The sequence below is a fragment of the Mugil cephalus genome, chromosome 13 (assembly GCF_022458985.1).
Source record: "Mugil cephalus isolate CIBA_MC_2020 chromosome 13, CIBA_Mcephalus_1.1, whole genome shotgun sequence".
NCBI classification, from domain to species: Eukaryota; Metazoa; Chordata; class Actinopteri; order Mugiliformes; family Mugilidae; genus Mugil; species Mugil cephalus.
The window spans coordinates 4,718,188-4,961,980 of NC_061782.1; the positions used below are offsets into that span (position 1 = coordinate 4,718,188).

General features: G+C 43.3%; 4 protein-coding genes across 4 annotated transcripts; 1 reads left to right on the forward strand and 3 right to left on the reverse strand.

Moving 5' to 3' along the window:
- Positions 1–83,420: 83,420 nt before the first annotated feature.
- On the reverse strand, positions 83,421–87,046 carry zfp36l2 (zinc finger protein 36, C3H type-like 2). The gene is made up of 2 exons (XM_047603331.1): positions 86,651–87,046; positions 83,421–86,462 (listed from the first exon to the last, which is right to left on the reverse strand). The coding sequence occupies exons 1-2, from the start codon at positions 86,738–86,740 to the stop codon at positions 85,221–85,223; spliced, it is 1,332 nt and encodes a 443-aa protein (XP_047459287.1). The 5' UTR covers positions 86,741–87,046; the 3' UTR covers positions 83,421–85,220.
- Positions 87,047–89,519: 2,473 nt separating this feature from the next.
- thada (THADA armadillo repeat containing) lies at positions 89,520–201,217 on the reverse strand. The gene is made up of 38 exons (XM_047603736.1): positions 201,160–201,217; positions 200,631–200,712; positions 200,436–200,545; positions 200,217–200,347; positions 199,600–199,748; positions 199,477–199,509; positions 199,338–199,386; positions 198,436–198,629; positions 198,053–198,147; positions 197,467–197,690; positions 196,022–196,749; positions 195,761–195,915; positions 194,992–195,147; positions 194,239–194,346; positions 194,036–194,159; positions 193,567–193,712; positions 192,319–192,547; positions 192,075–192,210; positions 190,892–191,028; positions 190,601–190,735; positions 190,073–190,263; positions 177,422–177,531; positions 171,232–171,364; positions 166,151–166,273; positions 165,907–166,029; positions 165,672–165,763; positions 158,237–158,326; positions 152,318–152,449; positions 142,717–142,885; positions 130,939–131,042; positions 128,082–128,164; positions 117,687–118,066; positions 112,161–112,285; positions 109,074–109,146; positions 108,544–108,694; positions 108,328–108,450; positions 91,956–92,158; positions 89,520–90,018 (listed from the first exon to the last, which is right to left on the reverse strand). The coding sequence occupies exons 2-38, from the start codon at positions 200,701–200,703 to the stop codon at positions 89,695–89,697; spliced, it is 5,841 nt and encodes a 1,946-aa protein (XP_047459692.1). The 5' UTR covers positions 200,704–200,712; positions 201,160–201,217; the 3' UTR covers positions 89,520–89,694.
- A 509-nt stretch (positions 201,218–201,726) lies between these two features.
- plekhh2 (pleckstrin homology domain containing, family H (with MyTH4 domain) member 2) lies at positions 201,727–240,975 on the forward strand. The gene is made up of 30 exons (XM_047603291.1): positions 201,727–201,862; positions 204,372–204,507; positions 211,843–211,905; positions 211,999–212,148; positions 213,348–213,431; positions 213,548–213,629; positions 214,230–214,415; positions 215,807–216,654; positions 219,193–219,268; positions 219,344–219,438; positions 219,528–219,687; positions 220,433–220,569; positions 221,691–221,804; positions 221,890–221,976; positions 222,059–222,217; positions 223,329–223,409; positions 223,502–223,681; positions 223,818–223,926; positions 224,302–224,414; positions 225,247–225,426; positions 225,823–225,920; positions 228,809–228,986; positions 229,839–229,994; positions 230,096–230,193; positions 231,121–231,262; positions 232,404–232,540; positions 232,743–232,872; positions 233,174–233,260; positions 236,284–236,433; positions 236,796–240,975. Exons 1-30 carry the CDS (start codon positions 201,846–201,848, stop codon positions 236,979–236,981), a joined length of 4,419 nt encoding a protein of 1,472 aa, XP_047459247.1. The 5' UTR covers positions 201,727–201,845; the 3' UTR covers positions 236,982–240,975.
- On the reverse strand, positions 240,702–243,477 carry epcam (epithelial cell adhesion molecule). The gene is made up of 9 exons (XM_047603292.1): positions 243,110–243,477; positions 242,481–242,579; positions 242,131–242,389; positions 241,967–242,032; positions 241,800–241,866; positions 241,617–241,715; positions 241,314–241,511; positions 241,177–241,218; positions 240,702–241,078 (listed from the first exon to the last, which is right to left on the reverse strand). Exons 1-9 carry the CDS (start codon positions 243,171–243,173, stop codon positions 241,055–241,057), a joined length of 918 nt encoding a protein of 305 aa, XP_047459248.1. The 5' UTR covers positions 243,174–243,477; the 3' UTR covers positions 240,702–241,054.
- Positions 243,478–243,793: the final 316 nt, after the last annotated feature.

Consider the following 243,793-nt stretch of genomic DNA (forward strand, 5'->3'; position numbering starts at 1 on the left):
AGTGCTACTATTAAGGCACCACATTAGGTGTGAATCCTGTCTGTCAGACAGATTCCAGTTTGTCCATGTAAACAATGTCTCTTCTATTTATACAAAAGAATGTTATGGAGTTCCTCAGGTTCTGTGCTAGGACCAATACTATTATACATGCTTCCCTTAGACAATAATATTAGGAAACACGGCATTAACTTCCATTGCTACGCAGACGACACCCAACTTTATTTATCCATGCAACTCAGCTGTTTAAACTCCAAAGACATTAAGACAGTTCTGTGCTACTACTGTATCACCTGTTAACTGCTATGTCTCCCTCTGTGTTTTCGATCTGTGGAGCTCCATTATCTGGCGTCATTAATAAACAATGCTCCAACCTGCCTACCTCTTATATTGTCAAACTGTCATGTGTAACATCCTCAGCTGTATCTCGTGTCTGTATCATCATCATCATTTGCTTTAGTCAGATGTGTGTGAATATGTGACAGCTGCATCTTTATCTCGTTCTCCTGCTGTTCCCTTCTCTCTATGTTCTGTCTCTACCCAGACAACCTTAGGCAGATGGGTCCCTCCATACGAGTTTGGTTCTGCTCCAGGTTCATACAATTTATAATGTTATTGAAGCCATATAATTAAAATTGAATAGCACTGAATAATTATAAGGTCGGCGTATTGATCCGTGGTTGCGTATGTACTCACAAACAAACCATTTGAAACGGTGTCATTGCGGTGTTTCCACCAGCCTGAACTAACCACCCTGAGGTGTAAAAGCTCCTGGTTTCGGAAACAACAACCTAGGTGTGAAAACCTTCTTAGTCAGTGCGAGTACATGCACAGCTTAATCAAGCTATGAAATCGCTCGAAATTCGACTTTCTGAATGCGGTTCTTGTCCCAGTTTACATGCAGAGAAAATCAAATAACTGATGGGAACATGCCCTCCTCCTCCTCCTCCTCCTCCACACTAGGTGTGATATTTGTCTTTTCAGCAGGTTAATACGGCTCCTTTCTGGTTGACTTATTATATCATATAATTAACAACTGGATTCGTTCATGTGACAGACCGGCATTTCAAACAACAACCAGATAGATAGTTCAGCAACAGAAGCGAGGTTAACAGTTTTAGCGGTTGCTTAGAGATTTTGTTTTGTCCTTTTATTCTTTGGATAAATTGATAAAAGCTATATTTTAATTTAGTCTTATTCAGAATAAAACTTCTTTTGCACCTACTACAGAACTAAATAGATTACACTTGAATCATTTTGTCATTTAACACTTTATGTTTTCATGAATAATGTGCTGTCATCATATTTTTTGCGTTTTGTGAAAAAAAAATTGTGTTGTCTAACCACGAACCAATCTCATAAAGTTGATGTCATCTAAGTGCCGAATAGCTCTGTTTACCTTCTTCTTCTTCTGCGACAACTTTCTTGGATGTTTTTGTTCTGGGGTCTTTCACCACCGCACCAGTTGTGGAGCATGTGCACACGCGTTGTCTAGTTTAACTCCGATTAAGGCGAATACGTGCCAGAGAAAATCGATTTCCAAAGACATTTTTGAATGTCTTAATCAGATAAGGAGAACTCCGTCGGAGTAACGTGTTTGCATGCATGTAAGATGTCCAGTCAAGTCAGATCAAGGCAATAATTTTGTTTTTGTCACATGCATGTAAACGTACTGACTGATGCAGCCACGTAGAAGCAGGATTCAGAACAAGCAGGTCTTGGGATCATGCAACACACACACATATATTTTGCCAACGCTGACGTCTTCAAGCCTTAAACTTTCCACGCAATTCCGCTCCCATAAATGCAACATCTGTTAAAGAGAAGAGGCCTTTTGTAAGTTTTTGATGCCACTTTGTTTGTCTGGTCTAAGTTCATACATCATACATGTCGTATTCGGTAATTTATGTGTTTGTCTTCACTTAGGTGAAATACGGAAAAAGACTGTTTGTAGCGTCTGTCTGGTTGGTGTTTGTGTGTGCTCGTGCATCTATGTGTCAGTATTTATTTGTGAATACGGGCCCGTGCTTGTTTTCCTATCTGTCTAGATGTCTGCGCGTATCTGTGGTTTTCCATGTCAATACCACACTTTTATTTGTCTCATGCGGCCGGGGATCCGGAGGGTTCTGGGCACATGGGGGGATAAGGGGGTGGTTGGTGGTGGGAATCCACTGGAGCTGTTTGGTGGATGACGGTCAGAGGTTTTTCGGCAGCCCACCTCCCCTCCTTTTTCCCAGCCTTCAGCCACCCTGTCATTAGGGTGACAGTCAGGTCCTGTTTAGCCCCAATTGGCCGTGCTAATAACAGTTTTAATAACCCGGGCCCATGTAATATTTCACTGCTGTTTGGAGTGCCGTGTCACGCTAAGGGCCCAGCGATGGAAAAACAGCTTCACCGCCACAAGGATGGAATAACTGGGTGAACACTGTCCATGGATGCTTGTGTATGTGTGAGTGTGTGTGCACATGTGGTGTATCAGTGTTTTTGCATGTGGCGGACTGACCGTAGCGTAAATACTACTCTGCTTAGATTTGTTTGTCCCTGTGAGTCCTTTTTATACGTGTACATGTGCCCGTAAGTACCTCTGCACAAACGCAGTCCTGTTTCAACTCCGCTCAGTCCTCAGTGTCGATTTGTGCGCGTGTTTGTGTGCACACCTGTTTCTGTGTCTGTGTTTGTGCAATAGATTAACTCGGTGACTGCATGTTAATGTTTTACTATGTGTAATATATTGTATAAGGCTTCCCCTGTTTCGACAGCGCGGCAGGGAGCAGCCAGAGCAGCTGTTGGGTCACTCCGCACAAGAATGTGAACGCTGCAACGCTCGAAAGCATTCAACGATGTCATGAGGTTGCATCAGAGAAAGGTCCACCTTAACACAGCTTCCTGTACATGCGAGTATTTGAGCTAAATCAATTGCACAGATGGTAAATGAAGGATTTGTACAGTTTTGTGCACCAACATAGTTAAAGCACAGTTCTGAATGACATAAAAGAGTTAATCTCTAAGTAACAAATCTAGTTAGTCAAGATCGAGTCAAGATCTTCCTTCCGGTCCTGGTAGGGTTTTTTGCCACATTGCAGTTGTGTCCCAATTACAAATCCTGATACAGCTCAACAACAGAACACTGTCCATGAATAAAAAAGAAAATTTCATATATAAAACCACTGTAATTGAAAAATAAATGTGAAAGCACTTAACTGTGGAATGTGCTAGGGTAATCAAAAATTCAATTTTCCAATCGGATCTTCATTTGAAAGATATTTGAAACTCACCAGCCACTTTATTAGGTACCTCGCTAGTAAAACGTAGTAGTAGACCTACTTTTGCCTTCAGAACTGCCTTAATTCTTAGCGTCATACTTTCAACAAGGTGTTGTAAACATTCCTCAGCAATTTTAGTCCTTATTGACATGATAGCATCACGCAGTTGCTGCAGATTTGTCGGCTGCACATCTAGAATCTCCCGTTCCACCACATCCCAAATGTGAAATATTGGATTGAGATCTGGTGACTGTGGAGGTCACTGGAGTACAGTGAACTCACATAGTGCTCGAGAGCTGTCTCAACAGAGCATTGTTTCACACAGAGCACCACACTAGCCTTGACCTGTCAATCTAAGCCTCCTGTATTCACAGTAGGCCCCGCCCATATCGCTGCTGAGCCAATCATGATGCCACATATTTCACGCTCACTATGTCAGGTTCTCCAGGTGAAATCCCTGAAGCAGACTGCAATATTAGCAGAAGAGAAGCAAGCCTAACATCTTATTTAGAATAGGATTTGTTTCTTTACTCTATGTCCAGTATGGATCGTGTGCTGTGTATTAAGTTAGGCCTTTAATCGGTCTTATAAGAGCTATTATGAGATACTGATGAACTGCTTTGTGATTTCACAGTTTGCAGCCGGCTTCCCTTCATGTGACAGCTTAGACCCAACTACAGATGCACACACACACTCTCCTCTCGTTTCTTCAGCAACTCTGACCCTCGGTTTTCGAGACAGACGGCGTGAGCAGGGTGAAGCCTCGGCCGACACTGACTGCGAAAGATAAAGGCTCAGAAGGAAACTGGGTCTGGGAATTTTATTGGGCAGCCCACATCACAGAGAGGAACCTTGAGCAGAGCAGGGCTTAGCCCACCGGGGAGGGATGGAGACAGAGGGCCACCGGGGAGGGCTCTTTCATGCCCTGCCAGCCGGAGGATTTCTTCCAACTGGACCCACTGACAAGACGCTACGTCAAAAGAGAATAAGACAAACCAGTCTCCCAGGGTAATCTGACAACAAACTATATCTATTTTTATCGTACTGGCCCATCAGGACTTTGCTGTCAATTTTGCAAGAGGAAAGAATCTATTAGAAAAACACTAGTTTGAATTGTGTAATCCATCAATATAAAATCCTCCTGATTTGCTCTTAAAATGTGAGGATTTGTCAGTAACAGATTAAAAAAAAAAAAGAACTGAAGCAGCCTGATTCACACCTGGTTTTAACATGTGAATACTATCATGTGCAGGGCCGATGGTTTTCTCCAGAATGTGGTCAGACTGTCGGCCAGTTCATCTCCAAATCGGAACCCAGCACATTCTGCATTCGCTTCCATATGATTCCATACAGATTCATTAAAAACATTGGTTTAAAATTAAATCTCTGGACATATGGCATAGGGCTAGTTAGGCCAGTGTCTCATCCCTGTCTGATATTAGACTTGTCAAGTAGTGGGTTGTTGAGGTGTTGGGGTGAGGGCACCAGATGCAGGACTAATGATGAGGCAGAAAGTTCAAACAAAAGAAGTATTTAAATAACAAAAGTCGCTGCAAGGCAGGAAAAATCCCAAATCAAGTAATCATGACGTGGCATAGAAAAGGAACATGGCAAAGAAAAAACAAGAACGAGGAAACATGGAACATGACATGGAACATTAACAACGCGACAAGGAACAAAGGGAAGGCAAGGCCATATAAATACATGAGGGCTGAGGGATGACAAGACACAGGTGAGACACATGAGGACAATCAATGCAGGAGAAACCAATTAACAATCACAAGACATGGAGGCACAAAACAGGAAACCCAGAAACTTAACAAAAGAAAACAGGAAACACAAGACATGACCCAGACACACATGACCAACCACAAGGAGACAGGACGGACAGGGAACTAGATAACTTGACAAAATAAAACAAGGAACTTCGAAACATGATCACAAAATAAAAGACAGATGTAGAACCTTGATAAGACTTAGTGATCTACAAGGGAAACTGCTTGGTCACAGTAGCTCAGTTGCACACAATAAATAAATAAATAAATAAATAACACTCTTGGAAATGAGATAAATAACAAAAGACAAGATTTGCACATGTAAATATCTACAAGAAATAGAAATAGACATACACTACATACATAGGAAGGATAAATAATAAGGTGCAATAATATGGATGGAAAAGTACCGACATAAATAAGATGAAGTTATCTGTAATACTTGCATTGCAGAGTTGCATTATGGGTCATGTATGCAGCCAACCATCAGATCAATAATGTGTAACTGCTGGAATGTTATTTCATTATGGCTGTAACTCAGCCTATACACATCCAGGTTACTAACATAGTTCTCTAAGAGACAGCAGATATTTTTAAATTATGAGTCTTTATTCTTTTACCCTTATGGCATCAAAAATGCAAAACTATGCATTTAAGTATTTAAAAGCTTAGTGGTCTGCAGAGGGCTTCTCGAGGTGGTGGCCTTGGGTCATGAATCAGCTGCTTCTCCTTTAACTCTTCTGAAGCGAACGTGAGTAATTTATTGAGGCTTGCATGACAGAACCCAACACTCACAGTTAAAACGTTGCACGGACGCCTCTTTAAGTTGGGCTGTCTGTTGGGGAAGCTGTGTCAGAAACCAAAGCTGAATCAATTAGCCCCAGAGTGTGATTTATGGGCGAGCTGAGTGACTGGGCCTGCCTTTCCTCTGTGGAAACGCACACCTGCCTGCACACAGAATAGGGGATAGATGCCTGGAGCTTGGGCCCAGCGGATTTAACACGGCATCACACTTTAACATCAATCAGTGGCTGTCACACACACACACAGACACACACATGCATGCACACAGGCAAAAAACGTACATGAATGAGTCCATGCACCCTCAATCTCTAAATAAATGACAGTTTGCTGATACTGTGCACATTATGCCACACAATGCCAGTGTCATCTTCAGTGCGTCCACTGCTGCCGTACGAGTTTTTGGATCCACCCCCCTGGTATGCGCAGGGTTTTCCACCCTCCATGTGCTGTAGATTAGTGTCTTTGTTCTCTGCAGTGCTGCCATAACACTCACTCATTAATCACACTCTTTACAGTAGTCCCCTCTACCACCGTCACCCCTTCCCTCCGTGGCTGTGAGAACTCCTGTCTGCCGGCGGTTTAGGAGCAGCATCAAGAGGCAGAAAGTGGGTCAACAGAAACCATGCTGGAACCACCTGGAAGCAACAGGAATGTGGGAATGGGTGGGAACAACTGTACATCAGCCTTAGTGGGCTGTCATGATTTTACAGGAGAGCACAAACTACTAGAGGATGGACAGGATTGTTAATGAACTGATCTATACTGGTAGCATGGTTATTCGTCCTGAAACTAAACAGTGGAGACCAGGAGACAGAGCTAAAGTTAGCGCTGTCTCTGACGTAAACTCTCCAAACTCTGCAGAGAGTGTAGCTGCGTTTCAATCACAGTTTTTGAAATATCGATTCTGGCTCTGTACGTATTTCTATTTAAAGGTGTTTTGCGAATGAGCTGTAATTCTGGTAAAGTCTCGTCTCACTTTGAGGAAGATGGAGTTCAAATGAACTGGTCACATGACCCCCTGCGTCATCTTTCCATTACCATTTTTTTTATTGCGATATTTAGGTTTTTGTGCATTTCTAGGCGGAATGGAAACGCAGCATCTGTCTGCTCACACAATAAAAACAAGAGTGGTCACTCAGTACATTTACATGCACGTGAAAAAAATTAATTGTTGCCTTAATCCGAGTTTAACTGGACAACTTAAGTGCATGTAAACACGTTACCCTGAGTTATCTGATTAAGACACCCAGATGATGTGACTGGAAATCGATTTTCTCCAGGATGTATACGCCTTAATCAGACTTTAACTGTACCATTCGTGTGCTCATTCTCCACTACTGCTGCATTGGCATATGACCCCGGAACAAAAACATCCAAGAAAGCCGGTCATAGAAGAAGAAGAAGGTAAACAGAGCTGGTAGAAGAACCACCTGAGGGATAGCACCATCTTATCTGCACCAGAAATAGTGCACAAATTACGTAAGAGATTAAAAAGCTGAACTTTTATCCATTGATTATTATATTAGGTAATATAACCGGAAATGGAGCCGTATTAACCCTCTGAAAAGACACGTATCGCCACCTAGTGTGGAGGAGGAGAACATGTTCCTGACAGTTATTTAATCTTCTCCTACTGACTGGTAGGAACATGATAATACAAGTCCACGTGAGCTCCCTGCTCTAGGAAACTGTTGTGGCCTGAACTGATCTGAGGTGGAAAGCTTCAGACTAACCAGTGGCACTGGGTACAGGATCACTAAAAATGAAACACATCGAGGAAAGGTTAACTGAGGAGGTTCAGGGATACAGACATTTGTAAGAGTCGTCTACAGCGAAATTTCTACGAACGTTTCAGTCTCCATCGTTGAAAGCGAAGCAGGAAGTAGTCGTACAAAGTATAAGTGGCTCACACCAGAGTAGCTACTGTACGTGCATAGGTTATGTCGTCTATGTCCCGTGGTACCTTAAACGAGCCTTTAAGCTTGACACAAGCAGCTCCTTTGTTTGAGGGGTCTGATGTGATTTACAAAACCGCTGTACTTGAATGTACATGTCCAGTCACATAAAATGGCTCTTGCCAAGGAACTGAGGGACCAAGTTCCACGACCTTCTTCCTGAGTGACTGCGGTAAAAGCAGTTGGAAATCTAATTACCAGAATACCAATACCATGAGTCCGATGAGTCCACCATCCCATGTCCTGTGGTCTAACGGAGGAACACATGTTCAAAATCTACTTTAAAGTGTTTTTTTTTGGGACGTTATTATTAGACAACTTTATGTGCACGGTCATCAATAAATAGGTGATTGATATCAACCCCTAAAAAAAAAAAAAACTTCATATTTCCAAATATTCATATAGGGAAATAAACTGTAGGGCAATTCTCAAATCTCAAGTGCTGGTTAGTTTCTCAGTGATTTAATGGGGGTTAATAGGAGCCCAAAAAAGTTTTGCTCCAAGTGCCAAAGAGGTGCAATTAGCCCCCGTGCACATTTTAAACCTTCAGTGCTGCCCTCGCTTCAAATTGTTTGTAATAATAATAATGACGCACAATGAAGAAATAACTGTAAGTGATGTGGAGTCAGAGCTTCGACGTTCTGTGCTGCACTTACACATCAGACCTTTTAGAGGCGACTCGGAGCCGCTTCAGTGTTTATGTCACTGTCCAAACGTCTCTGGGTTAAATCCATCATGAGCTCTCGGTCTTTAAATCAGAGCAGCATGCAACAGTGGGTTGAATTTCTCTTTTGCAGAGGCGGTGGAGTCTGAGGCCCCTGCCCTCCGCCTTTGTTTCCAGCTTTCAGCCGTGCCCACACTAAAACACACACACACACACGCACAAACACACACATACGGTAAAGCCCCCTTCCCAAAAATATCCCTCGCACGCTACCCTCTTGCCTTTCGTTCCACCCCCCGCCTCTTTGTCCCCTTCACCCTGCCCTCCACCACCAGCACCCTTTCCCGAGCCAATGGTGAATTAGCATTTTTCCACAGCTTTACTTTTGTCTTAGTTAACCCTCCCCACCACCACCACCACCACAATGCCCCCACCTCGCTGCCACCCCTCTCTATCTGCTGGTATGTGGCCCATCATTAATGTGCAGATCAGCCTGGAATGACCCCCAAAAAGCCCAGCCACTGCTGGGAAATGGGGGGGCAAGGGGGAGTGGGCTTTCAATTCTCATTAAGAGCCAATAGGTGCCCCGAACTGCTCACACCCCAACTCCCCTCCCCATCCCATTTTTAGCTCACTCGGTTGCACTAATCGCATGCGCTCATTAGCATGGCGCCCATGTTTGGGTCCTGCTGTGCATTATTGGGTCAGGCAGGGGAACGGACGCCTCTCTTTTTGTCAGAGCTGGCTTTTAGAGATGCAAAATATGACACCCATTCACCGCCTTCAAGTACTTACTCCTAAGTCTTCAACCTCCTCTACACTAGAGGTCCCACCCCCTCCTCCGAAGCCCTCGAAGCCATGGTTAAATGAAGTTCATCCCTGATCCAGTGACCCGTGCCAAGTCTGAGCGAGCGCTGTGCCAGTCTACGAACCCCTGCCCCACCCGCTGCCACCACCACCCCCTCCTCCCCCCGGTCCCTGCCTCTTAATCAGACGCATTGATGAGACTTGAGGCCGTCCGAGCGCGGGCACTCTGCACAAGTCACGAGGTTCTCAGCTGAGTCAGCCTCAGCCCTCAGTCTGCCACCCAGACTGCGGCGAATTCGGCCTAACACCTCATACGCTTTTCAAAGGGTTTTCGCCGAACCCCGAAGGATGAGGCATGGGAAAAACCTGCACACACACACACACACACACACACACACACACACACACACACACACACACAGACACACACACCCATACGCACTCACAATGTAAGGGAGGACGCGTACGCAGATGTTCCTAATTTCCAAAGCCAGTCAATAATTATGAAACCTTATGATGTAACCAAAATATTATTTCACAATTAATTTCAACGACACCCTGGATTACTCTGTAAATCCCCATCATCATATTGTGTTAAGTGTAGTGTGACAGCTCAGGCCTGTAAATTGCATTTAAGCCCTGTGGTGTTTTTCAGCGCTGGGTAATGGCAGCCTGGCCCTGAAGTGTGCAGACACAATGACTTCAAATTAATAGCAAACGCCGGATTCAATTTAACGTTCTATCCTCAGCTTTATTTGATGCACGATTCATTTTTTTATTTATTTTTTTTTTAATTTGATGTTTTCCATTCATGTTTGACGTTAAGGCTTTTGGCTTTCTGAAAGCTAAGACATTACACTTAACAGCCAATATGGCGTCAATACAGTGATTCTACTTTTTGGATTCATTTTTGAAACCACCAAGTCGTCGCCGTCAGTGAGAAAGAACCCCGGGCCAGTAGGTGGCGATAGAGCATAGTATGGGAGAGCCGTAAGTTAGATAGCCAACTAGGGAATGGACGGTCTGACACCCTCTGAGGTAGCAAACATGGTTCCCATGATTTGAGTCGGCCAGACTCGCCCTAATATATGGCTCTGGTATGGTGCTAATGGCCCATGAGGCTGGTGGTGAAAAAGACAATGAAAAGAAAACTTTTGTTCCATCTTTGAATGGTAATTTTTATTTATGAAGACATGAGACATTTGCACTTGAAAAAAAGCATGTGGTGATTTTTTAGTTTTCTAGTTGTTGAAGATCTTTATACGTGCATTTGAGCATGAAATACTGAGATACTAACATTTTTGTCACATATCTGATTAAAAAGTTTGCAAATTTTGAAATTGGATCATATAAATAGTAAATCATGCTTAAACTATAATCTCAGGGGTTAATATGCAAATGTGCCAACGCCTCTTCCAGCACATCATACTTCAATACACTTCTGCTTGTCATGCACAAAAGGACCCCCCCACCACCACCACCACACACAGAAAACTGTGACAAACCGGTTCATTCATATCTGGCCTCTTAACCATGCATCTTTTCTCTTCAGGTGTCAGGGGGACCCTTTGTCCGTACCCCCAAACAACTCTCCCCCAAAAAAACCACCCACTCTCACCCGGCCTCAGGCCCCAGCTCTGACACGCCTGACCTTGGTGTCACCCCCCCCCCATCTCCCCACCTCCAACCCCCATCACTACACCACACACCGCAGACCCCTTCGCCAAAGTCATGTTTCTCAGACCGCTGCATTATAGGAAACACGGCGAGCACAGTTTGTGGGAGGAGGGGTGGGTAAAGTTAAGGGAGGGGTGATGTAAAACAGAACCATTGTGAGGGTGGCAGGGGGAAAGAAGAAGAAGAAGAAGAAGAAAAAAAAAACCCTGATTAATGCAACGGGGTGTTTGTTTGAGAGATGAAAGAGGGAGAAACGGGGAGAGGAGGGCGGGGAGAGCAGAAGAAGTGGGGCATGAGAAGGTTCTCGACTCATTGGAGAGTCTGTTCAGTGTCCAGCCAGAGAGATCTGGGGGAGAAATATTTCACAGCTGACAAGTGTGTGTGTGTGTGTGTGTGTGTGGGATAGAAGTGAGGTGAGGAGGGGTGGGGGTGGTGGGGGTGGGGGTGGTAGGGGCCTGCAAACGAGAGGCAGGAACTGATGAAGTGTAAGCAGGAGTGGGTGGGTGTGGGGGGGAGACTGGGTGGAAATATGTTATGTAATCTCCTCTCCGGGGGCAAAAAAAAGAAGAGAAGGAGAGAGGTGGGGGGGTCAGGCCAAGGGAGGAGAGGAGAAGTAGAACCGAGTGTCATGAGTGAGGAAAAGAAAAAGACTTTGCACCCCCCCACCCCCCCACCCACCGCCACCCTCCCTCCATCCACCTCTCGCTGTGTCTGAGGTATGCATGAGTGTGTACGATTTTAAGAGGCCTCGCTCCTCTGCCCTCCCTCCTTCATATATCAACACAGTTTCCGTCTCTCATGCTCCCTCCATGCTGCTCGTGTAAACACCCTAACACATACTGTCCCTGTGTATAAATACATCTCTGCCCCCCCCCTCACTGTCCACCCACCGTATAAACACATTTGTCTCTTTGCTCCCGCTTTCTTTTAGTCCTGCACAAGTGATTCGTCACGTTCTTGTTATTTATTTTTTATTTTTTGTAAATTGCTAATTATTCAAAAAAAAAAAAATCACACACAAGAAAACGTCTGCAGCCAGTCGCAGTAGCATGAAATGTAGCAAAACAACAGATAATTTGAGTTTCAATTCCGTTTTACTGCACCTATCTATATATTTTTGTCTATTTAACACTTTTATCTGCTGTGTGCACTTTCCTTTAAACTTTATGCTGCTGCAACTCTGCAAATTTCCGCGCAGTTTAATAAACAAAGGTTTATCTTAGTAAAACAACGGATGCTTTCAGTTTCAATTCAGTTCTAGTGAACATATCTATATATTATTTTTTATCTATCAATCCTGCATATTTCTTATCCCTTCATGCTAAGAATTAGTTTCAAATAACTAAATCAACCAACCCCAGGTCTTTTATTTGCTCTGCATTTTTAATTTCTCCAATGTATTTGGGATCAGTAGGACCTAAGAAGTATAAAAACTAAGAATCGTCTTTCAACAGGAAGTAGCAGTTTTTTGGGGGGGTGGGGGGGGATCAATGTCCTCATATGTGGACGCTGGGATTATTTAATTATTTATGTTATAATAAAGTCACCAACATGTGACAAAATATAAAAACTGTTTATTTTAATGCCTGAACATGGCTGAGCAAAACCAGAACTGCGAACAATGAACGTCCTCAAACGAGTACTTACTAATACACGAAGTTGTAGCTTGTTGCTGTTGATGAAGTTTGTGACATTTGCGGGTCATATCAAACTAGAAACGTTGATAAGCAGAAATACGTTTTAACTGTAGAGTCAGTAATCATTAATTACCGAATCAAGCTGCAGGTGTTAAATACTGAGTAATGAGTAAGTCACACACAAGAAAACGTCTGTAGTCGCAGTATCATGAAACAGTAAAACAAAGGATGATTTTAGTTTCAGTTTTAGTGCATCTATCTATATATTAACCATCTATAACATCCTATATCCATACGTACAACTTCTGTTGTATTTCATTTTTATATATTTTTTATGTGCTGTGAGCACTTTCCTTTAAACTATGTAGAACTAGTTTCTGTTCAACCTGTTGCAGTTTATTGGCACATGAATCTCCGCTTAGTCAAATTAAAAGCATCACTTCTTCTTTCTTTTCAAATTACAGCATTTTGTGCGTTAACGTCTTAATGGACAATATGTAGAGCAGTACAGTTCTTCCTCTATTTATATTTTGGGTATATTTTTTCTTGTATATTGCTCAATCAGACTTGTGTGTGTGGTATTCTGACTCTAAAACTCATCTCTGACTCCGACACAACCGCATTCGGCAAAAACGCGGAAAAGCCTTAGAACGTTGTCGCCACACACTCCTGGTTGTTCCCTGGAGCCCACACTCACATGTGCTCCACGTTTGGCCTTCGGCTTCACGCGTCCTCGCCAAACCGTTTCATTCACATCCGTGCTCTGGAAATCCCTTCTTCGCAGCGTTCGGTTTACTCTGCTTGAGCACTCGTGTGTGCCGTTACGCAACTGTCATTATGCGAATCTGTAAAAGTTGCTATGAATAAATGAATCAAACTCCCAGGGTTTAACTGTGGTCTGACTGTTGGCTACAGTTAGACCACATTGTCCAAATCAAAATGTAGTTTTATGTTGAGTAACTGTTTTTGGGTGGCGCCGCATTATTGAGGGATGTGTAATGAAATGTGTCATCCCCCGGGGTTGATCGAACCGTGCACTGTAATAATGAAACCAGCATGATGTCATTTTGGTTTTATTAAATAAAATCTTATTATACACGTAGTGTTTGATTCCTCTATTCTTGTGAAATGTTTTGGTATTTTTTTTTTTGTTTTCGTGCACTCTCATTTTGTCAGAGTGTGTGCGTTTTAGTGAGTTCTCGTTTCGCGTGTCAAACTCACGCTGCTAAAAACGGTCGAGGAACGAAATCTACGAAACCTCTGCAGGTCTCCTGTGGCGTGACGCACCGAGACGACAGGGGCAGATCCTTCAAACACTTCAGGGATGAAACTTCATACATACTGAAAGAGGCCACTGTCGTGTGCCACCAACAGTTACAAAACGGCCGCTGTGGAGGGGTGTACCTGGTCTCACGTTAAGATGTACTGGGTTCGCACGAATACCAGGACCTGAGGACGCCCTGCAGAGGATTTATCAACAGGGACATGGACACTGCATTTATACAGTCACACATATTGTTAGTGTTACTCTTCAGTGTATTTAGCCTTAGCACGGTTGTCCTTCCTTGAACCGTACCCAACAAAAACCAAACTGAAACAAGGGTATTACCAGACTACACCATGACCTGGCGATCAGGCATAACATTATGACCACCTTCCTAATATTGTGTAGCCCTCCCTTGTCTTTCCGGGGAGGGTGCTACAATAGACACCTGCTCAGTTTTGGATCTAGTGAATGTGGAGGCCAGGTCAACACCTTGTGTTGTTTTTAGTTGTTCCTAAAGTGTTTTTGTGTGTGTGCCTGTGTCTAGATGCATCCTGCTGGGCATTGCTATTGGGGTAACAGGGTGGGGGAACCTGGTCTGGTCCAAAACTGATGGAGAGATGAAGTAGGGACCCCCTACCTACTATATGTGTTCTATATTAGGCTCGGCCTAGTGCTATTCATAAATACACATTATTAGCATTAGCATTAGCATTTTGCACTCAATACAAACGTGCAACTGCCAATAAACATGCACATACTTTTACTTTTAAACGTAGCTAAACAGTGAATCACCGGAACATTTTGGCCTCAGTAGTTGCCTGGTGGGAGCTAGCTGCACCGTTAGCTTCTCTTCTGCTAATATTGCAGCGTGCGTATGGGATTTCACCTGGGAAATGAATACACTCTCAGACAATCGCGGGGAACCTGACAGAGTCGTGACTGACTCAGCAGCGATAGGGGGCGGGGCCAACTGTGTACAGGAGGCTTCGTTTGACAGGTCGAGTGTGGCGCTCTGCGTCAAACGGTGTCGAGACAGCTCCCGCATCGATGAATGAGTGAAGTAACACCTTTCTGCCTCCATTTATCCCTTTACTAAGATATGTTGGATTCACGTTAATGTGCATTTAAACAAATTTAAACCCAAAGACTTTGCGACCCCATAGTGGTTGCGGATCCCCCGTTGAAGACCTATGTTTCAGGTGGGTGCTACATGTCTAAGTAACATCCATACGAATGAATGCCAGCTCCAAAAGTTTTACCGGCAGAACACCGAACTGTCACAAAGTGGACAATGTCATTCACTTCTCGTGTCAGTTTCCATGTTGCGGCTGATTGGTGTGCTACCACTTCCCCTCAGGTCACTTTCAGTTGTCACTTATTATCACACCCTGGTAGCACACTTCAAAACCCAGTCATCTAACCATCCCAGTTTGCTCATAACTCTACATCGACCAGTTTTTGCTCCTTCCAACAGACTTTCAGACTGACTGTTCACTTTCTTTCTAATATATTCCACCTCTTGCTAGATAACGCTGTAACTGGTAACTTTCGTTTTTTGTTTTTTTTTCTTTTGAACTGTCATAAGTCAAAGAATATTTTTGCTGCTCTGCTTCGTCCTTCCTTGTCACATCTGACATCGGTTACCGGGCAAGAAAGACGAAATGTACAGAACAAGCAGTCGACACCCTTACAAAAACAATCAGCGTTTCCAGTCCCTAGGGGAAGGTTGATGGGACAGAAGGAAATAGAAATAGAACACGATTTCCTTTTTTTTCCTTCCCTCTCCTGCAGAGGACGACTCTTCAAAAATAACCTGCAGGAGCTGAAGCGACTCCGTGCTCGAGGCTCAGCTTGGCTTCATTAAAAGTGCCAGCAGAGATGAGAAGGAGGGGGGGTTGATGTAGGGGAGTAACCGGTCCATCAGTGTGTTTGTGCTGTAACAAGGAGAGGGGTGGGAGGTGGTGGTGGGGGGTGAGCGGGGAGGAGGGGCCGAGTTGTGTGTGTGTGTGTGTGTGTGTGTGTGTTTTTGGAAGGGGAGTTCGGAGGCTGGACTTTATCTGACTCAGAGCCGTGCTCCGCGGCCCATGATTAATGGTCCCTGATGGAAGTGGGGCCGGACAATAGGAGCCTTTCAGTGTGGGGCTGTGGGGGCCCTGTCCCATACCCATCCTGGCCCATCCTGCAGGCACTTTGTTGCCCCGCTGTAACTTCTGCCAGCTGGGCCGAAGCTTCAACATAGCATGGGCCGGAGACACTACGGCCCAGGATATTGCTTGTGTGTGTGTGTGTGTGTTTGTTTTTATTCAGTAGTGGGGGCCAAACCCTTGCAGAATACTAATGTTGTGGGGCTATATTGTTGTTATTTGGCCGTTTTTTTTTTTTTTTGGTCTCCCCTGACTGCTTGTGGGTTAACCTGTTACAACTTACAATAAGGTTGGGGAACACGCTGAATGGAAAGTCCATTCAAAGATAGAAACATGTGTTAATATGTGTCCTATAGAGGTGTTTGTGTGTGCACCAAATTGTATTAAACAACTAAAAACACAAAGAAACACATAAAAAAGGCAAAGAATGAGAAAGACAACATGGACATGATTGTATTGCAGTGTCTTTTTTTTGACCTCACAACATTTTTGATGAATACACAGTCTATAAATAAGAAGAAGCAAGGAGGAAATTAATAGATTACATTTGTGATATAATGTTCATGAGATTCAAATGTGAAGGGTCAATGTGAAGCCAAATGATACCAGTCACATCTGTTTTCTCGGAGTTGTAAAGGAAGCTTCCCAACTTTTTAGAAAACAGGTTGATGCCAACACCAGGGGGCAGTGTTCCTACAAGTAAAAAAGGGGTAACCACCACCACCAACGTGAGTTTCACTCAGCAGAAAGGACCAGGCAGAGAGGCATGTGCCCCCTTCTACCCGTCCGTAGTAACCTGTCTAATGGTTAGTTACATACAGTTATATAACCACACTCCCATTCATAATTTCAGATTGTGTCATTCTCTGTCTTCATTGCAGAAACAAATTTAAAAAACAGCTAAACACAACAATGCTGATTATATCTTTCAACCTAAGTTTCCAGGGTGGGTAATCACAGTTCACGGCATGCATTAAAACACACGTGTCCGTCTGAGGGTGTGTGTTTGCATACAAGTCCACATACAAGAATGCCCACTTATGCCATTTTATACCAGCAGTTTAAGACCAATGAAAGACATAATTTTGTGTGTCATGCCATGTCATCTCCACTCATTCCTGGTCTGGTTCTCTTACAGTGTAATTTCAGGTCCTGTCAGATCAAATTTCTGTTGTGTGACACTGTTATCATATCACGTTACAGTATAGTTACAGGCTTTATGTAATACCACGTTATATTATGTCACACAGTAGCACATTCTGTGATATGCTATGCATTTCATTTCCTGCCTTCCTATATTCTATTGCATCATATCATTTCATGTTGATATGTTACATGATGATATATGTTATATTGCCCCCAAACTGATGGAAGTAGGGACCCCCCTTCCAACTCTATGTGTGTATGTGTTCTATATTAAACTTGGCCTAGTGCTATTTATTAATACACATTATCATTATCATTCAGCATTCAGTATTAAGTTATTCAAATAATGCACAGGTTCGAATATTAAAAAAATATATAAAATGTGTAATCAACCAATATTTTGCAACCCCCCCCTGCAGTACCTCGTGGACCCCCTAGGGGTCACGGGCCCCCTGTTGAAGACTTATGTTATATTGTGTATACTATGTCATGTCCTGTTATGCTACCATGTTATTTCACACGTTTTATATCATGTAATGTTACATAATGTAACAAGACATTTCAAAGAGTCTGTAACTCACTAATTTGAACTACTACTGTAACACAATAGCACATGTTTTGTTATGTTGTGCTGTGAATTTCGTGCATATTCTGTTGTATCATATCGTATCCTCCTGGTATGTCATGTGATAATGTGGTAGTTTAAGTCATTGTAGCGGTATATTGCGAGAAAAAAAAAGGTCTGTGACTCACTATGTTACATAATAGCACATGTTATGTTAATGCATGTTATGCTATGCTACGCTACTTTTACAGGCCTTGCCTATAAAAGAGATATTTTAAACTCAAGCACTCTGCCTGGTAAAATAAAATAAAATAAAGGCAAAGAAAAATAAAACTGGGTGCAGAGGATATGGGAACTACCTAGACTAGCAGAGAGAGCAGGGTGAGACCCGGAGCCTAATCTGCGCTGTGGAAACTTTAATCCCATTACTGGGTGAGGGAGCGGGAGCCCCAGGACGCTGCCCACAGCCCAGCGACAAAGCTCACTGTCGCCCTTTGAAGTGGGAATGGGTTTCCTACAGGCGTGACAGCAGCAGCAGCATTTGTCACAGAACAGCAGTTACCTTGAGTGTCGAGACACAATAAATTCCTTAAAACCACTACTGAATGCAATCTCCTGTTTTCGTCATGATCAAATTAAATATAACCTGTTTAAAACTTTTTTTTTTTTTTTTTTCATTGAACGTGAGTTGAATACTTTGTTGTTTTTATAGGAAATAATAGTCATAACATATCCGGGACCCAGCCCATTGTATTGTTTCAGTTTCCACTTTTATTCTCTATGCGGCCTCTCTGCTCTTTGAATTTCCTGTACCTCGGTGCTGCTGTCTTCGAATGTGGTGTCACTTTCGGCTTTTGATGTAACTTTGAATCCTGTGTCATCCTATTGTCTAATCTTGTTTGCATTACGCTGGTGGGGCCAATTAACTAAAATTCACTAACATTTTGTCCGACACAATGTTTTCAAGGTTGAAAACTTGTTAGCGCTTGGTTTAGGGGAACGTTGATATGCTTATGGCTAGGGCCAGGTGGTAAGGAAAGGAATTCATAATGTTTATGAAGGTGAAGCCTGCATGACAACGAGGTTGTCTCTTCATCAGGCGAGATCATACACTTTGTTTACATATGCATTTAGGACCTTTTTTTGGACTTCCCCCACATAGTCTTACATAATCTCCAAAGCCCAAGTTTCTCAATCAGCATGAAGCGTTTCAGAAGTGTTTCCTGACAATGGTGAAGAGAGGAACATGTTCACTTACATCTAGGTCACATTCTAGGCTGTGAATGCCTATAAGTTTCACATTTCAAGTGGGTCTAGTAGTCCTCATACAGATAAACTGAGCAGACAGTCTTGGTAAATCTCAGCTTGTCTTCCTTGTCCACATCCATGCGTCATTTCCAAGGCTTGTGCACACTCACTTGCAGCATGTGCTTGGTTTTAATTGTTCGCCCTGTCTGCTCACATTAGCGGCCTACTTGTTTCACAGGCATGATGTTTGTCCTGGGCCCCGACAAGGGGGACGAGTTCGGCCCAAGACGGGGGTAAGAATGCAGCCAGGGACGACAAGGGAGGGTGAGCCTAGGTGGTGAAAGTGTACAAGTGTGTATGGGGGTTGCCTTGCCATGGTGCCTGGCCCCTAATGGGATCAGAGGGGAGTAGCGGCATGAGGGGGACAAGGTCAAGGCTAGGTGCTGCCAACACTGCTTAACCGTGAGTGGACCAGATTCTAGTGGGACAGGTGGTCTCTCACGCCATCGCTCCTACTTTCTCTCTCCATCCACCTCCTCTATCTGTAACTCATTGGTACTGAAATGGCTGCTGCTGATTCATGTGTGACTGTTGAATGTATTTCTGCCTCTGATCTAATACCCACATATTTGAATCAAATATGCAAACTCCTACTTAACAACAACTGTATAAGTTGGGGCTGCTGCTAATGGCTGTAATGTGTTGGTGCTGAGTGAAAAAGTAAGTAGAACTGTTTTTTTTTTAAACAAAAAGTTTTTTCATCTCTTATTTTTAGGGGTGCTCATCTATGAGTACAAGAATTTTCCAGCTTACAGCTGCACACACTGTGTTAGTGGGGGAGGGGCACTGTATGGGCTGCACAGGTCACAGCTTCTCGAGCTGCTTGTGGAAGCGCCTGTCTGTAAATCTGTAAATATAATATATATGTATATACGAATGTGAGTAAAGCTTTATGCAGACGATGCTCATGTTTATGCATGTTGCTTCAAAATTAGAGACCAGTTGTCTTTTATCACAACAAAACTTATGTTTTTGTCTCCACACCCAACCAGCCATTAGAAACCCTGGCTTTTAACTGAGGAATCAAAGGATCAGGAGAAATTGGGAGATGGTGCCAAACGACAATGATATCTTTTCATCTCAAACAAATGATCCCACTTATTATTAAATTATTGGTTTGCCCTTTGAAATGTGCTGAAATGCTAAATTTCAACCCTACAGGGTTGGTGTACGGCATTAGAACATAAATGCCAATTAAGACACTTTACACAATATCACATTAGACAATAGGCCAATTCTTCCTGGTACTTAATGAAGCAGTTATGCTAAGCATTCATACAGAGGTGGACCTAGCAGACCACATTTTACCCTGATTTGACTTAAGGATATTCCCTTGATCTGTGCTGATTGGCTGTATGAAAACCACATGCTTATATATGGTTCCTCACCCTATAAAGGGTTAAGCCAATAATTTGTAGCATGATTTCAATTCAAATTCCGCTGCACAAAAGGTCCAAAAGCATTCCTATGTCACCTCAGTATTTGTTAATCCTACAAGCATGTTTCTTTAAAAACAAAAAAAAAAAAAGGTCACATGCATGAAGTTTACTTAGCTGCTCATGAAGCATGTTTAAGATGGAAAGGATAGCACCACACTCATATTCATGGTCATATCTGGCTAAGTACATTTAGACGTTACTATCTGATATCCACCAAGTCACAGAAAAGGTCATCTCATTTTGTGCAAAGAGCTAAAAGAGATGCCAATCGGCAATGAGGACTTGCCACGCCATGTTCGGTTGACACATAAATCTTATCTGATATGCACAGTAGTAAATTCAACTTCTACAAAAAAAAAAAAAGAGAGACCTGTGTGTATTAGTGCTGACAGACACTTTTATGTTGCTGGTACAATGAATGAGGAAGAGTACATGGGAGGAGATGGCTGTCAATCACCAGAGCACTGAATGGTCTTTTTTTTTAATTATAGGGTATATTCTCCCACGTCAGATAGCAGAGTGAAGCACAGAGGAGGATTCCTGACACGCATTTCTCTCTTTGTGTTTATTTCCTTAAAGTTTGTGCTTGTCAGTGCACGCATGCAACTTGTGTCAGTGCCTGCATAATGCTTGTGGCTCTGGGGTGTGTAAGCACACGCCACTCCAAACACCACCATCGTTGGCTTTTTTTTTTCTTCTTCTTCTTCTTTTTTTTGTGCACATCTCAGTCTATGTTCAGAGGGTAAAGTTTAGCACAGGGCTCAAACGGCAGCAATTCAAAGAGCGAGTGACAGAGTGTGTTTGTATGCTGAAGAGGAAGCCACCGTGGTGAGATAAACAGCTCCTATCTGTGGCTGTGAGCATGCTGCAGGGCTGGTTGAAACCACAGTGTACGTAAGAGAGCAGGCAGGTACACAGGCCGAGTGTGCTGATGTGTGAGAGATGAGAGGCTTTGATTAGCTCGGCATATATCTTATGCGCACAGTCACATGCTAACACACATACCTTTCAACGATGTACAAGAAAGCACTCTGTCATCCTTTTTTTTTTATGAAGCAATAATGAATCAAGTAACTAAATAAATGCTATTTAAAAGAGGAGCCACTTACAGTACAACTAGAAACCCACAGAGATAATCAACAACAGTTCACGAAATTCAACCTTTTGGTGCCATTTACAGATCTCAGCTTGTCAGACAAGTTTAGAACACATGTACATTTAGTGTCACATTGCAACTTCGTACCACATGCTTTTGTTTCTGTTTTTCATTTGCTGACTTTGGAGTATATCTGTACAGCATGTACAGTACAGTATTCTAATAATACATGTGTTTGTTTGTGTGAAATGTGCTTCATAAACAGCATTTCAAATATGCAGATTATTTTTTGGGGGGGCTGCTACATGTCAGTGGCCAGGGTGTTCTTGTTTATCCCGGGTACGTTACAGCTTTGTGCAACACAGCATCTCACGTCTCATCTGGACACTCGATGAATGAGTTATCCCAGCTGGGCTCAGCCTGCCTTGGTACGGAGTGTCCTCGTTTCAAAATAATGTCTTAGTTAAGCAGCAGAGGCTTTGGTCAGTGTCCAAGAAGAGCATCAGGAGGGGTTTTCGAGGGCATACAGCACTGTGGAGGCACATACTGTCGTACAGTATGTACAGAAGGCCTGTTTCCATTCTCTGATGAGTCACAACTGTTTTGGATTCACAAGGGAGACCTGCACGATATTAAAAAGGTGGTCATAATGTTATGCATGATCGATGCGAGCATCCATGAGCTGCGACACATGTCTGTTATATTGACGCATATGTCAGGTGCGCATCACCCATTCACAGCCACAGCCGCAGCACCTTCATATTCATATAATCAAACACACCGACGCAGGAAAATGATACAGAAAGGCGGAAAGAAACCACACCTCAGTCTCACAGCATGCACAGAAACAAACAGTTTGCCAGTACAGGTACAGGAAACTTGCCTGCATTTGTAATGCTGTATGCAAAAAGTGCGGTTTTGTGTGCGGTGCAATATCAGAACAATCTCTGCTCGTGCAAGTCCACGTGTTTGTGTGTATGTTTCTGTCTCCGCTGTTCTTTTCCACGTCTTCCGTGAAACAAACACAACGTGAGCAGCACGGTGGCCTTCTGCAGCGGTACGGTGGTGTGAAGGCTTTGTTGAGGACGTGTGCTCACTGCCCCGCCACAACACAGACACACCGGTGTTCCTGTGCACTGGGGGCGTGTGTGTGTGTGTGTGTGTGAAGTTGTTAAGCTATCTTTCTGAGTACCACAGAACAAGGCTGACAGAGCGAGGACGTTTTTCAGAACGTGAGGACATTTCGGTCGTATTTCACTTCTTCAGACTCAGACAGATACGATCAGGCCTCGTGAAGGTTAGACTGGGTGGTCAGTAGATGTGTGATGTCAATGAGTGTCTACACGAAGAACGTGCGTGCATCCATGCAGCATCACAGAGGTTTCCAGTCATTCTGCTCAGCAACCAGACTTGCCAACAGATGAAAGAACTTAGTGTTCTGATGTTATCGTAACCCATCTTCATCTCTTTCAATTCCTCTGTGACTTTCTCTCTCTCTCCTCTACAAAATAATATATCAATGTTCCTAAAAGGGAAAAAAAAAAAAAGCACATGCAGATAATTGTACACTTTATGCATGAGTCACCATGGAAGGGGTGTGACTAACTTTCAATAAGAAATTATTAAAAGCACAAATGTGATTTTTTTTTTGTATATGTTTTTAATGATTCCCATTATATTCACATCAGCATTTCATGTTTCCTATTTACTGTAAGACTATTTTTTTGTTAATTATCGTTATAGGGCGCAGACAGGCGTTCTTTTTCACTCTCTGTTTCTTTTCTTGTCACTCTTATCCATCTCTCTGTGCACCCAGCTAGAGCTTTGCTGCAGAGCCACAGATGCTGCAAAACCCAAACCACCTTGTGCGAAGGTTTCCTCCGGTGATGCAAACACCACAGGTGAGATGGTTTGTGAGGGTTAGAGTTTGTGGGGCGAAAGTGACTGGAGAGCACATGATGTGCAGCCTTTTTTTATTTTTTTTTTTCTCTCTGTCTTTAAATGACTCTTGATTTCATATTTCACATAAACGCCCCATATGGTGCAATGTGGTGAATGGAGGTGCTGCTCAACTTGTGAGAAAACCACTATTTTGAATATCTCCCACACGGTGCAAACATCCTGCTCCCTCACTTACCGTAATTCATTATTTGGAACAGCCGCTTGACTCATTAATGGGAAATCATCAGGCTTTCATCTGAAAAATATGAAAAACGGGAGACGTCTAATAACTTCGAGCCTGTGCTGTGATCTCGACTAATAGTTTCCAGAGGAGTTCTCCTGAACTTGTGAACAGTAAACAACAGCTTTTTTTTTTTTTTTTTTTCTTCAAACCGCTGTGGACCCAGTGGTACAGTTGTTCCATGCTGCTGACATCTAAACACATAGTTTCCAAAACTTTACACGGTTTACTGAGAGGAACGTCTTTGCGCCTTATTATTATATTCCACGCAGCTTCTCACATCTATTACAAGGAACCAATTAGAGGAACAGTCTGACATTTCTTCAGTTTCTTCTGTTTCCAATCAGCCGGTTTCACTTCAGGCGTGTTTTAAAGCAGCTGAAACATCCATATGTGATTAACAATATTAACTATGACTGAATTCTATGTAGATTATGCCCTTTCAGTGGCCACATTATTATCTGATAAAAAAGTGGCTCAATTTCACTGAGGCCCAGCTCAGACTTGGATGTGTCATCAGTGATCTGATCACAAGTATTCCAGCTTTAAGTAAGCGTTTTCACACCTATCAGTTAAACGCATCTCTACATGAGCTTTGATCTGACTCTTGAGATTTCACTTTTGCTGTTTATGCAAACAAACATCAACAGAAATCAGGGTGCAGAAGAGTAGAAGTCAGCTAGCTACATGTATAGAGAGACGCACAAATCTCAGATTTTAAACATACCCCCACAATGTTAAATCACTGCTACACTGTTTGCTGTGAAAAAAAAAGTGCAAGTCATTGAGGAAATGTGGCAACTTGACTCTGCAATTTAAATACTCGTAATGATTCTGTCCTAAAAAACCATATTGGCATGTGGTTAGTTAGCCACGTGTTCACTTTTGTTAACTCTTGTTCGGGTTTACTTGTTATTCAGTTAGTCAACAGTTACACGACCAAACATTTTTAACCCTTTAAGACCTAAACATCCACTTCCAGATATATATATATCATCAAAATTCACTGGAAAGTTGCACTTTCTAGGAAAAAATAACTGCCATTACAGTAACGATGACGCACCACTGATGTTAGCAGGAATTTGTTGCTGAAAACAAATTTAGTTGCCCCCTTGACACAAAGTCCTTCCAGACAAAAGCACAACTTCCCAGTGAATTTTGACAATGCCGCAAACCATTGTGAATTATGGTAATTCAAAAACCACATGCTTTAATGAGTCGCCAACGCCACATTAGGTTCTAAAGGGTTAAAGACCCCCCCCACACACACACACACACCAATGAGCAGACATCATTAAAGTGAGGTTTATAACGCTGTGGGGCACAGATGGTGTAACCCAGTATGAGTCACGTACAGTTGTGCGCTCGTCAGTGTGTAAAAAAGCCACCCAAACACTAGTTGGCGCTGTGTCTTTGTTTTTTTTTTGCCAGTTGGGTTAAATTTAGGCAAATTTAAATCAGCTACTTGCAGCCAAACTATAAGAAAACAATATGTACAGTCTCTCTAGATCAGGAGTGTGAAACATATGGCCTGGGGGCCAAAACCGGCCAAACCAAAGTGTCCAATCTGGCCCGCGGAATGAATTCACAATGATTACATATCGGACTGCAAATTTTCAATGAAAGCAACTGCTGTTCCTAATGTGGCCACAAGAGGCACTTGATAAATTTTGAATACATAACACAAAACTAAGAACTAAACTGTAGATAATGTGTCAAAACTCATTTTTCTTAAGAAAGGATTGTTAATTAAATATAAACACCATCATGATGTGCTTCTTTGCACTAAAACAAAGATTTGGAGATGCCAGTATTTAAAGGTTATTATGATGTTATGTTGAGATCAAATTGGGCTGAATGGGATCCCTGAACTAAAATGAGTTTGAATGAAAAATAAAAAAAAATCTCATGTTACAGCGCTAGTACAGACTCTACTTAGTTTACTTAAGGTTTAAGTCAGGTGATCGTGACTCTGATAACCTCATCCATTGCTGCACACATTCCTTCATAAAGCTATCATTCCCCCACACTGTCTTTTCTCTCTCCTCCTTATTCGCGTCTCCTAGAAAAAGACCCACCGCTGCACCCACTTCGCAGGCACATTGAATTTTTCACCCTCGCTACCTTTCCAGAACCACAATGGACCCCCGCTCCGAAATAAGAGAAAAGAGTGAAGGGGGGGGGGGGGGGAGTGACACAACAAAAGAGGTTAGCGGGGGGTCCTGAGATGGAGGAGGAGGAGGAGGAGGAGGAGGAGGAGGAGGAGGGCTCTCCCTCCTTCAACGAGGCAGTTTCTCCTCAGTCTGCCTTTGATGTTGCGGCTGCAGACCGAGATTCTGTCAAGTGCACTGGTCGGGAAGAGTTTGTGTGTCAACATGTGTCTGTGTGTGTGTGTGTGTGCGGGGGGTTGGGTTTGGGAGGGGGCGTGAAAAAGCAAACTTGACGGCCTTCGGAAGTGCGGATAAATGGGGGCACAGCTGGACTGATGGGAACGATGAGATCCTCCTCCTCCTCCTCCTCCTCCTCCTCTCCACCATAAATACACAAACAGACATTCAGGTGCACACATACACACACACACGCACACACACGCACACAAAGTTTCCTCTTCACCATCTCTTCACCCACACATACACTGCACTGCAGAAATGCACACATACAAGTGCCACCTCCAGATTCCCCTCTGTGTGTGTGTGTGTGTGTGTATATGTGTGTGTATTTGTGTGACAAAAACAGAGACACACACACACGGCTCCCATGGAGTTGTAGTCAGTCACAAGTGCGCTTGTAAAAAGCCCCTCTGTTCAAACTCCACCCCTCATTCTCCTCTAATGGTCAGGTGCCTCTGTTCGTACCCACAGGAATCAATCAGCAGTCTGCTAGTTGTCTAGCCGCTTCAATGGTGTGTGTGCGTGTGTGTGTGTGAGTGCATGTGCAAGTGTGCGCGTCTGTTTTTCACCCTTTGACTACATACAGCGACTGGTGAGTTACTGCAAAGCCGATAACTCTTGGAAAAGAAAGCGGTGTCTGATCCAGCGCAGCTAGAAATGAGTCACGAGTGGGTTAAAACCGTGTGTCTCTCGTCTCACTGTTGTTCGCAGATTGAATGAGAGGTGTCTGAGAGGAGGCCTGAGTCATCAGCCAAATCGTTAATTTCTCGATTTTCCCTTTCTTGGTAGAGCCGGGCGAAATCGGTGAAAAAGACAAAACAAAAAACAAAAAAAAAAAAGATTTTCATCGTTATTCACGGAAAGCAGAAACTTGACGACGAACGCAGACGAGGTGATTACAGAGAAACACACTCTCACATGTGGGTCCATGTGCATGGGTATGAAACCGGTCCCTATCAGTTCGCAGAATCACAGAGAGGTCGCTCCAACACAGATATCTGACGGTTTTGAGCTTACTTGCTCAAAGTGGTTATTAATTATTAAATATGAGAAGGTTCCACTTCAGGCTTTCACTTCCCTCGGCCTTGACAGGAAGTGGAAGGAGGAGACGTGTCAACAGACGTGTGGGTCCCACTCTCTGGGTTCCCCACTGAAACAGGTTGTGGCAGGTTTGACATATGATTTGTCCTGTTGTTGATGAGTCTCTCTCAGTGAGGTACTTCATTAAGTAGATATTCCCTGTCATTAATGAGTCAGTAAGTAACTGCTTCCTGTATTAGAAGAGGGCTGAAAGTATATAACACATGTGGAACATAACATTTAGTGAGGATTATAGGTGATTAATAGTTAAAGTGCTTTATTTGTCATTATACAAGTTCCTGCGTAATATAATTGTATGGTCGGATGGTGGGATGGTCCTGCAACCAAGCGTGCCAGTTTGACCCGGTGCACGCTTGGCGCTCAGTTTTTGGCATGGGATGGCGTGCGTTCGATTTCACTGTTTTGGGTCAATAAAGATGCAAAAGATGGAGGAAATGTTAACTGAGGAGGCTCAGAGACTCGTCTTCGCCGAAACTGGTCAGATATCTGACAGTTTTGTACTCACTTGTACTTAAAATTTATTTTGTCACTGTGACTGCTGGTCCTTAACGCTTTAACTTCCCTCTGAATTAACAGGAACTGTGAGGAGGAGCGAGGTTCCTGAGACATGACAACTCCCTGAGTCCCTCTCTGGGTTTCCGGTATTCGGAAATCAACGCACTGCAGAGGTGGAGGAAAGGTCAACTGAGGAGGTGCAGGGATACAAACATTTGTATGACTCATCTTTGACGAAATTTGTGTTAAATGTCGGTGAATGTCTCGCCACTGTTGAAAAAGATGCAGGAAGTAGAAGCAAAAATTAACCAGACACAGTTAGCCACAGACTAGTTACTGCGTCTATGTCCATCTGGGCTCTAAGAAAAAAGTGTCTTTAACCTCCTGAGACCCGACGTCCTCATATGGGGACATTATCTTTTAAGTTTGCATCATTTTGACCTGTTGTCCTCATAAGGAGACACTTTTTTCTGCTATGTACTGGTAGCGAAGGGTCAAAACACTCGTTTACTTATTCTTATTAACTTTTCTAGTTTGATATCACATGAAAAACTAACGAATTCAGAAGTACTAGTTTGAGGAAGTTGGGATTTCATCGTTTCCAATTCTGCTTTTGCATTAAAATAAACACACATTGGTGAGTGAAATTGTAATATACAGTGAATTATTCCCCGTGTCCACATATTTTGTTTTTCAAAAAGTACCTCCTGATCAAAATAATGCTTATTTTTTATACTTCTTAGGTTCTATTAATCCCAAATACCTAAAGATTTTAATCTTATCATAAAGAAATTAAGATGCATTCCAAACAAATGCTTTGGTCTCGGGGGGTTAATGATCACTTTGCAAGGAACTGGTAGAAAATATCACCAGTATAATCCTGTTATAGTGAGATGAAATTTAACCATGTATTACAGTATTTATGATACTATAGTACCTTGATATTGAAATAATAAAGTTCTTTTTTTCTCAGTGGGAAGCACCAAAGATTTGGGCTGGAATTTCTTTTCTCACATATTTTAAATTTTCTGATTCGTTCTCTGATCAAAATTAATTATAAAAGCTTGTATTTTGATAATAAAGACACACATGATCACAAGATTCTCACATCAGAATATCGATACTTTTGATACTTCGGTCGTCCATCAATCCATCAATTAAATAAAATAAAATTTTACTTATTTTTTTTTAATGTTTGAAACAGCCTTTTCATATAGTTTTATAATTGTGGTTTTTCTGTTGTTGTATTATCTTGGCTATATAGTAAATGAGGCCACTACCTCAATATACTTCAGATTTTAAAATAAATAAATAAATTACTCTGATGTCTTGTATTCTTTCTGAAGCTATGACTTGAAATACGCTACTTTTTTTAAGTTTACCAGACACGTTAGGTTATATTTACACAAAGTATCAGATCAGTATCGCCGATACCAGCCTGAATTTTACTCAGTGGTATCGAACATCACTAGTCTAATAAAACGGAAGGCAGGAAAAATCTTGTAAATGTGCGGTAAAAGTGCAGCTTTTAACATTTAATTTATCAAACCTGGGATGCACATTTTAATGCACAACTTAAGGTCTAAACTCGGGTGTTAAAAATGACAAAGTCTGCGGTCGGATGGATGTTTTTCGGGGGCCTGCGTCCTCGCTGGCACATGAGCACTACCAGGTGCTCGTCGCTCAGGGCCAGACAGCACACTTAAGCCGTGCCACCTTTCACTCACTTTAATAGGTGGCGGTGTGAAAGCCTCATGGCACCGAGCAGCGGGCCTTTGGAGGGCAGCAGGCCCGGGGCCGAACAGAACCTCTTATAAAAACCGAGAGAAAAGATAGAGAGAGCGAGAGGGTTATAAAAAAAAATGAAAGCCCGGTGCCGTAAAACACAGCTCCAACAAGAACACAGAGGGAAGCCAAGTGAATCACCAAAACAAGCTTCCACACATGCACACACACACACACACTCGCTCAGCCATCAGCCTGCCAGCCACCCCCCACCCCCCCTCCCCATCCGACATTTACATTAGAAGAGGAGGGACACAGTGGGCCTGTGAGGAATAGAGGGATGGGGAGGAGAGGTCAGACACGCTATTGGGAGGCTGTAAACACTGTAAGACAGTATCACCATGGAAGCCCGTGTGCTGCTCTGAGGCATCTAACCCCACCTCCCACCCCGAGCCTTTCCAAAGCCAAGTGCCCCCCGATCGCCGGGCCCCCCGAAACCAGCCCCTCGCCTCGCCTCGCCTCGCCTCGCCTCGCCTCGCCTCGCCTGCCAGCCTGCCTGTCCAGCACAGCAGATGTGCACAGAGGAGAGGCCTTGGATGACTGAATCCCCTGGGCTTTAGGGAGGGCGCGGGAGGAGGAAAGATGATGAGCGTGGCCTTGACAGAGGGCTTGTGTGACCAGGTCTCCTGTGTCTGTGGACGGCTTATATTTACTGTAAGTGTAAGTGTCGCGGGGTGAGTTCATACACGTACTGGCGTTGACGCCTGCTCCCGCGTCTCCAGGATACATAACAACCCTGTATTTTGGTTAATACCCCATTACATTTGCTCGCAGCTTAATAATAATCCACTGAAACTGCTATGTGCCACTTCCCCCTCCTCCAACAGTTACTTAATCCACACGTACAATCAATATGATGTTATGGTAACAGCAGATCTATGGGGATTTTCTCATAGATAGAAAGGTGATGAAAAGATACAGTGCTTTAAACCTCTTTTATTTATTTATTTTTTATTAAGTCTTTGTTCACCCTCTATGCTCTCATCAGTGTCATTTTCACACCCACGGCAGGAAACTGTTTTTGCGACCGATTATATCCAACGCCAGCGCTGACGATGGGCATCGATAAGATTTTATTGATACCGATGCTGCTTATCGGTGCGGTTCTTTATCGTTTCTCTCAGCAATTCCCCCTGTGTATTTTTGGTTTGGGAAAAGTAGGCGCTGGTGGTTTTGCAACAAGTGACTAAACAAGTCAGAAGAACTGGTGTAACAAACAGGAAACTGGTCACTGGATCCGGCTCTGGCTCTGCTGGGACATGTTGGTGGCACTTTCGGTATTTAATGCCGTGCGTCGCCTGCAAATGCTTCATCGAGTTGGTGGTGTTGTTCCCCTTGCTTGAAATTACAGCGCTGCATGAGCTGAATCTTACGCCACCACCTGGACTGGTAAAGATTCACCACGAAAAGTAACGATAAACGGAAATTGATGAGCAGGAAGACTAATGATATCGATGGACTGAACCAGTTGGAATTGGTTCTTTTTAAAGGACCGGTTCTCGATGCTCATCTCCAGCCAGCACCGTACGTGGAAGTGGAAGATACAAAAGTTTCCCTCATCTGTTGGTGAGGTGAAGACGAGGCCTGTAGTGAAAGATTAGATTTGCATCTTGATAAAATGGTAAGTACATGGTCAACTTTCTGTGGATTATTGTCTTTGTGTAAATAAATAATAGGTGTTATAGAGACTGGTCAGTTTGTCAGCTCGTCACATGACAATAACAACATGGCCGCTGCTTAGAAGAAGACATGTGAGGAGTTCAGTGGGTCATTAGAGCAAACTAGCAGCGTCACTAAAGATGAAGCCTATACTACCTTGACATGTCAGCCATGAAAAACAACTACTGCAATGCATCTGAAAAGACAGACTAAAGCTAACACCAGCAGAGATACAAATCCTCTGGACATCAGCCATTAACACCAAACATTATGTGGTAACAGAGAGAAGGAGGCTGCACATCAACTATTTGATAAAGTTACTAGACCTTTAGCTTCAGAGAAAATACGTGCTACACTCAAAGTGCTATTAAACGCCACTGATGGTGCTGACTTGCAGCCTGTTTTTATACAGGCTATACATATCTGCAGCTCACTGTATGAAGCAAATGAGCTCTATGTACTGAACATATGTATTCAAGAATATAGATTTATTACTTTCCACTGGGTTTGTATGAGTGGTGTCACATATCACATAAACACATATTCTTAATATTATCTTGAAAATCAGCTCTGGACGAGCAACATCATCCAAGCTTCCACCTGTTGAATGCGAACAGGTTTTCTACATGTGTGCGTCGGCCAGTCTGCGCGTTGTGTGACCATGCGGCCACACAGTGCTGCCACCGAGGAGGCACGCTCTGCTTCTCCCTGAAGGAAGGATGTGGGGACGGAGGAGGAAAACAGGTGGATTTAAATGGGGCTCCGTCTTGAATGAGGCTCCTTTGAGCCCGTGGTCCCATTATACGGCCGCTATTATGTGGCCGAGCTGCTGCGTGGAAGTTCCTTTAGACTGACAGGAAGATGGCAACCAGATTCTTGAAGAGCTTTATTGTCCACGCAGCATTTTTCTCCTGAAATCACAGGCTTCCAGTGTGAGAGAATTTCCCCACACCACCATGATTCATATCTGCACGTATCTAATAAGGACATGGCTTGTTTTTCCTTTTTTGTTTTTTTTGGGTAGATGCCCTGTTAAACAGATTACCATTCAGCAGCTCTGTATAAAGCCCCTTTATTGGGACCTAACTGTTCGTTAGTCCTCTCACCTCCTGTATTTGCCACTTCACTCCCGGAGACAGAGTGGGAAACAGCTGAAAGATACACATCAGGAGGGAGCAGGAGAGAAGTAAAAAGACCTTCGGGGATTTTTTTTTTGTACACAAAACACAGAGAGCGAGGTAGGTAGGGAGATTGAAAGCTTGGAGAGAGCACGGAGAAAGAAGTGGTACAGAAGTGGAGTGGGCAGCGGCTGCCAGGCGCTGAGGAATTCACGGTCGATTTGTCCTTGTTCGCTGCCGGTTCGCAATAAAAAAAAAAGGAGCTGAAGGGGAGAAGGGGTCAGGCCTGGCTGTGGGGCAAGCAACAGATTGCAGATGCCTCTGTTGGAGAGGGCTCCTTGTGAAAAACTAGGTCCCCCTCTCTCCGAGTCCCGAGCCACCCTTTAGAGAAAAGAGCCCTTCTCTACTGTAAAGGAGCGCCCGGGACATTGTGGGGCTTGTCAATGGCTCTCGGCTGGGGCACCGGGAGAATACAAGGAGGCCCAGTGTTCAGCGCTGCAGCTCCTTCTATAGAGGCCAGAGCCCGTAATGGGGGCCCGGGGGCTCTACGGGGAGTTTAGAGGGCCCAGTTTCAATGGAGACCAAGTCTTTTTAACTGGTACATTGTGCGACTCTCCCCGTCTCTCTATGTCCTGGGAGACGAGAAAGAGGGGAAATTCCTATGCAGATCAAACGGAATGTCTTCATTTCAAATGAACTTAGCATGGATGAAAATTTTGAGGGATTGTGTGTGTGTGTGTGTGGGTGGGTGCTATTGTTACCCCTCTCCACGCTAAGAGGGGGTAAGGCACACATAAATGCATTCACGTATGTGTGTGTCAAGCGTTGTTACTGCAGCTGGTCAGCAACCAGTCCATCTCAGGTGATATTAGAGGCAATCACAGCCTGTTAAAGCACCTGTCACTCAACGCAGCAGACCAGTGCACCCGGGGCAACTTCCAGCTGTTCTCCAGTGTGTTTGTACAACTGTGTGTGCTGATTCTGTGTGACTGCGTTAGGTAAGGCCGGTCATGGGTTTTTAACGACCATGTCCGCCCCCCACCCCCGTGAAATCACTATTGAAAAGCATATTTAACTTTTCTAAAACAAAAAAAAGTATAATCACCACTGGCACGGAGACAGAGGCACAAACACAGAGGAGCTGGCAGTAGACGACTTGGTTACCCGCGACTTAGAAAAGACAAACTTTACACAGTCACTATGACCACTGCAGGAACGCTGCAGAAAAATCTAGCTGATAAACAAACTGCAGCCCAATGGAGCAGCCGTAGGATTTCCCCTAACCTCACCAGCGGTCTGACTGCTCAGTTAGGCCTTTTAATATCGCTCCCTCCGTCCCATATGTCTGTCACCCATGAAATGCTCAAGGATAATTTTGGTGTATTCAAATGTGCGCCCTGTTTACATAGCTGTGGTCATCCCTCCCATCCCTTTAATGGTTAGAACGCCATGTTCACCAGAGTCGAACAATGGATGAGGTCTGGTAGCATGGCAGCGTCACAACAAAGCAGAGCGATGAGCAGAGAAGCACGAATCGGCCGAAACATCGTGTACCAGAAACTCTGGTTTATAAAAAAATACGTTAGGCGAGTAGGCGTCAGGTTGGAAGGAGATGTTGAGGTAAGGACCCAGATGCAGGACAGGTTTCAAACAAAAAGGCAGATAAATCCAAAATACAACACTCAAAAGAATCATGCAAAAATCGTAGCGACAAGGAAACAACGAGTTAAGATCAAGAGGTAACAGGACAAATGGAAATGCAGGCCTATATATACACACAGGAGGACTCAGGGCTGACGAGACACAGGTGAGACTGATCAGGACAATCACAGCAGGAGAAACAAATTAACAATCAACAGACAAAGAGGCACAAGACAGGAAATCCACAAAAAAAAACAAAAAAAAAAACAGGAAACACAACACACGACACATACAGACATAACAAACCACAAGGATATAGGAAACTTGTCAAAATAAAACAGGAAACACTAAACATGACTCACAAAATAAAAGACAGACAAACCGTGACAGCAGGTTTCTCTCTTTCTGGACATACACAAGAAACATCTTAGGACGATTTTCAGAGAGATGCTGTACGTCAGTGTGACTTCCCTCTCATGTAGCACACCACAAACCGATCAGCCACAACATTATGACCACTGACCACATGGTGACGATACAAGGTTCTGCCGGGAAGCTTTTGGTCCTCGCATTTGTGTGGAACCGGAACCAGCAACTATCACTCCTGTTTCTTTTTCGGCTAAGCTAAGCTAACTGGCTACTGATTGTGACTTCATATTGAACGGACAGCTTAGCCAAAACATTATGACCACTGACAGGAACAATAAATAACATTTAACCATCTTCTGGCAATTTCAGTGTTCTGCTGGGAAACTTTTGGACCTGGCATTCATTCATTCATGAGGATGTTACTTAGACATGTAGCCCCCACCTAGACCAGACCAGACCAGACCAGACCAGACAACCCCCCCACCCCATAGCAATGACACACACAAAAACCCCATAACTAAAAGGAAGCATGTAAAACAGCACATGGGTGTTGACGTGACTTCTAAATGAACTAGATACCAAACTGATCAAGTATTTGTGGGATGGGCCACAGTGGCCCCTCCCCTCAAAGGCCCCCCCACTGAAAACATCCTGTTTACAGACACCGCAGGACGCCCTCAGAAGCCCCATGTCTATTCTCTGATGAGCCACAGCCGTTTTGAAGGCACTATACCTACACGATATTAGAAAAGGTGGTCATAATGTTATGACTGATTGGTTTGTATGCTTCTCCTCATGATTCATAGAGCTACAGGGATCCAAACATATAGTATAGTTTAGTAGTATAGTATAGTACAGTAGTATAGTTTTTTGCATATATTAATATTACAGATTAATTCCATTTCTTTTGTCTTCTTTTTAGTCACTGTATTCTTAAAAGCATTTACGTTGGAGGATAAAATGTTAGAATCGGAATAAAAATACTCAATGAGAAGGTGTGTCCAAACTTTTGATGTGGTAGTGTACTATACTCAAGTAGCCGATGGTGACTTAGCACTAAACTCGTGTCCTTTTGGAGGAACTCTTAAAACCATATTCACACACGTACTAAATATCCAACGGCGGTTGTCACCTATGAACTCCGTGAACCGAACAGGAACCAGCTCTTCCGGGGCTGAATTCCCTCATCTGACCAGCTGTGCGTGCTCACTATCTGTCCCCGCAGCAGAGATACAGCGGGGACGAGAGAACGCGAACACCTCTGACTGCTCTGTTCCTCCAATTGTTTGGCAGGAAGTTCATTCCGACTTGTGATAAAAAGAAAACGAGAAGGAAAATACAGAAGAAAGAATCAGAGACACAGAGAGAGAAAGGGGGGGGTGTAAGTAGTGCAGAGGTGAAGGTCATGGAACAGCAGAGAGCCTAGTAACAGCAAGAAGAATAACAACAGCGTGGTGAGTCAGGCCTGTGGTTTAGCGGCTGCACTCATCTGTTTCAGTGTGTGCAAGGAGGTTTGAGACCCCACGATGACGCACAATCTCATGACACTATCAGCGGGATATGTTACACACATACATTACCACGTGACCCCGTGTCTCCTCTAAACGCGATCCCCGGCAGACGCTACAGAGGAAAATATGCCGTATTATCAAAAGAGTTTGAGGCTTGGTACCAGGGTTTACGGTGCAGTCAGAAGTCGGTGTCACGTCCACATCTACCTGCCACAACAAAACGAGAAAATAAAATGAGTAGGGGGGAAAGAATGAGAGCTGTGTTGTGGTCATGCATTAGTTTTATCTACTGCGTTGATCTTTAAAAGTGTGGGACTTTTTAGAAAATATGAATGACGCTGAAACATTTCGTGTGAAACTTTTGACCTTGACTCAGATATAATTTTCGTCTCAGCATACGGAGGGCATTATTTAGAAAACTTCTGATTCAGAGAACGTTATTTGTTCCAGGGAGGGGCAATTTAAGGCACAAGTGAGCAGCATGAGATGAAAGTATGAGACAAACAAAACAGAATAACACAAAATATATTCAAAACAACAACAACAACACAAACTATGACATAAATGTTATAACTATCCAAACAGGCCATGGATAATGTAATGATGACTGTAAGAGTAAAGTGAACAAATAAAAATACAAATATAAAATAGAAATATAACAATAAGGTGCTTGGGAAGAAATTAAACTGTTGAGTGTCTGTGTGCTGCTTGTTGACAGAAGACATGTACATGCTCTAGATCTTTGAGTGCTTTAAATAAGAAATAGAGATGGGATTTATGGCTGGATGAAAGTAGACAGATTGTGAACATCACATCTCTAGTCTATAGAAACTATAATTAATTTTCCCACCCACACCGTCAGCGATAGCTTGCTCTCTTAAATAAATACTATTTATTGGTGCAGTTCCACTCCTGACCAGAGAATACCATTGTGATACATTGAGGGTAGGGTGGCGCTGTTGAGCTTGTGGCAGCTCAAAGCCTGTGAGGTGAAGAAGACCAGCAACGAGTGAGAGCAGATGGAGCGTGTTAGAGGCAGACAGACAAACGAAAATTCAAAAAATATTATCTTTTTACCAAGGTAGACTCCACCACAAGTCTGTATGATTAATTGGGGCATATTTTGTCCCATGTCCGAGGCCTAGTAATGATTCATGTTTGTCTTCAGTAACTTTTTGAACGTAAATGTGAAGCACAGTCATTCATTTTTCAGAATGAATTTGTGTTTGTTTTGCACATTCATGTTGTATACACCCATATTTACACCTATACGTAATTTCCATTCAAGAATGAATAAAGTACTGACTCACTCGCTTACTCACTCTGTCTATCTATCACTTAACTTAATGTGGTGCAAAATTAACATTTTGGCCCACGGCCCTCCACCTGGATTCAACTTTGACCCTTCACTGGGACGAATTCGGGCGCCCCTGCAATAAAAGGACGTTTCAGAAGACTTAAAACCTGTGCAGCTCATCTGTCAAACGTTTCTTGAATGGAGAGAAGACTAATAGAACAGCCCTTTGTAGGCTACTAAGCACCACTCATTGTGAAAGACGGCTCTGACAAATAGCTGCTATTATGCAGTTCCCAGAGCCTCGAGCATTTGATAGCTAGCATACTATTAGTAGAGCTGTACTCAGACATATGAGTCATTTCTTTACCTGGAGATTAAATAAGATAAAAACAGATGTCAGGACACTTCTGGCCTTTCGAGTGGCGTTAGAGTTAGAGAATCATCTCGATGCTGGGAGACTGAAGGAACATGGCTGGTAATTTATGGTCTTGTATAAACTTAGCATTGGGATGAGGTCACAAAAAATAACTGTCTTTACAAGGAGCGGTGGAGGTTTATAATAAAAAGAATAAAAATCTGTCAACTGTTTCACAGATGTTTATTTCATAACAGTGGTCCCTGTGCATGAATCATTTGGGGGATTTTTGTGTCACTCTTCGGAAAACTAGAAACAACCGACTCTCGATACATCCATGCAACCAACACGGAGGTTCATGTTGCACAATCCCTGCTTTTACTGCTGTAACATGACTTTCAGGTCGGCTGGTAACTATCCCCAGATGGATTCCCAGCGCAGTTAGCGACATGGAAACTGGATTCTTTGTTTATTTTTAAAAGTCAGACTTGAAAGAAAAACTTTGGTAATGATTGCGATCAAAATCACATTTCACAGAAAGGAGACCATTTGGTTAACCAAGGCAATTTGGAAACTGGAACCAGCACCTATCAGCCCCTCAGAGCTCACTCGCCTGGGAAAAGTGACTCCTGTCTCCTTCCTCTGCTAAGTTAGGCTAAGCTAACTGGCTGCTGATTATGACTTCATATCGAATGGACAGTTCAGGCGTCACGTTATGACCACTGACAGGAGAAGTAAATAACACTAAACATCTTGTCACAAATCAATGTTCTGCTGGAAAACGTCTGAACTTGCCATTCATGTGGATGTTACCTACTCCCACCCTATAGCAATAACACTCTTTAAGAGACCTACACAATATTAGGCAATATTAAGTAACTCTCGGCATTAAAATGAAGTCAAACGTATGCATGAAGGGAGCTTTTCACTATTACATAATACTAACCAAAGTGTCCTTCCGGTCTATGCAAAACCAGAAGCCTGGTTCGTCTCTGTGTGTCAAATACATGCAACACAGAAGCCATTCACAAGTCACTTGTGCATTTATCTGCAATGAGTCATGTCAGCAAAAGATGACGCAGAACAATAGAAAGTTTATCTGGTTTTACTTGGGACAGGTTTCGCAGAAACACTTGACTTGGCCGCAGTCATCTGTTTTCGCCGGTGGCAGCCATTTATTATCTCTGCGACACCCTGATCTTCAAACATGACAGGAGCAGATTCTTTTTTGCCCGGCTGAGTGTGTGTACAATATATATACGTGCGCATGTGCTGGTATTTCAGATGATCTGAGGGAGGGCGAAAGACTGACAGCTACATGCAGGGAAGTGTCTCAGTATGTGGGTCGGGTCTGTCTGCGTCTTTACCCTTTTGTGTTACCGACTTGTTTGAACAGCCAGCAGGTTCTCAGCAGCACGGTTACATAAGACCTGAATGGAGGCCAAGCAAAGAAAACAGAAAGGGAGGCAGATTTCTTTGCACTTGTCATACTTAATTCATCTAAGCTCTGCAATTAGACAGGAATTTCTCCACATTACAGTTTTTGTAGTGCATTGTCAAACAGGCGTGTGCGTGCATCCGTGTGTGTTCAGTGAGGTAATGAGCAGGTGTTTGACTAAAAGCTTTGACTAAACAAAGTTGGGCAGCTGGAGATTCCCCCATGCTGCTCCAAGACCAACATTGGACTTGTACCGCAGGTTAATCGGATGCCACATCCCAGTAAGTGGAAGGAAAATAACCAGTGAGACTCGGTGTAATTGACTCACCTCCCGCGGCAGCTAAAGCTGACCGAAAACTCACGATAGATAACAGCTTGTGCTAATAGAGTAAATACAACGCCGCTATGTTTAGAAACGGATTCATGAATGGAGGCTTTGAGCGAGGCATTCGCGTTCAAGTATATCCGATTCCCAAAGACCCAAAGCAGTTCTGGACAGTTCTGCAGCACATGCTTTTTCACAGCAGCAGCAGTGTGACAGTAGAACGTCCGCGCTACAAGGCGCTCCAAAGTCTCAATTAATTAACATGTCATTTGTTATTTGAGTTGCTGTAGTCATGGAATCGTCTCATATCTACACTCGGCAGTAAACGACTGGTTAGTAATCATTAATACTGTTGTAAAATGACGTTGGGAATCTACAGAATGACCTTCGAGACTTTGAGTGAAAGCAGCGCTTTGAGCTAAATGCCAACACTGGACTTTCTCTAAAAGACAGACGTCATTACAGAGTTCACCACCTTAGTAAAGACATGATCCATTTGCGAAAAAAAAAGGTATTGTATTGTATAGAATATATATATAGCATGGCTAAAATGACACTATGATGATTTTCATATTTGCCACACATTTAATCTAACTACCTCTATTCTATTCATCATTATATGGAAGGCTGTATGTAAATACTGTTTTTGTTTTGCATATAATTTACACCAGGTTCCCTACCAAAACTCTTTTAAACGACGATTCAGTGAAACGTGAACTCTGAAAACGACAGCTTTAGTGTCTTTGCATTTTATTTCAGGAGTGGCGAGGAGCATGTGTGCGCACTCTTCAACTCGTCGAGCCACGTTTCCCCCTCGAGACCGATTCATCTTTTCAGGTCAAGGTAAGACTGATACGAGAGATTTACTGTGAGAGGGGGAAAATCCGCTCATTTTTCTCACAACACATCAAAGCGGGAGAGTGGAACGTGTGCACAGAAAAAACTGAAAAAAACAAAAAACTAAACACATTTCCTGTGCAAATATATGAATGACCTCTCTCGTATTTTGAGGCAAAGCGATTGCACACTGATGTGCAACTATGTGACCCCCCCCAGACTCAAACACAGACACACATTCACACCTGGGAATGACATCATTGTGTACAGAGACCTGATAAAGCCATTAGTCAACAAAGGCAATGACCTGTTGCATAAGTAAACTAGCAGAGGTCAAGTGATTGACAGAGACGACCATGCATGGACAGAAACACACACACACACACACGCGCGCACACACACAGAGTGAGCTGCACGTAGTTAATGATTACAGGTGCGATGTGATAGGCTTTGCTAAAACACCTGTTATATCAAGGATGGGCTGAGTCCCGCCTGCTACTCACAAGCCGTCATTGTTTTCAGTGGCACCACATGACCACAACCAAAGCGCGTACGTGTCTGAGTGTGTTCTTGTTCAGCCATCTTTCTGAGGACCTTCTGTGGGTTACGACTTTTAGGTTTCAGGGTAAAGGTTATAATAGGGCTATGGTCAGGGTTAAGCACTTAGCAGAGGTGGTTAGGGGGCTAAGGGAACACGTTACGTCATCCACCAACGTCCTCACAGAGACAGTCACACAAACACTGACAAACAGTCCACAGAGAGAGGAAATGCTGGTCGGACATAATATGTCTTGGTTGTGAGTCAATGAAAGCGATTTTTGTGTTTCAAAAGAAACATAATCAGGACACTGGAAGCATTTTGTATTATTTTTTAAAAAGAAATAAGTTTTTCATCCAGGAAACAAGACAGAACGTCCAACACCCTCTGAGTAGGAGGTCAATGAGACAAAGATTACATATTTCTTACAACAGGATCTGTCTATGCATCCAGTTTTTACAATAAATCACAATAAAACAATAAACTGAATATTTGTGAACACTCCTCTTCATCATTTTAACGCTACAGTATTGTATGGCTCAAGTCACTTCTCAGTAAAGCTCTTAGCGTTAGCATCTTTTATTTAGCTACATTTATCATAACTTAAATGAGCTTAAACTAACTGAAACTGAGGCTAATCCGCTTTTCCAAATCCACACTAGTTCGTATTGGTCACTGGGGCGTGGCCCTGGGCGGCAGCGACGTCAGTACACACCCTCTGTGAAATGAAATGTTAAAGTTCGGATTAAGGAAGAAAACAAAAAAAAAGTTGCAATAAGTGCTGCATAGTGAGGCAACATGATCTACAGAACAAAAAGTACAGGCAAGGAACAAACATTAAGTCTGAAGTCTAGGTTGGACCAATTAGAGAAAAGCAACCAATCAGAGGAGGGAGCGCAGACACAGACAGGAAGTACAAGTACCTGAAATGTGCCCTTTCAAAATAAAAGGAGAAGCAAATTAAAAACTGAACAGTAATAACAGAAGTCCAATACTCAATAATGAAGGAACAGAAAAAAGGTCACACCATGACACAGCACTTCAAACATAGTGCTGAATAACTCACTCTGCTTAATTTGTTCCCCTTCTCACCAGTTTCCACACATGAACAACAGACTGTGGAAATGAGAAGAACGTAATAACCTGAGTGTTCTCTCAGACTGCTGAGCCGTATCAGTACTGCCTGCATCTGCTCGCATTTCATCTCAAAGGCCTCCGCTTAGCCCCAGACCTGGAGTCTACAAGACACGACACGGAGCTTTTGAGAGGAACTATGGAAATACATAAAGACGGGGTGTGTGTCGCAAGGTGCATGTGTCAGCTTGTGGTTGGTTGTTTTTAATTTGTATCATTGAGTTTAATTACACACGGTGTTTGTGCCTGTCTGTCACGGGGGGGTAGGTGTCACGGCCATCAATCAGCGAGGAGCAGCGGTGTGCATCCACACGTCAGGACAGTCTCATTTGAAAAAACAGGCGTTGAGCGGCGCAGGCAAACGCATGTGCGCTGTCAGACGCTTTGACGTCAGATGGGTGGATGTTAAAGGAAGGTCTGAACAGGCCCTAAGTAGACAAGATTTTAACGTATCATTAGTTCCTGTCATTTCTGAAAGTTGCTGTGGAGAAATCAAAGTTACCTGCTAACCAAGAAAAAGAGCAAACTGTGCAGAAAAGGAACGTATCTGGAGGACACCCACCGATCAGGCATAACATTATGACCACCTTATTAATATTGTGTAGGCCTCCCTTGTGCCTCCAAAACAGTTGAATGGACATGGACCTTCTTTTTTTTCTTTTTGGTTGTTTCTAAAATGTTTTTGTGTGTCTGTGTCGGGCTGCATCCTGCTGCCATCGAGGAGTGTCATTGCTATAGGGGGGGGGGGGGGGGGGGGGTGCCAGGTCTGGTCTAGGTGGGTGCTAAGTAACATCCACATGAATGAATGAATGCCAGGTCATACCAAAAGTTTCCCAGCAGAACTCTGAATTGTCACAAGATGCGTTAAACGTCATTTACTTCTCCTGTAAGTGGTCATAATGTTGTGGCTGATCTGTCCATTGGATATGAAGTCATAAACTGTAGCCAGCTAGCTTAGCTTAGCTTAGCTTAGCTTAGCTGAAAAAGAAACAGGGGTGATTGTACCCTGGCGAGTTGCTAGTTTTCCAGCAGAACGTTGAATCGTCAAAATTTGGTTTAAATTTCATCTACGTCTCCTGTCGGCGGTCATAATGTTGTGGCTGCAAAGTGAGTATGTAAATCTCATCACTGCGCACCTGTAAAAAGTGTCAAATCACAGTGACACTGCAGCACAAACATTAACAACCCATCTCCCCCCCACGTGTGCCTCGTAAAGCCACGGAGACGACGCGGCCCGATATCAAAGACCTTAACGTGGCCGTTTGAATTTCCTCGGCACCCGACCCCGGGTCTCTCCGAACAATCCGCAGCACGCCCTTCCTCAGCAGACGTGTGGACAGTGATATATTTGCTTCCCGAGCCGGTGTGATGAGTGTGTGAAATGCAGGTCAGGTGAGTCATCCTCTCTCTCTGACAGCGCTGTCTGTTTTTTCACACTTGAATGGAAAAATACACTTGTGTGTGTGTGTGTGTGTGTGTCTTCACTAGTACACACAGGCTGATTCATACACTTTTATTGCTGCAGGGGACAAAGCTGTGGTGAAAGGCCCAAGGACATGCAGGAGGGTGCATGCACTCTCACACACACACACACACACACACACACACACACGCACACACACCCAACTATTTTTTCTCTCTGTTTTCTCCCTATCGCTCTGACAGTATCGTAAGTATCTATCTATGCAGACATAATAACGCACAGACACAAAAGCTCTTTCTCTCTGCACGCGCGCACACACACGCGCGCACACACACACACACACACACAAGCACAAAGGCGAACGCACATGCACACCAGCCGAATTGCAGGTGCTATAAAAAGACAGCGGTGTTTAACCCGACCTTGAAACTGAACAGACGACTAAAAACGTCGTCACACACACACACACACACACACAGCGGGCCTATATTACACGCTGCTGCGCGGTTTATGTTTAGAAACGGCCGCTCCGTCTGGCTACAGCGTCCTATGTGCATGCGGTGGCGACGTAAATACAGTGCACGCTCGTTTCCTGAATCCTCATCCTCCTGTTTCTTTTTCTTTTTTTTCCCATGATGCATTTAGGAAGTTATTTTTTCATAATGGTAAAAATGGAAGTTTCCTCGAGGATTTGTGAACAGTAGTCGCTTGCTGTTGTTTATAGCAGATCCGTCTAAAACGGACGGCATTGTGTAATCCGTAAAAACCGCAGCTCCCTCTGTCTCTCTCGCGCAAACACACAAACGCCGCGCCAGCTTGTGCGAGATGCCAGAGTGTGCGTCTGGTTCCTCCGCCGTGAGGCCATTTGCTATTTCCAGGGAGCGGAGCTGCGCTTTTACTCGGCTTTCTCCTTTTGCTGTTGTTTAGTTAGCTGCTGCGTGTCTGTTGCTCCGTCTCTGCGTCTAACATGCACAGACGCTCACAAACACACAAACACACACGCTCGGAGAGTCGCGCACGGCCACAGCTGATGCAGGGGAGCTTCTGCTCAGCGTCAGTGAAGTGTGTCGTCCTCCCCTGTTTCTCTCGTTTACGTCTCCTCTGGTCCAAAGTGTTGTGTGCACATTCTGTTCTTCTCATCTTCCTCCCTCCTCCTCCTCCTCCCCACTCCACTCACCCGCTCAGTGTTGTCATGACCCTTGACCCACCGTTGACCCTCGCTCTGGTGGCGTTCCAGTCATGGCTGCTCCCTAGATGCAAACATACACTCACCGGCCGGCCACTTTATTAGGTACACCTCGCTAGTAAAAGGCTGCAAACTCCAACTTCCTCCCACCGTCCAAAGACTTCCTCATTAGGTTCACCGGTGATTCGAAATTGGCCGTAGGATGTGCGTGTGAACAGCTGGGAGACGGCTCCAGAGGGCGTGCAGATACAGAAAATGAAAGAAGGAATTTTTTTATTTACTTTGTAACAAACTAAGTCTGATATTTTGCCAAGTTGCCGGCTGGGTAACGTCCCCGTCTCTGGGCCCGATGTTGACAGTGAATTGGCTCCTCGGTTCAGTGACCACTATAATTAGCAGGTTTATCACTGCTGATGCATCTCGAACAAGTTGTGAGAGCCATAATCGCACCCAGCGACTCGACAATAAAGGGATAACAATGCAAATAATTCTCAGTAACAATGTGCAGTAAACCCGTGTAATAATCTGATATCTCGTGCAATAAATCCCAGTGACGAGCAATAACAGGGACTTTTACAGTGTGTGGATGGATTGTTATGTTGTTGTTTTAATTTTTTACATTTCCTTTATCTTTCTTTTTTTTTCCATATACTTCTACGGCACCTAGTTCAAATGTTAATTTTTTAAAAATTCAATCATGTGCAACAGTAGAGTGGCTGTGCAACATAAACATACATACATGGGATTTCACCTGGGGACTGAATAGGAAAATATATATAAAAGAAAGTCTAATCAACCAAAGATTTTGCAATCCCCCTGCAGTACCTGCACGGCCCCCTAGGGGTCACGGACCCCCTGTTGAAGACCTATGCCCTAATATGTTGCGTTTACTGCCACAGCATTGGGAGAAACTAACAAATATTCAAATATTAGGAGAAATTGCTGGGTGGATTTTGAAAATGTTTTACTTCAAACCCATCGATTCTCCACTGGCACTTTGACAAATTCATGTGCAATTGACGTAACGGCTTCTGTGTTATTCATGCATTCATTCATTATGTCATGTGTCTCTAAACGACATTAAAAGCCGGCCTTCACACTCTTCAGTGGTCTGCTGAGCTGTGTGTATACACGGATATAATTGTCTCATTCCTTTGCATGTGTTGTTTTTACAGCCGACAGTTTCTTCAGGGTTGTCACGCACCCAAAAAAACAGACCCCGCAAAGACGGTCTCTGCTTCCAGATTATACAAATCAAAAAATCTGACGTCTGCCACAGAAACGGCTCTGTGATCACATATGCGCCTGCACGTGATTGCACGTTTAATCCTGTTATTTAGCGTCTGATTTGTGCTCCTCTCTGCAGCTCTTCACGGAAGACGACTTCTCTGTGTGTGTGCACAAGTGTGTGTGTGTGTGTGTGTGTGTGTGTGTGCCAGACTCCAGCGAACTGTAAATCATTCGCAGGTATGACAGGTCAATCTTCAGTCCAGATGGCCTCCCAGACTCCCGGGCTGCATTCCAAACTGAAACACTCTCCGTCGCCTCCCTCCGTGCATACATGTACACAAAGCCAGCATGCCCTGCAGGAATCCCACAGTGACTTAGTAATGAAGTCCAAAACCAGAGGAAAATAATGCTGTGCACGAGGGCAAAGATTTAAATACAGGACACAGGCTTGGTGACACCATTGACCTATGGTAGAGGGGGAGTTATCTATAAAGACATAAAACCGTGCAGGCAGGAGTTTATTAGCCACCCACATGGATTTTACCACATATAATAACTGATTTAGCATCTACTAAAGCGGCGATGCTCTTTCTAATCTGCCGCGATAGCCTAACCAGGATGGCACAGCTTCGAGTCCATGTGTTTATTATGACCGGCAGTCCTTGGCCACGATGCCTCGCTCAGCTATAATTAGCATACTCCTTATCGTCCAGTCAGGGATCTCCAAGGGCAGGAGGCGAAGAGATAGCAATATGAAGGAAAGCTAAACAGCAGACCCAGAAATTAAAAAACAAATTATAGATAGTAAGGAGGGGGGGGGGGGACTTTAGCAAAGCAACTGCCTCACTTCGTCTCGCCAAGGGAAGACGCACTGGAGGTTGATGAATGAAAAAGGAATGGATGGAAATATGGTAATGTGATGAAAAGAGTGGACTTCAGATCTAAATCAGAGACAAATGTCAGAGTTGGCCCGCCCGTCTCTTGTCGTGATCGAGGTCCTCGGCATCTGCTCAGCCTCATTTCTCTTTCACTCTCTTGGTTTTTCCGTCCTGACGCTCCAACGGTGGCTCCAGGACGGTCGTGTTGTTGACGGTGTCCTATGACACCCTACTTTCAGGAAAGGAACACGCCGAAATTCTCACAGAAAAAAACAGATGCATGTAAACGTCTGCATCCAGGAGGAACTACGGCTACATTTGGCTTTGTAGTAGATCACCTCAAAAACGATCAATGCAGCAAAAAGACAACGACTTGTGTGCAAAATGTGCAGATTAAGACAGTTGTTGTGTGCTCACTGTGATTCCTGTCTGCTCGTACTTCACTGTTCTCCCTCATTAAAGGATATGACAGATATGGAAAGACTGCTAGCTCTCTCACTGCACACACACACACACACACACACACACACACACAGGTCAGTCAGGCTAACAGCGAGATCAGATGTCCACCTCTTCCATCTAAATGTCACTTCACATCTGTTTTTTTCCATGAAAAAAAAAAAGAAAAAGCCTCCTCTCCTCACAAAGGGCTGCACATCTATTATTAAGGTTTAAGTTCCCTGTCACCGCCACTACCGCCGCGCTGCCCTCCCGGTAAACGTGGATCTAGCAACCTTCAGCAAAAACTAGTCGTGCCAACTTTTGCACTCCTTAACCTCCTTTGTAGCTAAAACGTCCAAGATCCCTCCCTCTGGCAAACATTTGGAACTACAATAGCGGCGCTGATGTGATTTATATCAGGTTAAAGTGACCTATTCTTCTTGAAGTCAACCTGTCATCTTCAAGGCTTTGCAGTGATTTGTCACAGCGATTTAACTGTGTTGCAACTAAAAGGCGTACAAAGCTGCAAAGCAGTGCTAGCAGTGCTGCAGTTCAGACCTGTTGCGTTTCACCAGGAAGTTAACTGGTGAACGAGACGCTCAGTCTCTCTTGCAGCTCATTTGTAGATAGATCATGATGAACATGCTCTAATGTCTCGTTTGTTGAGCTTTTCATGTAAAATGTTGCCTTGTCGCTTTGCTTCCTGCTAACTGTCTTTTACACTGATTCTTGGTTTAACCAGGACTCTCAAGTTTTGAACTTAGCTTCAAGTGAAAGGACAAATTCATTTAAACTGAATAATTTATGACTTTCACAAAATTGGGAAAAAAATGTGAATATGTAGAAAAATACCCTGGGAGGAACAAAAAAATCGACTTTGCAATAAACATTACACACACACAAACGATCATAGTGTGACAAAGAAATACAAGGAGAGTCACTCTGGAGTATCCATTAATCTGTCACCAATTCAGGAAAGGAGAAATTGTACATAACCTATTATTGCACATAGTCCCATTCCACATTACTAGAATACATGTACTCAAATGTACACAAACTTCTTGCACTTAGCCCAGTTGCACATTTCAAGTTGAGTAACCAGACCTCAGGCTATTACCACGTTACTGGCTGGTTCCATTGTTACAGGTCTTGGTTGATCTGAGCCACACCCTCAGATGACTGGACTGGGGCATTCTTTCATAGATGGAGGTAGATTATTCCATATATTGTGACCTTTAAATGACACGATATTTTGTCCAAAACAGGTTCTTCAAAATGAGAGAAATCATCGACTATTTCGACCACTCACAGCTAGTTACTGCGAAGATGACAGACTTTTGGAGCTTCTCTACTCTTTAGAAAGCACACGGCCTTGTAAAGACTTAATGCAATTTGGTTTTATTTCAAATCATTGTTTGTTTACATGCACAGCTTAATCGAGCTATGCCCAAAATTCAACTTTCTGAATGCGGCCCTTGTCTCAAATTACATGCAACGAAGAAAATCGAATTAATGACGGGAACATGTCCTCCTCCTCCACACTAGGTGGCGATATGTGTCTTTTCGGCAGGTTAATATGCCCCCCTTCCTGTTTGATGTCATATAATAAACAAGAGTTGTTCATAACAACAACCAGATGGATAATAGTTCAGCTTTTTAATCTCATACGTAATGTGCACACTATCCCTCAGGTGGTTCTTCTACCGGCTCTGTTTACCTTCTTCTTCTGCGACCGGATTTCCCAACAAAATTCTGCCCAAATATGTGACGTGGGATGCAGTGGTGGTTAGCACTGATGCCTCACAGCTAGAAGGTTCTGGGTTCCAATCCAGCGGCCAACCGGGACCTCTCTGCTTCGAGTTTGCATGTTCTATCTGTGTCTGCATGAGTTCTCTTCGGCGGCTCTGGCTTTAGCGTGAATGTGAGTGTGACCCAGTGACAGCTGGGACAGGCTCCAGCCCCCCCAGTGATTCAAGAAAACGAACAAACGAACGTGATATCTGCTCAGACCAAAAGAGTAAAACTGTAAAATTAAGACCTGGAAACCAAAAACCAACGAGCTGAAACACTCAGTGAACTAGATGCACATTCTTAATTAACTGTAACCTGAGCTTTAGATTCAATGACGTTCAACAACAAATGTGGCTTTAGCTTCACTGCTAAAGACATGAAAACACATACTGGGCTAAACCAACAGACCAGGCCATGACAGGACGAGGGGGGGGAGAAGAGGTGGGAGGAGGGAAGAAGCAAGCAAGAGCATTTGTGTCCTGACCTGCCCCGATCACCCCCCCTCCCTCACGCCCCCCCCTCCCGTCCCAGCAGGCCTGTGGAACAACACCATCCTGTCAGCACCCTTCAGTCACCCTCAACACAGCCGAGGCTCATTCACATACCACACCGAGTCACACAAATTTATTTATCTGAACCGTACCTTTATGTTTTCCTCAAAATAACTGCAGTGTTACAGTTACATGCTGAAGCGGACGGTGACCTTACTGTAATGGAAATGACTAATTCACCTTTTCAGAGCCAGATTCTTCCATTACTGTCCTTCCTGCCCCCCCCCCCCCCCCCCCCAACCCCCCGCTCTCTTTCCTCATACATCTCTCCAGCATCTGCATATTCACCACCGTGAGCTCTGCCTGCAGCCGGCTCCCACCGTGGCACCAGACCGCAGATGGCGTTGAATACTGGATGGGGCGGCGGTGGCGTTGGTGCGTCAGGGGCTAAACCGACTGGACGGGGGTTAGATCGGGCTGAGTTTGCCATCCATGACCCCGTTCGAGAGGACCTGTTTATGTTTCTGGCACCTTATCGCGGAGCCGCTCAGAAGTTAACTCCGCAGCGGCGGCCGTGGTCCTTGAAGGCCCTTTTTTAAGTATCTCTTCAAAAAGACCTTGTGATGTTTATGAAAGTCCTTCTGTGGACACGCTTCACACTAATGTTTTAGATTTGAGCTGACGCTGTCGAGCGGGTTAGATATTAACCGAAGGTGCTGCGTGAACTTCCGTGCACCCGAGCCTGGCAAACGGCGACGAGCATGTGACTTGATATTAACATGCTGAGCCAGGACCTGCATTACTGTATAATCTGTTTTTTAGGTTAAAAATATAAACCGGTCTCTCGTTTCCTTTCATATCGGCCCTGGACTCTGGACTGTAACTGACCCGCCTTTGTCAACTAAACTAAGCTGTGCGGCCGCTAATCACATTACGAAGGTTCAGAAACAACCGGCGGCTCATGGCAGCTCAGACTGGGAGTATAACTGTTACGTAACCCAGAGTGACAGTCATTGTTAAAGAAGAATATAGTGATTGATGGCCCGTTCGAAAACCGCCTACGGATATTTGTCTTCCACCGGTTCATGAGCAGCCACCTCTCTTATCAGCTGGCCTACATGCTGAAGTCAGAGGCTGATGCAAGGTGTGTCTGGTGTCATGCCACACTGACAGCGGCGAGGCTTAAAGCTGCAGATGCATTTGACCGTTTTATCGGTCAGAGGTGCACGAATTAAAGCGGCTTACGTAACATCGGCAGGCGTAAAATGCAGCTGGGTCCGTCCTGAAACAAGATTTTTTCGCTAACTCCTTCGACGTGCCTCGGTGCACATTCACAAACAATTAAGACGAAACTTTCCCAGCGCACTCGTTTAAAGCACTACGCGGAGCATGAAAGCCTGTTTGTCCGCGGGGACGGCTCATAAAGTGAGTCAGGCTCGACTGGGAGGCCTGAGACGAGGAAGCAATCACATCAGGGAGGATAGAGTTTCCGTAAACAAGTCTCCGATCATGTATGCAGCAGAAGATTTTAAAAAAACAAGATGTAATATTAGACAGACAGACAGGCAGGCAGTCAGGCAGGCAGGTAGGCGTGTGGAAAGACAGCTGTACGCCACATTAAATAGCATTAGCTCAAGTACTGTCTCATAAGCTTTTACGCCCTCAGGTTAGTGATGTTCCTCGTGCCGTATTGTGGGTTTACGACTGGTCTGACCACAAACAGATACCACTTTTTATTCCACTCCCACACAAGCCTCCGCAGCCACAGCACAATGGAACAAGAGAAATATTAGAGAAGACTCGTTTGAAATCTGCGCACAAGCCAACAACTGTCTGTAATTAAAGTACACTTTGTAAAAGAGCAAAACAGCTGCCGGTTGTTTTACTCCTGAGGCCATTTTGCGTTACGATCTGATGACACTACATGTTGTCATCTTTCATGCCCAGTCTGATTCGCATGAGTGTTGAGTTTAAAGATCTTCACTCCACTTCACTCCTACATTAACAAAAGTTTATCTTAACTGAACTTGGATTTACACATACATACAAATTTGCAGACTTTAGCTGCTATTCCTAATGTTTCCGCTGTTTTAGTGCGAGTAGTGAACACTACACAACATCCAGAGCTAAACTCTTTCTCTTAAATCTTCTTGAGATTCCTTAAATGTAAACATTTTCATAATGTTTTTCTTTGCACTAAAACAAATGGGGAAATGTGGAGTTGGCGTTATTTACAGGTCATTTGCTCGGGCTGCATGTGGCCTCTGAACTACAGTGTGTTTGACGCTCGTGCTCTCAGCCTTAAAGGCCTAAAGGTTACACACTATTCAAGAAAGGAGAAGTTTGTTCATGCTCCTCAGGCTACGAGGCTACAAAATGACGTCATACTGTTCACGCAGCTCGTTCTCGACACATCAACCGGACAGAGCTTTTTTTTCTCATGTGACATCATGCTACTACTCTGTGATTGGTCAGAAATGATAATGCTAATACTCTCTCCTGGGTAGAGACCGGCATACTGTGTGTGGGTGCATGCCGGATAAATCCGATGGACAAGGTCGTCAAAAATTAGTAACCGACATCTAGAAATAATACGAAAAGTGCCTCTTGTCGTCCATGTCCTACATCTCCCACAATGCTTAGTGTGTGTGACGTATGCAGCAATGGTACGGCCAGGGGTGCAGCCGGGAATTTTGGGCCTCGGGAAAAATAAATAAATAAATAACTTTTGGCCCCACGCCCTCATTGTAAAGGCTGAAGCTGATCCTTGTACCTCTCATTCATTTGAATTTCAATACAGACCGTAAAATGAATAAAATGAATAAAATGGACATATCAAGACTTATGGTATGGTGCTATATGGTAACTTGCCCTTACGTGATAAAACTAAGTCCAATAAGTTTATGTATAAGAAATACAAGAAAAACACATAAAAGGTGAAAGTTTTAGGTATTTTATACCATTAAAAACTTAACTTTTGAAATTTAAAATACAACATTGTTTATACATATAAAAATATAGACATTAGGCCACTGCCTGTGGTACCGAGTGAAGCAGTTAAGCTCAGTATTCCTGTGGACGTGGACCGTGGAGACACTGCAGATCGCATCTGACCTGGTAATGTTGACAACTTGGACCCTGGTCTCTTTGGCCCAGTGGTCTTCAACAGCTGGAAACTCAGCAATTCTCATATAAATGAGGATGAACATGTCTGTCCTTCTGTGTGGTGCACAAGTGAGTTAGCTGCATGATGTACTTAATTACTTCAGGGCCAGAGTACCTCATGAAGTACAGTAAAGGGATTTCAATCCAGTCAATTGAATATTAGAAATAGATATCGAAGTTTTGACTTGAAAACTGACTGAAAATTGAAATAATTAACTGTTTTTACATTTTATTGTCAATATTTGATTAGATATTTAAAGTTTCCTGCCAAAAAACATCACTTGTTTTTACTACTATATTTTGTTAATACATTACGAATATTTTTTTTATAACGTACACTGGGTACAGCCCGAGGAGGAAGTATAAAAGACCTGGTCACAACAGACTTTCTTCTTAGCCCTAGTATGTGACGTATGTAAGAAGCTTTGCATGTTCAGTCGTAAAAACCTGTGGGGAGTTTACCAAAACCTGCAGTTCCTCCAGTGTCCACTTGAGGAGGTGGAGGAATATTTCGTCCAGTGCATTTATGAAAACATAAAGTGACATAAAAAGCAAACAACATTTGCCTAAAAACAAATACAGCATTTAAGCACACATAGTTGCACACATCAGTATTAATTCAAATTACATCCAAACAAAAACCCATAATCTTTACTACCTTTCCAAGTTTATCTCCTCAGGCAACAAAAAGATGGAAGGATTACCAGTAGATGTGTTGGGAGAACGATTATCACCGTTCAGTGGTGCATGCAGGCATGATTGAGAAAAAGAAGGAGTCTGAGTCAGAGAACCGGTTGAGGAGGGTGACGGATAAGGCACAAACGGCCTGTGTCACTTTTCAGTTTCACTCTAATTTCAATACCGTTTCAAATAAATCCATCAAGAGTCTTCTGAGAAGAGAGATAAAAGTGTGATTCTCCACAGAGCTGCGAAAGGCATGACAAAGCTAATTCCCCAGTGGGCTAATATGAGTCAGTGCTTTGGGGGTTAAACCAAACTTTCAGTCCCTGTGCGGTTTCTAATGCAAATGTAACGCATGTACGCGCAACGTGGCTGCAAAGCTCCTTAATATGTGAAAACACGGGTCTGTGGATCAGTGTGAAAGTAGGTCAGTTTTAAAAGGGGACATGGAGGACCTAGATAAGTAAAGTACAGGGGGTTAAGGAGACAGTCATAAAAAGCAAACACATCAATTCAACTGATGCCAAGACGTCTTAAAAACAAACATGTGTGCTGTGTATTAAACTCATGAGCTGAGGCCGGTCGACGCGGTGAAGTAGCACATTTGCAAATAAGCAACGCTGCTGCTAAGACTCTCAACAGGTGGTTTTAGACTTCTGTGTTAAGTTGATGCAGAATGTTAATATTAATTTTACTTATTTAAAGGCAGGGTATGGAATTTATTTTTGTCCAAATTCGCTAACAGCCTGTTAGCATATTGTTTCATGTTAAAAATTTAAATTCATTACCCATGAGGCCAAGCTAGAAAAATGGAAAAAGTGTATTTTTGATTAATTTAGGATACAGTAATAAAATAAGAATAAAAAAAAAACGTATTATGTGGCAGTAGCCTACAGCTGGAGGAGGATTCAGAGAGACACAGACACTGAGAAAAGCTTGAGAATCATTTCAGAGCTTTTAAACTTGGAAATAACCCCCGATGTGAGATTTTATGTGCCTTGTTGCTCAGGAGAAAAAAAGAAAAAAAAAGAGAGATTTTGGGAGAAGACCTGAAAAATGATCAGCATTTTTCAGATTCCTCCAACTACAGCAGCAGCTCTTCTGCAAACGCATTATTAGTTTAACTTGGTTTGTTTACACTGTTGCCAACTCTGCTGTACGCAGAAATGTTTTCCCTGCAAAAGGAGGTGGATATAACTCCCGATGATGTCATGCGCTCTGACATACAATCAGTTCTGTGTATTTTTAAAAACATTTGTGATCATTTTTTTTTATTTTTTTTTCCAGCGGGCTAAGAATCATGCAAGTGTACTCAGCCCGTCTAATGCATCATATGACACTACTAGCAGACACACAAATCAAGTGACCTGTGTGATTGAATAATTCTTTTCACAATGCACATACACACACACACACACACACACACAAAGTTCGTTTTCTTTCATTTCCTGTGTGATTCCAGGGGGGCAAGGTCACAGAGTGCAGTAAAACGGTCCATGTTTGATCCCCGGTCACACACACATGAGCCGTACGTCAGTGTGTGACTCTATTAGACTCTATCCATCACACAGGTCATATTAAGCAAATCTCTGGGGGGGTCGAAAAGGTCGTCACGGTGACCCGAGGGTGACGTGTACTGTAACAAGTGAAATGTGAGCATAGCTGGTAGTGTAGTATAAATTACAGTTTCTTAATCAGGTTACAGTAGTAGTTTTTATTCAGATCCATGGAGAAATCTGAGGCGCACATGATAATTCAGCTCAACTGAATACGGATGCAAATAACACTAGAGTTAAATCTTACTTTTAGATTAGTCATTTAGACTAGTTTATGTGGGAAACTTCCTCCTTCCTCATTCCTCCTGCATTTGTCATGGTATTTTATGTGTGTTTACAGTAAGTATGAAGGTTGAATATGATGATTAGTGATCTTTAAAGGTTATAACAACAACAACAATAATAATAATAATAATAATAATAATAATAATAATAAATTAAGTGACGAAGTGTTTCTTCCAGTTCCTCTGACGAGTGCGCATTTTCGCGCAGTTGTGGAAGGCGTTTCTATTTCACCTAGCAACGACCAATACAATTTTCTGATTGGCCGGATCGGCCGCTGATATTTTCTGATTGGTCGCTAATTGAAGCAGCGCACCCTACTTTCGCCTTCATCCGTTCACAGCTTCCTAATCTGTTTTAAAGCCTGTGAGCGGAGAGTTTTATCATTTTTCGGCGTGAGAAATGTCACGTGTGGCGTGAGAGCGTGTGAACTTATTGAAATGCGTGCGTGAGACGTGAGAGCCCTGTCTATGGCAGAGCCAGGCTAGCTGTATGCTATGCTAAGCTAAGTGACCATTGGATCAAGCCTTAGTCAAATTATTCTGCAGCAGCTTGTTAAAGGAACAGACCTCTAAATTGAAACAATCTTAAAGAAACTATGGAAGAGATATAGTGAATTGTGAATATTGTTTTAGCCATCAGCAGTAATGACTTAAGGAGCTTATTTATTCATCAAATTGTAGAAAAACATTCAAGACATCGTTCCGACAGCTGTCAAAAATATAAATACATCAATGCTTTTTCCAATAATTAACACCTACATATTAAAACTTGTTCATTTTATCCTTATTAACAGGATTTGTGCTTCAGTCGTTAAAGATTGCTGTCATTAAACCTTTAATGGGTTGTGTCACCATTCAAACAGATGGTACTTTGGTGGTTTAGAAGCTAAGTAGACCTTAGCACTGCAGCTGACGTTTACCTCGTCAGAAACGTATGTGAATGTGGACTTGATATTTTCATGTGAAGATCTCAACAAGTTTTAAACTGATCGTTTTGGATCAATAAAGATGGAAGACGTGGAGGAAAGGTTAACTGGGGAGGTTCAGAGACACAAACATTTGTACGACTCGTGTTTTGGCTGAATTTTGGTAAAAGTTTTATTCAGTAGAAACAAAAATGAACCCGACTGGTAAAAAAAAAAACACTTTAAAAGAGGCGTTACTGGTGAAAAGACCTCAAAAATCCCACCCCAAGTCCAAATTATCAGCATTTTTCAGATGCGTCCAAATACAGCAGCTCTTCTGCAAAGCATTATTAGTTTGTTTACACTGTTAGTACTAACGTTTGGGTGTTGCTGTTACAGAATGAGCCCGACTGACGAGCGCACAAGGAAAAATGGATCACACCGACGTGGGCTATGTGCGTAGCTTATGCACATATGCCCTGCAGTACTTTAAATAAGCCTTAAGGCAGGTAGGTCCTTTCATATGAGCTGGGTTCTGCTCAAGGTCGATTCCAGTTAAAAGGAAGTTTTTCTTTCCCACCGTCGCCGCCACGTTGCTGTGGGGGGTTTGTATTGTTGCTGACGCTATATTTGAACTGAACTGAACCACCATGAAGTGTTTCATGGCAGGATACGGTAGTCCGAGGTACCCGCTTCCAAAGACGGGATTGATAGTAACGTTCATATGACGGGGTGGGCTGCAGGCAACGTGTAGTACACAACATAACATACGGCATACAGAGGAAGTCACAAGGATATCCCGAGAAGGAACGGATGACCTTGTTGTTCTCGTTGTCTGTTTGCATGGACCAGTGTGGGAGCAAAGCATTAAAAATAAATAAATAAATAAAACCCACAGGTATCGGATTAGTAGCATTACATTTTATCAGGGAGGTCTGATTCAATTCATCCACATAAATCGAGTGAATCGCTTCCCAAGAGCCTCAGTCCCAAGCTTTCCTGGAGTTTGAGCAGTAATTGCCAAAAAGACGTCAAGGGTGATTCAATAAATGTAAATGAACTCAATTACCACACGGTGGACTTTCCCCCTTTTCTTTTTTTTTTTTCTACATACAGTTTCCTCCTGCTTCTTTTCTTCATGTGTTTCTCTATCCCCTGATCCCTCCTTTATCGGTTAGCACACAGCATGTGGAGTTAGACGAGAGTGTAGTTAATGTCAGACTGGACGGGTGCGGCTTGAAAAGTCAAGACAGAAAGAAGTGGTGTGTTGTTTCTCATTGAACCAGTGTGTGTGTTTGTGTGTGTGTGGGGAGATCATGTGGCTGTGTTTTTATAGTGCAGTGATCCGGTCATATGATGGTCAACACCTCGATACCACACATTACCTTGCTAAGTACATATAAACTAGTTTAAACACAAGCTGTACATTTACATAGTGAACCACAAACAGCAGCTGCACTGGGAGGATTTTCTGTCTAAGGACGTGTCGCACGCAGAACGATTACAAATGCGCTTCACTTGTTTTGCAATCGGCGAATTCTCCGCATCCCTCGACGGGACGAGAGCAAAAAAAACGCCGATGCTCCTCGGAACAATGTGTCCTCGGCTTTGTGTCCTCGTAGGAGTTTTCGCAGCGCTTGACAAGAGCTACTCCGCTTCGGGTGACTCAACCCTACTGGTTTCCAAACTAAACAAACACTACACTTTGCAAATACGGCCTGACCCACTTCCACGCTGCAATGTCAGGCCCGTGTCAAAGTCCTGTGTCATCCGCCTCCACGGCCAGGGACACGCACACAGACGTCTGTCGAGTTTCAGGAAAATCTATACGGTTTAAAAGATGAGTTTTTGTTGTGTAACTGTGTGCGCGTGCGTGTGTGTGTGTGTGCACACTGAGGTAAACTAATTACCATGTGCTGCGATCAGCTGTGGCCCCTGAGGCCTGCAGGGAGAATTTCTCTGTGGTCAACCAACCCCGGTTGTCCTGTCCTGGACCTCCCTCATTCTCTGTCTGTCTCTGTCTGTCTAACACACACACACAGACGCAGTGAACTCGCTCACCCCACTCATGCCACTCACTCAGGCACGTCGTGTGGAGGCCCAGCAACGCGGCGACTGTGGGAGACGAACATACAGTAAATATACACGCAGGCTGTCATTACGCGCTGCACAAGCACAGAAACCGTACCCCCACCGTACAGTGGGCATAAGGGTGGGAATAAAAGTGACCTACATACTGTACAGTAGCTGTCAGTAGCGGCTAAGCTAACAAACTGGCTAACTGAGTTTAATTCATCCTCTTCGGGAGATCTTTATAAATTGAATCATAAGCCCAGAATTTGAAGCAGCAGAATCGAATTAGGAGAAGCTGCGGTGATCTGCAAGTGCTCGCATGCTCAGACTGCACATTAATCTGAGTGATATTGACAAAATTAGGAGCATTTTGTCAAAAAGCGATGCTAACTAACATGCATGTGTTTCTATCTATAATTTATTTTCAGGTCGTCCATATATTTTAGGTCGTATTCTCAACGTTTGCACACATTTTTTTGTTTAGGTGCTGCACCGTCGGCCTTTGAGGAAGGTGATTTCAACACTTTTATTGTGTTGCACAAGTCAGAATTGACAATAAAGCTGACTTGACTTCCTTTCTTTCTTCTTTTTGGCCCAGTTTCAGTATCTCTTCATCGGCTCGTCAATTTTAAATCTTCCTCCTTTCAAAAGAAGTCCCTTTAAAGGCCTACAGTTTCATCTTATCTCAGAATCAAAGAACCGCATCGCCCAGATAAAGTTCACGCTCAGGTTAGAGTTTCAGAAAGTAGAATAACAGGTAGAGCTTTCAGCTTCCGGGTACCCCGGAAAAAAAAAAATGTTTTGTGAACAATTTCCACTAAAGTAATTGGGTTTTATGTGATTCTGAAAGTTTAACCTGAGAGGTTCTACTGCCAAACGGTTTCCATTATATTCCCTATGTTTGTCTCCCTCCTTAAATACTTTGTGTTTCATATTCAGCAATGTTTGGATTGATGTTGAACATGTGTATTTAGACGACGCCTCTGCTCAGAGAGCTGAGACCGGAGAAAGACTTGTCTCATTTCGCGGACATTCCTTTCTCGGAAAAAACAAGCGCATTTGCAGCGTGATGTAAGATGCATGGATCTGTTCTGTGTGTCTGTCCTGTTGACACTCGCTCTCGTAGATCATGTGTCTCGTCCTTTGCTATCCGAGGGGAAAAGCAAACATATCTCCATGCTAATTAAGAGGACTCCGCCATGTCAGCTTACGCGCAGTTCAACTTCAGGCATGCACACGCGAAAGGCCAGGCGTTTGCACAAACACCTTTACTTCCAGTCAGTGGGGTTGTCGGAGCTCCGTCAGGACAAGAGGTTAGCAGCTGTCACGGTTAAAAACAGCCGTCTGCAGCAGCATAGCTGAATTATGAGGGAATTGAGGCAACCAATCACGGACACGCAAACGCCCCGGGCCTCTTCCCTACTTGCTGGGAGTTACTGTATCTCTTCAGTGACCCTAGACTTAATTGAAGTAACTCAAGCTTGCTTAGCTCTCACCCCCCCAGACACATCTTTTTTTGTGATATTATTGCCACATACTTCAGTTAAGGCAGAAATGCATTGCATAAAGAAAGTTTGTATTCGTAACCTGCAGCAAAATGTCTTCCCAAACCCATTATTTACTAAGCTAATACAGCTAGAAGCTAACACATAGGTTTGTAGTGGGTGGATGTTGCATGTGCTGTTTTACTCTTTAGCATAATTCAGATTAATCTGTGCTCCAGATATTAGATGTGACATGAATTCTTGGAAAACAGCTGCCATGCTAGTTAGCTAGCAGCTAGCTAAGTAAAATCAGCTTTTCCCGCTCGATGTAAACGTGAAAACGGACACGAAAACTTTGAAGGACTGTTCCTTTCCAGTTTCCTGACTGTCTGGGCCATACTCCCAGTTTTTTTTTTTTTTTTTTTTTTTCAGGAAGTTAAAGTTTACTTAATTAGTTAATGAATACCGATGTATTACACTGCCAAGCGTAGAGTACAACCAATGTATGGGAAGAATGCAGCTGATACGAAGCTGCTGCTACACAGCTATCAGTTCGTTTTTGATGGAAAAATGAGAAGCATGCAAGCGAGCGTCCACAGCGGTCCAAGTCTGTCCAAGACAGACAAGATTGCGGTGCCTGGACTACGTGAGGTTATGGAGGCGACGTGCCCCCATGACCTTTGCGCAGTGGGAGAAAGGAGTGATAATACATGTAAATGTGCTATCTGCTACGAGTGCATTTCAGTCAAGGTGCAAATTATCTAATATTCTCACTGATACCTGAGACACTGACAGGAAAGTGAGTGATTTCTCTGGGATATAAAATGCTCTTTCTCTTTCTGTTTCCCTCCTTTCCCTGGAATGATGGCGAGGGAGGCTGAGGCAAGCCCTCCACAGCCAGAGGAAAACCACACAAGTCAAACACACGTTCTCTCCGTCTCACACACAAACACTCCACCGGACCAACGAAAACAGTCGCTCGAAAAGCTGCGCGCCCTCAAAAATCAACCCTAGCACGGGCGCGGTGTTCAAAAATAATAGGTAGCCGGCTGGTAAACAGCGCGGGCCGTCCAGCCTTAACCCGTACAGCTCCTGAGGTGTATGAGAGTCGTGATTTATAGTCAAAGCTGAGGTAAAAACAGGCTTCCTGTGTGCTGAGACTGTAGAGCTCCTCTGCGGTTCTTTGGTTAAGTGTTTGGTTCTATATGAAGCTACGATAACCCTCAATCTGTTTTTAAGAAAAGCAAAACAAATAAATGTATTTAACCTGCTGCCCTTTCCAAAAAAAAAAAAAAAAAATTACGAAAGGCCTTCCTGCCTTCCAAACACCAACTATAGCTCAGACTACAGGAAAAGACACAGGCGGGGGAAAAGCCATGTGTTACCCTGACGGTCGATGCACAGATAAACACTGAATGGATGTGGTGTTGTTTTCACAGGACACGCGAACACAGGGAGATGTGACTGTGCCGTAAGAGGCTTGGCCCATGTGAAGCCAGCATGTGATGCATGATTATTTCCCACGGTACGTCCACGCAAACAGACGGACTGTTGCTTAATGGGACTGAATCACAAGTCTGAGGAGCCCAGTCAACCCAGACAACAGATCGAAGCTAATTATAAGCAACTGGTCTGGAGGAAAAACCACGATGACAACGGGCATTTCAGCTCCAGATACGTCCGTCTACGGTAAAACAGATCAGAGTGAAAATGTTCTGTTGAGCAGTGTTTACCGAAAGCAGATTACAACCACAGGACAAGTTTATTTTCCAGAAATTAAGCCTTTTTAAAGTCTTCACTGAGAAATGAAATCAAAATACATCAACACAAAACATACAGAATAATTATATAAAGGAAACAAGGATATGAAATGAACAAAAGTAGGAGTTTAAGAGTCTTAACCTCCTGAGACCCAAAGTATTTCTTCAGAATGCATCTTAATTTCTTTAAGATAAGATTAAGATCTCTAAGTATTTGGGGTTAGTAGGACCTAAAAAATCATTGATCATCATTGAACTGAAAACGTATGTGGACACAGGGATTATTTCACTGTATATTACGATTTGAGTCACCAGTTGACGATTGGAAACGATAAAATCCCAACGTCCTCAAACGAGCACTTGGGAATTTTCATGTGATTTCAAACTAGAAAAACTAATAAGAATAAAAACCAAGTGCTTTGGTCAAGTGCACTTGAGGACAACAGGCCTAAATGGAGCAGAACAAGCTGCAACAAACCCAAAACGTAACGTCCCCATATGAGGACGCAGTGTCTCAGAAGGTCAATACGATCTTATAAACTTACTTACTTATCTGGCGTTCGTATATCTCAGCTGGAAACAGCCAATGAACATTTAAACACGCCTCAAAGACTACAAATAGCAGCTAACGAGCAGATAACGTCCCGAGCTTAAAAAAAAGGACGTTCTGACTGCAGAGGAAACTTCAAATCACTCAAGAGTTGCAGGAAACAATCTTGGGTGACAGACATTCACATACAGCCCGACAGGTCGCCTTGAGGTGGCTAGGTGGGTTGTTGGACGTCCAACTGGTCTTAAAATGCACAGAGTGCAGGCCACTCAAAACTCACATGCAAAACTGTTGTGCAATAACAATCTGATGGAGCCTTATTACAGAACAGATAATGTTATCACAGTGTTCATGCTGTCCATCTTCCTTGTTGTCTCTTGTTGCGTTGCAACACGATCCAGCGAATGAGACATTTAGAAGCCGATTAGAAGATGTGGACTTCAACCCTGCTGATCTCTGGAGGCGGCTCATGAGGGGGATCAGGAGGTGGTGGTGGTGGGACGGGAGGTTAACCCTGGGGTCATAATGATGAGTGTACATACACTCACACAAACAAACACTGACAGTCACACACACACAGACAGACGGGCTAGAGACAGTAGGTTCACGTTTGACGCGACTGACAGATGTTGCTCCCCGGCTCCAGCTGTTCTGAACCACGCTCCTCAGGTACGTTAATGACACGCACACATGCACACACGTTTGCACACTCACTGCCCCAGTTGTGACTCACCAGATTTATGTGCTTTGCTGCAGCACACACAAACAAGCTAGTATTTCAGCTAACATGTGTGTGTGTGTGTGTGTGTGTGTGTGTGTGCGGGATGTGTTTACCATTTGGAGGAATGTACAGTATTTGGTAATGTGAAAAGCTTCCCTCAGCGGTTAAAGAGCGCTACAGACGCTCTGTTTTATTGGATGAGCCAGAGATTTCCCTCCCGGGAGGAGGGGGGAGGAGGAGGAGGAGGAGGAGGGGGAGGGAGGGGGGCATCGAGGGAGGAATTTCAACATGCCGTCCCTCTGTTGGGGATCTGTGTGTGAAGTAAATATGAGCAGGTTCTCGTCCGTGTCAATTCACGAGATGGAACGCGCCGATTCTATGATTCAGTCCCAGTAATTACACAGGATCACACGCTGTAAACACGGCCGCGTCTGAGCTTTATAATTTCAGCTCCACTGTTTACAGGTCGCATAAATACACCGGGTACATCCATCCATCAATCACACGTCATGCAACGGCTTCTCCTCTCGAGGGGAAGGCGTGGACTCGATCCCAGCTGGTACCGGGCGACGGGAAGGGTACATTCTGCACAGAGTTACCAGGAAAACAACATTTCTCGGGAGTAAGTCTGTAGTTGAATAATACCCATAAGCCCGGTGCATCTTAAATGGTTCATATGCACAATTTTAAAAAGTTGCCTTTTGCTCATGAGGCTCTTTAACAGTACTGCAGGAAGTAGCCTGGGCCAGTGTGAGCAATTTATACTTTAGACGCTACAACCAAGTGGACCAACCAAAGCTCATCAGTGCTTCCACAGTTACCTGGAAAAAGTAATCAGATTACTGATTACTCTGTGGAGTAACTTACGCATTACTTGATTTTAAAAGTAACTCAGTTAGATTAAGAGTTTCTTTATAAGTTACATTCATTTTTATTGGAAATGCATTTTTAACAAATCCAAAATGCATTTTAAAATATTGCATTTTTAGCAGAAACATACAAGATATTGCCCAACCAACTCCCCACCAAAGTCCAGGGGGACCTCCTGCATTAGGTGCAACTCTCTGCTTCACTTCACCAATGTGATTTCTGTGGAATCTGAGAACCTTTATATTGTATATATATTTATACTGTCTTTAGCCGACACAAACTCAAAATAGTGGCTGTATCCTGAAAACGTGACACACTTCACATACGTGACGCAGGAGGAAAGCAAACTATATGTCTTTACTCAAGGAAATGGGAAAAATAGTAACATGTGGTCCGTGCACCAGGGATTTAACCCTCTGGTTCATGGAGAACCTGCTCTACCTGTGGGAGCCTCACACACATATCACCTAGAAAGAGTTCACACGCACAGAAGCACTGATAAAATACTCCCTCCTTAATAATTGTGCATGCAGTGTACATTTCATCATGAATACAGTTTGTGTTTGCAGAGTAAAGGCCTCTGGCTTTACAGAGTCAATAGGGACAGAACAGTGTGTGTGTGTGTGTGTTTAAATGTGTTTAAATGTGTGCTTTGTGCGTGGCCTGTGGTCTTAATTGAAGCTAATGGAGAGCAGCAGCCCGGTGTCTCTTATCATGTTACACGTGTGCTTGTGAACACACACGGTTAACTTTGAGGGAGAATCTGGGTCAGTGTCGCAACCACAGGCCCATAAATCAGGGCAGGAGTAAGATCCTAGAGGCGAGGAGGAGCAGAGGAGGAGCAGAGGACCCCCAGTCATCCAGCCTGTTTCATTTCCTTACGTGTTTTTATTCCCGTTCTCCTGATGCAAGCTGTTGTTTTCATAGACACACTTCGCTTAGTCACGACTCACACCAGCTAAGACCCTGTTACACCCACCAGAAGATTAGAAACGATATAAATAAACTTGGCTTGCCCTCATCAGGGTAGAGCTTTCACGAAGCTGTCACTGACTCTGTCATCTTTAGAGCAAAGCTGCTGATACGTAGTTTTCATCCTATGATCCCGTCATAAGTACGTGAGCATTTTTGTCTCAAATGGAAACATAACGACTCTCATCAGGGGCCTAAAATCTTATAAATTACTCAACATGGTTTCAAATACATAAAATTACTCACTAAATCACTAAATGTCAAAAAGTCTAATTTCATGCTATTTGCTGGGAACAGGAAACATGACAAAATAATTAAACTTCTCAGTCATGATGAAGAATTTATTAATAAATAAATGAACTCTCTTGCTAGAACAGGTCACAAAATCTAATTCTAAGAAAAATAAGAGATTTTGTCCACAATTCATGTTTCCTAATGTTATATTATACTTTCATTTTGCAGCACAAGTACTTTCCCATCTTATTTGCACAAAACAGTGCGAAAAAGCCTGTTTGTTAGATTAGCAACATTTTCTGTAGTCATTGTTCCAAGTGCTCCTCTGTTTTTTTAAATTGCAATCGTTGACACATTGTGACATTATTCAAGTCTGGTTTTCAAGTGAAACATAAGATGTTGATTCACCTCTTGGTTTTAAATGTTACTTTTCTTATAATTCTCAGTTCCATAATCATCAAACTTATCTTTGCAAATACTGTGTCGCACTCGTGAATCGTTGCAAGTCTCCACGCTTTGCAACAAAAAGGACGAGCTAATTCTCTTCAATGGGATAACGTGAACGAAAACATTGTGACTGACCTTAAATAATCCTTTAATAAAATCGAACCACAAACTATCAAAATACAGGCAACAATTTAAACGTCCCACCACCAGTGATAATAACACACCGGACCCCTGCTCCATGAATTTAAGATGCACACTGGCAGATTTAGTGCACTCTGGCTCCTGTCTGACTCATCTTATTTCAACCTAGAAGCAAAAGGCCTGTGGTAAAGAAAAAAAATAAAAATCTGTAATTCTCAACCTCAATGCTGGAAACTACTCCTGTAAACGTGAATCCCTCGGCCAAGATGTTTGACAAGGAATTAATACTGAACCTAAAGAGAGGCTGAAACCCTCCGGCCCGTAATGAATGACTTCACAGATTTCACTAGGAACGAAGAAAAAAAAGAAAAAGACACTGTTTATCTAACGGGCTTCTAATAAACTGCAGCGGAGGAAAAGGACTTAAATTGAAAAGTCAACAGCGATGGGAAGCTGCAAAATTGTAGCGCGGCGTAAACACACACTGTGACAGATTTGAGAGATCTCAGCACTCATGGACGCCTCCGTCTGGAGCCGACTGTTCGCTTTAACTCCAGGGAAGAGTCAGTTTCCAGCCATAAATTATAAACTGCAAACATGCAGAGCAGGTCTGTCAAACTCGAGGACTGAGGACATGGCATTTATAGCAGTAATTAATAATGTTTTTTTTTTATATTGACTACGTATTAAATCGGGAAAACATTTGTTTTTGCTCAGAGCCAAAATCGGAAAAGTCAAATAGTTCCCGCGGTGATAGACGTAGAGTCAGTATCTGGATGAGTTTCTGAGACAAACTTTTGAGATAAAACACAGGACAAATATTTTAGGCAAATCAACCTGTTTCCATTAACTAATTACAACATAAACTAATTCAACAGTACGAAAATTAAACAGTTCTCCTTTTACCACACAGAATTGTTTTAGGAAAAAAGTCATTAGTGCAAAATAACAAATAAGAAAAAAAAAAGAAGCAATGTAACAAAAGTATAAACATAACAATGAAACAAAAGCAACAGCGCAATAATAAATATAGAATTTGCTCAGAGGGAAATGTTGGCTCATTCATTTTCCACCAAAGAAGTGAGTGTGTACCCCGCGTTATTGTCTTCTCCTCCAAGTACCGACGCATTCCAGTGATGACGTCAGTTCCAGATGTGTGATGCTGCTGTGATGTTAGGATGTGAGTGTCAAACTAACCATATCCCACCTTTTGCTACAGGTGGGGATGAAGAAGCTCATGACGAGCTCAGAGAGAAGCTGCACTGGTATGAGCTCTGTAATTTAGAAGAGAAAACTGTGACAAAAGTATCTATCGCGTCATGCTAGTATCGATCTGATATCGATACTAGTCTTATATCGATACTATTGATACTCGGTATGCCCTAGTGGGTGCTACATGTCAAAGTAACATCCACACGAACGAACGTCAGGTCCAAAAGTTTCCCTACAGAACTGTCACAAGGTGATGTTAAGATGTTATTTACTTCTAGCATCAGTGGTCATAATGTTGTGGCTGATGGGTGTAGACTTTCTGCCTGGCACATGCAGCAATGGCCTCAGGGTTATAGCAAGCTGCCTTTTTCCAGTCTTCTCTCTTCCTTGAAAAGTCAGATCAGCTGACTTCAGAAGACGTGTTTCAACCCATGCAGCTGTTTTTTTCTTTTACTGAGCTGGTGACTAGTGACAACGGTTAACATGAGTGGAGAGAATCCGACAGAGTTCATACTGTAATGTCACAATCACATCACTTATCATTGTTTCATCTGGCCTCTGCTCAGTCAACACGGTTTAAGGAATTTCCAAAACAGTCTCTTTTGGAAACACGTGTTTCTCGAGGTCGAGCCCCAGGTGAATAACTAATGCACGAATGATAAAGGTGGACTGTGATTTAGTTTAAACGCTCCAGGCCCTAACGACTCCCCGCCTGTCATTATGCTCATTATTGCCATCAGTTAGTGTTACAAAAGGATAAATATGTCTCAGCACATTTGAACCTGCTGACCCGGTGCTGCTGGTGTCTGGTTCAGATTCATTAATACGCAGGATAAGGAGGCTAGCAGTCAGCTACCAAACTAGCAACCAGCAAGAAGACACCAGCTAACTAGCCTAGCCAACAGCAGGTAAGAAGTGATGGGACATGCAACTACACTTCAACAAACACCTCTCCTCTCTGCCAAAATCAGACGTAAAACACTAACAGACACCAGCTAACTAGCCTAGCCAACAGCAGGTAAGAAGTGATGGGAGATGCAACTACACTTTAACCAAGACATCTCCCCTCTGCCAAGATTGGAAGTAAAACGCAAGAAGACACCAGCTAACTAGCCTAGCCAACAGCAGCAAGTAAGAAGTGATGGGAGATGCAACTACACTTTAACAAAGACATCTCCCCTTTGCCAAAGATTGGAAGTTAAGCACTAACAGACACCAGCTAACTAGCCTAGCCAACAGCAGCAAGTAAGAAGTGATGGGAGATGCAACTACACTTTAACCAAGACATCTCCTCTCTGCCAAGATTGGAAGTTAAGCACTAACAGACACCAGCTAACTAGCCTAGCCAACAGCAGCAAGTAAGAAGTGATGGGCAATGCAACTACACTTTAACCAAGACATCTCCCCTCTGGCAAGAGTGGAAGTTAAGCACTAACAGACACCAGCTAACTAGCCTAGCCAACAGCAGTGTGCAGTATGCGGCACATCATTGGGGTTTTCAAGTGGGCATCTCCCTTCACCGATGTTTCGTTAAGTTAGGCCAAGGACACCTTAAGAAGACTCAACAGTGAGTCCAGCGTCCTGGAGACTTAGTCTTCAACTTGTTACATTTTGTGAACTCTACTGAGAAACCAGCCAAGCCTGTGTGTGGTTACATCGTGGAAGATGAAGCAGATTACAACGTCATGTGACCAGAAAGGACCAAAAGTACTAACATAAGCTAACATCTGAGATTGTCACCACAGAGATTAATTAATCAAAGGAACATTAGCTTCTTTATGAAATGAAATCCATCTTTATTTACAGTAAACAGAAGTGTGTATGTGTGTGTGATGCAAATGAGTAAAAGGAGGTGTGCGTTTTTTCGCTCCTCGATGGTGTTTGTGTAAGCAAGTACACACATATACAGGCTTTGCTCAGTTTGTGTGTATGTGTTGCTTCAAAGCACCCTCCTCCCCCCTCCACTCCTCTCTCTCTGGTGCATGAATGAATGTCCTGACAGAGCTAGATAAAGGTGGTCTGTGCTTCAGCTCTGCTCCACTGAAACTTAAACTTAAAGGAGGCATTGATGGGAGAACCGGGCCGGTCGGCTGCTGCAGCTCCAGGACCTGCATCCTCCTTCAGCACGTTCAGGATGGATGGAGAGGGTGGAGGATGCAGGTCAGTAGATGAGTAGATGAGTAGATGGGGAGAGGATCAGAGCCCATGGCTACATGATAGCGTCCTCTATGTGGAAGTTGCCTTTAATGTACAGCATGGTGAACGTTTCACAGCAGATAGGTCAGACTGATACAGGCAGGAGGCATGTCATACACACCTAAATTTAAATTTACAACAGGACAATGGGCTCAGACATCAGGCCGGAATTATGTTAAGGGTCAAGACGAGTAAGGAGTCCTGCAAGAGATGGTCTGAAACATGGACTGTACATAAATATGGACAATGTGTCGCTACTTGCTTGCACTAGCAAAAGTGATCTTCTGGTCATCTTGTGAGTTTAGAGCACATCCTAAAATAACAAAAATTATCCAAGAAGTTGACACTTGAACATGCATCGACTTTATATTAACTACCTAAAGAGACAGAAACTATTAGTTGTGGTGTATTTTAGTTTGGTCCAAGTCCCATCCATTAACATGGAGGAGGTGGAGCTTATGACCTTTACTGTTTCACCATCCATCTTTAATCAATCTGAACCCTCAGTGTGTTTACATGCACAGCTTAATAGAGCTATGCTTGAAATTTGACTTTCTGAATGTGGTCCTTGTCCCAGTTTACATGCAAGGGATAAAATCTAATCACTGACGGGAACATGTCCTCCTCCTCCTCCACACTAGGTGGCGATATGTGTCTTCTTAGCGGGTTAATACGCCACCTTTCTGGTTGACCTACTACGTCATATAATAAACAAGAGTCATTCATGCAGCAGACCGGCATTTAAACAACAACCAGATAGATAATAGTTCAGCTTTTTAATCTTGTACGTAATGTGTGCACTACTTCTGGTGCAGATAAGATGGCGCTATCCCTCAGGTGGTTCTTCTACCGGCTCGTTTTACCTTCTTCTTCTTCTTCTTCTTCTATGACTGTCGCAGTGGTTGTGGAGAATGAGCACACGTGTTGTCCAGTCAAAGTCCAATTAAGGCGTATACATCTTGGAGAAAATTGATTTCCAGTCTCATTATCTGGGTGTCTTCATTGAATAAAGAGAACTCCAATTTTCTTTTTTCACATGCATGTAAACATACTGACTGAGATCAAGGCCATGAAACCAGGTCTCTCTGGAGAGTCCATATCATATCACTTCCATGGTGCACACACTCCAACACCTTTATGGTATAAGTGAATTAATTACAAGCTAATGTCAGTAGAACTCTAGATATTCAGTCAGTGTAGAAAGTCGATATAACCTCAGTCGGTAAATACGACTCTGCTTTGACCTCAAAGAATGTGGTTACACCACATTTCTGAAAATTTTGTTGTTGCACCTTGTTTAACAAGACTCTTAGTTTCTTATCAGAACATAAGTCTGGTGACACACCACTGGGATTTCCTCATGGCTCATGTTTCCACTGAGACGGAGAAAATGTAACGCCTCCAGAGCACAGGATTGGACACAACTAAAACAAGCTATTTTGCAGTAAACACATTCAACTCCAAGGCGACATGGACGACCATGTCGCTGGTACTGATTAACTGGCTCCAGAAAGCAAGTGTTCAAGGTGGTGGGTTGTGTTTCTAGAATATGAAAGGCAGCACATAAAAGATAAGCTGCAGCCTCAGGCTTCAAACTGATTCCAGTGCAAACTCATGAGCGATTTCACAATTTGCTACATCTGTGACACGAACGTGACTGGACCAAACACAAATACAATAACGTTCAAACATTTTCCAGCGTCATTTTTCACTGAGGAACAAAAGTGACACATCTCTTTGGCATTGTGTGTCAGCACAGGGACAGAGTTTGAATGATTGACCCAGACGAGGTCCTGGCCACTTCTGGTCTATTGTCTGACAGCAAATTGAACAAAGATGGTTTTTTTCGCAATAGTTCAACTGTGACTTTAGCTTCAAAAGCAAAACCACTGTTAAATATTTGTGTTGTTCAGGAGGAACTCATACAACTGATCCGTGTGAGCAAGGTAAATTTTTCTCCAACCACACAGATACCGAGACATGCAACGGATTTGCAACTTTGGAAACAAACTGCAGTAGAAGATAAATATGCACATAGGAAGCATCAAAGAACGAACACAATATAAATTTCCTATGCAAAGGACAGCTTGAAAGATGACTTCCTGAACACCATACAATCAGAGCAGTTCCAGCAACTGCTTGAGGAAATAATCCCCTTTTTTGGTCCATGCTGCAAGAGTTGAGGATTAGTCATTTCTGTCAGGAAGTAGGAGCCAAACTCTGGACATGAAGGAGAGAGAGGAGTTGGCAACGAAAGGACTAAAAACGTCTAAGCTAGGACCAGAAACAGATAAGGACCAAAACAAAGACATGAACTCGGGAAGCACACGTGCAGGACGAACAGAAGTGACATCAGACGACCTGACTACGGGAATGGCAAGGTTTTATATATCCACTGATAGAGGCTGATGGAATAACGAGAGACAGGTGAGACCAATGAGAGGACGAGCAAGCAGAAAAAAACACACAAGACAAATTAGCGGAATCACAGACAGGATGTAAAACTTGATTCCAACAAGATCACAGATCAAGTTGCATAACTAAAACCATGTAAACAAGACAAATACCTGCCTTAGTACAGGAGAAGCTAAAAACTGTCACGGTTTTGAGTTTTGAATGTTTTGTTGACTGGTTCAAGGATCTAGAGATGCACTGATACCAATACCAGCATCAGGCATCCATCCGATCAGTGCTGAGAGTAACGTATTACAAAAGTAACACAATTACTGTAATGCATTAGTTTATACTGTAAAGTGGTAATGTAAGGCATTACAAAAAAAATTAATTGTAATATTTACAAATGTCTGTAATATGCAATGTATACAACGGATTTTAAAGCCGTTGTGTGTTTTTATACAGATGGGGAGAAGATGAGTCGAGATGGACATACGTTCATTAATTTCAGTTCGTCAGAGAAAAGGATACGAAGAACATTATAGTTAAGTTCACTTTGTGTGCAAAACCAAAAGATCTCTGAAGTAATTTAAGGAAACATGTAGCAGCTTTGTGGTGCAACTTTATTTAGGTGTGCGGTTACAATATACAGTAGTAGCTTCTAGCAATATTGATTTCAATATGAATACATCTACGTTTACAGTATCTCTATCACAATGTATATTGAGCCATGAGCGAGAACTGTTGCTAGCGTTAGCCTAGCTTAGTCATTATGTCACCTTCTACTGGATGTGGAAATGAGCTACAATGAATGAAATAAGATCTATTAAGAACACACAGTCCATTTTTCCACTTATTTTGGTGAAAATAACTTATGTAATGTAGAATAATTATAATTCAAAGCCCAAAACTGCGTCCGATGCCGTCTGATTCATAATTGTCTCCAATGCAAAAACACCTGATACCACATTACGACACCTATTGTCGTGCTTCGAGATAACACCAAAGACATGACGCTGGCTATTAATTAGGACCTTTTAGCAAAGAAAAGCGTAGCTGAAGCTGAAAGGTAAAACCGTTGTTAAACAGACCACTACCGCTTGGAAGACATTCAGGTGCAGCTCAACCATCCAGTAAAAAGACACCAACAGGACGTATAACATACTACAGTCTCTCATAGAGCGGACGAGCGATGACCAGTGGCCACTTCTGGAAAAGATTCTGGATACGAATTAACTCCTGAGACGTCCGACCAAAGACGGAAGTCTCAGAAGCGCCATGTTTAACAAAACCATGTGATTTAATACTGAGATGTGGTGTCAGTTTACAGCTTTAGTCAGAGAATAAACAATACATTAAATAAAACAAAGAAAATAATGCACATTTGCATTTTCACAAGTGTAACGGCTTTATTTAAATATCAGTGCATATTATAAAATATATATGTCTCTATTTCTTGTACATTTGTTGATATTATTGAGGGGAAAAAAATGTGAACCACAGCTCTTAATGTTAGAAATGGAGCAAAAATGGAGAAGCATTTGACTGACAGGCCCGTACTAAGCCTGTATGGATGTTGATGTATGTAGTTTATCGCTCTGAAGCGACGCTGCTATACGGGCTGTCAGCCGACTACTGCGTCACTTCCGCATTTATATTGAAAGTGTGAATGCAAACTGAAAAAAAATTTAGACAGGTAGTTCTGTGGGGAGCTCCCCAGTGGGTAGTTACCCTCAGGGAGTCCCCAAAACAACTTTTGCGCTCAAGAGCTCCGTATGACTCGGCGCTGAACCGACCAGGGGTTTCAGTCGAACACCGAAGCTCTCGCATTCACCCGCAGAGCATCACCACCCATTCACAGCGGCAAACAGCGACGTTAGAGCCGAAATCACGTGGCGCGAGTCTGACTCGACTCGACCGAGTCCGTCTTTCAACACAATGCGAGTGTGATGAAACTTAACCCCGAGGAACGGTCTGAGAAAAGAAACAGGGGCGATTTAATGAGCTCAGTGGAAAAAACTGGATCACATTAGAAAGAGAAACAGAAACATCATTAGCGGAGCACACAAGGACTCATTTCCTCTGGCTGGCCGGCAGATTGTATCAACATGCGGCTTTTGTTTGAAAGCCACCGATATGAAATATGGACATGAGTAAGAGCACGGCAACTGGACCGAGACGCACTAAGCAACATGCCTCCCACACACAATCACATAGAGGCATATGCATGCTCTTACCAGCGCAGCATCCGAGACCGGGCGACCTCTGACCCCGTTTAGTTTTCTGCCAGATGCAGGTCAGACCCCAGTCTGGTTTTCCTAATTTCTCAATGTATTCATATTTTTTTATAGATACCAAATGATGTATAATATCAACCGGCCAGTGATTATAGACTGAAATCGTTTCCTGAAGGTCCCTTCCACAGTCCTGGTGCTTTTACTTACATGCTAATGGAAGGATGGTGCTAACATTGTTATGTATAACGTAATGTGGAAATTAAAAAGTTATTCCCCAAAGTTATTCAGTGCTGCATAAATGTTTTCATCAAACTTTTCACTCAAACCCAACTGATTCTATTACAGCAGGGCTTAATTCTGCTTAATATTAATTTCTTCCATTATAAAAAGCAGTAAATTATATATTTTGATGAGTTGCTACTGGTAATAAGAATTATAAGAATATTCTGTAGTTTTTTATTTAAATGTACGAGTTTTGGTGTAGGTCAAAGAGGAAAATAAAATACAACCGATCTGTAGGTTTTTGGATATAACGCGTTGAATTGTTGGAAACTTTGTCCTCTTTGGAAAACTTCAACGGATCAAGGACGAACCGTGTAGCTACATGAATTATTTTCTGTATCGCAATAAATCTCAACAAAAGTTAAATAGATGATAAGAAGCTGCCTCAGTCATCCTTTTTGAAGAATTAAAGAACGCAGGTTCTAGCAGCGCAACGACGTAAACAATACGTCATGGCTTTTCAAAATAAAAGCAACACAGTTGTATTGCATGCGCAGTATAAATACTTGTTCATTTGTGTTTATGACAGACGGGCCAGCCAGGGAAACCTAAAAGGCTGTAAAACGCCCAGGTCTGCACTAGAACATAGGTCTTCAACATTTTTTTATATATTTATTTTTAAATTTAAAGAGACTCTATTCAGTCCTCATGTGTTTATGTTGCACAGCCACCCTACTGTTGCACATGTCTGAAATAAAAAAATAATAATGAATTTTTGAACCTGTGCAATGTTTGAATAGCTTAACATTGAAAGCAAAATAATACTAATCATGTATACTTATAAACAGCACTAGGCCAGGTTTAATATAGAACACATATAGTAGTTTGGAGGTCTGGTTTGGCCTGAAAAACGTCGAAGACCTCTGCACTAGAAGTTCTGTAGGGATCACCTCAATCTGTAGGGTTCACAAACATCTGCACAACAGTCCATTGAGGGGATGATGAGATGTTCCACAGAAAAACTAGGACAATCAGTCAAATGTGAGAGATCCATCATCGGAGCTATTGATATTCGCACCAGATGTCGAGGCACCGAGATATTCCGCTCTGAGGCCAGATGCGGTGCACTGACACACTGACGATTCTCAAGTACTATTTATTTAATTTAATAAAATAACAAAACGCTCTCTCGTTAAATAGAAATCATGCAAAACATAAACCAGAGAGATCTGGCGCTAATTAGCGAAGGAAATGGAAAAATGAGAGTTATGCAATTACAATAACACGCTGTGAAGTCCAGCGTGCGTCACACAAATATTCATAGGATTATAATTTGGCGAGTGCGCATCAAAGCGCGCTTTAATAAGCAACAGGAGCAGAATTAGTTCGAGAAAACGCGACTGGATCAGTTGGAGAGAAGGGTTTTCTTTGGCCGACGCATACAGGGAAGTATTCAGTGTAACGGCTGCAGGACGCTTCCCTCCCTCGGCCTCTGCTCTAAGTACGGCCATAAGGCGCGATGACTGCGCGGTGCAGGATGTTTTTACGACATGTCATATAGTGCGGTATGGATATGGCGGTCGTAAAAACTGATAGCAGGGCTCCTGTCTTTCTGCATGACAATCTGAGCCTGGCCCCGGTCCTGGGTAATCACAGAGCGGCCGGCCCCGTCCACAATGCCAGCTACACCCGTCCCACACAGCCACTCATTCAGCATATTATGCCATTTGTACAGTGTAAACATTTAGAATGATTTTATGTAATTACTTCATGCAGCGTGGACAGACACACACAAACCTGTTGACCGCAGGGATTCTCCTCCGCGCTCGTACGGGTTTTAAGTAATAAGGTAGTAATGAAAGAAGTCAGGGACATGCCCGCGGCCAAAATCCTTTCCAAATAAACCCCCCCATTAAATATTTTCATGTCAATCTCCCCACTTATTTTACTCCGCTCCCTCCCACTCTGTTGCTGGCTCTCGCTAACCACAGCGCCGACTATGAAGCTTCATTCATCCCGGGCGAGATCTCATGTGTGGCTCTTTCTGTCTTCAGCGCCATCGGTCAGAAAGCATAACGCACAAAATGTCAACACGCTCCTGGCGTGCACTTCTTCACATGGCCCCGGGCTAACCGCCTCACAGATACTTCCTTATCGCCGTCCCCGCTCAGCTGCTGGCCACTTGTCCCGGGCCAACGCCTGGTCTAAGTAAAGCCCCGCGCTGAGCTACATAGGACATGTTACATTCTACAGTTGCGTCACCCGGGCGCTTGAAGCGGCGCGGCCCTCTGCAGCAACACAGCAACTGTCGCATTCAGGTTCTTCTCTGGTGCACATGCACACGACATATTTCAAAGTCCCGCAGACAAATCACTTTTACAAATAGACGTTTGCTTTTGAGGGGCCGAGCGTACATATTCGATTTCAAGGGAGAAAATAACACGTTGTTTCTTTTGCAGACGAGGCTCGAACCTTAGCCTACTTGGGTTTATATGTGCAGAGCTGCAAAGGTTAGCTAACGACAGCACGGATGGTGATGATGCATTTTTTTTTTCTGCGTGTACAGTATACTTAGCAGATAAGAGAAACACATTTAAGCTGTAATCTGTGAAAGCCTGGCACTAAACAAGTGACTAAAGAGCAAGAGCAAGCCAACCATAGCTAACATGCTAACGTTAGGTAGATACCATTGACTGTATATATACTATGGACATCGTCGTGTCACCCATTGGACTCTGAACCTCGAAAATGAAGCTCAAACTGGGCGGCGCCTGCTTTCGCCATGTTGGATGAGCTTTACTCCGCCCACACTCTGATATTCTCCGCTACCTGTTAGTTCAAAGCAGGAACGCCTTTAATTTTGCAGAATTTTAAACCTTCACATGTTTTGTTGTCACGAATAGTGAAATAAAATATTGAGACCAAACCCGTTTTTGTACCAGGCTGTAAACATGTTCAATAATGCTGTAAAGTTTGTGGAGATTTGCCTCAAGTGGCCACTCGATGAAGGACCCGATCAGGCCTGGAGGTTTCCACCTGGTAGATACCCATGACTGTATATAAAGGGGTTAAAAGGACTGTGAATAATGGAAATGCATGAGCATTTAAAATCACGATCAGTAAATATGGGACTAACAGAACGTGTTAACATGTTACTAGCTGGGTTTAAATGGAGCCAAATATTCTGATTACATCGGTTTAGAAGCACAAAACGAACGAAAATACTCCATATTAACACCTCAGTTGGAATAATCAGACCCAATCCGAATGACATTTCATATGGTTTCACAGGGATAGAATATTCCTTCTCCCAGACTCATCTAAAGTCATGTGAATCGGGACCAAGTCGTTCTGTCTGAGCTGCTCTGTCTGTACGTAAACGCTCAGTGACGTTTCCTCATCTGGTCTGCAGCTCCGCTTGATTTAGGTTTTAATAACCACTCTGAAAGAACTAGATATTATCGCACACTTAGACGGCAGAAAAAATAGAAATACTGAACTCTTTAAAAAGGTCCATCAAAAATGAACTGAAACCAGTTTTGACTGAAGCGTGGAACAATTTCGGAACCGCTGGAAAACCTTGAAGACCAGCTACTATGAGGCTAAACAACACAAAAAGTGCAAAAATGGATATGACCCCACAAACTTTCAGAATCAAGCTGCTTAAATAATAAACAACAACAACAACAACAACAACAGTAACTACTGCCTCCATCTTTGATCAGTCACATGATGTTCTCATCGATCTGCACGTGTCACATGTCTGTAAAATTAACGTTCAGATTAAAAGCAGAGGTTCATGTAAAGATCAACTCACATGTAAACAGATGACCTGAATCCTTCAATCACAAAACCATGTAAACCTGAGACTTTCTGGTTTGTTGGGAACCTGCAGCTCATATATTTATTAGGTTTTGCCTTCTGAACCTGCCCTTGAATCTCTCACTTGTCATCGTTTGTAACGAAGAAGCTTCTCAGGATGAACTTTTGTTTCCTGTTTCACTTTCAACAACCGAAATTTTAGCCCAAACTTCGTTAGGGTTTATTTCATCAGCTACGAAGCGTAAGCTGCGAATAACCTTTGCTGACCCGATTAGATTCTATTGTACTTACTTCCTGGTTTCAGTAGCCTATTCGAGGGCAGCTATCGTTGCGATCTCTGAAACCATAAAGCCAAAACGCAGAATTAGAACCAGGCCAGGTTAGCATATCGAACCAACCACGGCCACAGCGAAACTTCCACCCACAAGCTCCGTGTGGGCTCCGTGACCCAGGAACCATCTTTATACAAGCTGCGATCTTAACAGTATTTACACCATCTGAGGTATTTATATTTGGTGAGGAGTACAGAAAACGTATTTTATGAGAATGCTGCGCCCACAAAGACATGATGTCAGCACATATAGGGAAGGTAAACAAGCACTTCTCCCATCTCGCTGTCTCCGTCCGAGCTCCGAGGAGCACGTCTCCTCGCCGGGCCGCAATGTTGATTCACGGACTTGACCGAGAGCCAGGGGATGGTGTTAGTAAACTGTGGAAAGACAGAGGGAAGTGCCTCGTCCGACACACGCACAAACACAACCGAGGGGAGTATCTCTTCTCCCTGCGTTGCTCATGCGCTTGCACACTCTCGCCATGGAGCCACAAGCATTAGCAGTAAACACTCGGGCCTCTCACAGGACGCTCTGCAAATATTTACAGCTCAGCGTGTGTCGGTGGGAGAGGAACATGGTGGAGCAAGGGGGCAGCGACGGCTGAACGTGACCGGCCCACGGCCACCTCCCGCCTCCATCCTCTCTCACACCCCCTCCTCCTCCTCCTCCTCCTCCTCCTCCACCACCCGCCCCAGCCCATCATCTGCGACCATTACCGGACTTCAGATCGACTGTGCAAACACCATCACCTCATTCAGCATCTGTGCAGTGTGGCTGAGCTCACCTTGTGGCAGCGGGGCAGGTCACCTCAGCCGGAGTTTGCTTCCTGAAAATAAAGCAGAGATTATGTTTTTAATGCCTCACTATTAGAGAAACACGTTGGAGATGTGAGTTGGTTTAATTCTGAATTTACAAGCCATGATACTGTACCAGCAACAGTTGAGTTTCACTCCATTTCCCAAGGTTCCCTGATCCTTTTGCATCGTTTGCTTTTTTCCAACAGGAAACTGCAAACGCAACTTTCTTAACACATCATATGGTGCGTTTCCATTCAACGTAGAAATGCGCAAAAACCTAAATAACGCAATAAATTGCTACTGCAAACATTTTCAGACGTATCAACATAAAAGTTTACCGCAAAAGTGCAATGGAAACACTTTGTTTAGGCATTTGCCCGTCACCGGAGAGGACACAGGAAGTCATGTGACTAGTTAATTTAAAGCATTGACTGTTTATACTACGGACAAACCCTTCGTTGGATTCCGAACCTCGAAAATTAAACCGGAAGTGTGGGCGGAGCCTGCGGTCGCCATATCTGAAATATGGACATGGGGGTCGTGTCGGATGTTGAGACCCGCCCACCGTCTGTCACTCAAAGCGGGAACGCCCTTAATTATGCAGAATTTTAAACTTTAGTAAAAAATAAATTAATGAGTTAGAAAAAAATTCACCGCCGTACAGTTGTCATGAATATTTAAATAAACTATTGAGGCCATTTTTTTTGTAGAAGCCTGTAAACATGTAAAGTTGGGCTTTTTAACATGGACTTTTTCTCCTATTCGGAGCCTCAAGTGGCCACTAGATGAACTGCATCGCTCAGACCTGGAAGTTGCCACTTGATTTTAAGTCCATCGTCCTCAAAGTGAAGTCTCACGTGACGAGAATTTAAGAGAATTGTGGGATATCGTGAGGCAAGACTTCGCAAAACACCTTTCAATGGAAATATCGGAAATATCGCTTTTATTTTATGAAAACCGTAATGGAAACGGAGCTATGGTGATCGTATTTGCTAAACAGTCGCCTGTTTAGATGTCTAGGGAAAAACAAATCCAGATATTAGTTGTGATTCAGGGCAAATGTCACATGTAAAAATAGCTGCCGCATTATGTTCTGTGTAGGATCCGGGCTTACGGGCACGCCCGCAGGAATGAGACCATGTGTCGCGCTGATGCAGAGCTGTCATTTCTGGCTGCTTCTCTGGCTCCGCAGTTTTCAAATAGTTTGCTTTGGATCAATACTGCAGTGAGAGGTTAGCATGGGTTAACACCACCAGTGGCCTCAACTCACGGGGTTCCTCTTTACTCATTCAGAAGAAGGGGTGCAGCATCAGGACGGGGGAAAGTCATCAATTATTTGGGCCCCAGTGAGAAATAAATGAGAAAGAGGGCCCCAATATGCCTACCCCTTTTTTTTTTTGCATATTTTAAACCTGTGAACACCCCTACAGTGCATCACCAATGCCCCTGTAGGAACCTCCTTCTATCTGCCCCATGACAGATCGCCCTGGTTTGAACTGGGAGGGACGGCACTCATAAATCTTCTCCGGGGGGTGCACGGGGTCAAGATGCAACCAGATAAACAACATAGTTTCTGAGCGAACACACACTTGTGCTGGTAAGGTTTGAGGCTCGGGTGCGGTTTCAGACGAGTTTCGCACACACGAAGTAAAAAAGGGACTTTCTGGGGAGGTTCCACTCAGAGCCCCGCCGCGACGGATCTTTACGGGGCTCCCCATGCTACGAGGAGAACTTCACTGATTGCACCCAAGTCACAATTATCAGTTACGGTTCATTAGAGAAAGGAAGCTCTCGCTAATTTCAGAACTGAATCAACAGATTTCGAAGCCTGAGGAGATTAAGTGGAAGGTGAAAGCTTATCGGAGGCTAATTTGGGCCCTGTGACACAAAAGATGACTAACAGCCCCCTGCTTTTGTGCCTTTTTTATTTCTGGCAAACCTCCACACATCTGGCTCCCGAATAAGCTACAAGAAGGCCCTAAGATGTTACGCGCCATTACCACTTGACCCCCGGGTCTGGGCTGAGCATGCCAAAACAATACCAGGACGAGCGGCGGGCTTCCCAGCGCTACGGTGGAACACAAATAGCAACTTCTAGAAGCCGGGCGGCCGCCACTACAGAGGAGCAAGGGGGGGAAACCGAAAGAGGAGGAAAAACAGCAGGACGAAGGAGAGAAGAGGTGGAAATGGGTGGTGGCCCAGGAAGCGGGACTCTTCCTGCCCTAATCACAAGTCGGAGAGTGTTTCCTTTCATTGTAGCAGCTCCGAGACCCCATTAGCCAGCGCGACCTCCGAGCGCACACACACGAAACGCCCCAACGTACACATCCTTTAAAGAAAAACCTAATCTTTTACAGACACAACATATATGAATACGTTCAAATCAAACGTTATTTGCCGGCTCGCTGACGGACGCGCACTGAAGCCACAAGCGCTCGCGTTCCCACACACAGCAGTGAGTCACAGGTACGCTGATCCTACTTGGCAGGGCCCCGGCGCATTGTGCAGGCCTTTGGCTCTGCTCTGATAAACACTTCATTATGAAATCCTGAGGAAACAGTAAATATTTGCTAAGGCCCTTATCGGCCTGCCTTATCTTGGCGTGAACTCCAGGCACCACATGACTCTCGGGGGCCCTTTATTTTCTTAATACCTTTGCTACCGCTGATAACTTCGCTTCAGAATAGGCCTCCACCGGGCAGAAAGCCGTTCCTCGTTCAAAGACTCCTCCTGGAAATCGAGGCACCACGACGACGCGTTCGGCCTCGGCCTTGAAAAATGTAGGCCGGGGCGGCTGCAGACGCGATCGAAAAGAGACGCGTCACTCGGGGGCCAGTGGGACAGGCTGTGTTATGCCTCTTCAGAGCCCCGGAGAGTTGCAAAATCCTACCCCTGTCCTGGTTTTACCCTGCGACAGAAACACATCCATCCACAGCCGCATGACCTCAGCGGTTATCACCGGCAATGGATCCGTCTTTTTATTAGTCTAGTCGACCGTCGGCTTCAGACGTGACTGAGGAAACTTGATTTGTCATGTTGGCAAACAGATGAAACCTCCAGGTGTGGTCGTGTAGAACATTTACACGGAGGGTTTTCATTTTCTGCCGCAACTCGAGGAAAAGTAATAAAACCCCTTTTATTGTCTGGTAGAAAATATAGATTAGCAGTTTAAAATAAAAACTATAGCAGCGACACACAAATAAAACTTATATGATACGGTATAGATTGATCAGGCATAACATTATGACCACCTTCCTAATATTGTGTAGGTCTCCTTTGTGAATCCAAAACAGTTGTGTTATCAACAGAGAATGGACATGGGCCTTCTGAAGGCGTCCTGTGGTGTCTGGTGACACAATATTGTTAGTGGGGGGGGTCTTTGGGTCCTATGGGCTCAAGGGAGGGAGGGGCCTCTGTGGATCATCCCACAGATACTTGATCAGTTTGGGATCTGGTGAATTTGGAGGCCAGGTCAACACCTTGTGCTGTTCCTCATGTTTTTTTGAGTTGTGAGTCTGTTTCAGGCTGCATAGAGTGTCACTGCTATGTGGTGGGGATTGTCTGATCTGGTTTGGTCGAGGTGGGTGTTAAACGTCTGAGGAACATCCACATGCATGAATGAATACCAGGTCTGGTGGTGCGTGTTATTTACTTCTCCTGTCAGTGGGTTTTAATGTTGAGGCTGATCAGTGTAAACATGAAATGCAATTGTGTAACAGCGGTGACCTGTGAACTAGAAATTAGTTCCTGTTTGAGGGAACTAGTTTTTCCCCCTCCGCAAAAATGTAAATTTTTATCAACAAATAAAGCAGTACGAGTTAAATGATTCCCCTTCTTTCTTATCCAACTTAAGATTTAACTTCGCAAAAGCTTCAGTTGAGTACTTTTGATATTTCGAGTTAATATTGTGGGATGATACTCGTTGTCTCCTGGCTGCTCTCTCTCTGGGGACGGGCAGCGCCACTGTACACTACATTATAAAAGTATCTTAATGCCGGACTTATGAGCAGATTAAAATCCTATCCCGGTGGCAGGGATCCAGCACGGAGAGCCACAGACATGTTCGGCTGACGTTCCTGTGGTCTCTGCACTCCTAAACATTTTCCATGTCGAGATTCCAGAGCCTCATTCCTGTCGTAGCGCAGGCGTGCTGCTCGTCTAACCCGCGTTTCAGCAGCAGAACACGGGCGCGTTATGTAACATCGCCGGGTTTATTCGGGGCTACGGGGTTTCTGCGCTGCTTTCTTGTGGCTATAACGAGGTTCGTGCATCAGATTTTCCTGCCGCCGAGTACCCCCGGAGTTAATTATAACTTTGATTTACAAAAGCTGCTTTCACGGCACCAAACACAGATGTAAAAATACTACGACATGGGGCATAAAATAAACAGCTCAGACGGAAGATTAGGATTCTAGGTCATGACTTCTTTTCTGGAAACTTCAGTGTTTTTACTTTTTTTTTTTCTCCCATGAGGACAAGGCCCCCTGACGGCCCCCGGCCAAGTAGTGTCAAGGGGCAGCTGAGGCTCTGCCCCACCACCACCACCACCACCACCACCACCTCCTCCCCCCACCTCCCTCCAGGATTTTTCCACTCGCAGGAGGAGCAAAAACTATTTGCTGTGACATTTAAGGTGTTTACGCGAAACAACACCTTCCCCGATGCGGTTACATCACAAGAGTCGGGACGTTTTGTTTTGCTTGTTTTTTTTTTTCAAAAAAAGATTTTTATTGGGAGAACTACAAAAAAAAATGTACAGTACAAAGTTAACAGTCTCACACTCTATTTGTAGTGAACTGACTCCCCTCAAAAAAAAAAAAATATTACAACTCTCGTTGTCTTTTTGTCCGTTTTTTTTTTGTTACATTCAAAAAGCTTTTTACTTCTGATAAAGTAGTCAAAAGTACATAGTGCGCATCCCCCTGTACCTACTATGTACAAACCAAAAAAAAAAAAAAAAAAAGGTGTTCATCCACTTCCCTCTCCAGCAAACTCTCAAGACTAGATATCAATATCAAAACAAGAGCAAAAAAAAACAAAAAAACAAGAGGAATGGGGATTTAGAGAAAGGTTACGGTTGTTGTTTTTTGTTGTTGTTGTTGTCAGAGTGTCTGAGTGGTAACAACCTTTCCAAAATAATAATAATAATAATAATAATAATAAAAAAAAATCAGAATCAAACACTACATTCAGTTCAACCTGTATATAAAATGTAGGAAAAATACTTTATTTGGTTAATTTTAAGGCATGTCAAGATGGTGAACCCCACAGGCACTACACAATAATAATACTGGGGCACAAGGGATTGCTACATTCTTTAGCACGTGGCTGGAATCACAGTGTGACCTCGTGCAAACAGAGAGGAAAAAAAAAAAAAAAAAAAAGAAATACTTTTTGGTTAATTTATTGACTTGGATTCTTTGTCGCTGAAAGTCTGATCTAGATCGACAAAAAAAAAAAAAAAAAAATAGTTTGGACGGTCTGTACAACCACATCGTTTATACATTCTACAGAAACATCTGAATCGGGATCCTAGAAATAAAAAAAAAAAAAAAAAAAAAAGGAAAGCCTTCTACAGCACTGACACAACCTCAGGAGGAAACAGCAAAATACGCAAACCTTTTTTTTTTTAATAAACGTAAACAAGGAAACAAAATTAATGAAATAAATATCACATACGTTCTCTTAAATTAAGATTTTTTTTGTTTTTACTCATTTACAATAAAAATAACCGAGTGAAGTTACAAAAAAAAAAAAAAAAAAATAGGAGAAAAAAACATATATATATTACTGTGAAAAGAACATACACTCCACTTTATGCAGATTAATAATGGCGATCATAATTTAAACATAAAAGAATATAGATCTATTGCTTCATCATACTTGATAAATACAGTATGGACACAAATTACCAATGTAGCCTATACTTTTTGTTTTCACAAGATAATAAATAAGTTAAATAGTCCATAGACAGGTATGCACCGCTATGTAAATCACTCAAAAAAAAAAAAAGAAAAAAAAAAAACAGCTAAAAAAATATATATCAACCATCAGCAGTGATTTCCCCCGCGAACAAAAAACCCAAACTCAAGAGTGCTTTTCAAACCAAGCAACAATCTAGACGAGCTGAACGAACCACTGGGTGGCGCTGGGAGAAGGAGAAGAAGAAGAAGAAAGAGAAGGAGGAGAAGAAGAAGAAGAAAGGTCTGGAATGGAAGTAGAAAGTTTCAGAGAAGGAAAAAAAAAAAACACTTTGATAAAGAAGAAGAAAAAATAATAACTGTTACTTTGAGTCAAGGCATATTCTTGGCAGGATGGGAGGAAATCTGAAACCGCTTACAGTCTCTTCTTCTTGTCAAGTCATGTTACGCACACACGCAGACACACACACGCAGACACACAAACACACGTCTAATCCCAGGAAAAGTGTGGCTTGCCTGATAGAGCAAAAAAAAAAAAAAAAAACAACAAAAAAAACAAAAAAAAAAAAGAAAAGAGGGGGCTGCCGTGAGCCCTTGGGCAAGGCACTGTTGGAATGCCTTCTGTTTGCTAGCTAAGGTTTTTTTTTTAATACAACTATATTACATACACAAAATAATAATAATAATAAAAAATAAAAATACACTGATGCCAGGTCAAGGACACTTTCAACTGAATGAAGCTTTTATTGATCCCTGCGGGTGGACCTTCTTCTCTTTGCCCCCCACCAGGGAGGTCAGGGAGGGGTCAGGAGCACCCGTGAAGCTGGTAGGGTTTCAATGTCTTGCTCAAAGGCACTTCAGCAGGGTGGATGCTGCTGGAATCAGGGCACCATGGGGAAGGAAGGAGGGAGGGAGGAGGGGGAGAAGGGGGGGCACATCACTCAGTCTTACCGCTCCCTCCACCACCACCAACACCGCCACCACCACCAGTACTTCCACCACCTGACCAGTCCATAATCCATATGAAAAATAAAAACACCATTTTTTTTTTTTTTTTGTTGTTGTTTTTTTGTTTTTTAAACTTTTTAGTCATCTGAAATCGACAGCCTGCTGAAGATTGGCAACCGTCTTCCTGCGTCCAGACTCGGGGACTCGGAGCCGCTGAGGCTCCCGGAAGAGCTGAGGGACCCGCTCGCGTAGCTCTCCCGGTCAGAGAGCGAGTCTGGCGGGCTGGGAGGAGGCTCGAACACCGGCGACTCGTTGAGGCGGCGCAGCGCCTGCAAGTGGCTCATGTTGTAGGTCGGAGGGGAGGACGGGCACACGTTGCCCTGCATGTTCCCGTAGTAAGCGCCGCTGGAGTGGCTGCCGGCGTAGCCGCTGGGGGTGTGCACGGCCAGGGGGGCCAGCAGGGCTTTTAAGTCCTGTCCGGGGAAGGAGAAGGCGCTGTTGATGCAGGACATGGAGTTGGGGGACAGGACCTCTTCGTAGAAGCTGGAGGCGGAGGTGCAGGAGGAGGAGGAGGCCGTGGTGGGAGGCGGCGGGGTCCGGGACGTGGGGCTGTCGAGCAGGGGCGACTCGAGTCCGTGGTGCGTGGAGAAGCCGGAGAAGCTGAGGCTGTGGTGGAGCTTTGGTCTGTCCCGCTGGGTGTAGCCGAGCTGCTGCTGCTGCTGCTGCGGCGGCAGGACGTCCCTATGCCCGTAGCCGGACCTGGGCTCCCCCGCCGCCTGCACGTTGGCGTTGGCGTGCGGCGCGGGCCGCCGCTCGTCGGCGTTGTGGATAAAGTGACACCGCGGACCGTAGGGGCAGAAACCGATCGTGTGGAAGGTGCGACACGGCTCCGTTTTGTACTTCGGGTGCCGGGACAAGCTCCTCAGCTCGTGGTAGCCGTGAGCGAACTGACATTTCTCCCCGTACTTGCACGACCCGTTCTCCTCGAAGGGCCGGCACAGCTCGGTCTTGTAGCGGGTGGAGTTGATCTGAGAGCCGGGCTTCTGCTGCTGCTGCTGCTGTTGCGGCTGCTGCTGCTGCTGCAACACGGCCCGGTCCCCGTTCTCGCTGTAAGCGCGGTCGCGGAACTTGTTCTCCTTGTTCATGAGAGCCGTGGTGGTGGCGGCGGTGGTGCTCGGCGTGTTCTCCTTCAGGCTGCTGTAGGTGCCCATCGAGTACTTGTTGCCGTTGTTCAGCGCCTCGACGTTGCTGGTGGAGTTTCTGCGGAAGAATCCCGGCGCAAAGGAGCCACCGGAGCCCGGAGCCGTGACCGGAGCCCCCACCGCCTTCTTGTCCAGCATGCTGTTGATGTGTAGGGCGTTCATGTTCACGCTTTTATCCTGGGAAAAAAAAAAAATAAATAAAACATAATAAAAGACGAGAGTCAGCAATGCATTTTTTAGACAACTTTTCTGCAACTTGTTGCACGCTAGCACGCTAACCCGGAGCTGGGGGAAGCTGCTTTACGCTCGCGGTGCAAAAAAAGAAACACAAGGAAAACGCCCGAGTAAACTCGTCAAATATTTACCTTATAATACATCTCCATTTCGTAGAAAGAAGACAAGACGGTCGCTGACATCTCTTTTCCCCAAATTTGCTGCCGCACTCCCTCTTTCATGGAGGACCGAGCAGGATCCCTGAATGCGACGAGCGGTAGTTTGTGCCACGACTGGTTTTGGTTGTGGAGGAGGAAGAAAAATAAGTTGCCTTCAAAAGTTTACGTGCAAGTTTTCTTTCCTTTCTTTCTTTTTCTTTTTTGTATTTTTTTGTTTTTGTTGCTTGCTGTGTAGGTCCGTGCGATAAAGAAGGAAAAGCCGTGAAGGAAGGGAGGGGGATAGGCTTGTATTGTTGAGTTGCGGATAGTTTTATTTCCTCCCCTTTGAGAAGCGCTGAGCCAGAGTGCTTCACTGTGAGCTCGACTTTGTTGCTCGGCTTATTAAAAGGCGGCGCGGCGTCCAGGGAGGGGCGACACGAACTCGCTGCAAAGTTTTTTTTTTTTTTTTTTTTTTTGCGAGGAGCCTCCTTCCTCCTCCCTCCCTCCCTCCCTCCCCCCGCCTCTCCCGAAAAAAAAAAACTTTTTCTGGTTGGCCGCCTATTCTTTAACACCACGCCTTGAAATTCAACCCCTCCACCCACAGCCCCTACCCTCCACTAAACCTTTTTTTTTTTTTTTTTTTTTTAATCACTCAACCAATCTTGTGGAAGTTGGTTTTGCTTTTTTTTTTTTTTTTTGGTTGACTCTCACTGAGAAAGAACCTCATCAAGGGAAACCTAACTCAATCCACATATTCTCACCTGGGTCTTTGCAAACATGGCCGCGGGTCGCGAACCAACAACCTTCTCCCATCTCCCCCCTCCCTCGCTCTCTGGACCGCCGCACTTAGAAACCGACACATGCATTTGTAATGGAAGGAAACTCTCCCCCCTCCTCTCCTCCTCCCCTCCTCCTCCCCTCTTCTCCGTGTGGATGGGGTGAGACCACAAGTATGAGCAGAGAGGAGTCCAGGCAGAGTGCAGCACAATTTTTAGAATCCACTGGTTGCATAATGAACTTCGGCAGAAAGACCTACCCCAGGCCAGGATTCAACACTGGAAACAGGGGCACTTTTTTTTTTTTTTTTTTTTTTTTTGCTCACATGACCCACTTTTTTTTTTCTTTCTTTAATTTTTTAGCTCAACTTTAAATCGCCCACTTTCACCTCAAGATTAGTGGGGTCTGTCGCTCCTAAAGCAAAACACGCAGAGTCACTAAGAGGATTTTCTTTTGTTAAATCTCTTTAAAACACTCCTCCGAAGTTCCTCTCTGATTTAGCCCCCCCCACCATCCCCCTCCCTCCCTGTCCCCTCAATCCCCGAAGGAGAAGAAGTCCCAGACTGCAGGAATGTGTTTTTTATTAGTGTGGAGTAGCGGAGCAACGCTGCCCCCGTGCGGCCAAAATGTAAACTGTCATTTTAGAGTCATCAATTTTCAAGGATGTTTTCTTTTCATCTTTTCATTTTTTTTTATTCCCCCTGCAGTAAATCCAACTAAAACCTGCCTCCTTTACAACAAAGTCAGCCTGTCACCACAACTCCTGCTTTGCAAAGTCAACGTTGCAAATTAGTGTGTGACCCATCTTCCCCTGGATGGATCCGCATGAAAATGTCAAACGACTCCTGGAGTTATTTCAAAAAACACAGTGGAAAGATTGCAGAGTTGGCAGCCCCAGAGCGACAGGACTCTATATCAGGCAGATATTTTAGTTAGGAGGGGTGTAAGAAAACAGCGCAACACATATCACCAGAAAATTGCCGGGTTCGGCAACACTGGCGAGCGTTAAATCTTTTCCGCGTATTATCCTAATTGGAGGAGCGGTTGTAAGAGTTTTCTCTCTCTGTGACATGATTCAGTGTGCCGTGAAGCGCTCATGGTTTGGTTGGAGATGCATGGAAGGAGTTTAAAAAGAAGAAGGAAAAAAAAGGAAAATAGCAACAAGCGGAAAAACAAGTGACATAAGAGGTTGGAATCTACTACTGCCAACCCTAAAATTAGGCTGAGGGCTGCCCCAGGACTATTTGCACTTTGCTGGAGTTGTGATAAATAGTTTAATGTGAAGGACAGACATGGCGAGGCTCCTGAGAAATCCCTCGAACATGTCCTCGTCCCCGCCGAAAAAAAAAAACCGCGCTGCTCCCCATCACACGGCCCTGTTTTTTTTTTTTTTTTATTGGGGGATGTTGCGCTGTTCCAAAACATTGCGTCACTTTTACTGTAACAGGGAACATGGCTACCGAGGAGAGAGGTGGGTCCGGCTGTACGAGAGGGCAGCATGAATCCACACACACACACACACACTGAGAGAGGACAGAGGACAGTATAGTCCATTGTGCCTGCCTCCTAATTATATAACCAGGAAAACTAGAGGGAAGCTTAAAAACGCGGTCCAATGGGAAGAGTCCTGCAGTAAATTAAATATCACAGGAAAATAACACCTCATATAAACACACAGTGTGAGTAAAAAAAAAAATACCACTACTTTGGTGACGTGTCAAGCGCTTTTTTCCTTTTTCACGATCCCAGGGCCTCGGCTCTGAAGCTCGGCTCCCTGCTCCAGTGAAGTCAGCGCCTCCGAGCCTCGGGCGCCAGGCTGGGTTTTTGTTTCCAAATCCCCGGTAGACACGGAGGGAAGCAGAAGGCTCCGCGCGCTCAATGCCGACACTGTGGGAAGTTTGTCGTGTGATTCACACTCCCGCAGATAACGAGGACAGTGCAGCGAGTGTTTGCATCAGCACAGACCCCTCAGACTATTGTTACGGCTTCATGACTGCAGCGAATCTCCACAGGGTTAATGTTATTAATTTATTCTCTAACCCAATAAAACATGAACGCAGGAATGAAATAATAATAGTAAGTTTTCAGTTTAATGTCTTTAATTTTTTAGGAAAAACAGTGGAATAAAAAAAATTAAAAGCAGTAATCAATGGACAACAATCACACACACATAAAAACACAATAAGACCTCCTGCAGTTTCCTTCAATTAAAAGCCTTGGCCACAGTTCCTGTGTCGGTTCATGAAACATGAACAACCGCTCTAGCTCCTCTCCACCAGCCTCTGCAGGACGTCCAGAGCCAGAGCGGCCCTCTGGTTCCTGAGCGTCAGCCGGGCGTGCTCCATGGTGCAGGAGAACTGAGGCAGCGCCGGGAGGGAGTCCAGGCCCCGCTGGGAGCCGACCGCCTCGGCTCCGGCCCGGGCGTGGATTTGGTGGACCTGCTCCGGCCACGCGGCCCCCGGATCCCGGGTCCGCTCGGACGTCGACACCAGGGAGGCGAGGTGTCTGTGGAGGAGCTTCACCCACTGCACCGGCTCGGCCCACAGGTTCAGGTCCCCCTTCTCAAACAGGAAGTCGTCTTCATCCTGGTCACGGGAAAAACGGGAGTCAGTTCACTGGAGGATGAACTATTTATATTCAACCTACTTACCACCTCAAGCCTGGTTAGCTACTTAAACCTGATGCCATATTTACTTTATTTATAGAGCACCTTTCATGCAAAATATGCAGCCCAAAGTGCTTTACATAAAAAACACCAAACAATAAACTCAAGATATATTCCCTTCTCCCACAAACACATGTAAACACCACTTTGAAGTTAAGGAAACACTAGAAAGATAAAAAAATAAATAAAGAAGTGTATTAATTATAATCATAATTTAGTAATTACTTAAAAGATAAAAATACGTGAATAAAAACTGAACTAAAAAGATAAAAATAAGAAAAATTCAGTCAAAAGTCAGATTAAAAAATATAAAATGACAAAATAAATAAAAATCCAATTAATAGCCACACTAAAAAGACAAACTAAAAAGATAAAAAAATATTAAAAAAATAATTAAAATTAAGTTAAAATCTGACTAAAATAATATAAAATGACAAAATAAATTAAATCCAATTAATAAATAACCGGACTAAAAAGATAAAAATAATTAAAAAATAAGTAAAATTCAGTTTGAAGTCAGACTAAAAAATATAAAATGTTAAAAATAAATAAAACTCAATAAATAACCTAAAAGGTAAATAAAATTCAGTTATTTTTTCTCTCTTGTCCACCTATTTTTTTCTTCTCTTTTTGTATTTTACTGTTGTTTCCTGCTGCTGTGGCTTAGATTATACATCTCTTGTATAAGATATACGTACCTTGTACCTTTTTTAAAATACAACATTCAATTAAGTGATTCCAGTTCAGGTTTTTCTTTATTTCTTTCTTAATTTTTTTCCTCTCTCTGTGTCTGTGTGCGTTCTCTCCAGATCCTCCAGCTTCCTCCACCGTCTACAGACATGCTCGTTAGGCTCGTTAATGATTCTTAATTGGCTGTAGGTGTGCGTGTCCCTGAGATAGACTGGAGACCTGTACCCTCACCTCTAACCCTGATACCTTGGACAGACTCCAGCTCCTCCATGACCCTCCACAGGAGAAGCGGTTACAGAAAACATTTTTTTTGATTTTAGCCCAGTTTCCACTAGTTCTCGCTGCTAAATGATCCGTCACGTTCACCAGATGCTGTTGTTTTGTGTTAGTCAAGTTGCATATGGCTTTTAAATGAACTCTTTCTGTTGAATGAAAACAGTTGCATGTGACTGAAGCGTAGTTCATAGTCTCATAATGAACCTCCTCTATAGAAGAACGTTTCTACCTTCGTGCTGTCGACATTGGTTTGTTGTTACACCTCGAAAACGCTGGTTAGCGACTGGTCAGCTGTGTTTATTTGGTTTAACATTATAGTGATAATATTAGTTAATATCAAGACTTTTTTTAAAAAGTTCCCAGAGCTAAATCCAAGGTAAATGGAGCGAATCTGGAGGCCAGGTCAACACCTTGTGCTGCTCTTCATGTTTCTTCTGAGTTGTTCCTAAACCGCTTTTGGGTGTGTGTTTGTGTTTGTGTGTCTTTCAGTCTGGTCTCGGTGGGAGCTCCACGTCTAAGTGAAGATGACGAGCAGATATTTTGACTACTCATGTGAGCACAATAAGGGAACGGACTCACCGTCCCCGTGAGACAGACACCGTGTTAAACCAACATTAACACGCGGTCAAACTGTTTTAATTCAATAAATAAAGAAAAAAACGTCCGTGCAGGTACATAAGAGCGGTTTCCAACCTTATAGTTTATGCCTGAAATGTCAGAAAGCCGAGTACGTGTAGTCTACTGAGCAGCGAACACCTCGCTGCGTTCCTTTTACTGAGCACCATGTTCTTGCAACACAGTGTAATAATCCAACTTGTCAATACGCATCTTCCCAGAGGACAGAGACAAACGAATGAAAATCTTATTAGAGAGTAACAGCGCGATACTGACCAGGCTGGAAGATTGACCTGCAGCTACATCCCTGCTGCTGCTGTTCTCCTCCTCCTCCTCCTCCTCCTCCTCCTCCCCCAGCAGCCACTCTGTCAGAGCCAGGACTCCAGCTGGTACCTGCCCCCACGTCCCAAACAGCCGACACAGCAGCTCCACGGCCGCGTCCAGGGAGGCTGGAGGACACATGGACGCACCTGCAACGTCTGAGGACGGAAGAGGACAGAGATATGGTCTCTTTTTAAAAACCTGCACATTAAAAATCTTGTGCTTCAAGTTCTTGAGGGTCTGGAGATGAGGTTCCTGTGTTTACTGGAGATTTACTAAATTAGGTTGAACAATATAAACACGTTTTAACAGGGGGTCCTGCATCAGGTCACAAAAACCTTTGATTAGACATTTGTTATATATATTTTTTAAAACTTTTCCATCACAATTTTATATTTCCTTAAACACAAATCCATCATATGTTAGTAAATTGTTGCACATATTTGAACCTGTGCATTATTGGAATAACTTTATACAGAACACATATAGTAGGTGAAAAACGTTGACGACTTCTGTGCTATTCTGTTATAATTGAAAGTTTAATGCAGTGTTTTCAAGCTGGTGCACGTCTGTATTGTTGGAACAGCTGATCTATAAGAGTTGTGCATTTTAATTCAGTAGATATGTTCGATTAGACGGAGCCGAAGTCTATGAAGAGCTGCTGCTTTTAGTCATTTTTAGCAAACTAATGCACGTCAGATTTAAATATTTTGGAACAGCTGATCTCTAACAGCTGTATGTTTTGTTCTCATGTTAGCAGATATGCTAGATCAGGGTTAGCGCTGATGCTTCCCAGCGAGAAGAGTCTCTCTGGGTGGAGTTTGCATGTTCTCCCTGTGTCTGTGTGGGTTCTCTCCAGGTTCTCTGGTTTCCTTCCACCCTCCAGAGACAAGCTCGCGGTTCTAAACGGGTTGTAGGTGTGAGTGTGAGTGTATAGGCTGCAGCAGCCCACTAGTGAGGACGAGTGACAGTAGAAGATGAGACGTTGGATCAGACTAAAAACGAACTCTGCATCAAACAGACTCTGACAGAAACGTAACCACGTGAGACGGCCACACAGAGCACGAGAGCCGTGACCGGTCGCTTCTCGGGTGGAAGCATGTTTCCACTTTAGTATTTCCAGCTGCTTCTCCATCTCTGCAGAATTGATTGTTTTGGATCAATAAAGATGGAACACATGGAGGAGAGGTTAACTGAGGAGGCTGTGTGACGCCTGGAGCAGGAAAAAAAAAAAAAAAAAAAAAAAAGAAGAACCCGAGTGGCAAATAAGACGCCAGAGTGACGAGCGCACGAGTGCGACACTGGTTCACGCTGGTAGAGGCCACGTGCACGAGTTCTACCATCGCAGCAGAACCTTGAATGAGCCCTAAGACTCGAGGCCAAACACCACAGGACGTCCTCAGGAGGACGCCCTGAGGACGTCCCCATGTCCACTCTCTCTATGAAAACATGTTTACTACCTTCACCTCCCTCACTAACCTGGGTTCTTGTGGAAACGCGACCGTTTGGTGGATGCGCTGAGCTCACAACTCTGCTCTAAACGCCAGTGTGTGTCTGTGTGTGTCTGTGTGTGAGTGTGTGTGTCTTCGTCTTCTCTGGGCTTGGACAACCTTCTGGGAAACAAAACTATAACTCATATAACCAACCACCATCACGGTGGTTATGAGTGGATTCAAAAATATTCCCTGCAAGTTCCACCAATGCACACACACACACACACACACACACACACACACACACACACACACACACACACACACACACACACACACACACACACACACACACCCTTGAAGTCAAAGCGTTGCTCTTAGTGCTGTTTACGTGTTAATGAATGGACTGCCTCGATGTGTAAATGATATGTTCATGTGTCACTTGGTGACTTCCAGTAAGACACATTAAAACGCATGAAAAATGATTTTCTATTTGTAGCCGTCCACAGTTCTGTTGCCATAACACTCCTGCACACACTCGAGGAGGCGAGGGGGCAGGCCTGTCCCGGGTCCGTCCTCCCGCAGCGTTGCACAAGAGCCCGAGCGCGAGGACGCAACACAACACAACGCAACGCAACGACGCCAGTTGTCCACGCGGCGAGACTCCGACCCGCGTTGTTGTTGCTGCTGCTCTCCCACCTTGACCATCCTCACCCACCGCAGCTGACACCCAGATAACACCACACACTTCAAAAGGCTTCCAGAGCCACCAGCCAAAACACTGCCACTGTGGGAGGAGAGAGGAAGGGGAGGAAGGGGTGGAGGTGTACGCAACCCCCATCAGCGCACACACACACACACTAGAGGAGTTGGGAACCCAGATTGTTTTTCGTCTTCAGAGCGGAGGCGTAAAAATCGCAGCAGAGCCTGGAGTCTGAGAGGGGATCGCGGCCTGTGAACGTCGGAGGCCGCTGATTGAACGGCATTAGGGGCAGAATTAAGAGTTTAAGAGCTCGAGTGACAAATTCCTTTATTTCACCGAGAAGCCTCCTCTGCCCGGGACGGCCCCCGCCCGCCCTCTGAAGTCAAACCTCTAACGGTGCGACTCCCACCCCCTGAAACGTTAAGGGACATAATAGGAAATTTTAGCTGCGTTCAATTTATCTGCTTTTCTATGGTTGTTTCACACTTCGCTTAACGCGATTTCCCGCTTTGAGTGGAAAAAAAGCCTTTCTCAAGGGGATTGTCTTTCAGGACGTTAGTGGAGTGAGTGTGTGTGTGTGTGTGTGTGTGTGTGTGTGTGTGTGTGTGTGTGTGTGTGTGTGTGTGTGTGTGTGTTGGCATACGTTTAGTTCTAATAAGGTATCGTTTTGTGATGAAAGACTGACAGTCTATCTGCAAATGACAATATCACATTTAAACATGCTTATACACCGATCCGCCATAACATTAAAACCCCTGATGGGAGAAGTGAATAACATTTAAACCACCTTGTGACAATTCAATGTTCTGCTGGGAAACTTTTGGACCTGGGATTCATTCATGTGGATGTTACTTAGACATGTGGCACCCCCCACCCCACAGCAATGACACTCCTTAAAGGCAGCAGCCATAACACAAAAAACACTTTAGGAACAACCTAAAAAAAACAGCACAAGTTGTTGACCTGGCCTCCTAACCCTCCCCTCGACCCATAGAACCCAAAGGCCTATGTAAATCTCATCATAAAGTGACTCAAGGTCCAAGCAGGCATATTAAAATTAGAAACCTTTAGCTGATAACAGATCGGTGCTTAAGTTGGATGATGTGTTGACACGCTCAAATTCGGTAATGACCTCTTATTACAATCCAGTCAAAATCTGAAGCTGTGACACTCAACTGGTGCTAGTGGAAATGTATTAGGTCATAGGTCTTCAAAGGGGGGGTCTGCAGGGGTGTCGCGAAATCTTTGGTTGATTGACCTTTTTTTATATATATATATATATATATATGTATATATATATATATATATATATATATATATATATATATATATATATATATATTAAATTCACATTAACATGACTCCAAGGTATTTTATTAATGGGATAAATGGAGGCAGACGAACTTATCTCTCAGTCAGAACTCTTCACTCATTCATGAATACAGGAGCTGTCTCAACAGTCAGTCACACTAGACCTGTCAATCTAAGCCTCCTGTACACAGCAGCCCCCTCATTTAATAGCTTCATTTTGGATGCAAAATGATAATAATAATGTATATTTATAAACATCACTCGGCTGAGTTTATTACAGAACACATATAGTAGGTCCTTGGCCTGAAAAGCGTTGAAGACCCCTGTATTAGGGAACAGATGGAGTGAGTGAGATATATAATCAGAGACAAGAGTCTGTTCGACATCCAACCAGACTGTTTTTAATATATATATATATATTTATCAATCTGGACCATGCAGTGATGGAGCCTTGGTGTCTACTAGCGACGTGCAAAACCGAAGCAGCTTGTGCTGCAGCTTCAGGACGATCTTGAAATCTTTGACTTCAGATGGGACACGTCTAAGTCCTGGTGCTAAAAATGAGATAATCTACTGTTGAAACCTACGGTTGAGATACGAAAAAGGAAATGACACCAGAGGAAGAGGACAGCTGTTGTTTCACACAAAACTCAAGTAATCTGATCTTTCATCTGATTCATTTCCTTCCTGGTGGCTGTACAGCTTATCTCATTACGCACATCGTATACTCTCACCTTTTTTTTTTTTTTTTACAATATTAGCTTCTATAGCACAGCATCACAAGGAGCTCGTGGACATAACCCACACACGGCATGAGTAAAAAAATAAAGAAAAACCTTCTGAAATCTCCGGGAAAAGATGAAAGGAAACATTTTTTTAGGACAGAATTTGCTGAATAGTGGAACCAGCTGGGGAGAGGAGGCCTGGGGTGAGGGGGGTCAAGGTCTCCCCATTGGGGTGAGGATAAAGGGAGGGTGGCTGTGACGAGGCTTTATCGGGAGCCTGTCAGGACGGTGAAACGAGAGAAAACTCGAACGTCTCGCGGGTCACGCTCTTCCACTCGTCCCGGCTCCATCGCTTCATTCCTGGGCTCGGTCGCCCACGTCTGTGGGGACTCGGGTCGGGTCGGCCCCTCCCTTCCCCCCCTTCCTCCCACGCCCACTCCACCTGGGAGCTGCTGCAGCGTTGCCCTTGGACCGCGGTGCAGGTCCCTCGGCTCCACCTGCCCCGTCCCCACAGTCGGGGCTTTATTCTGCGCCGCCCGGACAAAGACTATCTGTCCAACCAGGGGCCTCAGAGATACACCAGGATTTAATCTACAGGCGGGAACTCATCAAAGAGCTGCCAGCAACAAAGGCCAGCTGTGGGGTCGCCTCGCGTCGCCCGCGTCTAGACCAAGAATTTGCACTTAAAAAGACCAACGGCCAGATAACACGTACGTTCTGCACCTGCATGAGGTGAAGTAACTCTTCATACCAACAGGTGGCGCTAGCTCTCACTCATCATTCAAAAGGGGAAACGGGAAACTAGCTACGAACTGGTTTCTCCTGAATCATGCTGGTTAGACGTTCTATGGTCTCATTTAACCAATTCAGTTTCAATTTATACAAAATCAACTGTAGATCATATTCTAACTCTAAACTGAAAAAATTCTAAATTTACATCCTAACATTTAATATAAGTTATTATTATTTTTACTATTTTTAAGTCTGATGTTCGTAGTTGGCTTCATAAATTTACTCTCCGTCTTTTCCGTCAAGTAACTGTGACGCCTTCATGAAAACTCGGAAATTCTTTATTCCAACTCGGACATGTCAGACTTCTGATATCAAAGCGTTCGCGTTACACGTTAACAAGGAGGAGAAAAACTAAGTTTGGTATATTATCACTGTCTGCTGAACATTAAAATACGAGCCGCAGTAATTTATCACAGTTCATTTTTTTTCACCGAGTTGTCTTGAACGCGGCATCGGCTGGATCGCAACCAAGTTTTCCAAGACCCCCCCCCCACCCCCATCCTGCGCCTGATTGGCTGGTGACGATTTTCGTTTCTACTCCCTGCTTCACTTTCAACAATAGCAACTGAAACTTTTGCCGAAATTTCACCAAAGACGACCTGTGCAAATGTTTCTACCTCTGACATCGACTCACTTAACCTTTCCTTGATGTGTTCAGTCTTTATTTATCCAAAAAAAAAATAAAATAAAAAAACTTTAGAGGTGGAGAAGCAGCCGGAAATACCACAGCACAAACAGGCCACTACCAAGGGGGCCAATCACAGCTCTTGAGGTCTGTGCCGCCACAACCTGTACTTACATTTCTGTGGAAGTGCACGTCAGGCTGTGGCTTTATTGATGCAGAATCATAAACTGCCCATTGGCATCATCGCATCAGCTTTTCTCGCTAAAATCTGATCCCGATTCAGGTTTATCTGTCATGTGCTGGAGAGTTAACAGACACTGCTCAGCGCAACAAACTGAGCGCAGAAATTCAGAATTTACAGCATAAATTGTGTGCATGTTGCACACTGTGAGTACAGCAGTGTGCCCGCAGTAAAGGTGCATGTTCAGCCTCCAGAGGAGAGTCTGCTGTGAGCGGAGGAGGCGGTCGCTCTCAGAGCTGCAGACGCTGCGTTGGAGACAAGACACCAGGAAGCATAGGTGTGAAATAGTGAGAGAGGTGCAAAATAAAAACACACCGTTTATAGCCCCAACTTCCTCTGGTGGTTGACGAGAAACAGAACGCGGAGATCAAGAGGAGGAGCAGCAACAACAACAACAGCAGCAGCAGCAGCAGCAGGAAACGTCACAAATAGTAAAAAACAAAAAAACAAACAAAAAAGCAGCAGCTAAAAGTGACAGCCAACGTAAAAAATGATGCTCTAAGAATATGAGAATATAACTCCTGAAGCTTTGGCCATGAAGGCCGGTCTGAGCTCCGTTCAGTGAAAGGACCGAACACAAGTCAACGGTTCCCTCGGCAGGAGGCCGACGGAGGCTCCCGTCTGTCTCCATCCACCATCAGCTACAGTCAGAGCCCATCACAGAGGATTCACAGATAACTGATCTCTCTCTGTGGGACGACACCTCGTCTCAAAAGGTCAAAGTAGAAACTGTGAGGCCCACACAGGATGACACACACACACACACACACACAGGCTGCTGCTAAGTTTCAGATCCAGATTCATACTTTATATTCAGTGTGTACACATGGCACATAACAGAACATAATATGTTCTGTTATGTGCATAATATGTAAGCACATAAAGCACTCAGCATTTAACATATAACACACAGAACAAGTCACAAATATCACAGTTACATGAGAGATATGACGACGAAAAACAAACCAAAAAATCTTTATATTAAAGATTTAAATAAAGCTGGTTTCATATGCTGCTGCTGTGTTGGATTTATTCACCGTACGACTCTTGTGTGGGTGATGGAGTCTGTTGATTTTTTTCCAGAAGTTGATGCAAACAATGCAAAGTGGAAACATTGACCTCCTGAGACCCAGCGTCCTCATATGGGGACGTTATGTTTTAGGTTTGTTGCAGCTTCTTATTCTGCTTCATTCAGACCTGTTGTCCTCATAAGGGGACACTTTTATCCGCCATGTACTGTCAGTGAAGGGTCAAAACAGTTGTTTATTTATTCTTATTAACTTTTCTAGTTTGATGTCACATGAAAATTTAACAAATTCTCAAGTACTTGTTTGAGGACGTTGGTATTTCAATTATGCTTTTGCTTTTATATTGATTCCATATTTTTTTTTTCAGTTGATTATTTGGTTTATTCTTTCATTTCAGAGAAAAATGAGACATTAAACTTTATACAATTCAATAAAAAAGAAAGAAATATTAGAGTGTTCTAAAACTTTTGACTGGTGGTGTATATGCCAATACTTGTATATATATATTTTTTTTTATTTTATCTTATTTATGTTTTACACAGTCCACTCTTTACTCTTGTTATTTTTCTGCTCCTTTGTTTTCTGTTGCAAACTGAGATTCCTCCATTGCAGGACAGATAAAGGTTTTCTAATTCTAATTCTTTATGAAATGACAGTAAAGTTGAATCTCATCTAATTAAAGTCACAGATGCATCTTCCCTTTTTGGTTAATGGTATTCGCCCGTAATGCAAATCAAAGCAAACCCACAATGAACAGACAACAAGCTGAGTAGTAAACTCAGCTTTCAGGGTTAAACGTCCTTTTGTTATGCAAACGCAGTTGTCCGTTATGCAAATACTCCTCATTCACGGCGACGGCTCTGACAGTTTTAGAAACTACTTTAGATGTGTTTTAAGTCACAAATTCAAGCACCTATTTCCTGAAGCATAAGAGTGCGGCCGATTCATTAGGTACACTCTGCGATAACTAACGCACTTCACTGTACTCGCTTTCGGTTTTAGACATGAGCCGTTTCAACCCCACGGAACAAACCCAATCTTGATGAAATCCACCACACCAACTCTCTGCGAGGGCTGAAGTAAACACAGAAGTGACCGACTTTCAGATCTGGGTCTGATTACGAGCGTTTCGCAATAACAAGAGGACTCATAACGAGGACGGCTGAGTTTCACACAGCTGAAGATTGTGAAACGGCCGCGCCGCGCTGAGCCACGCCGAGCCGAGCCGAGCCACCCCGCAACCCGCCTTTATCTGCAGAACACATCACGGTTTGCGTACCGCAACCCCACTGCTGTAAACAGTAGTGAGAACACAACATGCGCCCGGAGGCTGAGCCCGAGGTCATCAGTCACTGCTGCAGACATGTGGCTTTATTTCACACCACCCACAGAGATATTAAAATCTCATTCCCCCTGCGCCGCTGCTCCGGGTGAAAGAAGTTTGTGTGTATCCACTCGACGGTGAAATAACAGACGATTTATTCCAAAAGTAAAGTTTAGAGCTGCAAATCAGAGGCTGAGACGACAAAGGCAGGTTTAATGGCTGAGTGAGCGTCGGACCGAAATAGGCCCTCGGCCTGTTTAATGAATGTCCTTCGGCTTCCAATCATCTGCGTCATCCACTGTAAATGAATGAACGGCGTGGAAGGCGCACATGAATGGCATTATTCTGGAGCGGTGTCTTTACAGTAAGCAAAGTGGGGTAGTGCCGCGTGTTTTTATTTGAGCGCGCTTCACTGGGGATGGAAATACGGGAGCGTGAGGACTGAACTTTAGTTACCTCCGGTCGTCGGGCAGAACTGGAGGGAACAACGGATTATTTAGAAGAAGCCACTATTCGGCAGATATGTTGATTCATTCCTTCGCGCGGATGAGAAAATATTTATCTCGCTCACACATGGAGGATAAATAAGAAGCTGGCGGTTGATTAGCTCAGCATGCACGATCAGGCATAACATTATGACCACCTTCCTAATTCTTTGCAGGTTTCCCTTCAGCTTCCAAAACAGATGTGGCCTTCTGAGGGTGTCCCATGGCGTCTGGTAACACGCTGTTGTTAGTGGGGGGGTCTTTGGGTCTCGTGGGTTGAGGGGAGGGGCCACAGATACTTGAACATTTTGGGATCTAGTGAATTTTGAGTTTACTTTACATGTTTTTTTTTGAGTTGTTCCTAAATCGTTTTTGTTTGTGTGTCGGGCTGCACCTTGCTGCCATCAAGGTGTGTGATTGCTATGGGGTGGGGGGGTCCCTGGTCTGGTCTGGTCTAGGTGGGTGGTACACATCCACATGAATGAATGAATGCCAGGTCCAAAAGTTTCCCAGTAGAACAATGAACTGTCACAATGTGGTCGATGGTGTTCACTTCTCTTTGGAGTAGTTTTAATGTTATGGCTGATCAGTGTATACACACTGAAATATATGCATCAATATAATGTATTGTTAATCAGGTAGGTTGGTCAGGAGCAAGAGTGTGATGATGCATGATTGTGGTATTTAGAAAAATATTAAAATACAGAGAAACTGTGTAAACTTTAGATTCGAGAGACGTGTGGGAGAGACTTTTCTGGTCTTTTCTGTTTGATTATTAAACTGAGGACAAACCAGCTGAGGGTTCATAAATGCAGGCAGAGGCACGACTGTGAATTCCTCTTCCATTAATAGAATATCACCTTATACATCCAAAGACCGTGCACTGGCATCTAAAGACAAACAGTAAATAGTGTCAGGTTCTTCTTTATGCTCCATCGTGCTATTCAGATCCAACATGGCGGCCACAGGTATCTGTTCCATTTTGGTTTGGCCTGTGTTTAATTCATTCATCATATTTAGATTCATAACTAAGACAGATGCTTAATGTCCAACACACCACTTCTAATTATGAATATAGTGATTTTTAGTAAAACGTGAGCTCTGATTTCTTTTCTTAGTTCGTGTTCCTGATCAGAATTCAAATCACAGCTTTCTCACGAACCCGAGTCCCATCCACCAAAGCCGTCTGTGCTCTATATATAAAGTGATCCCTCTGTTCGTGCCCAGGACCTGTCACAGCGCTGGAGGTCCACCAAGGGCGAGCGGAGTTTGATTTCAGACCCAATTAGTCTGGAGGTATTTGGGTTGTGCTGCTGCTGCTGCTCTTTCTGCTGCTGCTGCTGGTGGTGGTGATTTGGAGGGGGGGGGGCACAGGAGGTTAAATTAGATTTGTTCTTCCCGTCCCGGACAATGGCCGCACTGTGGCTTCACCTGACTTGATGTGAATCTGCGTAAATGTCTCTACAAAACACAACGAACAGGTTTAGATTTTAACTGTGGGAAATAATGACTGAGTAAATATTCCACACTTTACTTCCCGTTAAAGTCCTGGTTTAGTTTAACTTTCAAATTTAAATGACTCGCCTAAAAAAAAAAAAAAAGAGGGACAGGGTGTTTTTTTTTTGCCGTTTCGTGTGTGTTTTGCATTTGTGTGTGTTTGCCGAGCCTCGTCTATGTTCCCACATTTCTCCCGGTTCCTCCATATCAAAGGGCCGAGAGTCGTCGCCTCCGTCTGAAGGAGCTAACACCTCTGATACTTGACTCTGAAACGGCAGGCCATAAAACACACAAACAACCACACACACACACACACACACACACGCACGCACACACACACACACACCTCTCCGTGCATGACGGCCTGGCCTGACGGGGATGGGAAAGACACAGAGACACGCAAACACTCTCACACACAGACACAAACACACACACGTTGCTTTATTTTTTCCCACAGCCACATACTCGTATCTGTATCTATAGTGTGGAGCTGCATGTTGCTCTAGTCTGGTTCTTTTAGCAGCATCGTGGCTCCACGTTAATACACATTATTGCACCTTATTAATCCTTCCTATATATATATATAATATATATATATATTTTACTTATGTCTATTAGTATTTTATTTTTACCAGATTTTAACATTTGGCCACAGTGAGACTGAGCACTTTAATGACATCTTCATGCATATTTAAACAAAATATATACTTATTTTTAATCTATTTATACAGTTTTATTAGATACAGTTTTTTTTTGGACCGTCTCCTGGGGAACTCTGCACAAAAAATCCTACTTTACTCAGCTGGTCTGTGCACAAAATGGCAAGTAAAGTCCTTGAATCTTGAGAATTTATATTATTTTTTAATTATTTTATGTTTTTTCACCACTTTTCTTTCTATTTGTGGTTCTCAAGAGCATCCAAGATAGCAATGCCGAAATTCATGGGGCTCAAATAGTGAAACAGTGGTTCATGGAGCATGAGACCAGGTCATTTTCACACGTGGATTGACCGAGTCCAGACCTGAACTCCATTGAGAATCTTTGTGATGTGCTGGAGAAGGCTTTTAATACTTTCAATATAAGAAAATTAATTTAATGCAACACAGGATGGAAATAAATCTTGTGTCATTGTAGAAGCTTCTTATGGAAACAATGCCACAGAGAATGCAGCTGGAATCAAAGCTAAAGGTGATTCCAGTCAAATATTAGAGTGTGTGACTTTTCTTTTGGCCATTTATGTCAACCATTGTTGATGAATTGTGCATATACTGCAAGTATTACATTTATGGAACGACCAGTTACACTGTACTTTTGTTGTATGTTGTAAAACTTAAATAAAAAGTCTGAAATTTATCGTAAATGACTAAATTAATTTGTGAAAGCAGCTCCACATTTACACATGCAGATCTGAGTGCAGACATAGGTCTTATCTATTCAACTCTCAGCATGAAACCAAATTTCCCAAAATGCGTCATTTCGCAAAACTTTCCTTTGAAGACAAAGTGGAGGAGGGAGACGCATTAGCAGAGTAAATCTGAACAATCAAACGGGTACGTCATGATGAACGGATTTTCGTAAGAGGTGAACTTAGGCCAGACAGGCTTTTGTTGAGGTGAACTCTAGTGTGTCTGGTTTAAACAAATGGATTTCCAATTTAAAGCAAAATTGACATTATAAAGTCTTATCTGAGTTACTTTTTACTGACACGTATTAGAGCGTATAATGGATTCGCATTTAGCAAACACAAATTAAATGTAGATGTAAACGCAGTTCCTGGAATGAATCCTTCGTCTGTGCAACTTCAAATGCAGCGTAACAAAGATACGATAAGAGAATTTTGTTTCAACTTAATGGTTTTACCTCGTTATGTTTTTACTTGAGTTACCGCAGCAATAACTACCAGACCAGTTATCTGAGAAGTTATCTGTGTGTTCAGCCATTGAGGCCTTTCAACCAGAGACTGCGTAAAGAGGAACAGCTCCTCTAAGTGAAGCCAAAGCAAGTGGAGCTCCCCCTGGTGTCTGGCTGCAGTATAGGTCATAAGCTCCGCCCCCTCCATGTTAGTGGATGGGACTTGGGCCAAACTAAGACATCAATACAGTTTTTATTCAGTTATTCAGTTAATCAGTAGTTGGAGGAATCTTGTTGCATGTTAATGCTAATGCTAAACGTGAGCTAACGCATCTTCCAAGTAGTTGCATTTACTACATTACGCTCCAAAGTGGTTCCACTTACTTCTTGTAATATCTTTGTTGGAGAGGCTTCACTTGATAAAGAAAGACCTGACTTCGTCCCCTCTGTGTCCTACTTTGGTCGAATCGTCCATCCAGTGTGTGAGAGTGTAGGAGTCGGTGAATATAGTCCCATCAGTCATAACACTCATGGTCTCAGGGAGTGAGCGTATTAGTATATTCTCTAAAATATGCATTTCAAAGCCATTCTTGCCAAAACAGTCCATTAAAATGAGCTAACAGGCGTTTACTAGCTAAAGTCTTTGACATGTTTTGCCTCCAGCTAAGCCCCGCCCCTTTCTTGTCATTATACACTGTATAATGAGATTGGAGCGCTCCTCCTTTTCAGTGCAGACACAAAGTATATAGGAAATAGTGCAAAAGGTGCAATTTACACATTGAAAATATACAAAAAATATAAAAATAAATGTTCCCAGTTCGGACAGATAGCAGCAGTGGCAAAAATGTATTGCTCAAAGTGAAAACGAGTATAAGCAGAATAGTAGCATCAGTGTAGGTAGGATGATGCTTTAATGGGCCTTCACCAGTCCAGACTCCCACTCTCAGCCACACACTTTCTTTGTCTCTAGCTGCTCAGTGTTCTCCCAGTCATGATGACTTCACTTTGCCAAAGCTCCACGATGTCCTTCCAGCAGCCTGCTGTGCGTGTAATTTTAGAACGGCTTTAAAAGAGGAAAGATGACATGTTTTCTCAAGTAAATGTTTTGTTTTTTACTCTCGGCTCGTGATGCGATTTCTTTCGGGTTTTTCTGTCGTTTCTCATTTGCATGAGGAATCCGACTCTCCCGGCCAAGTGCCTCGGCCCGTTTGAAACGAGATAACCCAATTTACAGCCTCGATTCCTTCCCCCCTCTCTGAAAAAAAAAGATGTTGCGCGCGCGGCATTCCTGCAGCGGCTCGCAACACGTGTTCAAATAAACCGAGAATCCAGTGCAATTTTCACGATCATCTCCGCGGTCGGGGTGGGTTTCTGAACGGCTTGGCAGGAGGAGCGGAAGGTCACACCGACTCATTTCAGCTCCCCCCAGCGTGCAGGAGGAAATGTCGGCTATTTTACGGTAAGCAACGCACACTCTCCCCGTCTTTCGGCCTCCCACACACGCACAAACTATAATCTACAAATGAGCAGTGAATCTGGACGGACAAAGGAGGATGTCCCACTCTCACACTAAGGAAACCCACTCTGTAATTATGCCTATTGTGTTGTCTTCCTGTCGCAGAGAAAGAAAAAACCTCTCCATCTTAGTCATGCTGTTGGCCTCCTATCAGATTTTTCGCTGACAGCTTATCTGACCCCGTCTAGCCTTATGCACATAAACACGTATAGAACACACAGACACACACTGCCTTCGGATAAATACTGGTATCAAAACACTTCCAGGAATTTCTGATGTGCTTCCTGAGCCTTCAAATAACGTAATGTGCTCCGCTTTTGAGGGAAGGGCTGCATTTGTATTTATTTATTTATTTAAACACAGGTTAAAATAAAACCGGGGGGGATATCATTTCAGCCCCCGCGCACAAACAGCGCTGCGATGCCATGAGACTTTTTATCCTCTTTTCTTCCCCCCCCGAGATGTTTTCGCTATCTCGTGTTATGTTATGAGATGCTATCAGCGGCGACAGACACAATAAGGGTGGCTCCTGCTGAGGAGCTGAGGAAAAATACAGGAAGTGAGTGTTGTGAGGAAAGGAAGTCGATCTGGGGCTGCTTTGTGAAGAGGGAGGCGGGGGCAGTTGAGAGCTGGCAGCTGTCAGTCCTCTCTTTTAATGCTGTGAGTGTGTGAGCGAATGTTCTTCGGAAAACAGGCCTCAGACATTCCACAAACAATGACACATAACCACACAAACACACACGTTTTGCGCCAATGCATCCAAAGTGCTAAGCTACAATTAGCGCCCCCTTTACTGAAAGGAATGTGCCCCAGCCCTTCACACGAAATGATATCATCAACGCTTTGTCTTTTTTTAACATTTCTATATTGGTGTGTGTGTGTGTGTGTGTGTGTGTGTGTGTCTTTGTGAGTAGTTTTATGTCTTAAGCCACATTTGGATGGGAGCAGCATTATGCTACATGCTCGCAGTGGAAACAGGACTTGCCAGCAGTAGCTCAGACTTTGCCAAAATGCAACCAAGTACAAGCTAAAACATGGCTCAGATGAGAGGAGGGCTGCTCCCAGTTGAGTGACAGCACAACAGCTTCCATTCATCCCATTAGCTTTTTTTTTTTTTTTTTTTTTTATTTTTCAGTTATTTTGATTTATTCTGGATAATGTTTGAGTTACGGGACGACCACCGAGCTCTCAAAAGAACAACAGTTAACTTTGGCAGCGTCACCGGCCAGGGAGTGAAAACTTATCCCCGTGCTCTCTCTGGATGGGAGGTCAGTGGTGTGGGTAGTAATAAAATCACATCCCCTGGAGAAGTCTCTGAATGTGGCTTTACACATGCTTCGGTTGGGGTTTTGCATTTCAGCGAGTGGCGAAGTGAACAAATGTGTCTTCAAATGAAAAAAATAGGGGTCAGCTTTGGGCGGTAGGTGAGTGTCTTTGCCACTACTCAGACACCTGCTGGTGGCTTTTTCAGCAGATTCTGCATGTTGCAGAATGTAGCACAGTGGTGTGGTTGTTAGCACTGATGCGACTCGAGTCGTTCTGTTTCTGTTTGGAGTTTGCATGTTCTCCCTGTGTCTGCGTGGGTTCTCTCTGGGTTCTCCAGTTTCCTCCCACCGTCATTAAAACATGCTCGTTAGGTTCACTGGTGATTCTAAATTGACCGTAGGTGTGAGTGTGAATGGTTGTCACGTGAAAAAAAAAACAATTATTGCCTTAATCTGACTGTAACGGGACAACTTATGCACATGTAAACACGTTACTCCGACTAAAATCTCCTTTTCCGATAATACCAGATAATGCAAATGGAAATTGATTTTCCCAGGCAGGTATACACTTAATCAGACTTTAACTAGACAACGTGTGTATGCGCATGCTCCACAACTGCTGCGCTAGTGTAGGACCCCAACAAAAACCACCAACAAAGCCAGTCGTAGAAGAAGGTAAACAGAGCCGGTAGAAGAACAACCTGAGGGATAGCACCATCTTATCTGCACCGTAAGTAGCGCGCAAGAGCGACTCTTGTTTATTATATGAGGTAATTGGTCAACCAGAAAAGGGAGCTTCTAAAAAGACACATATCGCCACCTAGTGTGTAGGAGGAGGACACGTTCCTGTCAGCTATTTGATTTTCTCCATTGTTTGTAAATTGGGACAAGGACCGCATTCAGAAAGTGAATGTTAACCCTGAGACGGACTGGAGACGCGTCCCAATGACATCTGGGATACAATATGGGATCAAATCAGTGCTCTGTACACGCTTGCTGTGTACAACTTTCTATGTCTTCTATGCAACTGATGTGGCTGAGTTTTGGTTCGCTGGGGGTGGGCATTGGATAGACGACCCCGCAATTTATCATCTCATCATGGTGGCAGAATTTGAGACCTGAGGATCAAGCGTGCATCGAATTGTCAGAGCAGACACACATATATACAATGGCAGCCTAACATCAGAGAATACATACTGCTGTTAGTCTGGCATTGTATATCCTCCATTCTCAAATACTGCCGCCATGATGACCCGCACTACTGGGCCTCAGACTGGCTCTGATTGCACTCAGATTGTTCATAAACCTCCAGCAGATCTTTGCCAGACATAATCAGTTCCCAGTGGAGTGACTCGAGACCAATTTCCCCCTATAAAAATGTTGTGTAGTTGGGAGGAAGTGTAGGCTGGCTAAACTAGCCACCTATTCTATTTTAAATCAACAATACTAGCGGAGTTAGCGCTAGCGTGCCTCCTCTATATCAGTAAGCAGGTTTGTGGAAGAGCCTCTGTGAATAACTGTGAGGATGTACCTGCACCGAGGAGATGAGCTGGTACGTTAGAGATGAAGTCAGACGCTGCATCTCTCACTTCCTGGTCTTCATCCTGCAGCAGCATGAACAGACTCCTCCACAGAGAAAGTGTAGTGGACAGACCTGAAACACACACACACAGGGGTTCATAAAATTACACTTTTTAGTATTTTAGACTATAATTATTTCCGTGAAGTTGCATTAAGTGACACTCACCCAGGGGCAGATGAGGGCTGGTCAGCAGGCTGGGGGCACAGGTGACGAGCACCTGGGCGACCATCAGCTTCACCTCCACAGGCTGCTCCTCGCTGCAGCACGAGCAAACCAACGCCCCCCACTGAGCCAGGCAAGACACTGCGCTCGCACCCTACACGATGGATAGATTAAAATAACACAAGCATTCAGATCATATAGTCATACATTTGGACAGAAGGGTTGGGTGGAGATATTCCAGAGGAAGGTTGAAGTCCTTGGAGACATATTCATAGGTCTACAAGTATATTTAGTTTGAATATTTACTTTTGATTATTTCACAAATTAAACTAGTTTTTCAAAGAAAATCTTTGACAAAAAGTGAGAACACAGGTGTGCCTCACTATCCCCCACCCTGTGACTATTTGGACAAATCTGTTCATTAAGAAAAATATCCAAAAGCGTTAAAGAAAGAGTCCACTTGTCTTTTTAGAGATTTAGATTGAACCTGATGTTCTTTGATATTTACAATGACTTCATGGATCATTCTTTACCTGAGGGTCGCAGTTCACCAGTTTAACCACCAGTTGAGAGACCAGCGTCAGGGCGGCGCAGTGGAGCTCCACGCTGAAACACAAAAACGATTTTAAGTTTATTTCATTTATATAGCACCTTTAAAGCAAAGAGCATTTGCACCAAAGTGCTTCACATTCAGGATGTTGTGTAAAACGTGCAAAATATAGATCAAACATCAATGTATAAAGAAATGAAAAGGTATTAACAGCGGGAGCATGAACAGACTGAAGAGAAGTGGACCTAAAACTGAACCCTGAGGAACGCCACGTAATATTTGCAGGTGTAATATTTGCCAAAATGGATGATTTGAACTTATCTGGTGTAGTTTTAATGTTAAATGTTGCGACGTGACGGGGATTTATCCTCTGTTGCTCTACCCAAGATTTCGGAAAACAGTTTGACGAATAAAATGGACATGACGAATTTCATCCAAGACGTCATTCGTCACTCTGTTATAGAGATGATTTAGTTCAAATTACAGCCAGTGACTAATTGTTTTTTGTAATTTGAGCAAACCAACCCTTTAATTTGACATACTTGTGCAGTGAGAGCATCTTGAAAGTGACAATGCGCTCCTCAGGTCATTCCGTGGAAACCATTATGCGCCGGCACCATCGGCCTCACGCACACATCACTCGACTATATTGACTTACAATCCACAAAAGAAGTGTGCTGGTACTCGCCACTACATTATGGATCACAATAGCCCGAGTGCCATTCAATCACAAGGCAGACAAGGGCAGCCAGCAACCCAATCTCCTCCCACCCCGGCTCTAATCATAACCCTGGGGCCGCTCCGGAGGGAAAGTGGATCCCCGGGTCCAGAGATTGTGGCCAGGAAAAGGCTTTACGGGGGCTATAAGCCTTTGTAATCCAATCCTTAGTCGAGCCTGTATTCTCTTGTCAGGGGTGAGAAAAGTACAGCAGTGGCTTGTCAAGGAAGGTGCGTGTCTGCCAATGCATGTCAAAGGGCTTACAGTATGAACGCACACACACAAATACTGGAACAGAGCGCCAAGTCAGTTTGTGGTAAAAGAGAAAGAGGCCCTATGAGTCATGGTTCTCTCATAAACCTCGATGAAGCTAATGCTTTAGGCCTGACAGGTGTGAATAATCTAATGTAGGAATAATGGTGCGATGAAGGCTTTTCAGAGCACCAATATCAGCTTTCACCCACTTTAAAGTTTCAACCTTTTATTTTTTTTAAGACTACCGTCCCTCTGTGGCTGTGAACCGTTCGGTTACCAAAGTAATGAAGAAGCACGAAGGCAAGCACACAAAGTAGACTTCAGGTGCGCCCAGGTGCAGGTTTAAAGTTCAGCCGGTGAGCCCGTGTGTCCCTGCTCCATGGATTGTGGCTCTGAATGAAGACCTAGCTGCAGCATGAGGGCTCTTTCACAAACCACGAAAATTCAGGAAGAGTGTGTGGTTGCATCTTGCCCCGGAGGACATTCATGTCACTTCCATCCATCACAGCTAAAAGCTGCTCGGGGATTGTTTTGACAGCAAGTTTTCAGTTTCAGTTGCCTCCTTTTTTTTTTTTTTATCCTACATTTACCTTGAAGTAAATCAAAATGGAGCACATTTAGAGAAATACAACGACCAGGCAGAACATTATGACCACCTAGGTCTCCCTTGTGCCTTCAAAACAGTTGTGGCTCATCAGAGGACGGACATGGACCTTCTGAGGGTGTCCTGTAGTGTCTGGCTATGGGTTGATGGGTGAGTCCTCTGTAGTTCATCCCACAGATACTTGATCAGTTTGGGATTTAGAGAATTTAGAGGCCAGGTCAAGACTTTGTGCAGTTCTTCATGTTTTTTGTTTTTTTTTTGTTTTTTTTTAGAAGTGTTTTTGTGTGTGTGTCTATATCAGGCTGCATCCCGCTGCCATCAAGGAGTGTCATTGCTATGGGGTGGGGGGTGTCTGGTCTGGACTAGGTGGGTGCTACATGTCTAAGTAACATCAACAGCAGAACATTTACTGTAAGATGGTCTAAAATGTAATTTACTTCTGCTCTCAGTGGTCATAATGTTATGCCTGATTGGTTTACCTTATTGATGGACACTTATTGTAAGAAAAATCCAACACAAATATCATGAATACATGGTTGTCCAGTGTCTGACGCTGCCTTACTAAAATTTTTGGGCTCTTCCAAGCTGAATTCCATTACTTACGAGATGTTTTGTGGTTTTCTTCGGTCTATTGCAAACGTCCAAGCCCTCCGCAACATTTCATCGGAATTCACATCTGGCCTCCGACTAGCTCATTCCAAAACCACCCCTCCAGTTTCTGTGCGCTCGGGATAATTACCCAGTTGAAAGGTCCACTTCTAGTTCAACTTTCGCTCTTTGATATGATGCGGAAATCTAAATTGAATCAGCGACTACAAGCTGAGCAGTCGACAAAAGTTTCTCCTCGTAAAAAGCCGCCGTCGATCCGGTGCCAGACACGTCTGCTGTTGCCGAGGCCAAACAACTCTATCACTGATTCATCTGTCAGGAGCACATTGTTCCAAAAGGCCTGGTCTACACCTATATGTTCATTGGCGAGCTGCAGTTTTGCTAGAATGTACTTTTTGGAGAGCGGAGGCTTTTCCTGGCAGGGAATGCAAGTCAAATTTAATCAATGTCTTTCTTGGTTGTAGATGCAAACATTCTTACACCACCAGCCCCAGAGTTACCTGAATATCATGCTTGTATCTTATATCTGCTTCTGGGGCTGAATTTGCTGGGGAGGAGAGTTTTGAAATGTTTTTGATTCTGCCAGTTGCCAGACTCAACCCATTTTTACTGAAGATCTTTAGATCTTGGCTCGAGGACGAACTCCAACAGCATAGAGACAAGACTCTTAAAAGTCACAAGTCTCCACCGGTCATTCCCCAGAGGAGGCACCATTGTTGGCACCATCATGTGGAATCCCTGAGGCTAATTTTATGGATTCAGATGTGTGATATATGCTAGGGTGTGTCTTCCATGTAACTGATCAGTCTTATTTATAGGACAGTATCACCTTCATTAACAGAATTTGTTGAGATGTTTTTATTTTTTTTTTCTATCCGTCTGACCTGTAAGAAGAGGTCTCAGCCAGGGTGAGGAGGTGCAGCAGGACCTCCTCCTGGGACAAAATCTTCCCATCATCCCTCCACGGGAGCTCAGTGCTGGAGCTCAACGCAGACAACACCTGGAGGACCTGAGGGGAGGGAGGGACGAAGGAAAAGTTAGGAAGTAAACAGCTTCTGTGTTATACGGAAGTCAAACAGATTCATTCATCAACGCTTCAGGAAATCCTTCAAGAAGTTTGTAACAACAAACTGTTTCTGCTTATACTATCTATCTATCTATCTATCTATCTATCTATCTATCTATCTATCTATCTATCTATCTATCTGTGCATCCATCATTTCCCCTCCATCCCTCTCTGCATCTCACACATTCTGAGGGCTACTGGTGAGGGAAGTTGCTCAGGGCCATCCGTCAACACAGCTTTGGTGTCCTCTTCGCAGTGCGGCTGGCAAGTTGCGCCGAGGGTATTTTTAAACCCACCGGTCAGATCCTCCCTACGCACAAGCCTAACCGTGGGTACACAGCTGCCTCCATCTCTCGCGCACACACACACAAATATCTGCACTCTCGCGGATACACAAGCGCATACATGCTGGCGAAGATGAGATGAGCTGAGCTTTTGCGTGCCTCTCCCCTCCTCTCGTTCAGCCGTCGTTCCAAACTAACCTGCCGATATAAAGACTTTCAGCACATTTCTCCTGCACATCTCCATGATTATTATTTCTTCCGAGGCCCCGGCCTGTTATTAGAGCTTTAAAATAAGGCTCGCTTTATACGATCCGTGTGGGTGGAGGGGAGGGACTGTGTGCAAACATCTGTGTGTGTTTTTTTGCATTTAAGCAGCGAGGTAATCTAGTTAGCGGCTGTGTTGTCGGTCAGGTTCAGATCTGAGATTGATCTGAGCACATCTGCAAATAAAATCCAAAAGCACACAGATGTTGATGGCACATTTATGACTTGTACCCAAGATACAACGATGTTTGGTATGTTAAAGCTGCACAAACACATTATTATTACCTGCTTACTGCCGTTGGCTAGGCTAGTTAGCTGGTTGCTAGCTGGTAGCTGACTGCTAGCTTGCTGGTCGGTTTTCAGTTGGACTGGGCTTTATCTTAAAGCATTATCTTATCTTGTGTAATAAATACACTAAACCAATCAAAAGTCAGTGTGTGATGTTAGTAGAGACAGAGTTCTATCAATCAGATCTGCAGTTTGATTTTGTTTTGGTTTTTGTGCCTCGTATTGGAGCCTAAGCCAGTGTATGTGCAATTTGCATAAAATCTCATTAATAGATTTTATTCTCCCAATCACGGCATCACAGTGGTGCGGTGGTTTGCATGTTCTCCTTGTGTCTGTGTGGGTTCTCTCCAGGTTCTTTTAGCTTCACTGTTGATTCTAAATTAGTCGTACGTATCCTAGCTGTGCAACGAGATAAAGCCACGTTGAGGGGAAATCCAGAACCTGACAGAAGCTCCAGCTACGACAGCACCATCAGACCTGAAGGCTGTCTGGATTTATAAAGTATGACGACAGAGAAGAGCCGGACAAACACATAATACGCAAGATGTGAAACCAGAGGTAAATAACACTCATTCATTGTGTGTGGGTACTGTGGGTTTTCGGGAACGGTGTGGGGGTGGGTTGGTGGTCGAGAGCCTTGTGCATGTTGTACGTCATTGTGTCTGTTGTACTGTGACTGTGACTTTTGTTGCTATGTTTCTATGTTGGACACAATCAAAAACGAGACGGTTCCTCTCAAGGGGTTATCCATGAATATATATATTTTTTTCCAAATAACTATATGAAACTGTTTAAAAAATAAAATTTCTCCATATGAAGCGTTGTGAGTTGGAATTGAATCGATTCCGGAGATCAGTGGTGTTAGCTGGCCCTAAGAAAGGTTGTGGGTTCTAACCTGCTGGCCGGCTGAGGCTGGGGTTTGGTCCCACAGTTTAAAGCCATGGTTTTGAAGGAATCTCACGAGGGTCGTACCAGTAATATTTACCTTTCGTTTAGTGCAGGGAAGTACATTACGACAAAAGTCTATCCTTTTACAAAACAATAAGTGCAATTATGTCTGTTTGTTGTTTAGTGCTGGGGGTTCTGTCCATAAAACAATGAACAAATTAGTGACAGATGTAGTTACTTTTATTGCAAAATTTAAGTTAGTGTCTTCTATGCATTTTTTATTTTTATTTTTTGCATTAGACTGGATCCTCTGGGGGGCAGGGTTTGGACTGTGGGACGTATGTTTGACACCCCCGGCCAAGAGGACAGGACAATGAACGAATGAAAACAAACATTAATCGACACAAGTACTAATCCTGGTTTCTGCAGCGCGACAGAATAGGCTATTGCTTGGTAAAATATCTGCCTTCACTCTACTGTTACTGGCAGCAGGCCTGCCATTGTACATAATATGCTGTTTTTTGCCCACCCACTTTAGTGATTTTATTCTTTTGTGATTTTATTCTCTTGGTCTTATTTTAATGTATCACTCTTTACCCTCCTACCAGCCCTTCGGGGATAGATAAAGTCTTTTCTGACTCTGATTTACAACTGTATCAATTGATGACATTCAGTTAGTTCCACTGCCTCTAAGTGGTTCAAATAATCTCATTAATAATGGATATTAATGCTGCATCATAAATACACTAGAGGTAGCACACTGCACAGCTGCAATGTCTTCCAACAGTACATGGAGCACACATACTGTATAGCTCATGCATGTTTTATACTGCTGGAAACAAGTGATCTGGAAATGTTCTGTTGCACCACAATGTAGTGTCCAGCAACCACAGCCGTCCATTACACTTGACAGGAATGTTACACTATTCTTCAGACATTATTTCTCACTGGCTCCGCTCATTTCTCTCTTTTATTGCAAATTAAATTGAAAAACTTCCAATAATTCTGGTCTTTTTTGTGGTACAGAGGGTATTATTTTAGTTTTAACCCCGGTCAGGCGTTGTGTTGTGTGTTTTTTTTTTTGTCTTTACAGTTCAGCCACCCGTCTGTCTGCCAGGTATTTGACTGCTAGCTTCGACCCAGCTGGTCTCGCCATCCCAGCTTCTTTTGACTTTTACAACTTCGCTTTAATGAGCTCCCGTCTTGCGACACACTCGACTGCCCACATGCTCAAATATACACAGTCACAGGAAAACGTGCCAACTCAGGCGTACGGGTGTTCATAGCTGTGACATGCAAATAAACAGCGACACCCACCCTGCAAATATAAACTCTGCCCAGCATACACTGCAAAGCTGTCTAGGCTCTGTCTGCCTCCTCAGCCTTTACAGCCCCAACACATTTAATTCAACCAGGTATTCACTGTCCTGGGTCAACGTAGATCCTACACAAAGATATTTGGCTATAATGATTTTTTACACGAAAGTTAAAAAAAAAAAAAAGAACAGCTGTGAGACCAGAGGAAATCCCCCACACACACATTAGCTGCCCTTCAAGCTATGGCTCCATAAACTTCACTAGTATCACGTCCTCAGACAATATCACCGTCTATTCCGCTGGTTTCATGACGTATGTGAATTAAATAACATTCAACTTAAAATCTAGACTTCAATAAAGATGTGCTTTCTATTTGATGGGTTTGACATGGGTCTGGGCAGTATGAGCAAAAATGCATATCACTGTATTTTTTTTATGCATAATCATGTGTTCACAACATTTTCTACTGGTTGAAAGAGGAATTAATGCAGTAGATTGACTAAGTATGGACTATTTTACTGTGATGATGAGTAAATATTGTAGAATAATCCCACACTAGTAAGAAAACAGGTTTGCATGGCCCCGTGTTACCACAGCCTGCTGATGTGGAAATCTGGGGGACATTAAAATACAAATAAAATAAATGTTATCAAGATGAAATGAAGAAACAGGGACAATTATGGTTTTATTTATTTTCTCATATTTGTTCATATTTAAACATATTTAAACTGCTACGTTTGTCATGTCAATAGCAGCATGACCGACTACCGTAATAGTTGTAGTCTCTGCGAGAACTTTTTTTTCTCATTCATAAAGAGCTAAAATTGGGGACATTTTCAGGGACAGGTATAGATGGTGGTCAGGTCTTTCAAAAGACGTTTGGTCACTCAAAAAAAAAAAAAAAAACCCAAACCAACATGCCAACTTCCTTTGCCCAAAGGAAATTTGAAATTAATTTCTTAATTTTTGGACCTTTCCATCTTCACCACAATTCACAGTGATGCAGTAGCACCATGTTTGTTTAGAAGCGCTACATTGAAAATGGTGGGGTCTGAAACATTGTCAACAATATTAATTCAAATTATCTTACAATTACTATAATTAATTATATTATATTTCCAATTTACTGCAGTTGTCCAGAAAAGCGAATCAAGTTTCTTGCCACTTAAATGTCAAAACAGTTTGCAAACTGCGTACTCTTTGTCCAGCTTATTAGTTCCTTCTTCCATGTGAAATGCCTCCAAATGTCAGCTTTAGTGCTTTGGTGTGGAAGTCGTTCACGATCGACCTAAATCATGACTTTTTCTTTTAAAATCAACACTAAGATATTCAAAATCGATACAGTATCAGAAGAAAAAGTATCACGATATATCGCCATATCGATATTCTTTCCCATCCCTACAGTATAGTATTTGTTATTTTATCTGTTCTTCGAGTCAATGTGGTATTTAACCTGAATAAGTGCTGAATAGACTTGGTAAGCATCGCTGGATGGAAAAGTCCTTGGCCTGCACCTTTCCCAGAATGCCTCAGTGGAGTCCAGTGAAAGCTATGGCAACTGGCCCCGTTGTGTTGGCGCGTCCTTGGCGAACGGGGAGGCTCCACTTAACGGGGGCTGACACATAAACATTAACGGCTGGCCTGTAAAGCAGAGCCGGGCGAAGAATGCACTACCGACCGAACACATACGTAAAAAAAAAAAAACTAAAAAACTAAAACAGAGCCCATATAAAGCGCGCAGCAGTCGGCAGCAGCGGTAGAAGCGTGGCGGCGCACACACATACAGTCATTGAGTCGTGTCAGTTCTGGAGGAGTGTTAACGACAGGAGCAGCAGAGCAGGTCTGCTGGCAGCCTCCTACTTGCTTTATGAACCCGCTGAAATACGACCTTCTGTCCCCAAACAGGAAATAGGCTGCACCTTCCTCTTCAAACCTTGTTAAGAGTGGAAACCTTCCCAACGCTCTCAGCGGCGTGTGGAAGTGAGTGAGTCAGCTCGCTGCCAGTGCGCTTGGCGTTGCCCCATGCGGCCGATTAGCCTCTCACGCAAACCCTCTGCGAGATAGATCGGGGACCTTTAATCAGTTTGCAGCGAACGCCGCTGTGGTTCGGTGAAGCTGTGTCGAATGGGAAAACCATATTTGTTGGAGAGAGTTCCTCATTTTTGCGATGGCAGGACTTTGGGGTTCTGTTTGGTTACGGCCTCGCACACAAACACACATCTATAAAACAACCAGACGCAGGTTCTCAAACAACCAAACGCACCTCCTCTAATGTCTTTGTGTAAATGTGTGTGTGGTCTCACCTTGGCCAGACACTGGGGGTGTGTTTCACGGAGAGCCAAGCTGGTCAGGTTAGACAGGGTGGTCTCGTCCAGCCACTGAGGCCTCCTCCTCCTCTCCTTTTCTTCCACCTCCTCCAGCCTCCTGAGGACCCCCTCCACTGCCAGCTCCCTCACCTCATACTGAGGGCATCGAAGCAGACGCTCCAGGAGCTGGCTGGTCGGCTGAGGCCTGTTCCACAGCTCTGGGACCTCCACGCAGGCACTGAGGGCCACCTGGGCCAGGCTCATCAGGTACTGGGTACCGCCGGGCTCAAGGGCGGCAGAGGAAGAGTCGGAGGTGACCAGTTCCGAAGACATCAGGACGGAGAGAACCATGGGACGCAGAGCGCCGACCTCACCATCTGACAAACACATGAACCTGAATGAGTTAGCGGACGATGCGGGATGAGGACACACATTCAGAGTCTTTATTAATGTCATGATTGAAGCTGGATGGTTGTAGTTTGATAGAGACACAAACAACACTAATTTTACACTAAATCTTTGGTCACCATTGGGTGGCGGGTTTATTTTAAATAGATACGACCAATGTCTGTGAAGGTTCTCAGTCATGCAGGTCACGGTCAATTATCTGAGCAGGTTCTTCGGTTCTAAGGGACTCGTGGGAAGTTTGAGGTTTCAATAGAAAACTAAGAACTTTAAACATTCACACAAATATAATATGGTCCTATGATGCAGAATCTCAGCTTCTATTTGAGGACATTCAAATCCACATTGGGCAAAAGATGTAGGAATTACAACCATTTTGCTAAACGTTTGACCTTCCTCAGGGGCTCGAATATAACAAAAATATCAACCTAAACATATGTTTCAAGAATTTTCTGCAGGCAACGACTTCCTTGTTCAACCTTTATTAGCTCCAACTTGAGTCACTAAGTACCAATCACCAAAGTTTTAATGTACACAGAGTGTAATTTAATCGGTGTAATTACAGAACAATGGCAACGCGCCAGTGCATAAGTATAAAAGTTTGCAACGGATACGGTGTATAGTCTGGGTGCAGAGCCGTTGTGGACGATGATAATAAGCAGCTTCGGGCTGTTTTCCAGGCTAGAGAGCAGGTATCTCATCTGGCCTGGAAATACAACGAGACCTCCCCAACAGGAGCCGGACAACGTTAGCGGTAGGAATGTATGGGAGGATGAGATGACGGAGCGCGTCCCTTTATTAGCATCGTAGCTACCGCTCCTTTGGTACTGAATCCTGCTGCAGCCCTTTAATCCACACAGGTTTAAAGAAAACATCTTGTACTTTCTATTTTCAAGAACTCTGGAACACACCGACGCTGCACCAAACTGACCCCGTCGCCAAATAATATTAATCAAGACGGAGCTTTCCTTAATCGCGACTATTAAAATCATAAGGATTAAGACAGTCAAGAGACTAACATCTGCACAAGCTATACTAACACACTCCCACTCAGCGAAGCTAAATAATAGCGAGAGTAGACCAGACTGAAGAGGCCAGAGTCTATTCTATTTTTACTTTTATAGAAAAGGCTGCATCAGTGTTTGTTGGGAAATGCCCATTACTGTGCCAGCCCAACCACCTGTGAACATACAGCCGCGGGGGAGTAACAAATAAACACACATATGTGCACACACACACACACACACACACCAACTTTTGTGTGAAATAGAAGAATAATCCAGAGGCTAGGAGGCTGTAGAGTAACCTGAACCAGAATAAAGCTTTGCTCCGGCCTATAGTGCAGCTAGAAGCCTCCATACAGACCCCTGATTTGACAGCCAACTCAATTAGTTCAACACACACACACACACACGCACAAAGCTTATGAAACCCAGTGCAACTCAATCTGGCCCTGCTGTACCTCTCAAAACACGGCTTGACAAAAGAGCGGGAAATGCCGCATTCCTCCAGAGATGGGCCGGGTTACCGTGGAGAAGGGCCAGGTTACTATGGAACCTGATCCTCAAAGGGGGGTCCGGAGCCAAATAAGTATAGCCCTAATGGTTATAATGGGGGTTAAGGGCACAGTAATGACACTGATGATGAAGGGAGGGGAAAAAGAGGAGGATGTCTGCAGGAGAACGGGTGTGTGTCAAAGAGAAAACAGCTGTCTGTCATGGTAGAAATAAGTGTGTGTGTGTGTGTGTGTGTGTGTGTGTGTGTGTGTGTGGCAAAGTGTTTTAGAAACAGCATGTTACCATTAGCTCGTCCCAGGCTAATACACTCAACTGCGATGCTGCAGTCATGATTTATACGGGACTCGTACGACGTTGCTCAAAAACACCACAGGCCCAGAGAAAAGGGAATCAGATCAAGAAGCGACTAAAAATACTTTAAAGTGTGATGATTAGAGAAAGACAATAACAGAAAGAAAACAGAACCTCCACAAGTGGAAAGAGGAAAGAGTAAAAACATCATTAGCCCGGGATGCAACGCTGTTTTTTTATGAAGGTATTTATTAAACTGGAGTGGCGGCGGAGGGAGAAGCAGCCAAGTGTTCCCCTCAGCAAATGAAAGGCATTCCTGTCAGGGCCACTTCACAGTGATTTTTCATTACTAATCATAAATAGCCATTGTTCTCCCACAGCTGTGTTTATTTAAATCCGTGTAATGCGGCTCATGTGCAAACCTGCGGCTGGGCTCTATCTAGATTCCATTAAGCTGTGATTACTATTTGATATATTTTGGGATACGTTGGGATGTGGTCTGTGTCACTGGAGATCAATGCGAGCGGAATGGTTTTGATAAATGCCGTGTAGGCGGGGGGGGAGACTCGGGAGAATATTTAAACGCTTTCTTGAGCGCTTAAGTGGTATAGAACCAGTTGCATGCACGGCTCTAATGATGACAGCGTTGATCGGGGATTTCGATCAATCACTAATTGATTAATTGTCCAATTGCTCCAAAACAAAACTGCATTTACGTTGGCCTTCGCTGCAGTTCATGTTTCGAGCCAGTTCCCAGACATTAGCACGCTAACAGTCCCGTTCAGACCCTGCACTAATATCCAGCCTGCTCAATCTGAATGGAGGTGGCCATCTGCCATCTGACACTAAAAAAAGTTCCTCCACACACTTAACTCAACTTGTAGAACTGAGTGGCGACACGTCTTCAAGAAATTCTACAAATCCAGTTGCCTTTATTAAACGCCTTTTGGTGAAACCATGACCTGGATGACTGAGAACCTTCACAGACATTTCAGGACATGCGTCCCCAGCCAGCACTTGACATCCGATCTCAGTTTTGTTCTCTGTATGCAAATAAACATCTAGTTTACATCTCATATTAGAACAGCTGGTGTCTCCGGTGGATCGCTACCTACGGCTTTATCAGAACCGTCAACAGCTGTTAGTTTTGTGCATATGTTGAAGTTTACACAAATCTCAGATTATAATTCGAACTCCGAAGACTTTAAACCGGGGGTGTACAACATTCTCCAGGCCAAGGACCGAGGATCATATTTGCTCTATATTAAACTCGGCCTAGTGCTATTTAAAAATACACATTATTATTGCCACTTTGCATTCAATATTAAGCTGTAAAAATAATACACAGGTTATCCAAAAAAGCGTTGAATAAGATCAGCTGGACTTGTAGAATTTCTTGAAGACGTTTCGCCACTCATCCGAGTAGCTTCTTCAGTTCTGATGAAACGTCTTCAAGAAATTCTACAAGTCCAGCTGATCTTATTCAACGCTTTTTTGGATTACCATGACCTGGATGACTGAGAACCTTCACAGACAATACACAGGTTCAAATATGTATTTTTTGTTTTATTTCAAACGTGCAATTGACAGATAAAGAGAATAATTGACAGATTCAAGTTTTAAATTTAAACATATTAGTGATGGCAGCCAGCTGCACTGTTAGCTTCTCTTCTGCTAATATTGCAGAACGCAACTGGGATTTCACCTGCAGACTGAATAGGCTCTCGGACAATTGCAGGGAACCTGACAGGGTCAATGTGTAATATAAGGCTTTGTGATTGGCTCAGCAGTGAGAGGGGCGGGGCCTGCTGTGTACAGAAGGCTTAGATTGACAGGTCTAATGTGGCGCTCTCAGTGTTGATAACTTCTTCTGCCTCCATTTATCCCTTTACTAAAATATGTTGGATTCATATCCAACCAAAGATTTTGCAACCACTAATGCTCCGATTGCGCCGTACGAATGTTAATGACATCTCAGAAGGGGATCCTGGTAAACAGCACCAGTGTAGCGAGGTGCTAGCACGGCTGCAGCGTCTTCAAATCTTCTGGTATTTACAGATTTACAAATATTTGTCTGAAAAGAGTAACCTGACATCTCTAATAATCAGAAGAATGTGCGCGGGCTGAATGGAGACGTTGTTTTAGCTCCACGGCGTAAGAGAAGCTTGGCGCGGAAAACAAATGAATGCTATTGTAGCTGATAGCCATCTCAGCCCTTGAGATGTAACACCAAAATTGTTTTGTTCAATTTCCTGAATGAAACCACGAATAGAGCATATAGAGAATACACGGCACAGCAAAGCAAAACAAATATCGCAGTCTGTGGTTACATGGCAGTGCTGATATCCCCTGTGTGTATGTCATTCACATGAAACTTGAGGCTTGAGAGATCAGCCTCAGCCTCAACACACAAAGTGAAAACAGTAGTACAACTATGAAAATTAAACATGCAGGAAAAAAAAAAAAGAAACCATTGCATGAGAAAACTGCTTGATATCATCGGTGGGTGAGACTTTTGCCTGTCCTGCGTGGAGGTTTAAGAGAAGCAGAAGCGCTACACATAGTGTGTGTTGGCCTGTTAAATACAACCAAGACATGTGGTTTAAAGATGGGTACTGGACCGAGTTTGAAGGGAGAGCAAGGGGGGTCAGAGTTCTGGTCCAGAGATGACAGAGATACAGCCACATTCACTCATACCACAACATTTAAACCCTGTTTGTTAGAGACACGTTGCTGTGGAAACAGACAGAGGAGTCCATTATGCAACGCTTCAGCACATATGAAGAACGTACTACTTGTGTGTGTGTCTCTGTGTGTGAGTTTTATACATTGAATTAAGAGTTGTGCCACGAAAAAGAAAGTGCGCTGCATTCCCTGCGACACTAAAAGCAGAGTGGAGCTAGAACTTTGGCAAGACGCTCGCACGTGCTTTCACACGCAAGCACACAGCTGGATTTCACATCAGCTTCCACCGTCATTACCCGAACTGCGAAAAACAAACCCCAGACGCTACGTGTGTGTGTGTGTGTGTGTGTGTGTGTGTGTGTGTCTGACAAGTGTGAAGGACCTGACCTTCACATGCTGATGAAGTTTTACAGTCCCTCTAATAAACTAAACTGTGCGTGTGTGTGAACGCATATAATATATACTGTATATACAGTGCAGCTTGGAAAGTGTTTCTGTCCCCGTTTGTGCATAAAAAAGGACTAAAACGTCAGCGGTTACAAGCAGACACACAACTCCTAAAACGAGACGCACAATCAAACAGTGTGGCGCTTGTGTAGCATTTGCTTATTGAATTACGAGAATTTAGAATTACAAGATAATTTCAAGGTTAAATTAGAGGACCCATCTGTTCGGAAGTTTTTCAAATCAATGTAATGAGACTCAGGTGTCGTCAGTGCCCTGTTGTGTTAAAAAAAAAAAAAGAAAAAGAAAAGGCTTCACAGCACGTGTGTGGAAGTGCACGACGACACAGACAAATGAGCTTTCTGACAACCTCAGAAAAAGAGTTGTTGTTGCTCATCGGGGTGGGGAAGGCTGCAAAACCATCTGTAAAGCGTTTGTAGTCCACAGTCAGTCAGGCTGAGAACAAATGGAGGAGATTTAAGATGACCGTTACCCTCCACATGAGTGGTAGACCAACAAAGATCACAAGGAAAGCAGGGGAACGTCTAAGCAGCTCAAAAGCCTCTCCGACATCCGCCATCAGCAGAACACAGAACAACCGTGGTGTGACGGCAGCGTGGCAAAGACAAAGACAAAACAGAACATTTCTATCCGCCTGCAGTTTGTTAAACATCATGCGGACCAGCCAGGAGACTATTAGGAAAATGTTTTGAGGACAGATGAAACCAAAGTAGAACTGTTTGGTTCAAATGTGTTTGGAAACAGAAAAACACTGCATTCCAGCGCAAGAACGAAAGATGGAGGTGGTGAACGTCCTTTTTCTTAGGGCCTGTTTAGCTGCATCTGGGCCAGGACAGCTTGCTATCATTGATGCGCCAATGAATCCTGTCCTTCTACCAGTGAATTCTAAGAGAAAATGTCAGGACATCTGTCCATGAGCTGAATATGAGGAGAAACTGGGTCAAGCAGCAAGACAATGAGCCCAAGCATGCAACTCGTTCTACAGAAGAACGGCTAAAGAAGAACACAGTGAATGATTTGGAAATGTTGTGGAATGGAACTGAAACAAACCCGCCAACCTCTCAGACCTGAAGTGGTTCTGTTTTAAAGGAATGAGCTAAAATTCCTCCAGACGACGGATCAGCAGTTACCGGAAATGTAGGTCACGGCAGATACTGAAAACAAATGCAACAAAAAGTCTACTTTTTGGATTGTTATGTGGAAATATAAAAAAAAAGTCTTAAGGGTGGAAGTGTTTTTAAGTGGCACCGTATGTGTTAATGTGTGGAAGTTATGCGACTTTTCTGGAAACATTACTGTCAAATAATAAGAATTGCTTACACATTGAAGAAAATTATTTTTTTTCTTTCTCCTGGCATATTTTAAATATCTTCATGGACAAAAACTTAGGGAACACCATTCCCTCTCTCTGTGTGAGCAATGCAACCAAAGAGCGTTGAGTAGTTGTGAAGAGGTAAAGGATTTCTTCCCTGAGTCATGTGACACCATTTGAGGTCCTGACTCCCAGTTTGGAAACAACTGTAAATAAGCATCAAGTAGTAATTTCTAAAAGACGGAGGAGGGATATGAAGCTCTTCTTTTGACTACAGCTGTAAGCCTGGAAAAGCAGATGTTAAAGTTAAATGTGTGCGAGAATCCAAATCTGGAACTCCATGGCTTACCAAGCTGTCAGAGATGAACATCAATCCCAATGCGCTAAAGTTGCAGGAAGCCTAATTATGGCAACACATTTTCAGTGTCTGCTGAGACAGATTAAACTTCAAGGATGGCCAGAGGAGCAGTGACATATTTAACCATCATCATCATCATCATCATCATCATCTGCTAGAAGCACTAATGGAAAGACATTAGATTCCAGTAAATGTTAAATGCTTTTGTGTGATTTCTTTTCCTCTCCGTCGGTGTCAGCCTTCTTTTTCCCCACTTTGCTCTCTCCCTCAAAGCAAACTCCTCGGCTTATTTTACTGGCACGGCCGAAAACCGAAGAAACAGAAGACTGGCAGAGGTAGAGGTGAAGCAATGGATGGAGAGGGCTTATTTAATGAGTCTGCGTGGATCAAAGGGCCGGGGGAATAGAAATGTGTGCACACACACGCATATATATAAAGATGCATGCACCGAGACCTGAGCTGAGCGCCAAGAGAAACTGGCTGGTACATGCAAAGTTCCTACTTACAGCCGTGTGCCAGTTAACGGGGGAAAAAAACAAAAGTAATATTGAAAAAGAGGATTGTTCACCTCCTTTTCCCCTTGTGCCAGGCGAACTGCAGAGCCAGCTGCTTTCATGTGAACTTCCACAAGCTGTGGCTTTTTTAAATCTAACCCCGATTCATCTGAAAAGGGCAATTGCACAACAGGAGAAAGGTGAGGGATTAGAAGCGAGGGCCCAGAAAACAAAGTAAATAGATAGAGGAACGCAAACTGCAACAGAGAGGAGGTGACGGACGACGCTAAAGACGGACTTATGATAATAATAGAGGCATTAGAGGTGTGTGAGCTACAGGCTGCTTATTTAGTTATGTAAGGACCCGAGCCAAGTTGGGCAAGTTGGGCAATCTGCAGGCTTGTTTGGAGAAATCCCTGGTATTTCCACTGTCAAGACGAACATGTGTTCAGCACATGGCCGACCGAAAACACAAGTCCCTCCTCCTCCGCCTCCTCCTCCTCCTCCTCTCTTCATAGAGCGCTGCTCTATAAACTGGGTCATAGGCACAATCCCACCATCTGTCAGAGATCGCTCGCCTTTGGTTTCACATTCCTCCACCGCAGAGACCCCCACAGGTCTGGGCACATGTGCACACAACCACACACACACACAGACAGACGCACACAGACACACACACACACACACACACACACACACGCCCCAGGGGGCTTCTGTGAACTACCCGATACATGAGGCTGACTTCTGTCAACAATAAGTCTAAATGGAGAACACAGCAGCGCACAGGCTCGCCAGCAAACGTCGCAGGGCTGTCTATTCAGACGCTTCGAAGTCAAATTAACAGCAAATGGGGGCGGGAGGGGGGGCAGTTGCTGCCCACTGGGGTGATCGACGGCTTCAGCAACTGTCTGACATCAGCAAAAGAGCATCGAGACTGAAAGACACGTTTTAAAGCAGCAAATATTTTTCACTCAATGAGGCTTGAATGTAAAGTAAAACTTCAAAAGGCAAAAGTCATTAAAGTATTACAAATTATTATACACAGTATATATATATATAATGTATTATTGGTTGTTTTTATTTCTTATATATCCTTTATATCTGAATATGACCAAAATAAACTAAAACTTAATTTTAAAAATATATACAGCATGCAGAATTTGTATTTAACCAGGTTGCTTTTGCAAAAAAAGAGCCACTAAAATAGCTTGTAAGTCTGGCAACAGGGTGAGACATCTTACGTCCAACTGTCTTCTCAAGTTCAGCGTTAACCTGGAGGGGAACCGACTACACAGTGGTACAATTGTACGATTGTATGATTGCTGGCTTCTCCGCTCTGGAACTAGGATCTGAACACTGAGTGATGAAAACACTAGCCTGGAAACCAGACCAACTTCCCCCGACCACAAGTGTTTTGTGGCGGAAGGTTGGTCTCGAGTCGCTCCGTTGGGAACTGATTAAGCTCCAGCGAAGCTCTGGCCGAGGCCAAGAGTAACTTGTGGCTCTGATTGGTTGTCTGACAACTCAATTGAGTGTTTTTTTTTTTTTTTTTTGCCTGTATTAGTTGAAATGCGTCCCGTAATGAAATTCGAATGACGTTCGAATCACCAGACTCCAATAAGAACCGAGTGTGGCGAAGGCAGGTTATGAAAACATAGGTTAGGTTCTTGCTGCAGAAAGAGCTGCTGAACCAGCCAGGAAAGAATCAGCCTGAGTCACATACGGCTGTAGATAATGACGATGGTGTTTGGCCGAAGCCTGAGCAGGAAGCGTTTGTAGAAATAGCTCCACAGGTCTCTGCTATCTACGCTGCTGTGGACCAGCTTGGAGGAGATTAACCACTCTGGATGATGGGGAACTCCTCCATCACACAGTATTTTCTTTGATGTCTCATAACTGGCAGAAGAAGATTCGCCTACAGCTTGATAGGAAACTGCCTCGTAAAGAGTCATCTCTGGATACCATCAGACATTTAACAGGGTCACCTTTGTAATAGAGCAGACTAGACTTTGTACTTTATATCCGAGAAGATCAAGGCAGAGTTCTTAGATCTAATGCGTGCGGTCTCCAAGGTAAACTCCAGTGAGGACCAGGTTAAATTAAGGCCATCAGCGTGGCCTTAATGACGGCGTGTTGATCTAGGCAAGTGCACTTGTCTCAGATGTGCCCGGTTGCAAGACCAAAGCAAGATACTTGAGCAACAGTTAACTGGTTTAAGGAGTGCTGGGACTTGGAGAACCCAAGCCGTCCAGAGACTCTCCAAGCTCTGTGATGGATCAAATACCAAACAGACATCTTATCTCTACTTCGCCAACATTACGGTACAGTCATGTTGAGGTACTTGTCTTTGCGGTTACTTTCAAAGTGACATTCAGACTAAAGGCTGTTACACACTTGAATTTCTTCTCTTTTGCAACTTGTTATCGGCACATCAACCAAGCAGAAGTTTTTTCTAATGTGGTGTCCGGTTGCTGTTCTATGATGGGTCAGAAATTGGAAGTGGGCATGGTTAATAAGTTAATGCACAGCTAACTTGAACAAGGTACTGCTTTAATTTTTTATAAAAAAGGCAGCATTTCCTGTACGACAAACTCCTCAAACAACTTCTTCAACGTTCCCCAACTTATGCCTCTCGTCGTCCGTCTCACGCATTTTAGCACTCGAGTTTCTTCTTAAGCACAAATGATTTGGCCAAAATGAACATTTTTCCTTGTTCTCGCAGCCCTGGGAGCGAGAACAAACTTCTCAAGTCCAAGTGAGTATGTTTTCAAAGACGCTACACCCACATGATTGCCTGGACACACTGTGTTTGTGTCATGCCTATTTTTGCAGCTCTTTGTTAAAACACTGGTAGTGACCGCTCACCTTCCAGAAGACTGATTTTCGGGCCACACAGGCACATCAAGACATCCAGGAAGGCTCCTCTGGTCACCACACAGTTATTCTGTCTGAGGAGAAAGACAGAGAGGGAATCATTCGTCTTTGATCTCAATCTCTAAAGGACTGAAGAAGTGTTTAGCATGTCTTGGGAGGCGGTTTGTTCCTGCGACCTTTCCATAATGAAGGATCTCTTTTATTAGGGAGACAGCTTAAATGCTTCTCAACCACTTATCGATTTAAAGAGATAACGCCACAGCCTCTAGTCCCCGATCATCTGCTTTCTATTAAGATCACAGGCGGAGATTTTAGGAACAAGCTGATGTCTCACTGCGAAAAAACTGAATTAGGTCGATGAACCTAATTGAATCATTTTGACTCTACGGACTCGAGATACACTTTTTCAGGAGCTGGAACACAGTGAGCTGAAAACATCGCATATACATTCAGGAGCCTGAGAAACAGAAAATAAAAAAACTTATGAGTGCAAAGAAATTAGTTATTGTTCAGGTGGCTGTGGAAAAAGATTAATTAATAACCAAATACAAAAAATAAATCAGAGTTAACAATTCATTCCTTACTAGTGCATTTGGTGCAACAGGTTTAATAGTGGATCTGTAAACTCTCAGGCTATCAACAATCTGGGCTGAACTTTAGTAGCTAGGGAATTAGTCCCCAGTTCTTACCTGATTGTCAGGAGGTTTGAATTTGTCCTAAAATCTGAGCTACATGCAGTTAAAGCATAAACCGTATATAAATATGGACAATGCATGCCCACGCTGGCCAAACTGACGCCATTTTTCCCGGGGAGTGTGGTGCAGAAAAATCCAAGACTGGAGCTGGGATATCGATGCCCCGCCCACCTTTAGCGCCGCCAGAGTCACTCTCATTTTCATTTAATTAAATCACGCCTCCTGTTTTTTCCTCCCCCGGTTACAAAGTAATGTTGGATTACACACTGTGCTGAACACTCACGCTCAGTGTTTTAGTTTGGCCCAAGTCCCATCCACTAACATGGAGGGGGTGGAGCTCAAGACATATACTGCAGCCTCCAGCCACCAGGGGGAGCTCTACTTGCTTCGACTTCACTTCTAAGGAGCTGCTCTGTCATACATCTTTATACTGCCTATGAGTTAATATATATTTTTTTTCCAAAAAGGACTTGATAAACGACAAATTAACTGATCTGAAATATTTTTGTCCATTAAGCGGGTTTGGATTGGTGAGTTTAGCATGAAATCTTTTACTTTACACGGTTAGACTTTATAGATCCACAAGGGAAATTAACTCGTCAAAGTAGCTTAATTGTTACAGAAAGATGAACTGTTATACAGCTGGATAGAGTAGGGAACAAAAGAAATTCTAACCAGACTTTATAACCACAAATATATAATTTAATTAGATTTTGTGGCACATTCTCATCTTTTCTGTCACCCTCGGTTTGACTTCACACGGCCCCGGTTGAACTGGTGCATGAGAGCTGTGACTCAACAGCTTGTGGGATAACATGCAGAGTGAGACAGTGGGCATTTTCATTTGTGGCAAATCCAAAAAGGCCAGGATTGTGCGACATCATATGAGATGCCCCCAGCTCTGTGATCTTGGATCTGGCTAATTCCTTAAACACGCACAAAGTCTGGCAAACAGAAACTCGCTTCCTGCGTATTCAGATAAAAACACCCAGTAGCTGATTTTAAACCCTTGCTTTTACCCCAATCAACATTTAACCGTTATATTATTTGTGCACATTGACATACAGGAAATAAGTTGTGTATGTACGTGCATGCATTCAATTAAGCCCAGAAGTGTGTGTTTGTGAGAGAGAACAAGGCAAACTGTGTGTGAGCTTGATGTCATGTTTTCATCGCTCAGATATTAATAACACACACACACCAATTTCTCTGCGCACTCCACACACACAATGCATACGGTGAAAAGCATGGGGAAGATGGCGGGGGAGTGTGCGTGTGAATGGAGCCTGACTGAGAACAGTTGTATATAGGTTTGATTTAATTTGTGCCTGAACGTGAGGTAACAACATAACATCACTAACATCCCAATCCAAACAACACCCCGGGGGCTGAGGTGCCTCCTCAGAGCCAAAGTCAGCTGCAGACGGACGAGCGCTCGCAGTCAACGCTGCGGCGCTGACACCACGTGCAGCCCGCTGAAAAGTCTGAAATGACACAACTCAGAAACGGCGCGAGCCAAAAGCCGACACTGACTCAGACCGGGCGAACAATGCATTCCATCCTTTTTGGACGGCAGCTGCTTAAAATTAGTGGTGTTCCGGACGAGTCAGGAGGTTTTTCTTTTTCCAAAAACAGAGATCCTCTGACCTGTGATGTCCTTAGATGTAGGCGCCAGGCGCTGTGGTGCTGCCTGATAAAAAAAAAAAAACGTTGGGCGCGCTCTGGTGAGCAAGAATTCACCTCGTCATGTTAATAAAGGCTCATCAGTGCAACCGAGCGGAGCTGGCAGAGGTAGCGTTGCTAACCCGGCGACCCCGCGTTATCTGCTGTTGACCTGAGGAGGGGGGCCTCAGCCGGGGGGGGGGGGGGGGGGGTCTTTTATGAGGTAAACTGCGCCTCAACTTGGGATCTGGATCTGGTGAGAAGGCTGGAGTTGGGGTGAGGGGATATAAGCGATGGTGGGGGGGTGCAGGGTGTCAGCAGCAGGCGGTCTCTTTGAAATGGACATGAAGCGGGACGTGAGGCGGACGCAGCCAGGGAGGGGATGCACGGTGGAACAAGGAGCTATTCTTCTGGCCGCGGAGCTGGAAGAGACGGATGGATGCTTATCTGTGTGTGTGTGTGTGTGTGTGTGTGTGTGTGTCTAGGATTACCGAGAAGCCAGCCACATGCGCTGACGGAGGGCTTCGCCAATGCCACTTCCTGCAGGGAGGGGTCTGTGTGAGTCAGTCTGGTAGGAGCGCAGCAGAAACAGCACCTGTAGACACATCAGAAAACACACGGCTTCAAACATTTATTACGTTCATGCACGAGTGGTGGTGTGAAGGGAAAAAGTTCTGGGTTCACAAACTTACAGAAAATGGAACTAAAAGAATAGGAGACAGTTCGCAGACGGTGAAATAAATACAGGAAATACAGCCTCTGGTGTTGTCAATAGTCTTTACACAAAGACTTAGAAACTTTTGTCCGACATTAACGTTTTGGGAACAGGTTTGATTTTCAGCGTTTACATGCATCAAAAGCCTCTGTACATGCAAATGTCAACCCAAAATGGTGTCCATAATGTGTGGTTGAAGTATTTCTAGTCATGCATCAAGATGCACCAATACCATCCTGTAATAGAGCCGGAAACAATCGCAGGTTTAACAAACTTTATTCTCCAATATTTATTTATTTTTTCTGCATTTAAGAAGGGAGAGGACCAGAAAACCCTCCTAATTGACTGACCTTTGAACCTATTCATTCATATATACAGTATATAAGAAGAATGGGAAGAATGGGAGTCAATTGTGTGATTTTATGTGCATGCTAAAGGCACCTCAACCATGGATGTAGAAGGGATGTAAACCAATGAGCTTATGGACAAATTATGTGTCAGTATCGCTTGACTCAGTTTAGCAGGTGGAGATGCACCTACATGACAAAACATTGCTACAGGAGATGTGTGATTAAGTCCAATGTTATGCATACACTTGTGTCAAACAGCCAGAGATATAAACATGCTAATCCTACTCTGCAATCTCACTAACTGCTAGGCGCTAAACCCAAATTATCTCTTTAGGGGTGAGACAGTTAGCATCCTCCCTTTTGATGTCTTCATTACTCCATGAAACACCACGTAAGACGCCGAAGTGTTGTTTGACCCGACAACGTGCTCCCCGCTCTAGAGAATCACCCTTTCTGACACTTTCAGAGTTTCCCACTGAAGATCAAATCCTTCTTCTTTTCACTATAGCTAATGTGACATTGTGAGACTGAGCCAGTTTACAGCAGGTGGACTGGTGGCTGGGAGTGTTCAGAAGCTAGCACACAGGCTGGCTGGCTGGCTGGCTGGGATGTGTATTCTGGGCCTTGGTAAGTATACGCTTTAAGCTCAGGCCACAGCCACAGACCAGTAGGAAGCCATTCATTACGCTGTGCAGGGAAGGCAACGTGGGGAAAAACCAGGCCGACCACGTAGCACCAAGCCTGGCCACTGAGTCCTGGCCTGCCCCATCTCTTCTCCTGCAGTCTCCACGCCCAGGCAACGCCCACTGGCTCGCACAAACAGCCTCCACACCGGGTCCTTCTTTCCCTTTCGTTCCCCCGTCACCGTCTAAAGGGCTTTTCCACCTACGAGGAGCCAGCGTTGGAGCCGAGTCCCAAACCAAGTATTGAACATTTCCAAGTGATTCCGCTGTCAAGAAACTGGCCCGTGGCGGATCAGTCACACTCGAAGCAGTCTCTGCAAATATTCGGTGAACTGTTTGTTCAACTCCTGCAATCCTGTGTGACAGGGAGATCCGAGAATGTAGCTCCAGTTTCACTGTCGGCCCCCAACTGGTTCTGGCAGATCATGGCAAAGGTCACGGCTCACTTGAGAAGCCGGTGAGAACTTACGCTGATGTCCAATTTCGACGGTGGTTGTCACCGGTTGCAACTTGTTTTGACAGGAAATGAAATTATTCTAGCGGTGTACCACCTCCTTGATTGTCCAATATTGTGGCACTAGGCTGGAATAATCTAGTGTAACTATTTGGGACACTTGATTTTACATGAGTCAAGATTATATGCAAGCAAAGTTTGGAGGTTGGATCTTAACAAAAAAAATACACTGGTGGTTAATCATTTAACCTGATATTAAACTCAACTATAACCTTGATTGAAGAAGTCTGGACGGTTTTCTTGTTTATTTTGCTGACGGCTATTATGCTACTATGCTTGGTGTTCATTCCATTTAAAAAAAAACTGGTGCACTCATTCGGAAGCACAGAAGGCATGAAAGCCCGCTTATTACAGGCTGCTACAGCATCACCAGTGCCAGTTCCAGAGCTCTGTGTCTTCACTCTCTCGCTCCACAGCTACACCTCATCCAGCGGGTTGGGAAGTCCCTGCATGGGAGGCTCAACCGGCTCAATCCAGCCCCGGCATGGAGAAAACCAAAATATTTATAGAAAATGCTGCCTCCCTGTTCCTCCTCCCAAAGACAGAGCACAGAACTACACCCCGTACAGGGAGGGGATGCTGGGACTGGATCAAGCTCAAATGAATGGGAGATGATAAGACAGCAGCAGCAGCACAGAAATCTGGCGCATCACATTTCTCATTTCTGATTTTTTTTCCTCCTTTACTTCCTCCAACGTGGATTTCCTGTTGTTGCGTTACTTCTGATGGCCACTACACGGCATCGTGCTCGTACTTCTTCTACACCTGGAGGAAAAATCTAATCTGACTCGTGGTCAGCAATGGCAAAAGATGCCTCCCAGGATGATGGCTTCAAATAACCAAAAATAAAAGCACCTGAAATTACTATGATGTGTCCAAATATTTGTGACCAGAATTGACCTAAAATTAGTTTAAATGAAACGTGTAATTAAAACATGCAATTACAGCCACAGCTATGTCGTGTGGAAGACATTTAAAAGCTCTATACTGCCTATACAGTGTTTGTTTCTGATGGGTATGATTTAGTATTTGAACTGAGTATAATTTCTCAATATTTACACTTTTCCACTGCCTATAGAATTGAAGTTCCTGCTGGTTCTTGAGTATAATTTCTAAACGTTTGCACTTTTTCACTACCTCCACAGTTAAAGTTCTTGTTGCCCTGAGTATAATTTTAATTTTACATTACTCACGCTGTTCCACTGCCTCTAAAGTTGAAGTTCCTGTTGCTTGTGTATAATTTCTAAATACTTGCACTTCCTCACTACCTCTACAGCCGAAGTTCCTGTTGGTTCTTGTGTATAAGTTCAATAACATCAATATCTGCACTCATCCATTGCCTCTAAAGTTGAAGTTCCCGTTGCTTGAGTATAATTTCTCATTAGTCGAACCTTTTTATTGCCTATGCAATTGAAGTTCCTGTTGCTTCTTGAGTGCAATTTTCTCATTATTCAAACTTTTCTACTACCGTAGAAGTGGAAGTTCCTGTTGAGCACAATTTTGCACTATTTGCAGTATTTCCTGCCTCTATAGTCGAAGTTCCTGTTGATTGGCAAGTATAATTTCTCATTATCTGCAAAATATACGGAGACTAAGTTTCAATTTCTTATTAGCAGCAATTTCTGGATCACTGTGGGGTAAATTAGTAAGCGCTAACTGCTTAGTGTCAAAGAGAAAAAAAAAGAAAAGCTAAATAACGTGAAGTATGAAACTATTCAAACGCCTTTTTGCTAGTGAGGCATCTAACTACTTGTGCGTGCGTGTCTTTTTTTGTGTTTGAGTCTGTGTTGCAACAAGCCGTACTCCACTTTTGGGCCCGGTAAAAATAGTGGTGGTGGATGTGAGGTCCCTTCAGACTCTGTTATCAGGCTGCCCTGCCGTCCCTCCCACAGCCGCAACCACAGACTGACCACACATTGCAACGAGCGGCCGCGCACACACACACACACATATCCACACACACACACACACACCCAACAAGTACAAGTGCAAATAATTGCACAGCAATCCATGGCTCCGTCCAGTAAAACACATGCACAAAGAAACACATAAATCGGCGTTCACATAAAAGCAGATAGAGGGAAGGCAAAGTGTAGACGCGCCCAATTAGGCAAAAAGGGATCCCAATAAAAAAAAAAAAAAAAACGGGCTAAATATAAAAATAAAATAGACGCTCTCTTGCTCTATATAGTCGTATTCTTGTACAAACAAAGCCTACATAGACACTGTGTCATACTTCCTCACATGTGCATGTACACATGGGCGTGACAGCCAAGTCGTTTTGTGGGGCGTCTATCTGTGTGTACATGCAACAAGTGTATAAGTGGATCTTTGTCAAGCAAATCTCAACTAGCCCCGAGGGAGTTGTTTACTTGTTTGTTTGTTTCCATTTTGTCGAGAGATGGGTATATTTATATATATATATTTTGGTACTGGCAGCACTGGGGGTGTGTGGAAGGGTGACATTTAGCAGCTTCTTGTCATCACTCCTGCGTCTGTCTTGAGTTACCTCAACAACAGCACTAAAGCACGGGGGGAGGGGTCAGTCAAATAATGACAGAGCCATTTTGCCCTCATCTTGTTCATTATTCCAACATGGGTCATTATAGATGGTCTTCTTTTCAGCTACGGAGTATAAGTTGAAATTGGAGCTATTTACTTATTCAGAAAAAATAAAATGCAGGTGTGAATTCAACCCGTTCAGACCTGGCATTTACATCCTGAGTGGTCAGCTATAAGTACCTGTGGTCACATCTCGCATTGAAACATGTCTCCACATGGGTTCCCCATCCAGCACTTGAGATCTGGTCTCAGTTTTCACGTTCTGCACACAACTTGTCATTATTATTATTATCAAACCTTTGTCTATACAGGTAAATCTCATTGAGACATAAGGACTAATTTTCAAGTTCATTCTTTGCAGATGGACGTACTAAGAGACATTCCTTAACATTACAAATCTAACACGGAGTTACAGACAGACATAAACATCAAATAAAGACGGACATCATTGGGGGCACAGCAGAAGATGGTCACGGTACTTTTCTCCAATGGATTTCTACTGGTGTTTCAGAACCATGAACAGCTGTTTCTTATGTATGCAAACCATACGTATTTTGGAACGAGCTGTTAAGTCTTTTTCACTCACTGAAATCGTAGTGTGTTCACATTACCAGTGGAATGTGGTCAAATGTGTCCGAGACCACCTCCAAATCTGGTCAGAGATCAGTTCACTCAGTGTGCACTGGGTGCGTTCAAACTTGTACTTAAAGCTAGTCACCTGTGATTGGATTGCTAATGATGGATGTTAGGGTCATGACGGAGCATGCAACACAGAATGTTCCACAGGACGATTAAGGAGAAGGTGTATGTATAAATGACTGCACACGATCAATGTGCAGAAAAACAGTGAGGTAGCATATTGCAACCAACCGAACACAACTTGTGAAATGAAAAAAAATGTGAAACTTAGGCCTTCTCTGGAGTAAGCGTTTGGTTTTTCTGTTCTGGCTCGCTATATATAGCAGTTTGTAAGATGCTAGCTGGGTCAGCGTACATGGAGAGGCACAACCAAGTGGCTGGGAAAGTGAACAGGGACATCTGTACCCAGTGTGGAATAGAAGTACCCAAACCCCAATGGTCCACACCACAGAAGGTGGTTGAGATCAACAGAGCCAAGGTTCTGTTAGACTTCAGCTTCCAGACTGACAAACAGGTCCCGGCTAACCAACCGGACATAGTGGTGTTGGACAAAGAGCAGAGGAGGGTGGCGGTGATAGATGTGGCGATACCAGCTGACGCCAACATCAAGAAGATGGAAAGAAAGAGAAAAGGTTGAGAAGTACCAAGGGTTAGAAGAGCAGCTGGAACAGATGTGGAAGGTTACGGCGAGCGTGGTCCCTGTGGTAGCAGGGGCACTCAGGGCAGTGACGCCCAAACTGGGAGAGTGGCTCCAACAGAACCCGGGAACGACACCTGAATTCTTAGTCCAGAAGAGCCATGGCAGTGCTAGATATAGCTAAGATACTGTGCAGGACCCTCAAACTCCCGGGCCTTTTAAAACATTTTAAAAGAACAGCTGATGCAGCATATTGTCTTATTGCTGATTCTTGAAGACTACGTGTACAAAAAAGATCCAAACCACTAGTCAATTTACAAGCTTTGTCCAATATTCACACTTGAGTAATCAAGTATGGAACTTGAAGAAAATTGAGCATACTCCAGATCCAAACACCAGTAAAAGTTACCAGGAAGCTTTTAAGTTACTTACTCGTAACTTAAAAACATTCTAGTACTCTTTCAAGTTAAGAGTACTAGGGTCTTAAATCTGGGTTCCTTTATTCCTTAAAGGAGTTTGGAGAAGTTAGTGTGTGTAATTTGGTGGAACTAAATAAGAATTCGATGTAGTAGAGTAATAAATCAATACCATGATCAGATTCCACCACCAAGATGAAAAATAATGGTTATTTGCCTGTAACCACGACGCACACTGACTTCCTGTTCTATTTTATGCTTTTACGTCTTTGTAAACAAGCATCTGTTTCGGTCTTAGACTGTCAGACGAAGTTAAGCATTATGAATAGCAGTAGATTATTTTAAGTAAAGCATGCATACAGTAAACAACATTAACACCACTACCGACAGAGAAAAGGAGCATATGATACTCCCGATTCAAGAGCCTCCTCATGTACGCCCCATTTAGCCCATGTTGTGGAAATACTCAAAGGATTACATCCATTGAGTTGGCGCTCCTCAAACCACAACTTTAACACGTCTGGCCTGCGCCGGGCATTGTGGGCCAGGGCATCTGCTGGCGCATGTCGACTCCAAAGTCCAGCGTCAGGTTGGGTTAGTGCCGGTCTGTCCACTGGGCTCGTTAAGTCCAGTTCAGATTCTATCAACAGAGGCTTGGAGCTTGTCGGAGTGACTGAAGTGAGTCCAGTATTTTCAGGGTCTTTCGGGGCGATCCAGATGACTACCTCGAGTACAGTCAATAAAACAGGCTGACCAAATCAAAATAATCATATCTTTAACATTCTTTCTCTCTCTCATAAAGACATTGACAGTAATCTGAGTTGAATTTTGTCTGAGTTGCAGCAGATATCAAACATCTTCAGTGCGTGTGTGGAAGCCAGCATGGTGGTAAAGGAGGACCTCAGCAGCTATGATCACTCCCAGCTCCACACACTGGCCCACAGACTGTTGTTCTTTGAATGTAGCAAAGGAAATCATTTCTCTCTCTGCAGCAAAAAAAAAAGAACATCTGCTACTCATTACAACGAAGCATATCAACATACATTAAACAGGTCCAAGGCTAAACACAATGTCCTTATCATCTCAGCGTAAACATCAACACTCACTCCCTTTTCTCTCCAGCTCAAGTCTAAACATCATACTTCCTCATTATGCACAAGTGCGGAACATTTCGCACACATTCCTCCGCACACATGGATGCTATCTCGTCTATCAGCGGGCGAGTGTGTGATGCTCCCCTCCACACGTACGCTGCAGACCTCTATCTCTGCGCTGCTATGTTTAGACCACTTCACCTGCGAACACTCTCGACATATCTGCCTCCATCTTCTCCGTTGCGCATTCACCAACTAACTACACACCTGCTATCTATAGCCTGGACATAGATGAGCCCTTCAGATATACACAGCACTGTCAAGACTACTGTCATCAACACAAAGCGATAATGAGTTGGATAAAACCAAACACAAGTGAAAAGAACAGAGATACTCACCGGTTTGGAAGCTTCCAATTTTTCGTTAAACCAAAGCAAGTAACAGATTATCAATAAACCGAGCCAGTGAACTTGTAATTCATTACGAACACCTACAAGATTCTGAAGGAAAAGAACGATATTCAAAAACAAGCACGTGCATAAAAACATATTTAAAGGTGGCACGTGCTGAGATCGTTTATTCTACTATGTATTCCGTCCGCAGACGCATTTAAGCTGAGCAGACGGCGTGTGAGGTAAATCTGGTCTGGTTTGCTTTTGGTGGAAGGAAAAAGGAAATGAAATGTCTGAGGAAGGCCTGCAGGGATAAGCTGCGACGCGTCCCGTACACATCTTTGTACCACCACGACGTAGCGTAGCGTAGCATAGCGTACTTCTCGACTTTTTGGGCGGGTAGAGAAAACGGCTTCCTTAAAAGCACCATTTAAAAGTGAAGTAAGAACTGCAGCGTTCCTGGTCCAATCTCATGCCAGTGGTAACGGAAAAACTTGTGAAGTCTTAAATGATACATGGCAGAAAGGTAGATGAGACTAGAATACTGACTAAAAGCTGTCTGGTCTCAGGTACTGTCGTAGGGATGCAGCGAAATGAGCCTTCATGATGTAATTACAGAGACACAGAAACACATGCTCATGGAATTAAAACATACTGGAAAGTGATTTCATGACAATAGGGCTTTTTACTCCCATGCATTCCCATTTTTAAAGACTGTTTATTATTCAATTTGTCAAAAAATATGCTAGTCCCTAGCTTTGGCTTCAATAATACAATAATACTGAGTATATTTATTTATTTTACTGTGGTAGTGATCTATATCTAGCAGGTTATGCACAAAAAAGTCAGTTAAAATCATCTTTAATGATCTTTAATCTTGTGCATATCTATAAATATAGACTGTTATTCACACCTTACCAATCACCTTGGAAGAGTTTGTCGCTTGTTGTCTAATCTTTGTTTCATCTCTGTGTATGTTGAGGTGCTTTATAACAATGTGACAACAAACAGAATCTAGAGATCATCATTTCATGCAACAGACACATTCGTCTTTGTATCAAAGGCTCCGCTCTAGTCTATCGTAGGATGGTTCATCATTTCTTTAGAGTCCATTGTCCATCTCAACAGCAATAGCAGTTGAGGTCAACACTGTGTTTCTTCATTAGAGAATCTAAAGGTAGCCTGAAGAATCTGAAGTTTGCACAACTACCTCTTGCATCACCAGATTGTTCACTGTGTGCATGTGCAAGCTCATAGTGATCAGAAATGGAAGCCCTAAGCCAGGTAAGAAAGATGAATCACTAGATTAATCACACTCGGTGCAATGAGCCCAAGTTTATTAACTTAGCGATTTAAACATAAGAAATTAGCAAAGGCGGCTCATTAACCTTCCCGTTGTCCTCTGGGTCAAATTGGACCTGTTATAAAAGTGGTCTACTGGAGAAACCATCAGACTACGGGAGGACAAAAGCCGCACGGTCAACAAGAAAGACAATATGAAGGTTAAATACATATTTAAATGCCATTATTTTTAACTCGAACGACAACAGACGCCTGCCCAATATTTCACGAGCCGCAAGTGTACACAGGGACATGCCAGAGAACGTCTTTGACGCGGTGTCAGAGAGTTTGGAGCCCAGAATAACAGGAGGGAGGTGTCACCTCTGTCACTCACACAGCTCAAGACTTTGGATTAATCTTGGAAGGATGTTGAGCTTTTGTCCCCTTACGATAGTAACCGTTGACGTGTTTGATGAGAGCGTATTTACCCACCAACTGAAACCCTCCAACTACAATGCTACAGCTGAATCTACTGCACACAAAAAAATAACACACCTCACTATGTACTTACGTCTTAGAAAAAACGATTTGAAAGTCTTCAAAGCTCTAAATGACATAAAGGAAATTGACCGTTTCCAACTGTGTAGCTGTGTAATCTTGTAAGAACTGAAGAACTGGCTCCTGCATCTGTGAGGAGATTCCTTCTTCATCTTTATTTTGAGACTAAGACATTCCTTTTCTAGTTTAGTTGACAGAATCTTGCAACTTGAAGATCCAGGACCTATAGGAATATGCGGTTTCCTCTCTATACATACACTGTATGTAGTGATCTGTCTTACAGTTAAATTTGCTATGGCACCATTCAGACAGCCGCTGTTACATAACAATCTAAATTGCACAGGACATTATAATCTCATCTTGTTGCATGGAAGGAGCAGTCAGAGGTTAAATGGCTGAAGGGGAGAGACGGAGGAGGACGAAAAGTAATAAATAGAAATAGAAGAGATGTAGAGAAAGGCAGAGGAGAAGAGCCAAGACCAGATGACATCTGGGGAAGATTCTCTCATGGCGGCCGCGACAGGAAAAAGCAAACTCAAACCACTCTCCTCCTCCTCCTCCTCCTCGCGAGCTCCTCTAAGCCCTGCGAGAGGCCCACCTCCCCTCCTCCAACCATGCCTTCAACCCGCAGCGGACCTCCCTGCAGCCCAGACCGCTATCAAAACGGTGCAGTTTTTCATTCTTCGTCTTGACCCCTGGGCTCCGGGTTCTTACCACTCCGCTCTTACCAAACCTCATCAGTGGAGCCCGATAAAAGGCCCGGGGAAACTCCCTCTCCCCTTTTCCTCCGCGCGTGTTGATATTACCGGCAGACTCTTTGGTTGTGTTTGTCAGCGTGTGATGACAGAACTAAACGCTGGTATTTACCCTGCGATAACCGCCTTGTCTGGACAGGCTCCGAGTGGAAACTGAGTGTGTGGCACAGACGGAGATTTGCTGAGGTGTGATGAACCACATCTACAGTTACAGCAGGTCCACACATTGTTGGACGGAGACACAGTTTTTGTTATTTTACCAGTTTACCAGAACATTTTCCAGTTAAGGTTATATACACAGATCAGGAATAACATTACGACCACCTTCCTAATATTGTGTAGGTCTCCTTTGTGCCTCCAGAACAGTTGGGACTCATCAGAGAATGGACATGGACCTTCTGGGGGTGTCCTGTGGTGTCCTCAGTGGGGGCCTTTGGGTTGAAGAGAGGGGGCTCTGTGGGATATCCCACAGATACTTCGGGATCTAGTGAATGTGAAGGCCAGGTCAACACCTTGTGCTGTTCTTCATGCTTTTTTGAGTTGTTCCTAAACCGTTTTTGTGCATCCTACTGGGGGATGACTGCTGCCATCAAGGACGGTCACTGCCAGGTGTAGATGTAGTAGCACACAGGTACCAGAGATGGCAGTAGGTACATTTGAGGTAGCACATGAACCCAGATTTTCAACATCTGCCTCCAATAACGGCCAGGCGATGGTCGCTACAAAACTGTAACCCCATCCTTCTTCATGATGCTTTGCTTGACTTTTTACTGCAGCCGTCTTCAGTTGCGTCCACTTCTTTACCTTCAAATACTCCTGAGATACTCACAGTGAGTTTTTGGTTCAGTTTCCATCTGTACTGTGAAGCATCGTCCAATCAACTCTGCTTCATTTGGCTGAATGTGAGCAGACGGGGCACGTCTATGCACTGCAGCATTTATCAAGCTGCTTCTATCTTCACACATCATCAATAAAAACTAGTGGCCCAGTTCCAAGGGAAGCCGTGCATGTCCTTTATATCACACTATCACACCGCCTTCACTATGTTTTACAGATCAACTTCCCTGTCGTTTTAGTTCTTATGTAGGCATCTCTTTAAGGTAAATGTGTTTGCATATACCCATCACCATGTATGTGTCATGACAGACACCGTGAAGTGCAGTCACTCAGCTTAAGTGGAGCCTATTATTATTATAAATATGTACATTTATGATATCTTGAAGGAAACATGGAGCTCATTGGGAACATACATAGAAACATACGACCCGTGGGTCAAAACTGGCTCATCAGAGGGTCCAATCTGACCCCTGGCGTGAATTTGGAGCCGTTATTACTTTATTATATTGAGGGCTAAAATGAATATAAGGCTACAAACATTTTGCAAACTCATAAGAGGCAAAAGAATGGTAATAAGTGGATGATTTATTTAAATGTACTGTATATACGTTAGGGAATGTAATGCATATATGTCGATCTATGTGAATATGTAGGAAGTTTAACAAAACATCCTGTTGGAAAACATTCTGGGGACGATTTGATTCCAACACTTGTGGTGAATCAAACAACTCGTGATTATAAACCCACGCACTGAGTGTTATGTATATACAGTATATATATGTATATACATATGCTGGTTTATGTTCATGTGTGTGTGTGTGTGTGTGGGAGCAGACCTGCAGCAGAGTCCCATGGATGTGGTTGTGTTGGATTTTTGGTCCTGGCTCTAGAGGAAGGTCCTGCAACAAGGAGCGGACGGTGGACGGGACCTGAGTGACCAGGACGAAGGGGACGAGGGCCCGAGCCGCCATTTCCCTGGTCCGATAGACGGCGGAGTGACCGCATCTGCAGAACACACAGAGAAGCAACATTAGCGTCATGGAAAGTTATTAAAACGAAGGCAGACGGATCACGGATGCCTGCATCATATGATAATGTAGTACATTATGTAACTTTGTATATGAGTTAATGGAACAAGTTGAATGTTTCCTCTTATCAATTTTTTTTTTTTTTACAGCTGTAGGCTTTCAATGAGAAATAGTGTAATTACTGCTCCTATTATGATTATTAATCATGATTATTTTGTTCTCTAGCCACATTATGTCATGGACAAATTCCCCAGCTAGGAATGATGACCCACGACTTATTTGATTTGGACAGTTGCCGTCTATTTTTATGCGTACGTTATGCAACATCCCCGTCTTTTTCTTTTTTTTTTTCTCCCCCCCCTCGCTCTTGTTCTTTCTCCGTCTGCCTCTTTGAACTAATGCAAAAGGCAAAAGGTCTGAGCGCAAACAGCTCCCTGGTCAGCGGACGACCGAAAAATCTAGAAACAAATATTTTCAAATCGTTACCCAACCATTCGCTCCATTTTGTTTTTGCCCGCACGCAGATGCCTCCATCCCACGGTCATTTACAGCGATCAGCCGGCGATGGCGAATGTGGCCAGTCACCCTAAGAGTGTGCTAAAATTAACTTTGTTTACAAGCTGATAGTCTTTCCTTCTCCAGTGTCATAACACAGCCAAATCTGACACGAGGGAAGGACATGACCAAGACCTCATTGAGATAAGAGGCAGACGGGTGAGGCCGATTGAAGGAGGTAGAGTGAGGCTCTGCTACTGAAGGAAGAAGGCAAAGGCAGAATGGCTTGTGAGTACGTTTCAGTAAAAATACCTATGAGACACGACTAATTAGGGTTAGGGTTAGGGTTAGGGTTAGAGTTAGATTAGGGTTGCCCATAAACCAGAGGGTTAACAAAACATGAACCAAATAGAACATGAACCAAACATGAACAAGACATTGGACCTTTACTTGCTTCCATTGGCTGGCATTGGTATGTGTGTATGTACCATATCATCCCAACAGATCACTTTGATCTGTACAGCAATACTTGTGGTTCCTAGAGTTTCAAAAAGTAGAACGTGCCCCTCTCCTGTGGAAGCAGCTCCCAGATCAAGTTCAGGAGGCAAACAACCCTCTCTACTTTTTCCCTCTCTAAGTTAGGCTTAAGACTTTCCTTTTTGGTAAAGTTAGAACTGGTGCCACTGAACCATCCCTTAGTTATGCTACTATAGGTATAGGCTGCTGGGGAGATCATGCACTGAGCAACTGTCCTCTAATTTCTTCCCCCTCACACGTATCCTCTAAGTTTTTGCCATGTGTTTTTGTGCTACTACCATACAGCAAGTTTGCTCAGCTTCACCTGCAAATAAGAAGCTGCCAATGTTAGCTACACGCTGTCAACTTTGACTTACACACTCCCCCATAACTCTCACACATCAAAGCCTTGATGTCTGACTTTAGAATTACAGTTGAATGAACTTGATCCCAACTGGAACTGGCCAACTCTAGGAACCGAAGTTCAAGTTCACACCGGGAGACGAAAATAGTTTTCGGGCAGCCTATCCAGGAACAAAAACGCATTAAGGGAAATTTATTGGATATTGGAATTACACTTTAAGAGGTGGTAAAAATATGCATAGCAGTCTAGATTCACAACAAACAAGTTGATATGGGTTGAGACATTAGCATATACTTCTGGCCAGTATGTGGAGAAAAAACATTGTGAAAGAGCAAGAACTACTGCAGGAGGTAGGGAAAAAATGGAATTTATGGGCGTCTCCCTTGTGCCTCCAAAAAGTTGTGACTCATCAGAGATTGGACATGGACCTTCTGAGAGTGTCCTGCTGTGTTTGGCAACATGATGCTGTTAGTGGGGGGCCTCTGTGTCCTATGGGTTGAGGGGAGGGGTCTCTGTGGATCGTCCCACTTGGTGAGTTTGGGATCTAATGTATTTCGAGGTCAGGTCAACACCTTGTGCTGCTTATGTTCCTAAAGTGTTTTTTTATTTGTGTGTGTGTGTGTTTCCCAGCAGAACAGTGAATTGTCACGAGAGATGGTGGAAATGTTATTTTCTCCTCCTGTCAGTGGTTTTAATGTTGTGGTTGATCGTGTATGGATGCACTGTATTCAAAACCTACAGTTGCATGCCAGCGCAGTCGAGCACGCACACTCATATACATTACGTGCAGGGTAAGATCAAACGAGGACGAGTGGTGTGTGTGCATGTCGCAGACTGTTTTATGGGCCGCCCTGGCATTGAAGCCGGCCGCCGAGGCCAAACCAGCAACTTAGCTCCGCTGTGGAAAATTCAGCAGGACATTCCAGAGGAGCACCTGTCCAAGGACTGCAACAGTATGCAGAGACGAAAAGGAAGCATGGCGTTTTTCCCAATCTTGAAAAGGAGCGACACATAACATGTAGAACATACACAAGCAGCAAAAAGTTTTAGAACGCTTCAGTATTTCTTAATTTCTTTCTTTCTTTTTTTTATTATTGAAGCAGTTTATTGTCTCATTTTACTCTGGAATGAAAGCATAGACCAAATAATGATCATGGAATCAATATATAACACAATTTATTCTAAACTTTCAAACCATCATAGTAATCAGCTTTGGCTGATTTAACATGTGAACACACTTGTGCCATTCTTTCTTTCTAAAATGGAAATCAAATATTTTTCAGAGTTCTTCCCAATTTTGTTGCAGAAGTTCCCAGAAATGTGTGTCTCTTGTAGGGAGCTTTACTTTCACTCTTCTGTCCAGTTCATCTCAAACCAGCTCCATGGGGTAAAAGTCTAGAGACTGGGCCATGGTCCACTCCATGTTTTCAAGCTTTCCATCTTGTTTATACCCTGAGGTAGTTCTGGTAAAGCTTGGACTAAAGTTTTGGGTCATTATCTCGCTGTAGGATGAAGCCCTGACCAACTATACCAGAGGATAGTTCGTGCCGAGAAGGAAACATTTCGAAAACCTGATGAGGTGGAGAAAATAAAAGATCCTCAATATTAGCATGGGCTTAAACAAAGAGAGGTCTGTCTGAAGCACCAGGTCAGCTGTCAACAACTGCTCTTCCACCTGTTGTACGCTGCGCCTCCTCTTCTCTCTCGCACTCGCACACATCCACCTACGACCAGGCCGACGGCCAAAGACCTCGTATCAGACGCAGAAAACAGTTTGCATTCCTGAGCTCTGCAGGCCGGCGCACGTGAATTTATGAGCGCAAACATCTCACACACCCATAAACACACTTAATGACCAAATATCCATGCCCGATGCTCACTTTTCACCCCTCCCCTCCCAGCACCCCACATGGGCCCCATATGTTAACTATCTGTGCTAATTTGTCCCATTGAAACTCTTTTGCGAAAGGAAATAACAGTTTGGAAGGGTGTAATTTTAGAAACAGGGGCATCCCCTGTGGGGTCAGTAGGCAGACTGTTGACTGGCGTGGACGAGGCTCATCTGGACTTGTTTTAGAGAGCTGAGAGAACAATTTCCTCCATAGAGACCGTAGCATGTTGGCTAAACAAGCCAGTATGTCACAGTCCGTCACTAAAGAATGCACTGTAGGCAAATTAGGAAGTGGAGTCAAGTGGTGACAGACAAAATTAATTTGCTCCTTTCATTCATTTATATGGACACTATGGAGCTATCTGAACACAATAAATCTTTATTTGTTTTTTGTTTTTTTTGTCACAGGACATGTAACTGATAACTGTCAAAAAGCTCTAGCGTGGAGAGTTTGATAAGGGTCGGTATGACAATAGATCCTGATTGCACATGTCTACACGTGTCCATTTAGGTACAGAGCTAATGTTGTACGAATATAATCCACATCACAGTTTCTGTTTGTGTCCATAGATGCAGTGGAACATCCGGGGGCACTTCCTAGTACTCTGACTTAAATAACTGGTAGACTGGATTTGACAAGTTGGATTCAAGGATGGGACGATGCAGGAGGGTCATCCTGGAATTGCATTTAAGGATTCCTGGTCGTACCAAGTCCCTATAAGTTACATCCTGATGCAGCCTCTGTAAACCGTGCGAAGCAAGAACACGTCTGGGCATTTGGACCATACTTGAGCAGTGACTGATGATGTTTTGCAAGTGAATACAAATACAGACAAGAATGCATCCTGATAAGTGCCAACGGTGACTCCAGTATGAGTAGCTAAACAGATAGTTAATCACCACAAAGAGCTACAGCAGCTTTAACGTCATAGCTGGCCTCCTGACTCCCTCTGTGAACAGTTTTCTCTCCGTCTGTTGATCAACTATCGAGCGACCACCTATTTTTGATAATGTCACTGTTGTGCCACATCTTCTCCAGTTGTTGACGATGATGACCATCTTTGCAGTGTACCACGGTGGATCCAACACCTTTGTGGCTCTTGTGCAAACAAGAATATGTAGATTTAATCAAACTCACTTCCAGATGAAGACAGATGTGCACTATTGGACATTATCTTGATGAGTATTTGATTGTGAACAAGGATAAAAACCTAGAAATTATAAAAGGGTTTGGACGGCAACAATACGTCTCTATCCATGGTTAAGGGTTAAATTTACCTGAGCTACAGATGGTTTGATCCCACCAGGTGATAAACACATCATCCATAGATGACTTGGCCGATACTCACAGTCCATTACCAGCAAAATTTTAGGTCACCATAAAATAGCTTTCGCATCTGGAAGAATTCAGCTGACGATTGCATTTTCTTATGTATTCATAGTTGGTTACTGTCCACAAAAGATGATAATAACATGAGGAATTTGGGTAAATGTACACCGTGTTTGTTGGAAAGGATTATACCGCATTTCAAAGGTTTATGGGAAATGAGATATGAGACGGTGCAGACTGGAAAGGATAGGAAAGGAAAGGGAGTGAGGCATGCAGGCAGACAAGGTGAGGAGAAATTGGATAACACGAGATATAAATCACTAGCACAACCCTGTGAGGCTTTCGCGTTAAGCCAGAGAGAGGATAAGAAAAAGAGAGAAGATGGGGAAAAAGAAAAAAAAAAAGACGTGGGAGGAGATAAGAGAGCGTTCACCAGACGTAAAAACGCCAAGGCTAGGAACGAAGTAGCTATTAGTTATTATTATAAATGAGTCCGATCTTTATCATCCCCCCCCCCCCTCGGACGCCAACGTCATTCTCTTCGTCATCGTCCGTGAAGACGTGACGCATGCAGGAGCCATTCAGCGAGGGAGTGATATAAAGATAAAATGTTACATGGTGATGATAAGCGGCGAGGTACGGTGGTAGCACCTATCAACAGACAGTCTGCACACGCCTGAAGGAGACCAGTGCAGGGCTGCAGCAAAAGTTAAACCTGGGCTATATTAAACATCTCATTAAACATGTGGACTTCATTTTGGGCGGATGTGTTCACTGCATGCCTCCCCCTGACAGGAACGAATGCAGCTAAAACCTAGCAACCAAGAGACGGGTTCAGAAAGGAATTACTACTCGTTTGCTAAACGCATGGAACATGTCTAAACCTAAACGTGGATCCTGAGCGATCAGAACGCGAGCCATAGAAACAGTTCACATTCGCCTGCACATTAAAAAAGCTTGTGGTATTTGAATTACCGTAACTCACTGGTGGACAAAATTCAAAGTATGGCTGAACTCTTCTGGAAAAAAAAAAAAAGCTGCCATTCTGATAACGATGAGGCACAGCTGCGGTTGGCTGCAAGTTAGGGAGTGGGAGTGATGCAAGACTGGGAAGACCCAGGAAGAGAGAGTTGTTTGGAGGAATTTGTTGGTAAAAACGAAGTTGGTTATATCCTTGAGATGTCACGAAGGTCTTCAACACAAAAGCACAACGTCCCAATGTTCAGCTGCACTTTGAATACTGTCAATAGCGCAAACAACTGTGAGTCACGACAACCATACGTTTGGTTTTAAAGGGTTAATCTTGCCGATTCTTTATTGATCCAAAACAAGTAATTCAAAAAACTGTGGAGATATGAGAAGCAGCTGGAAATACTAAAGCGTAGGGGTCGGTGTTGTCGCTGTAGGCTTCGAGTCAGTGAGGTTTAGGGTTTGTTCTAAAAGTTTTAGTGGACAAAACCGCTGGATAGGATGACAGTTTCAGTAAGCTGTCATTCAAAATGCTGAGCGTTCAATAAACTGAAACTTATCATGAATGTATCTTGTAGTGTTATAAGTTATTGGGAAAAATATTCCTCTAGCCACTACGTTAATGAATTTAAACTGCTGTAGACTTGTTGGGTAAATCATCTGAGACATATCCCACATGTGTCCATTAGCCACTAAGTTAGTTGGAGTTAATGTTAAAAGAAACAACGGTGTAAACTAAAAGTATGAACTGTTACTATGGTTAAAGTGGTGCAATGTGAAACGTATCCTTTTAAAGCTTACTCACTTGTCTAGTTTATTTCAATTCGTGGTTAATTCTGCGGATAATAAAATGTAAGATGAGAAAACGTAACTCAAAACACTAAAGCCACAAACTGTACCTTCTAGTCTTGATGGAGTCTGAAACGGAGCTGAAGTTTGCTGAGGTTTGAACATGACGCAGTAGCTGAGCTCTAAAACAGCTTAAAGAATAGTTTACGTGGCCGCTGTGGCTCCGTAGGTGGAGCGGGTTGTTTGCAGTTCGCTTTCCCGGAAATGCCACACGCCAAAGCGTCCCTGAACAAAATACTTTCTGTAGGTTATCTGTTCAGAGAGCGAGTCATGTGTGTGTGAGTCATGCAGTTAAAATGGGGATCAAATGTGAATAATTGTGTTGCAAGTCCAAGAAACTTTAGTTAGGAGTCCTGATTTTAGCCTTACCATCCTGAGACCGAGAAAATCCCCCAAACAACATCTCCTCACAGCGCCCACACGGCCGTTATCTAACCCATCAGTATTGGATTCCAACGTCAAGGTCAAAGCCCAACTCCCCGTATCCTCCCACAGGCGCACAAACGCACAGACGCAGACACACAAGCCGTATCCAGCTGTAAAAATACTGGATTCGCTCGGATCATCTGCCCGGATAATTTACATAGCAGATAAATTATGCAGGATACCTACAGCGACGGCATAGTTTTGCAAACTTCAAAAAGGCCTCTCGAGGTGCACCCTACGAAAATGAAAAGCTTTCACAATCACTTGTGAGATGAGCGTTACCCCGCCACCCCTCAACCCCGACGCCAGCTTTTCCATCCGCAAAACATCACCAGCTGTGTTTGCTGGCAATGCAGATTACGCCTGCAGCTCCAAACACCTTCAAATCTGAGCTTCAGACATCTTTCCCCGACCAGTTTGACTTTAATTTGATACATTTTGCAACTGTGACACAAAAGAAGAATTTTCTTATCTTTCAATGAGGTGTTGAGATTATTTAGTTGTGATGCTAAATGGTTTGAGTTTAGATTCAGTCCTCATAAATACACCAATCGGCCATAACATTATAACCACTGAGAGGAGAAGCAAATGACTCTTGGACCTGGCATTCGTGTAGAAGTTACTAAGACATGTAGCTGCCACCTAGACCAGACCAGACCGGGCACCCCCCCACCCCATAGCAATGACACTCCTTGGTGGCAGGACACAGAAACACACACACAAAACACTTTGGGAACAACTCAAACGAATGAAGAACAGCACAAGGTGTTGACCTGGCCTCCAAATTCACTAGATCCCAAACTGATCCAAGTATCTGTGGGATGATCCACAGAGGCCCCTCCCCTCAACCCAAAGGCCCCCCACTAACAACATCCAGGACACCCTCAATAGGCCCGTATCCATTCTCTGATCAGCCACAACTGTTTTGGAGGCACAAGAGAGAACTACACAATATTAGGAAGGTGGTCATAATGTTATGCCTGTGTGTGTGTGTAGGAGGCGCAAACTCCCGTTCCAATTGCAGGTGCTGCAGATGGAGATGAACGTGTTCCAATAATATTTGAAGATTTCTGCTTCTCAGGAATGTAAAGAATGAAGGCTGTGACCAGTTTCCCATTCGCATGGAAGGTTTACTCCCCGGTAAACAGCCCGAGGATTCAGATAAACCCGGTTACAGTGTAAAACAATCACTGCCACATTAAGACAACACGTCAGACAAAACACGTTTTTTTTTTGTCCTAGCGAGTAGAAAAAATAAACTAAACAGAAGCACAATAGAGGAGAAATCTATCTTGTTTGTAGGAGTGATTAAGCAATATCATGGATTTCAGTGCCAAGCCAAGATAAGATGGCACATTCTTATAAAAGTAACAGAAGCACCTGTGCAAACAAAACAAAAGAAAAAGCGCACACACACACACACACGCTCGTGTTTAGACTGCAGGTGTTTTGTCTCTGTGAAACGTTCTATAGTTAGAAAGAGCAGAGAGCACAGAGAGAGGTTATCACGGCTGAGAGAGCAGGTGTGTGACCCTCTTGGTTTTGATAGAGCATTCCTTCAGTTCATGTTTTTATTAAGCTGCATACGAACGCACAATCTGACTAGAGACTCATTGATAAAGATGACATCACATATGCAGTGCTACTGTGTGTGTTTGTGTGTGTGTGCAGGCTTCAGAGCTGTCTGCATTTCTGCATAAAAACGACTCAAAACTTCCTGAAAGTAGACAAAAAGTACTTCCGCACACGTTTATTACAAAAAAGAAAAGTCAATATTACATAAGTTGCAAATGTAAGTGCACCTCTGGGATTAGGCTTTTAGTGTCAAGGCCTATTTAAACTCCATCTGTTTAGTTTCAAATCAATCAGTGCCCCGTTTTTTTTTTTTTTTAACAATCAAGGATTCGTCACGGTTTGATCCTTGAACACATGTTTATGGACATGAGCGGCGTTAAAGGAACTTCCTGAGGAAGTCAGAGAAAGAGTTGTTGTTGCTCATCCATCTGGAAAATGTTGCAAAACCATTTCTAAAAAGAAAAATTACTAAGAAAATATCTTTTGTTTCCACTGTTGTGTAGGTCTCCCTTGTGGCTCCAAGACACTTGTGAGTCATCAGAGAATGGACTTGGGTGTCTGACAACAGGATGATGTGGGTGGAGGGAAGGGGCCTCTGTGGATCATCCCACAGATATTTGATCAGTTTTGTATCTAGTGAATTTGGAGGCCAGGTCAACACCTTGTGCTGTTCTTCACGTTTTTTTGAGTTGTTCCTAAACTGTTTTGTGTGTTGGTGTAATTGGTGGAGTGTCATTGCTGTGGGCGGTCTGGTCTAGGTGGGGGCTACATGTATAAGTAACATCCACATTAATGAATGCCAGGTCCAAAACTTTCCCAGCAGAACAATGAATTATCACAAGATGGTCGAACGTTATTGACTTCTTCCTCTCAGTGGTCATAATGTTGTGGCTGATCGGTGTAAGCACTGTATATTAAAGGGGTAAAAATCCCATTTTGTCTTGTGGTTTTCAACAGGACAGTGCAGATTTCCAGATCCAGAACTAACACCTACCTTATGATGAAGGGCATGAAAGGAGCGAGTCCCAGTGGTGAAGAAGATCCGTCCATGGGCGAAGGGTAGAGCCGGCTGAGCACCAAGAGCAGCAAGAACAGGCTGGGGTGTAGCTTCACCTGGCCACTGTCACTGAAGACACAACAAGTAAATTCAAAACAGATCTTAGTGTGAGGCTGTTACACATGAGAAGCCTAAACCTGGGACATAAACTACACGGCTAAACGTCTCTAGAGGTACAGTTGTAAATCAAGTCTTCTCTATTATGTTCATATAAAACTATAAGAAAGTATAAGAAGTTGAAATTCAGTGGTTATTACAAGATGTACTGATGAATGTGTTCATCTGGTTTCGTGCAGATACTTTGCTAAAATAACTGAAGTTGTCATACCTATTTTTACACATAGCTAGTGTAATGCTGTATTTATATTCTACTGCTGCATTGGCCAAACTGATGCCATTTTTCTGGGGTAACTGGCCGTCGCCATTATGTCACCTCCTGTTTCTATAGCGTCAAATAACAAATAACTGAAACGAAACTTAGCCAAAGAATATGCACTTGACTGTGCATCAACATTTTATTAACGACCTAAAATGACTCAAACAATGATTTTAATAGGAGCCAATGCAACAAAATTTTATTCTGTGTACACTTGAGTACAATTAAGTCATTTTAGACCTTATGTCAAATTTCTTGCAGGGAGATAAACAATAAGATAATATGTCTGTTAACTTTATATGAACGTGAAGGGCAACAGGTGATTAGTTAAACTTAATACAGACAGAAAAGGGAACAACTAGAAATCTGCCCTCTTGTTCATTTGAGTTCGTTCACGGTCTGAAATGTTGTGTTTTTCTCTAACCAAGTTCCAGCACTTCCCCAAAACATTGCTTCATGATTTTATTATCTCCACTGATATACTGTAAAAACCCAGCAGGGATTATTTGATATTTTTGGTTAAACATGGGAAATGTATGATTGTGTGAAAGTGGATTTTGGGCCAGTAAATGCAGTGTTGATTTAGCAAGAGCTGTGAGGGGGGGAGGCATCCATCCATCTACAGGGGAACGACTCCCAACTTCAGAAAATTCCCAACCGAGGCATGAGGATTTACTGAAGTGAAATATGTTTTGGGGAGGGGGAGGAGGAGGCATGTGGCTTTTGTTGAAGCAGCTGATAACTTAGATCCTAACCTTTGTTTGATTATTCTATGCAGACTTCTTGGTGGTACCACTGTTATATTCCAGTGTTGTATGCAGGGTTAGGTTTAGTGAGCTGCCGCTGCAGTAACTGAGGCCATGAGAACTTCTAACCTCAACCTGGATTCGTTTACAGTCGTTCATTTACGGCTCGTTTGTGAGGCAGGATTAAACTGGAAAATGCCTACAGTTCAAGTTCTGATGCAAAAATACGACCGGCCGTGAATTCCTCCAGCTTTTTAATACACCCCGCGTGTCTAAAACCACCCACGCTCCGATACAGTCATCCCCCTCGTCCGTCCTTGAACCCGAGCTTTTCACCCCCGTCCAAATGTCATTACTGCCAGCTGAGTCAGAGTGGAAAGTGTCTACCTCTGCCAGCGGTTTCACGGTTTCACTCTGACAAACTCTGCTGCGGAGGAAGGGTAGGAGGAAAAGAAACGGACAAGTACTTTGTCTACAAAACCGTTAACTGTACTGTATGTGGTATCTAATACACCGATCCGCCACAACGTTACGACCACGGAGACGTGAATAACATTTAAACCATCTTGTGACAATTCAGTGTTGTTCTGGGAAGATTATGGCCCAATATTTCTTCATATGGATGTTACTAAGACATGAAGCACCCATCTAGACCAGACCAGACACCCCCACCCCATAGCAATGACACTCCATGATGGCAGCAGAAATCCCCAACAGGACGGCAGTTTAGGAACAAAAAAAAAGAAGAACACAAGGTGTTGACCTGTAGGATGATCCACAGAGGCCCACACTAATAATATGGATTTCAAAGTCATGCACATGCACTTTCCAGTTCCTAGTGTTAACAAAAGACATGATCTCAGTTACTTCTCTGAGCTCTAACCACAGTTAAAACATTCAAGTACGCAGATGACACAACAATAATTGGCCTCATCACCAACAATGAACCGTGACAAACCACAACTGGAACGGAATACAAAATGCAAAACTCCTGGTCTACATCAACTCCTTCAAGTTTCTGGGCGCCCATATCTGCATTAACCTCAAATGGAACACCAACACTGAACACATTATCAATACTCCTCCTGGCGTGTTTTTACACAGCCATCATTCAAACCATCATCACCTCATCTATCACAGTCTGGTATGGAAATACGGAGAATCATTTGCGGAAAAGATGACAACGGATTCTAAATAAAGCCTCCAAAATCTCCAGCGCTGCCCTCCCATCAGTCCAATCCATTTATCACCAATGTGTCATTAAACCAGTAAAAAAGTTCATCTCTGACACTTCCCACCTGACTAACCATCTCTACCGCTCAACTCCCTTCAACTTCTGGTAGACGACTCAGATCACTAGCCATCAAATCCACCCGATTCAAAAACAGTGTTCTCCGCACAGCTATTAGAACTTTGAACTTGGACTGTACACGTATGTGACTCTACGCATGTCTGTTTGTCTGTAGTAAGGTTGTTGTCACTGCTTATGTCTGTTTGCGTGTATTTGTAACGCACTTTGTAATGTTACCGAGATGCAAACGTTACTGAAAACCAAATACCACTGGCCCCAATTAAAGTTCTATCTATAGACTGTTTGTACGTGATGTCACAGTAAGACGTCTCCATGGTTACGGCCACTGAGTGGCAAGAAGTGACATTTGAGCACCGAGATTAGCAGCGTTGGTTTGAATCGTAGGCTGTTATAGCGTCTAAATTGTAAACTTAATTTTTTTTAAAAAAGGTGAAGAGCTTTTGTGCGACTGACTGAACTAACAGATTTGAAAAGCAGATATCTCCAACAAACAACAGAGAAGTAAACTGAATATTTACAATCCCTCCTCGTCATCCTTTTAACGCTACAGTATTGTACGTTACCTGTCAGTAAAGCTCTTAGCTACTTAGGACAATCCGCTTTTCCAATTAAGGGGGTACTCTAGTACTCTAGTCATACTCCAGTATAAGTATAGTATTTTCCTGGCACTGAAATCAGGTCCACATAAACATCAGGAGAGCTGATTTCTGGCCACATGTCAATATCTATGGACCATTTGTTATTTGATATTTCGTATGGATCATTGTCGAGTCCAATTGTTCTTAATTTGATCTGATAATCCACACTTTTCCCAGTCTCGCTGTATTTACAGACACATTCTACTGTGTTTTTGCCCACTCAGGGGGGCCCGAGTGGCAGTGGCGTCAATGCATACCCTGTATTTAGAGCTGGTTTGTTGGTGGTCATAATGTTATGCCTGATCAGTGTATATTTCCTAGGGAATGTGGTGGGAAAACACGGGGAAAAACACTTGCAGCTGAGCTTAGCGTGGACGAAATGCGAGATTTAAGTGGTGTAATGTGTTTAATTTCACAATTCATTCAAGCACAGCGGGACAGGATGTGATGTCACACATGGGGGGGGGGGGGGGGGGGTCCAAACACATTGGACGTTCGTTGAGACGCGGCTGGAGGCAGAAACACTTGACAGGATGAGAAAGAGACTCTGTGGTTATTTAACGGCGCTCTCAGATTCCACGCTGAGGTCTTATGTCTGCCCTCTTCGCCCCGAACTCCTCAATCATCTCCAGCAGCTGCGCTCGTGATTTCTCTCTTACCTCTTTTAAAGAAAGCGGGACCTCATGTTCTGCTAATTCCTCACTTTAGAAAGCGGTGGACGGGACACGGTAGCAGGGAAACATAATGAGCAATTATTTCACTCTAAGGCAAATAAACCATCAGTCCTGCTTAGAGAACGACTTTGAATAAAAGGCGAAAACTGTTTTCTTTGGCGCTGGAGGCAGGAGGCTGATAAGAGGGAAACAAATCACAGCGGCTAAAAGACGCGGGTGCTGACCTGAAATAGTTTCCAGAGATAAACCTGGTTGAGTTTGCTATGCTGCGATAATAACATTAGGAATGTTTATGCTCCTGTGATATCCCCCCCTTTAAAAATTAAACCGAGTGTGTTCAGGGTGGCTTGAGACTGCGTGTTTTTGCGCTACGCTAACGAATGCTAACCGAGGCTCAGGGTGGTTAAGTGATCCACATGTAGCAACTGAATGCAGCATTTGCAAACAATGTTAAGATCTCATTAAAGTAAAGGATTTTAAAGTGTTTTCATTTACTAAATAAATAAATGCACAAATTAAAGAACTCATACCGAACTCTGAACAAGATCTACATCAGCTCACCTTTCTGTAACAGATAACTCCAAGTTATTCATGCTAATGCTGATAATTGCATCTTATTAATCTTTCCTGTGTAAATAATATATATTCACTTATGTCTCTATTTCTTGTACATTTGTTCATATGCAACTTTTGTACATTTCTTGCTTATACTATTGCATTTTGTTTTATTTTACTAGTGTTTTATTTATATTTAACTAAATTTGTATTATTTATATATATATATATCTTCACCTATTTTTCTCTTTAGTTGTGTTTGTTTTTTGTTTTTTGTGTAGCTGAGCTTCTGTGACCGAGCAGTTTTCCTTGTGGATAAAGACTAAAACTAGATGGAATTGTTACTTCATTTTTATTATTTTTTTATTATTATTTTTCATGTCTTTTGTATGTTCAAATGGGTTCATTCATTCATGACTGTCTTCACCTATTTTTCTCTTTAGCTGTGGTATTTTATTTATTTTTATTTTACTTGTAGATCACAAGTCTAAGTCTAAACCTAGGTGGGATTGATGTATGTGTGTGTCTGTTGATTGTGATCATCTATTTTCAGTTACTGCCCCATGGGGACAAATAAAGGGAATTGGGAACTGAGAACTGAAGCTTCTTCGCTGCATGTGAAGTTCAGCTACTTTTTATCCCTCCTGCAGAATCTGCTTAACTTCCCATTCACAATTTTCGCTTTGCAACTGTTTTTGTTTCCACCAGGAATTACAAAATGCATTGTGTATTTATGGAAACTATGACCTTACAGAGTTCTCTAATCTGTCCTATACTGCGGCCTATTTTGGAAACACACTCGTACTGTAACTACCGCACGTCTGTTTAAAACCACTAACAGCAGCCCTCTTACCTCCCGCCCCGTTGTGTACGGCTACAGTATGGTGCGGTTGGTCTGTTTGGGTGGTGCAATACGCTCAGATGATGAGGGCAGTCAGACGGCCTGAGGTCTGGTTCCGTGGGAAATTTGCAAAATGTTTTAACAAAGGTCGAAAGAGGGAGTGAGGGGAATTGCGAAAGAGCTGGTCTTGAAGGAGTTTTCAATTAGTTGGATCCATATTAAGATAAGGCCGTCCGGGGAGCTGCTTGGCTTTTAAAAAAAAGGGGGGGAGTCAGAGCTGAGCTTACAACGATAAGGTCAATGAACCTCAATGGACTTGACTCACCACCACCAGCAAAAATAACGGGACTAAATCACAGCAAGACATTCATTTGATTCACTCGTAAAGACTTTAAGAAAATAATCCGTCCAATGACCCAGTGATGCTTTGGAGAAGAAAAAAAACATGACAGTTTTACAAGGCGTTTCTATTTGATCAAAAAAAAAAAAAAAAAACTGGGTTCACAGGTCAAATTGCACAAACTTTACCTCTTCCCACTGCTTAATCGGCTTAAAAAAAAACGAACAAAAGCTGTGTTGTATGGCTTAAAACACTTAAAAGTGAAATTAAACCTATAATGGGATCAGGGATGTGTGAAAGGCCACAGCGAGGGATGAATGTGGACCGTGCATGTGTGTGTGTGTGTGTGTGGGGATTGAGGAGGACCACCTCACCTTTCCACTGTGGCTGCAGCCTCCTCCAGCTGGCTCAGGAGAAACGGATAGAGGGCCGGAAAGCGGGTGAAAAACTCTCGACCCGTCATCCTGAAAGACAAAGGTGGATAAAGAAAAGCAGGAGAGGCTTTTTAAAACATTAATACGAGCACACAAGCAGAGAAATGAGGATTCTGCATTTCGAGTTTATGGCTATGGTTTCTTTGAACATTTGTAAGCGTGAAAATTTAATTTTCTTTTCTTTTGTCTGCAGCCATTACAGCAGCTCTTGCTGTTAACTTTTTGGCAAGCGCAAGTGACATGAGATGGGTCACCCAAAAAGAAACGAGCCACCTGTCTTCACCGTTGACCCGAACCGAGCCACCACTGCAGTCCCAAGCACCACTGGCTACCACACAACCGATGCAGAGAGACCCACTCTACACAACACATCATCTTTGCGTAATTGTTTCCATAATCACAAACGTTTGCATGAAGGAAGCCTATTTGTCCATGTCCATGCTGATGCTGCTCCATGCCGAAGAGCATTACAACAACAACAAAGCGTAAAATATCAATTCAACGCAGTGATAACAGATATAAAGAAGTGATTAATCACAAGTTAAACCATGCGATTAATCACAAGTTAAAAGATACGATTAATCGCGATTAAATATTGTAAACGATTGGCAGCACTAGTCAGAACGCCAACACACTTGCAATGATAATTCTGCAGGTTAACTATGTTTAACACTGTAGTTTAACATGGCAGGTCACCATGCTAATATTGGCTAATTATCTCATTTCAGACAGTGTAGCCGAGGCTTAGTTTTGCAGATTTAAACAGTAGAAAGAGAGTCAATGGTGAAACATAACCAAGAATATTTAGTAGAGTTTTGTGCTTAAGTACAGCTATGAGGCAGTTATACTTAATTTGAGTGTTATCTTTTCATACCTGGAAGCCAGGCCAACCTCTCTGTTTGTTTGTGGTGGTCTGGAATAACTCTGCTAGGAAATGATTAGGATCTGCTGGACCAATCTTTTTGTGCAAGGTAAGGTGCTGACCTGGCCTCCACATTCACTTGATCCAAAACTGATGAATCACCTGTGAGATGATATACAGAGGCCCCTCCCCTCAACCCGTAGGACCCAAAGAACCATAGGACTCAGGAGGCCCGTGTCCATTCTCTGATGAGTCCCACATGTTTTGGATGCAGAAGCAAGACCAACACAATATTATATACAAACGGTCATAATGTTATGCCTGATCGGTGTATGGAGTTGTAGTTGGGCTCCTTTTACAAACTTGTAATCTACAAAGCCAACACTCAAAGAGGCTACTCCCCCAGAACCACAACAGTCTGTGTGCCTCCGCTCTTAGACTGTGGACTACCCCACCCGGCTACTAAACTGACCTCGGCAGGGGAAAGCGTGTCAGACATGTGTAACCAACATAAAACAGAAAGGAGGAACTGAGGCTGACCGTTTTCTCCTTTTAGAGCACTCATCGGCATCTTTGAGGTTTGCAGAAGTTTCTAGAAAGTGCATCTTGAGTAAAGGAACGAAAAAAAAAAAGAAGGAGATGAGAATTATAATTTCGTCACATGTTAAAGGAAATTAACGACAGCGTTGAAAATCCCTGTAGAAAGAGGACACATATTCAAAAGTTGGGAAACGCAGCGGGAATGTGTTTTAAATCTGAATACAGTCACAGAGAAAAGCTAGAACTGTTTATATGGGAAGAGTGTAAAACTAGAGGGGATACGAGTGGTCACACTGGGATCCAACTTGAATTTCAGTTAATTAAATTACCGCAGTCCGTCATGATTAAATTCATATGTCCCAAACACTCCCCCACCATAAACCTGACATAAGAAACAGCGAGAAGCCGAGGAGGGGAAGGGAAGTGGAGGGCCTGAAGTCAAACGTTGTTAAGCTCTGATAAGGAGACGTTCTCGTGCCAAATACTTTTCCATCAAAACAAATCCAGCCTTTATGTTTGTTTACCCTGCTACAGCTACAAATAAAAAAGAAGTCCCACTTGTGTGTGTGCGCGCACATAAGCTTCGCCATGTGCCCCCCGTCACGTGGGCTCGAGTATCCACTCGCACACATACACAACTGTCAATAAAACGACAAACTTTATATTTAACACGGGCGGTCTCGCTGCTGCAACCGCCATTCAGCCTCAAGGCCAATAAAGTTTTTATTTAACTCGGCCCCGTCTAAATCAAGTCAGTCCTAAAGGGAAGAGGTCTGGTCCTGCCAAGCGCTCGATCACAAGACTGGGAGAGATCGCTTACTGCTCCGGTCACGACTGGCAGCGACTACGCACTAACGCACAAACTCACTTTTTGGACACGGTTCAGTCTGATGCGGTCATAGCTGGAGGGTGAGTCACGTGTGCAGGATTTAAAAAAAACTTCTTTTAACTGGATAAGACACATGCACACAGGTGCTGCAAGAAAAAGAAAGTTTATCATTATATAAGAGAGAAAAGAGCTCCTCATCCTCCTCCTCTTCTTCTTTCCCTAATGAGAGTCTCTGAGTCTGACAAGACGGTGCTGCCTGGAGGATAAAGGTCAGAGGCTGTGTTGGAGCAGATTAGATGGGGTAAAAAGGGGTGAGGGTCACAAAGGAGAGGAGAGGGGGGGAGGAGGCGTTGTTGAAAAGGCCCGGTCATGTTTGCGGGCTCACACCTGAATGGGTGCACTGGCTACATACGAGCTTCCAGACAAATGAAACAAAACACATGTTTCTGATTAGTCTATTTCTCATGTTACGCAGTAGAACAGACAAAAAAAAAAAAAAACCTCACACCCCGTAGTTCAGATGGTCTTTAGTTCAGTAATGTTGCGTTTTACTCACCCTGCATTTACGAGTCTGGAAGTTAAAACAAGTTCACCGCCCACTAGTTGGTCTGGATTGACTCCACTGGGAACTGATTAGGCTCTGGCTAAGATCTGCCGAGCCGATCAAATCATTTGATGGACGTCGTGCACGTCATCAGAGCACCGCAGAATTTAATTTGTTGACAACTAAATGGCTCCGATTGGTTGGATGCATGCAGAGGTAATTTCTTTTCTGTGCTTGTATTGAAACACGCCGCGTAATCAAATCCAAACAACGTGTTACTCATATTCCAATAACAACCGAGTATGGCTGTGCATGTTTATCTGATTCCTACTAAGTTTCATATTAAGTTGCTCTATATGTGGTCCCTGAACTAGAAATGAGATTGTCATCTGTGGTTGAAATCAAAAATCTGCATTTGAACACACTGATTAGACAAATGTATTTGAACGTTTTCGTAAGACAAGCACATTGGTAGTTTTATTGATTTTGAAACATTAAGTCAATATACTTGGGTAATTATGCTATTAGGCTAACTTCTATTTGTGTTTCAAAAGCATAGACTGTATATAAATATGGACAATGCACCCCTACTCCCTTGGATTCACTAAACTGCCATTCACAATTGGCGCCATCTTGCAACTTTGGAGCGAGAATGACCCGCCCGCACTAAAACAAAACCTCTCAAAAAATTAATATGCACTTGAATATGCACCAACTTTATATTAACTTCTTAAAATTTCAAAAACCATCCTTGAAAAACATGTATTTGAAGAGTATTTGTTTTGTTTTCCCATCAACCAACACTGAGGGGGCAGAGCTTATATAAACCACCAGGGGGAGCTCTACTTGTTCTGACTTCACTTTGGAGGAGCTGTTCAGTCGTTCATCTTTATACAAAGGGATAAACGCTACCGGTGTAAGGCGTGCACACAGCTCTCTGCAGAGAAAAGTTTCCGCACAATCACTACAACAGTCAAATGCAGCATAGTAACGTCAATTTGGAGATTTTAGCGTCCACAAAAAAAGAGTGTAAAGTGGGGAGTCAATACAGGGTAGAGATAAAGCTGGCAAGGATGTGGCTGGAACACACAGAGGAATCCTCTCTATATCAGCTTTGTTTCCAGTTGATATCTCAACGATATCGAATCAGCACCAAGTCGAGAGTCAGGCCCCTGGTGTAGCAAATGATCTCGCAAGCAAACAGCATCTCTGGGCGCAGGCGATTCTGGAAAACACACAGCTGAGATTCCCACCGACAAGTCTTTCCAAATCCACAAACACACATAATGCTGTAAATAAACTGGATTGTGTGAGAGGGGAAATGTGTTTATGCTCCAGCGCCAGTCGACCAAGAGACCCCTACAAACGCACAGCCAAATATTAGAGCGGACAAGCTGTCACAATACATTTTCTTCTGCCAGAGATCACAACCGTAAAGCCACGGTAATAACACAGACCAGACGCGCAACAGACTGTGGAAAAGACAAACTCTCTAAGACAATTAGAAATGATATGTAGCTTTCTCAGCTCATACACGCACAGGGCTGTAACAATTCCCAGTCAATACAATGTGACCTCCTGGCTTGATGACTGACATGCTGAAAAAACATGTAATGTAGAAGTAATGATTTCTAAACGGGACTACAAGAGAAAGCGGCCCGAGCCTCGTGAAGTCAGGCCGCACCACAAGACAGAGTTCACATGCTGATTTTCTCAAACTTCATTTAATATCGTTTCTGATAACGCGTAACGGTGACTTTACACAGAAATACTAAAATAAGGAGCAGACAATAAGTGAAAGGTCTACACAAAGGACTTGACAGCAGACTGAAAACACAACTGGATACAGGCGAGATAAATAAGAGCGGCCTTGGCTTGAGAAGAGTGTTCGGGAAGCCTTCAGTGAAGCAGCCAATAGATTTACGGTGTAAGGAATCAGACAGAGGGTTCTGGAGCAGGACCCAAAGCCCTGAGAAACCTTAGCCTGGAGTATTCATAGGCCCAACAAATCACTCCTGAGCTCGATATAGACCTCAATACAACCTCCACAATGTCCCGCAGACAAACGACGCATGCACATTAGTATGGTTCTGTTAGATGGATGGATGGTTTCAGGATAAAAGTCTAAAGTTAAGGTGGTCGTAACATTGTGTTATATTGTGTAGGTCTCTCTGCTGCCTCCAAAACGGTTGTGACTCATCGGAGGATGGACATGGACCTTCCATCATCCCACAGATACTTGATCAGTTTGATCTAGTGAATGTTTTTTTTTGTGTGTGTGTGTCAGGCTGTATCCTGCTGCCATCAAGGAGTGTCATTGCTATGGGGTGAGGGTGTCTGGTCTGGTCTAGGTGGGTGCTACATGTCTAAATAACATCCGCATGAATGAATGGCAGGTCCAAACGTTTCCCAGTGGAACGCAAAGAAGGTTTAAATGTTATTTGCTCGTCCTTTCAGTGGTCGCAATGTTGAGAGTGTGTCAGAGTGAAAGTATGAAACTGAGGAAAACACTTTCACAAGATGGTCAATGTTACTTGCTTCTCCCGTCAGTGGTCGTAATGTTGTGGCTGAACGGTTATAGTTTGTCACAGTGATAATGCTTTATTAGCCTAGCTTAGCAAACACATTTTTTTATGAATGTATTGATTGGGTTTTTAATTTCCTTTTACCACAGCCGTTCCTTTAGTTATAGAGTTAATGGTGGAGCCTGTGCACTTCTAATATTTGTTTATAGTCAGCTCATACGTTCGTTGTAACGTTTCATGTTACATGTCTGTGAGTTTTGTATAAAAGGATGTCACAACCTGGCTAACGTAAGAGTTGCGTCATTAGGTTCTCTGTTAAATGAGTCCTGGTGAAGCAACCAGCCCTTTGAGCTGTAACACTGCACTGAAGGCTGAATAATTTGAGATCTCATCTCAAGTGGTTGCTCAAGACACGTTTTAATGAAGACACAAACTTGTGATGTGATCACTTTCTAAGCATCTTCTTAGCAGGTCTGAACACGGCCATAGGAACACGTGATTAAACGCTGGTGCACTGTGTGAGCCCAGAAGTGCCCAGTTCCCTGAAAGCGTGGCATTTTCTCGTAGTGCAATGTGTAGCGTTCGGATGGTCACAATTTCAAGTATTGTTACTAATCCATCTTCCAAACTATTATAACGTCATTCTGTCACAACAAGAAGAAAAGCAATCCTTCAGTCTCGCCACATATAAATAAAAAGTCAGATTTGCCTGCAGTGTTTCGCTGTGATAGCGAAGTCGGGAAAAACATTTTGCAACATTCTACGCGCTTACCTCCCCCTCTGTCCAGCTGTGCTTCAGTAAAACACACAACGTATAAGAAACACTGAGAACCCGTAAGGACTTTTTGTTCTTTGTAAAAAAAAAAACAATCCACAATCTTTGAGAGCAGAGCTTCACCTGACGGGAGAAGTAAATAACGTTGGCCATCTCGTGACAATTCTGAGTTCTGATGGGAAACGTTTGGAAAACGTCTGCGATATATAAATTTTATCTTTCATTATTTAGCATTTATTCTAATTTAAAGTTTCACTTTGCACTGAAAACTGTTCAAATATTGTTTGTTTAAAAGTAGTGCAATAAAAATACAGATGTGTTTCCTAACTTGATGAATGAACGTGATTAATAATCGTGATTATTATATTGATAAAAATAATGGTGATTAGCATTTTGGCCATGATTGTGCAGCCGTAGTAGCACGTGTAAAACAGGACAAGGTGTTGACCCGGCCTCCAAATTAACATGGGACCCAAAGGTCCCCACTAAGGACACCACAGGACCCCCTCAAAAGGTCCATGTCCATTCTCTGATGAGTCACAGCTGTTTTGGAGGCACAAAGGAGACCTACACAATATTAGGAAGGTGGTCATAATGTTATGTCTGTTTTTTTATATATATATATATATATAGGTACACACACACACACGCAACAATCATCTCTGGTTTCATGAGAGCTTTGGAAACTCATGCAACACAGTCCAGACCACACAGTTCACAGATGTATCATCACAAACAGATCTCTCATGTCAAGACATGCAGCGTTTTCTAATTTCCATTGTGAAGTCCAGCTGCATTATTTATGAATTAAACTGCACTCCTGGGAAAACTGAACAATAGAAATAATAATCCAGTTTTTTTTTAATCTTTTTTTTCTTATTATTCTATTTTATTTCTTTAATATACAACTTTTTTGGGGCCTCCAGTGTCATTTCCTTTGCATCTCTGCATGTAATAATGAGCAGCCAGGACCTCTGAGTACAGTGAGCTTCAGTCTTGTCTGGCGTGATGTTACCACAGCGCCCTCCCATGGTGTTAAATACTCAGAGTTCATGCAGCTGCAGCTCTGTTTCTCTTGGTTTTCAGTTTGTTAATTACTTATTCTGAATGATTTGTTTTCATAAAAGTATTAATTGGCTAATTGTTGATGCACTGCAGGATGTAAGATGTGTCTCAGGGTGATGTAGAAAGTGGTTTATTTTAAAGTAGCTAATATTTTTGGTCTTTCTGGTCCTTGCTTGCTCTGAGTCACGCATGATTTGATTAGAGGAGTCGTATAAGAGACGGAGATGCAGCCGACCTGTTCTTTTTCGAGTGCTCGTCCTTCCCTTTCTTGACTCCAAAAATCCTCGTGATCAGGGTGCTGAAGAGGAGAGTGGATGAGTTCCTCACCTGGGGAATGAAAACGAGAGCTGAACAAGATGCAACAACTTCACGCACAGACACCACAAGTACTAGCAATCCCTACTAGTCTCAGAATAATGCATCCTACCTTTCTAGAACAGGTTATGCTAATGATAGAAGTTAAGACTCACCGCCCAGACTGGAGAGGTGAAGCCCAGCACTGCAGCCTGCATGCCCTCCGAGACAAAAGGAATGATGTTTTCACCCAGACGAGTGTCCCTGTACAGAGCCCTGAGGATGTTCAGAGCGTGGACCTGTGGTTGCATTAAAGACAAAACCAACAAACAATAAAATAATGAAATATACGCTCTGCATCACCTTGAAACTGAACATGTCATGTCATGATTTATACTTGAAGCCAGTAGTTGGTCAAACCTGAGGCACGGTGGAGCTGTCTGTGGTCCTGTCAGCAGACGGCATGGCCAGAGCAATCAGCTCCCTCATGGTCATCTTCAACAGGCTGCAGCTGGACGACTTGGGCTCGGAGGAGAGCAGAGCCTTTGGGAGTGGAAGAAAGCAAAATGTTAAACTTTATTTTACAACTCTTTACAGTAAATATACAGACGCTGGCAATTTGGGGACATCAACAATCGATGCTGCCCCTTAAGTGCGGTTTATACCTCTGCAGGACTCAGACGGGATAACCTACGGCAGTATCAGCCGTTTATCCATCTGTAAAAACACCACCCAAACACTAGTCGGCGCTGTATTTTTTTTGACATTCAGGTTCATTTTTTGTTTCTTCTTCCTGCTTCACTTTCAACAACAGTGACTGAAACTTTGTCTGAAACTTCAACAAAGACGAATCGTACGAATGTTTCCTCCATGTTCCATCTTTGTTGATCCAAAACAATCAATGTGAAAACTGCGGAGATGGAGAAGCAGCTGGAAATACTAAAGAGGAAACACGCCACTACCAAGTGGACCAATCACGGCTCTGTATGAGCCGCTATGACGGCTTCACCGCTAAGGTCTGTGCTGTCACCGTTGTTAAACCAACCTATTACGATTTTACTGATATTTGATGTGTTTAGCAGGTTATGAACTTGTACTATTAACTCATAATGTTCCAACAGAAAGTGGAGATTTAGATTCTTTAAAATAGCTGCTGCTTCGCACGCTATGGGCAAGTGGCACTTCTTTTGTTTTGGGGTTGTGCAGATGTAGTCTTGGTATACTATGTAGTATTACCACGGCAGCCAAACGGGGCAAATGGCCCCGTCAGGAAGTTCAGCTAAATACAAAGACACTCCATCATCAACCTGGGAAATTTCAAAAACTTGCGAAGGTTTCTGCAAGAGTGGTCACAGAAACAAAAGAAACCACAAAGAAATGCCTCTCCTGGAGAGGAGGAGTTCATTAGTTAGCAACCTCAGACGTCGGCAATTAACATCACCTCAGATTAGAGGCCACACGAACGCCTCCCGACACATCTCAACAGTAGCTGCCCCTAAAGAGACTAAATGAATCTGACCTTCACGGTTGAACTGCTGCAAAGAAACCACCGCTGAGGGATCCGAAGTGACGAAAGATAACTACGTGGGCCACGAAACACAAGGAATGGACGATAAAACCAGAGGAAATCTGCACTCTGAGGAGTCCTAATGTGACAAACGAGGCAGAGCGCACCTCCAGGCTCCTAGCAAGTGCAATTTGTAGCAGGGTGATGGAGCTGAATCAGATAGTATGTCCTCCTGACCTGACCTAAATCCAGCTGAGATGGCCTGGGATGCACTGAGCCACAAAAACGAGTGTGAGCAGCCAAAGAGTGCTTTGAATTTCTAGGAAATGTTTCAATAGTACCTCATGAAGCTGCTTGTCAGAATCAAAGCAAAGCAAAGGGCAGATGGAATCCGAGTTACGAAACACTTTTAGGTTTATTATACGGTCCTAGGGTTGTGATGTAATGGGCTGTAAAAACCCTCAAAGGAGCAGGTGGGTCCAAACTTTAGACCTCTTGTGGGAGCGCATTTAATGGAAATCATCAAATACAAATACATTCCTTCCTGCATTTCATCCAAAGTCTCATTTCAGTTTCGTAGTTTGACATCCCAGACCCCGTTTAGACCTTGTGTTAACATCCGTCTGACCACAGGAGACCAGCTTAATTACAGCTGTGACTCACTGAGATCGCGATCTCTGACCACATTTGGAGGTGGTCTGGGATGCATCTGTCCACATTCTTTTGGTAGTGCGAACACACAATGCGTCCTGAGTCACAGTAGAGACCTCCTACTCAACAAAGCTGCCCCTGTGTCAGCTGAATTTTGCCTCATTCAGAAGAAGAAGAAAAAAAAAACATACGTTGATCAGGCATAACATTATGACCACCTTCCTAATATTGTGTAGGTCTCAACTTGTGTCCAGACCAGTTTTGACTCATCAGAGAATGGACATGGTGTCTGGTAACAGCATGACGTTAGTTAGTGGGGTAAGGTGGGGGTGCTATGGGTTGAGGGGACCAATACACCAATCAGCCACAACATTATGACCACTGACAGGAGAAGTAATTAACATTGACCATCTTGTGACCAAGCAATGTTCTGCTGGGAAACCTTTGGACCTGGCATTCATTCATGTGGACCTAGACCAGACCAGGCACCCGGACCCCATAGAAAGGACACACTCCAGCAGGATGCATAACATTATGACCACCTTTCTAATATCGTGTAGGTCTCCCCCGTGCCTGCAGAACATTTGTTACTCATCAGAGAATGGACACGGATGTCCTGCAGTGTCTGGCAACACAATGTCATCATTATGGTTTTTTTGGGGGGTCCTATGGGTTGAGGGAAGGGTCCTCTGTGGATCATCCCACAGACAATTGATCAGTTTGGGATCTAGTGAATCTGGAGGCCAGGTCAACACCTTGTGCTGTTCTTCATGTTTTTTTTTTGAGTTGTTCCTAAACAGTTTTTGTGTGTGTGTCTGTTTCAGGCTGCAAAGAGTGTCACTGCTATGGGAAGGGGGGTGCCCGGTCCGGTCTAGGTGAGTGCAACATGTCCAGGCAACATCCACATGAATAATGAATGCCAGGTCCAAAATTGTCACACTAAAATGTCATTTACTTCTCCTGTCAATGGTTATAATGTTATGGCTGATATGTGTATAAAAAGCCCTGTGGAGCTAAGTTATGCATTTATTCTTCTTTATTACTGTTGATAATGATGCACATGGAATCATCTAATAAGTCAATAATAACTTAACAGTAGAGATCCATTAGAGACGACTGCTGTTATAATATTCTACAGCATCTCAAATGATGTTGAATGTTAATGCGAGGTCTGAGAACATGGCCTCAGTTTAGTAACTCACATTATTGTTCATAAAAGGAACGATATTTACAATAAACGAGCCACTTCTCGGTTCAAACCTCTAAACTGAAGCGCTGCTATATGATTACATAAGTTGGCCTTTGCCGATAGGCCCGGCTGAATGACATCATGTGTGTGTGCGCTGCAGCCCGAGTGGGAGTGTATGACTGGGAGTTGGGAATGCGGGGGTGAGGAGGTGACAGAGTTTGGCTGCTGTTGCGAGGAAGAAGTTATCTTGCTTGTGGGAGCTGATGGGAGCCAGCTGTGTGTGTCGGGCCGGGGTTGTGGTTAAGAATTAGACGTGGAGGGAGGGAGGGAGGGAGGACAGAGGTAGGGAAGGTGCTGTCTGGTTCTTATGAACTCTTGGAGGGAAGGAGTGGAGGAAGCGAAGAGGGGAAAAAAGAGGAGGGCTAGCCTGGAGGTTGTGAGCCCGTGCAGAAACGCATGAGACGTGTGCAGGAGCCAGATCTGACTCTCCGAAGGAATGCGGCCCCATCTTCTGCCAAGGTGTCAACTTCTACCCAGACTTCCTCTGCGTCTTTCGCCGCTATCTTATCTCCTCTGTTTCTCTACGAGCCTTCATCCTAACGTTCAGTCACCCATCCTTGTTTTTATTCCGTCATGTTCAGATAATTCCCATTTCCAAGTCCTATAGATGATATAAGGATACAAGGATGGGGGAAATTCAATCGCAGTTTTGCTGATTGAAATGAGACCGAAATGACACACACTACGCATAAATGCACGAGTGATGTCAGCGGCGCAGTTTTGTACCGAGAACCACAGCAAAGGACGACGCCGCTTTGAAATTACTACTGCGATAAAAGATAAACTCCGTCATGTGTAGTTTCAATATCAGTAATGAAAGGAAACGGCGTGGCTGAATAACACACTGGCAGTCAAGTCAGAGATTACAACATGCTGTTAGAGGTGCGTGGGACTGCAGAGAGGAGAGGGGCAACCAGAGGACAGGAGTGTGTGTGTGTGTGTGTGTGTGTCAGAGTATGTGTGTCTGTGAGAACAAAAAAAAAAAGACAGATGGATTGAGAAACTCAGTGTTCTTCCAGCATGAGCGCTCCACTGGCAGGCCAACAACTGCTGATTGCACTACTTCTGGGAGTAAACAGGAACACAAAAAGACACACACAAGGTTTCTATTACAAGCCCTTTGAGAACTTTCCAGTGTGCACCATTTAAACACAACAGGATTTCAAATGGTGAGTTTCATTTTAACCAAACTATGATTGTTGCGCAAATATACGTATTTATATGCAGCGTTCGGGCATAACATTATGGCCACCTTCCTAATATTGTGTATGTCTCCCTTGTGCCTCCAAAACAGACTCAGCCCAATCCATCCCAATCAGGGAATGGACATATAATATTTTTAGTGGGGGGCCTTTTGGGTCCTATGGGTTGAGGGGAGGGGCCTCCAGATAGTCGATCAGTTCAGGATTGAATTTGGACGCCAGGTCAACGAATTTCTTAGTTGTTCCTAAACCATTTTTGTGTGTGTCTGCATGAGGCTGCATATTGCTGGGGGTGTAGGTGTCTGGTCTGGTCTGGGTCTAGGTGGGTGTTACATGTCTAACATACCCAAGAATGAACACCAGGTCCAAAAGTTTCCCATCAGAACATTAATTTGCCACAATTTCATCAATGTTATTCACTCCTCCTGTCACTGGTCATAATGTTGTGGCTGACTGACGGATAAGGATTTGACTGAGTCAAGTTTAAAAATAAATCCCTGTTCCTACGATAAAACTCCCGGTCTTGTGTCAGGTTTGATCAAAGGAACAAGTGAAACCAAAAAAAAAAAAGTGAGCTTAAAAAAAAATAAAAACCACCATGGGTCACTGCGTACAGAGACGTTTATATTCACGAAAGATGCCTGAACCGATGTAACCGCCACTCCACCGCACACTCTGGAGAAACAAAAATCACAGGAATGCGCTGTTTACTGACCGTGCCTGCATCTTCTGGGTTCTGGAGTGATTTAAATTTAAACAATGAGCTCTCGCCAACACTCGAAAACCAACGCAGTGACTCCAGGAACTTCACAAGCCCTCTCTTGACCCGCTGCAGCCCGTTTCGTTGCGTTCGGACTCATCGCGACGATGCAGCTTTTATTCGTGCACACACCTGGATGTAGAAGGGTATCCCGGCGCTGCGTCGCGTGGCGCACAGCTTGGACGACGGGTCGCTGGATTTGACCTCCTCCAGGACCTCGGACAGCCAGCGGGCGGGAAGCTGCTGCAGGGCCTGACTTCCACTCCTCGAGACACATACACATTTAAACAAATTAATTCATGTTTTGTTGCACGAGCTAAATCACAAAAATCTGCAACTGCAAACAATTATTATTTCAAATGTTCTCAAACGTGAGGAGAAAACTACACGAATGTTCTGCTAGGTTTTTCCATAAAAATGTGCAATAAAAATCAGAAAGCTAATTATGACTGATAACACGATGTACTTGTTAGCTTTAAGTTGTTCCAAGATGGTGTCTGAGGGCTTCCAGCAAAATAAACAAACATCCATCCACCAGCCTCATGCTCCGTGTCACGTCCAGAAACTAAAATATCACAGCGCATTCCTGAAGGCGTTTTTTTTTTTCTGTTATATTACCCAATGGTTTCATGTGGACGACGGAAGTTCAAGCTTTAAACTTTCTGACACATTAACGCTGTCCCATCTGTTTGCTGCAGGTTTTAAGTGCGTGATGTGAAACAGCGCTGGCAGACGCAGCGTTCTGTAACAAAGCAGCTGTTTAACAAGAGCCGGCCGAGCGGAGCCGAGAGGATGGCTTAAAACAATCCCGTGTTGGGGGGGGGGGGGAGAAAGAGGTGAGGGGTGGTGGTGGTGGTGGTGGTGGTGGGGCGTAGTGGTACTGCACAATACAGTGCACTTCATCACACGCTCTTGACACACCAAGGTCACGCATCCCTGCTGACAAACACATGCAGTGAAGTATTTAATTCTGCTTGTATCCAGAGCTCTGGCTGCAGCTGGAAAGTTTTAAAAATATGTTTTAAATATCAGCAATCGGAGTCGGTTGTGACCTCCAAACACTACATGATGCAATTAAGAGGAAGTAAAAAAGATGAAATGCTAACGTTAGCAGCGGACCATCACTTAATGAACAACTTCACCAAACATCCTGAGGTAACAGAGAGAAGGAGGCTGCACATCAACTGTTTGATAAAGTTATTAGATATTTAGCTGCAGGACACGTACCATTAAATGCTACTGATGGTGCTGAGTTGCTGCCTGTTTTTATACAGGCTGTACATATCTGCAGCTCACAGTATGTAGCACATGAGCTGTCTGTTCTCAGCACATGTATTCAGGTCAAGAACATAGATTCATTACTTTCTACTGTTAATCTATTAGTGACGTCATCAGAGACTGGTCTCTGTCAACTTTCATCACGTAAAGTGGACTTAAAAAAAAATCTAAAGTTGTGCAACTCCTGTTTTGGTCTTCTTCATCAGGGGCGTCACTAGGTTTTTAGGACATGGGAAGCTTAGCCCCCAACACATGTACAGGATGTAAGTGAATGTAGCGCGTGAGCTACCAAAGACTGAGAATATGTTTCTTACTATTAATAATATTACTATTTCAGTTGTTTCACACTCACACACACTATGAAGTGAAGGGAAACTCATCTTCTGGCCACTTTACATTGAATTTGTTGGCGCTTTTTGTGAAAATAAATAAATAAAACAACACCAAATCATTTATTGGGGCTTAAGAATATTTCAAAGGCTTGAACAGCCCCTAAAATAGGCCTGACGATGCAAGTGTTCTTCATACCAGTTCAGACTGAAACAGCTAGAAGACAAAGTGCAACACTCATTGTGATCCTTCCACAGTTGAACTGCAAAAAACTGAGCTGAAGTCGTACAACACCTACGACACACCTGCAAAATGTTAGACTAGTCAGAATTTTGCAGAAAACCTTGTTTTCAGGAAATTGGGAGACGATTTGAACTAAAATGCAGCATCGCGGCACTGACTGCGGTTCTGTGGTTCATGTAACGGTGTTTTATAGATGAAGACTTTGAGTACGTAGACTAGGAGAACAAAATACTACTGCTGGAGGAAACCTGGACAAACTAGGTGACTCATTCCAGAGACTAAAGCAGGCTGAGACTTATACTCTAATACTCCAATACTATTCAAAGTTCAGATGATTTGATCTGGGATGGATCATGAGTGCTGCATTCACACCAGCCTCAGGGGGAAACGCTTGGTGTAAAAGCAACCAAAATGTAAAAAGGATGTATATTGAAGTGTTGACAAATCCAATGTAAAGTTAAATGGTTGAAATTTTGTAATATTATGTATAAAGATCCAGCTTCTGCCTCTCTAACTCTAACCCTCATTGACCCAAATTCATCTAAATAATGAACCTTTTTTTGTATAAACTGCATAAAGCACAGTGTGATTTAATTTAATTAACTGTAGAGTAGTTGCAAAACTTTTTTTTTTTTTTTTAAATGGACACTGTTGGGCCATGACAGGTGGTGTTAATGAAGGGGTAACTGAGTTCATCTGACAGCCTTGGGTGTGTGTGTGTGGGGGGGGGGTCGCTCTGACAGAAACTGATTTCCTAAACAAGCGTTAAATGCACATGTTCAACCTAAATTCAGTCGGAGGGAGATACAAGAAAAAAGAAAAAAAAAAAGAAAAGCGAAAGTGAAGAGAAATGGAAAGAATGAAAGAAAGAGGAAAACTGGATGAAGGATGAAGACAGAGTGCACACACAGTGGAACAACACCAAAGCCAGATCCCGAGGCAGAGCTTCAAAAGGCTGCGGTCGAGCACCCCGCAATCAACACCCCATAACCCAGCACACAGCCTGCATACCATCCACACACTGCTGCTGGTCCCCCTCCTGAAAAGACACACACACACACACACTCTCCCAGTACTCCCACACGGTAACCGCTAGAATGTCGCCCTCGTTACACAACGAGCACACAACGAGCACACAGAGAGAGAGAGGCCGGGTTTCAGCGCGAGAACAAAACAAGCGAGTTTTGTTTTAACTGCTCGGCTCCGGGTGCTTCAAAGTGCACACGGCTGCGATGGGGTTTTTGTGGTTCATCACCTGCCGCGGGGATAAAGATGTTTTTTCCCACAACCGCCACGGAGGAAAAGTGGGAAGAGCGAGGAAAGTGACAAATTCTTTCATGTTGTACGGAGTTAAACACTGTTTTTTTTTTTTGTTTGGTTTTACTTTCCCCTTCAGTAGAATCCTGGACGGATTATTTCTATGAGTAACAGACGTGATGATGATGATGAGGAGCCCGAGGAGTCATCTGACACTAGCCTGAACCAGCCAAGTACCAAACAACGACCTACTCGTAATTAATAATTGCTAATAATTCATTTACTTACATTTAGTTCCAGAATGTACACCAATCAGCCACAACATTATGACCACTGACAGGAGAAGTAAATAATATTAAATAACCATCTAGTGACAATTCAATGTTCTGCTGGGAAACTTTCTGACCTGGCATTGATTGGTGTGGATGTTACTTAGACATGTGGGACCCACCTAGACCAGACCAGACACCCCCCACCCCATAGCAATGACACTCCCCAGCAGGATGCGTAACATTATGACCACCTTCCTAATATTCTGTAGATCTCCCTTTTGCCTCAAAAACAGTTGTGACACATCAGAGGATGGACGTTGTCCTTCTGAGGGAGTCCTGTGGTGTCTGGCAACACAATATTGTCAGTGGGGGGGTCTTTGGATCCTGTGGGTTGAGGGGAGGGGCCTCTGTGGATCATCCCACAGATACTTGATCAGTTTGGGATCTAGTGAATCTGGAGGCCAGGTCGGCACCTTGTGCTGTTCCTCATGTTTTTATTTTAGTTGTTACTAAACTGTTTTTGTGTGTGTGTTTGTGTCAGGTCATCATGGAGTGTCACTGCTATGGGGTGGGGGGGCTGGTCTAGTCTACGTGGGTGCTACATGTCTAAGTAACATCCACATGAATGAATACCAGGTCCAAAAGTTTCCCAGCAGAACAATGAATTGTCCCAGTTTGTTTAAGATGATATTACTATGAGTGGTTTTAATGTTGTGGCTGATCGTTGTAGCTCTTGAATAAAAGTGCATTTAACAAAAGGACAGGATACAAATCCTTTTGGAAATTTTGGCAGCCATATTTGCATTTCTTAACTCTTACAAAATGGTTCGCTATGTAGATTTTATTTATGTGTCTTGTGCTTTCATGAAGAAATTAGCAACGAGTTTTCTCATTTTCTTTCTTGTGGTATTTGTAAATGTGCACAGTTAAAATATTATTAAAAAAAAAAGATAATACTTTGCAGACAATGACTGGCTTAAGTCTGGAACTCATGAACACCGTCCTCCTCCTCTGTGATGTTTATAAGGCCTCCCCTCCAGCTGTCTCCAGTTGTTTGTTCGTGGCTTTTTCTGCTTTAAGTTTTGTCTTCAGAAAGTGAAATACAACTCAACTGGGTTTAGATGACGTGAGTGACTCAGTCCACTTCCTCCCCCCCCTTTTTTTTTTAAAGCCTCTGGGTTGCTTCCACGGTATGAAATGCTTCTTCAAGGAACACCAGTGACCCAGTGTCACTGGAATCCGTGCAGAGTCATGCATCATGCTGCCTCCACTTAGTTTTACAGATGATGTGGTATGCTTCGAATCATAAGCCGTCCCAGACTTTTTCCTTCCTGTCATTCGGGTACAGACTGATCTTTGTTTCATCCGTACAAAGAATGCCCCGTTGAAAGTGCTCCGGCTTTTTGGATGTGTGTTTTATTTATTTATTTTATTTTTTTTGTGGATAATCTAATCTTTTATTCTCGAGGCGCATCAACAGTTTGGACCTTGTGTGGAATTCTTTGTATTTGCTCCCCTGAAGTTTTCACTTCATAAGTGATATCCCTTCCTCTTCTACTCTGAAATTAGATTTCAAACCCACCAAAAAACAAAAAGAGAAATGTTTAACGATATAAATAAATAAAAGTAAATCTAAAAAGTAATGACAGAAATAATATTATAATAAGTGACACTTCCATTTATGGAATAACTTAAATAAATAAATTGTGAATTATTTTACCTATACAGAGATAGTACAATGAAATGTAGTTTTCCCAAGAAACTGTTTTAACATGAAACCAAACCAGAGTATTTTTACATTTCTGATTGTAACAAGACATTTTAATGGGACAGAACCAGATAAGTTCTCTCCACTGTTAGAGTTTGGTGTGAACCACAGGACATGTTTGGAGAACAATCACAATTTACTACCATTTGGAGAAACACATTATTTAAACCATGTAAATCTGACCTTGGATTCAGGTGATGACAAAGGTGGGACTACAAAAGATCTGAAACCTTTATAAAAGATAATATTCTTATGTTCTTTGAAACATTCAGGATTCCTCAAACTCATTTGTTTAAATATTTTCAGACTTGTAGTTTTATTCGCTCCAGGATGCAGTGTTTTAGAAGAATTGGCACCATCACAACCTTATAGTAAAGGAAAGATCTCAATGACGTGTTAGCAACTGGTAAACATGACTACAGAGTCCCCAGATTATAAACGATAAGCGTGGATAGAGGACCTTCAAATAGACACTACAGAACAGGAATGGAAGAAAGGTTGATTCAATGCCAGCTGATTCAGTCAGGAAATGTGAACATATACAAGAATTTTGGAGAAGGATAATTAAAATCTCCAGTATTTTACACAAAGAAATCCCAATATGCCTGGATATATGCATTCTGGGTCTTTGGACGTGACTCACTGGACACACACAATGTCTCCACTTCATGTGTTAAAAGTTAAAATTCAATAAAGATATGTGTTAAAAAAAAATAGACAAAGCTAATAATGGTCTTTAATAAGTAAAAGATTAAAATCATGCTTCATCTTCTTCCTCGAATAGAAGGAAAAGAAGTGTATTCTCCCCTCAAAAATGTTCATTTCATTAAGAAAGGCTTCTGAATTTTAGGAAAAACATCTTTTGTAATTAATTTAATAAAAACATTTCCTTTGATTTATTATGTTTTAAACTGACATCATTTTTTTCCCAACGTTTTTTTTTTGTTTTTTTTCTGCGCCCTGTCGGCCGTCCCGAGGGCACCAGATGATGAATAAATCCAATTATCCAGCCCTGATGTAATTACGGTGTATTATATCTGAGGAATGATACTGAGAAGACTTTGCCTGCTTTGCTAATTACAGGGAACACCGTCACTCATGACGGAGGCAAACGCCCGTGGCCGCTTCGCCGGTGTTACCTTTCGGCCCTTTCGCTCTGAATGCAATCACACACCTGCACAGCATGTCGGTGAGACGCACAAAGCCCACGTAGGCCAGTTCAAAGGCGCCGCGGTGACGGGACTGGAGGAGCTGCTGACGGAAGTACAGGCCCACCCCTTCCACCTGGAACAGAGAGAGAGACGGGATCAGCAGCCGGACTGAGGCCAGAGCACCACTGACTTTTTCCCCTTTTACGCTTCTAAGCCTCATGTTTGGACCTAAAGCTGGAATAGATGGAGCCTGTTGGGTCAGAATGACATAATGATTACATGCACTTGGAAACATACCAGGTTGCACACTGAAACTTTAACAGAGGAAGAGGTAGTGAATGGGTGCAGAATTAGTCCAGAAAGAGCTGAAAAACAACGTGACTCTATGAATGTATGAATGTAGGAGGTCAGTCCTGCACAGGATCATCCTGCACAAACACTAAAGTCAAGAATTACAAGGATTTTTAAAAAACATTGTGACAATTTAGTGTTCTGCTGGGAAACTTTTGGACCTGGTATTCATTCATGTGGATGTTACTTAGACATGTAGCACCCACCTAGACTAGACCCCCACCCCGTAGCAATGACGCTCCATGATGGCCTGACACAAACACACACACAAACAGTTTAGGAAAAACTAAAATAAAAACATGAGGAACAGCACAAGGTGTTGACCTGGCCTCCAGATTCACTAGATCCCAAACTGATCAATTAACCTGTGGTATGATCCACAGAGGACCCTCCCCTCAACCCACAGGACCCAAAGACCCATTCTCGTCCATTCTCTGAAGAGTCGCAACTGTTTTCGAGGCAAAAGAGAGACCTACACAATATTAGGAAGGTGGTCCAGACCAGACCAGACCAGACCAGACCAGACCAGACCAGACCAGACCAGACCAGACACCCCCACCCCAAAGCAATGACACTCCTTGATGGCAGCAGTCATCCCCAGCAGGATGCAGTTTAGGAACAACTCAAAAAAACAAAAAACATAAAGAACAGCTCAAGGTGTTGACCTGGCCTCTAGATCCACTAGATCCTGAATCGATCAAGTATCCGTGGGATGATCCACAGAGGCTCCTCCCCTCAACCCAAAGGACCCAAAGGCCCCCCCACCCCGACTAAGGACACCACAGGACACCCTCAGAAGGTCCATGTCCATTCTCTGATGAGTCAGAGGGAGACCTACACAATATTAGGAAGGAGGCCATGATATTATGCATCCTGCCACCTCCAGCAGAGTGTCATTGCTATGGGGTGGGGGTGTCTGGTCTGGTCTAGGTGGGTGCTACACCTGTGGATAACATCCGCACAAATGAATACCAGGTCCAAAAGTTTCCCAGCAGAACACTGATTTGTCACAAGATGATTTAAATGTTATTTACTTCTCCTGACAGTGGTCATAAAAACAACTGTTCACAGTATTAGGATGGTGGTCATAATGTTATGCCTGTTTGGTCTATGTTATCACATAGAGGACATGAACTAAGACTTAGTAATTTGGTTAATATTAGTCACTTATTTCGTAATTTCGTTAGCAGTCTGTCCCACTTGAGATCAGACCGTCCAGTATGTGGCCACTCATCTGACTCAGTTTTTTATTATTGTGTCCAGTTTACACAGAACATGCTTGAACGCTGTGAAGAGAAGCACAAACAGGCCTTCTCATCAACTCCGAGGACGCAAAAATCCATCATCTCAAGAGCCGTGACCGACCGGAGAACAAAACAGGAAAAAAAACACTGAGAGCTGAATGAATCCACCAACATGGCCCCTTTGTACTCGGTTTTGGTGCGTGAATCATTTCGTAAAAGTCGGGGCAATTAAATCTAAACACAGGCAATAAACTCAATACGATGTCAAAACAAATACCCAACTCCACCCCCGACAGATGACATAATTCTGATCCGGGTCCATCAAACGCTGGAGCACAGCGGTTAAAATGAATAAAATGAACAGCTCAGCTCCCCCCGAGCAGCTCTGTCATTTGAACAAAACAAAAAAAAAAAAATCATTGTCTCATAAAAAATCCGACCAAAAGAAAAGCAGCAGGGTGTACGAAAGATTGGTGCATTACCTAATCCCACATCGGCCTCTTCTCTACTTGGCGAACGTAGCGGAGCTGTAAGACTGGCTCTTGTTTTAGAGTTGTTTTTTTTTTCAGGCCAGAGAGCAGCGAGCATGTCAAGCGTGAGAGCGGCATGTCAGTGGCGTGACAAGTGCGTTCAAATGAGGACGCTGAGACATCCGCATAATGGCCGGTGTCAGTAAAACCATCCAGTTAGTAACAGTGTTAGCTGCGTTATTCCAACTATACACATGCACACAGTGTGTAAACTGGTGAGTGTGTTGCAGCAGGTGAGGCGGCAGGGCGAGGCGGACGCAGAGACTCCGGCGCCCTGTCATTAAGGCTGTGGTATCACCGCCACCGCAGAGGCAGCCAGGCCCCGACTTAGTCAGGGGTGGCATGGAGGGCACAGGGAGGAGGTGGGGGAGGGGGGAGGCAAGGATGGCAAGGGCTCGAAGGAAGAAAAAAAAAAAAAAAACTCCTTAGGGGATGTGGGGTTAGACACAACATCTAAACTAACACAGACGCCGAGACCCGCAGATGAACTAGAAATAGGCCAGTCTGGGTGAAAAACTCAGCCCTGATGTCACCGAGCGAAGGAGCGTTGACCCGTGAAGACGGTTTTGTTGGCAGAAACCAACAAAAGCAGATGAATGAATAAAATAAATGCATCGGAAAGGCCGGTCAATAAACCCGACTGACCCTCCTCCAGACCTAAAGTGGACCAACTTAAACGCCAAAGTATGGACTGAGTAAACCGCAGCTGTACCAAGCCCAATGACTTATCACATCGGTGGCCCGGAGTGGACTCCCAGGACAGGCCTGACCTCACTGGGTTTAAAAATGGCAGCGTCAGTCACTGTTAGATGGCCCGTGGCCGCCGGGGCCCAGACCGCTGCGGTGCTGAGCTGGGCCAAGCCCGGGGCCGCGGCTTTCGCCTATTTAAAGCCTCCCTCCCGAAGGTTCCCGTTTGTGTAACGGTTTTTTAAAAGGGCCGAGCAAGCTTCCTGAATGGGGCGGGGAGGGTACGGGGGGGGGGTAGAGAGGGTGGACTTTATTTAGATGTCAACTTCCTGTTTGCAAACGTACCCGTTTCCCAGAAAAACTTCCATGTGCGGAGGGAGAAGTTTCCCAAGTCTAATTACACGTATGGCTGGAGGGGGCCGCGACAATGACCCAAATAGACGACTTGTCCCCTGACAGCCCGGGGTTAGACAGCACTCTGGTAATGTTTGTTGTTGCTGCAACTACAAGAGGAAATTGCTTCATTTCTTCGACACAACAACCAATGTCTCAACCGTTCTCGTCGGGAGTCGTTTGGTACGAGTTTAATGTCATGTGACATGTGTGATAATAGATGCAATGTCAGTTATTTGTAGTGGAGTTAAACCAGAGTGAACCAAAGAGGGTTTCGCTTATGAAAGCATTTGCATAAGAACAAGAAACGAAACCAGACCATAGTGTGCATGTGTGTTTTTATATAGTAGGTTTTTATATTTCCATCCTTCATGTTCTTTCATCGTACGTTGAAGGAAATTCACACTACGTGTTCAGACATGTGAAAGTAACACATCTTTAAGCAGTTTCTTTTCTATCAGTAAAATGTTTCTGTACACTGTGTACCACAACTATTTTCTCTTAATGTCAACAGTTTTTTTTTTATGTCTTCAACAAATAAAATGTGCTTTATGTTCCTGTGTACTGACTGACTGTTTCATACAATCACTCAATTCAAAATCTATTCCTGTCCCAGCGATACTGTCTAGGAATCTTGGTGCTGACAATAAGTGGATAAGTTGCTTAATACACAGATCAGCCATAACGTTATGACCACCTTGCCATTGTGGTTTGGACATTCGTGTGGGGCTATGCAGCAAACTCTTATGATGCATTCCAGAAATACCATAATCAATACCCTCACAAAAAAACACAGTAGCTAGTGAGAGAGGGCACCACAGTACCTGACAACAAACAGGTGATGACAAAATTGCAGCTGCACACAAATAATGCCAATCTGACTATGTATATAATCATATCAACAGTGCCAGCAGTGTTCAAGATCTCACTATATCAAAAACTCAAGATCGAAACAATAACGTGACAACAATAAAATCACAATGCACCACTCATGGAGTGAACGGCGCACACCCAATACACAGCAATCAATATACAAAGTCACTACACACGATATACAGACAAACAGACATTATAAAAGCTGTGGATCATCCCGCAGATACTTGACCAGTTTGGGAATCTAGTGAATTTGGCCAGGTCAACACCTTGTGCTGTTCTTCATGTTTTTTGTTTTTTTTTTAGTTGCTCCTAAACTGCAACTGCTGGGGATGACTGCTGCCGTTAATGAGTGTTATTGCTATGGGGTGAGGGTGGCTGGTCTACATGGGTGCTACATGTCTTAAGTAACATTCACATGAATGAATGTCAGGTCTGAAAGCTTCCCAGCAGAACAATGAGTTATCACAAAATGTTCAATGTTATTTACTTCTCCTGTCTGTCAGTGGTTTTAATGTGGCTGATCACTGTAAGCTTAGTTTACTTCTATGACATACATCGTAGGCTTAGGTGCAAGTTTCGTAGCAATGTGCACCTCCCCTGAAATGTAACTATGTACCACAGTGCCAGATGTCTCCTCTATGTTTGGTGAAATTCACCGTCAATCCACATTTATTAACTCCAACATGAGCCGCTCGCTTCAGCTCGCCGCTGTGTGAGGCACAGAGTGAAAATCAACCCGGCTGACTAGTTGCTGTCCTAACGTTTTAAGGGAGTAATTACAGAACCACCAGTGCACAGGTATAAATGTTTACCCCCCTACAGCGCAGGCTCCACATAGACCAGTTTCAGGAATATAAACCAAGTCTCTAAGGAAATGCCTGAAATGACGCCTCTCTGCTGCCTCCCTACCTATTTAAGAAGTATGTAGTGGTGTAAGATGACACCCTGCAATTTCCTCATTCAATGTTAACTACATCAAGAGCATTCAGCAACGTCTCCTTTGTAGTGAGCAGTAAAATCAGATTCAGGAAGCTGCACCTCCAGGGAGATTTTAGGCAAAAAAGCTGTGAGGTGTATATTATTTATTCCACTGTGGGAACTTTGGAGGGAACTGTTACAGTGCGCACAAGCTATTTTCAGGACTCTTAAATAAATTGTGCAAAGTAAATATTTTTGCACAAGAGCGTCAATATAGAGAGATGCTGGATCAAGTATTCCTATTGTGTTAACAGAAGTGTGTGTGTGTGTATGGATGTGGGTGTGTTTCCCCCTTAGCTGCAGAGCAGGCCAAACAAATGGTCTGCCTCCTCTGCGTAACCAGGGCTCCAACCGATCTGGGCTGAGCTATGCCAAATAAACACCAGAGCTGTCAAACTCCAGCTGACCAGCTACTTCGGTGGTCTGTCTGACACACGGAGTCATTTCATAAAGCTTTCAAGCTTCAGCCCTTCATGTGTTGCTTGTTTTTACGTTGATGTAGATTTCATGTCAGCGAATGACAGTTTTGTCCATCAGTCTACTCTTGAGAGCAAAAGCTGACAGAGTGAGTTTTTTGTTTGATTGTGAATATGTAACTGGAGGTAATTTACACTGCATTATCAGTCCAAGTCCAAGACCTCCTACGTAAAACCAGACAGGATTTGTTTTACCTGGGGACCTCCGTTAATTTCTAATAATCACGGAGGTTGTCTGTGGTCTTAATCCCATGCGAATCGTCCATGTCTGTGATTTGTAAAGTATTTAGTTTTTATTTTTTCACGACTTTTCTTTGATTTGCGTTTTCTTTTGCCTGTTGTCACTTAAGAATAACGAATGATGTGCTATAATTCAAACTTTGGACAGATGTTAGGGTGCAAAGTCGAGATGTCGCTGAAATATTCGCCTGTTTAGATGGATGAAATCATTAAATCAACCATTAATGTATTAATCAGCAAAGGTGGAGCTGAATTAAATAATGGCAGGTCTCTTCCCCGGGATAAATAGTGTCAAAAATACATTTTTATCATCAATCATAATTTGAAAAGTAGCAGAGCCGCAACAACAGAACGTAAATAAGAGTAAAACACACAGTTTGTTTATTCTGTGTGAATGTGCAACATAAAACACAGGCATAGGGAGTAATATCTGAATCACGGGACGTCTTCAGGTAAAACTAGGGCTAAAGAGTTTTTTTTTTAGCATTTCCATTGTATATAGCAAGTGCAGTACATAGTGAGATGACAGGGCCTTCCTCTAGGACTGTGGACTGAACATAAGGTGCATGTGTGCAAGATTATGCAGACAATACAAAACTGCGAAAACAATAGTTGTGAAATGGAAGATGTGTAAAACTACCAGGGCTCTTGACCGTCTGGCTAAACTGAGTGACCAAGCAAGTGGACAAAAATGAAGACGTGAAGATGCCCAAAATAAATCTGTGGTGAGGATTGATCAGGGCAAGGGTATAAACCACTGTGGGTATATACAATGGACAAACCCACTGGATTCTGAACCTCGAAAATGAAGCCCGAAGTGGTCGGAGCTCACAATCGTGGTGGTTGTGTTGAGGCGTAGCCAGTCTCAAGTGGCCACTTGATCAACTGCGATTTTTTGCATTTCTGCATGGGCTTCGCTCAGGGCCGGAGTTTGCCGCTTGGTATAAACCAATTATAAAGTGTTGAGCTGTTCTGAGAAGCCCAGCTGCCCCAAAAGGTAAAAAGTTTTTTGGCATTTCAACCATATATTGCAGGTGCAGTACATAGTGAGATGAGAGGACTTTCCTCCAGGACCGTGGAGCTAAATGAAGACATAAGACTAAGTACAATACAGTACAAAACAGTGCATAGAAAATAGACAATCACTTGCCTGTGTGGCTAAACTCAGTGACCCAGCAAGAAGACAAAAACAAAGCCCTGAGCTACAAAGACGCCTAAAATAAAGCTGTGGTGAGGCATTGATCAGGGTGATTGTAGAAAACCAATTCTAAGGGCGTTCCCAGACACAGTGCGGCCTCAAAAGGTCCAAGGACAAAGAGGGTTTTTTTTTTTATTATTATTGTCATTTCAACTATATATAGCACGTACAGTACAAAGTGAGATGAGAGGACTTTCCTAAAGGACCACAGACTGAGCATAAGATGCAAAAGTGCTAACGGTGCAAAATCAATAGTTGTAAAATAAAGAAGTCTGAAACTACCAGGGTTATTGTCTGTTTGACTAGTGACCAAGCAAGCCAACAAAAATTCAGACTCCAAGTCCAAGAAAAGCTATGACGACACCCAACATAAAATGACGGTGAGACATTGATCGGGGAGAGGGTATTAAACCAATTATAAGGGTGTTCCCAGACGCACAGCGGTCTCAAGAGCTGTGAAATTGAATCAGTCTGACACCACCAGGGCTCTTTGCCTGTCTGACCAAGCAAGCGGGTCCGATGTTGGTGAGGTAACCCAGAACCCAAAACAGACAACTTGGCAAAAGGATAACCACCTCAGCCGCAGTTCATCCATCAGGACTTTCGTGCAGAGCAGCTCGACAGACTTCACCATGAGCTAAAGGCACGAGGAACAATTTGGGGTTTGTAACACGGACCCTGAGAGCACAGGGAAAAGATTCGCTGGTGTGACAAGTACAGAGTGGAACCCTGAGCGCTGTCTACTGAACAGCAGGAACTGCTGATCAACGGCACAAAAAGGAAGAAATACGGTACAAGCATGTAGTCAAGTCTTTGGCTGTCCTTGAGTGGCCTAGCCAAAGCCCAGACTTAAAACCCACAGGACATCTGGGGAAAACCTGAAGATGGAAGCCGAGACACTTCCCATACAAACTGACAAAACTGGAGAGGATCTGCCAGCATGAACGGAATAAACTGCATCAACCCAGGAGGGAAGAGTTTATACAGATTTACCCACAAGGAAACTCAACGCTAGGATTCAAAGTATCGAATTTAAGGTATGTGAGAGAAAGACGATTTAGTAAACATGTTTTATCCATTTAATCCCATTAAAACAGCATCAAGGGAAGGAATAAAGTCACTGTACGGAGCTGGATTGCAATGTCAGTTTGTTAAAGCACTTATTTTTCTTTCGTCCGTTAGCGTCATCCTTCTGTGTCTTCCTAATCCCATCAACCAAAGTCAAAAAGCACCATGTTGAAAAAGTTAGGAACCCAAAAAAGTTTTGGAAAAGAAGAAAGAACTCCTAACACCAGCATCAGGGCTCATCTATAACCGCTGCTGTTGCCATGGTGCCGCCCAATGACAAAAAAACATCTGCAGCCGGGCCAGCGAGGGTGTCACGGAGAAACGCCGGTCGAGCATCGCGGGAGGTGTCGGGCTTCCACACAAGTTGGAAGGAGATGTGATCTGGTCGCACAAAAAACACGCAAGACAAACACACACAGCATGTTTGCCTGGGCATGTCATCGCTGCGGTAGGGCAGAGTGACTTTGTCCATACACACACACACACACACACACACACACACACACAACAGCCCATCGCCAGTACCAACTTTCCAAACAATATTGGAATTACCCCGCTGACCGCTACTGCTAACAAACGCAGCAACCGTGCGCGCTCGCGCACTTTCGCATGGAACCGATGACAAACCAGTGAAAATGAAAAAGGAATGTGGTGAAGGCAAACGGGGTAGGAGTTCAGATTTTCCCCTTTGTGCGCGCCTGGTTCAAGTCACTGGTTATGTAACGTTAAGAGCGGTTGCCATGGTTACGGCGGACCAGCACAGTCTCCGAGTTGTCACCGTCAATTATCTCCTCCGGGGGGGGGACTGTGGTTGTGACATCATCGCCGTCGTCATCGTGGAGCGCGTTTCAGCGGGAGACAGTTAAAACGTTAATGAAACCCGACAGCGTTCGTCTGCCTCATGATGAATAATGACCCTGGCAACGCCACACACAGATTACACATTTACTATGTTCGATCTGTGGAAAACTGATTTTAAAACGCAGATTGTTCAGGGTGATAGAAAGAGTTTCTGGAAAACACTTTTGCATAGAGTTAGGTGCTAAAATCTGAACCTGTACATGTCCTGAATTATCCGTCAGTATTAGTTTGTAGAGAAGCAAGAGATTCCATTTTGCACGTCAAGATGAAGAAATTCTGCAAACAACTATATATAAGTTCATAAATCGACTACGTCTAACTACGCTATAACAGGAAGTATATTTGTCAAAAACGTCGGTCTGGCCTTTTACATCTCCTTGAGATACACTGGTGGAAGGCTGACAACCATTGTGTTGAAGGGTCTGGCATATGTCAGTCTACGTAATATATTTAAATGAACCTTAAGCCTTCCTAAAGCACTGGGGGACTAGACGTCATAATATCATGCCTGTGCACTCGTCACTCTGGCTTTCACTGCACCAGTGTATTTTTTTTTACCAGTCAGGTTCATTTTTGTTTCTACTTCCTGTTTCACTGTCAACAATGATGACTGAAACCTTTCCTCCATGTGTTCCATCTTTACTGATCCAAAACAATCCATTCGAAAATGGTGGAGACGGAGTAGTAGCAAAAAAAAAAAAATACTCCATGACACACAGGACACAGGACTTTTTTTCCAAACCCTAACCCTTTGCATTTAGTTATGTTTGATTGTTAAGTTATGTAGTTTTTGATTGGGTCTTTTATTAATTTTATTTTTGTCACATTTCAGGAGTGGACCTGTTTACGACTGCATACATTTTTAGCATGAGTCTAGCAGTGTCCTCAGGGTCTTTCCAATATAACCTGGAAAATCATTTTAATCCAAAGGCTGAACACAATGTTCATTGCTTTAAACCACTAATGGAAAAGACTGTAGACCGAAAAAAACATGAGGACAGACTCAGTAAAGCCCAATCTAACCTTACACTCAATGATGACAACTAAAGGCTTTTGAATATAATACATTTAACAGGTTGTTTAGTACAGACTGTACAACGCCACTGTCTTCCATTTGCACTGCTCTTACTACTGCTATTACTTGTTGATTTTACTGTTATGTTATGTTAATGTCTGTGTATGTTTGTGTACAAGTTAGTGGAAACTCGAATTTCTCCCCAGGAGATGAATGAAGTATTCTATTCTATTCTATTCTATTCTATTCCTATAGCGGGGATGTATTGACGTCACTTCCGTCATGGGACACGCCCCCCGGGAGTATGAAAAACAGTGAAAAGTATCAGCAAATACAACAAGACCGGGAAAAATGTGCATTAACAAATCAAATTAAAGGCAATTGGACTCGACAATGATCCATATGAACTAGTATGCATTTGGAAAAGTGAATAAGCCTCAGTTTCAGTTAGTTTAAGGTCATTTCAGCTATGATACATGTGGCTAAATAAAAGATGCTAACGCTAAGAGCTTTACCGAGAAGTAACGTTAACGTTAGCCATACAATACCGTAGCGTCTGACCGGACGTTAAAGGGATGATGAGGGATGATCGCAAATACTTAGTTTATTGTTTTAACGTATTATTTACTGTTGGAACTGAAATAGTAACTGTCGGACGTAACTGCGCTAAAACAACAACATCGACACAGTAACTTAACGTATGACTTCATCAAAAAATACAGCATAAAGTAATATTACCTGACACTAAATGTGAACCACAACACCAGGTTTCTGTGTCTGGATTCCAGCTGTTTCTTCTAACGCAGCGATCCATTTACTTCTCGTTTCAAGCTAATGCTGCTAATCTCCATGATCAACTGTCACTTTTTTGCCACTCAGTGGCCGTTACCATGGAGACTTCCCTTACGATGACGTCACGCCCACACCGTTTATTCTATTATAAAGTTGGACAAAACAAAAGCACAACTGGACCTTAAATGCGAAATCCAATTGCTTGAGAACATGCAGCCTCACTTTGCATATAATTGCGAATTAACCTTTCAAATAAATGCATTTTGCTGCTCAGGATGTAGCAGGTAAAGAACACGGTATAGATAAAACCTTGAGCCTCCATCATTAAAACACAAGGGGAAAAAAAAAAAAGACATCCATTCAGCACAAAACACGCTCTGAGCCTTCCTGCTCCCTCCCTCGGTGTGAAAACATGGTCAACAGGCAAACACACACTCAGCCCTTCACCCCCTACACAGACAAACACAGCCCATGTCTGGTGCCCCCTTTTTATTACGGACGCTCACATGTTGAACCACTCAGACGACTATTCCTGTGCGAGTTTGTCCCTGTGTCAGTCTGTGTTTGTTGTTTGCAGCGCTCCGCTCCGTTTTTCCTGCTGGTGGTGGAAGTGATTTGGAAAGAATGCGGTGGAAAGGGAGGGAGGGAAGGAGGGGGGCCGTCGGGGCCGTTAAACCAGCAGGGTCGGGCCACGAATGAAAGCGCGGCGCTAATGAGGGCGGATGCTAATTGAACAGCCTCCCAGCGTGAGGCCACAAACAGACACACACACACATACACATTCAGCTCATTCCATGCTACGGCGTGTATACGCACGTACGATTACAAAAAAAAAAAACAGAAAAACTTTTGTATTTTTAGATTGTTTGAGTGTCGCTGTATGAGCTCAGCAGTCGAAGCTGAAATGAAGGGGGGGGAGCAGGCCTGGGCTCTGAGCAGCACATTACAGAACCACAGCTCATCCCATGTCCAAAAAAAGTGACTTCAGAGTAGCAAGAATCCTGACAAGACAGAGCTGAGCTACAGCCATTCATAAAACACTCTGAAAGGGAGCAGAGCTGAGGAAATGTTATTAATAATTTACTTCTTTCTAACGGTTTACCACAGCAGACGCTTTTATTCTGTTCACAGCGACGTGTAGGGGTGAACATTCAAAAATGAATGAACGAGAGAGGGGCAGGGACAAATATGTCTCTAAGGACTGAGTCAGTGACAGAACGAAAACAACGATGAATGACGAGGGTGATGACGAATCTGTCCCCAAAACACATCTGCTCCCAATATGATCTGATCTCACTAGTTGTAAAAATCTGGACTTGAAAAAAGAAGTTTTCGTTGCCAGAGACCTTGAAGTACACGCTTGAAGAACCAAAGCACATATACATTGACTGCGCACTCTACATCTGACAGCAATCCTGTCTCCATCTTTGCTGTGAATAACACTGCAACTTGCACCGATCAGCCATAATATTATGACCAGAACAGTTGCAACTCATCACAGAATGGACATGGGCCATCGAGTGAATATGGAGGCCAGGTCAACACCTTATGCTGTTGTTTTTTATTGCATCCTGCTGGGGGTGGCTGCTGCCATCAATTTCAAAGTGCCATTACTATGGGGTGGGGGTGTCTGGTCTGGTCTAGGTGGGTGCTACATGTCTAAGTAACATCCACATGAATGGATACCAGTTTCCCAGCAGAACCCTGAATTGACAAACAATGTTATTTACTTCTCCGTTCAGTGGTCATAATGTTATGCCTGATCGGTGCATTATATACCACATACAGTACAGTTAATTATCATCTCGTTTCCTTTCCTCCTGCCCTTCCTTTGCTGCAGAGTGTGTGTCGGAGTGAAACCGTGAAACCGCCACTTTTTACAGGATGGTCGATGTTATTCACTTCTCCTGTCAGTGGTTTTACTGTTGTGGCTGATCGGTGTGAGGTAGCAGCAGTGAGTCTCACCTGTTCCTCGGTGATGAGCCCAGTGTGTGCGCGTGCCTCCTTGTTGTTTGTGGTGGTGGTGGTGGTGGTGTTGTTGGCGTAGTGCAGAGGCAGGCTCTGACACAGCTGTCCGAGCAGCATGGCCACCTCCTTCATGCTCCGCCAGCAGCACACCAGCACCATCTGGGCCGTCACCCTGTAGCCCTCGCCACCTGGAGCCAACGCATACACCCACGGTGACACACAAACAGATGACAGGAGAAAAGTTGGACCGCTCTTTGTTTTATTAGCTATTAAATTAAAAGACGGTATTTGTTTTATTAAGTAATGTCGCGCGTTGAAGCTTTGTATTTATTGGAAGCTAAATTATGAGTCTGCTTTTATTGTTTATGCTCAATCACATCAGTGAAACATAGCCCAACACACACAGGGTGCACAGAGGAGTTTGGGGTTCATCACATTTAAAAAAAAAAAAAAAAAAAAAGGGTGAAACACTTCCCCCTATAGGGCAGTAATGGTACTGCAGCCACAAGGTTTCATCTAATTCACCTGTGTCGACGGGTGCCTGTGTGGTCTGGCTCTCTGTGTGATCATCTCCTTGGTGCGTGTCCAGCTCTCTGGCACTGTGGAAGAAGTCATTGGTGTCCCGGGGCTGAATCTCCTGCAGGATGTTCTGCAGACCAGCTGAAGTTCAACACACACACACACAAAGAAAAAATGTCATACTTCAGTATCTTTCATTTGTTTTTGGTTGATATCTGTTGCGATAAAACGTGAATTAATCTTTTGCAAATGTTTTCCTGTTGATTAAGCACAGTATATATAGAGAAAGGAGAGTACTTGAGTCAGCGTCCATGGGGATGAGCCCCTCTGGGGAGGAGCTCTGGACGACAGGAGAGACCACGTCCGACATCCTGTAGCACACGGCGATCAGCTCCGATACCAGACTTCTCCACTGCTCCGTCTGACTCAAAGTCCTGGAAAGCGCACACACACATACGAAGACGCACAAAACGCAAGTGAGTGAGTGACAAAGCTCAAGGCTGATTTTATATTTTATTTAAAATGCTCCTACAAGAACCAAAGGCCACAAATATTGTATTGCCAGGGTCTTACAGGGCTACAAAATGTTTCCAGAGCATTAAATATATACACACCGATCTGGCATAACATTATGACCACCGTCCTTATACTGTGTAGGTCTCCCTTGTGCCTCCAAAACATCATTGCTATAATATTAAATCAAATTTAGTCTATTGAAGTTACACAAATGTTAAATAGAACAGATAACTTGAACCCACTCATGAGTTTTTTACTAGAATAATTTACAGTGGTGAAATCTACAAGACCACATGAGGCAGAAATTTATAAAAATATTAAAAAGTTTTAATTGATTAATTTAAATACAGAAAAAAATGCGCTATTAGTCACAGTTTGCCATGTTTTGGTTTTACCAGGCTGTTGTTTTCAGGCGTTGTTAGCGCTACATGAGCTTGTAGTTCCCATAGAACACGTGGAAAAACTAAAATTACATTTTAACAGGATTTCAACATGTGTATGTTGGAAAATACTGTCTGTACGACTGATTTATTTCAACAAAAACTAATGAAAATTACAGTTTCTAATTACTGTTTACATTGGGGGCGGCCATCTTGGTAACTCAATTCGGGGGTAGTGATGATTCTACGACTTTCTGAGTAGAAAATTGAACTTGCAGTAGAAAATTCCCACTTGGAAATCAGAAATTCTGACTTCTGAGTATAAATGCAACGCACCAAAAGTGAATGAATGGCATGTCCAAAACTTTCCCAGCAGAACTTCACGTCACAAGGTGGTCATAATTTTATGGCTGATCAATGTACATGTCAATAGCAGTGTGTAGTTAAAAGCTCCACTTGTAGACTGTGCATCTTCTATTTATTAAACCTTTTCGTAATCTGTGTATGTTTTTATTCACATACTAGGTGAAAGTGACAATAAACACGACTTGAATCTTGAATCTAGAAGTAAACACTGGGCTCACTCCGTGTTCAGATGCTGCAGGACTGCAGTGATGCAGTGAGCTCTTCCATAGAGAGGACAGGAACCAGCCGCCTGCAGCAGAGACGACTCGGCCCTGGACACCTCTGACTGAAGACAGCGCAGCAGGAACTGAACCACTGAGGACACGAACACAACACATGTAACACACACGCATAGCAATGCACAGACACACTGCACCATGTGAGGGCTGTGTGTGTGTGTGTGTGTGTGTGTGTGGATCTCACCTGCCAGAGTGTTGAGCTCTAAGGTGAGTTTCTCAGAAGCCTGGGCCGGTGGGGACGGAGGCTGGAAGTCCAGGCCCTGTTCCTGGGCACAGTGCAGCAGAGCCTGGTGCAGGTCCGGCTGGTGGAGCAGCAGGTTGAGGAGGTGGGCGGCCGAGACGCTGTCGAACGGTTTGGTGCTGGTGCTGAGGTCCAGAGCGGCCTGGAGGACGCGGCGCATCCTCTCTGGCTCCTGAAAGACAGAAATAAATGTGTTTCACTGACACAAAGAAAAAAAAAACACAGAGCAGTTCCTAACGAATAACTCGCCATGAAATGTAGAGTACAAGTTAAAGGTCTAGTATTTTTATTATTCTCTACACTGTAGATTAATACTGAGGATGAAACAACTACAATGGATCACTAGGACATAGGTCTTCAACTTTGCCTCCTCACAAAACAAATCAACTTTAAAACATGACTTAAGAATCATCTAAGGCAGCAAACTAGACTGGGAAATCAGTATTAATATTGAAAGAGTTATTAATATGATGACTGAAGGTAGTTGACTAATGTATAGTATATATATTTATATAATTATTGTGTTATAAATATATTATGATACTATACATATATATACTGTGTGTGTGTGTTATCATAATTGTGTTATTATTATTGTTGTTATTGTTATTAGAAGTGTAGTTATGCGAGAAATGTATGAATGCATGAATGTTTGTGACTTAAATGTTATCAATTATGTTGTATTTTATGTCCTTTGTGGACTCCAGGAAGTTTAGTGGTGGCTATCCATCCAATAAACTATATATATGTATATATGTGTGTGTGTATATATACATATATATATATATATATATACATATATGTGTATATATAAATAAAAAGGAATTCCCTTTAATTTGTTGAAGAGAAAATATAATTACAGCTTTTATATATATAAATATACATGTTTTTTAAATGTGCATTCATTGCATATTTTGTGTTTTGAAGTTACACCCTGCCTCAGAAATGTGTTTTATGCTTTAGAAATAATTAAAGGAATCTTTTTCAGTCATAATTTGTCTGTAAGCTCATTCTGTTACAAAAAAAAAAATCATGAGAAAATCGTATCGTTAACGCAGTATCGGAACATCGTTATCATTATCGTTACATCCCTAAAAACCACTTGACTGAAACTATATCAAATCTTCTATAAAAATTGAAAAAAAACGTATCGACTACATGTAAAATGAAATGACAGACGTGTCTTATGACCTGAAGTCCAACGGCCGATGGAGGGAGCTGCCGTATCAACACGGAGGCCAGTTGCTTGACTTCCAGGAAATTGCTGGCGACGCAGTAGAGGACGTTCTGAGCGTGTGCAGATGTCACGACTTCGCCCAGGGCGAACACGTCGGGCCCTGAGAAAAACAAAGGGAGGAGGAAGAGGAGGAGGAGGAGGAGGAGGAGGAGGAGGAGGAGGAGGAGGAGGAGGAGGCGAAGGAACGCGGTGAGTTAAGAAGAACTGAGGCTGAGGCAGCAGGTTCAAACACATGACAAAGTATTTCAGAGTAAGTCAAGCAAAGAAGCCTAAAAGTTGCCGTGTATGTTCAACAAGACTCAAAGCTAAAGCCTACCATGTTTTCATTTTTAATCGTTTTTTTAGTGTCAGTGGGAGCATATTTCTACAGCCGATGTGATGTTTAGTGTGGTGAGTTTTTGTATCAGGGTGCTGTATTTGTACCGGTGCCGAATGTGAAGAGCTGACCCAGAAGACCGAGCAGGTGGAGGGACGTGAGACATTTAGAGAAGGAAGCTCCCGGGATCAAAACCTCCAGCAGCTTCACGCACATCCACCGCAGGAACTCCTGCATCCAAATACAAACAAATAAAATAAGCATTTTCTTCTTTTAAATGAAATGCATAGTCAGTGTGAGTGTGAGATACCTTATAGAGGAGTAGTGTGCTTTGGTCTCTGTCCTTCTGGTCCTGGTCTCTCTCCTGGATCAGTCTCTTCTGCAGCAGCTGAGTGCTGTCCTTCACTCGGCAAAGCAGCTGAGCAGTAAAATATAAATATATGAGTTAAACGTTTTACTGAATCAAATACCGTGTGTTGGTTCTGATCAGAATCTGAATACTTTATAAATCCTTCAAGTTTAAATTGTGACAGGTGCAAGAAGGTAAATACAAAGAGAACAAAATAACAGGGATCAGGCATAACATTATGACCACCTTCCTAATACTGTGTAGGTCTCCCTTGTGCCTCCTTCTGAACAGGATGTTGTTAATGGGGGGGCTTTGAGGGGAGGGTCCTCTGTGGATATTTGATCAGTTAGAGATGTAGTGAATTTGGAGGCCAGGTCAACACCTTGTGCTGTTCTTTTTAATCTTTTTTTTAGTTGTTCCTAAACCATTGTATGGCTGTTGCCATCAAGGAGTGTCATTGCTATGGGGTGGAGGTGCCTGGTCTGGTCTAGGTGGGTGCTACATGTCTAAGTAACATCCACATGCATGAATGTCAGGTCCAAAAGTTTCCCAGCAGAACTGAATTGTCACAAGATGATCAGTGTTATTTACCTGTCATAATGTTGTGGCTGATCGGTGTAAAAATATATAAAATAAAATGTAAGCTGCATAAAACCTAAATGGATGATTGCATCACCCTAGATAGAAATCTCGGGGGGTGGGGCGGCGGCTCACCTTCTTCATCAAGCTGACTGTTTGCTGCCTGATTCCCGGTGACTGGCTGTTCAGGTTGGGTGGGAGGAAGTGGCGGACGAGGTCCATTTCCTGCGCGGTCAGAACCTCGGTGCTGCGGTGGCTCTCACACACCAAGCCCAAAGCGTCCATCCTCACCTGGACGGGGGACAAAAAATTAATTCATCATTACTGAAGCAGGAATCTATGACGACAAACGTCATAGAAATGACTGAATTAAAGCAACAGAAGTTAACATCAGGCTTTAACAGGGATGTACATGATACGACAGGTGTCTGGTGTTTGTCAAGCTTGGTTTTTGTCTGGCCTGTATTTGGCCCCTGTTCAGAAGTTGCATTAACATCCGTCCTGTGGAATCTGAAGCAGAGGGGAAAGAGATCAGATCTCAGACCACATTTGAGGTGGAATGTGTGAACGCACGATCAGTACTGGGTCAAATTAAAAACTAGCTACATGACAGGTGTGATGTTGCATCAGCTGAGTTATGCCTCATTAATTCAGAACAAATAAATAAATAAATGATCACCTGCAAAGGAAAAAGCACCACGAGGGAAGAGATGGATAAATAAGAACTGTCCATGGTTCTGAAACAGCAGTACAGATCTATCTGAGACAGTAGCTGTTAAAATAAAATGTCTGTTTTTTTCTGTGTAATGTCAGATCAGTGGGACACTCTCAGTCAGATTTCCAAGATGTTAATGCAAATTTTATCTGCGGAAGTTCTATAAACCTGGACGATAAAGACACTCACTTGATCGTGTTTGTGTATGAGTGCTTGTTGGAGCAGGGAGAGGGGAACCAGTGCTCCCCACAAACCCTCCTCTGAGGACGGGATGACTCCCTGGGCCCTGGCCGCCCGCAAGCATGTCATCAGGGCCCCCAGAGCCCCCCGGCTGCCTGAAGGCGCTAAAGAGAATAGAAAGACATATATCATGTGAATATCCAGAAGGGATAAGAGAAGGTAGCTGCAGATGAACGGGATATAAATGTGTTTGCTTGCGGCTGCCTTTACCTGCGCTGCAGGCCGGTGCGTCCTGCAGGGCGTGCACCATGTGCGCCAGACTGGAGGGGCTGCAGCGCAGCAGCTTGGGCAGGAAGTAGTCCAGGATGTACGTGGTCTGGTCCAGCCTGGCGCGGCACAGCACGTGGAGCAGAGGGGTTACCCATGTCCGATGCCAGCGCTCCATCCAGTCCTCCGTCTTTGCTGCTGCTTCTGCTGCACCTGCACCTGCGCCGCTCATCAGCTGCGCCTTGTGGCTGACGAACAGCCTCTCCAGGAGGTCGCTGGCGTACGGAGCCAGGGTCTGGTCGCCCATCAAGCCCAGGAGACACGTGGGCAGCTGGGGTTGGATGTCTAGCAGGTGCCCCGCCCCGTAGAGCTCCACCAGGCAGCCCAGGGAGCCGTACTTCCCCCTCATGTGCCACTCCAGACCCAGCAGATTTCGGGTGAGGTCCGTGATGTAAGGATCCCCGGTTGGGTCGGAGTTGGTGGTTTGCTGATGGAGCAGAAGGAGGTTGCGGAACAGGGAACGGGTCTGGTGGCGGACGCCGTCTAACGGGTGCTCCCAGTGGGAGTAAATGTGCTCCAGCAGGCGCCGCTGGAGCTCGGAGCCTCCGCTGAGGGACTGCTGGAGGGAGGGGGGGCAGGGCCGCGTCTCCCCCTGGAGGCAGTCCAGAGCTGCGCCGCTCCACAGGGTCAGCACCCGAGCCACCACCATGGCCGTACTGGACTCCTTTATACTGGAGCAAGGATAGAAACAACACAACCATGATTTCAATTAACATCCTCCACAGGTGTCAAACATAGGGCCTGTGGGCCAAAACAGACCCGCCAGAGGGTCCAGACTGGACCACAGGATGAATTTGCTCTCCTATTCCTAATTTGTCCACTAGAGGGCGGTCTGTGTTAGTAAGAGTCAGAGCTGTAGTAAGTAGATGCTCGGATATTTAACTAAGTTACATATTGACAGACGTTTACAACATTTATAGACCTGTTAAGGGTGAAAATAAGGCTTTTATTTCAACATCTGTCCTATACTGTTACGCTGTAAAATCTTCTCTCCGATGTAGCAAACATGATTTGAGTTCAGCAGACTCTCTCTAATATACGGCTCTGGTAAGAGACATAACACAATATCTAGAACTAAACAGCAGGGGGCGCCAGAAATGCCCTTGATTTTCTTAAAAAAAAATGTCAGGTTGCTCATAAAATATTTTGCTAAAGGTCGTTAAATGTATACGATTTCATAATGTTCCTCTTTGTACTAAAACAAACAGAAAAGTCTGGAGTTGTCGTAATTTATTTTGCTGTTATGTTACCTCAGATCAAACTGGGCTTTTAAAGCTGTGAACTGTACTATAACACTCAGATGTTATCATATTTTATTTTATTTTATTATTGTTTGTGGTGCCGTAGTTACATGTTAGAACAGAGTCTGGGTTTTAGAGCAGCTCTACCTGACGTCCAGATCCAGGAGCATGGTCGGGACCAACAGGAGCAGTTGTTCCCACTGCGGCCCGGGGAGGGCGCCCTTCCAGCCCAACATGGCCAGAGCCCCGTGGCACAGATAGAGAGAGACGCCCGGCAGACGTCCACCGGTGCACAGACCGACGCACCTCTGCTTGAGCCACTGAGGAGCTGAATCCAAACCTTCAACGGAGCCACGCAACAAACTGCACACCTGACGCACACACAAAGACCAAAATCAACTAAGGACACGTCAAAATGAATTAAGTTCAATCTTCTTGTGTTAAAATGTGTCACATTAAAGCCAAAAACCAAGATCTTAAAACAATTTTGAAAGAAGATTTACTTTTCTTTATTTTATTTATTTATTCTCTAATATAATACATATAAATTTCAAGTGAAAATTGATTTTAAGGCTCTAAATCCTCGTTTTAGATTTGCATTAAACAAAGATAAATATTAGCTGTTGGGTTTTATTTGCCACATGCTACGTATTTCTTGTAGAACTTCAGTAAATTTGTTCAAAATATCCGCCAGATAAAAGAAAATGCACAAATTTTTTAATCGTCAACTCACCACAGAAGCAACTTCGTCTCCAGAGCCCATGACAGACCTGATCAGTAACACGACCGCCATGCCAGCTGTGCTCTGGACTGACTGGATGAACTCCTCTAGAAGCAGAGAACGACAATTAAAAGTGTTAAAATAGTATTTTTTAGTTTGGATCTGACTGCAAATGTGTCTTATCCAAACTTTTAAATGTAGAAAAGTAATAATATAAACTATAAATCTGCACAACAACCATCAACTGAAATGTAATCGTGCAAATACTGATAATTAATGACACCGATTATATATTATATATTATTTTATTTATTTACCTAAGGACGGTTTGCAAAGACCTGGTGGTTCTCTTCACATACCAGCGTCTCTTTTACCTTTTCGGTGAAGTTTCTTACCGTCTGTGAGGATGCGCACGTAGCAGCCCAGGAGACTTCCCAGCGTGTCCTCCAGCCTCTGGGGATCTTTCTGAGCCTGCAGGGCTACAACCAGTGAGTCCTGGTTTCTCTGGATCACCAGCATGGACGTCTTCACAGCAGCCAGACAGGACTGCATCAGCTGGGCCTGGGCGATGTGACGGCCCGCGAGGCCACTTGGAGAACAGCAGGGGGCGACAGAGACAAACACATCAACGAGAGGCCACATGTTGAGAAGTTTTCCTCAGAAAGTAGCAAAAGCAGCATTAACAAACCCAGAGTCACTATGTTATGAAACAACTCAGAAAACACAGGGAGCTTAAAGAAATTTATGGAGAAAAAAAAACAAGATTCAGGACTAAAGTTATGAAACGTTGTGTTTCTGTGAAGGAAATCGGTTTATGGGACAATGTGAACAAAGAAACCAAATCAAAATTGACATTTAAAAGAACAATTAAAGCCAGAATGTTAAGGAAATATAACAAAACATGTTAGTTTGATTGTCCTGCCCATTGTGTCGTCATGAAAGATCTACAAACTTTTTAGTTTTGTTTGTATGATGGAATTGTATCTTGGCAAATGTGACAGTCAGTGTTGGCCTACACCTATTTTATTTTATTATTATAATTTTTTGCTCCTTATTGTGTTGATTCTTGGGGTAAAGGGGCAGATTATATAAGATTATTCTTCTCTCTGCTCCCTTTCATTCAGATTTGGGAACGTTTGTGTTTATATTGAACTGTTTTGATTCAAGCAATGAATGAAATAAAACTAAAACTAATAACTAAACTACTACATCTCAGTTCTTTCATCTATAAACCAAAAAAAACAGGTAAAAAACAGCCACTGCACAAACACTGGGAATCCAGAATACGCCTCCATACCTGTTCTGGTGCAGGTACTCACTCAACACCTTGTGATGGAACTGCAACACTGCACGAAGGACAAACATTATGATGAAGTCGACACAGAAAATAACCTTCATCGTAACTTAAATGTGAATAAACGGAGGTGAAAACTAACCTTCATGCAGCAGCTTGTTAATGCACCTCCCACCTGGAGACGCAGAGTTTAGCAAATATGGTTATTTATAGCGAATTAAAAAAAAGAAAAAGACAGGAAGCAGCATTTGAGACGACCACTGACCGAGAGGGAAGCCATCCAGACAGGCAGAGATGGTGTTTATGACGTGTGGGTGCTGGTCTGAAGAGGGGGCGGACATACAGTCGGAAAGGCAGGAGGACAAGCTGTTCACCGTCCGCTCATGAAGCCACGCTGGAACTGAACCTATGGCGCTGAGGAGGAAGACACGGAGGCATGTTATTAATCTGAGAACATGGAAACTAACTTATAGACACTGTTCTGTCATGAACTATCAAGCCTGTATTTAAAGAGTGAATCAAGTGTGTGTGCACATACAAGTCACTTTGCTCAAAGTACAAGAAAAAGCCCTTAAATAAGCATGAAAATGAAAGCGCAAGAAAACAGAAAAACTATAGACTTTCAGGATGAAATAATAATAGAAACAGGTACTTGAATGCCACATTTATATTCATTTTATATCCAATACACAACGGAAAAAGTCAGAGAAAGTTCATAACAATGCTGGAAATGGACAGTGATCAGTAGTTTTGTCCGTGGAGAATATATTGGTGGGTTATATCGTGCAGGAAGACATTTTTAAGAACAACAGGATCCACGTTTCCATTTGTTACATCTGCAAACTACTGTATATTTCAGAACGATGAACTGGATGTGAGTACCTGGCGATAGCTCGCCGTAGGGGGTTCTTGGCGGGCAGCGTGGTGTAGACCAGAGCCAACGTGTGCAGACAAGCGTCGAGAAGGACCGAGTCCGTCTGCTCTGCGCTCAGCGCCTCCAGCTGGGATCCTGCCTGAAGCGGAACGAAACACATGCACATGGTCACGCATTAAAACGACGAGGCTCAGCTTCTTCCACTGACCAGCAGGTGTATGTTTCACCTTCTTAACCAGCTGGATCTGCTGCACCGGCTCCGTCTGCTCCAAACAGGACTGCAAGGTTTGGGCCACCTGGCTGACTTCATCTTCACACCCATCGACAGACAGCGACGCTGGAAAGATAAAAAAAATAATAATAATAATTATATATAGAGGAGGGTACACACATACCGTGTGCTGACCTTTCAGGGTTCTTACCGAGCAGCTTGTTCAGTTCCTCCTCACCCAAAGCTACAGCCTCAACTCTGGCTGTTTTCTTCTTCACCACCATGACTCTGCTCTGGGTGAACAGCCGACTGTTAAATTATTGCAATCACTGGACAGTAAAAGCATTAAAATTTACAATTTGGCAGTTTGGTGACAGGTTTAAACTTATAAGAGATACACTTTACAAAACTCAACACTAAAGTGTCTTCACAATAATTTGAATAAAACAAAACACTTGTACTTTATATAATAATATTTTTTTTATGCATGCCATCCCAAGCTCTCCCTCTCCTCCTCTATTTATGTTCATCTATGTCTCTCTCCCCTGTCTTTAAGTCCTGATGCTTTTAGCAATTAGCTAACTATTGCTCTCTAGAAGGCACCGACTCTACGTCCGCAACAAAAGGTAAGAGAGAAACAGTAAACACTTAAACAACACAACCACAAAACGCTCAACAAGACTGGCCCTTAAAAGGCTGTTTTATATGAATGTGAAAAGTTAAAAATGAGAAAGATTCACCTCAATTCTGCATGTGGTTTAGTCACTCACTGAGTACTGCCTCAGCTGGTGACTGCTGTCAAGCTAACGGATGAAAAACAAACCGGAAACTAAGGTTTATCAGAATAAAATATAGTTTTAAATCATGCCCCGTATCAAAATTAGATACATCTTTTGTTTTACCGTTGTCACTATTTATGATCTAAATATAAACTAAATACTTAATAAAGATAATAATAAACCATTTCTAAAAAGATTTTACGGATTTAGTTGAACACTCGGATGCTTTTAATATGAAGTCAAATATTTATTTCCGGTATTGTTCTCGCTCACTTGACGCACCTGACGTCCATGCCGCACGCCTGGTACGTCACTTCCGGGTATGTGCTGCATCCCGCCCTCAGAAAACGTGTCTGGCCGCAAAGTGGCGCTCCGGGTTTTAATTGGCTGATGAGACGCGTCAATCAAACACAGATTTCGTATTTCTTGTACGAAGGGAAACGCCCATGAGGTACGTGATTGGATGTAATGAATTTAGCCACGCCCCTTTAAAAAACATCCCGTCTCCAACTTTTTTTTTTTTTGCCTGAGAGCTGAAATGAAAACCTCCGGGAAAGAGAGTAATTCATTTTTTAGTCATGAAGTAGGTTTTCCTCCACGAGAATAACACGAAACATGGCGTGAAGTCCCTCTCGGGGAGTCTCTACATGAATATACAGCAAGGGTAAGTCGAGAAACTCAAATGGAAATAGCAGCTTTTAATTAAATAGTGACTCGTCTGTCTCAATGTCAGTTTTGGGAAACCATCTCTTTATTTAAACTTAAAACTAGGACAACTTGTCTTTTATATTAATTCGTCTGATATGTTAGGCCACTGGTGGGAAAGTTAAATATCTGTCTGTTTCTCTTCTGGCCGCTATTTACTATAATAATAATATGTGTGAAATTGATAATTTACACTACTTAAAGTGTCAATAAGATACTATTGGTAATGTTTTCATTACCAGAGAAAGGTGTGCGAGCTAGTACAGTAAGTTCACTTTGTATTCAGAGCTTTAGCCCTGTAATTAATTATTATACAAATATGTGTATTTTAACATGTAATATTACGTATGTATAACATTTATTTATTTTAAAAAACATAAAACAAACTAAAAGTTTAAGTTATGACCTAATATTACAAAGGAAAACTAGTTCCTTGATGTTTTAGTGTATAAATTAGCTGTCACAGACAATATTACAGTGAGATATGTCACTATGGAGCCTTTCTTTTGACAAGAAATCTTTTTTTTTAACTGCTTGTTAGTGTAAAAATAAAGATAAATCAGTGTGTTTAATCTCAATCTGTGAGCCTCATCACTTTTAATCTTCAAACTATAAAGAATTAAAATAAGATAAGATAATAACATACAATCTAAAGTGTAAACTTAAACGGGGAGTCGCTCGTGACTTTACAAGATTTTAAAGCAGCTGGATTAGTTATGGGTTTTAATTGCTCACTAGATGGAAATGCGGGGGAATTATTCATCCCATCTCTGTACGCTGACTGTGACGCTGCTGGACAGGAAGTCAGAGAGACAAAGAGAAGGAGACAAAGGGAAACACGCAGAGTCAAGGGGTTCAGAGGTTAAATCACCTTCAGTGTTTTCCACCGACCACTTCATGAAACATTTCTCACAAGATTAAAAGCCAAAAAGGTAATTAAAGAAAACATCAGCTGAAGGTTATTTCTGCAGGAGAACAGTAATATAATCCAAGATGACCACATCGCTCCAAAAGCAAATCAAAGGAAACTATAGGAGCTAATACCTCATGTGTGACACCATTAACTCATAAAAAAAATCTAATTTCTTCTCTCTAATGGAAAGTAGTTGTGTTTCCTTTTTCTGCGCGCGGTTCGACCTATTAAAGCCGTTCCCCTCGGTCCCGTTAAGTTGTTTTGTTTTGTGGGGTGCGCGAGCTCTTTTATTTCTTGCCTTTCGTCAGTGTTTACCACAGCAAACAGGCAGCAACAGAAATAAGCCCGGGGAAACCAGTTTACGGCCCTCCTCCACACATGTTCGGAGTCTCTTTGTGAGGAGGCCAGCCTGGTAATGAGAGGTTATTACCAGGAAGAGAGAGAAACCCAGGCTCTCTATCGTCCACCGCTTCCCCATCAGAGAGAGAGAGATCCTCATCTGTCTTTCTCATCTCATCCCTCCTTCCTCTACTCTTTCACTCTGCCTGTTTACCGCCTGTTTTCCAAAGTTAGCCCTGGAAAATGTGATGCAGGCCCGTCCCAGGGAGGGAGCTGAGGTGTTTTGGAGCAGCAGAGGTGTTTTTTTTTTGTTTTTTTACAACTAAACTAAACGATACGCCTACTGTCCACTCTGGTCCAGTTGGGCTCGACCCTGGAATATTTGAGGTGTCGGCTGGTGGCAAAACACCAGCATACACCGATCCGCCACAACATTATGACCACAAGAAGAAGAAGTGAGTAACATTTAAATCATCTTGTGACAGTTCAGTGTTCTGCTGGGAAACTTTTGGACCTGGTATTAATTCGTGTGGATGTTAATTAGACATGTAGCCCCCACCTAGACCAGACCAGATACCCCCCCACCCCTTAGCAATCTGGCTGCCCTCTGGCTTCAGGTATGCCGCTTGTAGTCAGACACCATTTATTTATCCCAAAAAAAAAAATAAAGACGAGGGAAGGATCCGATGAGAAAATCGTTTCTCACGAACTTGTTTATTTGTTGAGCAAAATGAAGATACTGTTGCAACAGCCCCAATTGACTAAGTAGGAAAAAAAAGATAAGAAAACTTAAAATCTGAGCCAAACAAACCGAGCTTTGAACCACCGGACAAGATAAGGGTGCGTGAGGAGAGAAAAGATAATCAAAGATAGTAAACAAAGAATAAACCTGGGGCAAAAAAAGGCCCAATTTTTCCAAAACAGAAAATAAGTTTGACTCCAACCATCCCAAACTGATCAAGTATTTATGGGATGATCCACAAACAGCACTGCACAGCAGCACAAGGGAGATCTACACAATATTAGGAAGGTGGTCATAATGTTGCGCCTGATCGGTGTATGAGCAGTAGCATGAAGTTAGAAGTTTAGTACCTTCAAGGAACCTCACTGTAGACGTGGAAATTAAAGGAGAAAATATAAATTCTTTGTCCTACAGGAAGTAAACAGTATATTACATTGTTCATAGTGCACATACTACTGTGTGTGTGTCTTCCAGAGGGTCGAGCGTCATGGCGGAGGGCGAGGAGGCGATGAGCCAGGAGGACTGGAAGGAGAAGTGCATCGTCCTGGAGGCGCTGCTCATGAAGTTCAGGGTTCAGATCGTCAAGATCCGAGAGCTCACGGCGGATAAGGTTGGTTCGATTATGTTCATGTAGGAGAGAGGTCTGTTCATCAGTGTGATGTTTACTGCCCAACATACTCAACTAATTTAAAGAACTCTACCACTGGCTTTATATAAAGATGGAAAAACCCTCGTTGATGTGAACCGCAGGATTTATGGAGAGGGGATTTTTAGTCGCTGCTTGTTGCTCCTCCTTTCTCTTGGCGAATCCAAAAATGTTCAAAGAGGTGAGTGGATGTGAGGCAGGCGGGCGGACGGCTGAGATTTAACCCACCTGTTAGAGTCAAAGTCGCCTTTAATGAAGCCTTGATACGGGGTTAACGGCTGGGTTCGACCTCATGTACAGTAGTAGTCGCAAGTGAGATGTTGGCTATTAGAGGAGCGGAAGCTTTTGCCACTTTTTATCTGCAGTGGTCACTGTAATCTTTAAAAATTCTTTAATTCCAGCTACAAGTTTAATAGCATTTTCATTCCACTGGCTGGTACAAAACAGATCTGAATGAGGCTTTGTGTGCGGAAGGTTAACACTTAGGCCTATTACTGCCGCGTATGGAAGCAAATCAAGTTATGTTTTAGGTCGGCAGACAAATGAAGGAGCGGCACGGACGTAAACTTTAGCCTCATTTGTTTGGGAGATGATCCATGGACAGAGTTGGCCGCCGAACCGAGGCCGGCCCTCGTAAGTACAGGAAGACGTCCCCCGGTCACACAGGGAGCCGTGGTGCGTCTGGTGGGTATGGAGCGGTGCCGTCCCTCCCAGCTGGCCAGCGCTGGACCGGCCCAAACTGCTCAGTGGCCTAGATCTAAAGCTTCTCTCCAGGGATGCTGATTAGAGCTCTAGTGTAAACAGCAGCCTGACCACAGGGCTCCGCCACGCACTGCATGATGGGATTGACCCAGCTCCAGTCAATTACAGAGTCAAAGTAAGCTCGGCTGGACGGCAAAACAAACTCCCGGAGAGACTTGGAAGAAAGATTGGCTTTTTTTTTTTTTTTGTTTTTCCTTTGCTGCCCACGTAGGACATGTGAAAGTCATTGGTCTTGTCCATCAGACTTGACAGGTTCAAAGCATTTTTTCCACTTGTAAAACGCACTACAAATAGCACAGAATGTATTTATCTCATCTAGTTTGGTCGTAGTTCAGCAGTTTTGAAGCAGCTGTCCTGACTGTTGCTAGGCAACACTAAGTTTTTTATATATATACACACACACACACACTACTGGTCAAAAGTTTGAAAAACTTTTTTTTGTTGAAATTTATGTAGTTTAATGTCTCATTTTACTCTGAAATGAAAGCATGTGAACACACTTGTGACATTCTTTCTTTCTAAAATGGAAATCAAATATTTTTTTCCCAGAAATATGTGTCTCTTGTTTGTAGGGAGCTTTGCTTTCTGTCTTCTGTCCAGTTCATCAAAAAACCAAAGTCTAGAGACTCCATGTTTTCAAGCTTTCCATCTTGTTTTATATCCTGAGGTAGTTCTGGAATAGCTTGGACTAAAGGTTTGGGTCATTATCTTGCTGTAGGATGAAGCCCTACTGATGCTGATGCTACAGCTTTTGACCGTTTGCGTATGTATATTAAACAAAATCCACTTTCATGTCAAAATGAAGCAGCAAACCCAAACTTTATAAGATTTAAATGAACTCTCATGGAGCTGTTTGCTTCTGACTCATGGGGTCAAATAACATCTTGTTACGACCCAACAGTTTTAAATGAAATTCAGGAATCACAGACGCGCATCGGATCATCCTGGTAGTATTTGAGACATGCGGAGCCGCGGTAGTTTCAAATATTTTAGAGTCTTTTAATCCTGCTTTAAGGCGTTTCCTGTAATATTCGATCAGTGTGTTTGCCCCGAGTCTGATGAAGTATCGCAGTAATCCTTTCGTCTCCACCGCACAGGGAAGATTACTGATTTAATTTCCCTCGAGTCAGTCAGAGGTCAGTCCGTCTCTCAATGGAGGCAAAAAAATAGAGCTACTACACCGATCAGCCACAACATTAAAACCACTTGCAAGAGGAAGTAAATAACAGTCACCATCTTGTTTCAATTCAGTGTTCAGCCTGGAAACTTTTGGACCTGGTTTTCATTCATGTTTATGTTACTTAGACATGTAGCCCCCCACGTAGACCAGACCAGACCAGACACCCCCCACGCCACAGCAATGACACTCCCCAGCAGGATGCTTTAGGATCAAATTAAAAAAAAACATGCACAAGGTGTTGACCTGGCCTTCAAATTCACTAGATCCTAAACTAATTAAGTAGTGATAAACATCCTGTTTCCAGACACCGCAGGATTCCCACAGAAGACTCATGTCCATTACCCGATGAGTCACAACCAACACAGTATTAAGAAGGTGGTCATAATGTTGTGGCTGACCGCTGTATCTTCCTTTTGTACCAACTCAAAGCTCAGTCTTGAAACAGCATCACGGTACACGGACTCCACTCGGCCCGGCCCGGCCCGGCCTGGCGCCGCGCCCCGCGTTAGCATGTAGCTCCTTCGCTCATGCGCGTTTGTCGTAGCCGTTAGCATATTTTCCCTGACCACGTGACGCGGTGAGCTCATCCTGCTGAAATGCAGACCCCTGCTGATGCTGCTCCCACCGGCTTCAGCCAGACACTGTTGTTTTAGCCGCGTGGGTGCGGACGAACGTCACTGTGCGAAATCCCCCTAATATCTGTGGAGCTGGACTCAAACCATGAGGAGGTCATTTTTTAGTGGCGGGTCACTTTACCGTTAGCTTAAAAGAAGCCGCATCAAATTAATAATGATAATGAAACGGCATTGATGACCCTGAGTGTTTCATTTTTACACAGCATCTATTTTATCAGGTTTCCATTTAAAGAAACGGCTTTTTAGCCTAATTGGTGACATCAACTCTCGATATTCTATACTTTACTGATGTGTCAGCGCTAATTAAATTCAATCTGCGTGGACTTATGAAGTCCCAGAAATCCTAGAAAGCTTGTTTGAGGGAACGGAGGGGGGATGAGAGGAAGAAAAAAGCCTTGTGTTAAGGAGTGAATTGCCCAGGGGAGGAAATACCCAGTTTAGTAAATAGAACGTGTGCGTTTTATACAGGAAGTGAGTCTGCAAAGCTGAAGCAGTCACTTATATTATGTGTGTGTGCATGCAGAGCAGTACATTTCTATCTGGCGTTCACACAGAAATGAAAACTCACCTTGTGTGTGTGTGTGTGTGTGTGTGTGTGTGTGTGTGTGTGTGTGTGTGTGTGTTGGCGTCGGCCTGCAGGGCCTCCGGCTGTAACAGAGGGCTACAGAAACTCACCGTGGAGACCAAAAAGACCATGTGTGTTATATTTTAGAGGATTCTGTCTCAGCTTTCAACCTACTGACGGTTTTCTGTTTTAGCTTTCTAAATATAGTGACGTTCAAATGAATAATTAAAAGATGACTAAGCTTTTCTTGCTGCCAAGGCTTAAAGATCGTCTGGATTGTTTCCCACACAGAAATGAAATAAAGTTAAAAGAAACAAAGTTAAAGAGTAAAAGGTAGATTAAATATCATGGAAAGGTCTGGTGTTGATCTGTATTAAACACAGTCGTCTTTGAGTATTTTCGAGCTTCGGTACCGTCACCTCCAATCCCACTGATGGCTGCTAACACATTTTATTTTATTTTATTTTTTGCAGCTATAATTTCCTGAATTAGCCGGACGTTGTAGTTGTTAGAAAACACTCAAATAAAAGAAAGCATATTGTACATTTCTTTTATAGGGGCTATTTTTAGGTGTAGATTAATACAGATTTGCTTAGATTAGCGCTGTTAATAAGTTCATAACGCATATTCCTCAATATTCCTGCAAGTACTGAAGGTGCAACTTGGGCCTTTATAAAACTATTTTTTTGAAATTCAGTTCCCCAAAGAACCTTATAGAGGATATGCATTGACGTCACTGACACCTCGAGTGGCAAACACACAGTGAAACGTATCAGCAAATACAGTGAGACCAGGAAAAATGTGGATTATCAGATCATGTTAAGGACAATTGGACTCAACAATGATCCATGCGAACTAGTATAGATTTGGAAAAGTGGATTAGGCTCAGTTTCAGTTAGTTTTAAGTCATTTCAGTTATGATAAATGTAGCCAAATGCTAACACTAAGAGCTTTACTGAGAAGTAACATAAGATACATATACTAACATAACATAACATACAATACTAAACGTCTCAATCTGTCCATAAACCCTTTTAGTGTTGTTACTGACGAAGCAAGACACGGTTTCTCAGTTATTTTCCTTCCTTTTCGTTCTTTTAATTGATTTTTAAGCAAAATACTGCCAGCTACACAGGATGGTATGAATAAATAAATAATTTAAATTCCAGAGTATTACACTTTTCTCTCATTCATTCCTGAGGTGAGACATTAATTCCTTCAACCAGTGGGAATGTGTGGGAAGGAGTGGATGATTTTTTTAAATTATCTTTATTATTAATTAATTATTAATTGAGAGTCTCTGGACTCTGGACTTATCTGGACTATAATCTGATCTTATTAAACACATTAGACCAACATCCACTTGCAACTTCCACCTCCAGCTACCCGGTCACCGCCACGATATTCAAACGTTTTCCTGCTTTTCTTCATGCACGTCCATCCCCGTGTGCTTGTGTTTAGGTTGTTTTGTGCGTCCAGCGTCGTCCCTGTCTGCGAGTCCGACATATTTCACTGTTATCAGCCGTTCTGGGTGAACCTCTCCGGGATTAAACCCTTATAAGTGTAGGTGAGCTGCCTACAGAGAGAGGCTTTGTGAGCTGGCTGTCTGGATGGAGCGATGGGGGAGGGAGGGAGGGATGGAGGGAGGGAGGGATGGAGTTCAGGGGGAGGTTGGCCACAGAGCGTCGGTTGTGGAATGCCAGGAATGGGAGTTGAACTGGATTTTGGATGTGAACAGGGGATTGACTGCGGAGGTGATAGAGCAGAGCGGTGTGGAGGCCGGAGTAGACTGGTGGAGGTCAGTGACGCCAAGTGTGTGCGCGTTTGTGTGTGTGTGTGTGTGTGTGTGCATGCAGCAGGTAATGAGGCGTAGCTCTTAAAAAACGCCCATCAGCCTCAGCGACTCACACAGGATATGACATGCGCACATTCTACCTATTTATAACGAGCAGGAACGAGGAAAACACACACACCCCGAGAGGGATCGCCAGACACGAGTTTATATGTTGTTGTGTCCGCTGCGTGCATATAGGATGTGTGTGTGTGTGTGTGTGTGTGTGTGTGTCGTCTCCAGCTGCAGCCTACAGTATAGCACATGCCCTGTAATTAACGTGCTGCTTCGTGCCAGATGCTATATCTGTGATTGAGAGAGGCGCGTGCGGTTCGTCTGTGGTCCGGAGACGATCTATATCCAGAGCGGGGAGAGTGTGTGAGAGATATTTTGGCCTCGTTTCGCGTCTGCTTGTCATCACAAACACACATTTAGGTCCGAATGAAGCCGTTTTAGGTGTGTTTCTAAATCTCAGTGAGACTTATGTCTGATATTGTTGAATTTATCAGTTAAAAGACGACAAGTGCAGTGGCTGCGTGCACCGAGGCCTTGGTCTGCGCCGTGCAGTGGAAACACTGAGGCTGTCTGGCTGTCAGGGTGTGGCTGCCTCTGGACTGAGCCGGGGCCTACGTCTCCCGGTCTCTGGACGTAACAGGAACAGGGGGAAAACTGGAGCTCGGCCACGCTGTTCTCCCAACGGCTGAATCCACAAAGAGCCTGGATGCAGTTGACGCTGACAGCAGCTGCTTTGACCCGGCCGCTCAGTGTAAGAAGAAGAAGAAGAAGGTGGCAGCGTTGCGACACATGGCCGATGATTTATTCGCATTGTTCTAAGCCAAACGTTTAGTAAAACAAACATGCCACGAGGAATTTAGATGGATTTTCTCAAATGGCCTTTGAAGGTATTAAATGGAGTTGTGGAGTGTACTCTGTGAGGCTACAGGCCTTAGTGGGACGTGTGTCGCCCCCGTTCTCTCACCCCATCACAAAATAAAGGCCTGAAAACCTTTTCTTGGATTCACCTTGAGACTGGTTATGAGTCAGGTCCTTTAGAACTGAAGAAGCCACTCGGATGAAACGTCTCCCTCCTCGTTTATTTGGACGTCCTCCTTTGTTTTCTCGGGGCGTCGAGCCGTGTCTCTTTTTAAATCGGGCCGACACGCCGCTCAAACGTCTCCTCTGATCTGGTCTAATTTCTGTGTGTATATGTGGACATGTAGCAGAATACCCTAACCGCGGCGGTTTTTCTGCACAGACTATTTCCATCAACATTCCTGCGTATTTTTCCTCCACAACGCCTCTGAGGTCTGAGAGAGTTTCTCCAGGAGACACCGACTCCTCTGCTGCTTCCGCCTCCTTGAGCCGAGGTATTTCAGAGGAATGCAGCTCGTAGTCATCTCCCTGCCTCTCCTCCAATCCCACAGCCTTTTTTTTTTTTTTTTTTTTTAGTTTCTTTATCCTTGCACATGTGCTCATGCAGTGTGCGCGCCAAATGTCTGTGTGCGTGTGAAAGCCGCGTGACCTTTTCGGCGCTGCTGCAGCTCTAACACACTCCTGCCAGCTTCCACACTGCTCCGCTCTGATCTGAGCGCACAAAGAGCTGCTTGTTGCTTTATAGATGTGGCACCTAATCATCGTTACGTAACCGCTTAAACGTGCTATATGCTGCGTTTCTGCAGCCATGAAACCGTCCCATCAATCCTGAGCTGTTGGTCTGGGTGTCGTAAATTAAACGAATCCGTTGCCAGCGAGAACTGGAAGCCTCTTCTCGTCAAAGGACCCTGCAGTAGTATTATAGTAAATCTTGTTATTTTATCAACTTTAGCCCTCTGATCTTGAATAGATTTAGTAGCGTGTCTCGAATTTATCCTTGCAGAGTAAAACGGGAGGCACAAAGGGGGAGAACTTTATTTGAGGTCAAACTTCAGTAGCAGTTTCACATTAAAGCGCAATCGTTACAGTTAAATTGCGGAAAGCACGTGCAGTCTAAGCTACGGAAGATAAAGAATGTCCGTGGATCGTGGTACAAATTAAAGCAATTAGACGTGAGTCTTTGTGATTGTGATTGTAAGCATTCCTCTGACTAATAAAAGCCAGGAGCAGCTGTATAGCATCTGCTCTCTCCTGGTGCAGCGGCGTTATCTCGAGAGCTCTCATTACGTCTCCAACGCGCCGCGGGACTTTCTTTGTCTTTATTTGGTGCTGTTGGCCCCAGAACGTCAGGTTGATATTTCATCCATGCATCTGGTTAAAGACGCCGGAGGGAAATTTCAAAGGTCAGATAAACTGATGATATTATAGCATTTATTTTTTTTATCGTTCCTAGATTCAGCAGCTGGAGACGCAGGTGATAGATGCGGAGAAACGAGCTTTCACCGCTCACCAGCAAGTAAGGACCCGGCACAAAAAAGGTGTTTATCCGTATTTTACACTCGTACAAGTGTGTTTATGCGCGGACTTGTGTTGTGTGTGTCGTCTGCAGGTGCAGTGGATGGAGGAGAAGCTCAAGGCGGCAGACGGCGAGTCAGGAGACTCGGAGGTGCGTCTGTTTCAGCAGTGCCAGGAGCTGCAGGCCTTAGTGCAGGAGAAGGAGGACGTCATCGCTCAGCTGGAGCAGCAGCTGGAGGAGCAGGTAAATAAAACACATGCACGCTCGAAAGTAGAAAGAAAAAATGTATGTCATGGTATTTTTTCATGCATAATCACACGTTTACAACATTTTCTACTAATTGAAAGAGGAATTAATGCAGCAGATTGGCTAAGGATGGAATATTTTACTGTGATGATGAGTAAATATTGTAGAATGAGTCCACACTAGTAGTAAAACCGGTTTGGCCCCGTGTTAGAACTGACTGATGATGTGGAAATCCAGGGACATTTACAGCTAAAGGAGATTAAAAAAAAAAATTAAATGTTATCAAGATGAAATGAAGAAACGGGGACAAAAAAATGATTTCATTTATTTTGACATTTATTCATTTATTCATATACAAAAATCTACGTACCAGTGCAATACATCTTTACATGGTTACACTTTTACCACTGCTGCAATATAAAACTATATATGTTTTATAGTTTTTGTATATTTTCAACATTTTTTTAATATTAATGCTTTAACTTTAGTTGTAAATCTTTGTAAATAATACCTTCTTTGCACTATTTTGTACATAATTGTGGTTTCCAATCCCGTTATCCCACTTTATAATGACAATAAAGGGCATTCTATTCTATTCTATTCTATTCTATTCTATTCTATTCTATTCTATATTTAAACTGCTACGTCTGTAATGTCAATAGCAGCGCGACTGGCTACCGTAATAGTTGTAGTCTGTGTGCAACATTTTTTTTCCAGTCCATAAAAAGATGAAATTGGGGACATTTCGGGGACAGCTATAGTCGGGGGGACAGGTCATCCAAAATGGGGATTGACCCCAGAAACTGGGGACGTCTTGTCACCCAAAAAAACCCCCCAAACAGCAACTTTTTATACCAGCAGTTACATTTGATTTAACAGCTTTGCACCCGGATCACTGACAGAACGTCATGTACGTGGAGCTTGAAGCGTGAATAAACAATATCAGGAGGAATGCGGGAAGAACTCCTTGTCCACGATGGACGCATGAAAATTCATTGTAAAAGAAAATAAACAGACACAGGAAGAGCAAACGCAGCGTATGAGGCTGGTGACGTCAGTGTGTTTGAACTTGTTTTGGGGGGGTTTTCCCGTCCTGTTCTCCCCAATGACGTTTTCTGACTTCTTTCTCTATCTGCGCGTTTTGTTCCAGTACAGCTGATTGTTTGTGAAAAAAAAATTTGTGTCATCTCCAACAGAAACAGGTCCGACTTCAAGATGCCAAAACAGTGGAGGAGAAAGCCGCCAAGATCAAAGAGTGGGTGATGCAGAAGCTGTCAGAGGTAAATGTGTTCTGCAACTACTAGTATGTAATAAAAAAAAAAGAGGCAAAGTCGCCAAAGCTGATTCATTTTTATTTGTGTGTGTGTGTGTGTGTGAAAACCTGTTTATGTTTCAGTTTGAAGTGGAGAACGCAGCATTGAGAGAAACCAACAAAAAACAGGAGGCTCAGATTTTGGAGCTACAGAAAGAAGTTCAAGGTGAGAGTGAGGGATTACATCGAGGAAAACCTTCAAGTTAAAGCACATGCTAGTAACTCATTTTAATTTTTTAGCTCCACATATACCAATCAGCTATGACTGTTTTGCGCCTCCAAAACAGTTGCAACTCATCAGATAATGGACCGTGGGCCAACAGGATGTTATTAGAGGGGGTCTTTGGATCCTATGGGTTGAGAGGAGGGTCCTCTGTGGATCATCCCACACATACTTGATCAGTTTGGGATCTGGTGCTGTTCTTCATGTCTTTTTGAGTTGTTCCTAAGCCGCCATCCTCCTGGGGATGGCTGCTGCCTTCAAGGAGTGTCTGTAGTGTCTATTGCTATGGGGTGGGGGGGTGTCTGGTCTGGTGTAGGTGGGTGCTATATGTCTAAGTAACATCCACATGAATGAATGTCAGGTCCAAAAGTTTCCCAGCAGAACGCTGGATTGTCACAAGATGGTCAGTGTTATTCCCTTCTCCTGTCAGTGGTCATAATGTTGTGGCTAATCGATGTATAGTGCATGCACAACCCTTTTTAAATGTGTGTGTGTGTGTGTGTGTGTGTGTGTGTGTGTGTGTGTGTGTGTGTGTGTTGGCAGCCTTCGAGCAGAAGTGTGGTGCTGGCCGAGGCGTCCTGAGCAGACCTGGTGAGGCTCAGCGTCTCAGCAGCCTGACATTTGGCTGTTTCCAGGTGAGGGGTAAAAGCCCCCAGGTCCTAACTGGACCGGCACCGTCCCAGAGGACCCTCAACGCATCGGGAGAGAGCGAGGGCAGGGCCAAAACTGGTAAGTCCCGACATAGTCGGAGCTATGGGTAATGGAAACAGCTTCTGTGAATCGTCTGGGCTCCGGGACAAGAGCTGGACACGTAACCGTGAAGTTTTTGGATGCTGACGTTTTTTTTTTTTTAAAGAAACTAAAATTAAATGCAGTTGTAGAAATACATTTTCGGAAAAGTAAGTTTTTCAACTCGCTTTTGTGGGTAAAGTCAACTTGTAAAAGTAAATAGACTTTACTTATAGAATTAAAGTTGTACCAACAAAGACTCTTAGTTTAGTTTATTTCAAACATGTAAGAAAAGCGAATAAAATAATCATACAGGAATAGACACAATGAACATAAATAACAGTAAATGAATAAATAAATACAAATAAATAAAGCATAAACTGAATAAACCATCCTCTACATGTTTGAAAAGGAGTGGGAGGAAGTATAGACTTATTTTATCCCACCCCTTCTTAATAGATCAATAATATACAGCATGTATGTTGTAGTAGGATCAGTCTGTCAGTTGAAAGTCGTGGGCCTAACTTAACGAAACATCGGTGAAGGGAGGTGCCCTCTTGAAAACCCCAATGATGTGCCGCATACTACCTGCTGCTGTTGGCTAAGCTAGTTAGCTGGCGTTTTCTTGTGTGTTACTTCTGATTTGACAGAGGGGAGAGATGTTGGTTGAAGTGTAGTTGCATGTCCCATCACTTCTCATCTACTGCTGGTGGCTAGGCTAATTAGCTGGTGTTTTCTGGTGTTTTACATCCGTGGCTAGGCTAGTTAGCTGGTGTCTGGTAGTGTTTTCTTTCTAATCCTAGCAGAAGGGAGAGATGTTTGGTTGAAGTGTAGTCTCATGTCCCATCATCTCTGTTACCTACTGCTGCTGTGGACTAAGCTAGTTAGTAGCTGACCACTGGTCTGCTGGTCGATTTTCCAGGTGGACCTGGCTTCTAAAGGACTTTTGCCTCAGATCATGGCACAAGGGATCGTAACATCTCGTCCCGATGATAAATAATAATAATTATAATATACATATATGCTGTACATCACTACCATTAAATTAATTCTTACCTTAAAGTCCAGTCTCCCACGTTTTCCAGTTTGTTCTTTTCTGGAGCCGGTTGGTTGGTGGGATTTACCCAGAATTCATTACATTACACCACAGCTGCAGCAAAGTAAATACAACAAGCAAACTGTGTGTTGTTAATAAGAATATTTGTTCAGTCACTTACATGTAGCTAGTTAATGAAAAAAAATCAAAATAACTTGTGTTTTGAACAAATGTAGACGAAGTCAAAACATTATATGTTTTAGAATTTTTATTTTTATTATCCCAGGCTTAATTATGTTAAAATGACATATCCTTAGCCTGACTTTGTTTCATGTGTCCACGCTTGCTTTGGCAGAGAAGAGCAGTAAGCAGACGTCCTCCTCTAGGACAGACGGTGAAGCCCAGAGATCAAACCAAGCCGTGCTCCTGGAGGACAACGGTGGACCCGAGCACCCTGATGAGAACGCGTGCGGACCCGAGTCCCGCGGCGTCTCGTCTGTCCTCTCCAGCGCCGCCTCGGAGGGCGACGCAGGAGAGAGCGACGGCAGAGGGGGAGGCTGCAGCCTGGAGTTCAGCCGGCCCGGCAGCGAGACCTACCTGACCGCTTCGGACGACAGCAGCTCCCTGTTCGACGACGACATGCAGTGCGCCGAGCGTCCCGGCTTCAGCCTGACACCAGACAGGACTCTGCCGGGGTCTAAGGAGGGGGGGCAGGAGGGACACTGGGCCAAACTGGAGGACTGCTCCTCCGAGGAGCTCAACAAACGGTTCCAGTCCCAGAGGCTCGACTCCTCATCGTCCTCCAGCGAGCCCAACACGCCCAGCCCCATCCTCACACCCGCCCTCACCCCTAAGCGGCCCAACCCTCCCCAGGACCCGAGGGACAACCCCGCCTCGCCCAAGCAGCCCCGCCTGAGGACCCCGGCCGGTTTCGGCTTGATGAAGAAACACTTGAGCCAGCCGCCCATCAGCAGCGAGGCGGCGCACGGGCAAACGCGCAACGCCCTCAGCATGCTGCGCCCCCTCCGGCCTCAAGAAACCGACCTGGACCAGCAGCAGGAGGCCGGCATGGAGACGGGCGAGGACGGGACCAGGTCTCAGACGCCTCCCACCATGACGCACTTACAGACCTCATCCGACTGTGACGGCTCTGCGTCTGGAAACAAGCCCCCGACTCCTCCTTTACACAGGCTGCCGTCCTGGGTAAGAGTCTCACTATGATGACAATAGAAATAAGGAAAGTTAGATTATTTATTTTTTTCTTATTATTTTTAATAAATCATATAAAACAACACTGAATTGTGAAGCCAAATCCAAATAAGTTACTCTTAGTCAACAAGATGTTAATCTTTGAGTCTAGATCATTAGATATTTTAAAAGCACCTGTAAAAGTGCAGTTTTGAAACTCTCTCCTAGTTTTTGTTTGACTTTTTTAGACCAATTAAAACAAGAAATATGATGATATTTTCATCATTTTTGCGTCATTTCACAAAAAAGCAATAAAAAGCAGCATAATCAGCTGATGTTACTCTATTTGGTGAATATTGGAGGTGCACCAAAGTCAGTTAAAATGAAAATAATAATAATTAGATCATATAGTTGAAGTTAAAGTTTAAAGTATTCAAATGTATTCTTAGCCAAAATAGGTTTAAATATCCATGCTCCTTCTTTTCACATCATAAAAGAGCTTTAAATAATACAGACCACTTCTACATTTTTTTATTATTATCAGTAAAGATAGTCAGTCTGCTGGACGTCAGTATTCTTCTCCTTAGGGTTATATTTTTATCCTAAAGATGGCGGACAGCCTCTGAGGATTTAGGTCTTGGACACATGATTTATTTATCTTTAGCAGAAGAATCCAAACAACTGATAAAGCCAAAGTGCATTTAAAAACATTAACAGTTAGATTTTAGGAGCATTTTTCTCACCACAAATAAATCTGTTGCCCACGCTGCCATCTGCTGCAAAGGTTCATAGTAGCAGCTATAAACTCCTGAGCAGCGTGGGGAGGGGTGGGGGTGGGGGGCTGGAGCCTATTTCAGCTGTTATTGGGAACGGCAGACATTAAGCTCGTCTTCGGACGATGGGAGGAAGATGGATGGATTTGAACCCAGAACCTTCTTGCTGTAGTAACCACCACACCACTGTGCCGCCCCGTTACAAATTCATTTGGGTCAAATATTAAAAAAACATCAGAAGTAGTAGCAGCAGTAGTAGTCGGGCCTCACATGTTGAGAATGACAAATGTCCAACTAGTGCAGATCCATGTAAGGAAAAATATGCACATTTTGTTTGTCTCCCCTTTAAACGTTTCTGTCTTTTCTTTCTTTTACCTTTATTTATTCATTGACGGCCATCAGTGCAATACACAATACATACAACATAAATATAGACATAAAGTAAGGCAGCCACAGATTAGAGGACATTTAAAAAGTACATTGACACTCAGAGCGTATGGAATCCATGATAACATGTTTGAACTGTTTGAAAAGCTTAAAAGTAAGTAAGTTTGTTAGATAAACAGGTAGTTTGGGAAAAAAAGGCCTTAAAAATAAATAGTAAACAATGTTGTTGTCTTCTCAGAGTCAACGATGTCCAGGCGACATCTTAGTATCATGAACCCACCACCAGTAAAGATTCAAAGACACATGGGAACGCACAAAAAATAAAAACACAACAACAAAGCTTGAACAGAACCAGTGGTAGCGGAATATTTTTGTTCACTTAAATAACAATAAGTCAACTTTACTGCTGAAACGTGACACAGTGCATGACAATATACAATATACATAAAGCGGCTTGTGCAACCCTGAGTTGAATAGTGCAGAAAAGAATGGGTGGAGTGAACATATTTATACACACATACACACATTATGACATAGATCACAGAGCAGTGACCAGAGAGTAATACTTTTGTTTACCCAAATAAAAACATAATGTGCACAGATGGAGCGATGACATTTCTTTCTGGTCACATCTGAACCTTATGAATGTATTTAACTGCATAAAAAGCTTTTTGAACTTGAGGTTAAAATTAACCAGAACTTTGTTGCTCCAGACAGTTTCAATTTAGTTCAAAGTTTAGTTATTTATATAGTGTCAATAACAATACAAATTGTCTCAAGACAGGAGACACAGCAGTTAGTAATAGAAAAGAAATTCTAAGAGATGAGAGGACATGGTTTTGGTGCCAGAGGAGAGAAAGCGGAGGACATGTCCTCGGTGCATCGTCCCCCTGCAGCCTACGCCCATAGCAGCATAACTAAGGGACGGTTCAGTCCAGCTCTAACTATCAGCTCTGTGAAAAGGAAAGTCTTAAGCCTGACCTTAAAAGTAGAGACGGGAGCTGGTTCCACAGGAGAGGAGCCTGTTTTCATTGTCAATTCTACGTTTCTGAGTTGAAAATGACACATTTTTAGACTCCAGGTATCATGTCACTGCTCCTAACATCAGCTTTAAAACAACATGCATTGCATTAACCGTCTGAAACACTTCAGGAATTTCATAAATCTGGAAACGTGTTGCCCTCTGCATCTCTGCAGCTCAGCTGGTTCGTTCTGGTTCGCATGTAACTTCAGTTTGCAGATGGTAACTTCACAAACTGTTGAGCACAGGAGGTGTAAAACGCATCTTGACATTTAAGTCCAACATTGCATACATTACATATTTACCAGTTAACAGAGAGACGTTTATGTGCTTTTTGAATATTGACTATATATTGATGTTTCTTCCTCTCAGGAAAGTCGTATCTACGCTGTGGCTAAATCAGGAATCAGACTGTCGGACACGTCCTGCTCAGACCTTTGTAGCAAAGGTAAGACGGTAAAAGAAAGAGCTGCAGATTGAGTGACATGTCCACGGACTAACTGAGGTGTGACCTGTGTCGTAGACCCCTCTCTGCAGTCGTCCTATCCTGCCTTTGTGATGTACACGTCCCTCATCTATAAAAACATGACGACGCCAGTTTACACTACTCTGAAGGGAGTAAGTATATCTGTATCACCTGAGCTCAGCTGTGTGTCCATTATGTGGGTGAGAGTGTGTGTGTGACCCTGTTTACCCCTGTCCTGCAGAAAGCCACTCTCCTGAGCAGCAGCCCGTTCTCAGACGAGTCGTCCAGCTCCGAGGAGTCGTCCAGCTCAGGGGAGGAGGACGGCTCCGTCTGCAGCTCTCACGCCTCCTCTGGCTCCAGGAAGGACAGCAGCCCGGGCAGCCCACGCTCTCTCAAGAGAGGTGCAGCGCACACCTACTGCAAATGTGTTAAACGTGTCTTCTGGAACATCCTTCTGTAACCTTTAATATGAAATGACTGTTTTTTTAATTCTTTCACATTCCTGTTGGTCATATATGGGACAGCAGCAGCTTTTTGAACCAATCTGTGCACGAGTTGTGTTTGAGTAAATGCTGCATGATGCAACATTTTTCTTTTTTTTGTTATTATTATTAGGTTTATGGATAATATGCACATACATTAAACAGTGTCAAAGACATGAATAGATGTGTGCATCAGATTTAGCAAAGAAGCTAATTAACATCTTGCGTCTGAAAATAAAAAAATACAAAACAACATCCGACACAGACGCACAGAGATGCCAACGACACCACGCTGCAAAGATTGCACAAAAACACACAAACACTAAATAAAAAAGGTGCCTCATAATTCATAAATAAATAATAATATAATAAATAACTCATAAATAAAATAAATGTATGCATTGGTAATTTATATTAACAAGGCTGCTGTTCTTTAGGAGAGTTAATAGAGTTGCAGCCACATTTATAACAAATAAAAACATGACAGCAGCAGCGAACTTAACCAGTGGTGACAAGTTTGATTTTCTTGTGACCGAGACCATGCATGAGCTCCCAAAAGTTCATCAACAGCTTCAGTTTACTTTGGGAACGTAAGAAGTAGGAGTTTTTCTGATGATGTTTGAAGATGTTAAATGTATTTTTGTGCTCTCTGCGTCTCCTCCAGCTGTGTCCATGGCTTCGATGACGTCAGAGAGCGACTACGCCATCCCACCTGACGCCTACTCCACCGACACCGAGTGCTCCGAACCTGAGCAGAAACTACCCAAGACCTGCAGCTCGGCCAGCGACAACGGCAAGAGTGTGAGTCACGGGTCACGCTGGTCCACAGTCTGTTCACTGCACGTGTTTACAGCACAGCGTGCTGGGCGGTAGCTGTGTAGACGAGCGGCCGAGGACGTCACGGTAACAAGTACACGACTCTAGAGATAACGGATTCCAACGTGTTTTTACGCATGTGAGAGTTTCTCCAGCGCATTTTAAACAATACATCAAGTAATAGTAAGTAACAGTGTAATGACAGCCCGTTTAACTTGGATCAGCCACAACATTACGACCACTGACAGGAGGACATGGGCCTGTTTGGGCCTGTTTTAGAGACAGTGGCAGCGTAAAGGGGGGAAACGTTAGGACAATACCAAAAGCACCCAAAACAAAATTATTAAGTCATCTCCATAAAAATATCATTTCGTAACATAATAATAAAATATAGTAGGAAAATAAGTGATATTTTTGACAGGAAAAGTTAAATATTCACTAATCAAAAGGTGAATAATATTGATTCTGCATGAAATGCTCTGTTCATACCGTAGCACATCGGTTGCTCGGGGCAGCTGTCCATAGTTACTAGATCCATAGACTTAATAAATTATTACTACGGCTACATCAGTCACAATGCTGCCCAGTAGCAAAGAACAAAAGAGGGAAAGGAGAGAGATGAGATGACAGACCAAAAAAGAAAGGGGCCAGTATGTGAGCCAGAGCTTCTGTAAGAAATGTGTGTACCCTCTATAGTTTGTGAGCAGCAGAAATGAACCTGGTCATAGTGCACTAAGCTAGTTAGCTACAGGCTAGAGTTAGGGTCTGTGAACCATTCATTCATGAGTTTAAATTCAGACCACAAAAACAATAAAAATGGAAAAAAGTTTTTATTTCATTACTTATTTTTCAACGTCAAACTTCAGTCTCTATTTCTAATATTCAATTGACTACGCTGAAATCTGTTTACGGTATTGCTCAGGACCAGAGTACCTCATGAAGTGACACGTGTTAGATACCACATATAGTCCATTCGTTGACCTTGTTTTTTTTCATGGGGCCCAAAATTTTTTTTATATATATATATTAGAGAAGTGGTCATAATGTTATGCCTGATCGGTGTGCATCCTGCCTGGCGCTACATAAAACAGTGTCCTGTCCTGTAGGAGCCCATGGAGAAGTCAGGCTACCTGCTGAAAATGGTCAAGACCTGGAAGAAAACGTGGAAGAGACGCTGGTTTGTCCTCAAAGACGGAGAGCTGCTCTACTACAAATCACCTGTAACATTTATCATTATTATTATTATTAACACTTTGTTATGGAACTCTGATTTTAGCGCTAATTAAAAATGCTTTTGTCCTGCAGAGTGATGTGATCAGGAAACCTCAGGGTCAGATCGAAGTCAACGCCACCAGCAGCATCGCTCGTGGAGAAGGGAAACAAGTCCTCCAGGTATTAAGTCCCAATTCTGAGTCAATTAATCAGTAATTCACACTATTTAATATTAATTTAAGTAATTTCCTCCCGTGTGCAGATTGTGACGGGGAAGCGTGTTTACTACCTGAAGGCTGACTCTCCGAACCTGCTGGAGGAATGGCTGCGGGTGCTGCAGAGTGTTCTGAGGCTGAAAGCTGCCAGCCCCCTCTTCACTCAGCCGGATATTCGCCCTGGCATGAAGGGACTGCTCATTAAGGTTCAACATGTCACCGTCGCCTAAAGGCCAATAACACATAACATTATGACCGCCTTCCTAATACTGCGTAGGTCTCCAAAGCTAGTGGTGCGTTCCATTTGGACGCAGAAGTCGAAATTTCCAAATCCCGAGTTGAGTTTCCAAGATGGCCGCCCCTGTAAACAGTAGTTAGAAGATCCTGTTATATTCTGTCTATCAGCACTTCTGATTGATTTTTGTTGCAATAAATTGGTCGTACAGACAGTATTTTCCCACATACATACGTTTAAATGCTGTTACAGTGTAATTTAGGTTTATATTATTAAGTTACATGGGAACTACAAGCTCATGTGGCGCTAACAACGGCTAAAATCTATAGCCTGTTAAAGCTAAAACGACGCAAAATGGCAAACTGTGATTAATTTAAATTAAATGAATGAATGTGTTAATGAGGATAAACATAATAAAATTAAATACCAAATGATAAAAGATAGATGCATCCATACAAGGTTGATACCTTGAGACATTTTGTTAACAAGAAAGACTAAAAATAATAGTAATAAAACAAAATGAACACAAAAATATCACAGACGTGTCAGTTTCATCTAAATACTTGCATCTCTCCATTAAAATCTCACACAGATTATTATAAATATCGGCCCAGTATAGTTTGGACTTTGTCACAGGACCATGAAACATTAATTAAATTACCTTCCTCACACTTGCAACAGTCTGTAGGTGATAAACCTGATTTAAATAATCTAGAAGGAGTCCAGTAAAAAATGCTGAATAATTTAAATTTTTTCGATATTTTAAATTCCTGCCTCATCACTGTGAATAATTCTAGCTGGTTCAACTTATCTGTTCCATTTACAATTTCTGTAACTTAAATAGCCTCAATTTACTTCAACATTATAACAATAATATTAGTTAATATCAAGAATTTTTAAATAAAAAAAAACACGTAAATATTGAACTCACGATTGAAGTTTCCACCCAGTTAACCATCTAGTTTTCCTAAGGGTGTGACGGACTCCAAAATGTCAGTGGTCATAATGTTATGGCTGATTGGCCAACAATTAAGGTGTTTTTATCTGCAACTATCGCTACCTTTTTACTCCCTGTGCTGCAGGTGAAGCACGGCTACTCTAAACGGGTTTGGTGCGCCCTCATTGGGAAGACGTTGTACTACTTCCGCTGCCAAGAGGACAAGGTGAGCTTCAGCTTCACCCTGATCTGCTCTCACGGTGCAGAAATGAAGCTTTTATTCAGCTTGTGTCTGATTGTCTGTGCCTGTGTTTCCAGTTCCCGCTGGGTCAGATTAAGCTGTGGGAGGCCCGGGTGGAGGAGGTGGACAGGTCCAGAGATTCGGACGACGAGCTGAAGGCGTGTGGGCGGGGCTTACAAGGGGCGGCCTTCACCATCGCCGTCCACCCGCAGGAGCAAGGCCCCACTTACCTGCTCATCGAATCCCGTCACGAGAAGGTGAATGTCGGCCGCGTTTTTCCTTCCTGTCGGGGAGGAAACCGAGCGAAAGAAATAAGGAAAGAAGTTTGAACACATGCTCTCCATGTGTGAGAAGGTGAAAACTTATTGCCTGTGTGATGTGTGGGTTCCCTAGGAGTCCTGGCTGTACCATCTGTCTGTGGCAGCGGGCACCACCGTGGGTAAGGTCGGCACCGAGTTCGAGCAACTGGTAGGAAAACTGTTCCAGCTGGATGGAGATCCAAGTGAGTATTTGTTGCAGCTTTTTCTCTTTTTTTTTACAGTTCAGTTTTCTGCTAAAAAACTGTCTTTACTGCCCCTTTTCACGAGAGCTTAAGCTACGTACAGGAAAACTACATTCCCCAAACTGTCAAAATTATTATAAAGAACCATATATCTCAATTAAATGACACCAATGTTAACAGACCTGTTTACAGACATTCCCAAACACAACAATACCAAATCTGATGCAACAGAAATGAATGTCATTTTCTATTTTTTCTGTTTCTTTAATAGCCACGATGCGTTTCTCTCTGTCTCTGTCTCTGTCTCTGTCTCTGCATGTGTCTCTGTCTCTGTCTCTGTCTCTGTCTCTACATGTGTCTCTGTCTCTGTTTCAGACTCTCAGATTTGGAGACATCCCACGTTGTGTTTCAGTAAAGAGGCTCTGTCTTCTCCTCTCACCACTCTGCCCTCACAGGCTCTGCAGACCGAGGCTGTTAAACTCTTCAAGGTACATGCAAAGGTTCTCACCTGCATGAATATATAGATAAATAATATCCAGAAAGAAACTAAACTAATGTTATTATGAACGATGTGCTTAGTTACAAAGATGTGCAGTCCTTGTAGATGCCTTCCGCTGAATATTTGAGTGACGTTCAGGAGTCAGGGTGAAAAGTCTGAGGATCTGACTGGACCAAACACGACTTCACTGCATCATTATTTGCGTTATTGTTTTTTATTTACCTTAACAGGGTTGCAGAGGCAGAAAATAAGTTTTGGGAAGCGAAATTTGACCGAGAGATTATTCTGTTACATTACGTTACGTTAGTATCAGTATTAAGACGTCAGCAGTCAGCGGTTGTTAGCATTCTCGCTAATTCAGACTATTGTCTGTTCGCAAATGGTAAAGGATCTTGTTTTTATTTTGCACTTTTCTACCCGTTGTCTCCAAATCACCATCACAGTCATGTTCTTCCTCTTCAGCTAAAAAGGAAAATATCAACCATATACTGTACATCTATAATTATTATAATGGCTAATTAAAAAATACTTGTTTTTCCATGTGCATATCCTAAATTATTATCCTAAAAAATGTATTTTTTCACCTATTTTGAATTTTATTCAAATACAAATACTGGATGATTTCACACCCCTAATAGACGTATAGAGGAATTACAGTCAGCAAACGGGTCAAAAATAAATTAAAAGTGAGGTATAATGTATAAAAAACAGTAATATACAAAGGTGTTATGTCTTATGTGTTATGCATAAAAACATACAAAGTGTATGTTTCAAAAAATATACTGTAAAAATATACTTAAATACGACATGTCTCCCCTCAGACCTGTCAGCTTTTCATCAACGTGGCCATCGACGCCCCGGCCATCGACTACCACGTCTCTCTGGCCCAGAGCGCCTTGCAGGTGTGCCTGGCCCACCCCGAGCTTCAGAACGAGCTCTTCTGCCAGCTCATCAAACAGACCCGCAAGAGGCAGCCTCACGGCCACCCGGGCCCCCTGCAGGTTCGCGCCTTCAACCACACGGTGGCAGCAGCGTCATTGACAGGACAGGCCGAGAGTTTTTTAAACAGTGGGAGGGGATGTTTAGTCCAGTATTCATTGAGGAACATTAAAGTTGTCTGGAAATGATGAGCACAGTGTTGCATGATTTTAAAGAAAGTGAAACAAATGTTCAGGAGTATCTGTTAGTCCTGAAAAGAGAAGTTCCAAAGTTTCATTATCCCTCCGCCGGCTACTAAAGGACAAACACAATGAATTTTAGTGTGAATTCCAGTTTCAGCTTTTGCCAGTCGTTTGCTTTCCTCGCTTCTAGTATTTTCCACACAGATCCTCTGAGTCATGTGTGTGTGGCTCCTTGTAAACAATGTGTTGACACGGTGCTTGTGTGTTAATCTCCAGGGCTGGCAGTTTCTGGCCTTGTGCGTCGGACTGTTTCTGCCTCAGCATCCGGTGCTTTGGCTGCTCCAGGTTCACCTGAAAAGACACGGAGACTCCAGGTGAGAATATGTCCCCGATATAACACCGACATATAAAATTACATATTGATATAAAGGTCATGCGTCTTAGCCTCCTTCCTACACAAAGACAAAAGATGGCCCAAAAAAAATGTATTCAATTGTTATATAATTGTTTATGTGTCCTCTGCCACTCCCAGCAGAGAGAGAACAGAGCTGTAGGAATGTTGTTTTGCATTGTTTTCAAGTGAAGACTATGTTTTCTGCGAATCCGCTGCACAACAATGTCGAGCTGATTTTATCCAAGAGAAGGATGCAGATCGTCCTATAAAATAACGCGGAAATAAAATGAAGACTGTGAGTAGTATATGAAAAGTAAATATACTAAACATAAACGGGAATTCCCTTGCATTTAGTGTGACATATTACTCTTCGCTCACATGGATCTTTAAATCTTTCTACATCTTGTCATATACGGCGATAAGCCACAACATTATGACTGCTGACAGGAAGGAGAAGTAAGTGGGAAATGTTTGGATGTTCGTTTGAATATTACTCAGACACACGTCCTCTTTTTCCCAGACACGTCTTCTCTTTGAGACCTAAGAATGCGTCAGTCAGTCCGAATTGTCTGGGATTTTGTTCCACTACAGCCTCAAACGTGCTTACATCGAATTTGGGTTAGGTTTCTCTCACCACTGTGCTTCCCTCCAGTGACAGGAAAAACAGAGTAAGGCAGAGTTTGCAGGAGGGAGGTAGGATTCCAGGATTCAAGTAAACTTTATTGTCATTCCAACATTCATAAATACACAATACAATCCCTGGTGCAAAAGATCTGAGGCAAAACACATGTAGAAGCTGAGTCCGACTGAAAAGCCAACCAGCAGGCTAGCAGTCAGCTAGCAGCTAGCAAACAACAAAAAGACACTAGCTAATTAGCCTAGCCAACAGCAGGTAAGAAGTGCTGGGACATGCAACTACACAACAACATACACTACATACAGTACATGATGTAAAACGAAATGAAGCGTCACAACAACATTTAAGCAACAATATAAAGATATAAAACAGTGTAAAGTAGGAACAGTATTTACATTAAATACCAGAAATAAACAACATTTGCATTAAGAAACATTTTTTCAGGTAGATGCAGGAGTCAGACGGTGAGTGACAGAAACTGCTGTGATGGTGCAGTGAAAACCCGGCATTTAAAGCGTAGGATCATATCTCCACCTGATTCCACTCATGCACAAAACATAAACACAGACGGAGAAAAAAAAAAAGAGAGAAACCTCCAAACACGGAGGAGGAGGGAGGAGACAGAGTACGACAACAGCTGGGTAGGGTCAGACTCACCTGGACTGTAATATGTAATAAGAATAATAATATAAATATAATAATAAAATAAATTAAAATTCACTTATTAATAACGCACTTTTCCAAAAAGTAGTGACTCTTATTTCTGTAAGCATTCCTCCTTCTACATGTCTAAAATAAGATACAAGCTGTATTTAACCCCTTAGTTTAAAGAAAAACAAACTTCATCTTCTCCCTGGTGGTTATTTGTGCTTTTTGTTGCTCTGTCTGGTCTCATATTTCCTCACAAACATATTACAGTGAGTTACCAGTTGCACAAAACTGTTTGCAGCCAGACAGTGTTGCAGCTACAGAATCAAGTTTTTTTTTTATTATTATTATTATTAGCGAGACGTAGGTGCCATTTCCTCATCATGATCTTCTAACTGTACTGATGTCTATTTTTGTTAGCTCAGTGCTGACGGCCTTTGACTTACTAAAAGCTCTCTCTTCTTTTGGAGACCGTGTCACATTTTGGTGTCTTTCATCGCACATAGTTGCTTATATAGTCTCTTATACTTAGAAATAGACGTGTGAGAAAAAAAGGGAGTTTCACATCACACATGCAGTAAAAAAATACTCAATTTATTGTTGCACGTTTCGCCTCAACGGATTGTTTGTCACATTTCATGCTCTTTCCTGACCTGCACCAGCATTAAGAAGGTCAGAGCTGTGCAGGGCACTCCACACTTTTTACATATCTCTGAGAGAACATTTCCACAACCTAACAGTGATTTTTCTTATAACAAGTGAAGAAACATCATTTGTCCAAGTGTGTTTTTAACATAATTGTGTCTGACATGGTTCAGTTGATGCAGAACTCGATCACAGACGTCTTTGTTCGAGTTCACGGTCTAGAAATAATAATAATAAATTTTGTTCATAATGCACTTTTCTACAGGTGCTTCAGGTTAAATGCAACAAGTTAAAGCATAAAAAGCATCGTATAAGATATATATATATATATATATATATATCCTTTGTGATTGCGCTGCTAGTTGGCTTCTACTCAACTGTGTTCAGCTTCTCCATATTCTCCCAAATAGCTGAGAGATATAAAGAGAGAAGAGATCAGATTAAATAGTATGCGGGAGGTAGAATTTAATATATATATATATATATATCCATAACCGAGGTGCAGCCAAGCCTCGGTCTCCCGTGGTGGAGAGCTTGATGCTGGGCACTCGGAGGAGGAGGAGGCTTCGTGTGGAGGATCATGAGGTGATGAACTCTTGTAGGTAGGGGTGTGCGTGCCCATCGAATCACTGCAGAATATTATAATCAATCAGGAATGGTCCATTGTAGTAGTCCGGTCTCGTGGAGAGAAAGGGATGCACATGTTTTTCAGCATGTGGCAGAGTTATATTTGGGCGGAGCCTGGAAAAACTGCAAAGATGGTGGAATGAGGTCTTGCACAGGTGCTTAATACGGTCATGTAAAGTCAAATGAGGCTCAAACCGAGCTCCCAGATTTGTGACTGAGGTTGTGAGGGGGATGATCTGATGACCGTCAAAGGAAAGTTGGGATACGGGTGAAGACTGAACCTGGTGTGAAATGTACTCTGTCGCCCTCAGGACGGAGGTGGGAAAATATGCCATCTACTGCCAGCGCTCAATGGAGCGGACCCAACAGAAGGGGGAGAGGCAGGCCAGGGCGTCCCGTATGGAGATCCTGTCAATCCTGCTGAGGAATCCCTACCACCACTCCCTGCCTTTCAGCGTGCCCGTTCACTTCCTCAACAACACATACCAGGTAATAACTACATGACACGGAGACACTTAATGACGGAGGGGGCTTCTGCATTTTTACTTTTTCAAGAGGCTCATTCTTGCGTAAGAAACAGATGAAGCATTCCCACTTTTTCTTTGGTGCGTGTTTGCTGTTGTCGTTGCCCACTTCCCATTTCTCTGTTTGATGCATAGAGGACGTGATGAGATGAGTCATCTTTATCAAGTAGAAACATCACCAGACATGTGTAATGCTCATTATAGACACATCAAATCAATCAGTGTAAGTCAGTTGCATAATCTTTTATCTAACTTTTGGGATGTTTAGAAAAATTGTCCCTAAAGGTTCATTCCAGCTCATTCATCAGGTCAAAGTTTGTCTTTGTTTGTTCATTTGCATTTCAGTGACTTGCGTGACTACTCCTAGTAGATGTTTGCATGCTTATAGCCTGAGCTAACCTTTCAGAACCTTTAAGCTTTTAGCTTGTTAGCACGGTCACTTGTGTGTTAGCACACTGGAGTTAGCATTAAATATAGGAAACTACACATTTAAGTGTATTTCCCAAGTTTACTTTACACTATGTGAAGAACACACAGGAAAATAAGCCGTTTGTGCACACAAATACACATGTACATCAATCAGCCACAACATTATGACCGGAGACAGGAGAAGTAAATAACATTGGTCGTCTTGTGATAATTCAGCGTTCTGCTGGGAAACGTTTGGACCGGGCATTCATTTGTTAATGTTAACCCTAACCCTAAACCTGATCAATGTAATTTGGGATTTTCATGTGAACAGTTAAACAACATTCAAATAAATGGCTTAAATGCCATGATCATGTTTTTCTTGTGCATTTTAATTCCCCTTCCATAGGTGGTGAGCTTCGACGCTTCAACCACGGTGGACGAGTTCCAGTGTCGCCTCAACCAGGACACTGGCATGAGAAAAACAGGACTTTCCGGTTTCAGCTTGTACACGGACGACCCCACTGGACGAGAGCTGGAGCACTGTCTGCAAGGAGGCATCAAGGTGCATCAACTATTCGTGTTACGACTACTTTTTCAGGATTGGAAAGATTGGAAAGCGCTGGAATTTTCCAACACGCGAATCTTTTCTCGTGTCTCCTGCAGATCTGCGACATTATCTCCAAATGGGAGCAGGCTTCTAAGGAGCAGCACACGGGCAAGTCTGAGAACACCAGGACTGTCCGTCTCACGTACAAGAACAGGTAGATGAGATGCATAGAGACACGCCAAACCTCACATTCGACAGGCTAACACAGGCTCGTGATACAATGGAATTTTGACATAGGAATTTATATCTGATACTCAAGATACTTCATGCACACGTTCAGGGTGTCACTAAATATTAGAGTAACTACTCGCTCTTAAACATTAATCAGTACTTTACATAAACAAAACAAAGCATCCACAAAACCTTTTGTGGTTGTGGAGTGTTTGTGTGTGCGCAACACATTACTCAGTGAGTCACTCGACTCAACTAAAGATTAGTCGCCTGAAGTTGGACACTCAAGCAGGAGAAAGGCTGTAAACAACACACTGCATCCTAATATAACAGAACAGTGCTGCACTAAAGCCTGTAAAATGAATGAGTAAAATGACACTTTGGAGGCTGTGGTGGGTAGAACTGTTGAATGAAAAATCCACATCCCCATTTTAGTCAGTGGGCTGGGCTGTGAAAAATAACACAAAAGAACTACTTCCTTCTTCCAAAGTGATCATAGTGTTAAACTGAAAGCTATCTGATGTTGTTTCAACATAAATGAACCTTAGCACAGTCGTGAAAGCAGATTTAGAGCAGGACTCTTATATTAGGAAGCTTTTGTGTTGTTTATTGTAATCAAAAAAGAAAAGATTGCAAAGGCACAGTTTGTATTAAATAAAGGTTTTTTATACCTTTTCTACAACAGAGTGCAATCTTTTTTGAGCTCTCTCTTCACCCGTTGCAAATATATCACCTGAGTAAAGAACTATTTTGAAGTCTCTTAAGCCCCTTTTTGTCTTCTTTTTATTGTGATATGCGGTGGTACTGCTTTTCGTTTAAGTTTTGTTGTGTCTTAACCGAGGCAGTGTAGACTGCACGACCGGAGAAATTAATAACAGACGAGTGGGTAACTTTTCTCTTCCATCCCCAGGCTGTACTTCTCTCTCCAGGTGAGGGGGGAGTCGGAGAGGGAGAGGCTGCTGCTGGCCTATCAGACCAACGAAGCCATCATAGCGGGACACTTTCCCGTCAACAAGGAGCTGGCTCTGGAAATGGCCGCCTTGCTCGCCCAGGTCTGAAATTAAAGTCACTTCATTTTCCACATATGGGAGGTGATTAATAACTTTGCGGCACATTCATTTTTCATTATAGCCCCTTTGTACATTTAGATACATTAAATATCTTGGACCTGAGAGTTCTCCACAGCAGACCGTTACCTTACCTAGCTTCTTTAACCTCCTGAGACCCGGCGTCCTCATATGAGGACATTATGTTTTAGGTTTGTTGCAGCTTATTCTGTTTCATTTAGACACTTTTGTCTGCCATGTACTGATAGCGTATTAACTTTTATAGTTTGATATGACATGAAAATTTAATAAACTCAAAAGTACTCGTTTGTGGACGTTGGGATTTCACCGTTTCCAATTCTGCTTTTGCAAGAAAATAAACATTTTTTTTTTTTTAATTTTGGTTCACACTTGGGACTTAAATTGTAATATGCAGTGAAATAATCTGTATCCACATGATTTATTTCAAAAACGTCCTCCAGTTTAAAGGTAATGCTTTTTTTAATTATTATTATACTTTTTATACTCGTACTAATCCCAAAGATCTTAATCTTATCTTAAAAAAATGCTCTGGAGGATAATAAGCAGTCCACTGATTCACTGTGATGTAAGAAGGGGGGGATGTCCCTTAATCAGACAGTGATGACTCCAAAACCTCAAACTGTGCATGATTACAAGATTTGAACTGACACACACTATCTAACAAGAGTTGCACAACTCATCTTCATGAACCCTTATCAATCACTCCTTGTATACAGTTTTATTTGATCTGATGCAAGTATAATAGGTCCCAACTGTAACGGACAAAGCCTAAATTCCTTCCTTTTGTTCTGCTCCTATTCCTGTTATACAGGAATACACTTACACACTGAACAGGCATAACATTATGACCACCTTCCTAATACTGTGTAGGTTCCAAACTTTTGAGGGGAATTGTCTGAATTGTCCCAAGATGATCGAAGATATTCACTTTTCCTGTCAGTGGTCATAATGTTGTGGCTGATCAGTGTATATCTCCCACACAGCATGCTAAATTAACGCCTTAAAGTCGTGGCTCTTTAATGTGCAGTGACATCCGGGCCTTTTGAAACCCAAAGAAAAGGTTTAACTCTCGGTCTGATCCGTGTCACTGTGCGTCCACGTCCAGGTGGAGTTCGGAGACTTTGAACGTCCCTTCTCTGCCGCTGGTTCCGCTCAGACCAAGTCAAACCAAAGCCTGAAGCAGGTTTTGGACAGATTCTACCCTAAACATTACCGCAGGACCACAACCGAGGAGCAGCTCAGGTACCACAACACACCCATTTCCTGCTTTCATATTTTAAAAACCGTTTCTTTTTAATTATTTGATTATTTTAGGTTTGTATGACTGGTCTCTATTTAAAACATACAGTCAATGTTTTTCACAAGCTGATTACATCTTATCTAATGGATCTTGTGCTAGTAAAGATAATATAGCAGGTGTGTTGTCCCCTTCCTCCACCTTCAGACAACTGCTGCAGCGCCTCTCCGCCCGCTGGGCCTCGCTCAGGGGTCGAAGTTCATCCGAGTGTGTCAGGATCTACCTGACGGTCGCCAGGAAGTGGCCTTTCTTTGGCGCCAAACTGTTTGAAGCAGAGGTGATTGTGCAAACTGTATATTCTTGCACATTATCGTCCGCTCAGATACTGCGTGTTTGTGCTTGCTCCCAAAGTATACACAATACTTTTATTATTAGTTTATTATATTTAAACTGTCAGTGTGCCAAATAAATTTAAAAAAAAAAATGTTGTTGGCGGTAGAATATTTTGTCGCCTCATCATATCATTATCTACAACAATCATTAACACATTACTGGCACACTACCAGTTAATCTCTGATTGTGTTGTGGCTCCAGGACGTCCGTTCATATTTACTGTTCATCTTTTTCCCTGTTTTCAGTCCATCACTTCATCTCCAGAGCCGGGCGTGCGTCTTTGGCTGGCAGTGCATGAAGACGCCATCAGCGTTCTTGAGCACAACTCCATCGTAAGCGTTTCTCCTCTGCCACACAGCTGTTCAGATATTACTAGGCATCCTCTCCCCCCCATCCCTGTTGATTCCTCTTTTTGTGTTTCTGAAATAATTCGGAGGAACTGAACATTTCCAGGTGGTCAAAATTCACCAGAAGCATGAAATGAAACTGTGGGGAAACTAATAATGTGTGGTATCTAGTTGGCATGTGGTACTGCCTGAGGTTATGGTCTCTGGCCTATATATTAGGGATGGGACATGCTCAAAAGTCAAATTAATTAGAGGCTTTGTAATTAATTAATCTCGATTAATCGCATTAATCGCATAACAGGAGTTGCCTCAAAAAGCAACACACACATCAATAACGTAAAATCAAGATCTTGCATTTAATTGCATTTCAATTCAAAACAGTTGAAAAAAAATAATAGAAAATTGAACGGACCTTAAGTTAAAGTACCATTTATAGTACTTTCAGAACAGTATTGACTTTAAATGGTAACAAAAACAAAACAAAACAAAACAAAACAAAACAAAACAACATGAAGTACAATCTCTGCTTCTTTCTACTTCTGGTAAAACAACCTGAAATAGCAACACGCTTTCATCCGATCCTCCTCTTTTGGTAGCCGTTAGCCATTAGCCGTTAGCCATTAGCCGTTAGCCATTAGCTGTTAGCCATTAGCCGTTAGCCATTAGCCGAGCTATGATGTGTGCAATATGTGGAATACAAACTGCAATTTGTAATTAATCAGTCGTTATAAACATGATATCCCTCTCCAATATACATATACAGTGGGGGAAATAAGTATTTGATCCCCTGCTGAATTTGTAAGTTTGCCCACTTCCATAGAAATGATCAGACTCTGGTTTTTATGGTTGTTTACTGGTTATGGGTATAGACAGAATATCAATCGAAAATGCATAAAAAACACACAATCTAAAAGTTATAAATTGTTATGTATTTTATTAAGGGAAATAAGTATTTGATCCCCAAGCACAACACAAGTCAGTACTTTGTAGAGAAACCTTTGTTGGCAAGCACAGCGATGAGACGTTTCTTGTAGTTGGTCACCAGGTTTGCACACAGCGCAGGAGGGATTTTGGCCCATTCATCTTTACAGACAGTCTCTAAATCCTTCAAGTTTCTTGGCTGCCTCTTGGAAACTCGGAGCTTCAGCTCCCTCCACAGGTTTTCGATCGGGTTAAGGTCTGGAGACTGACTAGGCCACTCCATGACCTTAATATGCTTCTTCTTGAGCCACTCCTTTGTTGTCCTGGCAGTATGTTTTGGGTCATTGTCATGTTGGAAAACCCACCCACGAGGCATCTTCAGTGTTCTTGCTGAGGAAAGAAGGTTTTTGTCCAAGATGTTACAGTACATGGCTGCATTCATTGACCCCATAATGCGGTGAAGTTGCCCTGTACCCTTTGCTGAAAAACAGCCCCAAAACATGATGTTTCCACCTCCATGCTTAACCGTGGGTATGGTGTTCTTTGGGTCATACTCACGTTTTTTCATCCTCCAAACACGGCGGGTCGAGTTAATGCCAAATAGCTCAACTTTGGTTTCGTCAGACCACAGCACTTTCTCCCAAGCCTTCTCTGAATCATTTAGATGTTCACTGGCAAACTTAAGGCGGGCCTGTACATGTGCCTTCTTGAGCAGGGGGACCTTGCGGGCACTGCAAGAGTTCAATCCATAACGGCGCAGTGTGTTGCCAACTGTTTTCTTGGTGACGGAGGTCCCAACTGCTTCCAGATCATTAACAAGCTCCTGCCGTGTTGTTTTAGGCTGCTCCCTCACCTTTCTCATCATCATCCTCACTCCATGAGGCGAGATTTTGCGGGGAGCTCCAGACCGAGGACAGTTGATGGTCCTTTTATGGGTCTTCCACTTGCGAATAATGGCACCAATAGTTGTCACCTTCTCACCAAGCCTTTTGCTGATGGTTTTGTAACCTATACCAGCCTTGTGCAGGTCTACAATCTTGTCCCTGACATCTTTTGACAGCTCTTTGGTCTTGCCCATGGTGCTGTAGAAGTTGGAATGTAAGAAACTGATTCTTAGAGCAGGTGTGCTTTATATACATGACGAGTTAAGATCAGGAGTATTGGTAATTAGTTGACTGAGCACAGCTGTGTGCCACATGCGCACCAGCCAATCTGTAGGAGCCTGAATTCGAAGTGAATTGTTGGGGATCAAATACTTATTTCCCTTAATAAAAAACATAACAATTTATAACTTTTAGATTGTGTGTTTTTTATGCATTTTCGATTGATATTCTGTCTATACCCATAACCAGTAAACAACCATAAAAACCAGAGTCTGATCATTTCTATGGAAGTGGGCAAACTTACAAATTCAGCAGGGGATCAAATACTTATTTCCCCCACTGTATATATATATGTATGAAGGAAAAGCAGAAGTGAAATAAGTGAAGTGCTGAAGTTGCCCAACAGTGAAATAAAAATACACGATGATTCATGATTTAACTGTAACAGGCCAAACAGTGCCACTTGTCTTTTGATCCTCTCCTTATAATCTAGTTATTTATAACCACCCGTTCCAAATGTACGTCGCCCTCTCTCTTTGTAGTTGCTCGTTTAATGACCTCAAACCAGCAACAAACTAATAATGAAACCTCTGTTAACGTTTCGTCAACATCCCGATCGCACAGTGTTTGAGAGAACCTCCAACCCTCCTGCAGAATCAAACCCTCTTTTGTAACATGTGTTCAAGCAGAGAGAAATGAAAATGAAAATACTTCATGTTTTTGAGACTTTATCTCCTGCTCAGAGAAAGCTGATTGGATCTTGATTGGTATCCTCTCATTTCTGGTGAGATTAGTTTGAGCTGATTGAGAGGCCGAGTCCTGTCTCCATTAATACATCTTCAAAATAACTGACACTTTCATACACAATAAAAAATAAAATATTTAAGGCCTCAACAAGAACAGATGCTTTAATTTAGCCGTTTAGACGTCATTTTTCCAACTGTCAGAGCATGTTCATGACATATATTTTCCATCCGTGTCCAGAAGCTGCTGGTGTCCCACCCCTACAAGAACCTGATGACGTTCGGAGGCTGCAAGCAGGACTTCATGCTGGTGGTGGGTCAGAGCGTTGGGACCAACGCCAGCAAAGACAAACCCACAGAGAAGCATCTGTTCGCCATGGACGCCTCCAAGGTCAGTGAGTCACGTTTGTCACATCAAGGCACTCGATTTAAGCGCAAAACACAATAGTAAATTCATTAAGGTACATAAAATATTTACATGTTGCATAAGGTTTAAGTAGTTAAGTCACCCATGGACACATCTCCTGTCCGTGGTCATAATGTTGTGGCTGACAGGTGTAGATGATACCACTATACAATCTGTCTGTCTAGCCTCAGAACTTTGACAGTTTAAAAGCATGTCACCTTTTGCATACTGAGCATCAGACTGAGGAACAATGTTATCAAATAGGGAAATGCCACTTGTTGGTCCTTCCCCAAAACTTTGAAGTCTACATTTCACCAAAGCGACTCTGTTTAATTTTATTTCAACAGATCAGGGAGATCACCCTCCTCGTCTCCAGCTACATCAACAGCGCTCATCAGCAGAAGGCCGCCGCCCACCACCTCTCCGCCCCGGCCCTGATGGTGGCGCAGCCCGTCAGCCTGAAGAGCAAAGAGCTGAGGAGCAAGTCCCCCCCAGCGCTGGGTCGGCCCAGCAAGACCCCCACTCTTCTGTGAAACCGAAAGACAGCCAGGTCTAATTTAAACGGAGGCGGCGAAATGAAGGGTTTTATTTACAGGTGTGCGCTCGTGGTCAGACATCTGGGAGACTTGCGTCACGAATCTGCCGTGTGGAAAGATGGCGGCGTAGTTCCTGCAGATCAGCTGAGGTTTGCGGCCGCGTTGATGATCTCACGGCGCGGTGCCTTCGTCCCCTCATAAGTTTTTTATGAGGAGGTGTGGGTGAGGCTGGAGCACTTGAGTTGATCACCAGGGAACAAAGGTGGCATCGAAGCAGCAGTGAGCAGCTTGTTCCTTGTTAGGCCGAGACTCTGGAGAGAGAAATCAACAGTGTTTATTGACAGACTGAGACGTCTCATCCGTCAGCTTTCATTTTGTAAAGATGCCATCTGAAGTTAATGTTCCCATTCTTGCCTTAAAACTAATGTCATAAACGGTGTAGAAATAACATGAAACTTTGACACTGAATAATGTAAGAGTTTTTTTTTTGTGTGTGTATGTGAAGCTTATCCACCAGGTAGTGAAACCACTCGTGTTAACTCCATCAGCACCATCGTCATATCTACAAGCAGTGAAACAGGATGTGTCATTAAGCGAGATGAATATCATTACTAAAGCAACCACATACGTCAAATCCAGCAGAAGCATCAATGTAGACCCAATAAAGTGGCACAAATACACATACAAGATGTAAATATAGTTCATTTTAGTCACTGGAACTTGGGAATCAATTTCGATTTTCCCTGGCTGGGTCAGGCTGGCTAACTTTCCTCAGAATATCCAGCTTTTCCTTAAACATTGACCATGGAAATATCTTTCTAAGAAGATCTGCAACCAAATCAATAGCGTTTCCTCCTTCCGACCATCATTACTTCAGATATTAGCTATAAAAATGTTAATGGTAGTGATGTTCGATACCGAGTGAAATTCAGGGTGGTATCGGCGATACCGAACCGATACCGATACTTTTTTATTTATTTATTTTAAACTCTGAAGTGTATCGAGGTAGTGACCTCATTTTACTATATAGCCGAGCTAATACAACGACAGAAAAACCAAACAGAGTCACACAGTCATACAAAGTATGTGAAAATGGCGCTAAAAACACCCATTACCTCGAATTACTAAAGTATCGATATTTTGATTTTGAGAATCGATATTAGACCTCCTGGTATCTGGAATCAGAAGTATCTATATTTCATTTATCGGTCACTAGTTAATGGTGGTGAATTGCTTGTGCAGCTCTCTGAGCGTCCAGTCAGAGGACGCCAAAGCCCTGACGCCACCGTAGAAGTTTAAGGTACAAGTGAGCAGCGTGACGTGCAAAAACAAGACACTTTTCAGGAACGAAAAATAGCACAATACAACACAATGACACAATGACACGATACATGACTGTAAGAGTAAAGGGAACAGTGCGTAGAGGAAGTACAAGTTATGAATAATAACAAATATTAACAGTAGACAGGCGCAGAAAACAGGTGCTAAGGTGCAACTTCAAAAGCTCTGGGTGGAAGACTGAGGTGTGATGAGAATAGGGAAGAGCGCACATAGTTCAACCCTGTTTGCATTTAGTTACTGAATAGCCAGGATTGTGGTAAAACTTTAATCGTGTGAATGACTTGTACCAGAAAGGTGCATTCACTCAGAATTGCAGGGATAAGGTATGAGAAGGTGAAGCAGGTCTGTTTTATTTTCTATCTCTAAGTTATTCTACCCTTTTTTTTTCTTTTTTTTTTAACGCCACAAATGATAACAAACATTTCTCTGCACTGAGTTCCTTCCTGAGTTCCTTCAAACCCTGTCACTCGTTACACAGTTGCCCCCCCAAAAAAACAAAAAAAAAAACGCTATGTTTCTGTAGTATCTTTATTATTCACACCGACCAGGCGTAACATTATGACCACCTTTCCAACATTGTGTAGGTCTCACTTGTTGCCTCCAAAACAGTCATGACTCATCAGAGAATGGACATGGGCCTTCGCCGCGTCTATGAAGTGGTTTCTGTTGGTGCTGATCATGTGATAAAAAAAAAAACAAAAAAAAACTGAACTCAGTTTGATTGTAATCTCTTTTTCAAAAGCTGACTTAGTCTTAAAGCCTTTTTATTCATTAGTCCAATAAAATGCATTTAAAATCAGGGGTCTTCAGCGTTTTTCAGCCCGACGACCAACAAACTGGTGGTAGAGATTAAGTAGGGACCCTCTACCTACTATATGTGTTCTATATTAAACTCGGCCTAGTGCTATTTGCATTCAATATTATGCTATTCAAACATTTCACAGGTTCAAATGTTCTTTTTATTTAAAAATTTCAAACAAAAACAGTAGAGTGGCCGTGCGACTGCCCTGAGGGACCCCCCCCCCTCGTTGAAGACCTATGATGGATGGTTCCGGATAGAAAACCTCCACTGACATAATTCCTCACAAAACCCGCCCCTCCGTCCTCCCCATTGGTGCGAGCGACCCTGACGTGTTGATACCTGCAGCAGGTGCCCGGCAGCCACCACCGGCTGACACACCCTCATTCCTGTGGCCTCTTTCACAGAAGACACACGAAGGCGGGGGTGGTGGTGGGGGTAGGGACGCTGGGAGATACATGACACCTAAGTTGAACTAGTTAGAGACTTGCTTTTCTGCTTGCGTTGCTATGGGACCGCAGAGGGGGAGGGAGGGAGGGCTAGAAACAGGGTGAGGCACAAGGGAACAAAGGCACAATAGACAAGTTTACGCTAACATGACGTCCGAAAACAAGTGTAAGAGTTTCATGCGTTGGTTAAACTGGGTTTTTTTTTGTTTTTGTTTTTGTGGGAAATATGTGATTCAACCTTAAGCAGGGCTTCACTTAGACACAAGGTTTAAACAGGGACTGCCCTCAGGGGAGCGACGCCGATCATGTAACGAAAAGAGTCGAGGGGGGATTTACATATTTCCTTTTTTTATAATTTTAAATTATTTTTACGTCCCATAGTTTCGCCTTAAGCGTAGTCTCTCCCACTTCACGTCTGATCTCTGCTACTCCGGAGTTCCCTGGACTTTGGCTTTTTCCGCCTGACTCATGAACAAAACGTCCTGCAGTTTCACTTGAAGTCCATTTAAAGCCCTTGCTCAGTATTTGTTGTGTACATAGCACAGGTGTCCGTTTGAACCGGACGGACAGGTTGGACGCCATGCCGCGCAGCCCGGCACACCGCGGGACCGGGGGTAGGGCTCAAAAACCACCTCCTCTCTGCACAAAACAGGTGTTGCCACCAGGAGAGAAGCCTCAGTTAAACAAAAACATTAAAGCAGCCTTTCCCCCACACACACATCACCTCAACTGTTTGTGTCACGGATTCCAAAACCTTTCAAGTCGAGAATGAACAAGCTTCCTTTTGTTTTCCCGTTTCTATAAAAAGTGCCCCCTATGAAAAGCAGTTTCTTTCACCGGAGACACATTTAAAGTAGACCATGCCACACCCATTCGAAGCTTTTATGTGCTCGGTATCAAAGCAGCCATCTTACAGGGAAGTGATAAAGAGGTTCTGAGAAAATGTCATCATCGATACAAGCCAAGGTTGGAGCATGGCAACACAAAGAGCGCTCATTATCGCAAGACTGAATCAAAACTGCTGCAGGCAAAATGGCGTCCTGCAGGTTCATGTCACCTCGTCCCTTCCTCCAACCCAGTAGTTTTCCACTGTGACTAAAACGCAAGAAACACGCACCACACCACCAGTTGTAGGTTTTTTTCCAAACATTTTTTTTTTATTAAAAACAATTCAGCACACACACATACACATATTAGTAAGAAACAGCCTATGTACAGCCTATGATGTAGAATTTAAACCATTCAAAAAAGTTCGAACGTTAAAATGTGGCACGTTGCCAAGCACAGCGAGTTGTGGCACTGTGAATATATTATGGATATACATGGAATGACAGTTACGATTACACACAGCGCCGACAAAAAAAAAAAAAAACAAAAAAAACAAAAACTCAAAACAATAAAAGTTGATTGTTCCTTTACAATCGGTGTTCCTCAAGTAAAAAGATAAAAATTAGCCTTGTACAAGAAGAGACTCCTCCGCTTTACATGTTGTCCATCTCTCTTTGCTGAATTTTAAGAAAGAAAAAGAAAAGAATGTTGTAAGACGTCGGTTCCATTGAATGATGTGTTATGCAAAAAAAACATTTGCAGAAGATCAACTCACCTGGGCTTTGTTGTATTTCCTGTTACGCCTGGTGGCGAAGAACTGCGGGGCAAAGAAAGAAGGGGAAAAAAAATTAGTTCTCGACACCGATTCAACTGCTGTATTTGAGCTGCGTGTAAATAAGAGGCAGCACTCACCACGATCAGCAGGCCGGCGATCACAGCCAGCACCACCACCACGATGACGGCGATGATTCCGCCCGTCAGGTTCTTCATGGTGAAGGTCGGGGCCTCCTCGTCCACGTAGTACACCAAAATGTTCTCCATTTCCATTTTCTGACCTTCCACGACTGGTGCAAACTTATCCTGACTCTTGAAGAGGGGCAGCACCTTCACCTGTAGGAGATGAGGGGATCACGATGTCATGTGATCTGCCCGGTCTGACAAAGCAACTTGCTAATGTTCTTTTAATTAAATAAAACTAAAACAAAAACAACATACATCTTTCTCCATGTAGTAAGCCATTTGGGTCAGGTCATTCTGGCGGTCTCCTATTGTCTTCTTCACATCCACAAGGACCAAACGCTCATCAGGGATGTACTGTGGAAACAAGTAGTTTTGTTAGCCACGTGCCATATTTCTTCATTGCCCGTCTGTCTACTTAAACTCACGTATGTGACTCACCTCCACCTTCTCAATCAAGGCACTGTTGAAGCCGCCATAGCGCTTGTTGATAGCATCTGCAATGGCGCTGTTTTTCCAGGGGGGGGAGAAATAAAAATTAAGATCAAATACTGCACGGCTGAGCGTTTCATTCGCTTTTACAACTGTGGTGGTTCAAATATACTCACGTCTTAATATCAGTGTTCTTCACCGGAGTTGACAGTTTTTTGTGTGTCAGCTGAAGACGAACCCAGCTAGAAGAAAGGAAAATAAAAAAAAATCAGCCATTGAATATTTTAACTACTCACTCGAAAGCTAACCCCGCCACACACGACCCAGTGAGAGCACTTACTAGGTCTCCACCAGCTTCTCACACTTGATGTTTTTGTCTTCCTTGTCAGTACGACGAACGCCGGCGCTGTTGACACACCAACACTCCTCGGTGTTGTTGCACTGCTTGGCCTTGAACTTGCCGTCGCTCTCGCACTCGGGGTCGTAGATGCCGTCGTTGTCCACGAAGGCCGACTCCACTGGCTTTCCTCCAGAACGAGTGTCCAGGCCCTTCCTGGCTCGGTACATCTCAGCCTTCATCAAGAAGCACTTGGGCACCACTAAAACGGGAAAAAAAAGCAGAGAAAATTTGAGATTAGAAGAGAGCTGACCACCAAAACCCTTGATCGTAGCATATGTTGTTCCACTTACTTGTTGAGCAGTTCAGGTTTTGCCTCTCATTGTTGCCCACCAAAACATAACATGTACATGGATTCCCATCACAGGTGGCCCACTTCATTGTTTCACATGCTGCAGTGAGCAAAAAAGAAGAAAGAAAAAAAGAGGTTAACTTTAACTTCTGCATATCAACTGTACGGTGTTAACATGGTTTCTCACAACTGTGAAACAAAACAAACCCGGAAATAGGGAAGTAGATTTTTGTCCAAATTACCTAAACATATCTTTCCATTTGTATACAAACCAAAATATATATTTTTTTTTAAAAAAGGTACATGGTTCATAAAGGATTTATTGTGTTATCCTATGAATAAAGAGTCCAGCAGTTACACCTGCAGCTTCACCAAACTGGGCGTTGGTTTCTCCAAACAACCGGGTCCCCAAACAGCAAGGCAAACACTCCCCACCCCCACTCAACAATAAAACCATCTTAATAGAAAAGCCCAAACGGGTCAAACTAACTTTTACCCCTTCTAAAGACCGATTCACCACACTTTACCCGGGTAAAAATAATTAAATCTGAATTGGCGCGGCTGGCCCACACCGCCTCCTCTGTCACTCTTTAATCAGCAAATAAAGTTTCAACAATTCAAACTACTCACAGCAGCTCTGAGCAGAGGCTCCTGCCGCAAGGGCAGCGAGGACGACAAAAATCCACGCGTTCATGATTTAAGAGGAAGCAAAAAAAAAAAAACTACTGAGTTAGAAGAGTCTCCCGTTTATCCGTCCGTCGTCCGCAGGCGTCAGAGATAAGAGTGAAGAAAAGCGTCGACGCACACAGGTAAAGGCTTCCTGCTTTCTGCTCTCAGGTGTGTCCCGGTCAAACCTGTTTAGAGGGAAACCGGACGCGCGCACGCAAAGGTAAAAGACGAGCAAGGGCACGAGCGCCGCCTCGGTTTATTTGTCGCTGGGAGAAGGCGGGTTATTGATTAAATCCTCTTTCGTTGCTGTCGCCTGACTGATAGGTAGGACATGCTGTGAAGCATATTTATAAGACCAGTGTCCTCGTGACGTGAACCTCATTTGCATAGGGAGGGGGAGGTTGACAGAAACGCACCTTTCTTCCGCTATGACCATATTTGTCTGTCAGTCTCTGTCGACCTGCTCTCTGTTGACATATTTTTCTCCTTTCGGCTCGCGGTCATAGTTTTGGCCAAAGAAAAATGTCATCCAAGCTATTTATGTATTTAATTATCTATGAAAAACCAAATTAGAGAATATACCTTGTCCATCGTGTATGTCTGTAATGTGCTTTTAGACACTTTCAAAGTTAAGAATAGAATAAA

Excerpts from the sequence above, each read along its gene's own strand:
- zfp36l2 (XM_047603331.1), bottom strand. The coding sequence starts at position 86,740 with ATGAAAGAGGGAGTGCGGCAGCAAATTTGGGGAAAAGAGATGTCAGCG. Across the intron at positions 86,463-86,650 it reads AAATGGAGATGTATTATAAG|GATAAAAGCGTGAACATGAA; the intron begins GTAAATATTTGA and ends TTTTTTTCCCAG.
- thada (XM_047603736.1), bottom strand. The coding sequence starts at position 200,703 with ATGGTGGTGAAGAAGAAAACAGCCAGAGTTGAGGCTGTAGCTTTGGGT. Across the intron at positions 194,347-194,991 it reads CAGTCAGCTTGATGAAGAAG|CTGCTTTGCCGAGTGAAGGA; the intron begins GTGAGCCGCCGC and ends TTTACTGCTCAG. Across the intron at positions 109,147-112,160 it reads GCTGAGACCTCTTCTTACAG|CGTGGAGCTCCACTGCGCCG; the intron begins GTCAGACGGATA and ends TTTGTGTTTCAG.
- plekhh2 (XM_047603291.1), top strand. Across the intron at positions 213,432-213,547 it reads TGATGCAGAAGCTGTCAGAG|TTTGAAGTGGAGAACGCAGC; the intron begins GTAAATGTGTTC and ends TTTATGTTTCAG. Across the intron at positions 222,218-223,328 it reads TGAAGGGACTGCTCATTAAG|GTGAAGCACGGCTACTCTAA; the intron begins GTTCAACATGTC and ends CCTGTGCTGCAG.
- epcam (XM_047603292.1), bottom strand. The coding sequence starts at position 243,173 with ATGAACGCGTGGATTTTTGTCGTCCTCGCTGCCCTTGCGGCAGGAGCC. Across the intron at positions 242,033-242,130 it reads GAGAAGCTGGTGGAGACCTA|CTGGGTTCGTCTTCAGCTGA; the intron begins GTAAGTGCTCTC and ends CCTTTCTTCTAG. Across the intron at positions 241,079-241,176 it reads GGAAATACAACAAAGCCCAG|CAAAGAGAGATGGACAACAT; the intron begins GTGAGTTGATCT and ends CTTAAAATTCAG.